A 238,388-nucleotide genomic window follows, 5' to 3' on the forward strand; every position below is an offset into this window, starting at 1 on the left:
CAACATCATGAACATCGATCTACACAATTGGATACGATGACATGTGTTAACCAAGTCAGCGAGTCTCACCACCAGACCCCGATAGTCGCCTCTTAAGACAAGCATGGGTTACTGAAGACCAATTCTAACCCGGATCTTCACGGGTCAAGTGCTGCCAGTACGAAATGTGTTGTAAAACATCAATTATGTATACCCGTTTTATTGGTGTGAAATGTGCAGGAATGTCATATTGGACGAGGAATAATAGCCACCCAAGGGCCAATTTGAGATTAATCAACACTCTCCCAAATTTGAACTAGACTCGTAGAATCAGTATCGTAAGCTGACAAAACCGAATAACACCAGGTGTTCGTTAAACTGGTGATCTCAACAACCAGCACGTGTCTTGGGATGGGACACCGCAGCTGATACTGCTACGCCTGCTACGTCTGATATCACCACCGCTGCTGCAGCTACTACTACCAGTATCAGCAACAACAGTGGTGGTAGTAGTAGTAGTAGTAGTAGTAGTAGTAGTAGTAAGACTACAACCTGGTGTAACCATTCATCGCGACCTTGACGAACAACTACCGAATTATCTCACGAACCCATTATCCACGCTGGATAAACCATTAATTACGCCACGCAACAAGCCGAGGCGGGTCTAGTTTAATGTCTACGATGGATTCCTAGTCCAGACGTAGTCACGATGTCACGCTTTGGTTAATGTTGATAAACTTCGGCAAGAGAGCACGTCCCTTTTAGGAATCCACAGGAAAGATAGCAAGTAGAGGACCTGCTTATTTTGACATTTCAAGACCATACAGTTCTATTAACTCTGAGGATTTCTGATACAAATTCAGAAGATGCAGTTCACCATGGTTATATTAATATGGCTTCCCACTTGGCTTCTCATAGGATTTCAGGTGATGGTCATTCACCAACAGGCTTCTCTTCCCAGGACATGTCGACCACCATAGTGGTGCACCACATTGTCAGTGTTCTACCTTGCCTTGCCGGCAACTTGTCCATTCTTGCAATGTCATGAATAGGAACAGTATATACTGGAGATTCTAGATGCAGAGACACCAACTCCTGTTCCAGTCTTCTTTACTGATTACTTCATCGTGTTGGACTTGGTCGTCACGAACTTTGACCCGAACATCACCTGTTCCCGCCATCTTTACTGATCACGTCCTTATGTTGGAATTGGTCGTCACGAACTTTGACCCAAACATCACCTGTTCCCGCCATCTTTACTGACCACTCCCTTGTTGTGGACTTGGTCGTCACGAACTTTTACCCGAACATCACGTTCCCGCTATCTTTACTGATCACTTCTTTGTGTTGGACTTGGTCGTCACGAACTTTGACCCAAACATCACCTGTTCCCGCCATCTTTACTCATCACCTCCTTGTGTTGGACTTGGACTTCACTAAAAGAGAGAACACAGTAAAATCTTCCGGTGGTCTTTACCAGTGTCACGAAGACGGGTGTTAACATCTTCTAGCTCAAACAAATGTGGGTACAGATAGCTGTTACATAAACACTTTAGACCATTGTTATGTGTTTCTGTAAATGACAAGGTGGATTCTAACAACATCTCCATTCCATAGTTTGGGTAAATAATTTGATTAAAATCTGTTCCCCTTTTCAATTAAAAGACGAGTGTGGTTTGTTATCTATGCTCATAATTTGTCCTGTTTGCGGCAGATTTGGGTAGGAGAGTTTATTTGTCATATTAGAGGTAAATACTACAGTCCGTTTGAGAACGAAAAGCGAGAAGCACGTGTATTAGTTACGTCAGAGACGTGTGATTACTGCTGATTGACAAAGTGATAGAAAATGAAAGTCTTTACTTACAAAGTCTATGATTTCTTCAAGGATGAAAATGACAGGGGCTGACCCAAGTATGCAATTACTAAGTACATACAGCGCACTGCCTGTGCAGCTGCGGTACGTGTCTCGCCAGCTCAAAAAAAATTTGAGAACCCGTTAACGCACGTGCATCTCGCTTTCCGCGCTGTTCGTTTAGTTGCCACTGCGTCCTTGGAACGAACTTGGAAAACGCACAAATAAATGACAACTTTTCTATTTTTGTGACACAAATGTCTTCCTAGAGTCGGTCTCTTGGTTTTATTCCAGTCCGCGTTGGTTTGTTTTTTTGTCTATTTGTTTTTGTGATAGATTGCAATTCATCGGTATCAATTTGTCTTAAACGGACTGTAACAATTACCAACCCTGATGTTCTCGTTCCTCAAGTTCCAGCATTTATCCCAAGATGTGCCAGGTCTGTCTGTTCACAGTTCAGGTTTCATGTTCAACCTCAAAACTTATTCAAAGAGCCCTGAGTTTTAGCCGATCAACTACAGTCTGTGTATCTGTGACTTGTGACATGTTAGCAACACGTTTGTCTGTCTGTCTGTCCGTTTCTTTATTGTTGAACGACGTAGTTTGCAATTTCCCAAATTTATATTAATCGAACTACACCCAAAGCCAATCACCTGATAATGGCAACCTGCAAATAGGTCTCCGAACCCGCCACAAACAATCTGAAATATTTTAGAAAGCGGCACGATATATTGAATCGGCATAATTTTCACATTTTCACACCGTTATATAACAGTGTTTTAAACTCAAGACGTGATAACAGTGCAAAGCACGTTCGCCAAAACATAAAAAAAACATATACAGGTAACAGATAAAATATTGAAGAGAGAAAATAACTTTACACAGACAAAGCTCGAATTATTTACCCAATTTCTCTTCTGAAATATCAGGAGAGTTTCGTACAACGACAGCAATATTTTCCACTTTTATGATGGTGGCGTGTGGATGATCGAATCTTGGCCATACCTACCAGTGAACGATGTCCTGGGTGAGTTTAGTTTTACTCCGCTTTTAGCAAAATTCAAGCAATATAACGTCGGTGGACACCAGAAATAGGCTTCACACATTGTTTCCATGTCAGGAATCGAACCCAGGTCTTCGGCGTGACGAGCGAACGCTTTAACCACTAGGCTACCCCACCGCCTACATGGGTGATATGTTCATATGGATAACTGGTACACACCGGCGCAGTGATGACTTAGCAGAACATCACTGCCACAGGCTAATTTGCATATCACGTGACCGGACTTTCCGCTTGTTTGTAAACAAACGCGCGTAATCTGTAATCATTAAAGAGTGACCTCCCGGTGCGTTTTTTGTTTTGTTTTGCATAATTATATAGATATGCTGCTACGACTATGACAGGAAAGTATGACAATCCATATTCCCACAACCATTTTCCCACATCCAAGTGATTCTGTCGCCAACTCTCCGCGGGCTTCGATGACAGCACGAGGAGCCTCACAACCAATGTAAACAAGGGATGGAAATAGTTCTTCACCTTCTTGGATATTTTCTCAATGAAAGTTAACTATTGTAGCCCATATGACTAACAATATTTATTGACACGTAAACAACAACAGATGATAACCATATACAAGATCTTGACTGGACTGTGTAAGAGGTAACATGGAGGCTGGTGTAGCCGAAGTTCTGTGTTGGCCGCTTGGAACTCTGGGTAGGTGAGCGGATAATCTGATACCGTTACCAAAATATATACTTTTATATGTTTCTTTATGCAGGCGATTTTGCTTTGATAGTTTAAAAATCATAAAGAAAACTGCAGCTGTCGAAAATCTATAAACACCACTTCATCCATTCTCGAGCCCATAAAGCGATTTTAAACCTGTAATCCAAAAGCGAGATATTACGCAAAAACGCGTGGAACGCCCAGACCAGTGTAAAAAACACCAAAAATAAAAAACAAATCGTTCACGGTTTAGTTTTCAGAAAAGAGGTCATTTTCGAAGATTTGTTTTGTCCTTGTATTTTTTAACTTTAGCTTTTCGTTTTTATCACCACTACTTTTATTAAGTTAAGCTTTCCATTTTTATCACGTTCAGAATTCCATATTTATCAACACTCACAACAGTCTAATAAAGGACATACGTTCAACTGGGTGATTCTCTTCTCCACTTGCATCGATTTCCACAAATCCCACTTTGATAACTTTGATTATTATACCATTAAAGTGAGGCACATAAATGCAAGAGGAATCATGTGTATTTAATGCTGAGCTCATACAACTGGTCACACCCGTTTTTCTATTGGCCTACAAAGTTCGATGATCTGTCCGTCTTAAGTGGGGATATTTTCCATCGACGTTAGAAGGTGATATCATATATTCTACCATGAATCAAGAAAATACTTGATTCTGATTGGTTGTTCAGAAAAATCAGACGGCATCAGTTGTGGATTGACGCTCATCTGATTGTAAGGCCGCTTCACCGCGCATTGACAAATGTTATTGAGAGAACTACTTCCGTTTGACCACAATGATGGCGGATCATAACAACAACAACTCCGTGGATTTTGACGCTGACTTTGGAATCTTCCACATAGGCAATTTTTCGGAAGTTTACGAGATGGATTTCAGCGACGAGGAATTTAATGAAATTGTGTCTACTATTGATACTTCAGGTGAATTGACTATCACATACTCTTTTAAGTAAAAGCTATAAAAGTTTCGTCTGCTTACAAATCCAGTCACAATTAGTTTTTGCCCTAACTTATAACCAATTTCAAAATGAAATTACAATAAAATTTTACACCTACATGTCTAGAAATCTTCGCCAATGCTGCTACAACGGAGAGGGACCTAACACCGGTTGAAATAAAGGAAGAACCAAAAGCGGGCAGCAGTAACGAAACTGAGGGTAATAAATCGACATTAAAAATAATCAGATCTCCGCGTTAACTTTCCCAACAAATTAAAAAAGAGTATATTTCTCTCCGGGAAAATACACTTATAGCAATACATAAAAATATGGACTAAAATCCTAAATGAGGCCACCATTATATACGCAACCAAACTGTTTTTTAATTTTTTTTCTACAGATAGGCCTATCATTCACGATGACAAAAATTCTGGACGCTTTGCCATAGTACCGGAAAGTGACCTGGATTCTATCTTCCTGGACGGAAGATCAAAGGCAACCCTTCGAACAACAAGCTGAGGTGTTAAAATTTTCAAACGTGAGCACAAAAAAATTGTTATAAAAATTAATGATACCTAAAAAAACGAGAAAAAAACATATATTGGATTGTTATTTTATTTTTCAAATTGAACAATCTACAAAAGGATCTGCATATGTCAATCATTTATCAAAGAAAATAAGTAATTCCTGCAGTAATAAAAGAAATAACAAGACAACCCTACTGATAATACAAAGGTCCACTTGTCCTACCTCCATTGTTTCCTTTTTAGAATGGCTCTCACAACACGGTAAATCCGAGGAATTCGAATCACTTCCAAAAGAACAACTTGCATCCTCTCTTCGCCACTTTTATGCGGAAGTTCGGACAACCGAGGGGGGATTTTATGCCAAGTCCTCCTACGTGGGAATTCGATCTTCCATCCACAGACATCTCAGGACCCCGCCCTTTGAGAGAAATATCAACATCCTCCAAGATGTTGAATTTCACAGCACTAATAATGTCTTTGTTGGAATGTTAAAGAAACTAAAAAAAATGGGCCTTGACAATTCGAAACACCATGAAGCCATTTCAAACGCTGATCTTTTGAAATTGAGAAATAATCTCACAGTAGACACTCCCACTAACTTGCAGAAAAAGGTTTGGTTCGATATCACTCTGGGGTTGGGTCGTCGGGGTAATGAAAATCAAAGAAGTCTTAAGATAAATTCTTTCGAAGTTCAAAGGGATGATGTTGGTGCAGAGTACATTACTATGACCCATTCTGAGGCCACCAAGAATCACCAAGGCGATTTACGCGATACTGCACAAGCCAAATCACGCATTTATGCTACCAACACTGATTCGTGCCCTGTGGCGGCATTCAAAAAATATGTCTCAAAATTAAATCCAGGAAATGAAAGTTTCTTCCAGTATCCTCGAAAATCTGTCACAGAGTTCGACTCGTGTTGGTATACTTTAAAACCAGTAGGCCACAATGTCTTGTCACAAATGATGAAGACAATTTCCAAAGATGCAGGTTTAAGTAAGGTGTACACAAATCATTGTATACGTGCCACAACGGTCACTCTTCTCTCGCATGCGGGTGTTGAGGCACGCGAAATCATCAAACTGACAGGGCACAAAAATCAGCAATCTTTGATCAGTTACAGCACTGATTCTTCCGTTGATCAGAAACGATACTATTCTTCAGTTCTTCAGGGTTCAGATAACACTCCCAGTCAGGTAACATCAGTTTCAAACTTCAATCAGATGCAATTATCCAGTGCTGCCACATCGGCTGCCGTGCATTTTTCGAACTGCAGTGTCACGGTCAACAACTATTACCGCGAAAGCAAGTAGGTCAAGGTGGACGAGTCTAAGAATTTCAGTGCAGGTGAAATACTGTGCTGACTAATTCTGCCTAGAATTGTTGTCCAAATGAAGTTTATTTTTTCCGAAACGAGATGTTTCCAAAGAATATTAAACTCAAGTTTGTTGATAAAACGATTTGTTTGTTATTTCTTGTGAGCGAGAGAGAGTAAGTGTGAGTCAGTAGTGGAACGTTCTGAAAGCGCTTAGTGACCCTTGTCACCCCTTGGCAGGTAAGTCCAACTTCGAAACCGCTGTACGCACCGTAAATACCGCTTATTGCGCCAAAAAAGAATCCATTTTTAAATGGGTAATGGTAGAATGGAGATAAACCAAGTGTGTTTGAAAATCAGAGACATGCTTTACAGAATTGATGGCGACTAAATATTTCAATTGGAACGCGTTCGGTTCCAATTGAAATTTAGTCGCCATCAATTCAGCAAAACATGTCTCTGATTTTCAAACACACTTGGTTTATCTCCAAATAACGTCGTCTCGAATTGACGGTTGTTTCGAAGTAAAAGCTAGCTTCATGCGTGTACCGAATTTAGTTATGGTTCTTCGGATGACTCGAGCACGGTGGTGTAATGGTTAGCTTGCTGGCCTCTCACGCCAAAGGCCCGGATTCGAATCCCGGTGGAGACGACTGTCCCTGGGCAAGGCACTTCGTCCACATTGCACTCAGTGCACACAGCTGTTCAAAATGGGTACCTGAAAAGCGGATGTACGGACCTATGCGGACGCGCTTAGATCTTAGTAGCAGCTTTGAAAGTACAATTCCGTCAGGGTAATAATGTAACGCCATAGGGCAACATCGTGTTGGATTCTAGGCGCACAAATTAGCATTATTATTTACGCAGTCCCCTTAAACTTCGACACAAGGGTATTCGGCTGTGAGATAATTGCCCTGTGAGAAGTAGAAGTGACACACCCATTAACGTGTGTTTAGTCTGAGATGTGGCATAATAAAGTAACTCGGTGAAACCGTCACTGTAAAGGCACTGAAACAAGCTTGCACAATATTTTTGTGTTGGTCACTTCCGAACTTCCAGAACGTAACGAAATTTTGCTTTTTTATAAAAGGATTTTGATGCTGTAAATCAGATATATCATCACACACCAAATATAGCTATCCTACGACCATAGTGTAAATACTATGATTATTTCAGGTATCTCCATCGACGGTCCATGACAGTGACCCGATCGGCATTATGAGACGAGATCCTTCTTTAAATCACTATTTACATGTACAAAGTATCATATTGTGACTTTTGATGCTGTAAGGTAAATCATCTGTTTTTTGTGCGTTTGTGCTCAAAATTTCGTTTCATCGCGTATGCTGTGATTGATGTCAATCATGTGCAAATTAGCATTGACATAAAGAACATTATTTTGACTGAACATCACGTGGTGTGTGGTCCTGTGCATAGAGCTCGGGTCACAAATCAGTTAAAGTTAAGTAACGATGAGCGCGGAGAGTCCTTGGATGGGTGATCGAGTTTGGCAGCTTGACTCTTGAGAATTTCTTGGACTACAGTCCAGCCCCACAACAAAGCACATGTGATACATGTGGTCTCACTTTAGGCAAATGAGTTTGTTCAAAATTGCATCTGTTCCCCCAGCAGAAAGTGGGTACCCGATGGGATAAGTCATGTAACCATTAACCTTCTAGCGCCTCACAAGTAGCTTGGGTTATCCGGGGTAATAATAGAAGCGCTTTGAGCATATTCCTATGACGTGGAAAGGCGCTATAGAAATGGCCTATTATCATTATGTTAGAAGACCCACTCCTAGATTTGAAAAATGCCGCAACAACCATATGAAGCTAAAATGAATATATTAACAATACATCGGCAATATTGTTCTGACGTTCTTCCACTGATGAACGAAACTTATTGCGTGAACTGTACATATTCAGTAACAAAACACAAACTAAAATCCACGAAGAAGAAAGTATACTCAAGTTTGATGGTGGCGAAACATTAAACACACAGGAAATGAATGTTTGATGGTGATGTTAGTGGACAACAGTGTTTAGGGCGTAACGTTTGATATGTTTTGGTAACTGTTTTCTTGAATTTTGGGGTATTCGGCTAACATCAGTAGTGTGCCACACAGTACGTTGGTAAAGCCGCATGTTTTTCTATAAGACGTGGATGCAGCTACAGATAATCTGGACTCTGGCTCCTACCTAGAAACAGTATTGGCAGTGTATAGCAGAACCAATACACGGGACTTCCTACAGCAGAACGGTGTCAACATTATGCAGTGGCCAGCCGTTAGTCCTGATTTAAACCCAATTGAACATCTTTGGGATGAAATTCAGAGGAGACTGAATAATGTCACACCAAGGCCGGACACATCCGATTTATTGCGCCAGGCCTTTCTCAGAGTGTGGTTCCAGGTACCAATGGCCTTCATCAATCGATTGGTGTACTCCATGCATAGACGCTGTGCTGCAGTTATTGCCGCTCGTGGTGGAAACACTAGATACTGTAGTTAAGAGTCTGAATTAGTGAATGGACTGCAAACGTTCACGTAATGTCTTGGAATTCTGCTGAGTTATTCATTGATGTGTTATGATATTGTACACAAAAAATATTTTTGATCCGCTTATTATGTACATTTCTGTAATGATTTGATTACAGTGCCTATCTATTTTTGAATTCGTACTGACGTTTTTTTGCTGCTGAGTGTATGTAATGCTCTCTTATTGACTGTTGTTCATGTGATCAATGTGTTTCCGCTGTGCTGATATCAGGAAGGGATAGCTGGGTTTTGTATGAGCAACATAGCTGGGCTATGCAGCGTCCTCATTGTTCGTCACTTATCACTTGGCCAGTTCCATGAGATGGAGAGTCGAAATAGTATGGAGACCCTCCTGTGTAATTTGTTTGGCTGCAGAGCTGTTACAATACTAATATATGTATTTATTGTCGTTGGCTGTAGTATGTGAGTGAGTTTAGTTTTACGCCGCTTTTAACAATATTCCACCAATATCACTAGGGACATCAGAAATGGGCTTCACACATTGTACCAATGTGGGGAATCGAACCCGGGTCTAACTAGGCTACACCACCGCCCCCTGTAGTTTGTGTACGCGTAAATGTTGGTATATTTATTGACAGTGTACTGTGCGTCAAATCTTTGAAGGCCCTTTAAAAGTGGAATGCACAAGAAAAGCAAGATTTCTGGATATCAACTTCTGTATTGTGAACAACACGACGTTTCGGAATGTATGCTTACTCCTTCATCAATGTTTTGTGCGTGTTTGCTACTGTAAACGTTGAGAGAACACGAGTTTTTTTTCTCAGAAAAATTGTTATCTCTGGTTTCACGTGTCGGACTTTAACAGCTAACTTCGACTGTTTTGAAATGTACTTCTTAAAGATACATGTATGTTGTATGGTACCCGGCAGGGTGCCGTAGTTGCCAGTTTATATTCGTGCAATTACAGATTTTGCAACTGTATCCATTCGTCACCACCTTTCCGTAACCTCCAAGGAGACTCGTCCCACCCTCGATGATTGTGGTGCTTTGATAAAACTAATCCCCAGTACTTAAATCGTTTACATGGCATTATGTGATTGTTTAAAAAATCATGAAAAATATATATCGTCACATTGAAAGTAAACAGAACGTAGCTGACACAATTGTGTTGCCCCGTGTCAATTTTTAAATAAGGATAATGCCATGGATGGCGAGGGATGCAAATACACGCGCGTACGTTTGTTTACATAACAGCTCTCATGAGTCGAACATTGAGGATCGCCTCCGTAGTGTAGTGGTTAGAGCGTCCGCCCGGAGAGCGGAAGGTCGCGGGTTCGATGCCAGACCGCGTCATACCAAAAGACGTTAAAATATCGTACTTGTTGGTCTCTGCCTGGCGCTCGGCATTAATGGGTACAACAAGGACTGGTCGGCTCGGAGTCAGTATAATGTGTCTGAGTGGGTTATTCGTCCTTAACTGCGGCATTGTATCTCAGTGGGCTGGCACTATAAAACTAGCTTCATTCTGGGCTAGTACAAGCAGCCGCAGATACACATACACACGCATTCATGTCGTCATATGAGCGAAATATTCTCAAACAAGACGTTAAACCCAATTTCACATCACCTCGCCAACGTGTATTTCAGACGATCTTGCGGGGTAATTTTAGAGACTGTACGTGCGCTTCTAACATTTATAGGAAACATAATGTGCTTTAAAACAATCATATTACATCTATACTGAACCACAAAAGAAACGTATCCTTTCAAACAAAATGCAAGATTTTGTTATTACAAAATGGTGTTTTCATTATGATTGTATGATTTGTTAACATGGTTTTCAATCCAAATTGACAGTTATTACCAACAGTGTGTTTTTAGATGAAAAAGCATATCGACCAAACGCACCTAAGAAGGCAGACGTGGTAAAATGTTCCGTCTGACATTCGTGAAAATGAAAATGCACGTGCATGTCGCGATAACCCTACCAATGAAAGCGAGTCCCAAACTCGCCTGAAATCATTTTTGTTTTGACATGCCATGGCACGACTTACGAGAGATCAGAGGAACCAGGCCTTGGTACGACTGCAGGTTGGCCAGACTGCACGGAGGGTAGCCGATCATTTAAAGTTCATGTTAGGACAATCTACCGACTGCAGGAGCGGTATCAGGTCACTAGCAGCATCCTAGACCGTCCACGCAGTGGGCAACCTTCAGTAACATCACAACGTCAAGACCGACAGATTGTGCGCCACCATCTGCAGAATCGCTTCCTCAGAGCGACGGAAACAGCACTCTCGACCATTGGGACTCACAACAGACCCATCAGTGCTGATACAGTGAGTCGACGTTTGCGCGGAAGAAACCTCTGCTGTCACAGACCATATCGTGGTCCTATCCTCACCGCTTGTCACCGCCCAAACCGACTGCAATGGACAACTCAGCATCGAAATTGGCGTTATTGAGAATGGAGAACTGTGCTTTTTCTCATGAAAGCCAATATTGTGTATTGACAGTCGATGGCAGAGTGAGAGTGTGGTCAAGGCGTGGGGAACTGTTTTCCAATGAGTTTATTGTTGAAAGCGACTCGTGGGGTGGTCCAAGCATCATGGTGTGGAGTGCAATCGGTCTGAACCTGATAGCTGGCAGCCTGGCACCGTGGTATTCCAGAATCTCGGTCCAGGATGTGGAAATGACGTAACAGCTGCTCGCTGTATCGACTAAGTCATAAGACCCCACGTTGGACCACATTTTATCACATTTTCCAGCAATGCAACGCTCGTGCGCCCTCTGCCAGAGTAAAATTGGACTTCCTAAGACAAGATGGCATCCAACCCGTACAAAAGCCTGCACTCAGTCCGGATTTGAGTCCAATAGAATACCTCTGGAACGAGATTAAAGAAGACTGAAAGACCTCCACTCGATCAGGCATTTCACAGAGTATGGACCCAAGTGGCTATGGCCTTCATCAACCTGCTAATTCATTCCATGTACAGACGATGTAAAGCTTTCATCTATGCCCATGGAGGCCACACGCGATACTGACTTTGGGGTATCTTAATGGTACCATTTTTGGTGATGTTGTTTGTGTGAACTCTAAATGAGATTCCCGAAAGTGTGTTAACCATAGCTGTCAAGTTTGAACACAATCCTCCGTTTTGATTGTTAATTAGAGTGCATTAAAGTGTGTGCTTTAAGAAACCGCTATCGGTGCGATATTTCTTTTGTGGTTCAGTATATATAACAAGGTTGGGACGGGTATTGGGTAATGAGTTGGACCGGGTACCCGACTCAATACCCGGAGCCGTTATGATCATGTGACTAATAGATTAAACAATGTTATGTGTTATTATTTCATGATTAAAATGTTGTATTGTCTTTGAAAATTTAGACATTACAGTCACTTCTACTGAACAATATACATGGGTAAGATATTGAAAAACTCGAAATTTTAGCCTCCGAGCTGAAGAATATGTTGCCATTTCTTACAAGTTTGATATCAGGAATCAACATAACGGGTATCCGGGTAGGGTTGGGTAATAGGGGGTGGATACCCGGGTAGAATATGTGGACCCGTCCCAGCCCTACTCTATAACTAACTTTAATCTTTAACATGGCTTTATGTTTCAGATCTTTGGGAACTCATATTCAATCACCCCAAAATGTCACTTATAGCAAACAGAAAACATAGACAATCTATAGACAATATTGATTACATTTAGTATTGGTTCCAACAATTAACATGTAATTCCCACGGAATGACACAAGCCACTGCACTTTTAGTTCCAGACAGCCTTCATCTAGCTGGTATATTGCTGAATGCGGAGTTAAACAAGAAACACACAAACAATAATAATAATATTCACAAAATTAAACCCAAAGGTTGCGGTTTAACAATAAACAGCTTCATTCCATCTGTCCCCTTCATACTTGCACTATTAAAGCTTCCCTTAGATGTCTCAACAATGTTGGCGTACCACGTCACTTGTTTGTCGTTACACAATAATACCTAACCGCTGTGTGGTTAGATGTTACGGTTATCTCCCATTTGACAGACACCCATTTGACAGACATCCAATTGGCAGACACTGAACTAGAAGGTTAATTAGGGTAACACCTACGGGTATAATGGAACAATCCACTGTCTTGTGAGTAGAGCAGGGTGAGCCTGAAACAGGTTCGTTGCTGAGAAGTTTGATTGTGGGTAAATAGAACTTTGTTATGATTAAATGATAAATGATATCTCTTCTCAAAATTGATTTTACTATCAATTACTATCGAATATAAAAACAGGTTTGTCACTGAGAGGTTATATTGATAGAAAAGCCCCCCTCCCAATAATAGCATATGTAGAACAGAACTTAATTGAGAAAACATTTTGTTGGAGAGATATAGATATACATGTATACATATTTGAAAACATTCTGATTTGTAGTAAATGAGACACCTGCATTGCCATGTAAGATACGATTAATACCAATCAGTGTTCTAATTTTAGCAATACTTTCTTAAGATTGTAACAGTTTATGTCTTTGTGTAGTATACAATGGACATTCAAGGAAGTAATGAAAAACATTCTCACATCCATGGCCACATTGACATGATGCGTCATTTTTAAAAAAAATTATTCTAAATATATCGTAATTAAGTGCACTCGTCATATATCTTAATATTGTGTGCAAAACATATAACTTCTTTATTCAATGTGAATAATATTTAGGTTCACATTTGTCTTTATTTGATTTATATGATACAACAGTGTCGCAATTTCTAATAGAGAAGCTAATGTTTTCAATATGATGATGCCGACTCCCGTTAGACTAGAAATGTTTATGAAAATAAACTGTTCAAATTACTGTCTTTTCATCCATCTTTCAAAATAAATAATATAGCTTCAGTTTGTTCCTGTTTTCTTTTTTTTTTTACTATTCCAATATAATGCGCAGGTAACAGGTAGTAGATAATCTGTTCACTGAACCGTAAATGTTGTTGTTTTAAGGTGTCTGCGAACTGGTTGTCTGCGTAATGGGATGACACCTTTTAGTCTGGCTTCTTGGGGTCATTTCTAGCTTATTTTTAGAGTATTTGTGAAAAAAAGACCCAGGGGTATGACATGTTTTAGATGTATCTAAGAGGTTTAATTCTTAGAAATGAATGAATAATAACAAACCTAAAAAAACAAAACAAACAGCAATACAATATTCGAGTGCTTCGGTGATATTAAGTACCACTGGAATCAAGCCATTCGTCACCACTCGACCCATTCCGTAACCTCCAAGAAGAATCAGACCGCCTCCGCGGTGTAGTGGTTAGAGCGTCCGCCCGGAGAGCGGAAGGTCGCGGGTTCGATCCCCGGCCGCGTCATACCAAAAGACGTTAAAATATGGTACTTGTTGGTCGGCATTAATGGGAACAACAAGGACTGGTCGGCTCGTAGTCAGTATACTGTGTCTGAGTGGGGTATTCATGCTTCACTGCGGCATGGTACCTCAGTGAGCTAGCACTATAAAACCAGCTTAAGTCTGTGCAAGTACAAGCAGCCGCACATACACATACACACGCATGCACGTCGTCATATGAGCGAAATATTCTCAAGCACGACGTTAAACCCAATTTCACCTCACCTCCAAGAAGAATCGACCCATTCGTGAACAACTCGTGTTATTCCGGGAAAAGCCGAATAGCGTCTTGGAGTTTACGGAAAGGGACGAGCGGTGACGAATGGATGCTAGTTATGTGCAAAATACGACAAACCAATCAGAACGCGCGTAATGGATGCAGTGCTTTGATCAAATTCATCCGGATTACTTAAATCGTTTATGGCATTATGTTATTGTTTAAAAAATCATGAAAGATATCTATCGTCATATTGAAATTATAAGAACGTAACTAACAGAATTGTGCTGTCTAATGTGAAGTTTTTGATAAGAATCATGCAATTGACGTACGGTTGGAGATTCAAATACACGCACGTGCGCTTGTTGACATAACGGCTCTCACTGGTCCAACTGAGTGTATTTCTGACGATCTTGCGGGCTTGTGGTCACTGTACGTGCGCTTTCAACAGTTTTTGGAAATGTAATTGGAAATCGCTACGAGTTTCAAAACAATAATATACTAGCCACATAAAGAAACTGTGCATTGTCAAAATATTATCCCAGTTGATAAGTACGATAACAATGTCAAAGGTACATATAAACTTTAATGGAGGGATCATGAGACCATAACAAGTCGGGAGAATTTCAATTGAAAAGTCAATCACAATGACGCCACGAGTCCACAAGCGGGACTGGGTTCAAACGATTATGTCACAAGCTCAATAACGGGTATGTCCACCATCGGCATTGAGAATAGCAGTGCATCGACGACGCATAGAGCCTATCAAACGTGCAAGGAAGGCTTGTGGGATGTCACGCCAGATTCTCGCAAGTTCTGTTGCAAGGTCAAGGACGTTATCTGACGGATGAGGAAGACGGCGTAGACGTCGATCCATCTCGTCCCAAACTTGCTCTATCAGGGAAAGATCCGGTGAATTTGCAGGCCAAGGCAGTAAGTCAACGTTGTGGTGTTGCAAGAAATCCATAGCAACCCTTGCCGTATGAGGGCGGGCATTGTCCTGTTGGACGTTAACCCAGGGCCATGACGTTGCAGAAAAGGAATTGCCTCTGGTCGAAGAATCTGATCCCTGTAGCCCACACCAGTTTAGTTGCCCTGAACAATCACCAAAGGAATTCTTTGGCGTGCTGTTATTCAACCCCAAATCATCACGGAACCACCACCAAAGCGATTCCTCTCCAAGACAGAGGCCTGTGCATAACGTTCTCCAACGCGTCTATAGGCACTTTGAGGTCCATCACTATGGGAAATGTTAAACCTGGACTCATCTGTAAAAACAACATTTCTCCACCAAAACAAGGGTCTGCGGACATGATTTCGGCACCACATTCGGCGAGCTTGTCGATGACGTTGTGTCAGGATAGGCCGTATGGCCCTGGTCTGATCCCGTGATGACGGGTTGTCGACCTGTGTTGGGGTGGACACGGCGAAGTCCTGGGATGGTTCGGGCAGTCATCACTGCAGTCTGAAACCTGTGGCAAAGATGGGTCACCCTTATCCATCTGTCCTGTCTTGGCGTTGTTACACGTGGATGTCCAGAACGTGGCCGATCGATGACGTCATTTGTGTTCTGGTAGCGTCTCACCAGTGCAGAAATGGTGTTCCGGTGGCAGTGGAAATGTGCAGCCACTTGTCGTTCAGACATTCCCCTACGGACCATCCCAATGGCCTCATGACGTTGTGCAGACGTGAGCCTTGGCATGCTGGGCGTTTCAATAGCCGTTTAATTTTTTGAACGATCGTAAGGGCAGGGGTTAAGCTTTCCAAAGTGACAGTATTGTGTGGCATTCATTTGCTCTGTTTCTCTTTCCCGGAATGCACGTGCAACAACGTATTGCACGTCTCAAGGACGAACCCACTGACGTCACGGAACGTGGCACGTGCATGCATGTTGGATACATGTCACTAATCTCTGAGTTTAAATCCTTGTGTGTCTACTAGTGTTGGGAATTAGTTAAAATCTCATAATTGATGATTGGTTCATTACAACCGATCAATCATCGAAAATAATTGGTTAGCGTCATTTATGAAATGTGTTAATGCACATAAAAATAAGGAAAAAAACATGTAGTTCTTTGGGGGCTTTTTGGCAAAATTTCACATCTTTAAAGGATGACTAGTATGTTAGGAACATAAATTTCTTGGAGCCTTTAAGATAAATTCAATCATGACGAGCTTGTAGAAACGAGCTTGTAGTGCTTACAAAATGTAACAGACAAAACCAACCATGTGAAAAATATTGATAATGAAAACAAGTGTGGTTGTGTTCGATTATGAGAAATTATGATCGATTGCTTGGTCGTTTAGTCACTGCAACCAATCTTCGATTATTTCAATTAATCGGACCACCACTAGTGTCTACACAGGTTTGATAAATTTAGATTTTAAATTTTTGTATGCACAGTTTCTTTATGTGCCTAGTATATTATATATGTATGTAACTAATCAACTTTAATCTTTAACATTGGGCATATATTTCACATCTCTGGGAATATTTTAGTCTGACCTTTTTTGGTCATTAATAAATTTTTCAGCGGTCGCGAATTTATTCAAAATTCCACTTATTATAAGGTATGACAGCAAGGTTACATGTATGTTCAGTTTGAGGAATATTTTAAAGTCATTTTTGAGTATCTGCTTTGGGATTTAACGTAGCTGATTTTTTCCCGCATATTCAATAAAACAATTGCCATTTGTGACGATTAAATTGGAAATATAAGGTGAACAGCTGGTAATAATTACATTAGAATCGAATACATAGAATATGTTTTTTCTCCTTCTTTTAGAGTATCAAAGAGGTTTAATGCTTTAAAATAAATATGTAAAAAATCAAAAACAGCAATACAATGTGCGAGTGCTTTGGTGATATTGAGAAACATTGGAATCAAACAGAGACAGAGTTGTCGTTCTTGTTTAAAGTAGTTCTGATATTCATGCGCCAATATGAAATCCTACCAGAGGGGCACGAGTCGCTGTTCGGCTTGCCCCGGAATAACAAGAGTTGGTCACGAATGGTTTGAAGGTTGTAACTGTTTCTGGAATAAAAGGTTCAACTGCACAGTCGTTATTTTTAGTTAATTTATGTTCCCTAATTAATGTCTCTGATACTACGTCATCACTGCGCCGGTGTGTACCAGTTATCAATGTCAACCTGTGACCCAGGACATGGTTCAGTGGTGTGTATGGTCGATCATCGGACTCGATCATCTACAAGCTACCATTATAAAAGTGGAAAATATTGCTGTCGTTGTACGAAACTGCCCTAATATTCAGAACTGAAATTGGGTAAATAATTTGAAGTTTGAAGTTATTTTCTCTCTTCAATATTTTATCTGTTATCATTATCCTATTTTCTTACGTTTTGGCGAACGTGCTTTGCATTGTTTTCACGTCTTGTGTTTAAAACACTGTTATATTACGATGTGAAAATGTGTAGATTATGCCGCTTCAATATACCGTGCCACTTTCGAAAATATTTCAGACTCTTTGGGACGTCTTCGGTGACTTATCTGACAGGTTGCCATTATGTTAATATAAACCTGGGCCCATATTCTCGAAACGTTCGTAGCCCTAAGAATTCTTAACTTTGATCGTAGCCAATATGTTAAGAATGGGCTTAAGAAGTTTGTAAGGCTACGAACGGTTCGAGAATAGCTAGCCTGGCTAACTGCAAACTACGTCGTTCAACAATAAACGGACAGATAAACAGACAGACAGACAGACAGGTGTTACAAACGTTTAAGTCACATATAAACATAATGTAGCTGATCGGCTGAAACTCAGGGCTCTTTGATTAAATTTGTTGTTGAACATGAAACGTGAACTGTGAACAGTGTGCAGACAGAACTGGCACGTCTTGGGATAAATACCGGAACCTATGGAACGAAAACATCAGGGTTGATATTTGTTAGTATTTACCACTAACATGACAAATAAATCCTCCTCTCCCCAACATGTTTTTGGAATGACTTAAGGATATGTTGGAAGAATCCACCATGTTACTAACAGAAACACATGACAATGGTCTGGAATGTTTTATCCAACAGCCATGTGTACCCACATTTGTTTGATACTGGAAGATGTGAGTGAGCGAGTTTGGAAGATGTTAACACCAGTTTTCGTGACACTGGTAAAGATGACGGAACAGATGAAGTTCGTAAAGACCAAGTCTAATACAAGGAAGTGGTGTTTAAAGGTGATGAGAACAGGTGGTGTTCGGGTCAAAGTTCATGACGAACAAGTCCAACACAAGGACGTGATCAGTAAAGATGGCAGGAACAGGTGATGTTTGGGTCAAAGTTCGTGACGAACAAGTCCAACACAAGGGAGTGGTCATTAAAGATGGCGGGAACAGGTGATGTTTGGGTCAAAGTTCATGACGACCAAGTCCACAACAAGGGAGTGGTCATTAAGGATGGCGGGAACAGGTGATGTTTGGGTCAAAGGTCGTGACGACCAAGTCCACAACAAGGGAGTGGTCTGGAACAAGAAGACTGGAACAGATGTTGGTGTCTCTGCATCTAGAATCTCCAGTATATACTGTTCTCATTCATGACATTGCAAGAGTGGACAAGTAGCCGGCAAGGCAAGGTAGAACATTGACAGTGTGGTGCACCACTATGGTGGTCGACATGTCCTGGAAAGAAAAGCCTGTTGGTGAATGACCATCACCAGAAATCCTATGAGAAGCCAAGTGGGAAGCCATAGTATTATAACCATGGTGAACTGCATCTTCTGAATTTGTGTCTGAAATCCTCAGAGTAAATAGAACTGTATGGTCTTGAAATGTCAAAATAAGAAGGTCCTCTACTTGATATCTTTCCTAAAAGAAAGGGCTCGCTCGCCGCCCTTGAAAATCAAAGTTTATCAAACTTAACCGAAGCGTGACATCGTGACTACTTCTTTACTAAGATTCCATATAGTAGACGTTAAACTAGACCCGCCTCGGGTTGTTGTGCGGCTTAATGGTTTGTCAAGCGTGGATAATGGGTGAGATAATTCGGTACTTGTTAGTCATCATTGGTTACACCAGGTGGTAGTCTTACTACTACTACTACTACTACTACTACTACTACTCCTGCTGCTGCTGCTGCTACTACTACTACTACCACTACTGCTGCTGCTACTACTTCTACCATTACTATTACTACTATTACTGCTAACACTACTACTCCCACTACTGCTGCTACTACTATCACTACTGCTGCTACTCCCACTACTTTTGCTACTGCTGCTGCTACTACTACTACTACTACCACTACTCCTCCTACTACTACTACTGTTGCTGCTGTTACTGGTAGCAGTGCTAATATCATCAATAGCAGCAGCACCAATGGTTCCTGCGGTATCCCACCCAAGACACGTGCTGGTTGTTCACAAACATGTGACCTAATGACCTAATTATATGATAAAAGTGGAAGTAGTATCGCAACCCACATTTTTCCCACTGTGCCACAGAGCAGGCGATGAAAAGGTGTTTGATGTCATGTATCAGCCCTTTTTATCCTCGATACACTGTGTCTTTTGTTATTCTTTATTTTGCTTTTTTTGCATTTTGACAGCTTGATATCCCACCCATAGGGACTAAACATATACTTAAGAAATGGTAAACACGACAGTTATTCTGCAAACCAAAAGATACGTTGTTAAATTTATATATTTTCCAGTATCTTACACAACAACCCCAGGCTTTGTGTCTTCGGTGAATAAATATACATACACATCGTTCATCCATATCTTCATCCTTTGATATTCATCCCTCTGTGTGTGTGTGTGTGTGTGTGTGTGTGTGTGTGTGTGTGTGTGTGTGTGTGTGTGTGTGTGTGTGTGTTGGTGTGTTGGTGTGTGTTGGTGTGTGTGTGCCAAGTGGTTAAAGCGTTCGTTCGTCACGTGCAGCCCATTTCTGGTGTTCCCCGCCGTCATATAGCTGGAATATTTCTAAAAGGGGCGTAAAACTAAACTCACTCACTCACTCATCCCTGGGAACATATACTGGACAGTGATATTTACAATGTATAAGGAGGTCAGTCCTTCTATATATTTATTGTGTATTTACATGTTTCCAAATAACGTTTTTCACTTATATAGACCCAGTCACGCTTTAAGTCTCCAGAGCATTCAATATTTACCTGACGTTCCATGTAAGTTGATGAAAGTGTACAGAACAATATTGATGCGTTGAAGCATATGGCTAACTGATAGAGAAAATCCGCTAGGGCTCAAGGAATTCGACCTTACAGACCTAACAGAGGACAGTTATTGACAGCGCAACGTCGTCAGAGATTGAGATGGGCCCGGGCCGTACGTTGTTGGGGACCAATAATATTTTATGGCTAGGGGAATGATGATGATGATTTTCAAGGAGAAATATGTACAATGTGAATGACTACCCCCCCCCCCCCCCTAAAATTCATGTACAAAGTAAGTGACCCGCCTTGCATACCATGTACAAAGTCAATGAACCCCTCCTTGCATGTGGACAAAATTGCTGAGCCCCACCCCAACCCCGTCCCCTTGCTACCCCAGAACAAATGAGTGACCCCCTTAACATCATCATCATCTCTCTCTCTCTCTCTCTCTCTCTCTCTCTCTCTCTCTCTCTCTCTCTCTCTCTCTCTCTCTCTCTCTCTCTCTCTCTCTCTCTCTCTCTCTCTCTCTCTCTCTCTCTCTCTCTCTCTCTCTCTCTCGCTCTCTCTCTCTCTCTCTCTCTCTCACACACACCCACACTCACACACACACACAAATACAAACACATGCACACACCCTTGCCATGAATTATGAACGGTCCCTCGGCACCTTCCGATTACATTCCGTCAGTAAAAGGAAAAAAGGAAGAGGATGACTTCTTAATGGTACCCCGATGAGTCGATCGTGACATCTGTGACTAGGAAGTTCGTTATAAACGTATCACGAGTCGGTGCGTGGAGGCCTCCTGTTGTTTAACCGACGAAAGATTGCGGCACAGATTGCTCGCTTTTATCCAGGATCTACTTTGCTTGGTCGTAACCGTGAAGGGAACTGGGTGACTGTCTAATGATATATCTAATCAAAGTTCGTTTTATACTGCAGGACAGAAAATATTCAAATCCAAATCGAACAACAAAGTTTATCTTCAATACAATAAATTAACCGAAAGTGCTGGCATTAGATTTAATACATTCTCCAATTCTCACATATTTACGTTCGCTCATCCGTGCATGAAATTCACTACATGACACGCTGTAGCTGGTATTTTACTCAATACCTACAGGCTATGGTGATATAGCCATGTTTTAGATACAATCGTGCATGCTCTTTTATCAGGATTTCAAAGCGCGTCATACCACTTTTGCTCAGAAGTTGTTTGATCAAAGTTATAACATTCAACATCTTAGTAAAGCTTTCAAGAAGTTTTAAGATAGACATGTGGACGAAATTTCCAAATTTGATGCATCAGTGACAAAAATGATGTCCGATACAATTCCCTGTTTTGACTCGTACCATACGTTCCCGATTTCAGGTGAACAAAAGACTAGACTCAGCATATGTTAATGACGGGTGCTACTGGAGGGGCTGGATTAGAGCTGTGAATCGTGGCCATAGTGGCGAGACGATATATCCGATCCCAGTTTAACGAGGCGAGACGATATATCATGAAAGTATTGGCAAGGAACCTGCGAGACGATCATCAATACAATGGTGGCGATACGATACGTATCCCGATACTTTACAATTTCTAATAACAGAACAGATATGAAATATAAAATGAACTTTATTTGCTGTACAACAGAACTTGTGTTCCATTCACACACGCTTAAAAAAGCTGTTCATCTAATTAAGTTTCAGTATTTATGCTTAAGAAAGTGAAACATATACAGTATACCTTGATCTAATATATATCAATTTGAAAGTGAAGTTTCCCTTTGGAAGTAGTGTTTCTACGCCAGTGCTTTCACAAACAACTCAATGTAGTGAGTGAGTGAGTGAGTTTAGTTTTACGCCACACTCAGAAATATTACAGCTATATGGCAGCGGTCTGTAAATAATCGAGTCTGGACCAGACAATCCAGTCATCAACAGCATGAGCATCGATCTGCGCAATTGGGAACCGATGACATGTGTCAACCAAGTCAGCGAGCCTGACCACCCGATCCCGTTAGTCGCCTCTTACGACAAGCATAGTCGCCTTTTGTGGCAAGCATGGGTTGCTGAAGACCAATGCTACCCCGGATCTTCACGGGTCACACCTCAATGTAATTTATATCAGCATTCAGAATCACTCAAAAGAACCACTTAAGTCTGCTTTCTAAATTTTATCTTCTCTTTGTTCTCTTTTTTAACAACACTGAGACATCGTTCATAGTTATAAATAAAAAGTGTTATTTGTCAAACAACTAAAACATATCTGCATATTTCAATTACTTGAAGACAAGTATTCTCGGTTCACAGAGTTTGTAAAATGTTCACACTCTGTGACTTATACACCAACTCCTTTGTTCATGTAATAGACATAACAGACACAAACAAATTCCCTTAAAGTTCAATTTTATTTTTAAAATTCAGAAGAATTTCAAAGAGACTCCTTTCCTATTCCTGATGCAATACTCCATACAACTTGAAGTAGTATTTAAGTTGTATCGGGATATATCGTCTCGATTTGTTTACAAACAACATCATACACCTGTAATACTGCTGAAACAAATATATGCTCATGATATAGTCACAATGGTACAATCGACTCTGCTCTTGGCAGAGATTTCTTATGAATGTGGAAAGGGTTTTGTCGCTTATATTTAGAAATGAACCATTTCTAGTTCAAATGAAAAGGGTAGAATAGAATCGGTTATTTGACCAGATCATTGATATACCGAAAGCATATTGAACTTGTTTGTCAAATTCCGCTGTTTTGATTTCCGAATTAAATATCTAACGACAACATTTCAACAAGGGGAGTTTAAGACGGGGTGGCAATGGTGATGCCATATTTCTTCAGCAAAATATCCTGCATTTCACATGGTGATTTCTCAGTAGACTTCAGAACGCATTTGATTGTTAACAGTTTGTTCTGGACTGGCCATTTAAAGATAGACTGACTGACTGACTGAGTTTGGGTTTTACGCCGCTTTTAGCAATATTCCAGCAACATCACGGCGGGGGACACCAGAAATGGGCTTCACACATTGTACCCATGTGGGGATTCGAACCCGGGTCCTCGGCGTGACGCAACGCTTTAACCACTAGGCTACCCCATTGCCCCTTTAAAGATAGAGGTTTGTCTATATGTACAGTCGGCTTGTTTAGGGAGTGAGTGAGTTTAGTTTTACGCCACCTTCAGCAATATTCCAGCAATATCACGGCAGGGGACACCAGAAATGGGCTTCACACATTGTGCCCATGTGGGGAATCGAACCCGAATCTTTGGTGTTACGAACGAACGTATAACCACTAAACTACCCCACTGCCCCTCTAGTTTTGTGACAAATGTTCCATAAATCAATGAAGGGCTGCTTTGTGGTTGGATGGCAGTTTACACAGTTTAAACAATCAAATGTTTCCACATTACCGAACTAATAGTTGTTGTTCTGACATTGCTAAACTCCACAGGAGTTCGGGTATTAATTCCACGTTCTCAAACATATTCTACGAATAAAAGCAAAACCCTTCCTCGATTGTAATAAGGATTGTGTTTAATCATACAGACGGCTATTGTGGTACATTTTATGGAGCTTTGGAAACCAGTCTGTTTGTTTGTTTGTTTGTTGTGTAATGTCTCTCTCAACAGCATTCTAGCTATATGGCTGTGGTCTCTGAATAATCGAATCTCGACCAGACAATCCACTGATCAACATCATGAGCCTCGATCTACGCCAGTATATATGGTGGCTGATTAGGGCCATCGCTTTCTCGCCTTAAAATTCGGAGGCGAGAAAGCGATATCATGAGGCGAGAAAGCGATAACACGAGACGAGAAAGCGATAGCGCGAGACGAGAAAGCGATAACGCGAGACGAGAAAGCGATAACGCGAGACGAGAAAGCGATACCATTACGCGAGAAAGCGAGAAAGCGATAGAGCGAGAAAGCGATAGAGCGAGAAAGCGATAGAGCGAGAAAGCGATAGAGCGAGAAAGCGATAGAGCGAGAAAGCGATATACCAAGGCGAGAAAGCGATAGAGCGAGAAAGCGAGAAAGCAAGAAAGCGAGAGAGCGATAAAGCGATAGAGCGAGAAAGCGATAGAGCGAGAAAGCGATAGAGCGAGAAAGCGATAGAGCGAGAAAGCGATAGAGCGAGAAAGCGATAGAGCGAGAAAGCGAGAAAGCGAGAAAGCGATAAAGCGATAGAGCGAGAAAGCGATAGAGCGAGAAAGCGATAGAGCGAGAAAGCGATAGAGCGAGACGAGAAAGCGATAACGCGAGACGAGAAAGCGATAACACGAGACGAGAAAGCGATAGCACAAGAAGAGAAAGCGATACCATTACGCGAGAAAGCGAGAAAGCGATAGAGCGAGAAAGCGATAGAGCGAGAAAGCGATAGAGCGAGAAAGCGATAGAGCGAGAAAGCGATATACCAAGGCGAGAAAGCGATAGAGCGAGAAAGCGAGAAAGCGATAGAGCGGGAAAGCGATAAAGCGAGAAAGCAATAGAGCGAGAAAGCGATAGAGCGAGAAAGCGATAGAGCGAGAAAGCGAGCGAGAGCGATAGAGCGAGAAAGCGATAGACCAAGGCGAGAAAGCGATAGAGCGAGAAAGCGATAGAGCGAGAAAGCGATAAAGCGAGAAAGCGATAGAGCGAGAAAGCGAGAAAGCGATAGAGCGAGAAAGCGATATTTCACATAATTCTGCCCTGTCTGCCCATGACGTCTAACTTGCGTATGATTTAATCCAACAGGAGGCTTTATTGTCATTTGGTTTAATCGTATAGAAACAAAATGAACATGCTTTCGAATTCTGTGGCATTTTTGTAATTAATCCTTTGACTTGTCCAAACAATAATCCAACAATAACACCAGAAACCGAGTGTGTTTTCGTTGAAATAAATGAGCGCTCTTAAAAAGTCTGTAAAAAGGATAAAATTCATTTCATTTATTGTTACATCACTAATCAGGTCTGGATTAATTCCTGGCTTGCATTTCTTTATTGTCATTTCCCTTGTTAAATGCCACCATTGTTATCTCATTATTCATGCCGGGATTAACAATCCCTGGCTTCCATTTGTCCATCCACCCTACCAATTTAGCGCTAATTAAGTACTGGCTTCCCTTGTTATCTTATCACTGTTTGTTTATCACTTTAGCTTTCTGTTTCCTAGTTTCTAGTCTCTTCATTCACTCGATGGAGGATAAGAATATACTCCGTTGCATCGTGTTATACAAATACGGAAGTTTACGCCCATAAACTCCTGTTTTATGAGCTCTGTTTTTCACTGGGCTAAGCTACACATTTGCCTACTCCCCATGTTACCCGTGAAGATCCGGGTTAGATTGGTCTTCAGCAACACATGCTTGTCGTAAAAGGTGACTAACGGAATCGGGTGGTCAGGCTCGCTGACTTGGTTGGTTGACAATGTCATCGTAACCCAACTCCGTAGCGTTTCTTGCTCATAATGTTGATCACTGTATTGTCTGGTCCATACTCCAATATTTACAGATCGCCGCCATATAGCTGTAATATTGCCTAGTGCGGTGTTAAACAACAGACCAACCAAACCAACTCCCCGTCGGGCTGTATTGTATCAGTGGTGGAATTTTATACACCATGTGCCTTTCATCTGGTCGTTTTATGTGTGCATATTTCACACATATATATATCTACTATTATGTGGAAAAGGTATTGTTCTAAATGTATGTGCCATAATCTCTCATACTTCTACAAGAATGGCTTGTGTACATACGTATATGTCTGTCTGTCCCCGAACTCCCAACTATCGACTTGATACAGTGCCACAATTCATCGACCGACGTGGTAGGTGTGTTTAACCAAAACGTAATAAAATTATTGCTTGGGGAATAAAGCACTATATGATAAACACCCGTATATTGAAAATAATTTAGTTTAGATGGGAAGACGTAAGAAGGTGGGAAGTTGATTGCGTATAAGTTCAACTAAGTAAGTGGTGTAAAGTATATTGTGACTTATTGTGCAGAACAGTTAAACTGTTGCTGATAAGCTAATAAGGAGTCTACTAAATAGATGAATTGGGGTTAAATGTTAAAAGTAGGGCTGGGAGCCAGGGTACGGTGTTTATGTTTTGGTTGTGAAACGTGTGGTGCGTGGCCTTGACATTGTGAGTTAGTCTGGATAATCGAGTTTACACTGTAATGTGTGGCTGGATATGGATGTTTTAAAGGGTTTATTCTGTATATATTCTGATATTTTATTTTCAGACCCAGTCCGGTAGTTATTGAGTCATTTGGTTTCTTCTAGTAACTAATAGGTAGTAGGTACTAGTCTTTGCACCTGTGGCTTTTTTAATATATTGTAAGGAGTTTAGTTTGGGATAGAGAAGGACGGGAGCGACTCACTCCAGTGTGTACAAGATAAATGTTTTGTAGATGTGTAGGAGGGTTTATTTGTCTGCATCCCAGTGAATGCCACCTATTGCTCTCATTCGATTTGAATCGTTTTGACATGAGTTGACCAGGTTATAAACAAGATGATACAGGTAGATAGTTCCATATATTGAACGAGTTTCAAGTCCTCCTCTGGAAACGAAAATGTTACGAAAGATTAACTGGATACACTTATCAGCTTTTCAAAACCTATGCGACCACGTCCAGCTGTAGCCTTTACTTTACTTTTATTCTCAATAGACCACCAATAGTGGTATAAGAGTACATATCACACACATCAATTATTACATACAGTCAAAATGGCGGCGGAGTATAACAATATATTGTAGAAAATCAGTTCTTGGTATAACATGTCTATTATCTCACTTTTGTTAGAAGAAATCTTTGGGAAAAGATGGGTTTTGATATATATTGTGATGGCAGAACGGGTTTGAAATTGGCGGACAAAAATGTCGCTTACATTATAATAAAGAAGTTGTATATCCATATAACTTCCCCAGTTGTTCAGCACAGGAACTTCTAAATGCCACCCAAAGAAGTTCACTATATATGGCTAGACCAGCGTTTAACTGCGTACTATTTTCAGCTTTGATTAGACGAACGTTTGACTGCATCCTTTTATTTGCTTAGATGACACCATCGACTGTGGAATGGTTCTGTTACTACATTAACATTTACTACATTTACTGTCACGTGCGTCTCCTCTATCTTTGGGTAGGAGCGATTTAGGTTCATGTAGGTGAAGATATTCAGTTAATGCATTTCATCGTCTTTATTAATTCAAAGAAACTACAGCTGTATTTGGGTCAACCTGAAATACAATAAAGTGACATAAACGGTTAAGCTCCCATGCCTCATTTCTAATTCCTTCACCTATAACCAATCAGCGAGAACTGATAATTATTATAGAATTGTCTACATACGGCTCATTTATAGTGCCACATACTTCAAAACTCTCTGAATGTGATGTATATGTAATAAACTGAGCTGCAAAAGAAACGCAAGTTTCAATTTGTTTGAAATGTAAGTGTAATTCACCATTCCATTAAGTAGGAATTGAACTGATGGCGTACAATATGGCGTCACAAAACCATCAACAATGAACCTAAAACGTGAATATTGCTCTTAGGCGACATATATTTCAATTCACACAGTCATTCAGTGATTTTATTTTAGGATGATGGTTTGGATGTGGTTGATTGTCTTAGTGGTGGCCACTCGTGATGGAAATCACCATGAAAAGATACTCGTCACAATGCCTTATTTGTCATAGGTCCGTCCCTTTCATCTGGCACTTCCGACACATTTGTCACACAACATCATAATTCAAAGAAAACCATAGAAAAGAACCAGTCAGACTAGAAAATTCGGAAACTTTTGGAAGCAGTACACATCAAGAAGATACGATCCGCTCTCAACAGAGATGAAGGATAGTACATTCCCAATGCCTACCATCACTTGATAAAGTAATCAATAATATTTCTTGTGTACATTATCTGTTTCAATTCAACTATGTACATCAAACCCATCTTTTGTATATACATCCACCTGGCCTCCTATAAATTCTAATTCAGTCCTTGTATATCACCCTTCTGGCTTCCAATCAACTTACTCAATCTCTTCTACAAGCGTTGTGCATCAACCTCATTTATTGTATAAACAACTCATTCCCTATCTACTGTAATAACAACTCATGTATATATTCTCTCAATTTGTTACTCATGTAGCACTTGCTTGACAACGACATTAGAACCTATGTCGAAACGTCGCCTCCGCAGAATAAAAGAAGTTGTATATCCATAATAATTGTCATTATTCTTCATCAACTCAACATCTAAAATGCCCGTCAAAGAAACAATTCAATTGGTTGGTGTGATTAAGTTGGTTAAGACAATTCGAACCCAGTCATGTCATAAAATATGTAATTCCTTAAGTCACATCACAAAATGAACGTTTCCGTTATTTCACGATATGACTATTGCATACGTGCAAATTGCATGTCAAAGGAAAGTCTACATCTCTATTAGATATTCTCTAAACGTCAAGTCATACACCGCCATTAGTGGGCAAGAACATTACTGAAAACCATTTAATACTATCCAGAAAATAAGATGGTGACTGAGCTCCCGTTCGATCATGCGCAGACAGCACTGAATTGTGGGTAATATCGCTTTCTCGCTCTATCGCTTTCTCGCGCAATGATATCGCTTTCTCGTCTCGTGCTATCGCTTTCTCGTCTCGTGTTATCGCTTTCTCGTCTCGTGCTATCGCTTTCTCGTCTCGCGTTATCGCTTTCTCGTCTCGTGCTATCGCTTTCTCGTCTCGTGTTATTGCTTTCTCGTCTCGTGATATCGCTTTCTCGCTTTCTCGCCTCCGAATTTTAAGGCGAGAAAGCGATGGCCCTAATCAGCCACCATACGATGGCATGTGTAAACCAGGTCAGCGAGCCTGACCACCAAATCCCGATAGTCGTCTCTTGCGACAAACATGGGTTGCTTAAGACCAATCCTAATCCGGATCTTCACGGGTAGCTTTGGAATCCAGAACAGAAGAGGAATGGATGTCTTCAGGTATGAGAGTTTATAGTAGCAGGATATTCCCGGGTAGCTTTGTGTGAAGCCCATTTCTGGTGTCCCTGCCGTGATATTGCTGGGATAGTGCTAAAAGCGGCGTAAAACTAAACTCACTCACTCACCAGTAGCTTTAGAATCCAGTACTGAGGAATAGATATGTGTTCAGGTTTTAGAGTTGACTGTTCGACCATGTGACAGAAACATAAAACGTCATCAGAATGTCTCACCATAAACCTTCCTACCCCAAGCCCCTTTCCTCAGAAATTAGCAATTCAAAAGTTGACACACAACGTCGCATCAGTAACAAAATGATTTTCGATGTAATTTCCCATTTTGACTTGTCTACATTTGTCACCGTTTCACCGATGAAACTGACTTGTCTTTGAATGTGTTTGCATCGGGTCAAAGCGGTACCGATGTGACCATCTTTTCGGTACGACCAGGTATGATGGCTGTTTGACATTGATTCAGAAGCATCTGCTGATGCTGTTGATGGAGATGTAAACGGATTGTGGATATTTTTCATGATTACGGATGAAGCGTTTTTGTATTAAATTTAAAGTCGCACTTCCCACGTTCAACTTGACAATTCACGAAAACAAATTAAAGCGACGTTGTTTCGCCCCAGGACACAGTCACGCATGACAAAACCGGACGTCACGCCTCGGATCAGGGCGTACCAATATCTTACTTCTTTAACCACGATTTCTTCTATATTTGCACCCATATTTACGGATAAAACACTGGACGTTGATTGGATTGTTTGACGGTGTGGCATGTTGTGATTGGTCCGTATTTTGTTGCATTGGTATATATAGTTGTTAAATCAGTTCCTTGAGACCACATTTCAAATGTAAAGTTTTGCGAACACATTTGAAGTTCATCGGTTCTGAGTTTAACTGCACCGCATCTGGTAAAGGTAAGACTGTTTCTTTGGCATTTTATAAATTGGTTAAGTAACAGCAAAGACAAGATACGTTGTTTAATAGGGATCTACGCAATTGGGATACGATGACATGTGATGATGTCGACATTTTTAGGTCTGATTTTGTGTTGGATGTACAGTATAGTTGACTCACCTGTGGCCAAGTACTGTATGTGTTCTTTTAGGCTGACATTTGTAGGGCGGGACGTTTTTTATATAGAGGTGTTGCTGAAGTCACAAATGGTTTTGTAGACAAAAACCTAGGATCCTGTTGTTTTTAAGTGGTTCAGCCACTGGTTTTCAGTAGGGCTTTAAAAGGCGTACAGCTCAAATTACAGGTGTATTGAAAACCTGACTAAAACTTTCACTCTAGAGTGAAATAATCGTCTGGTCAGATCACCACCCTCTCAGGATCGAAACACCCCCTTCATGTAATATGCGAAATATACAATCTATTTTGAAATCACGTAGCTCAAAAGAGTGAGTGAGCGAGTTTAGTTTTACGCCACACTCAGTAATATTCCAGCTATATGGCGGCGGTCTGTAAATAATCGAGTCTGGACCAGACAGTCCAGTGATCAACAGCATGAGCATCGACCTGCGCAATTGGGAACCGATGACATGTGTCAACTAAGCCAGCGAGCCTAGGACAAGCATGGGTTACTGAAGGTTCATTCTAACCCGGATCTTCACGGGTCTAACTCAAAAGGGGAAACAAAGGCACAATTATCGACAAGGGTTTAACCATTGTATGGTTTCTTGGGTATATGTTTGGAGTGGTATTCACATGCTAACGAATAATATTTTTCTCAGATGCAATCCACTGGGGTTTTTTTAGTTTTGATTTTCAAAATAATCGCGCAAGAGGTGTACAGTTCAAGTGGTTGTCAATGCCGGTGTGGCTGGATTGAATACCTTCCCAAATTTTCACTCTAAAGTGATCCTTTCCTGGGATGGAATCACACTACAGTGATCGACTCCTAGTTAGAACTGACACAATCCAGAGTGAAAACAATCCTATGGTCAGATCACTCTCATCTCAGGAAAGACACCTACCATTGTGTGGTTAGTGTATGAGTGAGTGAGTGAGTGGTATTCGCATGCCGACGAATAAAATTTCCCTCATACGAAATACACTGTTTTTAAGTTTAATTTGGAAGTAATCGTGCATAACCTTTGCAATCTCCAAGAAGAAAGGATAACACGGGTTTTGATAATCAATATATTTTTCGATGTGATTTATTTATCACTTATAATGATTTTATCCTCGGGAGCGACCTAACCCTCTTAACGGCTGACTGTTTCAGGATACCCTTGCATTGTTTTCGTAAATTCCTTACCCGTGAAGGTCCGGGTTAGAATGAACCTTCAGTAACCCATGCTTGTCGTTAGAGGCGACGAACGGGATCGGGTGGTCAGGCTCGCTGGCTTATTTGACACTAGTGTTGGGAATTGGTTAAAATCAAATAACTGATGATTGGTCCATTACAACCGATCAATCATCGAAAATAATTGGTTAGCGTCATTTATCAAATGTCCCTGTTATTTGTGTTAATGCACACAAAAATAAAGAAAAACGTAGTAATTTGGTGTTTTTTTCCAAATTGCCTAAAGTCCTTTCGCATATTTAAATGGACGATTAGTATGTTTGGAACACATATTTCCTGGATTCTTTAAGATAAATTCAATCATGACTTGGAACGAGCTTGTACATGTAGTGCTTATGAAATGTAAATTTAATGACACAGACAAAACCAGCCTTGTGAAAAATATTGTTGATGCAAACAAGTGTTCAAAGATTGGTCGTGTTCGATTATAAGAAAACATGTTCGATTGCTTGGTCGTTTAGTCACTGCGACCAATCTTCGATTATTTCAATTAATCGGACCACCACTAGTTGACACATGTCATCAGTTCCTAATTGCGAAGATCTATGCTGATGCTGTTGATTACTGGATTGTCTGGTCCAGACTCGATTATTTACAGATCGCTGCCATATAGCTGGAATATTGCTGAGAGCGGCGTAAAACTAAACTCCCTCACTCGTTAATTCCTAATGGATGTTGATAAGTCTGTACTGTACTGTACTGAATTGCGCTACTCGTGTTTGACAGGGCATATCGGCCTATACCAAAACCTCGCGTCATCATCGAATAAAAATATTGTCATCCATAAAAGTATCTTCCTTTAAGGGGGCGGTGGGGTAGCCTAGTGGTTAAAGCGTTTGCTCGTCACGCCGAAGACCCGGGTTCGATTCCCCAGACGGGTACTTTGTGTGAAGCCCATTTCTGGTGTCCCCCGCCATGATATTTGCTGGAAAATTGCTAAAAGCGGCGTAAAACTAAACTCACTCACTGATGATGATAGTGTTTTTGAATCCCTTTTTCATCCAGATTATGTTTCTCTGTTTGCCAGCACCATGCCTGTGGGGTTCACGTCTTCAGCGAAAAGCCTTTAAGAGTGTGAACGATGTGGTTTTGTGCCGCTTTGAAATTCAAGAAATATATACAACGGGGACATAAACGCGTCGCTGTATAAACGTTTCAAATCAGTCCCGCCTTCAAAATGAGGAACACTGTTTAACACAATATCACACATTTTCGACAATATTTTAGTCTACATTATACATATTGGGGCATGTGCACTCACTTAGCTTCCTAATGATGCAATAAAAGACTTATTATACCTAACGACTTGCCTGAAACCGATAACTGAAACTTCGAGGCGAACAGCTTCCAAACAGAGAACACTTGTCATATATGGAATATAAACAATTGATCCGTACATTCGTAGGGATAATAAGTCTTTTTATTGTATCAATAGGAAGCTCAAGTGAGTGCATATGCCCCAATATATATATTATAGACCAAACTATTGTCGAAAAGCGTCACATTGTGCCTTCATAATCAGAGCCGTCTCCCACCGCTGAATTGTTTGGAGTTTGAGAAACATATACATTTTTATCAGGCAGGCACATCTTAGATTTCATCATTGGTTCGCTTCATAATGCTTTAATATTTAACTGAATAACACATCGGTTTACATGTGTTTTTTGTGTGCATTTTTCCCAGATGGAGAAAGGATTCTGGTTTTGGCTGCTCGTCATGGTGGGTGTCCACTCTGTTGGAAGTAAGTAAAGCCACACACACACACACACACACCCGTTATTCCGGACCTTGATAATCAGGACACCAGTAACCTATGAAATACTGTTACATGCTGATGAAATATTTAGTGTTCAAAATATACCATATACCAAAATCCACCCTTTCCTCCTACGTGTAGCTGTGATTCTCTGATTTAATTGAAGCATCGTTTGTACCAGCGTTAAACCAAACGCAGGCATGTATTCATTATATTTCTGACACCAGGTATGACGACGGCACAAACAACAACTCCCCGTCCTGACACCAACGTCACGTGTGAGGCGAACGTCGATGAAAACGGTGGGTACACTTCGTTACAGAGACTATCTACTGGTGCTGTGACGATGTATCGAACTATCGATTGATTGCAATTGCTGAGTCTCCGATAGCAATTAATTGCCAATGGTAGAAACGAAAAACTATTGATCATCGATAGTATGTGTGACTATCGATAGTTTTAGTAACTGACTTTCGTTGATAAATGCGCAGCGCAAAATACAGGAAGTACAAGATTCGTTCACTTTGATTTAGAGTTATCCGCCCTTAAACAAACATGGCGGCAAACACGGCATGCGACTTGGAGCTTGCAATTGTGAATAACAATAAGCAAAGACGAAGATACGTCTTTGCAATAAGTTAATGTTTTAACTGTTTACTTGATCTGGGTTTCAAATTTCTTGTCAGTTGTTAAAAGAGACAGAAACTAAATTTACTTCAACTTGTTTTTATTTCATACAAACTATACATTCATTTGGGAAATAACTTCAAATGAAACAATTCAAGAAGAAATAATCTATTGCAATAGTATGTTGCAACAGACTATCGCTATCGCAGTAGTTGTTTCCCTCTCAACCGTTACCCCTTCTATCTACGTCATTACGTCTGCACATACATGTATCTGACTAATTTTGTAGCAGTGAATTTGTTTGTTTGTTTGCTTGGGGTATTTTTACGCCTCACTCAGCAATATTTACAACTGTGTCTGTAAATAATCCAGTCTGGACTAGGCAATCCAGTGATCAACACCATGAGCATCGATCTACGCAATTGGGACATGATGACGTGTGTCAACCAGGTCAGGGAGCCTGACGGCCCGATCACGTTAGTCGGCTCTTACGACAAGCATGGTGCTAAAGAGCATTTCTAAGCCTTATCTTCACGGGAAGTAATGAGATACACCTTTGGCAGTGAATTATCAAAAATAATATCAGTTGCCTAAAACTGAAACAGAAGTATTTTGACGTACTCCTCAGGAATAGTCTCTTGCCAAAACATAATAATAAAGACAGATTTTGAAAGACGAATGCAGCAAAGAGGGTTCAGGGGATCATGGCGCAATAATAAAATTGGTGTAGTGAGTGAATATATATTATTACGCTTTTTAAAATGGGCTTCACACATCGTACTCATGCCGGTATCTACCCGTGAAGGTCCGGGTAAAACTAAACTCACTCACTCACTCATGCCGGTATCGTCAGCAAACCATGTGTGTCGTAACAGGCGACTAACTTGGTTGATACATGTCATCGTATTCCAGTTGTGTAGATCGATGCTCATGCTGTTGATCACTGGATCGTTTGGCCCAGATTCGATTATTTACAGACCGCCGCCATATAGCTGCAATGTTGCTGAGTGCGGCGTACACAACAAACTAACCAACCAACCAACGCTTGTTTCAGGCAACGAGGTCGAGTACTCCGTCAAGTGTGTGACGGTAAAGGAGGATGTACGCGATGCTGTGGTCGTCATTACAAGGACGACAACCAAAGGCGTCGCCCGCCTCGACTACAGCGTTAACCCCAAAAGGGCCGCGAATTTCCCCACAATACAGAAACTGAAGGGTCGCGTGTTCTTTAAAGATGGCGAGATGACGGCGACCATTAAAGTACCAGTCAAAAACAACAACGTAAGTGGAGAATACTTGTTAGAGATTTTTTATTTATTCGATAATGACACATTTTATTGATAACAACTTTTATTGATAACTTTTATTTCGTGATTATGACGTTCCGATACATGTTCTTGTATCGTTGTCAAGCAGGAATTCTAAATCGGAACGTCGCACTCACGAACCAGACGTTGTCAGTAATAACGTTAGTCAGTGCTGTACTTCCGAACTGATAAAACGCTACCCAATTAATATAGTTATCCGATGTAAAGGATACTGATACAAACGTTAACCCGAAGACCTGGGTTCGATTTCCCACGTGGGTACACCTTTTCTGTGTCCCCCACAGTGATATTGCTGGAACATTGCTAATAAAAGAGTAAAAACCTAATTCACTCATACTACATTTTAACGTACGTGAATTGACGACGTAAACGTATGTATTGTAGGGACGATGGGGTAGCCCAATGGTTAAAGCTTACGCTTGCCACGCCGAAGACCGGGTTCGATTCCCAATATGAGCACAATGTTAAATGCCCATTTCTGGTGTCCCCCGTCGTGACATTGATGGTATATGGCGGCGTTAAACTAATCTGACTTGCTATGTTTTGCAGATGAAGGCACGGGTTGATGAGGTTCACATTGTTGAAATCAGCAAGCCGACAACAGGAAAGGTAAAGAAGGGGAAGGCTGAGATTGTCGTGCTGGATGATGACTGAGCTTTCATCCAATAAATCAATGCCACTTTGTTGTCGTTCTCTTTTGTTTGTTCGTTGTCTAACGCCGTCCTCAGCACTATTCCAGCTAAATGGCGGCGGTCTGTAAATATTTGAGTCTGGACCAGACAAATCAGTGATCAACGGCATGAGCATCGATCTATGCATTTGGAAATCAACTTATACATAGTGGTGCTCTGAACAACATTGGTAATCGGCCTGGGTTGAATACCCATATCAAATATGATCTTGGCTCTCATGCTTCAACTAGCACACGACACAAACATGGAGAGCAGCGTGTACTGCTGTAACGATGCATCGAACTATCGATGGATTGTAACTGTTGAGTCTCCTATAGCAATTAATCGATGGTAGAAACGAAAAACTATCGATGCATCGAGTGTGACTATCGACAATTTGGTAATTGACTTCCGTTGATAAATGCGCAGCGCAAAATATACAGGAAGTACAAGATTCGTTCATTTTGATTTAGAGTTATCCGCCCCTGCTACCTCTTAAACAAACATGGCGGCAAACACGATATGCTACTCGGAGTTCGAAATTGTGAATAACTATATGTTTTTAGTTTAACTGTTTACTTGATCTTGGTTTGAAGTTTCTTGTCAGTTATTAAGAGACTGACACTACTGCATTTTCATACAAACTATACAGTGATTTTGGGAAATGACTCCAAATGAGACAATTTAAGGAGAAAAGACTTTTGCAATAGACTACCGCTATCAGAATAGTTTGTTGCAATAGACTTCGCTATCGCAATAGTCGTCTCCCCCTCAATAGTCACCCCTAGCAGCGTGTACATACTTGGGCGGAAGCACATGGCCCGATGATTTCCCATCATGCACTGCGTTAAATAGGGAGCAGCCATTTACATTCCGTAGTTAAGGGAGCATTACGTGAACTGTCAATAACATTACACTACACTTCTCCCATCCAGATTTGTTTTCTCCATAAAACAAAATCTTAACAATACTGGAGATTAATAATTATTTTTAAAACAATAATTAGCCTTATCATGATATTATCGTGAAGCAGTAATTCTTATAATGGAAACTATGGACTTAATTATGTAGCCAAGATGATTTTACACTGTTACTTTACAGATGCAATTACATCATTAATGATAACATCTGATGACTGGAACTTGAACAATTACTTAAGCATAACAGTTAAACAAAACCATTAACTGTAGAAACTTAAAACTTTACTACTGATTCATTTGGTTACATGAATTCTGTAGTTACTTAGAAATAGAAATGAAATGGATTTTGACTTTATTCGTATCTATTTTTCATATCTTAATGGAAATGTGCAATGCAAATAGATATCAAAGTATCCTCTTAATTCCTAACTTGGTCTTTCATAATCTTTATTCCACCATCTTCAAATCGGCCTTTTCACAGATAAAATGTAATTAATTTGAATATGTATAACTGATTTTAAGAAACAGATTATTACTGACGTCACAATCAGAGATGAATGACAACAACTGCACGCAGTACTGTTTGTAGACGGGAAGAAAATATCGTGCAATAATACACCTTGAAATTTCTTCAGAGTCCAAATTTACTTTTCCGATGCAAGCTATGGTATGCAAATAAGGCGTACTCTCCATATGCACGTGCACTGTCATTTAGAGGTCGTCTCAAATCGTGGCTTTAGTTGTTGGTTTGGGTTTCATTGGTGTTCAATTTTCATTTCTTGGCAATAATATCTATTTGAAATTTACAATTAGATAATAAAACATGTATGTTTAATAATGATGGTACATGACTGACTCAACAAAAGAAGTTTATATCAACAAAATAGCTTGTATTAAATCTTAGTAAAGAAAAACTGTTGAAAATGAAAAAAATATATATTAACTATATTTTTCTAACAGAAAGAAGTGTAACTCTTTTTTATTGAGACATCTAACGAACTAAATATTATTATGATCAATCGAAAAACGTACTTAAATATTCTGCGGTTTCAATGTAATGTTGAGTATTTCATATGTATTTGGCAGAAATTCCCGGATTAGTGTCTGATTCGTTCCGCCACTAAGTTACAAGGTGGCCACTAAGTTAAAAGAGTGAGGTTCGTCCATCCGTCTGGACAATAATTTGAAAGTGAATAAAGATATCACAATTAAATGTAGGAAACATATGAAGCAAATTGTGAATAGGTAGATATTGTTATAAAATAATTCAATTTTGTACCTGTTTTTTTGTTTTTGTTTTTTGGGGTGTTATTTTTGTACTTTGGGGGTTCAATTTGAACGTAAGAAATATCATGGGAGGCTTCGTTGTCCTATATTTTTCAACTGCTTGAAGATGTGAAGCAAGCGGTGAACAGGTTCATTTTAGTGATTTACTCTTAAGAATATTGAACAAATTTTAGCATAATGATATGTGACATTTTATGTTTTGTGCTTTACAAGTTCTTCTCAAATGTGAAAAGCAGGGTATGTGAATATGACATGATGATTCAAGCAGGGTTCATCTTTATATGAGGCTGAGGTGAGGTAGCCTAGTGGTTAAAGCGCCGTTATATTGATGGAATATTGCTAACAACGGCCTAAAACTAAACTCACTCACCCTATATGAGGCTGAATTAGGTTTCATCAATGTCGGAGTCACTGGATTCAGACTCGGGGTCGGCCAGAGAGATGACGATTGGTTGAACATGACTAATGTTAGTGCCGTCACGACGTCGGTACTCCCTCTCAATGGCAGTGGCGTGATCCTCAGCTTTCCGTAAACCTCTGGAGTTATCCTCCCAAACGAAGCATGAACCAACCCCTTCACGTCAGAGAGTTTAAAGACGTGTTATGGCAAGCCACAAACCCCTTGCAATTCGCCCAGATCAACTCGATGGGATTGAGTTCACAATGGCGGACCCTCGCTCTCGGGACAACATGACCTTGACGCAAGGCTAAGCTGTCCGTCACGTAAACATGTTTTTGTCTTTACTCGTATCTTTTCCATCAACTGGACGTTGTCTCTGTGGGCCTGAAGTACTCACCCCAAGTACTCCTCCATGTCCGCTTTCAGGATCCTCATTGTTCCCCGCCGCAACGCGGATCGGGGCACTATGTATTCAGCGGCGTCCGTCCGTACGTCCCGATTCTTGTTAACGCGATATCTCATGAACTGTTGTAACCAATGTCTTCAAATTTGGTGACAGCCTACATTGGGGGATTACCCAGACAGCGGTCGATTTTTGTGGCTTACTTTCAAGGTCACCACGACACTGACCACTTTTCAAACAAGTTTGTATTGCAGAATACAAGTTTGGCCAGGTCTTGTTTCTCAACAGCAAGACAATGTGTAAACTCACTTCGATCGCTAGGCCTGAACAACTCTTACCTCCACCCTGCTACGTGTGTTAACATTATGGAAACGAATGATTCTAGCCACAAGCTTTTCTGGGTGTGAACTGTTACCAGTCATATACGGTAATGAACTCGAAATGATTGACCGCACTCCTCGCTACTTTGCGCGCCATTATACAAGACCTGGGTTTGAGACATCATCCAACAGATTCGTCTATTTCAAACTTAGGAATGTGGTCAATGAATGGTTACATAGACAAATGTAGATGACAATTATTTGGAGGCTCTGTAATAATGATTGCAACTCCATAACGAAAGGTCTATTCTGTGCTTATATTACTACCCATGCTCCTGATAACACTAGCCGTATATGTAGTATACTCCTAAATGCTGCTAAGAGATATCACTTAGACCACTGTATCAAGAAATTTATTTGCAGCGGTTCATTCCCAGGTAAATCAGCTTGGCGATCTATTATAATCAGACGTCTCTCGGAGAATGAACAAAACATTTGGAGAGAGGGACTAGCACAGAGACAGGGTCTCTCTCTCACGATACTGTAAAATTCACACTCGTTTACAATTGCACGCCCTTTATAATCTGATCCATATCTATCCACTTTTAACACAGCCCCTGCAACTCTGCAACTGTGTCAAATCGGATCAAGAGCAAAAGAATGTAACCACTGTAATCGACATTGTTATGACTATGATTGCCATGTTATCTTGCACTATGAATCTTTCATGTCCCACAGTGAGTGAGTGAGTTTGGGTTTTACGCCGCTTTTAGCAATATTCAAGCAGTATCACGGTGGGGGACACCAGAAATGGGCTTCACACATTGTACCCATGTTGGGAATCGTTTTAACCACTTATAGGCTACCTCACCGACCCTATAACAGAATTTCTTTCTTAAACAATATAATAAGTATATGGTTCTGTGGCAGCCTCTCTCTCTCTCTCTCTCTCTCTCTCTCTCTCTCTCTCTCTCTCTCTCTCTCTCACTATATGGTTCTGTGGCACTCTCTCTCTCTGTATCTCTCTCCCACACACACACACACACAGCTTTGTAATTAAGATCATGTACATTATCAGGTATATCATTTTAAGTAGTAAGGTGTATGACATTGTTTCCATTTACTTTCTATATTTAACAAAGTAACACCTGTTAGACTCTAAGGTATGTTTTACTCTCATTTTAACCTCCACTAATCACACTGCATGCTTACAACACTCTTAGCTCCAACTCTCAGCCATTTCTGTTGTTCCACTGATAGGCCAAGCTGATCACTATATACCTTAATTTCAATGTCTATTACTTCTGAAGGAAAGACAGAAATACTTATGGCCATGAAAAATAGCTCATGTTTCATGTTTGCAAATTTACATAGGAATTTCATCAGGATTTGAGATTGTACAGACAAGTCACCACGTCTTATCAACTTGCATCAACTTGCATATAACCAACCTGGCTGTCTCAAGCATAGAATACTACGCTTACATAGCGCTGTTGTAGTTCCAAAAGAAATTATTAATGCCTCAAGATTTATTTTCAGTTTGATGAAATATCAACAGAACCAATCACACAGATTGTATTTTATTATATTTTATAGGTACCTACAAGGAATTCCTGTTGGGAGACTCAGGAATGTTTCATCTTGTAATATGTTTTTTTAGTCACGTTTTTGTGTTACTTTCATACACTCTTTATGAATATTTTATGTGAATCAATGCAATTAAGAAATACAAATTATTGTTCTATTTTGAGTTTTGTGTTTATGTGTTGTTAAAACTACACAAAATGCAGCAAATACCATTTTCATAGCCCAAAGTCAGTTGAAATAAGTTATACCTTCAGTATCTATGCCTCCTGCTAGACCATTCAGAGTTGCCCTTACCCCCATAGTCTCCAGGATGGCAGCTTCTGGCATTGTTGGGGAAGCTGGTTTGGGCCCTCCTCCTGTTTTGGGCCGACGGATGGCATCATTCTTTTCCTTTGCTGAAAATATTTTGCACAGTATTGATAAAGATATTAAATTTTAATCCGTTTGGTTTACATTACATTTATATAAAATATTTCTTACAGAATTAATTTGTGACATTAATGTCATTATAATCATCAAATAGGCTTGAAAATGTTTATTTAAATATGTTTTATAAGCAACTTCATAAAGAAAATGTATAATGATATACCTGATATTATTATATCATAATGAGACTGATTATACATGTATATACATGTTGGCACGGTACTGCATGGTCACACCCACTCACCGATACCACAGTCTAGATTCGTAAAAGATATTTCATGCTTATGAATTTGGTACAACTACTTTTGAAAGTAGATTTTTTACAAATCTATACTGTGGTATTATTTACCAGACACAAAAAAAACCATTAGGAATAAGCACAAATCTGCAAAACCTTGAGTAACGTGGCCCAATATTAACGTGGGCCAAAAGCTTGCAGTGATAATGTATGGGGCAGGTAACTCTAATTCTGCACTTTGCTGACCTAGTTTTTCACCTTCAGTTTTTGCACAGGTGTCAGATTCATCCATACACGATTACGTTTTTCTGGTTATATTTATCGTATTTTTTTCCTGGAAATTTAGTTACTGGTGCATTCAACGAAAAGTAACTTACGCATTTAGCGCCGTCATTGCCTCCTCCCATGCCTCCTCTCCCCCTCTTCGCTCCACACACCCATATCCCGCTAGTAGCCATTCTCAACATCATATGCAGTTTCCTATCGGTAGACGACTTCGCTAGCAGACGACTTCTACCGTGTTTACATTAGAAACGGAAGTTGATTTCCGCGCCATGGCCGCTTACACCACGTATAAAAAATAAACTCGGATCGATCTCAAATTCTGAGTTACAAACTCAGCTGAGTTTTGACTGAGTTTGTTTTGAGAAACGCTACTGAGTTAGAAACTTGAGTAAAAACTTAAGTTTGTTTCGAAATCGGGGCCAGAAATGGGTAAAAGTTCAACTATCCTCGGCAAGCCTCGGATATTTGTAACTTTATCAAGACACTTGGGTGACATTCTCTCTATGTAAAAATAGACATATATGCCTGACGACGATGATATGCTGTGACATTCGTAACTCTTGTGTCAAAGCCGGATGGCGCTTGACGACGAGATACGAATATGCTGTCATTGTTTCTCGGCGCATATAATATATACATTTCTTAACTGAAACAATTATAAATGATACATGTGAATACATAATACTGTCATTTTGTCACTTCGTATGGAATCTAAAGAAATATCTACTGTACATTTACTCCCTACTGCTCACAAATTGTACATTGTAAATTATTCATAATTAAAAGAGCAGTGCAACATAGCGCCTGTTTTCACTTTGCAACAAACGCTGTTTCATTTTGTTTGGGGGCGGTGGGGTAGCCTATATAGTGGTTATCTAGCGTTCACTCCTCACGCCGACGGCCCGGGTTCGATTCCCCACATGGGTACAATGTGTGAAGCCCATATCTGGTTTCACCCGCCGAGATATTGCTGGAATATTGCTGAAATCGGCGTAAAACCATACTCATTCAGTCATTTTGAAAATGAAAATGTATTTACTATGCATGTTCTTCGGATTCAACTCTGGAGGAAATAAAGACATTCATTTATCACAAACTATTCCACAAAACAAGAAAAAATTACTGAATAAATCTCTTTTTACACGAAGCTCCTAACCGTACATTCATTCCCTAAAATAGATTCAAGGGAGATAACCACACCCGGAAGTACGTGAACTTGTTGCAACAAGCAGGCGAGGGAGATGTAAATAGGGGATTGCTTCATAACCAGATAACGGTCTTACAGCAAACTGTAGCACCGGACGCAGCAACCAGAAATATTCCCTCAGTCATGGAACCCTGGGGTCAGCTTGTGTGTACAACTGACACGGAGACACCGCCCATTGAACTGGACAAGGAGAAGTTCACCATTGGACGAGCTGAAGGTGGCGATGTTTATCTATGATATGAACATTTGCTCATAGGCGCCTATTGATGTTTTATATAATTTAGGTTACGAACCAGATAAACTATTCTTTTGGCTGGCTGTCATCTTCATACGTATGTTTTGACTGAAGTGCACATGCTCAAAGTTCAAAACCGGCCATATAAGCTGATCTTGTTGGGTAGTGAATTGGGTCTGAAATTTTAAGGCACTTTCAACTTCTCCAAGTACACAGCTGATAGCACAGGTGCTGCAGACACCGTCAATACTGTATGTCAGTTGTCAAGGCTTTTATTCTTCTCAACCACACATGCTGGAAAATATGACAACATTTACCTGTGTGTTCTGTGCTTATTGAAGTCTGCTTCAGACCAGATACCAAAATACATTTCGTAACATCAGCCTTGGTACAATGTATCATTCAATATGTGTGTTTAGCAACTAGTGTTAGTGCAATCTGCAGTATTCCAGCTATATGGAGGCAGTCTGTAAATATTCCAATCTGGATCAGAAATTCCAGTGATCAACAGTATGAGCATCGATTTACGCAATTGGGATACAAAGACATGTACGTGTCAACCAAGTCAGGGAGCCTGACCACCCGACTCCTCTTATGACAAGCATGGGTTACTGAAGATCAATTCTATCCTTGATCTTCACAGATTGTTCGATATGTGACTGATAGTTGTACAGAATTGTCAACTCGCCCAATTACTCTTTTTCACATTGGGGCAAGAGTGGCCCAAAATCTCAAGCAGCACTTCACTTTCCAGAGTTGTTTCCCTTAGTCTTGCCAACAGGATCCAAAGATTACACATTCTAATCCCTGACATGTCGGCACCATATCCATCCATGCTCATGGGTTTCATTGAAGTTATAACTTTGAATGTTTGCATGTCTAATTATAACATGTAACCATGTTGGGGGAACATTGTAAAGTATTCACTCATCATGCAGAATTCCTGACTGGTGTACAATGACTAAAGACCGATACCTGATCCCATGGTATTGCTAGAATTTGCTGAAAATCAGCGTACAACCATTCTCAAATAAGTTGACGTGCTGTTTACTTGTGGTGGTCCGATTGATTGAAATAATCGAAGATTGGTCGCAATCACTAAACGACCAAGCAATCGATCATATTTTCTCATAATCGAACACAAACAATTTTGGAAGAAAATCGTTCCACGTCATGATTGAATTTATCTTAAAGACTCCAGGAAATTTATGTTCCCAACATACTAGTCATCCTTTAAAGATGTCAGATTTGCAATATGCATTTTGTGTAGTTTGAAAAAAAAAAGAAAGAACTAAAGGTTTTGTGTTCTACTTTTTGTACATATCCAAACATAACGAGGAAAATTTGATAATGACGCTTACCAATTATTTTCGATGATTGATCGGATGTAATGAACCAATCATCAATTATGAGATTTAAACCAATTCCCAACACTACTGTTTACCAATTGACATACTGTTCAAAGCTGTGTTAAATTCACTCACTCACTCATTACAAGTGGAGGTCCGATTAATTGAAATAATCGAAGATTGGTCGTAGTGACTAAACGACCAAGCAATCGATCATAATTTCTCATAATCGAACACAAACAATTCTGGAACACTGGTTTTCATTAACAATATTTTTCACATGGTGAGTTTTGTCTGTTACATTTCGCAAGCACTGCAAGCTCCTTTCAAGTCATGATTGAATTAATCTTAAAGATTCCAAAAATTTATGTTCCCAACATACTAGTCATCCTTTAAAGATTTGAAATTTTGCCCAAAAAACCCTAAAAGAACAACATGTTTTTTCCTTATTTTTATGTGCATTAACAAATTTCATAAATGAAGCTAACCAATTATTTTCTATGATTGATCGGTTTTAATGAACCAATCATCAATTATGAGATTTGAACCTATTCCCAACACTACTCATTACATCACTCACTCACTCACTCACTCACTCACTCACTCACTCACTCACTCACTCACTCACTCACTCACTCACTCACTCACTCACTCACTCACTCACTCACTCACTCACTCACTCACTCACTCACTCACTCACTCACTCACTCACTCACTCACTCCTATCCACCTAGTGACACAAAAAGTTCCTAAACATTTTTGCAACTGCTCATGATCAATATGAAAATAGCATGAAGAATTGTCTATTGTGAAAATGTTGAATAATGTGTTACCATTTGAGAAATAGTGAGTGAGTGAGTTTTGGTTTTACGCCACTTTTAGCAATATTCCAGTAATATCACGGTGGGGGACACCAGAAATGGGCTTCACACACTGTACCCAAGTGGGGAATCGAACCCGGGTCTTCGGCGTGACGAGCGAATGCTTTAACCACTAGGCTACCCCACCGCCCCCATTTGAGAAATAACAACTCAACAAATGAACCATTTTTTGGTGACAGAATTCCCAAGCTCATCAGTTAAAATTACTTCAGCATGGCAAACTGAAAAACATTCAAAATGAAATTTATCATCTTAATCATTTATTAATAGTTCAGAGCAGAGACCGATCGGTATATGGTCTCTGCTAGGAGTTAAATGATGATAATTGTTAAATAATTTATTTTGCATGTTTTTTTTTCAAAATCCAATTTACCTTTTGTTATGTATTCCATTTCCCAGGGAATGACATCTTCCTGGCTGGCAACAAGCTTGTGTCTGGAGTCCACTGCTATATTGAGAAAGATGCATCAGGAAAAGTGTGGCTGTATGATAGCAGGTACCCTGCCCTTTTTCCAGTTACTGTGGGGACAAACTTTATATACCCAGGGTCACTTTTCCCAAACAATCACAGCTATGGCCAGACCAATTTTATTTCTTGTTTTACGGATCCGCCTGTCGAATTTTTTCAAGATTAAGAAAAAAATAAATAAATAAATTTTCCCTGCTCATCCAAAAATGTAAACCTATAGGAATCATTTTTGTAGATTGTTTTTTGCCCCATATACACTTCATAAATTGCCCAAAGTAAAATACTTTGAGTATTTAGAAAGAATATTATTATTACTTTGACTGGAGATTTTATTTTTATTTTTGTTCCCTCCTACCTTTAGGCTTTCTGAGGACAAAAAAATCCATAAAACAAGAAATAAAATTGGTCTGGCCTAAGGAAGGTTAACATTAACTGGATGAACAACTTCTTTATTTGCTGTGAGAGTGACGTTTCGGTGTAGGTTAAACACCGATATCAAGCAAGTGATAAACAGCATAAGGATGGAGGAGCATATATACATGTTAAAGTATATGTTTGTACAGTACAATAGGGATTAGGATGCCAGACACAATAATAACACAAGGGCTTTGATAGAAACGTTAAAGGTCACATAAACCCTAGGGGGTACAAATACATAAATCACTAACTGGCATCGTTATAAATGAAACCCCGTCATTAAAACTACTCATTTCGACCTTTTTGACAACAGTGCACAATTCTCACCCACGAACGAAATTTCAACCAATCAGAGCGGCGCGTCTCTGTGACGTCATATGAGGAATAGCTTTGAGGGCCGATGCAGAATTCATCTACATTTTAGGGGGTAAATTATCTTGTTTACAGGCTTGTATAAACCTGAAATCGTGACAATTGTTGTGGAAAATGAAAGCTATATGTTCTCACAATCTACTGTCATTTAATTTTGTCTCCTGCTTAGCCTAGTTTCCGAGTTACAACTTGTTTTCATAGACGGTTCTGTCAAAATCGATTGGTGTCGTTAGGCCCTATTTGTATAATGACTGATCTAAATTGATCCCATTTCTGTGTTTTTTTACCTCGATATTTAATCATGTCATGTAAAAATCTGTTTGTATTCTCAAAACAGTGTCGGCCCATAAGTTTTCACATGCAATACAGCAATTAATACTCCCTTGTTGTAACCCGTGTTAGGTGGTATAAACCTACACATGTTATTTGTCATCATTCACTTGATGGTCAGTTAATGAATTTATAACAGGTATAATTAGTGGTAAGACACTTAGATTACCCGACAAAGGTTCCCATTTGGCATTTCTTGTGTCTGGAGTAAATATTTAACACTATTCAACATCGATCAAAGGATTAACCGATAACACGCTGATTGATTAATTACTTTTATCTTACACAGCGGAATTGTCAAAAGGTAGTGTTTATGTATGTAGATTTACTAATCTATACTGAATACACTCTGTCGTGTCGGTGTCTGCGTAAAAACAACGTGCTTCGTTCAAAGGATTAACCGGCAATACATTGATTGATTGCCCATTATTGGCTAACTAAATTACTGTTTTTAAAGAAAGGCGGACATTATGCAATAAGTTGCCAGGTGTGCTATCTTGGGTGACCAATGAGACTATACACCAATACCTGAAAAGATTGATCACTTTTCAGGTATATTAAACTGTTAAAAGACACATCATTTGGAACAGTTTTGTGGATATTGATGGATACATTCCTCGAACAAGGTAATGGCCTGATATTGTTCCTATAACTTTAATCTGTTTTAATTTTAATATTTGCATTTTGTTTTATTCATTTGTCGTAGCATTCAACAGAATCATTGTTTTCGCCGTGAAGTGTAATGAGACAGACAACATACACTAGGGTGTGTGTGCGGATTATGATTCACATTGGCAAACTATAAAATGTCTAGATATTACAATTCTGTTATACATTCACTATAAGTATCAGCAGATCGTCTGCTTTTTATTTAGTTTCAAAATGCATACAAGTATGATAACAAACTAATTAGGATTATAAGACCAAATATAAAGACGCACATTGACTAGTAGCTACATACTGGTGAGTGGACATTAACCATGTGAATGTAGCAAGAAATTGTAACTTCGACCCCACCACCTGGCTTCCGTGGAAGAAATCGTTATGTTATAAGTTATGTCATGCAAAATCCGTTTGGTTATGATTCCAATACATATTTAACTACGAGTAGAAAGTAGTTTGATTTTCTAACTTGATGAAAACAAACTATAATCTCATTAATTCTAACAGACTTTCACGATTTTCAAAAATGATGCCCTGTCGGGAACATCCGCCAGTCTGAGGATAAATGCTATTTAGGTTTGTTTTCACCGAGTCTAAAATCAAAACTACTTTACTGGTTAATAAAATATTTATTTTATTGATGGCCAATAAGACTTTGCATGACATAGCGTATAACATAACAATTTCTTTCCTGGCAGCGAGGTGGGTGTTAATATAATACCACTTACAATATTATTGTTACTTCTAACACAACCTCACTTCCGAGGAAGAAATCGTTATGTTACAAGTTGTGTCATGGAAAATCTTTATGGTCATCAATCATATACATATTTTACTACAACTAGTAAGTAGATTTGATTCTTTAACTTCCATGAAGCGATCTGAACACAAGTAAGATATCGTTTCAGGCTTCCAGCAACGCCGCCGCACTCACAAACATAACCCATTTAGCCCGCGAACTCGCGGGGTCCTGTGGAAATCTGTGCATGAGTGACACCATCGCCCGACCCTAGGAGCAATTGGATCGACAAAGCAACGATTAACGTAATGTCGTCGTTGATGTCGAGAAATCATCAAAATGATGAGCATGCTACACACTTTCTATACAACTAACTGAAAATTGTTCCTCATATGACGTCACTGCAGTGCTCAGGCGACAGAGTTACGTAACCTGTCTGTGGTTTCTTTGGCGGGCGAGAGAGAAGCAGGCGACTTTTTGGCCACTTTTAATCGCTCGGTATTAATTAACCACAAGTTTTTAAAGAATAAATTTGGTGTTCCTCATAAGACTAACCACAAATCTTTCATATGTAATGGTTAAGAGAGTAACAAAAAACAAAGTTTAGTGGTTCTTTAACAATGAAGCCTGCAAAGTACACAAGGGGATAGTGAAGCCTGTGGTATACATAAACGGGGAATTATCGCTGATGAGGATCTTTAATGAGTTGGTAGTATGCAGGAGGTATGTAGTAACCTTGGTTACGGTTGATTGGTGCCTGGATTCTTTGGTGTGGATGGCTTCTTGGAGTTTCCTGAGTTTAAAGTCTGATGAGGTTGGATGTTAGGGTTTGGGTTTTGTCCCACTGGAGACTGTGGTCGAGATTGTGTTTGATGTGATCTGATAGGGCTGATTTAGAGTCAAGTTTAGATGCTGAGGTCTGATGCTCTTTGATTAGGAAACGGCGCTCTCACAGCAATAAAGAAGTTGTTCATGCAAATATTGTTATCCTTCCTTACTGCCCCAACTTTTAAATGCCTCTCAAAGAAGTAATCACAGCTATGTTCAAATTATTGGACTAAACAACTGTAACACTGGAGTCAGTTCGTGGAATGAGGCCAACGATCCTTTCAGTTTGACAAGAGGCATCCATTGCTTTATCTTAATCTATGCAGAGGCCTAGTGGCTGCAATAGTTGTATGAACCCCAGGGAGTAGAGATTAATAATACAATGTGCCATTTGAGACTGAAATCCAATGATCGAGGGAAAAACAAAGGGCTTTTGAGCAGCTGAGCTGGATATTGGCTCTCTACAAATATTAGCATAAGGCCAGACCAATTTTATTTCTTGTTTTACGGATACGCCGGTTGTATTTTTTCAAGATTAAGAAAAAAATTAAAACTTAATTTTCCCAACTCCAAAATTAAAATTTTAATATTTCTAGTGGCCAAATATGTAACTGTGCGAGAAAATGTTTTTAGATTGTTTTTCCCCCATATACATTTCATGAACTGTCAAAAGTAAAATACTTTGGGTATTTAAAAGGAATATTACTTTGGTGATTTTTATTTTTTATTTTTTACATCCTGCCTTTAGGATTTCTGAGGACAAAATCCGTAAAACAAGAAATAAAATTGGTCTGGCCTAATGATAATAAGTATTGTCTGCAACACGAAATCCCAACTTGTAATTAGTGTTGGGTATTGCTTAAACTGGTATTGCGATTTATTGTGATATGTGTTGGTGTATTGCAATATGTATTGCAATATATTGTGAAAATGTAACACATGGTTTCGGTTATGAAATTAATGTTTTCTTTCTTTTGAAACAATGCCACTGACCACTGTCAGGACTCAGATGTGATTGTACAAGAGATCAATTGAAAATGTTTCCAAAATGAAGGCTTCGCTTAAAAGTTTGTGATTCGAGAAAAAACTTCTGTAGTAGCGTCCGCCATTTTGGTTTGTTTATCCCTACAACAAGAGCCGGTACCAATCTATTTTTTTAATTTTATTGTTTAAAAGTCAAGCAGATGCAAGTATATGACCAATAAACATTCTCAAAACTATTAATGTATAATAGTATAAACGAAATACAAATGTTATTAGAATTTTTACTGCATTGCGAAAATTACCGATCATGGTCACGGAAATTGCCGATCGTATCGGGTGAACCGGTTCGTGAAATGTGTACTGCAATATATCATATTATGTAGTTCGAATTGCAATATACCGGTTAACCGGTATTATCGCCCACCCCTACTTGTTATACATATTTTTATTAAAATGGGGTATTAAAATGGACTCCGTCCGTCCGTCCATCCGTCCGTCTATCCGTCCGACCGTGCACATTTGTCTTTTCGGAGCAGAACTCTAAAACCGTTCACTATTTCTTCACAAAACTTGGCACATAGATAGATCTGGTGGAGTACTGGTGCCTTTTGGTAGTTTTGGAATTCTGAATAAAATATTTTTGGCGTTTCCATGGCAACAAAGTCGACTTAGAATGAAATTAGTCGTAGTGCTCTTTTCCGGAGCAGAACTCTAAAACCGTTTGCTATTTCTTTACCAAAGTTGGCACATAGATTGGTCTGGTGGTGTACTGATGCCTTTTGGTAGTTTTGGAAATCTGAATAAAATATTTTTGGCATTTCCATGGCAACAAGTTTGACTTAGACTGAAATTAGTGGTAGTGCTCTTTTCCGGAGCAGAACTCTAAAACCGTTAAGTGTTTCTTCACCAAACATGGCACATAGATAGATGTGGTGGTGTACTGGTGCCTTTTAGTAGTTTTGGAATTCTGAATAAAATATTTTTGGTGTTTCCGTGGCAACAAGTTCGACATAAACTGAAATTGGTGATAGTGCTATTTTCTGGAGCAGAACTTTAAAAACCTTTAAATACTTTCCTTCCACTTTTATATATACACACCTAAATATTTGACATAATCATAACTCGTAGACATGATCATGAAGAGTATTTTGCCATTGCAGGGGATATTGATGACTTTGTCTTCTTGTTGAATTATACTTGTAATTACAGATATTTCAAAAGAATTGTGTTATCCCTAGTTCTTGTTTCCTAGGAGGTCATGCATATTAAAAAAGAAGGTATTACTGCGTAGAGTGGCCTCCCTTATCAGTGCCAGGATCAAGTCATCATGGGTTCAGATTAACTCTGATTAGGATCCTAGATTTATCGGTGAAAATCTACGACCTTTATTACTTTCCGCTTTTCTCCGACGTCAAACTGACAAGCTATGATATATTTGAAAAAACTGTTAAATTAGTGTAGTGTCCAATAAATTTCCTATCCCTTGCTGGGATTTGAACCACAGACCTTCTTATCTAAAGTCAGACGCCTTGTCCACATGACCAAAGGGGTTAACTCTGTGGGCAAGCTGATAAGGTAGTGATATTATATGTGGGATGATGCCCTGCTATATTAGTGTTTACCAAACTCACTCATGAAAGGTATTGTGATCTATTTCCATCATATTCATATGTATAAGCATCCTCGATAATCTCCAGGGTATACGTTACGATAACTCTCCACTATACCCTGCATGCATCTACGGCTCGGCCCAATGATTTTATTATCTCCCTTTGCTGGTTCAGCATTCTCACAGTAACCAATCAGATAAGCCGCCGTTACAACCGAGCTTGCCAGTGTCAACAAAAATAGCGGTTGCAGCCGCTAAAGTTTGTTCGCAGTGTGACTCAGATTTGGGGGGAAAACATACAGACAAATTGTCAGGTCTGAAGCCTTAAAAAAATATATGCAAGAACTCCTTCTTTCAGAGTATCTGTAACAATAGATTATTGTGTTGACAAGTTTAATTGGTTACATAATTTAAAAAAGCGAAAGTGAGTTGTGATTGGTACACTCAACTTCCCAGCGTAGACACCTGATTGGATAAAAAGCCAACCAAGGGAGGTAATAAAATCATCAGGGCCGAGCCGTAGATGCATCCAGGGTATAGTGTAGAGTTATCTTAACGTATACCCTGGAGATAATCGAGGATGATGTATAAGAGGCGATGGGGTAACCTAGTGGTTAAAGCGTTGGCTTGTCATGCTGAAGACTCGGGTTCGATTCCCTATGTGGGTACAATGTGTAAAGCCCATTTCTGGTGGCTCCTGCCATGATAATGCTGGAATATTGCTAGGGTAGGGTTGGTGAAGTTTGGGTTACAGTGTGTATTACAGTTAGAGGCAGGGATCTGTTAGACGGAGACTGTGTGAGTTTGGTTTTACTACACTTTGGACAGTGTTCCAGTTATGTGTGTCCTCTCTGAAGTGACGTGTGTCTTAGACCTTTACTAATTTGGTGATACCCATAAGCAGACCTTTCTTACGATGAGTTCAGTCAGTTTCCAAATGACCTGGGTGCCGATGTACAAAACAACATAAGACTACCTTAAGTCAATGTTAAGTATGGGAGTTAGTGCTAAGATTGCTTTGCACAATGGCACCCAGACCTGTTAGTACAAATACAAAATGATAACCTGCAACTCTGAAAATAACTGTTCAGATACAAATATCCATTAAATTGTTTATTGACTTTAAATTCATATGTACATGACAATAAAATACAATATAGTGTGTCTACCACACAGTTATGGTGTGGACAAACCTAGAAACATAAAGATGAAAACTGGGTTTTGAACCCACAATCAGAGATTTCCATGATGCACAGTAAAGTTTTGGCCCCCCGGACAACTAGCCTACTCATACCCCTGACAATTGTATAGTGTGCCATCAGTACTTTATGTTTGACTGACCCGTGAAGGTCCAGGTTAGAATGAACCTTCAGTAACCCTGCTTGTCGTAAGAGGCGACTAACAGGATTGTGTGGTCAGACTCACTGGCTTGGTTGACACATGTCATCGGTTTCCAATTGCGCAGATCGATGCTCATGCTGTTGATCACTGGATTGTCTGGTCAAGACTCGGTTATTTACAGACTGCTGCCATATAGCTGGAATATTGCTGAGTGCAGTGTAAAACTAAACTCACTCACTCACTCACTAATGTTTGACTATTCTCCTCATCCCGCAGCACCAATGGCACCCTGCTGAACATGACCCATAAGCTGACCAAAGGGGAGGTAAGTTGCCACCTACGTCTCATCAAGTTATTTCGGTGATATCTTGTACTCTGATTCAATGCCTGTGCATTAAAATCTGACAACTCTTCCTCAGCAGTTTGCACCAAATATACTGTCAAATCATCGAGCATTTTAACTTGTCTGTACCGGGGAATGGATCATTCAGATTCTACCCGTGAAGAATTGGTCTTCAGCAACCCATGCTTGTCATAAAATTAGGCGACTAACGAGATCAGGTGGTTACTGTTATGGTATATCAGTCGTGTTGATTGATGCTCATGATGTTTATCACTGATGGCCTAGTCAAGATTCCATTATATACAGGGTGCCACCATATTACCATATAATCACAAACAAGCATTCAGGTTCTGTTTGGTGTATCTAGAAGTGAAGTTATGCTACCAGTTCTTAACGTAAACGATAAAGGTAGTTTTGCTAAAGAATCCACACTGTTTTAAGTAGCGTTATCGGGGAAGCAATGAAAGGCAGAGACTCAGTAATTCCTCGCACAGTGTGGCAGTAAGGGTGTTGGAGTTAAAGAGATGTTTAGGCTGGGACTTCTGTGTTTTCAGTGTCGACAGCTACAGCATGGAGATGAGTTCCACGTCGTGTACAAGAAGAACAACGAAGAACTCAGTGAGAGAATGTTGGGTTTATTACACTTTGGTCATGATGTGTCTGCTGTATGTGGGAAGAAAGACCAATTTGGCATTGTATACTGTGGGCATACAGTTGTATTATGTTGAAACCAGGAACCTGTCGTCATGGAAATGAATGACTTCATTCATCATGGCATGCCATTTTTACTAATACGATGCTGTCATTTTGCAGTTTTGTTTAAAGATTTTTCTGTGCTATTGAATATTTAATGAATTTCTTGGTTCAAATACTCAGGTCTATAATCATGTTTTTGTATTCATCTGACCAAACAAAAGTTGGTGATGATTGCAGATATCGGGTACCTGTATCAGGATCTCCAGGAACTTGCCAGGGAGGAACAAGAAGAACTGGAGGGCACCGAAGAATACCACCACCATCCAAATCCTGATGCCACACTAGAGGGTGAGTCTGTTGTATTACCACCAGCCAGTCCTGATGCCTCTCTAGAGGGTGAGTCTGTTGTACCACCACCAGCCAAATCCTGATGCCACACTAGAGGGTGAGTCTGTTGTATTACCACCAGCCAGTCCTGATGCCACTGTAGAGGGTGAGTCTGTTGTACCACCACCATCCAAATCCTGATGCCACACTAGAGGGTGAGTCTGTTGTATTACCACCAGCCAGTCCTGATGCCACTGTAGAGGGTGAGTCTGTTGTACCACCACCATCCAAATCCTGATGCCACACTAGAGGGTGAGTCTGTTGTATTACCACCAGCCAAATCCTGATGCCACTGTAGAGGGTGAGTCTGTTGTACCACCACCAGCCAAATCCTGATGCCACACTAGAGGGTGAGTCCGTTGTATTACCCCCAGCTAGTCCTGATGCCACTGTAGAGGGTGAGTCTGTTGTACCACCACCAGCCAAATCCTGATGCCACTGTAGAGGGTGAGTCTGTTGTACCACCACCAGCAAAATCCTGATGCCGCTCTAGAGGGTGAGTCTGAGTCTGTAACCCTGATGCCACACTAGAGGGTGAGTCTGTTGTACCCCCACCAGCTAAATCCTGATGCCACTCTAGAGAGTAAGTCTGTTGTACCACCACTACCCTAATCCTAATGCTGCTCTAGAGGGTGAGTCTGTTGTACCACCACTGAAACCTACCTGATCAAGATGTACTTGTAATGTGTCGGATACTGCCCTGACTGGTCAGTGTGTCTGATACTGCCCTGACTGGTCAGTGTGTCTGATACTGCCCTGACTGGTCAGTGTGTTTGTTACTGCCCTGACTGGTCAGTGTGTCTGATACTGCCCTCACTGGTCAGTGTGTCTGATACTGCCCTGACTAGTCAGTGTGTCTGATACTGCCCCGACTGGTCAGTGTGTCTGATACTGCCCTGACTGGTCAGTGTGTTTGTTACTGCCCTGACTGGTCAGTGTGTCTGATACTGCCCTCACTGGTCAGTGTGTCTGATACTGCCCTGACTCGTCAGTGTGTCTGATACTGCCCTGACTCGTCAGTGTGTCTGATACTGCCCTGACTCGTCAGTGTTTTTCTACCCTAATTCGTAAGTCCATTGCTACTCTATCAGTTCCTCCTGGATTCCATGGCAAATTTTAAGAATTCTGCGGCATATTTAAGTAAATTCTGTATTCTATTCTTCAAAATTCTGCAAAACATTCTTCAGTTAAAAACTTGAAAAAAAATAATAATAATATTTTTTATTTTCAAAAAGATCAATTTTGTGAACATAATTGCAGTGTCAAATTCATATAATATTATTGAAATGTGCTTAAGAAAAGATTACCTTATGAATAAATCATCTTTATTCGTGAATATTTTGAAAATATCGTTATAACAAATCTCAGTTCGTGTTTGTGTAACCAATCATACTTTTGACTTTTACCCCTATTTTTCATTTCGGGTGATAGTCAATCTTGATTCAACTTTCAAAATAAGTGAGGTGAGGTGAAATTGGGTTTAACGTCGTGCTTGAGAATATATCGCTCATATGACAACGTGCATGCGTGTGTATGTGTATCTGCAGCTGCTTGTACTAGCCCAGACTGCAGCTGGCTTTATATGTAATGCTAGCCCACTGGGATACCATGCCGCAGTGAAGCATGAATACCCCACTCAGACACATTATACTGACTCTGAGCCAACCAGTCCTTGTTGTATCCATTAATGCCGAACGCCAGGCAGGGACCAACAAGTACCATATTTTAACGTCATTTGGTATGATGCCGTCGGGGATCGAACCTTCCGCTCTCCGGGCGGATGCTCTAACCACTACACCATGGAGACGGTTTTCAAAATAAGTAAATTCCGCAGCAGAAAAATGGCAAATTCTGCAGGTACTAGTATTCTGCATGAAAATGAGTTTTCTGCCTCAAAAGTATATTTCCGCGATTTATTCTGCAACGGCAGAATCATGGAATCCAGGATGGATTGCTCTAAGTAGTCTACAACCACTCACGACAGTGGGTTTATTATTTGTCTAGTTGAAGGAACTATTTTTATACCAAATCAGTCCATTCATGGCAAGAAGCAGGACATGTTTCAAGTAAGTGTAGACAACTTTTAAATTAAACAGTGATGGACATAAAATGCAAGGAAGCTTTGTTGGTAATGTAACTTTAATGTTCTCGTGTTACAGACAATGAGTTAAACATGGTGGACTCACCCGAGTCCAAGAAGAGACCTCACCCATCAGATGAGACCATTGTAGAGCCTTCTCTGAAGAAACACAAATCTAGTGAACCTCCAACTGCCAATAGCACTCCACCACCCACTTCTGCCACTGACAAGGACCAAGGTGAAGGTCAGTTGAAACATAACCATATCATGATGTTGCAGTCAGCAAATTCAAGACATCATTGTGACATTTGTAAGACATTAAGTTGGAGTGCATGGTCTTGATGTCAGGTGAATCCCAAGAGAATTCAACTGAATATGAGAATACATGAACCCATCTTTAGCTCACCTGACCAGCTTACAAAATAATGTCTTGGTTTATCATCCTCGATAATCTCTAGGGTATCGTTCTGCTAAATCTCCACTACAACCCTGGATGCATCGACGACTCGGCCAGATAATTTTATTACCTCTCTCTATTGGCTACACCTTCACACAGTAGCCAATCAGATAAGCCGTTACAGTCGAGCTTGCCAGTGTCAACAAAGATGACGGCTGAAGCCTCAAAGGTGACTCAGATTTAGGGAAAAATTCATACAGACACATTGACAGGTCTGAAACCTTTAAAAATATATGCAAGAACTCATTCTATCTCTTTCAGAGTACCTCTGTAACAATTGTGTTGACAAGTTTAAGCGGTTAGATAAAAAAGGAGAAAGTGAGTAATGAAGCCTTGTGATTGGTATGCTCAACTTCCCAGCATAGATAAAAAGTCGGCAAAGGGAGGCAGTGGAGATGGTATTAGTAGAGATGTATCGGAAAGTATACCCTGGAGATTATCGAGGACGATGGTTTATATGTTGACTGTACTCCATCAGAAACCACTGATCAATGAGGGTGGAACTTTTAATCTCATTTCAAAGGACGATGACATGTCAATGTTTTCAAGAGGTTCAAATCCTATTTTCAAAATGGCCCCATCAGTAGCCATATTGAAAAATCCCTTTGTGGTTATTATGCAACCATGTTTGTTAAAAATGTCATCAAATGAGGTATGTCACCAGTCTGAGACCCTGGTCTTCATGCCTTACTAGGGGGTTCAGATTTCTGTTTCCCTGGTCTTCATGCCTAACTAGGGGTTCAGATTTCTGTTTCCCTGGTCTTCATGCCTTACTAGGGGTTCAGATTTCTGTTTCCCTGGTCTTCATGCCTTACTAGGGGTTCAGATTTCTGTTTCCCTGGTCTTCATGCCTTATTAGGGGGTTTAGATTTCTGTTTCCCCTGGTCTTCATGCCTTACTAGGGGTTCAGATTTCTGTTTCCCTGGTCTTCATGCCCTAACTAGGGTTCAGATTTCTGTTTCCCTGGTCTTCATGCTTTACTAGGGGTTCAGATTTCTGTTTCCCTGGTCTTCATGCCTTACTAGGGGTTCAGATTTCTGTTTCCCTGGTCTTCATGCCTTACTAGGGGTTCAGATTTCTGTTTCCCTGGTCTTCATGCCTTACTAGGGGTTCAGATTTCTGTTTCCCTGGTCTTCATGCCTTACTAGGGGTTCAGATTTCTGTTTCCCTGGTCTTCATGCCTTACTAGGGGTTCAGATTTCTGTTTCCCTGGTCTTCATGCCTTACTAGGGGTTCAGATTTCTGTTTCCCTGGTCTTCATGCCCTAACTAGGGGTTCAGATTTCTGTTTCCCTGGTCTTCATGCCTTACTAGGGGTTCAGATTTCTGTTTCCCTGGTCTTCATGCCTTACTAGGGGTTCAGATTTCTGTTTCCCTGGTCTTCATGCCTTATTAGGGGTTCAGATTTCTGTTTCCCTGGTCTTCATGCCTTACTAGGGGTTCAGATTTCTGTTTCCCTGGTCTTCATGCCTAACTAGGGGTTCAGATTTCTGTTTCCCTGGTCTTCATGCTTTACTAGGGGTTCAGATTTCTGTTTCCCTGGTCTTCATGCCTAACTAGGGGTTCAGATTTCTGTTTCCCTGGTCTTCATGCCTTACTAGGGGTTCAGATTTCTGTTTCCCTGGTCTTCATGCCTTACTAGGGGTTCAGATTTCTGTTTCCCTGGTCTTCATGCCTTACTAGGGGTTCAGATTTCTGTTTGTCTGAAGAGTTGACTGAATGGATGACATTGTCAGTCTGTGAGAGTGAGAGAGTGAGTTGAGTTTTACACCGCTCTCAGCAATATTCCAGCTATATGGCGGCAGTCTGTAAATAATCGAGTGTGGACCAGACAATCCAGTGATCAACAGCATGAGCATCGATCTGCGCAATTGGGAACCGATGACATGTGTCAACCAAGTCAGCGAGCCTGACCACCCAATCCCGTTAGTCGCCTTTTATGACAAGCAGTCGCCTTTTATGACAAGAATGGGTTGCTGAAAACCTATTCTACCCCGGATCTTCACGGGTCGTCAGTCTGTGACCTATACAAGCTGTCATGGTATCCAACCAGTACTCAACAATAGGCAAGACATATGACAGCATTTGTCAAAATGGAGTCTGGACCAGACAATCAAGTGTTTTGGATGCATGTCATTGTATAGTTTGACATGAAATGCATGTGGACCCGGGTTTTTTTGTAAATATCTCATCATCCAATGATCCAGTTGATCTCAAACTGTGCAAGTGGATGTTTTGTCAGACAACCTAATCACTCACTCACTCCATTATTTCCTGGCTGCTATCATATGAATGGAACATTCATTTCTGTGTTAGTCATAAGACAAAAAGAAGATAAGAACTTTATGTGTAAGCTTTGTGACTGTTGGTTATAGACAAGAAGGTTGAAGAAACACCAATTAAAGATGGAGAGAAAGAGGAAAAGAAGAGTGAAGAGAAAATCTCTGCTGAAGAGACGAGTAAAGCAGCGAAGGATGCACCAGACGAAGCAGATGCAATGGCAGAGACTCTTATGTGCATCATTTGTCAGGAGCTCCTGCATGACTGCATCAGGTCAGTATCCACACACATCAAGAAGGATGATCCAGATGGCTGAGGTCACGCATTGTTTGAACATTTGCTTACATTATCAAGCACTGGTTTGTGTGATTCAGACCTATAATTTTAGTAATATTGATGTGAGTGAGTTTAGTTTTATGCCGCACTCAGCAATATTCCAGCTATATGGCGGCAGTCTGTAAGTAATTGTGTCTGGACCAGACAATCCAGTGATCAACAGCATGAGCATCGATTTATGCAATTGGAAACCGATGACATGTGTCAACCAAGTCAGCGAGTCTGACCACCCGATCCTTTTAGCCGCCTCTTACGACAATCATGGGTTACTGAAGATCAGTTCTCACCCGGATCTTCACGGGTGTATACTGATGTGAACATTACAGGCAATGCTATACATTGGTTCCAGGATAAACATGTCAGTGTCCAGTCAACAGTCAGTCTACATGTAGATGTATATGGAAAGTCTAAATAGTTGTACCACAACTAGATATGCAGTCCAAATTTTGGAAAAAAATTGGAAAAATTTTGGAAAAATTTGAGGCGATGGGTTAGCCTAGTGGTTAAAGTGTTAATGTTTGCACTTTCATCTTTACTCCATTAACATATCTATGTATCATTCATTTCATTTCTGCCATATGGCTTGTTGGTTTTAATGATGGAGGTCATCTGGTAGAGCTGATTCTTCACATGATATTGAAAACAGAAGACACACTGAAACCCAAACGAGTTTCCAAAGGGAGAGAATCATGGTCCCTCCCTTCCCTCCGTCCGAACATCTTTTGGAAATAGAAGCTTCCAAATCGTAGCTCCATGGCTCTGGAATGCTCTCCCTTTTGAATTACGATCTTCTCAGAACATAGAAACATTCAAATCACACCTGAAAACCTACCTCTTCACCTCATGTTACGCCTGAACTGCAAACTCTCCGTGTATATAGACTCACTGTTGTACATATTCCCCAGGACAATTCATTGCCCAAAAGCGCTTTTGAGCAGTTTAACAGAACTGGAAATAAGCGCTATAAAAATATATATTTATATTATATTTATATTATATTATATGGTATTTATTCTTCAAGTGACCTGTTACTGAGTGTATGTGTGTTTGGTTGCAGCCTCCAGCCGTGCATGCACTCCTTCTGTTCTGGATGCTACTCGGAGTGGATGGACAGATCCAACGAATGTCCTTCTGTGAGTACTTACCAGTCAGTGTTTCAAGTACACAGTAACTGAGGTCATTGGCTGTGACAAGACTGCAGCATTTGCAGTGTGGGTACAGCAGACCTGGGAGGTATTTTGTCTTTGAGCTCCATGTAGTAAATAGTTTGCCATGTGCACTCTGGAGAAGTTGAGTTCTTGACAAATGTGTCTAGATATGCATGGGCAGTGATTTACAATTCAGCCTAGTCAGAGCATGTTCATTTTTTGTTGAGCAATGTGTCTTCTAGTATCAGATCAATAAATTTTTAAAAGGGTCATTTGGCAAATCTCAGTCAAATTCGTTCTGTTGTTCCATAGATTGATTTGATTTATTTCTTTTAACGGGGTGAATTTCCTCTGGTGCGGTCAACTTAAGACGATCCATCGTTTGAGTTCTGGCTGGAGTTGCTGTTGTCGTTGCTGTTAGGACAGGTCACTGTGTACTTCTCCCCCTTTCTGTGGATTGTCTCACTCGACGTCCCAAAGGAAACCAACACAGTCACCTCGAACTTTTCGCTGTCTGTCAAGTTTCTAATCAGCTGCTTTACTTCCGAATTCTCAACTCAATCATAACATTCAAACCAGCATGTAAAATGTCTATATGTTGAAAATAGCATCAGCAGGTAGTTCAGAATGGAGAATGGCCCTCTGTTTTGTTGATACTTTGGCAAAACAACAATCAGTAATAGATCTGATTGGAATGAGATTGTGTTTGATTGACATTCACATGTCCATACCAGCTGCTGTGTTACAGATGTCATATGTTTCCATGTCTTGTGAAAGAATCTAGATAGGGACACTTACCAGAGATTGTTGATTACATTTCGTTAGATGAATCAGTTGAATACATGAGCTTAGTAATGATGCTTCTCCCAGAGCTACAGATAACTTTTTGAGTCATTGAGTTATGTACTCGCTTCTGTTCATCTCAGTTGGGTATCCTAATTTTCCTTTGAGTAACCAAATAAATTGTACTAGCCTCACTCAGGCTCAGTTGGGTATTTTGGCATTTTCCATTAATTTTAAAAATATAATAAAGTTTAAATGCTAGTGTTTGTTATTTATATTCGATCTGTAATATGAGAAACGCGAAGAAAGACTGCAAGTTGTCAAGTTCATGTCCTGATAAACAACCTCTTAAAACGTCAGTTATATTATCTAACCACCGGTACGCAAGCTATATAGGATTTGACATTTTTAGTGTACACATGTAAGATCTCATATATTGAGTATTTACAAAAATTCAAGCGTACTTTTATGCCATAGACTAAATAAGAATTGAGTTTTCACATAAATATTTGCGTAATTTACGCAGATACGCAGCTTATCTGTACCTCTGTTCTTCTTCCAGTGTCGGTTAAAGGTCGAGCGAATCAACAAGAATCACATCGTCAACAACTTGGTTGAAGCCTATTTGAAAGAACACCCAGGTACAGTTACAGCTTTGGAAATATGTCAAGAAAAGTCACGTTTTTCCATTTTTTTGACTGATGCTTGAGACTGATTGTTCCCAGACTAACATCTAATCTCTGAAAGGAACACATTTTCAGAAAAAAACAGTTTCTAAGTTATAGTCAAAAAATGTAATGAAAAGGAGCCCAGAGACTTTTTCATTTTTAGAAAGGTGACAGTCAAGACTGGCCACTTATTCTAGACTTGCATGGACTTTCTTGGCTGTATTGGTTTGAGGGTCAGTATGACAGACTAGGTCAATACCTGTCTTTGAAGTTTTATATTCATACACACCAGGTTTGTTTCTGAGTAATATTAGCTACCCAGGTATTTATGAAATCCTGACTTGACAAATAAAGAAAATGAGTTCATGTTTTTTCCACCAGAATGTTCTTTTTTGACAAATTTAGATCACATATACGGAAATCCCACAAGGGGAGTGAAAATATTTCCTTCTCTACTTTACCCCATGGAGTTTGGTCATAAAACTTGGCATCTACTTTATGATGTCACCTATTAAAACTGATCATGTACACATCAGAAAGGTGATGCATCGTAATGACAGCAGGGAACCAGTCAGGTAAACTGATGCAGCTAACAGGAAGGTACAGGTATTTTTGTACACGGTCAGTGTTCAATGTACAGATACATATGTTTTGTTTAATTGTTAGTAGTATGGTTACAGTTACTCTGTCTCACAGTTCCTGTGTTATTCTCCCTTCCACCAAGACCTTATTGCAGTGCTAAAACGCTAAATGAAGCAAGTCTAGATTTCCTCAGGTGAATCTCTTATCTCACTGGGTCTCCGTTTAATTTGAATGGAATAATTTGTTTCTGTCAGAATTAGATATATTCAAAGACAGAGTGTAAGTCTAGGTGAAAGTATTTGGATCTGCAATTAAGAATTGATTTTGATATTGTTTTGTGTTTATTGAACTCTGTTTTTATGTACAATACACACCAAGTTTTGCATTAATACCTCAGTAAATACGAATAATGTTGAGGGCAATTCTTAAAAATAAGCATGTCAATAATGATAACTGACTAGAAGTGAGTGAGTGAGCTGGGTTTTACTCCGCTTTTAGCAATATTCCAGTAATATCACAGCGGGGGACACCAGAAATGGGCAAACATTGATTAGGAAAGGTATCTTCACCTGCCATTATCTCCGTCCTTCAGAATTGGCAGTGGTGTTGCATAGCTGCTGAAATGTTCACTTAAAATTGTCACTCCAAATAGAGAAATGTGTTTGTTTCTCCACCTGTGAAGCACAATTCTAGTGACCCCTGCAGTCATGTGAGAAACTTTTGTCACTCACTACACCGCAGTAGTCTACACTCTTCTCTACTACATCACGCTCAAATCCACTCAGGACAGTCGAACGTCGTTGCAAGACACCATTAAATTTGTTACTTCAGATCGAAAGCAGAAGAAGACATCAAGGACCTTGATGCTAAAAACAAGATCACCAGGGACATGGTAAGTTGGTTAAACCCTGTCTCAGTGTCTTGCTGCTCGGAATACTGTGTAGATTAAACTACTCATATAGACTCAGGTTCCTAATATTATTATGCTGATATTTGTATAGCGAATATCCAGCCCAGCTGCTCAAAGGTGATTGTTTTTCCTTCTAACATTGGATGTCAACCTCAAACAGCACAATGTATTATCCATCTCAACTCCCTGGGGATCATACAACTCTTTATGCCACTAGCGCACCGAGTTAATGTGACTTTCTCATCCTTACCAGGTACCCATTCACAGCTGGGTGGACTGGGACACATAGTCACAGTACTTTGTCCAAGTTTACTGCACGTTGCTGTATCCACAACTAGATGTTTGCACGTATTCATGTGGCCATCATCTGGTCATATACCAACAGATTTGTGGGTTCTTTTAAGTGCACAGGATTGTGTACTGTAAACTAGGGGTTGTGACAACACTGAAAGAGTCTGCACACAAAATTGACTCCAAGGTTTTTACACCTGGTCACAGCTCGCTGGATCACTAGCCTGGCGCCTTAGACAGCTTGTCCACCACACCTAATTCTTGAAACAAGAATTTGTTTGTACTGCTCGTCTCCCATTGTTGACGAGAGGTATGATTACCTCAGCAGAATCGTTTAGGGACTGATTTACCAAACACCTGCCCTTCTTTTAAATAACATTGCCATTTCTTAAACAACACTATTGGTCAACAATGTTCCAGCTAGCCCAGAGTGCCTGTAAATATTCTAACCTCAACCATGCAAATCAGTGACCGATGTTATGAACACTAGTCTGAACACACTTATGATTCCCCTTATGACAAGCGTCGCTTTATGGGACCAAATTTCACCCCAATTCTCCACAAGGTCTGACAACTGAAAGTGGGAGGACATTAACTTTACATCAAACAGGTACTGTTTCAGTGACACACTCAATGGTACAAAGCTATTGTGAGTTGAATACCCTGGACAGTTTTTTTTTTGGTTTTTGTTTTTATTTCGCTTTTTATTCAGGTATACATACAAATTGACGTATATTATGTAAAAGTATAAGTTCAATGCAAACATGTAGGGTCTCAATAAATGATCAATAATACTTTAGTATAATTATGCAGTGTCAACATAGTTACATATACATCGAAATAATTTACGTATTTAACGGTTCTAATAGCATGTGTAGGCTAGACCATAGTTTTAGAAAGTAGGCTTTCTGGTCACCATTAATATATACATATTTTGTGGTATTATAATATTGTATGATTTGTCTCTTGATGTATGAAATATTTGGAATGAAACTTTTCTTACTACAGTTGTATATGGTATTCTTAACTAAAATAATTATCGCATTTAGTGCATAGTTATGTTTTCCTTTAAACCCAAACATTACCTGGGTATTTGTAAAACTCAATTTTATGTCTACAGTTCTGAGCCATAATACCCTGGACAGATGATATGATGACATCGCTCAGCAGTGTTGTAACAGACTTGTCCTGGCTTTATTGCAGTTATACCCCAAAACGAAACATCACAGGGATGAGGAGGAGTCTAGTGAATACTCGGATGAAGATGACAATGATGAATCAAGTCCTCCAATGGCCTTGTAAGTTTTACTCAAACACATACATGTAATCACGCAAGCACTCACTCATGCACTCATGCACACACATACACGTGCACACACAGTAGTGTTCCCAAAAGGGTGTATATGCACAGCACATATGCCCTCACACATAGTGCCCCACAGCAGTAGTGTTGCCCCAACTGGTGTATAGTTGTGCTCCCAAATGTAAGCATACTCATTAATGCCCTGACTGTTTAGTGATTAGTGCCCTGGCATGTGCCACACAGCATACTCATTCATGCCCCAACACTGTTTTCCCAGTGCCAACAAAGTAAGCACATGCCCTACAGCATACACCATATCATTTTACAATGTAAACATTTTTACACTATGACATTAGCACATGTAGGTGCCCCAGCAATGTCATTCGTCCAACAGCCCACTGCCCACAAAGTAAGAGACTGCCAGATATGAATTGTACTAAACTAAAACACACGATTATGTGAGAGTATGGACTCTATATTCTATATTCTATACTGGGCCACAAGGCTACTGCCTTCACATAATGGCAGACCCTCTGCCATTTCTGCTTGCCACAGGCCTAAGGTCCAGCGAATATGTTAATCCATCCTATGAGTTCCACTTTATGTTTTCAGACCGGTTCCTGCACCTGTAGCTGGTACTGTGTTTGGCTTAGGGAATCCATTCTTTGGAACAGCCAGGTATGTAGATTTATCTCCTGTACCCCTCGATACTGCATCACGGTAATGGCAACAGTGGCAACAGTGATAATTCCAGGGCCTGTCTTTTGTAAACCTGTTTGGCACCATCCTATATAATTCCAGGGCCTGTCTTTTGGTAAACCTACTCTAACCCCTAGATCCATTCCCTTAAATTATCCTCCCATGATTTTCATTAACATTTTGCTGGCCAATCAAACATCAAGAAAAGGAAAAGGAAATAATAAAGTGAGGATTTGCCATTGACTGTTTTAATTGACATGAAGGCATCCTTTCCATCAAAGAGATTTTTTAGGTGTTTCTTATGTGTGTCAGTCAGTTTTTTAATGCCAAATTCCTTGCAAACATAGTCATAATCAGCTGGACTGGTTGCCATGAGGGTGGTTTGTAACACCCGTTCTGATTTGAACATAGACCTTGTAGCTTAGCCAATCAAATTTGCTGAATGATATGACGGGCAGGGAGATCACAAGAGCAATGAGAATGGATCTGGGGTTAGTGCAGGTTTAATGAAATGTGAGCCCTTGAGACAGAGAGCTTGATTCTTTTATCCTCTATAACTTTTCTGTTTTCCAACTCTTTCATTGTCCCAAACAACATTGTTAAACATGGTGTTAGCTCATTCACTCGACTTCGATGATGATGATGATGATGATGATGATGATGATGATGATGATGATGATGATGATGATGATGATGATGATGATTGATTCAGACCACCTAAGACAGTGTGTCGACAGTGTGCTGAATACAAAGAACCAGCTGGAGGCACAGGACTTTTCGGAGGCATCCAAACAGGTCAGCTTCCACAAACATCTTTGCATCAAATGATGGCAGTTGGCACAGTTTAACTTTCTTCGGTTGTAGTGCTAAGATCATAGCTCCAACATTTCCATCTCCCATTTCCTGACTCAGACTTAGCTCTAAGGATGCTTCATGCATATGGGCGAAGACTAAAATGTGTTCATGTGGAGTGAGTGAGTTTAGTTTTACTCCGCACTCAGCAATATTCCACCTATATGGCAGCGGACTCTAAATAATCGAGTCTGGACCAGACTATAGTGATTAGCAGCATGAGCATTTATCTGGTATTCATCTGTAACTGTAAACACTCTGATTGTTTTCTATCTTGAGACAGCAGCTCAGTGCCTTGGGCCTCAATAAGTGACAAAGTAATGGTGTATACAAATTAGATGCAGTTTGAAATTTTCTCGTCACTACCAGCATCAAACTAAAATTAGATGTAATCATGGTGAAAATTCAGATCCTGCTCAATTTTTAGAACATGTGGTCACTGCGCAAACATATTTTTCATTCTTGTCATGATTTTCAATATTTTGCAACAATTTTATGTAGGTTTCTTTGCTTGTTCGGTCATCCTTTATATCTAATTTTTTGCACAAACTTGATTCACAATCTGAGCTGATTACCCTCTTGGATGGCATTTGCAGCGATAACCACTGTCAAGAATGTTGTCACCGGGGCAGCAGGGGGCGCCACAGCAGGGGGAGATAACCCTGGCCCATCAGGGGCAACTGCTGCTGCAACTGATGGTGGTAGGTTCCGGGAACTCGGAATTAGTTAATTATGACAAGGGTCACAGCTTTGCCAGTTAGCTAGTATCTTGAAAAGGCCTTAACTATATCTCAACAATATCTCAACAAGGAAGGATAACAATATATGGATGAACAATTTCTTTATTGCTGTGAGAGCGACGTTTCGGTGTAGATTCTAACACCGTTATCAAGCATGTGATAATGGTGTTAGAACCTACACTGAAACGGCACTCTCATAGCAGTAAAGGAGTTGTTCATCCAAATATTGTTATCCTTCCTTACTGCCCCAACTTCTAAATGCCTCTCAAAGAAGAAAAAAAATATCTAAACAATATTTCAAAGCGTGAGTGCGTGCGTGTTTATTTTGATGAATTAACAGCCACTGTTATATAGCTGGAACATTCCTGACTTGGCATGCAACAGTTTTTACTCACTCTCAAAATTTTAAGTTTAAATATGAAGCCTCCCATGACAACAAGTTTTACACCTTCTGCAGCAGGACCGTCAACGGGAGAGGATGGGGATGGGACCGAACCAGACGTGAAGGTGATGCCGACTCCCCCGCAGTTCAACTGTGCTGTCAATCAGAACCACATCCTGTGTGCCTGCTGTGTACAGCCGATGCCAGACCGCCGCGCGGAGAGAGTTCACAATCCAGCTATCCCGGCACAACAGTGTATGTGACTTTACTCTGTATCCTAAACTGTGTCAGGAATATGGTTTCCAGACAGAATACTATTCACCACTACTGATGGATATAGTCTAATAAATATGAGCATCTTTACTTCTGGAGGGACGGTGGGGTAGCCTAGTGGTTAAAGCGTTCACTTATGATGCCGAAGACCCAGGTTTGATAGCCACATTGGTACAATATGTGAAGCCCATCACTGATGTCTCCAGCTGTGATATTGCAGGAATATTGCTCACTCACTCTTTACCTCTGGAAGTCAATAGCATTGTGCCCAATTCCTGTCTAGGTCTAAGGATAGGTAACATGGACACAAATTCCTGTGTTTCAAAACCTAATTTGGACTTGAGTACCTGGGCCCCATTTCACAAAGCTATCATAGCACTACGACTGTCGTAAGTCTATGTTACAGTATAGGAGGTGTGACAATCGTAGCGCTACGACTGTGGTAAGTCTATGTTACAGTATAGGAGGTATGACAATCGTAGCGCTACGACTGTCGTAAGAATATGTTACAGTATAGGAGGTATGACAATCGTAGCGCTAAGACAATAGCGCTACGACTGTGGTAAGTCTATGTTACAGTATAGGAGGTATGACAATTGTAGCACTATGAAGCTTTGTGAAACGGGGACCAGATTCAGATGGTAGTCCTATGCCACAATATAAACATCAACCCAGTTAAAATGCTTTCAATCACCGAACACCTGATACATACATGAGGTGAATGTATAAACCTAGCACCTGGATCATGGGTTGGCTTCTCTCCAGAAGTTATGAACACAACTGAAATGGATACCTACTGCATTACAAGTCTTGTTGATATCCAAAACACTGACATTACTTCCTGACAAACGGTTGACTTTTCAAAACTGCAGTCTTGATAAAAGTCGGCAGACTCAAATAGTAATCAATAAATGTTTCCAAAATATAAAATGCTTTGACTTTCTCTCTTTGTTTATATCTTGTCCCCATTGATTGACAATATTCCCTTGCTCCATGAAAGATGCTGCTCTCAAATTGTCTGTTCCTTATATGCAAATTGTGCACAATCCAGAGGCCCTTATGAGGTTTTCATAGTTATAGTTTTATGTATATTCTCATTGTTAACCATTTTCCTTATCCTGACTCATGCTCTTTTGCTTGTCTTCTTCTTCTTGCGAACATAGTGGAACACTTGTATCTCCTTATTTGAAGCTCCTTCAAAATAAAATCACTAATTGGTACTCACCACGAGTTGCTCCCCTTTGCTTCCCCTGGCGGAAGGTGTCGCCACCCTCTGGCCATGTGCTTCACTCTCTCCTTCTTAAGCCCAGTGAGCAGGATGTGAGGCGCCTTGTGTCTCCTTACACACCATATCCTTTGATAATCTCTTAGTTTTACCTCTCATAGGTTACTATAGAGGTATAGCTAGTATCCTTTACTATTTGTATTGATTAATTATCATTATTTCTACTGTTTATTCCGTGTATTAAGTGATTGTTCAGCTAACTTCGTTGATGAAAATCTATGCGATTTGTAGATTACGTTTTTCTGCCTCCGATCCACATGTAATATGCCCTAGTTGTTCTCGCCGTGTCGCGTTTAATTCGCGTTGCAGTTACTGCATTAATTTATCTCATTCTGCATTTAATAAATATCATCTTTGCGTCTTAAGGCGTGCTGCAGATAGATCACGCAAACAAAGGGCAAAACATGGCAGAGAGTCCAGATATTCCATCCAGTCAGCTGCTAGCGATCGACCCTCTCCGTCTGGTGTTCTGCTAGAGACCCCTGCGGCAGAGGAGCGTGGGGCGCATGATCCGTTACCTCGAAGAAGCGACCGGCCTCCCCAGACATCCCGTCATTGCAGACCAAGTCTAAGAGGGCCTCATCGTCGTCTCAGCGCAGATTGAGGACACCCAGGGCAGCGCAGACTTCCAAAGGGAAATCTCACGAAGACAGCAAGAACTTTCTCTCAGCCGAGATCGTTCCAGCAGCAGAATTGGGCCTCTCGATGATCAGCCGATAATCATCCCGACTTACGGCAGAAGAAGCGACCCGGTGTCAGCGACTGTGACTTCTGCAGAGATCACCATGCAGCCTGATGCCTCTACACCCGGCGTCAGGCGTCATTGATGTGAACCCCATCGCAGAAAAGGCGCCCGGCGACCGTCTGAATCATCCCAGAAGACATGATGCGGCAGATTATGAACATCATGGAGGACCACTACAAACTGCGCCAAGCGAAGGGTCCGAGCCAGCGAAGGCTCCAAGCGTGAACAACACCCAGAGGCACCCCGTCAGCGTAGCAGCCAAGGCGATGTCACCTTAGCGAAGGAAGTCCGCACCACCTTGGCGAAGGACCTAGATGTACAGCCCGAAGGCTTAGCCAGCGAGCGGCGGGAGAGATCATCACCATCTTCGATTTCATCTCTAGATATGGACTCAGACCATCAGACATCACGGAAGCCTTAGGCGAAGGTCATATCATCGATCCCCGGACCGGACGCAAATGAAGCGAAGGCATTAGCGAAGGACATATGATTCAGATCTTCATCATCTAGAAGAACATCGAGGGACTGCCGAAGAGCCCGGCGAAGCTATCAACATTCACCTCACAAGTCTCGAGAAGATCATCCCATAGGCGATCTCCCGCCGTTCATCACCAGGTCGATCACCGTCAGATCTCCACATAGAAGCGGCGCACAAGTCAACTAGATCGCCACAAACCTCATCAGATATACAGACAGCTACGCGGTCGAAGAGCATCTACAATTTGTTAATGATGATGGTTTTGAGGATGATGGAGGAATCATATTTTCTGATGCAGAATCACGGTATTGGATGGTCAATAACCTAGATCTCACATCACCATCTAAAAGTGGCAATACAAGCGCAGGCGTATTTGATGAAGGAAGATGATCCAGATGCAATCACTCTACCCCGATCGACCCGATTGCGGCAGTGCCACAGAATCTAGATGCAGCTTTCCAGAAAGCTCACGAAAGTTCAGATACCACATCTGCCCAACTTTCAAGCCAAGAAGTTCTCCGCATAACATGGACTCCTTCTACAAGGCCCAGGACATCGATGAGAACTATAAGATCATCAGCGATGTAAAGAACAAGATTTACAAGATGGATGATCGCCAAGTTGGCTCATATAGAAACCATGGCGAGGCGTATGTTCTTTGGGTTAAATAGATCTGGGGCGATCAATGAGACTCTTATTACTAGATTCGGGATTCCACGACGGAAGATGATAGAATGATTTATTCTGCCTTACTTATGCAAAGAAAGATCAGCAGTTTTTAGCGGATCATCTTACATCTGTTTCAGCAGCACTGACCTTAGCTTCGTCGTCAAGGCCTCCTCGCCTCCTGTAATGGGGGAGAACTTTACAGCCCACTTTATACAGCCCGTGGTCGACAACATCCATCTTTGGCGGAGAAATCGACAAAGTAAGCCAAGGAAGTCTCTAAGGATTCCAGGGAAGTCCTTATGATTAGATCGATGGACACACTAGCCAGCGTCATTCGTCAGACTTCACAAAGATACTCAGGCAGATCTAAGTTCACGGGCCTACAAAGAGCAAGAGACAGGAAGATAGCCAGCTCTAGAGGTAAAGATTCTTTTAAATTAAGCCCATATGGCAACTATAGAGGAGGATCAGGAAGAGGCAGGACACCCAGAGGTTCCGCAATTATAGGCAGCTGAAACACAGGTTCGGAGCGACTGGAGTCTTCCACCCCAGCCGTTCCAGTACAGCCAGCTCAAGTGGGTGGGCGCCTCCAACTACACTGGGAAAACTGGGGAATATTGCAAGACCCTTCGTCTCCAACATTCTTCAACAGTTTCGTATCCCTCTACAGGCCAAGCCTCGCTGACAATCAAACCCCCAAGTTCGATTTACAAAGCGCAACAACTACCAAAGATAAAGAGGCTGTTTCATCACTCCTATCCAAACAGGCCATAGAAGTAATAGATCAAGCAAGCGTCGAACCAGGTTTCTACTCCCCAGTTTTCCTAGTTCCCAAGAAAAACTCCGCGGAGAAATACAGACTCATCTACAACATGAGCTTTTCAACAAGAACTATCTCGCCAAACCACGAAGTTTAGCATGATACATTTACCTCAGATTCGCCAGATGATTCGTCCTATGGACTACATGGGCAGCATAGATCTACAGGATGCCTACCTGCATCCCCATTCATCCCGATTCCAGGAAATACCTACGATTTACTCTAGAAGGGCTACATTACCAGTGGAAAGTACTCCCATTGAGGAATATCATCAGCCCCTGGCTATTCACGAGGATAGCGAAACCGATTATCAAATTTCTACATCGTCAAAGGGGCTACGCGAGTCGCGTTTTACCTCGACGGACGGGATACAAGTAGATCAAGATCCACTGCGTCTCAAACTACAGTTAAATTACATCATAAAGCTACTAACACAACTAGGTTGGTTAGTAAACTTACATAAGTCGGACCTAGTACCATCGCCAAGACCTGCAGTTCCTAGGTATTCGATTCATCACAAATCGCAACCGTATTTTGGTACCAGAAGACCGTTGGCTCAAGATACAGCAGACCATTCCACCAGCTCTACTCTCTCCGTTACCACTGCGACAATGGCAGAGCCTACTAGGTCTTCTCACATCAGCCCAAGACATGACTGTCACAGGCAGATTACAGTTCGTCCCCTACAGGTCCTCATCAGCGCACATCTCAGCGATGTACAACCATTCAGTCTACCGAAACATCTCAGACCGCATCTACTATGGTGGACCAAGAAATCGAATGTCTGCGAAGGGATTTGTTTAGCAGAGCAGGAATACAAAACCCATCTGTATGTAGGCAGCGTCACTCCAAGGTTGGGGAGCTCATCTCACCAACCGCGATATCAGGGTTATGGAATCAGCAAGAATGCAAACTCCATATAAACAGTCTAGAAATGAAAGCTGTAATCAGCGCCATTCTACATTGGAGCACATTTCTACAAAATGCTTGGCGCCTAATGATCCATACAGACAATTCGACAGTGGCGTTCTACATAAACAAGCAAGGCTCAGCGAGATCGATGAACCTTTTGAACCTAAGCTTTCAACTGTTGATTTAATACAAGATCTAAATCTACATGTCAGAGCAGTGCACATTCCGGAGCCAGAAATATACTAGCAGGCGGCTCTCTCTCGGCCTCATCTACCATCACCGACAGAGTGGATGATCAACAGGGAAATTTTTGCACAGATAATCAAGCAATTAGGGGCCGCTAATAGACCTATTAAGCCGCAGCGATTCAACAATCAGCTACCGACATTCGTGTCACCAGTCCCAGACCCCCAAGCTTGGGCAGCGGGCGGCTCTAAGTCTATCATGGGAAGGCCTCAATGCGTGCAGCGTTTCGCCGCCAGCAATAATACCTCAAGTATTACAGAAAATCAGACAAACACAGAGCCTACAACTCACTTTGGTGGCCCTACTGGCCGGCCAGAGCGTGGTTTCCCATACTAATTCAAGAAATCGGTCAACCAACACTGGAGCTACCCAAAGCGGCGCAAACCTGTTAATTCATCCTCACACCAAACAAGTGCGGAAACCCAGCAATGTTCCAACTACTGCATTATGGACTGTATACAAATGTGTTTAAACAAGAGAGGATATTCTGCCAGGCGGCAAAAGCAGTCCGCGCGCGCTTACGTTACTCAACTTCGTGGCAATGCGGCGACAAGTGGCACAGTTTGAAAATTATGCAACAAAGAAAGGGTTTACAGCAGAGAGGCTTCACAACCTCAAGTGGCAGACTATTTGTGTTACCTCGCCAAAACAAACATTTAAAAGGTTCAGCGATATCAACATATCTTGCAGCTTAGTTCTGTAATCACCATGAGAGCGGGTGTCAAATTGACAAGATCTCCAGAGTTACTGGCCTTACTCACGAGCTTTCGATTGGAGGACCAAAGCGGAAGTTCCGCCCAGCTTGGGATCTGAATGTAGTGTTACAACACCTCACGAGTGAGGTCTATGAACCTTTGGAATCGACAAACTTTGAATTTCTCTCACAGAAAACACTGTTTCTGCTATAAGCTAGCCACAGCAGCAAGAATGTCTGAAATTCGCGCTCTGGATTACGAGAGGATACAGTTTGATGACAATCATAACACAGCACCTCGGATTAAGATGGGATTTCATCATAAAAATCAACTGCCAGGTCAACCAGACAGATTATTCCACATCCCGGCTATCCTCTATTCTCGGATCAGAAGATACACAAGACCTATCACTGTGTCGGTAAAGGCTCAAAGTTTATTCTGACGATCCAAAACAAGGAGAAGATTTCTCAAGCGTTTATTCATCCCCTTATAAGCCTCACGAATCAAACAGAAGTGTCACGGACTACAATATCTATTTGGATAAGGACTGTCATTCTCCGTGCCTACAAGGCAGCAGGCTTGGACCCACCAACAGCATCAAATCCACATGAGATCAGGGCACTGGCCTCTACCCTCGCCCCTACGGTAACTGTTCCTTGAACACGATTATGGAAGGATGCTATTGGAAATCTAACATGGTATTTGCTAATCACTACCTGAGAGACATCACTACAGAAGATGTCTCTGGCATTCACCATTCCGGACCACTGGTCCTCGCTCAGCAACTGACAGTCCCTCGTGGCGTTAAAATATTATCCTCACAAGATTAATATGTATTTTATACATACTCATCTAGCTTATAACTCTCTGAGGGTTTTAGGGCTATGTATATATGTTCAGCTTAAGTATTCAACCTTAAGCATATACTTTGGTATAGTCAATTTCAGTGCCTCTATCAGAGTCACCTATATATATATATATAATTTATATGTATTGTTCAATATATTCATAATGTAATTCCCCTTTAATGGCTTTATATAACCTATGGTTTTCTTTATACAGGAAACATCCTAAATCTAAGCCTTCATGAAGTTCCGTAGGGAATATTACAGTATATCTATACAAAATCACTAATTATAAATCCAAAGTATTCTGTTACCCACCTCCGTTCCGTAGGATGCTACAAACAAAGAGCATGAGTCAGGATAAGGAAAAATATGTAATTTTAGAGTAAAATTGATATTTTATACTTATCCTGACTCATGAGGTTAACTCCCTCCCATCCTCCCACATAACACTTTGGATTTCCCTGTAAATTCAAGTGTTGGGCTCGCTAAATCAGGAGAGAGTGGAGCACATGGCCAGAGGGTGGCGACACCTTTCCCGCCAGGGGAAGCAAAGGGGAGCAACTCGTGGTGAGTACCAATTAGTGATTTTATTTTGAAGGGAGCTTCAAATAAGGAGATACAAGTGTTCCACTATGTTCGCAAGAAGAAGAAGACAAGCAAAAGAGCATGAGTCAGGATAAGTATAAAATATCAATTTTACTCTAAAAATTACATGTTTGTTGTAAGTGTATTTTGAAATTGATGGATGGATGGGATGAATTATTATCTGACATGTGGGTGACTAAATTCACATTGACATGATAAAATAGTCCCATTGCTGTATTCTGACATATACCAGTGTATGGAACTCCCCCAAATTTGTACCAGATCACAGGGCTGATAACTTTTAAGACCTACCAGCAACTTTGAAAACCAACCAGTCCTATCAACATTGTCTAAAAGAATTCTTTAATTAAATACAACAGAGGAAAAGGTATGTTTCTTTAGCTTTAGTAAACTCAGTTTACCAGTAATTTGTTACTACAGAGAAGTGTGGATGAGACGAAACACTAATTATCATCCTCAATACTGTGTTATGGGAAAATTGTTTTAAATGATGATAGATTCAATATAAATTTGTATGATGAATGATTATGATCAACTCATTCACTTACTTTCTCAAGAATTGTCTGTGGCATAGGGATTCTGGATAAAAAAAGGGCCAAGAAACTTATAGTGGCTATTTGAGGTGGCTTAATGGATCAGGTGGTCAGACTGCCTAACTTACTAGATTGCACGATGTACCTCAACAAAATGGGACAATGCTTATGATATCAATCACTGGTTTGTCTGGTCCGGACTGGATTATTGGAGAGATGCCATCATAGAACTGGAGTGCACTAAACAGCAACAACCAAAACATGTGGGGGAGCTGGCAAAGGCGCCAGGCTAGTGATCCAGTGGGCTTGAGGTGTCAGGATCGATCCCACCTGTGACCGGGTGTAAAAACCTTGGCGTCAACTTTGTGTGCAGACTCTTACAGTGTTGTCACAACCCCTAGTGTACAGTACACAACCCTGTGCACTTAAAAGAAACCAGGAATCCATTGGTATATGACCAGATGGTGGCCACGTGCAAACACCTAGTTCCGGGTACAGCAACATGCAGTGAACTTGGACAAAGTACTGTGACTATGTGTCACAGTCCACCCAGCTGTGAATAGGTACCTCGTAAGTGTAGGAAAGCCACATTAACTTGGTGCGCCTAGTAGCCACAAGAGTGGTATGATCCCAGGGGAGTTGAGATTGATAATACGATGTGCCGTTGAGATTGACATCGAGTGATGATCGAGGGAAAATATACCAGCGCTTTGAGCATGCACAAGTTGTGTGGATATGTGCACTATATAAATATTCTATAATAATTACCCCCAAAACAAACACATCTGGTTTGTTATGAAGTGTATATGTATTGGTTTCACAGATATGAACTTTGGGAAGAAGTGTCTGACAAACCTCATCCTTGACAACACATCAGAGTCAACAATATTCAAGGTAGGATAATGTTGGTCTCCGCAAAACATGTCTACATTAATGAATGTTATAACTGCACCTAGACACCGTTGGCAGGAAACAGTTGATGAATGACTGGTATTTAAAGGTGTGTAGTTCTTGTGTGAAGACCGGCAGCAGCAGATGATTAAATGTCCGTGAACTGTGTTACTAATGTCTTTCAGCTTCAGTATTTATGTCTCCCCCCAAAGGGACGGGAGACATATTGTTTTTGGCTGAGTTTCCGTCGGCTTCGGCATTTTCCACTGTTTCCAGAACATTACTCTAAACTACTTCAACAATCTTCACCAAATTTGATATACTGCCTTTCCATATCATGTAGATGTGCCGTTGGGGGTTTGTGTGTTTTTTTCAATTTTATTTTTTTTCTGTTTTCATGGTAACAATTTGGACTCTGTCTTTTTGAAGGGTAAAGTTTGTTTCCAGAGCAGAATTCTGAAACTATTTGACCCATCTTCCCCAAATTTGGTATACTGCCTCTCCATATCATGTAGATGTGGCTTTTGGGGGTTTGAACTATTCTTTAAATCTTTTTCTGTTTCAATGGCAACAGTGTTCGGAGCTTGACTCTAAAACCACTTCACCCATCTTCACTAAATTTTGTATACTTAATACCAATACCAATTATTAGTAAGCTTAGAAGCATCAACAATATACATGTACTATAAAACATAAATAATATGTATTTTCATACATTTTCATACTATTTTGAAGTTGACGGAATCAAGTGAATTATTGAGGTTTCAATGTTGAATTGGGGGAAGGGGGAGACATCTGTTTTTACGAGTAAAAACACTTTCTAGTTCAGAAGTGTAGCACACTCAAAAAAAGGGATGAATCGGGACTATTACTAGTGCATGCTTACACACACATGCACGCACACACACACACAGAAAGAGAGAGACACACAAACTTGTGCACACACAGATACATACATATACACATGCACACACACACTGTATAAGCTTGTTTAATCATCTTCAGTGCAATATTTAACCCTATGTCACCTCACCTCACCTCACCCCCACACCTCACCTCACCTCACCACACCTCAACTCAACTCAACTCAACTCACCCCAACACCTCACCTCACCTCACCTCACCTCACCCCCACCCCACCCCACCCCACCACATCTCATCTCACCACAGCACACCACACCTCAGCTCAGCTCAGCTCAGCTCAGCTCAGCACCGCACACCACCACACCACCACTCCACACCACCATTCCACACCACACCACACCACACCACACCACACCTCACCACACCACACCACACCACACCACACCACACCACACCACACCACACCACACCACACTGACATATTCCATTACACCTAGGTTAGATGAAAGATGACGTCCTCTGTTAGAAACCCCTAATATACTATGTGTTTGTTTCTACAGGACTATTTAGAAGCCAACAACATCTCAGTTCGAGATGTTTTGAAAGACAGCTTAGCCAAACTTGAGGCAGGACAATACAAATGTTTTGGTAAGTTGGAAAGTAATACAAGTGGTTTGCTACACAGACAGACCGAAGTAATCACAATTCTTCTTCTTTACGATGAAAGTGTAATCCCAAATATGACATATGTTACATTTGACCACTTTCTAAAATGGCATTGTGTATTTCACACAATTCTTCAGTTCTTGACAAAATCATGTTTCCAGACTTTATGCATCTTATGAAGACATTACTGATGGGATTTAATAATTTCCACTGAGAAAGTAGTGTTCAGAGCAATTTGTTTTGTTATTATCTCCCCATGGGGATTTCAGAAAAGAGTAGCTCCCAACCACCCCATGCTTTTCATACAAGCCATATATGTGCCCTTGAATTACCAGCAGTGTATGAAATAACGCCCGTCCGACCGCCCGAGACGGGCTAGATTTCTGACGGAAGGTCTAAATTTACAGCTGGCTGTTCCATACATCTGAGTAATATCTTCTAATCTATTTTCTGAAAATGAATGTTATGAATAGACTGTTAGTAAATATATTGCATGTATCAGGTTCTTTAAATTATTCATTGTAACTAAAAACTTAGTTATTTTCTTTGGATTGTCTGGTCTTGTTAAATCCATTTTGGGCAGGTGACATTTTGAAGTTACTAGCCCTGATGTCTGGCTGGGTTTTTGGCTTATTTCATACACAGATTACCAGTTGAGAGCCACCCGTGAAGATCCGGGGTAGAATAGGTCTTCAGCAACCCATGTGCTTGCCACAAAAGGCGACTATGCTTGTCGTAAGAGGCGACTAACAGGATCGGGTGGTCAGTTTCGCTGACTTGGTTGACACATGCCATCGGTTCCCAATTGCGCAGATCGATGCTCATGCTGTTGATCACTGGATTGTCTGGTCCAGACTCGATTATTTACAGACCGCCACCATATAGCTGGGATATTGCGGAGTGCGGCGTAAAACTAAAAGAGAGAGTTGTGAGCCCTTGTGCCCTCATGTATTTTAGTAAATGATTCACCTATAGTTTGTGTGTCCAAGTCCAGATTAGTTTCAGGCTTGCTGGCAGTCTCTGTTTTACCAATACTTTTCACTGTTTGTGAACAATATGTTTAGATCATGGCTGGAATATTGCTTCAGTGAGCACTATTTGATTGTGAGCCAACATGGCTAATAGATCAAAGGCTTAGTATTTGTTCTAAAGGAGATGAAGAAAACTTGCTACTATCTTTTGGCAGGATTTGTTTGGGGGGTAAAATCTGACACTTCTTGTTAGTAATTTCATTGGTCAATCAAATTTCACGAACATTTTATAAAAGAACTTGAAGGTAATACAGTAGTGTAACTTTCCTTTCTTCAAACAAGGTGTGGTATAATTCTTACCGGTTTATTAATGCAGCTTGCCAGTGTTTACAGCTGAGTTTTCAATACAGTTCATAATGTGCTCGAGGGAAGGGGAGGTAACTCTATTATAGTACTTTGCGTTAGAGATAGATATAAAAAAGACAAAAGGCTGTGTAGCATTTTTCAAACAAATAGAATTTCATACAGTCGTTCTGACTTGACCCGTAATGGAATGTCCTGAGTTCTTGTTTAGCAGTAGCCTAATGTTAATGTAGAAGGACAACAATACGTGGATTCACAATACTTTATTAAAGTGAGAGCTTATAGCAGTGTATGAAATAAGGCCCGTCCGACAGCCCGAGACGAACTAGGTTTCTGACGGACGGTCTAAATTTACAGCTAGCCAGCCCGACGGTCTGGTGCAAATTTTAGATGTTCCATACATCTGAGTAAATTCTTGGTGTCTGGTCTGGTTAAATCCAATTTGGGCTGGTAACATTTTGAAGTTACCAGCCCTGATGTCTGGCTGGGTTTTTGGCTTATTTCATACACTGCTTATAGCGACATTTTGGTGTAGGCTGCTTGATGACGATGTTAGAACCTACACCAGAACACCACTCTCAGCTCTCACTGAAATAAAGAAGTTGTTCATCCATATTTTGCGATCCTTCCTTACTGATCCCAACTTCTAAATGCCTCTCAAAGAAGTTCTAATGTAAAGACCCGTGAAGACCCGGGTTCGTTTGAACCTTCAGTATCCCATGCTTGTCGTAAGAGGCGACTAACAGGATCGGGTGGTCAGGCTTGCTGACTTGGTTGACACATGTCATCGGTTCCCAATTGCGCAGGTCTATGCTCATGATGTTGATCAGTGGATTGTCTGGTCCAGACTCGATTATTTACAGACCACTGCCATATAGATGGAATATTGCGGAGTGCAGCGCAAAACTAAACTCACTCACTCACCCTAATGTAAATGAAACTCGGGTCACCAATGCCTATGAGTATTCTTGTACAGTAGGCTCATATAATTATACAATCTGAATGTTCCTACTTTACGATTTCATTGTGTATACAACTGGTAATGATATGTTAGGATCTTACTAATTGCTTGAAGCTACACAAGGTATGCCTAATGGTCACCGCTGTGTGTTCTGTTCAGGGGAAGATGGACAAATATCCTTTCTATTTTTGTGTTTTTCAGATCAAATGAGGGGAGCTGTGAATGGTGAGACATATTTCTGCTACATGTGTGGAATGCGGAACTTCAAAGACCTCGCCTACCAATATCGGAAGGATATACCAAAAGAAAAACTGCCAGGTGTGCAAGGCTAATGAATACATGCTCCGATTGATTACTATGTTTTATTGAGGTTTAGTCACTGAATTATTTTGTTTTGTTTAAGTTTTTTTGTTTTTGTTTATTTGTTTAATTAGGAGATAATCCTATTATGTTTACATTTTGGAAGTGATTATAGTTGAACACTGCTAAATGTCATTTAAAACCGAACGCGTATGCACTCATTACCCTTGCATAGTGTTTTGACACTACTGCGGATAGAGCCTTCTAAATGGTTTCGCCCATACTCGGGGTGAAACAGGAAAAAGAAATAATTTACATAGTGTCAAATATTTTAATTATTTCCACACTGAAGTTTTCTTCAAATACATTGCAAGTTGCAACATCTGTACTGGCATTCTACTTCTTATGTTATGGACAGCTTTATTGGAATGAGTTATGTAATAAGGAACACCCCTCTAACTTCAAAAATAGATTTGTCTGGTTTGACCTTCGTTCTGACGTCATTGGCGCGTGCCATTTTCGAAACGTGACTGTCCTGGATGCGTGTCAGTGCTTTGCTTAGTTCCGAAAGTAGTTATTTATGACAACCTGACTGTTGTCAATTTTGAAAAGACCAGACATCGAAGACGAAGAAGCAGTGATTGTGTGATTCGACTTACATACTAGGCTGGGTCAATATTTTCATCCATATCCGATCCAAACACATCAAAGAAATCGCCGAGGTCAAACGTTACAGTTTCAGACGACATGTTTGTTTGCCTTTGTAAGGGTTAATGAGTGCAAAATATTCCTCGCAAGAGTGAACCGGGTTATTCAGAAGTGGTTATTGAACAATTTTCACTTCTAATTTTTTAGTAACAGCCAATCAAAAACGAACATACTTAAATGTCATCGAAGAATGCTATAATATTCCAGCAGTATTCCAGATGTATGACTGTGGTCTGTAAATGATAATAGTTATTTACATCTGGAGCATCAGACCAAGTAACTGGGATACATTCACATCTGTAGCAGCCATAACATCACGGTGTCCAGGTATGGGATTCGAACCACTGATCGTCTGATCTAAAGTCCCACCGACATATAGCTGGAATATTGCTGAGTGCGGCATAAAACTAAACTCACTCACTCACTGATCTGAGGTCACATGGCTTGTCCACATGACCAAAGAGATTAATCCCGACATCAAGCTGATAAAGTAAGGGTGTCATCTATTTCCATACAGAGACTGATTTACTCAAATATGACATATATGTTATATTAAAGATAAAAGAGAAGTGGATGGATGGATAATTGCTGACTGTAACATTTAACAACATACATGGACTTGCCCACCAATCAAAATAAATTATTATTTCAGAGGAAGTCCGTAGACGATCTGATTGTTACTGGGGAAAGAACTGTCGAACACAGCGCAACAAGCCACATCACGCAGCGTATGTACATCTGAATATTGTCCATATCTCCGTAACTTGTTTGAGTGGCATTTAGAAGTTGGTGTGATGAACAACAAGGAGAGTTCTATGGATATACAACTTCTTTAATATAATATGAGCAACGTTCTGGTGTAGCTACTAACACCGTTATCAAGCAAATGATGTACAATGCTAGAAGCAAAGGTATATATATATACATAGTAAAGTTGAACAGTAAGTGATTGGTGTTTGCACAATTAATGAGGTTGATGTACAAGGTTGGAGGATGTTGATACAAGAAGGCAATTGTTACACAAACAGAGTAAGCTATGGGGGATTATTGGGAGGAAGCCAGTGATATGACAGACAGGAGAATAATGGAATTAAGATTGCTTGGTGATGAGTTGGTTGTAGGCAGTGGGGATGTAATATCCTTGGTCTCTGTTCATGGCCGGTTGTAGTCTCTTGATGTGAATGGCTTCTAGTAGCTTTCTGATCTTGTAGTGGGTGTGATTACTGGTGAGTACATTGATGCTGTTCCATAGGATGTTGTGGTCTGGGTGAGCTTGGGTGTGGTCAGAGATGGCGGATTTGGAGTCTTTCTTCTTCACAGAGGATTGATGTTCTTTGATTCTTACAGGGAGGGGTCTTGAGGTTTCACCGATGTACGAGTCTCCACAGTCACACTTTATGTGGTAAACTGTGCCTGAAGGGTCTTCTTTAGTTGTGGGGGTTGGTCTGCCATTGGCTTTTAGGATGTTCTGTATAGTAGTACCTCTCTGGAACACAACATCAATGTTGACTTGGTGTTTTAAGAGTTGGCTGATCTGGTGGCTGGCTGAACCTATATAGGGCAGGCTTATGATGAACAGAGCTGTATGTTGGCATGGGGGCTTGTCTATTGGGTTGAGGGTGGCGTTGATGGTGCGGTCTACAAGGCTGGCAGGGTAGTTGTTGTAGGTCTAAAGACATGGCGAAGATGTTGAAGTTCAGCTTCCATTTGTTTGTGTAACAATTGCCTTCTTGTGTAAACATCCTGTTGTAGCATTGTGCTATTTTCACGCTTCACACTGAGAGGTGACAAACGGCTGGTGGAACAGCACCAGCACACATTCAGGTGTAACTCAGCACAGCCAGGTGAGATGCCCCAAGCTACTCAGTATGCTCTTCCATCAGCCGTTTGTCACCCCCCAGTGTAAAGCGTGAAAATAGCACAATATTACATGATAGTTTCTTGAACACTTTTTCCGCTATCGATCATAAATGTCAGATTTCAGATCCTGTTGGGTACAGAGGTTTCAAGATCAGTGACTTCTTATATTTTTTTCTCATCATAACCTGCATTCTCTTCCCACAGAGGTTACTCAAGTCATATCTTCCCACATACCTCTGTCCATATTTCCCGGCTCTCGTAAAAATAACAGCGGCAAAAAATTACAACACAAATTATCTCCCTCCTTTCTATGCAATCAGAACACGTGTTACATTGACTTAGATCCAATATGGCGGCTTTCATGGAGTTAGTTGATCAATATGCGAAGGACAGATTCGGTATTTCATGTTTAACTGACAATCAGAAACTAGCAATAGAGAGTGGAGGAATCAATCAGCAAGATGTTTTTGAAGATGTAACACACAAGACATTTAATGGCTAGCGTGTCCATTGGCAATGACGGCGATGGAGACGCCATTGATCTGCCATTACATGACTGAGTTCTGTCTAGAAGAAACGATTGAGCATCTCGCAGGGGATGAGGTTCTAGTTTTCCCTAAGCATAAGGGACTTACCGAGGCTTGGCGATTGATCACTTATGAAACAACATCGCCGATTGCACAACTAAATCTGATTGAAACCAATCACGAATCCTGAACACTTGCACCATGAAAGGGACATATTAGAACAGAGGTTACGTGGGAAGATATGACAGGAGTAACTTCTGTGGGAAGAGAATGCATAACCTGATTGCATGTTGCTCCCAGTATCAATCACCAGTTTGACCTGACTGTTACAGGTCACTGTCAAATAGGTGGAATACTATTGTTGAAAGACAAACAATCCAACCTTTAATGAGTTTTATAGAAACTTCAACCATTTGTGAGACCAAACAAGAAAGACCTGCATATCACTAGCCCTGGTATAGTGACTGAGTGAGTGAGTGGGTTTAGTTGTACGCCTTACTCAGCAATATTCCAGCTATATGACGGCGGTCTGTAAATAATCAAGTCTGGACCAGACAATCCAGTGATTAAGAGCATGAGCATCTATCTACATAATATTGGGATACAATGAAATGTGTCAACCAATTCAGCGAGCATGACCATCCGATCCCGTTTGTCGCCTCTTACAAGCATGGTTGCTGAAGTTCAATTCTAACCCAGATCTTTACAGGTCAGCCCAGGTATAAGTCACTGTCACGAGTTCATAATATCAACAACATGTCAAACAGCTGCTATATTGCTGTGTGCAGTGTTAAATAACAATCAAATACTAGTCTGGTTGTTTATATTGCAGAAACTTCAACCATATATGTGACCAGACAAGAAACACCTAACATACCACCTGCCCTGGCACAGACATATAGGTGTTCATCAGAGGAGGGCCGACTATGGCTGTGGGATGCAAGGTCATCTCTGTGTTTTATGTGGCACAATATATTTGTCAGTTGATATAGGAAACTGATGCATAAATGAAGTTCAGGTAACCAAGGTAACAGCTGAGTCAGCTAAATGCAACCCCAGGATGCTGTGGTATAATAAGCCTTGTGAGTTGTACATATTGTTATGTATAGAGAGACTGTTAAGCATAGTGACAATGTTGGAGCACCCCTTTCAGATGCAAATCACAGTGGGGAATCCTGGACAGAACCGGTTCAGTGTAACATGATTGTTGTAAGAGTTGTCCAACTTGGATGGGGAGGTCACGTGAAATTGCGGGTTGACTTTTTTGCTTAATGGAAAGATCTAAAAGTTTGAGAGTGGAAAGTAACCTGGTCTGTCTCTCCACAAATGTGTTCATGAACTTGTTTAATCCTTACCAAGTCTGATCAGATGCAGTATCTCACACGGCAGCCATGTTGAATGCTGTAATATGGGTAGTAGGGTTATCAGGCAATTCTAATGTCATGAAACACTGTTTGTACTTATCAACCAATAAATTCCTACTAATTTATTAAACACTGGGCTTGTGTTTGTCTTTTTTCACCTAAACAATGGAGTAAGGAGTTTTAAAAAGTCTGCATCAGCAATATTTCAGCCATAAAGTCGACATAAAACATGTCATTTTGTTATACGTATGTTCATAATAAGTGTAGTTAGTTCACTGTAAATAACATAACATTGATGATGAAACCCACAAACAAACATGCACCTGCATGTTATGTATTGATGTTGTGAGTGAGTGAGTGGTTTTACGCCGCCTTTCGCAATAGCAATATTCCAGCAATATCACGGCAGGGGAACACCAGAAATGGGCTTCACACATTGTATCCATGTGGGGAATCGAACCCAGGTCTTCAGCGTGATGAGCGAACGCTTTAACCACTAGGCTACCCTTCTGCCCCATTTGATGTTGTGGATACAAAACCTAATCCATAGGTTGAATAAATCACTCTGAAATTGAATAGTTCCCTTCGTAGGGGTGTTTACATGTTTAGCTAAAATTGCTCTTGAGAAATATATGGTTTGAACAAAACAGATGTCACAAGAATCATTAATGTGCACATAGAAGTCTGGTATTTTTCGATGGGGTAAGATTAAAATGCTTAATGACATCTCTTTCCTATTGACAAACACGGTATTGCTCATATAAGAATTGGTCCAGAAAGACATAGAACACTTTAACAACACAACAAAACACATTTCATTTAGTTACCTTTTTTTTATCAAACATGAACATGTGTAAAACAAAACCCATTAAATGGTCAACAAAACATCTGATTCAAAAATTTCTTCCAAAGGTTATCATCAGTGGATATCCAAAAACTTCCAGATCTAACATCATCTGACATTATGCATCAGAACAAAACTGATCTGTCCGATACCCGTGTGCATGTATGAGGGGGGTCAACTAGAGGAAAACACTGGCATTGCTCTTGGATGTATCTCATATTTAGCCGACACGCTGATATTCTGACCAATGTCAAGGTTGTTGTACATCCAGAACCACCGAAGCAGCCCCATGAGCTGGTGTTTGTGGGGATATCTGATTCACGATGATTTCACCGTCCGAGAGAGCATGGCTTGTTACATCCAGCAGCTGAATCGGCCCTGTAGAATACAGCAGGGATTTTAACACGGTGGTAGAAGATAAAGACTGTTCTGCTACAGGGTTGTCTCCCTTGTCAGAGTTGTTCCCCTTTGTATGTGCCAGTGAAGAGTTGTGTCTTGGCCTGTGGACGTTCCTCTGATGTTTAAGGAGATTTCCCTTGATTGCTGTCTTGTATGGGCAGTGTGGACACACGTGAGGCTTCGAGTCCTACGTACACACGAAGAAGCAAAGGTGACAACATGGCACAACAGGACAAAACTATACAGGCCACTTAAGACTGTTTTGATACAATTTTTGCATGTAGGATGATAAATTGATGATTACAAAATGACAAACAAAATCAGATGGTTCAACAGCAAGAACTTTTCCATTAGTGAGTACAAATACCTACCCATATGTGAGGGCACCTTCCCTGTGAGGGCACCTACCTGTGTAGCCTTACCTGTATGAGAGGACACCACCCTGTATGAGAGGACACCTACCCTGTTTGAGAGGACACCTACCCTGTTTAAAAGGACACCTTCCCTGTCTGAGAGGACACCTTACCCTGTATGAGAGGACACTACTCTGTATGAGAGGATCCTGTATGAGAGGACACCTACCCTGTTTGATAGGACACCTGCCCTGTTTGAGAGGACACCTACCCTGTTCGTGTATGAGAGGACACCTGCCCTGTTTGAGAGGAGACTACTCTGTATGAGAGGACACCTATCCTGTTTGAGAAGACACCTTCCCTGTATGAGAGGACACCTACCCTGTTTGAGAGGAGACTACTCTGTATGAGAGGACACCTACCCTGTTTGAGAGGAGACTACTCTGTATGAGAGGACACCTACCCTGTTTGAGAAGACACCTTCCCTGTATGAGAGGACATCTACCCTGTTTGAGAAGACACCTTCCCTGTATGAGAGGACACCTGCCCTGTTTGAGAGGAGACTACTCTGTATGAGAGGACACCTACCGTTTGAGAAGACACCTTCCCTGTTTGAGAGGACACCTACCCTGTTTGAGAGGAGACTACTCTGTATGAGAGGACACCTATCCTGTTTGAAAAGACACCTTCCCTGTATGAGAGGACACCTACCCTGTTTGAGAGAGGAGACTACTCTGTGAGAGGACACCTGCCCTGTTTGAGAAGACACCTTCCCTGTATGAGAGGACACCTACCCTGTTTGAGAAGGAGACTACTCTGTATGAGAGGACACCTACCCTGTTTGAGAAGACACCTTCCCTGTATGAGAGGACACCTATCCTGTTTGAGAGGAGACTACTCTGTATGAGAGGACACCTTCCCTGTTTGAGAGGACACCTACCCTATGTGTGCATCAGATTGGCACCTATGTGTGAGGACACCTTCCCTGTTTCAGAGGACATCTATCCAATAGATCAGAACCAGGGCTACAGATAAGGGCCGTATCGGAGTATATACGGGTATAAAATAAGCACGATACGGTAGGAAATAATTTAGAAAACGTAGCAGATACGCACCACAGTAATGGTGTATGGTCTTAGCATCATTTACAGACATATGTATCTGAAGAAAGATTGTTTCATTGTTTATTGACCTGTTTACACAAGAGTAGCAATGTTGTGGTGTATATATGAAACGGAACACAAGATTACTGTTTCTCTATTATATTCCATTCAGTACTCTAAATGTACTCTTATTGTTTTCCAGTACTCCCATATTGAAAAAATAAGGAGTACGTACTCCTGATCATGAAAAAATATCTTGAGCCCTGAGAACACTTACCATATGTGTATGCCTCAGATTTACGCCTACCTTATGAGTGAGGACACCTTCCCTGTATAAGAGGACACCTTCCCTGTTTGAGAGGACACCTTCTCTGTTTGAGAGGGCACTTTCTCTGTATGAGAGGACACCTTCCCTGTATAAGAGGACACCTTCTCTGTTTGAGAGGACACCTATAGATAGAACACCTGTATGTGTGAGGACACCTTCCCTGTATAAGAGGACACCTTCCTGTATAAGAGACACAAGAGGACACCTTCCCTGTATAAGAGGACACCTTCCCCTGTATAAGAGGACACCTTCTCTGTTTAAGAGGACACCTTCTGTTTGAGAGGGACACTTACCCTATAGATGAGAACACCAACCTATGTGTGAGGACACCTTCCCTGTATAAGAGGTCACCTTCCCTGTATAAGAGGACACCTTCTCTGTTTAAGAGGACACCTTCCCTGTTTGAGAGGACACCTTCTCTGTTTGAGAGGGCACTTTCTCTGTATAAGAGGACACCTTCTCTGTTTGAGAGGACACTTACCCTATAGATGAGAACACCTACCTATGTGTGAGGACACCTTCCCTGTATAAGAGGACACCTTCTCTGTTTGAGAGGACACTTACCCTATAGATGAGAACACCTACCCTATGTGTGAGGACACCTTCCCTGTATAAGAGGACACCTTCTCTGCTTGAGAGGACACTTACCCTATAGATGAGAACACCAACCTATGTGTGAGGACACCTTCCCTGTTTGAGAAAACACCTACCCTATGTGTATGCATCAGTTTGACGTGCTGAGCCAACCTGTTCTTCAGTCTGGTTGAGAAATCACATCCAGAGTAGGGACACTGCAAGGACTTCTCTGCAACCAAAACAAAGTCACAATCTGATAAACACGACCATTTTCATGAACTACCTGAAGCCACAGACCACCTACAGAGGCCGGATCCCCACTGTAGACCACTGTCATTATAATCAGATTGCCAAATCCAACGTGATACCCCTCTGGACGAAGATCTGATACACTCTCCATGCATCAGGTGAACCCTGCTCCATCTCGGCCTCGCCCACCTGTCTAAATGAAGATCTGATACACTCTCCATGCATCAGGTGAACCCTGCTCCATCTCGCCCACCTGTCTAAATGAAGATCTGATACACTCTCCATGCATCAGGTGAACCCTGCTCCATCTCGCCCACCCTGTCTAAATGAAGATCTGATACACTCTCCATGCATCAGGTGGACCCTGCTCCGTCTCGCCCACCCTGTCTAAATGAAGATCTGATACACTCTCCATGCATCAGGTGAACCCTGCTCCATCTCGCCCACCCTGTCTAAATGAAGATCTGATACACTCTCCATGCATCAGGTGAACCCTGCTCTATTTCACCCACCCTGTCTAAATGAAGATCTGATACACTCTCCATGCATCAGGTGAACCCTGCTCTATTTCACCCACCCTGTCTAAATGAAGATCTGATATACTCTCCATGCATCAGGTGAACCCTGCTCCATCTCGCCCACCTGTCTAAATGAAGATCTGATTCACTCTCCATGCATCAGGTGAACCCTGCTCTATTTCACCCACCCTGTCTAAATGAAGATCTGATACACTCTCCATGCATCAGGTGGACCCTGTTCCATCTCACCCACCCTGTCTAAATGAAGATCTGATACACTCTCCATGCATCAGGTGGACCCTGCTCCATCTCGCCCACCTGTCTAAATGAAGATCTGATACACTCTCCATGCATCAGGTGGACCCTGCTCTATTTCACCCACCCTGTCTAAATGAAGATCTGATACACTCTCCATGCATCAGGTGAACCCTGCTCCATCTCACCCACCCTGTCTAAATGAAGATCTGATACACTCTCCATGCATCAGGTGGACCCTGCTCCATCTCGCCCACCTGTCTAAATGAAGATCTGATACACTCTCCATGCATCAGGTGAACCCTGCTCCATCTCGCCCACCCTGTCTAAATGAAGATCTGATACACTCTCCATGCATCAGGTGGACCCTGCTCCATCTAGCCCACCTGTCTAAATGAAGATCTGATACACTCTCCATGCATCAGGTGAACCCTGCTCCATCTCGCCCACCCTGTCTAAATGAAGATCTGATACACTCTCCATGCATCAGGTGAACCCTGCTCCATCTCGCCCACCCTGTCTAAATGAAGATCTGATACACTCTCCATGCATCAGGTGAACCCTGCTCCATCTCGCCCACCCTGTCTAAATGAAGATCTGAAACACTCTCCATGCATCAGGTGAACCCTGCTCCATCTCGCCCACCTGTCTAAATGAAGAATGCATTGTCCCAGCTAGCCATAGTCCTGCTTCCAAAAGGATTAGTTAATTTCTTTACCAACTTGATTAAAAATTGATTATTTCTCTACTTTGAAGAAAACCAACACAAAACCCAAATATCTATTCTCATGTACTGATGGTCTTTGTTTCAGGTTCAAAGTTTCAAAGTTGTATCAGTTCTTATGGCCAACTTTAAATGTGTGTATTTATTTGTTAGTTTAATACAGCCCCGCAGAACCTAAAGTTTGTAGATCCTCATGGCAGCATGGCAATTATTTATATTTGAGAAAATGTGGTACACCCTTTTAGGAAAATATGGCATGGCACTCAGAAACAACCTGGTATATAAGAAAACAACATGTACTGATGCATTTGCTCTTTCTCTTTGGGCTGGCCCAACATACTACACAAGATTAACTTGAGTATTTTGAAGGAATACAAAATACAAAAAAGATACAAGAATAAGACATGCTGCTCTGATGAGCTGTTGTAAATGCTTTCCTTTCTTCCTACGAGAAATTAGAAGCCTCAAAGCTGATTGACTGATTAAGTAATTGTGAGTCAACATAGTTTTACGCCGCATTTAGCAATATTCCAGGCATATCATGGCGGAGGACACCAGAAATGGGCTTCACGCATTGTACCCATGTGGGGAATAAAACCTGGGTATTTGGCGAGACAAGCGAATGCTTCAACCACTAGGCTACTCCAACGCCCTGATTAGATAATGATATCCCATGGAGTGCTTGAGGCCTGCACATAACACATATAGGACTAACATCAAGTGAGACTGCCCAGCGGCCATGTTTCTTCTGACCTTTATGTACAATCCTGTGACTGCGTAGATTCCCAGCAGTGCTGAACTTCTTCTGACAGACGTCACAGGTGTACATCTGAATGCCTGGAAATAGAGATGTATGGAGTATGTACTAGGGGTGACTGACTGACTGAGTTTGATTTAACGCCGCTTTTAGCAATATTCCAGCAACATCACTGCTGGGGACACCAGAAATGGGCGGCCACACATTGTACCCATGTGGGATTCAACCCGGTCTCGGGCGTGACGAAATAACGCTTTAATCGGCTAGGCTACCCCGCTGTACTAGAAATTAGGGTGACTATTGAGGGGCAAACATCTATTGTGATAGCTTATTCTATTGCATCATACTACTGCGATATAGCGATTGTCTATTACGACCTAACTATTACAATACTATTGCAATAGTTTTTTCTCTCCATGAATTGTCTCATTTGAAGTCATTTCCCAAATGAATGTATAGTTTATATGAAATAAAAACAAGCTGAAGTAGTTTCAGTCTCTTTGATAACTCTTAAAACATAAACTCAATGAAGCTGCAAGTCTGCACCCAAACATCCTGTATTTTTCGTTTCTACCATCGATTGATTGCTATCAGAGACTCAATAATTGCAATCCATCGATAGATTGATGCATCGTTACAGCCCAAGTATGTACACACTTGACTTGCAAGGCCTCACATTACCTGGCGAAGTTGCATCACTGCCAACATCCCAAAACCAAAAGCCCTCATCAAAGTGGTGGCCATGTTTAAACATGGACTGGAATTCTAGGAGCAACCTTTTGGAGACTCTATTCCTTCAATCACATTAATATATATTTAGCTTAGTTTAGTTTATATATATTAAGCTTAGTTTAGTTTAACTATATATATTTAGCTTAGTTTAGTTTAACTATATATATTTAGCTTAGTTTAGTTTATATATATTAAGCTGAGTTTAGTTTAACTATATATATTTAGCTTAGTTTAGTTTAACTATATATATTTAGCTTAGTTTAGTTTATATATATTAAGCTGAGTTTAGTTTAACTATATATATTTAGCTTAGTTTAGTTGAACCCAACCTTTGTGAGTATTGACATGGCCAGTGAAGACTTGTTTCCTGAAGGTCTCAAACATGCAGTCAGCTTCAGGACATCGGTATCTGAGCATCGAAAACAAAAATAACCATCTCAACATTATCTATACAGAATATGGTTGGTAAGTGTCTCAAAAACTACAATTACTGTCATACCTGTGAAATAGTTTAGTGACATCATTCATGGTATACATAAGTGTTACAAGGGAACCATGGTTGTAGAGGTGCAACTTACATGGTGTACCCTGGAGGCAAGGGCATGGAATGTTTGGTGTACTTGTGCTGGACGAGGGTCACTCTGTCCAGGGTGGAGAATGGACACACAGATGGGGTACAACTTACATGGTGTATCCTGGTGGCAAGGGCGTGGAATGTTTGGTGTACTTGTGCTGGACGAGGGTCACTCTGTCCAGCGTGGAGAATGGACACACAGATGGGGTACAACTTACATGGTGTACCCTGGAGGCAAGGGCGTGGAATGTTTGGTGTACTTGTGCTGGACGAGGGTCACTCTGTCCAGGGTGGAGAATGGACACACAGATGGGGGTACAACTTACATGGTGTATCCTGGTGGCAAGGGCTGGAATGTTTGGTGTAATTTGTGCTGGACGAGGGTCACTCTGTCCAGGGTGGAGAATGGACACAGATGGGGTACAACAACTTACATGGTGTACCCTGGGTGGCAAGGGCGGGAATGTTTGGTGTACTTGTGCTGGACGAGGGTCACTCTGTCCAGGTGGAGAATGGACACACTGTGATAGGGGTACAACTTACATGGTGTACCCTGGAGGCAAGGGCGTGGAATGTCTGGTGTATTTGTGCTGGACGGGATCACTCTGTCCAGGGTGGAGAATGGACACACAGATGGGGCACAACTTACATGTAGAAGTGTACCCTGGTGGCAAGGGCGTCCTGGAATGTTTGGTGTACCCATGTGCTGGACGAGGGTCACTCTGTCCAGCGTGGAGAATGGATTACACAGATGGGGTACAACTTACATGGTGTACCCTGGTGGCAAGGGCGTGGAATGTTTGCGTGTACTTGTGCTGGACGAGGGTCACTCTGTCCAGTGTGGAGAATGGACACACAGATGGGGTACAACTTACATGGTGTACCCTGGTGGCAAGGGCGTGGAATGTTTGGTGTACTTGTGCTGGGACGAGGGTCAGTCTGTCCAGCAGGAGAATGGACAACACAGATGGGGTACAACTTACATGGTGTACCCTGGAGGCAAGGCGGCGGAATGTTTGGTGTACTTGTGCTGGATCCGAGGGTCAGTCTGTCCAGGGTGGAGAATGGACACACAGATGGGGGTACAACTTTACATGGTGTACCCTGGTGGCAAGGGCGCTGGAATGTTTGGTGTAATTTGTGCTGGATCTAGGGTCAGTCTGTCCAGGGTGCAGAATGGACACACAGATGGGGGGTACAACTTACATGGTGTACCCTGAGTGGCAAGGGCGTGGAATGTTTGGTGTACTTGTGCTGGACGAGGGTCACTCTGTCCAAAGCGTGGAGAATGGACACACAGATGGGGGAATTTACTTTTACATGGTGTACCCTGGTGGCAAGGGCTGGAATGTTTGGTGTACTTGTGCTGGACGAGGGTCAGTCTGTCCAGGTGGAGAATGGAACACCCACACAGATGGGGGTACAACTTACATGGTGTACCCTGGTGGCAAAGGAGGCGTGGAATGTTTGGTGTACTTGTGCTGGGCCGAGTCCACCTGTCCAGCGTGGAGAATGGATCACGACACACAGATGGGGGTACAACTTACATGGTGTACCCTGTGTGGCAAGGGTGGAATGTTTGGTGTAATTTGTGCTGGACGAGGGTCACTCTGTCCAGCGTGGAGAATGGACACACAGATGGGGTATTACAACTTACATGGTGTACCCTGGTGGCAAGGGGTGGAATGTTTGGTGTAACTTTTGTGCTGGACGAGGTCACTCTGTCCAGGGTGGAGAATGGACACACAGATGGGGGTACAACTTACATGGTGTACCCTGGTGGCAAAGGGGAAATGGAATGGAATGTGTACTTGTGCTGGATGAGAGGGTCACTCTGTCCAGGGTGGAGAATGGACACACAGATGGGGGTACAACTTACATGGTGTACCCTGGTGGCAAGAAGTGGAATGTTTGGTGTACTTGTGCTGGATTTGAGGGTCCTCTTGTCCAAGCGTGGAGAATGGACACACAGATGGGGTACAACTTACATGGTGTACCCTGGTGGCAAGGGGCGTGGAATGTTTGAGTTGTACTTGTGTAACTGGACGAGGGGGTCACTCTGTCCAGCGTGGAGAAATGGACACACAGATGGGGTACAACTTACATGGTGTATCCTGGTGGCAAGGGCGTTGAATGTTTGGTGTAACTTGTGCTGGATCGAGGGTCACTCTGTCCAGGGTGGGAGAATGGACATACATCACACAGATGGGGTACAACTTACATGGTGTATCCTGGTGGCAAGGGCGTTGAATGTTTGGTGTACTTGTGCTGGACCAGGGTCCTCTGTCCAGGGTGGAGAATGGACATACATCACACAGATGGGGGTGCAACTTACATGGTGTACCCTGGTGGCAAGGGCGTGGAATGTTTGAAATTGTACTTGTGCTGAACAGAGAGTCACTCTCTGTCCAGCCGCGTGGAGAATGGACACACAGATGGGGGTACAACTTACATGGGTGTACCCTGGTGGCAAGAGGCGTGGAATGTTTGAGGTACTACTTGTGTGCTGGAGCCGAGGTCACTCTGTCAAAGCGTGGAGAATGGACACACAGATGGGAATTACAACACATGAAAGTGTATCCTGGTGGCAAGGCGTGGAATGTTTGGTGTACTTGTGCTGGACAGGGGTCGCTCTGTCCAGCGTGGAGAATGGACACACAGATGGGGGTACAACTTACATGGTGTACCCTGGTGGCAAGAGGCGTGGAATGTTTGGTGTACCCACTTGTGCTGGACGAGGGTCACTCTGTCCAAGCGTGGAGAATGGACACACAGATGGGGGTACAACTTACATGGTGTATCCTGGTGGGCAAGGGCGTTGAATGTTTGAGGTGTACTTGTGCTGGGCCAGGGGTCACTCTGTCCAGGGTGGAGAATGGACATACATCACACACAGATGGGGTACAAGCTTACATGGTGTATCCTGGTGGCAAAGGAAGTTGAATGTTTGGTGTACTTGTGCTGGACTGAGGAGTCACTCTGTCCAAGCGTGGAGAAAATGGACACACAGATGGGGGGGTACAACTTACATGGTGTACCCTCAATTGGCTTAAAGGAAGTGGAATGTTTGGTGTACTTGTGCTGGGCCGAGGGTCACTCTGTCCAGCGTGTGGAGAATGGACACACAGATGGGGGTACAACTTACACATGGTGTATCCTGGTGGCAAAGGCGTTGAATGTTTGGTGTGCTTTGTGCTGGGCGAGGGTCACTCTGTCCAGGGTGGAGAATGGACATACATCACACAGATGGGGGTACAACTTACATGGTGTATCCTGGTGGCAAGAGGCGTTGAATGTTTGGTGTACTTTGTGTGCTGGACGAGGGTCACTCTGTCCAAGCGTGGAGAATGGACACACAGATGGGGGTACAACTTACATGGTGTATCCCCTGGTGGCAAGGCAAAGTGGAATGTTTGGTGTACTTGTGCTGGGACGAGGGTCACTCTGTCCAAGCGTGGAAGAATGGACATACATCACACAGATGGGGGTACAACTTACATGGGTGTATCCTGGTGGCAAAGGGCGTGGAATGTTTGGTGTACTTGTGCTGGGCCGAGGGTCACTCTGTCCAAGCGTGGAGAATGGACACACAGATGGGGGTACAACTTACATGGTGTATCCTGGTGGCAAGGGCGTGGAATGTTTGGTGTACTTGTGCTGGGACGAGGGTCACTCTGTCCAGTGTGGAGAATGGACATACAGATGGGGGTACAACTTACATGGTGTATCCTGGTGGCAAGGGCGATGGAATGTTTGGTGTACTTTGTGCTGGACGAGGTCACTCTGTCCAAGCGTGGAGAATGGACATACATCACACAGATGGGGGTACAACTTACATGGTGTATCCTGGTGGCAAGGGCGTGGAATGTTTGGTGTACTTGTGCTGGACCCGAGGTCACTCTGTCCAGCGTGGAGAATGGACACACAGATGGGGGTACAACTTACATGGTGTATCCTGGTGGCAAGGGCGTGGAATGTTTTGGTGTACTTGCATTGCTGGACGAGGGTCACTCTGTCCAGCGTGGAGAATGGACATACAGATGGGGTACAACTTACATGGTGTATCCTGGTGGCAAAGGCGTGGAATGTTTGGTGTACTTGTGCTGGACCGAGGGTCACTCTGTCCAGCGTGGAGAATGGACACACAGATGGGGGTACAACTTACATGGTGTATCCTGGTGGCAAGGGCGTGGAATGTTTGGTGTACTTTGTGCTGGACGAGGGTCCACTCTGTCCAAGGGTGGAGAATGGACATACATCACACAGATGGGGGTACAACTTACATGGTGTATCCTGGTGGCAAGGCGTGGAATGTTTGGTGTACTTGTGCTGGGCCGAGGGTCACTCTGTCCAGCGTGGAGAATGGACATACAGATGGGGGTACAACTTACATGGTGTACCCTGGTGGCAAGAAGTGGAATGTTTGGTGTACTTGTGCTGGACGAGGGTCACTCTGTCCAGGGTGGAGAATGGACATACATCACACAGATGGGGGTACAACTTACATGGTGTACCCTGGTGGCAAGGGCGTGGAATGTTTGGTGTACTTGTGCTGGGCCGAGGGTCACTCTGTCCAGCGTGGAGAATGGACACACAGATGGGGGTACAACTTACATGGTGTATCCTGGTGGCAAGGGCGTGGAATGTTTGGTGTACTTGTGCTGGACGAGGGTCACTCTGTCCAGGGTGGAGAATGGACACACAGATGGGGGTACAATTTACATGGTGTACCCTGGTGGCAAGAGGCGTGGAATGTTTGGTGTACTTGTGCTGGACGAGGGTCACTCTGTCCAGCGTGGAGAATGGACATACATCACACAGATGGGGGTACAACTTACATGGTGTACCCTGGTGGCAAGGGCGTGGAATGTTTGGTGTACTTGTGCTGGACGAGGGTCACTCTGTCCAGGGTGGAGAATGGACACACAGATGGGGGTACAACTTACATGGTGTATCCCTGGTGGCAAGGCGTGGAATGTTTGGTGTACTTGTGCTGGACGAGGGTCACTCTGTCCAGCGTGGAGAATGGACACACAGATGGGGTACAACACATGGTGTACCCTGGTGGCAAAGGCGTGGAATGTTTGGTGTACTTGTGCTGGGCCGAGGGTCACTCTGTCCAGCGTGGAGAATGGACACACAGATGGGGGTACAACTTACATGGTGTACCACCCTGGTGGCAAGGGCGTGGAATGTTTGGTGTACTTGTGCTGGACGAGGGTCACTCTGTCCAGGGTGGAGAATGGACATACATCACACAGATGGGGGTACAACTTACATGGTGTACCCTGGTGGCAAGGGCGTGGAATGTTTGGTGTACTTGTGCTGGACGAGGGTCACTCTGTCCAGCGTGGAGAATGGACACACAGATGGGGGTACAACTTACATGGTGTATCCTGGTGGCAAGGGCGTGGAATGTTTGGTGTACTTGTGCTGGACGAGGGTCACTCTGTCCAGCGTGGAGAATGGACACACAGATGGGGGTACAACTTACATGGTGTACCCTGGTGGCAAGGGCGTGGAATGTTTGGTGTACTTGTGCTGGACGAGGGTCACTCTGTCCAGGGTGGAGAATGGACATACATCACACAGATGGGGGTACAACTTACATGGTGTACCCTGGTGGCAAGGGCGTGGAATGTTTGGTGTACTTGTGCTGGACGAGGGTCACTCTGTCCAGGGTGGAGAATGGACACACAGATGGGGGTACAACTTACATGGTGTATCCTGGTGGCAAGGGCGTGGAATGTTTGGTGTACTTGTGCTGGGACGAGGGTCACTCTGTCCAGCGTGGAGAATGGACACACAGATGGGGGTACAACTTACATGGTGTACCCTGGTGGCAAGGGCGTGGAATGTTTGGTGTACTTGTGCTGGACGAGGGTCACTCTGTCCAGCGTGGAGAATGGACACACAGATGGGGGTACAACTTACATGGTGTACCCTGGTGGCAAGGGCGTGGAATGTTTGGTGTACTTGTGCTGGACGAGGGTCACTCTGTCCAGCGTGGAGAATGGACACACAGATGGGGGTACAACTTACATGGTGTACCCTGGAGGCAAGGGCGTGGAATGTTTGGTGTACTTGTGCTGGACGAGGGTCACTCTGTCCAGCGTGGAGAATGGACATACATCACACAGATGGGAATGAGACCTCCTGTGTTTCTCCTCAACATGCCTCTGGAAATAGCAACTGAACTTATCTCATCTTGTCTGGCCACACAACACATCAACTACATCAGACTTGGGAGCATGCACTACCTGGCACACCCACCAACAAGCCAGTACTTTAACCATTGAGTTACCCACTCTAAGAGGGTGTCTGGGTAGCCTAATGGTTTAAACATCCCCACTAAAGACCTGGTTCAATTCCCCACATGGGTACAAAGTGGGAATTCCATTTCTGGTGTCCCCGCCACGATATTGCTGGAATATCGCTAAAAGCAGCGTAAAAACATACTCACTCACCCACTGTGAAATCTTTGTCAGTTTGATATTATGTATAATGCAATTTATCATTCATTCAGTGCATGTTATTCTTCATTTCAAATCATTCATACACATCCATTAATCACAAGTCACAGAAAATGTCGGAAGAAATCTCAAAGATAGATTAATAAATTCCAAATACTTAATCTGACATTTTTCTTTTGAAAGGAAATAACTTTCCTGGAATTTCCATCCCCAAAAGTGGCATTGCTGATACTTCACAGGTTTGCATACACAATATTCGTCCATCACCTTTTAAGACCTATGACCAAAATGTTGTACAACTGTGACACTGAAATATGGCTGTGCATAACTCATGGATGTCAACTGAGCTTTGCTGTTTGTGTGGACACGACCATTGTCTAATATTGTAGAGAGGATAGTCCAAGAACGTGGGACATGTTGCAGGAGAAATAATACATTTTGTTTCCATTACTGGAACCAGGCCATACCTTAATTCATAGTGTTCCCCCTAGGCACATTCAGGAGGGTGCTGCACCCTGCCTTTAATTTTTGCGCCCTGCCCTTTTAAGCTCACTCCCAAATACTTGGCCAGAAAAAGAAGACAACTCTATATTGCTGTAGCTGTGTTTTGTGAAATTGTTAAAGAATGTGATAACAGATCAATGTCTTAAAATATGTTTTTTTTCAAATGATATAATCTTACATTAAGAAGAGAGAAGAGTAATAATGAACATGAGAATTAAAATTACAAGACTGTGTTTGACTTCATATATATTTTGTTATCTTGTAAACATTCCTCACCAAAATGCCCTTTTAGATTATGAAGTGCCTTTTTGTACGAAGTTACTCTGCCCTTTCTGAATCCTAGAGGGAACAGCAATTAAGTGATTACATCAGTACTGACTGTATGTAGTTACAAGTGATGGACTGACTGACTGAGTATGGTTTTACGCCCTTTTTAGCAATATTCCAGTAATATCATGGCGGGGGACACCAGAAATGGGCTTCACAAATTGTACCCATGTGGGGAATCGAACCCGGGCCTTCGGCGTGACAAGCGAATGCTTTAACCACTAGGCTACCCCACCGCCCCCACAAGTAATGGAGGAATGTGCTGTATACTGAGCCCATCAAGTATTGACGGTTGGGCCACCTCCCTCAATATTCCAGATTAAACCCTTATGTTTTGATAACTTGTTCCTCATCCCTTTCTTCACTGAATAAAATATGTTTAAATAAAAAAACCTGATGTTTTAAGAGCACAAAACATACCAACACAAGGTAGCAAAAACATTTTGGTTTGGTTTGGTTGTTGTTTCACGTCACTCTCAGCAGTATTCCAGCCATATGTTGGCGGTCTGTAAATAATCAAATCTGGACCAGATAATCCAGTGATCAACAGCATGATTATTGATCTACGTAACTGGGATACGATGACGTGTCAACCAAGTCAGCAGGCCTGAGAACCCGATCCCGTTAATCGCCTCTTGCAACAAGAATGGGTTACTGAAGACAAATTCTAATATGACGGAATCATGAATGTTCAGCAAACTTGACACACATTTGGGGAGGTTCATTACTAAATGGACATTTTGCAATAAAGTATAAGGCACAATGTTATTTTTGCACTTTGTCATGAAGAAAATGTATATTTGTTTGTTTATTTGTTGTTTAATGACGCATTCAGCAACATTCCAACTACATGGTGGCAGTCTGTAAATAATCAAGTCTGGACTAGACAATCCAGTGATTACCATCATGAGCATCAATCTACGTAATTGGGATACAATGACATGTGTCAACTAGTGTTGGGAATTGCTTGAAATCTCACAATTGATGATTGCTTCATTACCAACGAACAATCATCGAAAAAAATTGGTTAGCGTCATTTTTCAGATTTTCCTATCCAGGTTGTTATTGCAGATATGTATAACATGATGCAACTTGCTACTTTAAAGTGATGACTAATATATCATGAACATAAACTTCCCGGTGTCTTCAAGAAATATTCAGTCATGGCTTTTCAGTTAGTGAAGTGAGGTTTCTAAGAATTAAACACGTTTTCAGGCCCTGACAACTTCAACGATATGTTCCATTGTCAAGTATTTCAAAGACTAAAACAGTAGTCCAAAATCGTTTATGTCCGATTAGGACAAAATGTGATCGATTGCTTGGTCATTTGGTCACTGCGATCAATCTTCGATTATTTCAATTAATCGGAACACCACTAGTGTCAACACAAGTCAAAAAGCCTGACCATTTGATCCTGTCAGTCGCCTCTTGCGACAAGTATGTCGAGAATCATCCAAAGAGTATGACTAACATTAGGGGAAGGTCACCATATGAAGTACATCAGTGCATATAAGACCACTGATATTAGATGACCAGTCAAGCCAACTCACCTTCCTGGCACCATGCTGCGAGAAGACCTTGTCACAGAGGGGGCAATGGAACCTCCGTGCCCGAGTGTGTGTGTTTGTGTGTAGCGTCAAAGACCCCAGTAGCTTGAAGTCCTTGCCACACCACTCACACACATAGGGTCTCGTGCTGGAGTGAGACGTCGCACGATGAGACTCAAGACGGTGCACCTCCAGTGTCTCGTAGTCGCAGTCCTGACACATAATGATACAATAGTTTAGATATGGCTTACTCCTGATTTCATTAGAGTCTTTGATAATTGACAGTGGTAGTGATAATAGAGTAACCATGGCAACAGATAGTCTATACGAAATTTATCACAAAATACATTTCTCTCTTTTAGTATTTTTTTTCATGATGATTATATTTGTGAAATACGGCTAGCTAAATTTATTTTCAAAATGTAGACAGATGTCTTTGAATGGCTTTTACAAGGGACACATAAGAAAGGGAGAAATGTATTTACTTCTTTTATATGAGGAACATGTAGACTGGTTTGGAGAATATTCAATGCATTATTCTGCTTCCATAGTTGAGAATCTCAGGGAATAACACAAACACTTTAAACATGGTAAAAAGAGAGGGGATTATGGTGGTCGTTATTTCTACGTATACAAAACTGGACGCTTATTTCCGGAAAGTGGCACATTAGATAAAACAAAAACACCAGCATGGTGTAATAATAATAACTATCAAGACATCATAAAGTAAGAACAACACTAAAAATATCTGAATTCTAGGAGCTGATTGGATAATCTTTTAGCCTGTTAGTTTGAGCTGAATGCATCATTTCATGCTATGATCGTGAAGATGACACAGTTGATGAAAAGTCCTTTATGTCTTGTAAACTTTAAATCAAATCTCACCCACCCATTCTGATGATGCTTTCAGTGTTTCTGTAAACACCATGTCCATCTCACACACTCACTCACCCACTTACTTACCCACCCAACTCACTCACACGCTCACTCACTCATCCATCCACTCACCTGACACTTGAGCACCTGGAACTGGCTGGGGTCAAAGGCTACACTGTGTTTAGAGTATCTGTGACCAGCCACAAGCTTCAGACTCTTGAACTGGTGTCCACACTCTGGGCATCCATACCAGGTGTGTCGCCCCTTCTCCAAGACCTCACACTGTCCAACCCTGCTGTCTGGCTTACACCCAACACTGGAGGAACTTGAACACTTCACCTTTCCCTCCTTACCTTTGTGTTTGCTATTTCGAATTCTTTTACCTCTCTCCTCTTCCAAATCTGGACATTCATCGTTATCTATGCCAAGGCTCTTCCAAATTTTTGGAATCCTTTTTCCACTTCTTGATCTCAACCCACAGACAACACCTTCCTCTTCGACAATTCCAACTTTTCCTTTATCGCATCTGTGGGTATCAACCCTGGGAGCATCGTCAGTGACAATCCCACACTCATGATTCAAAGAATCTTCTACATCAGTGTTGTCCGCAATGTTCCTAATGGCGTCAACAGAGGTGCTGACAGTAACACCTGATGTAACCTGTCCTTCCTGACTGTCTGCCGATGTAGCGCCATCGGTGCCTGTTGGAACCAGACCCATGGCTGTCTTGTATGCCTCTTGTACAATATCAACATCACTGCAATCCAACTTTCCATCATCTGTCAACTTTATGTACACACTACTGCTTTCCATCTTCACACTATCATCAACTGATTTTTGTTCACTATCCACTTCAGATGTATTGCACATTTTTTGCTATTCCAAACTCTGTGGGTTTTTTCTGCTGAACATTAATTTGATGTAAATTAAATTCACTGTTATTTTCACTCATAGTGCCTGTAACGAACACACTTGGCATGCTCTGAACACTAACAGTTACATTTTCCTTGTCAATTATCTGGCATAAATTTGACGAAAGTGGACAACTCCTTTGTTGTCGGACTTATCCTAGTCACTTGTAAAGACTCATTAGATCTGTTATACCTGACATCTGAAATTGTCTGATCTTGTAAGGTTGCAGCAGGATCGTTCTTAGCAGTTTGAGAGTCTATAAGAACATACTCCTCTTTAACAGCATCACATTGAATGTTTGCATACATAGTAATGTTAGTCTGATCTGACGAATGATCAGTGGCATTCATCTCCTCCTCACTGATTACGTTCCAGTCTTTTAATATTTTCAGGTTGGTTGTATTTGTATCTTGTGGTAGTAGTTCACCAGTATAAATAACTTTCACAACCATCTCCAGTTCTCTTATTGCCAGGTCAGACAGCCACAAAATCCTTGAATTACGATTCCTTGAAATCTTTGCTTTGAAACTTTCACTGCCTGCTGCAAGAACTAAACTGTGAACTTTCATCTCACCATCTTTGGCTCTGAGGGTCATGTCACACATATACGACTCTTTATAGAATAAATACAGTGACCGCATTACGTTTCCTTGATAGTGTGAAAAGACTACCATTGTTTTAACATTTGGGGATCTGAAAAAAAATATTTAAAAACATGAGGGTAATCGAAAACATGATGCATAGTTTAAAAGTGCAAATTATCAGAGGCAAGTTATTTGTTAAACATTATCAAATTGATCATCTTATTACATCTGCTGTTCAAGTCCCTTCATGGTGATTCTATTTTGTATATACCATAAATCTTTATTTAAAATCCTCAGGCCCTCAGACTGTTCATCTCGCCCATTTAGATGACGACAATATCCTTCTTTAGACCTGCAGGACCTCTCATTTATTTGAGACAATACCTTGTTGTTATAAAATGCTCCATAAACAATTAATATAATCAAAAACGGAATCAATCAGAAGATGCATACCCGGTTGTACACTCTCTCCCAACTGACTTGCTGAAAGGTTAGGAAACTCTTTGTAAGTGTCAAAGAGAAATTATTCCTGCATACTATTTTTGTTCATGGGAATTATTCGTGTGGAACAGTTTCTAAGTAGGAGCTATTTTCCACGATGCATTTACATTCGTAATATTTATTCTGAACGGAACTAACCCAAGTGAAACTATCAGGGATTTACAGGACATGAATTCCTGCGTACTATACGCATAGAAATTCACAATGAACGCAACAAAATTTATTAGCATGTCACAGGGACTCAGAAACAGTCCAAATACTTTTGTAAATATTCCAAAATTGATAGACAATAGATTCCAATAGACAATAAGCTATCACTGAGTTGGTAAGAGTTCCGCCCGTAACTCCCGCTTGAAATGTATTCTATTTATTATGACCATTTCATGGGGTTAGTGGGGCGGTGGGGTAGCCCAGTGGTTAAAGCTTTGGCTCGTCACGCCGAAGACCCCGGGTTCAAATCCCCACATGGGTACAATTTGTGAAGCCCATTTCTGGTGTCCCCCGCCGTGATGTTGCTGGAATATTGCTAAAAGCGGCGTAAAACCAAACTCAGTCAGTCAGTCAGTCATGGGGTTAGGGTTTAGGTTTAGCGTTTAAATTTAGCATTATGTTAGGTTTAGGGTTAGGTAGGCTTTCTATAAATATACATCTATTCTTATTATAAATCTTAGGCATAGAATGCTATAAAAACGGGGGTTACGGGCGGAAATCTTTCCGCCGAATAATAGGATACAAATATACCACTTTGATAGCGTAATATATCATTTGAGATTATACATCAATTTTGAAGCAGGAAAGTGTGAAGTTATTTTCTAATTGCTGTTAAGTTCAACGTGACAGTACGGATAAAAAATATCCAGGTCGTCAGGTACTTGAAGTAAGTAACCAGAAAAAATGTTCATTCACCAAGGTATTAACTGTTCTTCGTATTACTGTGGCCAAAACTATTGCGCTCCAACGTTTTGAAATTTGTAGTTTATGTTCCAGCGCATGTGGTAGTTCGAATACTTCCGGGAGGCTTGGGCTGGGCGAATGTCTATACAACCATTTATAGCGCTATCATTCTTACGCATTGTACACAAAGAACTCATCCAACTAGCAGTATATTGGAGTTATGTCCCTTCTTCCAGTCTTCTCCACACGTTCAGCACTGAAGAGGACTTGAGACTGCTATTCAAAACTCCAACTTACTCGATGAAACGATTTTAGTGATTTGTTAATTCAAGACATATTTCATTCTTAACCTAACTCTGAAAAGCTGCGATTATAACAATAACGGCGACGACGATGATGATAATGAATTGATGATGATGATGATGATGGTGACGATGATGATGGTGATGATAAATAATTTGTTTTGATCAAAGTTTTTTTTTCAAGAATAACAAATAAGACAAAAAAGCATTTGTTTACTAATGTCACTTTAACCATAAAACAACAAGCTGGAATTGTTGCCGAGCAGCCGTTTATTGTAAATATAATAAAAAAAATAAATTTAAATTTAATAGAATGTGAAGCTTATCCGTTTTTCAAAACTAATGTTTACATTATTTACTCAATGCAAGGTATTTCAAAACCACGACCAAATCAGACATTTTTAAGAGTAGGAAACAATGACCAACATAGTGTTACACCGCCGGTTTGTTTAAGCTGATTTGTTCAAACGTGACGACGCCCCGTGTACGTGACATTCTGAAATGCAGAAACCCACAAACAAGTGTTGAGTGAAACATTCCTACCATCGATTAAAGGCGGAAACAGACAAGTGTCGTGTTGCTTTTCTAAACACGACAGCCTGGAAGAGACCTGTTTAATGATGCTGGTATGGCCTTTCATGTGGGAGAATATCCCAACGAAGTATGCAAATGTGATCTACTTCAAAGACAACATTTTCTTGATTAATTGGTTACTGTTTAACGTTAGTATGTAAGGAAGGGCAAAATGCAAAAGAATTTTAATAATAAGTGTCAGTTTCATCACGGCCCTCCCCAAATATGTTTATTATTTTAATTCCGATTATAATAGTAGCCTACATTGTAATTGTAACCTTGTAGATACAGTACAAACTAATGCAGTACAGAGGGTATGGGGTAGCTCAGTGGTTACAGGGTTCGAACCCAATTTCTGGTGTTCCCAGTCGCCATAGTGAACGAAGCTGAATAAAACCACATTTAGGGAACTATCTTATTAAATCTACAAGTCTGTGTCCAACATGTTTAACAAAGTATACAGAACGTCCACATTACAGTATATATGTATTGAATTAAAACTGACCTGACCCCCAGAACCTTCATTAACACAGTATACAGAACGTCCACATTACAGTATATATGTATTGAATTAAAATTGATCTGACCCCCAGAACCTTCATTAATAACGTTCATTGACGCCTACTTAGGGGCAGGGTAGCGGAGTGGTTAAAGCGTTGGCTCGTCACGCCGAAGGCCGGGTTCGATTCCCCACATGGGTACAATGTGTGAAGCCCATTTCTGGTGTCCCCGCCGTGATATTGCTGGAATATTGCTAAAAGCGGCGTTAAACCATACTCACTCACTCACTCATTGACGCCTCCGAACACCGTGTCACAATGAGTGTGCTTTGTAAGTGGGGTCCTATTCCATGGAACAATTTTACTATACCCATGTCAACATCATTGAGAGTCACTTGCATCATGGCTGCGTTCATCACGCCCCGACATGATGTGCATGGTTACGCTGAAGGTGTTTGTGGTGGTGGTGTGTGGTCCTGTGTATACAGCTCAGGTCACAAATCAGTTGAAGTTAAGCAACTTTGGGCGCGGGAGTCCTCGGATGGGTGACCGTGTTTGGCAGCTCGATTCCTGGGAGTTTCTAGGACTTCGGTCCTGCCACACAACGAAGCACATGTGATACATGTGGTCTCACCTTTGGCAAGTGAGTTTGTTCAAAATTGCCTCTGTTCATGTAGCAGAAGCTGGGTACCCTGTGGGATAAGTCATGTAACCATTAGCCTTCTAGCGCTTCACAGGCAGCTTCGGGTTATCCGGGGTAATAATAATCAGATTGTTTGGTCGCTTCGAGCATGCCTTGTGCATGGAGAAATGCGAATGATAAAAATAGACTATTATTATCATTATTATTAGTTCGCATAATTGAAACGTCAAGGGACAGTTTGTCACGTTTGTCCGTCGTCATTTGCAAACCTCTCATCAGTAAGCACAGGGCCAATGAAGCTGTAACGTCTGCTCCGGCCAATGATTGTACCCCGAATCCTACAATGGGTTCGATTCTGATTTTCAGTATGGCCGCCAAGACAGCCATATTGACCTATTCCTCTCTTATTCAGCTAATTCTGTTCAAATTGGGATACAAATTACTTAGTAGTGAGTCTGTTCATGTATGTTTCGTAAATTCTTGTCTGAAGTTTTCAGAAAATTCTGTAAGGTCTCCAAGACTTTGACATCTTTTCCTTTAAATGTACCCGTGAATATTTGGGTTATAATTGGTCTTCAGCAACCCATGCTTGTCGTAAGAGGCGACTAACGTGATCGGGTGGTCAGGCTCGCTGATTTGGTTGACACATGTCATCGTATCCCAATTGTGTAGATCGATGCTCATGCTGTTGATCACTGGATTGTCTGGTCTAGACTCGATTATTTACAGACCTCCGCTATATAGCTGGAATATTGATAAGTGCGGCGTAAAACTAAACTCAGTCACCCATTCTACTGAACAAAAACTTAATCTAATGAGTGACTCCTTTTGGAATAAGTGGTTTAGGCAAAACAAAATATATTATATTGAGCCAAAATATATTTTACTGTATGTATATATTGACATAAATGGACGAAAAACACGACAAATCGCATCCGACTTTCATTCCATTAAGGACGATGTTATATTATTCACGGGTATAGTAATGTTTAATGTATTTTCCAGATTCCCAGCTACAAATTTGAAAGCTGATTGCGCCATCTTCCGGACTGAGTCCGACTTAAGTCCGACAGACTGACCAAGCCTCGTCAGTTTGTCCAACACCGATGTCTGTCTAGGGGGAGTCCGAAACCCTTGTATACCTCCCGTGCTCACTATCACCAACACCACGAACAGAATCATCATAGACAAAACAAAGATGGCGCAGGAGCAAGGCAGACGACATTTGAAGCGCGCCATTGCCGTGTTGTATGTTTGTCAAATTGAAATCATTCTAAAGTAACGTTCGTCGTTAATTTTTGTATGAAAGAACTATCAGCTAGAGGTTCCAACCGGTGTCTTTTCGTCCCTCAATGTTCTGGAAATAACGTGAAATGTAAATGCCACGCTTTCGAGTTCTTTCCACCGCTTATATTCGGCGATAGATGTTGCTGAGCTGTCAGGTTTTCTACAAATCAAGGCTCTTCGATCCACGTCCTGCGTTGGTGTTCAGTGAAAGGCTTGACATTCCTCCTGTGAAATAACATCAATATATACAAATGTGTTACACACGTCAATATATATACAAGCACGTTTACAGGCCAAGCTATTCTGCTTATGGAAGTGTCTGGTGATTTATGCGCCTTTAACAATAATTCAGCCACACTGCGGAGGGAATTACAAATCTAGAAATCGTTTACAATATACCTTCAGAAATGTTGACAGTGAGTGAGTTGAGTTTTACGCCGCACTCAGCAATATTCCTGCTATATGGCAGAGGTCTGTAAATAATCGAGTCTGGACCAGGCAATCCAGTGATCAACAGCGTGAGCATCGACCTGCGCAATTGGAAACCGATGACATGTGTCAACCAAGCCAGCGAGCCTGACCACCCGATCCCGTTAGTCGCCTCTTACGACAAGCATGGCAAGTTACTGAAGGTTCATTCTAACCCGGACCTTAACGGGTAAGAAATGTTGACAGACGAACCGACTTTTAAAGGAGGTATGCATTAAAATATAAATTTTGATTAAATGATTTATCATGTTTATTGTGCATATTAAAACAAGCATCTGGAATGAAAACATACTATCGACAACAATAGTAACCCAAAAACCCGTTACAACCCTTCTCTTATTCCGAAATCTACTGAGAGTTAATGAGCAGGGTTGTCATCACGTGACCTGACGTCAACTTCCAGACGGACGCTGTTTCTGCGCAGTGTTTGGTACATCACTCGAGTTCATTACTTGGCTACTCAACCGTTGTGTTCCAGTAGTAAAAAGACAAATATAATATGACTTATGTGTAACTTTTATCTGCCATACGGTTGACAGTGTATTTGTCTGTACATTTTTAGTAAAATACGCTATCTTCCCTAAAATGGCTTACCCTTTCCTTGAATCCATAGTTATTTCCTAAACATCTTAAAGGTTTAATTCAACCAGTAAAACACCCTTTGTGACCTTACAGTCGAACATTGCCTTGAGATATAGTCGACAAAAGATCTTAAGATTTCCCTTTCATTTAATCGACAAAGAGTTTCAAATTTCCCCTTTTTAGGTTACCCTTGAAATGCCGCTCAAAGCCGAATTGTGAACATGTGTTGGTGCAATTTCCTCTGTAGAGTTGCGGCCCTTGGTCACGCAAGGAACCTATAAATGTGGGCTCGAATGAAGGTTCGTCCTGATTATGTTTCTAGGATTGACAGCACCATATCCGCACCCATGGGTTTCACCAAAGTGATAACGGCCAGCTATGACCTCCGTCACTTTGTGGCTTCCTCGTCCGTCCACCCGGAGAGTGGAAGGTCGCGGGTTCGATCCTGACCGCGTCATACCAAAAGACGTTAAAATATGGTACTTGTAGGTCCCTGCCTGGCGCTCGGAATTAATGGGTACAAAAAGGACTGGTCGGCTCGGAGTCAGTATAATGTGTCTGTTAGGGGTATTCCTGCTTAACTGTGGCATGGTATCACAGTGAGCTAGCACTATAAAACCAGCTTAAAGGTCACATGCAACGTAAAACACAACTTTGCAGATTCTGATACCTTTCGGTATGGACTTACAGATACAATTCATCAAATATGCATATTCAACTTATAAAGTTGAAAAATAACGCGATGAAAAAAACCCGCGAAATCGGAGTTCAAACGATTCACTAACTTCACCCCGGCGCTTGGGGTGAAAAGTGGTTTCAACAGCTGGGCTGCGCTGCGCTGGGCTGGGCTGCGCTCATAGCGCATGCGCAGTGAAATAGGTTCGCGCAGCTTGAAAGCGGGATGTCCGGATTATAAGGTCGTGAGCAGGAGTAGTCTAATCAAAACAAATAGTAAATAATCTACTCATTACATAAAAGAACCTTGTTAGGATCTAGATCTTCTCAGCTATGAGGCGTTCGACATTTCAAGATGGAAAACCTTCGCTGGCGGTGAATACTCGGTGAAGGCTTTGATGTGAGCTATTTTTCTAATGCTTTGATGATATTTCACAAGCGCGAGCCTTTTTATAGTTTATGACAGTAGATTACCAATTTAACTGTTTATATAATTTCATTTGTCTATTTCACCACACGTTCTTCTTACCGAGTCACTTTCTCAGTTCGATACTTAAAGCAATGTTATTATTTAGCATTGACAGAATTTCTGTGATATAGATATGTCGTTGTCACAGACAAAACTCAATGTCTGTTTTATTGACACCTATGTGTCTGCCTGCCTGTCTGCTAATGACAATGTTCAATACACAACTTCGATCACTGACCACATGCAATTTGAACTTAACACCTATCAAGCTATACACCATAAACGAAACGCATTGATTTATGGCCCGAGTTCGGTCTCTGTCAAATTATGTGACAGAGCGCACTTGAGCGCACACCCACCCGCTCTGACTGGGTTCGGTATCCCGGGTGCTTCGTTTCGAGGAATGTTTCGAGGGAAGTAAACCCATGTACAAAATATTGCAAATTTGATTTGCGACTTAATCAGTGAAACGCCTACACCAAACCGAGAATAATTGTGCACACAAACAACTATGGGCCTTTATCAGAAGCTGACATTTGGCTTATGGTGGCAGTGTGTATGTCAGGTGCTTGACATCACTGATATCAGGTGTCATATGTGGCGATAGAATTATCTACATACAGGTAGTGATTGAAACACGCCTGTATGTTAAGTAGAGACTATTCTGCTACATACATGTATATCACAAGGCGCACAAGGGACCACTCTAACATGGCAGGGCGGGAACGAGTAAAGGTTGTTATGTAATAAACAGTAAATCGGATCTTTCACTCTGATCCTTTAGTAAGTATTCACATACATAGCGGTCATTATCGTTCTCCATTCGGAACTACCCGTTGCCTTTCGGAACCGCTCCTATTGCTTCGTCTAGGATTGAAAAGGATCCACATTTATCAGAAAGTGTGTCTACCCTGATATCTTTGTGTGGTTTCGTCAGATCATGATGACTGACTGACTGACTGACTGAGTTTGGTTTTACGCCGCTTTTAGCAATATTCCAGCAACATCACGGCGGGGGACACCAGAAATGGGCTTCACACATTGTACGCATGTTGGGATTCGAACCCGGGTCTTCGGCGTGACGAGCCAACGCTTTAACCATTAGGCTACCACACCGCACCTCAGATCATGATGAAGAACAGCCAATCAGCCAATAAACAGTAAATCGATCTTTCACTCAGATCCTTTAGTATGTATTCACATACGTAGCGGTCATTATCGTTCTCCATTCGGAACTGGCCGTTGCCTTTCGGAACCGCTCCTATTGCTTTGTCTAGGATTGAAAAGGATCCACACTGATCAGAAAGTGTGCCTGCACTGACATCTTGCGTGGTGTTTCGTCAGATTATGACGAAGAACAGCCAATCAACAAACCGATTTTAGGAGAGGTTTCAACGATGTCGTTTTGCAGATATATAATAATAGTGGGTGTTTATAACTGCGCCTGTATCCGTGCATTCAATGCTCGCTCATGGCGCTACAAAATATATGTACAATGAATACATGAGATTACAAACAGTTGGAGTTAAAAAAAGGAAGAAAGGGTCTAAGGGAAAGCTATGGAGAAGTAATGAGTTTTTAGAAGGGACTTGAAAGAGTTCAGTGATTCGGCACATTTGACGTCAGCTGGCAGTGAATTCCAAAGCAATGCTGAAGTGTAGGCAAAGGTCCTCTGGCCATACGAGACAAGTCTGACTTTAGGGACTGTAAGTAGGTGATGATTCTGGGATCTTAGACATCTCGCAGGGGTGTACAGTGTAAGAAGTTCAGATAGATACTCTGGAGCTTGACTGTGGAAAAATTTATATACAAGGCACAGGGTTTTGAAGTTCTTACTGTACTTAACAGGGAGCCAATGTAGGGAAATGAGAGATGGAGTTATGTGATGTCCCTTAGATTTCAGACATACAATACGGGCAGCAGTGTTTTGAATTGTTTGGAGTTTCTGTACTTGCATAGACTTCAATCCAGCATGGAGGCTATTGCAATAGTCAAGTCTAGAAAGCACCGGAGATCTTACTAAGGCATGGACACTGTCTGTGGTGATGTATCGGCGGATTGAGCTAATGATACTGAGGTGGTGATGGCAGACTTTACGTAGATGGTTAATGTGGGCATCAAGTGAGAGATTCGAGTCGATGTACACACCAGGTCCTTGGCAACAGAGCAAGGTTGAATGCCAGAGGATGCCACCTTGACACCAGAGACTCCCTGCAGCTGCCTATGGCTACCGGCTATCAACTGTTCAATCTTACTGTCATTGAGCTGCAGTTTTCTAGATGTCATCTATCTCTTTATGTCGGACACACAGTCAACCACAATCTGAAGGTCTTCCAGAAGTGAGCTCCGTCTCAAGATGGTAGTGAGCTGAGTGTCATCTGCATATCCATAGTGGCTGCAACCGTGCTTGTTGATAACTGCTGGTAGCGAGTTCACACAAAGCAGGAAGAGAATCGGTCCTAGGACCGACCCTTGAGGAACCCCATAAGCTACCTCAAGTCTAGATGAAGTAACACCATTAACTCACACTTCTTGGCTCCGACCACTCAGATAAGACTGAAACCACCTCAAAGCAGTTCCTCTCACTCCAACTTGCAAATCCAGGATTTCTAATAGCTGTTCGTGTTCTACAGTGTCAAACGCTGCATTGAAATCAATCAACACAAGGGTTCCCGGAATCCAGAATATTTCTCAAGTCATTTACCAATCTCAGAAGAAGAGTTTCTGTGGAATGATGTGGACGATATGCCGACTGGAATCTGTTGAGTAGGTCATGGGATGAGAGATGTTCCATCAGCCTCTTTGCTACAGCCTTTTCAATGAGTTTCGATAGAAATGACAAATTCGACACAGGTCGATAGCTTTTCAGCTGTGAACTGTCCAATTTGTTGTTTTTAATCAGAGGCTTTATGATTGCATTTTTCAAAGATTGAGGAAATATGCCAGTTGAAATACTTCTGTTTATGATATCTGTGATGACCGGAAGTAGTATATATCGATGCCCCGATTATAATCGAATCTGGATCAAACGCTATTCTTGTAAATTACCTTGGTTGATGATGCTAAGCCCCCGTTGAGACTGGTTTGTGACTCGCATACTGATTGGGCCGCATGCCAGGTATCGTAACCAATCAGAATGGCAAATGGAAATGATGGGCGGGTAATTTGATTCTGCGAGAACTGGATCCAGGAGGTTAGATTAGGCTGAAGGAACAAAGCGATCTTAGCGCTAAGGTGATTGTAACTCCCATACCTTAACACAGACTTAAGGCAGTCTTAGCGCTAAGGTTGTTTTGTACAACGGCACCCTGGAGATATAGATGAATGTCTCAACCAGACAAACTGTCAAAGACCATCCGATACCCATTTTAGTCCGCATCTACAAGCATGACATCCTAGTGATCTGGCCGGGAATACAGGGGCGATATTCCGGTTTGTTGTCAGTATCGTCAGTATTGGTGGCCCTGATTAGGTTTCCAGGTTTGTAAGCACCATACCCGAGCTTGTAGCCATCAACAAAGTGTTCTAAGACATGCAGCCATATGGACTTTACTCCCAGTTAAAGCTAACATGATATAAAGGAAAACTGATTTCTATGGATAGTCAACTTCTTTATTGCAATGAGTGCGACGTTTCGGTGTAGGTACTAACACCGTTATCAAGCAAGTGATAATCACTCATTGCAATAAAGAAGTTGACTATCCATAGAAATCAGTTTTCCTTCATCTTCACAACTTCTAAAATGCCTCTCAAAGAAAATAACATGATATAGCTGAAATACTGTGCAAAGCGGTACTACCTCACTCACTCACATTTAGTCGTCCTTGAGTTAAGTGAGTGAATTTGGTTTTACGCCGCTTTCAGCAATATTCCACCAATATCATGGCGGTGGACACCAGAAATGGACTTCACACATTGTACCCATGTTGGAATCGAACCCGGGTCTTCGGCGTGTCGAGCGAACGCTTTAACCACGAGGTTACTCCACCGCCCTTCTTGAGTTAAGTCGGTACGTGCAATCGTTTGTTTCTAGGAACCTAGTTACGTGGGCTACAAGTGGTGTGACAGAGAAAAAGTTTCAACCTGCATAAACCTATTCTGGGCATCTTGCGACACAAAGGTCAAGGTTAGGTGGAACACTATATCGTAAGGACTAGATGCATATTTCAGACTTGTAAAGACGTCATACGTAACGTGAAGTAATGGTGTCATGCGATCTGGATGCATTTCGGTCACATACTCTGACGTCATATTTCTATTTACTGGTTTCCGATTGCAGCGATTAGCTGTATCATTAACGTCTGGGAAGTATCTCACCTCATGCAAGCGTTATTCACCTGAGACAATTCGTACGCCATGAATCACGTGATCATCTTCAGTCAAAAACAGTTGGAAGGTGCAAAATTAGAAGATAAATAGTATCGTTTGTTTCCGGCATTCTTTTGGAATTCAACACAGACAAATTTTGTTTAAAACCGACGGCGTCAACCAAGGAAAAATCTGGATCACACAAAATACAGTGAGCCGCCATTATGCAATGAAAGTAGTGCATATTCTTACTTATCATTGGGCTGTTATACGGCTTTTGTAATCCAGGGTGAAGCCCATTTCTGGTGTCCCCCGCCGTGATATTGCTGGAATATTGCTAAAAGCGGCGTAAAACCAAACTCAGTCAGTCAGTTGTAATCCAGGGAATCGAACGATATTCGACGAGGTTTCTCGACAAATGAAATTGTAGAAAACACTCACTATTGGTTTACAATTTATCATCCACAGGTTTCTATAAAACAAATTCTCAAAATGTTTTCATCCGCGGGAGTTCATGGAGAGAACATGTCAGGAGTATCCAATAGTTGGTTAATGGACCGATGCTCATCTTATCAACCACTGGTTTTGAGGTCCCAGATGTATTCGTACAGGCTGCCAGTAACAGCGGGGGTACTGACGTCCGAGACGATAACCAACAGCCATTCACTCACGTAACATACTGTATTCTACCGTCAACGTAGGTGCCCTTTTCCCTGACATTTGGGATTAAACATTGCTTTACAAATTGTCGAGGAAATAATATTTATATGCTTTCATTGTTCTAAGCAGATGAAGCAGATGATACGGATGTCATTAGCTGTGACAGGTGTGTTTAATGTGTGAGGCGGGGTCAGTTTGTAAGTTGTGTTGGATTGGTAAAGTGTTTTTTTATCTGTTAAGTGGGTTTGATCTGTAAAGTATGTTGGATTTGTACAGTGTGTTGGATTGGTAAAGTGTGTTTGGTTTGAAAAGATGTTGGATTTGTAAAGTGTGTTGGATTTGTAAGGTGTGCTTTATCTGTTAAATGTGTTGGCTCAGTAAAGTGTGTTATATTTGTTCAGTGTGTTGGATTGGTAAAGTGTTGGTTCAATAAAGTTGGTCTTATTTGTAAAGTGTGTTGGATTGGTAAAACTGGTTTTATTTGTGTTAGTGTTGGATTTGTAAAGTGTGTTTTATCTGTTAAGTGTGTTGGATTTGTAAAATGTGTTGGATTAGTAAAGAGTGTTTTATTTGTTAAGAGTGTTGGATTTGTAAAGTGTGTTGGATTGGTAAGGTGTGTTTTATCTGTTAAGTGTGTTGGATTTGTAAAATATGTTGGATTAGTAAGGTGTGTTTTATTTGTTAAGTGTGTTGGATTGGTAAAGTGTGTTTTATTTGTTAAGTATGTTGGATTGGTGAAGTGTGTTTGATTGGTAAAGTGGGTTGGGTTTTCGAGGCGATATTCCTGAAATATCAATGCAATATAAAGACGCCGGACAAAAAGTATGGGTTCGAATCCGCCTTTTGCCCGACGAGCTATACCCTTTACCACTAGACAACCGAATATAAACATATACACTAGTGGTGGTCCGATTAATTGAAATAATCGATGATTGGTCGCAATGACTAAACGACCAAGCAATCAATCATGTTTTCTCATAATCGAACACAAACAATTTGGGAACACTTGTTTGCATTAACGATATTTTTTCACAAGGTTGGTTTTGTCTGTTACATTTCATACGCACTACAAGCTCGTTCCAAGTCATAATTGAATTTATCTTAAAGAGTCCAGGACATTTATGTTCCTAGCATAAGGGCTCTGAACAGCGCCTGGTTCTCAACGGACCGGGTATTACACGAGTTATCCCAGTAAGTGTATGTAGGAAGCTACAGATAAACAAGACATAGAGTGGTGGCGTTATGTCGACAGGCTCGTTTGACAACAGTTATGTTTACCCGGTATAAATATAGCCTCGATAAAGATGTACACACAGTTCATCTGTAGCATTCCCTGCTCGAGAGCACCTGTTTCCATACCCACGCCAATCTACACATATACATACATGTATATGTAAAATACACAAACATCGGTACTGTTGCCAGAAAGGTCATCTGAAGTAATTTCACATCAAGTCTGGAGGTTGTGCAAATGTAAATTTACACAGGTGCATATTTGCACAGGTAGCGAATATCAGAATTACGTATACATATGCATTGTTTCGGAAATAAGGTTATCAATTTCGTCGATTAAGTGAGTGAGTGGGTTTAGTTTTACGCGGCTTTTAGCAATATCACAGAAATGGGCTTCACACAGTGTACCCATGTGGGGAATCGAACCCGGATCTTCGGGTGGCGAGTGAACGCTTTAACCACTAGGCTACCCACCGCCCCGTTTCGTCGATTGCCATGCCATATACTCACGTGTGAAAAAATACAGATGCGTAATTTTGAATACGTGAGTAAGGTCGGTGCGTACGAGTTAGACGTATGTTGTCCTCCGTAGCCCACGTCAAAGTCGCGGCTGTTGATGTTTGTGCGGTGGGTGATTGTTGATGATTGCGTTCTTGTTTGTGCGTTATCGTTGAGGAGGGTATACGTAAATAATGTTGCGAGGCATCGCAATGTGTTTAATGTGATTATAAAATAATCATTTAATTAGCTGAAAACACCAGTATATTTAAGTACAATGAGCTATGTTTCATAACCATATATTTTCTTTAAGTAATGATGATTAGCCCCGATGCGAGAGGACAGCTTTGTTTAGTTGTTGTTTAACGCCGCACTCCACGCCGCAATATTCCAGCTAAATAATGGAGTCGGTACCGGTGCCAGACAATCCAAGAGCATTGATCTCAGTAAATGGGATACGAGAGAGAGAGAGAGAGAGAGAGAGAGAGAGAGAGAGAGAGAGAGAGAGAGAGAGAGAGAGAGAGAGAGAGAGAGAGAGAGAGAGAGAGAGAGAGAGAGAGAGAGAGAGAGAGAGAGAGAGAGAGAGAGAGAGAGGCTGAGTGGGGGTACGCGTGTGTGTCAACGTACTGTCAAACACGTTACTCTTACTCTCCTAACATTCATGAGTTCCTTGTTCAATTCTGATGTTCAGTCAACTTTAATACATGTTTACTGTTATCTGCTCAGGACACACACAGGATGCCATGTCAAGCACCTGCTTCCCCAATTTCTATCTGTTTCCGTATTTCTGTTCACCAGTTTAAGTCCGGCTGTGACATTGACATCACAGATATGCATCATGCACCGGTCATCATGCATTCAGACGGTGGCGTCACCATGTGACTGACGTGGATCTGTGTACAGTCAACTACGGTTAAATCGAACTCAAAGGGACCAACCATATTAGTTCGTTATAACCGTAGTTCGTTATACTCATTTCGACAAAAGCATACTGGGCGGTGGGGAAGCCTAGTGGCTAAAGTGTTCGCTCGTCACACCGAAGACCCGGGTTCGATTCCCCACATGAGTACAATGTGTGAAGCCCATTTCTGGTGTCTAGCGCCGTGATATTGCTGGAATATTGCTACAAGCGGCGTAAAACCATACTCACTCACTAACTCACAAAATTATACAGTTCGTTATATCCGCCAATTCGCCATAAGCGTCTTCGTTATAAACGTAGTTCAATGTTATCTGATCATCAAACTAAAGTTTATGAATCTATCCATTACAGAGAAAGAAGTTTCGCCGCCTTTCAATATTCCAGAAATGTCACGGCGGGAGACACCAGAAATGGGCTTTCTGATAATGCTTCTTGTTCCTACTCACAAGACTATGAGGATGTATTCCACTATTTTTTCATGTGTCCTAATATAATACCATTCGATACGAATCGTATTTCTATGTGAAAGGTTTCTCCCTACGGGATGTGCTAAATGGCAATAACTCAGTATCTCATCAGACGAATATGGATATTCTACGGTCAGTCCATCAATTCATTATTACGTCAAAACGTTTTGATTCATAAAGTTTTGTAGCTTCTCTTATTTTGTATTTGTATCAACTGGCCACGAAACAAAACCAAGATAAATTGTTGATATACATGATTGTTATTATTCAGAGATAACTTGTTATAACCACTATAAACATGTACAACATTATGCACAAATGTGAACCTTCACATGTATTATGGAGCGGCATTAATATAAGCCATTTAGGCTTGTTTGCCAATCCTTTTCTTTCTTCTTGAATAGAATAAAATATGTTTTAACCAAAATGGGCTTCACACATTGTACCCACTATCCATCATAAGGGCTGATAGATCTATAGGGAACGGTGTATATGTGCGCGTGTGTTTATGTGAGTGCTTGCGTGCGTGCGTGTGTTATGAGGTAGTACTTGAAACTGACTCATATTTACTAGTGGTGTAACGATTTATCGATAGTATCGATGTTTACATCGTCAACTACGCGATACGAGTGCATCGATACAAAACACATTTAGGCAATATATCAGGATATTTATATCGCGAGGGTCCATGATGCATCGATGTATCGCCACAAGAGACGATATATCCCGATACAACTTAAATACTACTTATAGTTCTAAGGAGTATTGCATTAGGAATAAGAAAGGAGTCTCTTTGAAAATCTTCAGAATTTTAAAAACAAATTGAATTTTAAAGGAATTTGTTTGTGTCTGTTATCTCTGTTACAAGAACAAAGGAGTTGGTGTATAAGTCACAGAGTGTGAACATTTTACAAACTCTGTGAACTGAGAATAATTGTCTTCAAGTAATTGAAATATGCAGATATGTTTTAGTTGTTTGACAAATGACACTATCTATTTACAACTATGAACGATGTCTTAGTGTTGTTTAGAAAGAGAACAAAGAGAAGATAAAATTTACAAAGCAGACTTAAGTGATTCCGAATGTTGATATAAATTACATTGAGTTGTTTGTGAAATCATTGGTGTAGAAGCACAACTTCCCAAGGGAAACTTCACTTTCAAATTGATATATATAAGATCAAGGTATGCTGAATATGTTTGACCTTTTTAAGCATTAAATGCTGAAACTTTATTAGATGAACAGCTTTTTAAGCGTGTGTGAATGGAACACAAGTTCTGCTGTATAACAAATAAAGTTTCAGTCATTTTATGTATCATATCTGTTCTGTTATTAGAAATTGTAAAGTATCGGGATACGTATCGTATCGCCACCATTGTATCGTGATGATAATCGTCTCGCAGGTTCCTTGCCAATACTTTCATGATATATCGTCCCGCCTCATTAAACTGGTATCAGGATATATCGTCTCGCCACTTAGGCCACGATATTTACGTGTATTAAAGTTTAAAAAGTTCTTTATCAGTGGTAATGCTTTACTGATTGTTAGCGCTGAGAGCATACCTGGTGTGGAGTTTGGCGCTATATGAATGGACACATTATTGTTGGGTATGATAATAGCCAGACAAACGAAGAAGATCTTCAGAGGTGCTGTGAAGGTAATCCGTCAGGGTGTGATGGTGTTCATGTTATCAACCACTGGTTGCCCTGACCCAGCCTTAATTACATAACATTGGTTGACGAATACCATTGCCCGACGCCCGGGTCGAGTGGAATTCTCCGGTCGGTCAAGTAAATATCCACATTAAACTTTACCGTGGCACAGTAGTGCCAAACTACTGAAGTGTTTTGATACATGTATTTTTATGATGAAATAAAAATGCAGTTGCTACCAACTGATCAAGATTATTTGCAAAAGAAAACAAATTGTTAATTGTGGTCAAGTGAAAAAAATATTTGGTCAAGTGGATTTTGAAAGTTTACTGGACCTGTGTACAGTGGAGTTTTAAAAAAATGTTCAACCCCTGCATACAGGTTGCGTGTATTGATATAAATTACCCGCACATTCTCTCTGTCAATCGCCCCCTTCAAATCTAATATTCTACTGTGAGAATATATATTGTTTACACAAAGAAAAACTCTGCTTTCAATAAATGGTGAATGAGTGAGTTTAGTTTTACGCCGCACTCAACAATATTCCAACAATATGGCGGAGGTCTGTAAATAATCGAGTCTGGACCAGACAATCCAGTGATCAACAGCTTGAGTATCGATCTATGCAATTGGGATACGATGACATGTGTCAACCAAGTCAGCAAGCCTGACCATCCGATCCCGTTAGTCCCCTCTTACGACAAACATGGGTTGTTGAAGACCAATTCTAACCCGGATCTCCACGGGTGCTTTCAATAAAAGTATATAGAACACATCATAATCATAGTAATCAGAAACAGCGATATAACAGTTCAGTGTAGCTACAAGGACACAAAGTCCCCATTCACTCACCTTCTACACAACAGTAGCCTTGGCAGCGTGACCGCCTGACGACATTGTCTACAGATTAACCTCTTGCAGATTTAACAGATGTGAAGACTGTTCTGGTTTCCATGGCAAGGGAATGTTCCATAAGGAATCACGTCAATTACATCTTGTACAGATTCAATTCTCGTCATATTTCTCGGATATGGTGGAACTAAACAGGCCATAACATGCCAATTAAATTTTTAAAATTGGCTTTATGATTATGAAGATTTTCTTTCAGAAAATTCATAGAAACACCGAGGGGGATGAGAAACATCCGAAACATTTTGAAACATTCCCTAAATATTTAAGTGACCTCAACAGAAAAACAATCCTGTAAATATCATTAACTTTTTTAGAAAGTGTGTAACATGCATTATGTGTTAAGCGAAATGTCATTCTAAATGGTTTTTGTGCCAGGTTCGTGCTATTTGTGCTGCGTTGTGAGGACGTGAGGCGATTCTGGTCGTACAAATGGTTCTCGTCTGCGATCTCAATCTGCGTCTTTATGTGTTGTTTTGTGACACAGTTATGTGTTTTGGCCATGTTGACATACGTCCATGTGGTTCGTTGTGTATTATATTCCATGTGTTATTTGTGATACGTATTGTTCTGATTTTATATACGAGTATACTTTGTGCTATTTACTTGGATATAAGAATCAACCTACATAGGGAAAAGGGCGTACTAAACTGGCGTACAAAAGAAAGTACACACCTTTTGGATTACTTTCCGAAAAGCGACGTAAAAGTTTTGAAAAGAGTTTTTACAGTGATATATAAGTCACAAACTTTCCTAATATGTTGCCAAAACACAATAGATATCGTGTCCAATTGCCAAGTTGCCAGTCAAAATCACACCACTTTTCAAATAATCCCAAAACACCATGTATACTTTCTTTTGTACGTCAGTTTATATGGACACCGGAAGTTATTATTCTGGCCACATGGAACTCTGGGTAGGAGAGGAAATGTGTCGGCAACACTTACGTTGTGCTCCTTTATAATTTATTAGTTCTTTTGGTTCTTAAAACCAAACATACATTTTCAAGGACTACTCTGTAGTCTATCGATTCCAATAGTCTATACCTCTCACTTTGTTGCCCAAATCCTACTCAGGGTAATTCTTGTTCATAGGCAACAGTGTTTCACTACTTGGAGTTTTTGTCTGGTTTCAGTTCGTGAGTGTGTGCGCGTGCGTGTGCGTGTGTGCGTGTGTGTGTGCACTTAGAAACGTAGTCGTCCTTCTCAACCTATCATTACCTTTTTATATATTTTATAACAATCACAACTTTAGTCTGTATTTGTCGGTCATTGTGAATGAATCATGTCCTTTCATGAATTTACAGAAATTTTATCATATCTAAACGTATATATCTGCTGTTGTAGATAGTTCGGTTTTCGATCACCAAACAGCCCTTTGACATTAAAAGTCTCCCGTAAAAAGATGTATTTGTTGTTCACTCACGTTATTGACCAATGGCCATATGACGGTGGCCAACCTTTTAGATCCCTTGCTGTCAGTGTGCGAAATAGTTTCCAAATTTTGCAAGCCAGTCGTGCTAGCTATGCCTGAAAGTTATTGGCCCACAAAATAATTCACTAGCCCGAAATTTGAATGTAGAAACTAAGCAAAAGATTACAAAAATAGATGAGAATAAGATATTGTCGGCATGACACGGGTTTTATCATTAAGCTGCTAATATGATGAACATTTTTATCAGGCCATAATCTCGCATGATTTAAATGTGTGTTATAACTTAACAAGTCGGAGAGAGTGATATATTTACAAAATGACCCCATGAAAGTTTACTAGCCAGTCGGGCCAGTGACTGTGGAGATTTACTGACCCGACTGGATTTTTACTAGCCACGGGTAGAGGGCCAGTTCGCACACTGCCTGCTGACAAATACAACATTCAGATCCAGGGCGTATACCCTGACATCATGTTACACACGCAATGTAATAACCGTTTTGCAGTTGTTGCCTATCGGTCAGCTTGAAGCCAGCTTGTATTTGTTGACTAAAGGAAATCAATGGCGAGATACAAAGCCTCTGTTAGTCGACGTCAATCGGCTGCATTAAGTCGTCTCTAGCCCTCGGTCCTGGATAAAGGATACACAGATATATTATCTTGCTTTAAATATCAATTATTGACACAAACAGATAGAGACATGGCACCGGGAGATTGTGTAAACGACTAAACTTAACGTGTTATCGTTGACGTGACAGACAGTAGTATTGTGGGGACCACTTATAAATGCACCCAAAAACCTTGCACCTCTCGCGTGCACGGCCCCTGACTCGACAGGCTTATCAGTTAGGTGTGGTGTTATATCAATAAATATCAATAACGCAATCTGTCATTTACTGTCGTATTTACCATATTATTTACAATTTATAAGAAAATATGGATAATGTTGTCAGAGTTACACCTCCCCCACACCAAGACCCCACCCCCTTTTCCACGTACAACTGGATCTGAAGAACTCTCTCTCTCTCTCTCTCTCTCTCTCTCTCTCTCTCTCTCTCTCTCTCTCTCTCTCTCTCTCTCTCTCTCTCTCTCTCTCTCTCAATTTTCAAATTCAATATTGAAAACAATTCTCTCTCTGTGAAGAGAAGTAAAGAAGGCTAACGGTTAAAACGCACGCTCGTAACGCCTGAGGCCCGGGTTCGATTCCCTACATGGGTACAATGTGTGAAGCCCATTTCTGGTGTCCCCGACCGTGATATTGCTAAGACTGACAGACAGACAGATAGATCATAATTTATCCATAAAGAATCAGCCAGGTGATGTTAACGTGTTTAATTCCGTTTGTGTCTTGTTTCTGGTTTCAGTCACCACCAAGCAACTGAAATAAGGGACATAACCGAAGCAGGAGCTACATAAGCTCCCATTCATACTTATCAAAGCAATGCAGCGAGCTTACAACAATGACCTTGAAAGGTATACTAAAACTGGGTGACCTGTTCAAGTATCACTTAAATTTCCGTCGCGTCTTGTTGTATTCTCGGTCACAAGGACATCGTAGCGCAGCTAGGCGACTGCACCACACAGGCTCGCCGACATGAGCCGGCGTTTGCCGCACCTGTTAAACATATTTATAAAAATTAAACAAAAATAGACCAGAAGATATTTTGTGGTTCCGCAATTATATTTGTGTGTGTGCATAAAAAGCTGCAATTATATTCGTGTTAATGTCATAAAGATCTCTCCAAATTGAAAAACAGCCCCAGTAGGGGGACCGTATGGAGAAGCATGTACAATGTAAATGACCCGCTTCCATCCCCATACCAAATTTATGTACAAAGTAAGTACCCGACCCCCTTGCATGTCATGTTCAAAATCAAATACGATTGATGCCCCCACCCCCCACTTTCTCCCCAGAACAAAATGGGTGACCTCCATTCAAATCATTATCAACCCTCCTAACCATAAATGCATAATTTATGGGGGGTGGGTGGGTGCGATGTTGATTTTTATGGAGGAGCATGTACAATGTGAATGACCCCCCCCCCCTAAAATTTATGTACAAAATAAGGGACCCCCCGCATGTCATGTACAAAATCAATGACCCCCTCCTTTCCCATAATTTCTAAGCATAATTTTTAACATACTTGTATGTACAAAGTTGCTGATCCCCCTAGTACGTGTGTACAAATGATGACCCCCGAACACAATGAGTGACCCCAAAAAATAATAAAATAAAATAAAATAAATCAACATCACCCCCCAGCCTTAAATTATGAACGGTCCCAAAGATGGGAGATTTAGAGCCTTAGTCAATCTTGACTTGCTTCATTGTGGGCTTAGCATTGCAGAAAGGGCTGGGCAGGAGGGAGATAATACGGATCGGGGACTGTAACAGACTACACAACATCGAGATGTAGTCTATACATACGGGGATTAATTAATGCCAAGCACGAATAGGGTTGGACGCTCGTCCACGGCAATAATTTACTCTACAGTCGGACTTGCCGGTGCAGATAGTAATAAGCAGAGATAATCGTGACGTGTATTAAATCAATAATCTGAACCTATTGATCTGAGGGTTTGCGAAGAGTTCGTGCGTGTAGTCACGTAGCGTACGATCCCCCGTAGAGGGGACGTGGCACTTACTGGCCTTAGCGTATTGTTCCCGTGTGTATATATACCCAGCTGTGTTCACACGTATTCACACAGCCGTACTCAGACTCGCATACGTTAGTCGTGAGGATGGAAAAAAGACATACGAATAATCAATGAAGCTTGTCCGATCACCGAGGAAATAGTACCTCCAGTCTAAGTGAGGTGAGGTGAATTGGGTTTAACGTCGTGCTTGAGAATATTTCGCTCATATGACGACGTGCATGCGTGTGTATGTGTATGTGCGGCTGTTTGTACTAGCCCAGACTGAAGCTGGTTTTAAAGTGCTAGCCTACTGAGATACCATACCGCAGTGAAGCATGAATACCCCACTCAGACACATTATACTGACTCCGAGCCGACCAGTCCTTGTTGTACCCATTAATGCCGAGCGCCCGACAGGGACCAACAAGTACCATATTTTAACGTCTTTTGGTATGACGCGATCGGGGATCGAACCCGCGACCTTCCGCACTCCGGGCGGACGCTCTAACCACTACACCCCGGAGGCGGTCCCCTCCAGTCTAATAGTGACGCTGGCTAAAAAGATCGATAATCGGATATATCGTCGAAGGCAAAACATATGATTGATTATCGATTTTTATCGAAACTTATGCCATCGATACTATTGTACATAACTATCGTGATGAAATAAAGTTTTAATTTACTCCGACAATACTCAATGTAGGTCTTCAATGTTTGGTCTTTATCAATGGTTTTGTTAATAATCAAGCTTAAATATAATGATGTAGGCTGGTTAAAGCGTTTTCGTCACGCCGAAGACCTGGGTTCGAATCCAAGCTTGAAATGTCAAGCCCATTTCAATGATGTCCCCGCCGTGATGTTGCGGTGGCGGTAGCCTAGTGGTTAAAGCGTTGATTTCGTTAGAGTTTGTAAAACCTGGGTTAAAGTTAATCTCCGATATTTATTGGGCACAATTATCGATCTCTATAATGTACCATTTCGATTGCCAACTGTACCCCAGGTGATGTGTTTCTTGGGGCTGGAATATTGGTTTACCGAGAGCGATAAATATTTTAAGATAAATACCAAAAACATTCGCAACGTCCAGTCCAGTCAGAAAAATCTTTGCAATGGATGATGAATGAAGATGTTGATCTCCAATGTAACGAAACCATTTAGAGGTCCCCTTGGGGGAAATGAGTTTTACCCTTTGAAAGTTAATTCTCTGAGTGTTTATTAGATGTTTTTCGCAAAGAACGATAAAAAATTCAGTTAACGCTGATTTTATCGATATGTGTAAGTGGTCACCATAGAGTTGATGTACATCCTATATCGATTCAAGACTTATTAGGCTGAAACTGTACGGTATTTCAATCATTTAGAACATGGCCAACATGGTAGCCATATTGAAAATGCCATTTTCCTCCGGACTCAGCCCTTTCGACGCTTCATTTAATAGTGAGCGAGTATGGTTTTACGCCGCTTTTAGCAATATTCCAGCAATATCACAACGGGGGACACCAGAAAAGGGCTTAACATATTGTACCCATGTGGGGAATCGAACCCGGGTCTTCGGCGTGACGAGCGGACGCTTTAACCACCAGGCTAGGCCACCGCCCCTCACTCATTAAATAATCACCGTCACGAATCCCATCAATCTAATAACAAAGATCTCTGAAGAAGTCACCGAGTTCATGAAGCTATTTATTTTTTACGTAATATTATATGACCCAACTGATTGTATCTGAAAAGTGTTAATGGAATTATTTAGATTGTAATCACTGGCATCACGAAATCCATTAGGCTATCGACTTTGATAGAAACATCAAAATTGAAAAAGTGCCCTCGTGAGATGTAATATACACGGCCTGAGTAAATCTAGACTTGCTTAAGGGCTTTAGCATTGCAGAAGGGCACAGGGCGCTTTGAGACAAACTGGGAACTCATTTACAGAATGCTATAATTGTCCGCTACTCAGGCTGTTCATCATGATATATCATAAGTGTATCAAATGTTGTATATAGAAGATACTAAACGACCTTCTGTGTAATACCATTTTTATTATACGAGTTAATGATTTGGTATCAAATGTGTGAGATTATATATCATAGATTTTTTAATGTTGTATGAGATTATATATCATAGGTGTATCAAATGTTGTATGAGATTATATATCATAGGTGTATTAAATTATGAGATTATATATCATAGGTGTATTAAATGTATGAGATTATATATCATAGATGTATCAAATGTTTATGAGATTATATATCATAGGTGTATCAAATGTATGAGATTATATATCATAGGTATATTAAATGTTGTATGAGATTATATATCATATGTGCATCAAATGTTGTATGAGATTATATATCGTAGGTGTATCAAATGTATGATATTATATATCATAGGTGTAATAAATGTATGCGATTATATATCATAGGTGTATTAAATGTTGTATGATATTATATATCATATGTGTATCAAATGTTTTATGAGATTATATATCGTAGGTGTATCAAATGTATGATATTATATATCATAGGTGTATTAAATGTATGAGATTATATATCATAGGTGTATCAAATGTTTTATGAGATTATATATCATAGGTGTATCAAATGTTGTATGAGATATATCGTAGGTGTATCAAATGTGTGAGATTATATATCATAGGTGTATCAAATGTTGTATGAGATTATATATCATAGGTGTATTAAATGTTGTATGAGATTATATATCATAGGTGTATTAAATGTATGAGATTATATATCATAGGTGTATTAAATGTATGAGATTATATATCATAGATGTATCAAATGTTTATGAGATTATATATCATAGGTGTATCAAATGTATGAGATTATATATCATAGGTGTATCAAATGTTGTATGAGATTATATATCATATGTGCATCAAATGTTGTATGAGATTATATATCGTAGGTGTATCAAATGTATGATATTATATATCATAGGTGTATGAAATGTAGGAGATTATATATCATAGGTGTATGAAATGTAGGAGATTATATATCATAGGTGTATTAAATGTTGTATGAGATTATATATCATATGTGTATCAAATGTTTTATGAGATTATATATCGTAGGTGTATCAAATGTATGATATTATATATCATAGGTGTATTAAATGTATGAGATTATATATCATAGGTGTATCAAATGTTTTATGAGATTATATATCATAGGTATATCAAATGTTGTATGAGATTATATATCGTAGGTGTATCAAATGTATGATATTATATATCATAGGTGTATTAAATGTATGAGATTATATATCATAGGTGTATCAAATGTTTATGTGATTATATATCATAGGTGTATCAAATGTTGTGTGATATTATATATCATAGGTGTATCAAATGTTGTGTGATATTATATATCATAGGTGTATGAAATGTAGGAGATTATATATCATAGGTGTATCAAATGTTGTGTGATATTATATATCATAGGCGTATCAAATGTAGGAGATTATATATCATAGGTGTATTAAATGTTGTGTGGGTTTATATATCATAGGTGTATTAAATGTTGTATGGGATTATATCATATCATAGGTATATTTTATCTTATCTTATATGTGTATTAAATGTTGTATGAGATTATATATCATAGGTGTATTAAATTATGAGATTATATATCAGAGGTTATTAAATGTTTATGAGATTATATATCATAGGTGTATTAAATGATGTATGAGATTATATATCATAGGTGTATTAAGGTGGATCGACGGGTAGGTGGGTAGGTAGGTAGGTAGGTAGGCTGGTGGATCGGCGGGTATGTGGGTAGGTAGATAGGATAAGCCCCGCATATTATATTGACTTACTTGAAAAATCACAGTTACAGGTTCATCTGCCCCAGCTTTTGTATCTTCAAAAGTAAAACCTCGTTAAAACGGAACCCGTCAATACAGAAAGTCATCCCATTGACCGGCAAGTGTTGACAGCGTCTACACATTGAAAGGCACACACTCTACATACCAGTGATCTGATAAACAGAACAATATCGTCCGGATTCACGAGGTTTTATGGTAATTTCTGTCTGTATCTTGTATATGCTACGGTCAACAATATTTCCGGCTATATAACAACAGTTTGTAAACATCGAATCTGAACCAAACAATCCAGTGATCAACAACATGAGCATTTATCTCCGCAACTGGGATAGGATAACATGTGTCAACCAAGTCAACAAGCATGATCACCGCTTCTTACGACAAGCATGGGTTGCTGAAGACAAAGTGTCGGGTGGTGTTTTAGTACTACAGACATGGAAGCTGATATATTTTCGTCCTGAAAGACCCTGGCATATTATAAAAAATATATTGATGAATGACACTTGTGTTAAAAAGCCGTCTGAGAAGAATAAATCTATTGACAGAGATAAGTGATACGAGCCATGTAACCTAACAAGTAAGTTCTTCCAGTGCTCGGCTAATGGAGGGGGCACACACTATGCACAATAGATAGTGGCACCTTACTATCCTGTAAGGCTAGCCCCAGATTCATTCAGTTACATTCACATTTTAAGTGTTTTACTTGAAAATCAGTGATTGCGGTTTTCAGTAAATCTGCACACCATACCATGTCGGAGTAAGCCAGAACTAAAACATTGTACCCCAACGAGGAATCGAATCCGGGACTAGGAGTTGACGATATTGAACGCTGCAACCTTTTTTTGTCCAACTGCCCATCCTCGATAATCTCCTGGGTATACGTTCCGATAAATCTCCACTGTGGAGATTTATCGGAACGTATACCCTGGAGATTACTATAGTGGAGATTTATCGGAACGTATACCATGGAGATTACTACAGTGGAGATTTATCGGAACGTTTACCCTGGAGATTACTATAGTGGAGCTTTATCGGAACGTATACCCTGGAGATAATCGAGGATGCCAACTGCCGTGTCCGGGTTAGAATATTGATCTTCAATAACCCATGCCTGTCGTAAAAGTCGACTAACGGGATTGGATGGTCAGGCTCGCTGACTTGGTTGACATATATCATCGTATCCCAATTGCGTAGATCGATGCCCATGCTGTTGATCCCTGGATTGTCTGGTCCAGACTCGATTATTTACAGACCGCCGCCATATAGCTGGAATATTGGTGAGTGCGGCACAAAACTAAACCCACTCACTCACCCCAACTGCCGTGAACCCTGCAAACATAGACCAGAGACCACGTGTAACAACAATAACTAAAATTTGAAAACATTCCAGAAGTTCTCTTCTGATGTAACCATGATACAGAAGTATAATATTTTACTTCTTTGAGAGGCATTTTAGTTGTAAAGATGAAGGAAAACCAAGTTCTATGGATAGTCAACTTCTTTATTGCAATGAGTGCAGCGTTACGGTTTAAGTACTAACACCGTTATCAAGCAAGTGATGAAGCAAGTATGTATTAATACCTACGCCAAAACGTCGCACTCTCTGCAATAAAGAAGTTGACTGTCCATAGAACTTGGGTTTCCTTTATATACTCATGGAAACGAATAAGGGAACATATGAAAGTACAAGTGTTCCTTTATTCTTTTTCAAGGTTTCTTCACAAGGTATGTATTTCACTGTGAGTGAAATTCTGGAAATAAATAAAGGAACTCTTGCACTTTCTATGTTCCCTTATTCGTTTCTACGAGTATAATATTTTACTTTACAATAAACTTACTTGTATGAAAATGCCAAAATTTGTGTATACAACAATGGCATGCAAAATTCCATAATAGTTCCTATACTTTTACCTATTTCCTGTTTAAAGAATACTACACGTATGATAGATGCAAACCGACATATGAGTCTCATTAACCTCTTCAGACAATGACCTACTTTTCAGCCGATCCGAATTTTCTCGTGTGAAAGTGAAAAGAGACACCACAAGCAACTATGGTTACACTGAATTCCAATTCCTTGTTTCATAAGGAAATGGTATTTACAAGTTTAAACTTTAATAACATCGTATTTCTATATTTTATGGCATGACCTTAATTAAGACGTCACAGACTGCCCCTGTTTGATGAGGTCGTACAATGATTCACAATTCATCTGGCTCACTGGTTACACCTGTTATGTGTTTTTTGTGCTTATACAGTGTAGTTATGTAACGCGAAATGTGATTGATATAATATCAAGTCCGTACCAGACCTCCAATCTTTTCTAGCGCACTAAGGTAGCCCGAATCCTTGCTCTTAAGTCTCTTAAGTAGCACGAATCCTTGCACTAAGGTAGCACGAATCCTTTGAGATTTACACGATTTCCAGATTTCCGTCTGTCAGAGCACGTTGTACGACAGACCACGCTGCACGACGTGTTTGTAAGGATTAAAAGGAGCGTAGTGTTGCAATATACAAGTGCTAAGATGTATCAAATAATACTGATTAATATTTATGTATCCAGTTGAATGAATTGGTCTGAAAATTCTGGACTGATTATTGTACTATGTTGCGCAACATGACAAAACCCAGTCAGCAGGAAACGAGATCGTTGTGTAATCAATGTTTTGACTTGGTACGTTAAATTAATATTAAGAAAGTAAGAAAAGCCTTAACAAAAGCCTCGTGCAGTTTACTATGATTGGATGTGTTATAAGGGAAAGTTCCATAACAAACCAATAATACACAAATATTGCAAATATGTCATTGAAGACGAATACCATGAAACGATGACAGTAACCTTAGAAGCACACGCATACCCAGTTATTTTAGGTTTATTTGTTTGTTATTATTTCTATAAATAATCGCGTCTGGACCAGACAATCCAGTGATCAACAGAATGAACATATATCTATACATTTGGGATACGATGACATATGACGACCAAGTCAGCGAGCCTGACCATCCGATACGGCTAGTCGCCTCTTACGACAAACATGGGTTGTTGAAGATCAATTCTTACCCGGATCTTGACGAGTAGTTATTTTAGGAAACAAACTTCAAAACATAAATCAAAGCTATTGTAAACTGTCAGCAATATATCAATTGGAAATATTGCTTTGTTCGTTTAACATGCCATTATGAAGAGAAATGCACTATGGGCCTTAGTCTGTCTGACAGCGTCCCTGAACCACTATTAATCGAGTCTGACCAGACAATCCAGTCTCTGCAGTGCTAAAGTCCTAAATTTGGCATAGTCTATGATTTTCAGGTTCTGAATCCGATCTGCTAGTCGCCCTAGACGGCATCCTTTTCAATATCAAATGGGCTTGTTTGTTACTATCAAAATTATATATATTCAGAGACTAAGCCTTAGTCTATATGGGCCCTTGCACTATGGGCCCGTGACATTCAGATCTCAGTGAAGACTCACTATTCAGAAAAATGATACATTCATGAAAGCGTTATAAATTCTGCTGCCTACAGCCTTGATGTTTCCCACTCGCTCAACCCCTAACGTGTGTTGATCAAGCTGCCATGTACATAATGACACACATACAGACAGCGTACTGGTTCACATACTGTGATGACATTACCTAGAGTGACGCCACGTGACCTGTAGGCGTACATATTGCTCAATATATGTTGTCCTATATCTGCTAAACACAACACTTGACTGAGTCACAACGCTGCCTATCTGTCGTGTATAGTTTCACGCGCTGTCAGCTGTCGACCTCACAATTACGCATGCGTGGACAGGCATTTAAACATAGCCGGCCGGTGTCTAGACTTGTAGATACGTAGTGGAATCAACATCGTACCCCTCTGCAACTTGCTATGCGTACGCGTGTCTCTATTTTTCCATATGTTTTTCATGTACTGTTTTCTATGTTTTGTTGTGTGTATTATAAAACATTATTGCGTGTCTCATTCCATATGTTTTGTACATATGCACATAATATCTTGCAAAAGGCTGGCCAGGTCATCGAGAAATCTTTTCACTGATAAAATATTTCATTAAAATAACTTTGTTCTAAGGTAGCCCTGGTCCTTGCACTAAGGTAGCACGAATCCTTGCTCTAAAGTAGCACGAATCCCTGCACTAAGGAAACCCTAATCCTTGCACTAAGGTAACCCTAATCCTTGCTCTAAGGTAAAGCGAATCCCTGCACTAAGGTAAAGCGAATCCCTGCACTAAGGTAAAGCGAATCCTTGCACTAAGGTAATCCGAATCCTTGAATCCTTGCACTAAGGTAATCCCACTAAGGTAAAGCGAATCCCTGCACGAAAGGTAAAGCGAATCCCTGCACTAAGGTGCCTGCACTAAGGTAATCCCTGCACTAAGGTAAAGCGAATCCCTGCACTAAGGTAAAGCGAATCCCTGCACTAAGGTAAAGCGAATCCCTGCACTAAGGTAAAGCGAATCCCTGCACTAAGGTAAAGCGAATCCCTGCACTAAGATAAAGCGAATCCCTGCACTAAGGTAAAATCCAGATCCTGCACTAAGGTAAGCGAATCCTTGCACTAAGGTAAAGCGAAGCGAATCCTTGCACTAAGGTAAAGCTGAAGGTCCCTGCACTAAGGTAAAGCGAATCCCTGCACTAAGGTAAAGCGAATCCCTGCACTAAGGTAACCCTAATCCTTGCACCAAGGAAGCCCGAGTCCCTGCACTGAAGTAACTCGAATCAATCCACTAAGGTTTACCCGAATCTTTGCACAAAGGTAACCCGGCCTTGGACTGTAGTAATGGCGAGTTGTAGGTCAGATAACTTGTATATCCTGCAACTTGCCGTGCCCACATCAATACAGTATGGGGAGTAGGTACAAGCGGGTGTACTTTGTTTCTGTCAGGCCCGGCCAACTCACTCAGTGCACCAACACACGGACCTTATCAGCACAATGAAAACGCAAACCACAGCAGTTTACCTGTGGAGTAATGACAGGTAGGTGCTTAATGTTCATTACGATTGAATTTCAAAAGTTATGCATTGCGTTGAATCAACGCTTTATCGATTCAACGTTTGTAAGTTGACTGTACAACTCGGTAAGCGTGCTGCATTGAATTCAGGGCACTGTGTGTTCTTAGGATGGGGCCTTAGGATGAAATGTATAGTTTACATAGCAGTTGTGTCGTGGAGCCTTTATTACCAACGGACAATACGATTCTGTGTCGGTGTCTCAATGTGCAGTGAGGTGGCGACTCGTAACTATGAGCATAACATGTGACCACCATAGTAATTACACCCCGTGATATGTGCATACCACCCTTTGAAAGTTACGATGTCGTCATGTCATAAAAGGGGTATCTATATATCTTTACACAGCCAGAGAATGTCATTCAACTGACTCACGCACGTTTGCGTACGTTCGTTTACTTTTTTTTTCTTAAATCGAAGTCAAGATGCTTGTGGCGTCTCTGAATAACCTGACAATTATTTGCAGGTATTCTGTGTAGATATGCATGTGATGTGTGCATATCAGCTTATGCAAATGTGACATAACATACCTGTACTTGCAGGGGACAGGTGCCCAGCGTTCAGAGGGAAGTAGTTAATTAACCCTACCTGCAGGAAATATGCTGAGGTATGTATATTGGCTTGCCACATAATCTTTCTTTTGCTGTTTATTACGTGTGTGCGATCACATCGCTCCAGTCGTAGTAGTGTGTGTTGGAGTGAACGAGTGAATGACGCCAGTTAGGTTGACTGGAAGTAGTGTTGTCTATAGCACCGCCGACATTATGCATGTGGAGTGTGTGTACTATATGTCTAACGTGTTGCTGGGGGCGGTGGGGTAGCCTAATGGTTAAAGCGTTGGCTCGTCACGCCGGATACCCGGGTTCGAATCCCCACATGGGTACAATGTGTGAAGCCCATTTCTGGTGTCCCCGCCGTGATGTTGCTGGAATATTGCTAAAAGTGACGTAAAACCAAACTCAGTCAGTCAGTCAGTAATGTCTTGCTACATAGCCGACATTGCTACTAGAAAGCCGACCTCTTAACCACTTGAAGCAGCAACAACAGGACATAGTTACATAGAGCCGACCTTGCAAGTACACGACAAGACGGAGACTGCCGCCAGTACGTGTAATGTCAGGGGTGACCAGAGTGCTGTAGGAGGACGTCTCTAGCGACGTCTTGTTACTGGTCTCCGTGTACACTTCCCCATTTTTAAAGGGACTTGTCTTTTTTTCGTGATATATAAAACTGATTCCTCATAATTTGTCATGGACGCATCTCATTATCCCTTTGACCGTTGAGTATAGCATCCGTTTGGGTGGGGTGGGGTGTGTGTGTCAGGGGTTCGACCCCCCCTCCCCCCCTCCTCTTGGCTCCGCCAACGCAAAAAAAATCTTCAATGTGGTCTTAAGTCATTTTCAAAAGGGAAGGGGGGAGGGGAGTGTGTTGAAATGGCCATTATTATTATTTAACCATCTCGAGATCATTTCTGTTTTATAGTGTGCGTGCGTGATTGCGTGCGTACGTGTTTCTGTGTCTGTCAGGGTGTGAGGTGTGCAGATGTGTGTGGGAGAGTGTGTGCATTCCTGTGTGTACTTGTGATGATTGTGTCACTGGTGGGGATGGACGGGTCTACCGTGCACAGGAACAATCTTCCCTGTTGACATTTGGAGTGTGCAGTTGCGCAATATTACGACAATGATAAATAGATGTGTGTCTGTGTGTAAGAGTAAACGCTGAAGAGTGAATGGGGTCAAATGTCCACGACATCGAGTTGAGAGTTGAGAGATGAGTTGAGTTGAGTTGAGCTTTACGTCGCATGGACATTATCTCAGCCATATAGCGACGAGACCTAGTCTGCATACATGGACATTAAATGCAAAGCTCAAATGAGTTGAGAGAGAGAGAGAGAAAAAACAATAACATGGGAATTGGAATGCCACATTGTGTAGATGTCAAACCAACACTGACGGGTGTTTATGCAGACTTCTGTCCACAAATCAAAACAATGTGCCAGTGATAATAATATTACAATATATATAGAGTCTGAGTGCGCCATACATGGTCAATCTGCGTTGTGGAACGGGCAAGGCTAGAACAAAAGCTGAAGTATGTGATAATACAAGTGCTGTGTTGGAACGAGATAAAGTGAGTGCTAGTTCAAGTGTTATAATATCTGCTAAAGTAAGTACTAGGATAAGTGCTAAAGCAAGTACTAGGGTAAGTGCTAAAGTAAGTGCTAGGATAAGTGCGAAAGCAAGTGCCAGGATAAGTGCGAAAGCAAGTACTAGGATAAGTGTTAAAGTAAGTGCCAGGATAAGTGCTAAAGCAAGTGCTAGGATAAGTGCTAAAGCAATGCTAGGATAAGTGGTAAAGTAAGATCTAGGATAAGTGCTAAAGCAATGCTAGGATAAGTGCTAAAGCAAGTGCTAGGATAAGTGCTAAAGGATAAGTGCTAGGATAAGTGCGAAAGTGCTGGGAAGTACCAGGATAAGTGCTAGGATAAAAGCTAGGATAAGTGCTAGGATAAGTGCGAAAGCAAGTGCTAGGATAAGTGCTAAAAAAGGCTAAGGACTAAAGTGATAAGTGTTAAAGTGCTAGGATAAGTGCCAGGATAAGTGCTAAAGCAAGTGCCAGGATAAGTGCTAAAACAAGTGCTAGGATAAGTGCTAATGCAAGTGCTAGGATAAGTGCTAATGCAAGTGATAGGATAAGTGCTAATGCAAGTGCTAGGACAAGTGCTAGGATAAGTGCTAAAGCAAGTGCTAGGATAAGTGCTATTTAAAGCAAGTGATAGGATAAGTGTTAATGCAAGTGATAAGATAAGTGTTAATGCAAGTGACACCGGGCCTTCGGCGTGACGAGCGAACGCTTCAACCACTAGACTCCCCCACCGCTCCTATTGTCTTCGAGGTGGATACACCAGACCCCGTTAGTATTGGACGTGGATAGTCTGCTACAACAAAACCTGACTAATTCAAACTCTCTTGCTTATAAACCCGGATCCTCGGTTCTCTGGTCCCTGACATAACACGAAACATTACAATATAAAGATTTAAACCTGAAAACACTATCAAGTGTTTCAAAATATTCAGAAACGTATCCCGCCATCATATTGCTGGAATAATGCTAAAGGCGTGAAACCAAACTCACTCACTACAAAAGTATCAGCCTTGAAACGTTAAAGACTAGTATGCCCTTGCGTCTCGTATCATACATGTCCTTAACTAATTGTATTAGAAACAGGGGCGGTGGGGTAGCCTAGTGGTTAAAGCGTTGGCTCATCACGCCGAAGACCCGGGTTCGAATCCCCACTTCGGTGCAATGTGTGAAGCCCATTTCTGGTGTCCCCCGCCGTGATGTTGCTGGAATATTGCTAAAAGCGGCGTAAAACCAAACTCAGTCAGTCAGTCAGTCAGTATTAGAAACAGTGAAAGGTTTCAGGTCGGTTAATATTATTTTGCTGATTCGACATGCGGGCTTCCTCGAGAATGACAACAGCTTGCACAACTACAATACTGGTTCTAAATCGATGTCCAAAAGTATACATAAGGTCAACAGAGTCCACCTGTTGTCATGGTGACAGCACTGCCGCAGCGCAACCAATTTACTTCATCGTCTTGTGCACATCAGTGTAATGCTTTGTGCATGAGTGAGTGAGTGAGTTTGGTACGAACCCGGGTTTCGGCGTGACGAACGATAGTTTTAACCACTAGGCCCTGCTTTGTGCATGAATACCTATATTGAAGCAGTGGTTTATTTTATAAGGAAGTACATGATTTTGTTTGCGTGTTTTCCCTTAAATATTTCCTTTTCTCAAATTACTATTAACTATTTAACTTAGGGAATATGTGATCACATATGTGTTAAAAGATTCAAATATTTTTAGATATTCTCATGAATGTTTGCTAATATTTACCCAGAATGTCTGTTGATGCTTAGTAACCATTGCTGATAACAATCTTGGACAACAAAGCCAGCTGTATAGATACTCTGGTGATATCAATGTAACTATCTTTGGGGCGTATATTTACCATACAATGGTGTTCTATCTGGAAGCGGGGGCGGTGGGGTAGTCTAGTGGTTACAGCGTTCGCTCGTCACGCCGAAGACCTGGGTTCGATTCCCATCATGGGTACAATATGTGAAGCCCATTTCTGGTGTCCCCCGCCGTGATATTGCTGGAATATCGCTAAAAGCGGCGTAAAACTAAATTCACTCCATCTGAACCCTTCATCATATCACAATGAAATTTCACATGAAGCATAAACAGCACGTGATGCACGTGCACAGAGAAGCTGAAGAGTCGGGGCCAGGAACGGCAGTAGGAATCACTATATGTAAATTAGTTGAGCATGCGCTTTAAAGTGCCTGCACGAGATTATCTCAATGTACAGACAAAATTGTGAATGGTGGGTACTGTTGAACGGGAATATGATTGTCTTAAGATACCGGAATATTTGACAAGTGAAAAGTGTAATTTATCAACTGTGGGACACGTGAGTGAATGAGAGTATGGTTTTGCTTTGCGTATAGCAATATTCAACAACATCACGGCGGGCGACACCAGGAATGGGCTTCACACATTGTACCCATGTAGAGAATCGAACCCAGGTCTTCGGCATGACGAGCGAACTGTGGGACAAGAACGGTGAACCGAGTGACCAAGACAAGGTCGTCAAATTACATTAACTGCAGTGGGCAATTCAAATATGGTTCTGTTACTAGTAGATTATACTAATACAGTAATAAGGGGGTGGGGTGGGGGGTGGGGGGTAGGATGGTCGAATTTCTACACCTACACTCAAAACCTGTTTTCTGCAACTACCCTGAATGGTTTCGCGCTCCGTGAAAGCTGTGACCCTTTCAAATTACATAGGCGGCAATGATTTGGGTGGGCTCGCAACGCTTCAGAGACGACAATAAACGTCTGTAGTGACTGTCAAGGACTGGTCTGTATAGGGGTGATAGTGGGGTGGTATCTCACATGACAGGCAACAGATTTTGGAAATCGTAAATGGGAAATGATGTTATTGTGCTAATAATTGTATAGCGCCAATATCCAGCTCAGCTGCTCAAAGGCGCTTTGTTTTTTCCCTCGAGCAGTGGATGTCAATCTCAAACGGCACATCGTATTATCAATCTCAACTCCCTGGGGATCATACAACTCTTGCAGCCACTAAGCGCACCGAGTTAACGTGGCTCTCCTATCCTTACGAGGTACCCATTCACAGTTGGGTGGACTGGGACACATAGTCACAGTATTTTGTCCAAGTTTACTGCACGTTGCTGTACCCGCAACTAGGTGTTTGCACATATTCATGTGGCCACCATCTGGTCATATACCAACGGATTCGTGGGTCCTTTAAGTGCACAGGGTTTTGTACTGTACACTAGGGGTTGTGACAACACTGAAAGAGTCTGCACACAACGTGGACTCCAAGGTTTTCACGCCCGGTCACAGGTGGGCTCGATCCCGGCATATCCAAGCTCACTGGATCAGTAGCTTGCCGCCTTAGACTGCTCGCCCACCACGCCCCTTGTGGTCTAGTGGGGACCGTGAGACAGACTTATACGTAAGTCAGACAACAGTATGTCGTCAAGGTGTTGTGCATATATCGACCGACACAGTGGACACACCAGATATTGATCCACAAGTTAATTTACCAGGGCCCGATTGTTCAAAAGCCTGTTAACTTTTAACGGACCGTTAACTAGTCCTTAACGTTCCGTTAACGTTAAGACAGCGAAAGCCTGTTGCTCAAAGCGCCGTTACCTTTAACGGCCCGTTAAGACCACGTTAACTTAACGTAAAGGGAGGGTGTACATTAGCTCAGTAGTAAACGTTACCATTAGCATCAGTTCTAGGTTTAGCTCCATGGTAACAACATGGCGTTAACTGTCCAGCCTAATGAAGCATTCATGAACATTAGACCACAAAGAAAACCTAAGGAATTCAGAAATTTTTCTGTTTGAGACCTTCCAGCAACCAAATTTTTAACTAACTTTTCGTTAGCTATTTAACGGGTCGTTAGTGTTTAACGGTACGTTAACATAACGGCGTTTTGAACAACTGGGCCCAGACATTTATCGTCAGTACACATTCACAATAGGTTCATCAGCTCCCTATCATTTTATCGTTAGTATAATATACACATAATTTTGTGACTTTCGGAAAAGTAATTAATTGCTGTACCCGTGAAGGTCCGGGTTAGAATGAACCTTCAGTAACCCATGCTTGTCGTAAGAGGCGACTAACGGGATCGGGTGGTCAGGCTCGCTGACTTGGTTAACACATGTCATCGTATCCCAATTGCGTAGATCGATGCTCATGCTGTTGATCACAGGATTGTCTGGTCCAGACTCGATTATTTACAGACCGCCGCCATATAGCTGGAATATTGCTGAGTGCGGCGTAAAAACACACTCACTCACTAATTAATTGCTGCGGTTGTATATTCATTAGACTGGGAGTTTTTTCCATTATATTGTATCCGCATGCAAATTGTCTTGAATTAATTTTAATTTTGGGCGCCACATATTGTTTTGACTGGTGATTGAGTTTATGTCTAACAGTACATTTGTATTTCAGTTATATCACGAACTATCGTAATTCGTAATGTTTAAGTGACTACTAAATGCACGTGTGTATTATTTTGTCATCACGAAATCCACCCTACTTTTAGAACAAGGTGTATATGCCCTGTTTGGTACATCCCAATTGATATATGGTAAAGGTTTCAGTAAATACTAAATACCCCAATAAATGCTCACTCGTTCAACGCGGGTCCTTTATTGTTACCTACCTTCGGTCACCATGACGATTCCGGTGCGGAACTGGATCCCTGTACTTCATGTTTGTATACTACTCACAATTTGCTAAGGATCACACAAATTCGCAACTTTACTTAAGCGTATATTTATAATTTGAAATTGTATCCATTTAAAACTGAATAAATGATGATATGGTAACACATCTTTAGGAAAACAGCCACTTTAAACTAACCGTATGCACTTGATACATGAGTAACCATAAAAATGGTTTTCATGGCACCAACCAACCATTTTGCAAATCATGGAACTAGTCATTGACAAGTATACAACACCTGTCAATAGCAGGTATGGGATCCACAAGATGCAGTGACATACTGAAAACTCGGATCCATGCTTACAATAGGCTTAGATATTTAAACCAAATTTGACCCCACATCATAGTTTTCTGTTGAATCAATGATTTGATCCTTAGCAAAGTGTGAATAGTACGATCCGACAAAAATATCGATCAGGTGGTTAAAGGTTGCAACTACTCAAACATATTGCTTTAAACTACTATTTTGTATGGGTAGGTCCAACACTGACGGGTCACCGCGTGATGCATCTAGGCTGACTCATACTTAGGTTAAAACATAAGATTTGTTTTAATCATTTTAATTTTTGTGCTGTATATTTTAGGGTTTCTTTTCATTTCTACAGTCAGATAATTATAACTATCAACTGATCCCTAGGGATTTTATTGCATTAAAACGTTAGGAGGAAACACTAGTTTTTACTGACAGGTGTTGGGTTTTAAAGCTTTTTTGCAGGATCATCAAAGTCTCCAGGATCGTTTGATAACACTGCTATTAAGTACATCAAAGCAAGGTCACATTAACTGAACAAATGGCAAGGTTTGTAAGTCAGGAATTTTACTAAAAGAATGTTACTGCTGATTCACCGGCTTGTATATTCTCATCCTGTATATCTATTCATTTCTGTGTATTCACTTATGTGGTTAGGTATTAAAATATTTCATTCATCCGTGCATATAATCTGTGTAACCATCTGTCTGTATGCATGTATAACCGACATACTCTCTATACATGGATTTGAGGAAGACGCAACATTTACATGTCGAATATAAGCTGTAGCTGTGGAAATGGACCATAAACCAAATGGATCGACATTTTTCAAGAGGTATTGTATTCCTTCAAGGACATACACAGCACGACATATGATTGCTTGGCTCGCTGTTATCAGCTCAACGAATATACAGCCTCTTGTTGGTGAGCGACCTTGACCCCGCGACCTCGGTCATATGACACCTCCCCCGACCATGACGTCACATATTCTCTGTTGACATTTTGTACCGCCATCTTTAGGTCTAGAGCCGGATAATACGACAAAAGTTCGTTCTTTTATTGGAAATGTTGGGGTTTATCTTTGTCCCGGGAGGGACGGGGAGACCTTGACGTTTGAAAATTTCCTTTGGACTATACGAATTCCACAGATTTTTCATTACCAGGTAATATATTAGGCTATACATTAGTGATTCCATGCTTGCCAAGTGGCATATCCCTGAGTCAGTAAAATGGGAATGATTGTGGCCATGTTTTCATATTCTATCGATAGAATTGTATCCACCCGTATCTTAGTTATCGGTGGACGTGGCAGCTGAATGTATATGCTTGCGATAGACGTGCGAGAGGTCTAAAACTGTAGCGTACTTCTGTGTTGGGGTCAGCTTGTTGGTTGTTACTGCTTATTGACGCATGACGCAAGCGTCAGTATCGGACAATGTTTACTCCATAGTTTTATCTGTCAAAGTCGAGAAGGTCGGTTTCCTGCTGTTTTGCTGTTTGACAAAAATATGTTCCCCATTAGTTCTAAAGTTGGGTAAAGAATATCCGTTGTCTTTGAAAAGTAGAGATGAAGATTTCCTCAGGAAAGATGTTGTTGAAATGAGACAGTTTGGCCTAAATTACTCTTTCACTTTCGCTTTTGAAGGCATAAACATTTCTACCTGTGATAGTGACACTCTAGGTCGCAGTATTGTCAGCATGAAGGGGTAGAAACAATTCTTTTCAAATCCACCTTATTAGACAAAAGTCTCTTTAATAGTCTGGTTATTTTGCACTTCATGTGACATTTTGCTTTGATACTTTCATCCAATTATATAGGTCGTCTGTGTACCATTTACCTTTATACTATAACACACATTTAGGCATTTGAAAATGACAAAGTACAAAAACAAATAATGCGTTTCATGTACTGAAACAGTGCCAAACTCTTTTGAGTCAACACAACCAAATTCACTTCCATGTTGTGACATTTTAAACAGGTTTTATTGCAAATATATGGTATTTGAAAAGTTTTTAATTGCAATGTATGGTAAGTGATATGTTGACCTTACTAGACGAAGAGATATTTCTGTAAATGGTAACATATTGGGTTTCAGACTACAGACTAAAGCCCCAGACTGGTCAAGAATCCTTGAGAGTCTGGTAGAAGATTCAGTTCTTATGAATTTACAATAATGTGACATCACTTCCTCACTATGCATCATAGCATTGCAAACAGTGGATGATTTTGTTTGGGTTGTTTGTTGTTTAATGCCACTCTCGGCAATATGGCAGCGGTCTGTAAATAATCGAGTCTGGATCAGACAATCCAGTGTGTGAATGATTCAAGTTGCTTCCATATATCATTACTAGGAGAGAGGTTTAACTAGGACATGAGGGACATCTTTGTCAAGATGTTATTGGATGCCTAGCTGTACATATTGTGCTTTACTTGAGTACAGCTGTTAGGGCTGGCTATCAATATAGATCGTAGGTCACAATAATTATAAATCAGATATCGACATAGAATCAATAACTGTCAGAGAAGGTACTTTGCAAAATCAAAACGAAATCCTGACAGAAGTCAGTGATTTTTTTATAGTGCCAACACCACGAGTTAATTATGAGACAACATTTCATTCCCATAAACTGGTGCAAAAACATGTTTTAGTTTATTTTAATTTGCTTCACATGGATGTCTTTTGTTATTTCTTTGGTCAAAAGTAAGTAATATGACTGCTTTGAAGTCATTTATGTAGTTCTATAATTAAGTTGCCTTAAGTATGGCAAATTTTTATGCAGGGGTTTGGGGCAGAAATCACTCAATGTTTTGGTATTTTGACAATAAGTTGTAATACCATGAAACAGTTTGAAAAACTTGTCAGTTGAAGCTGTGAATTAGTATATTCATACCTGAAATAATTTACAGTAGGATAGTTAGATCATATTCCATTAATAAGTTGGTAGTTATTTCATTGATTGTGTGGATCTGTTTTACTCAAGCTTAAAATTCCCATGAGTAACTGCTGATTCAAATATTGGGAGGATGCCATGAGAACAATACTCTTCACCTATTATATTACATTGATTGAGTAATTAGCCCCCAGCCCCACACACAGATTTTGACATGTCATATCAGAGTTCCAGATAAGATTTAACTGATGTGGGTACTGTACCCACTGTATTTTTTGAAGTGGGTATTATGAATGTTGAGTGGGTATTTCATTTTCCGTTACCACTGCTTTCAAATATGTGCGTATTTCAGTCACTTTATTCACCTAAGTATTATGTCATTGAGCAAGTTTACTAAGCAGGTATGTTCTGCCTTATGTCATACCTAATCAAAACCAACTTAAATATAATGGAAATGATTTCATAAAAAATCACTCATCCTATACTGACATACAACACTTGTCCTATACTAACAGTATAACTTGATAGCAATCAATGTCTTTTTCATTACGCAAGCGAATTTTATAAATATATTCCGTACGCATTTGTTTTCAACTTTTTGCGTATCTACCTTTTTAAATGCGTAATTGGTACGCAACAATTATTTTTCAATGCATAGTTCTATGTGCGTATTTTACCCGGATATGCAGCTTATCTGGGCCTCTGCATATCTAGGCACAAGAATGTTCCCTGCGGAATGTCACACAATACTATCTGAGCATTCAAACAGGTCTAACAGTGACCTGAGTGCAGCCATGTTAGTATAGTGTTAAATTAATGTAACCGTGTCCTCATTCATATCTGAAATCAATTTACATTTGGAAGAGCTGTTTTGCAAAATTGTAGATCTTGATCAAACCATATTTAAACCCATAGATGAAGGGTTTTACCCTGACCTACAAAACAGGAGACCACCATCAATAAATTTTACAGGTCTTTGTTGGTAACATGAGAGTCCTGTAATGTACATTCAGATAATTACTTCTGAGCCTGGAATGAATAAGTGATCATGTGGACAGTGGCCATGATTGATGGGTGAAATAACAGACACAGATAAATAATAATTCAATACTAATTGTTTGATTGGCAAGCTAGAGTTATTGAGTAAATAATGAAGCATATGACTTAATGGATAACTCTGTAGGTAAGCTTTCAGTATATTTGTGCGTCTCGATGGACATAGTATTTTGGGTTTTCTGCATCCATTCTCTGCATTTGTGTGTGTTCGTATGTCGCATTAACCCTATAGATGGCTATGTCACTCTCGTTTTTCTGAAATCTGAATTAGTCCATTGTGTGAGTCTTTTCAGTGTGGACACAGAAATCTACTCATTGTTATTTTGAGCAACGATCAGTACAGCCTGGATGCATTGACTTGCAATCAGCCTTAACGCCATCACCACGCAATCAATTTCATCACGTCTTGCATAAGTATAGGCTACTTGTTCTAACCCAGAATCTTAATGTAGGTGAGTGAGTGAGTGAGTTTCGTTATACGCCACACTCAGCAATATTCCAGCTATATGGCGGCGGTCTGTTAATAATCGAGTCTGGACCAGACAATCCAGTGATCAACTGCATGAGCATCGATCTCCGCAATTGGGAACCGATGATATATGTCAACCAGGTCAGTGAGCCTGACCACCCGATCCCGTTCGTCACTTCTTACAACAACTTCGGACAAGCATGGGTTTCTGAAGGCACATTCCTACCCGGACCTTCATGGGTATCTTAATGTAGATTCTGTGACTGAAATGTTTCATATAAATATTGACATGACATGATACTTTGTTTGCAATAGATATCACAAAACATCTTTCCACAAAAATTATCTGATTAGGATATTCAGAAGCTGACTATTGCTGTATTTTCAATATTATTAAATTTTCATTGTGTCCATTGTAGTTCCTGCATTATCATTAGCTGAATATGTTATATGTTATTGCATTCATGTCTAAAAAAATCTCAGGAATTAAGACACAATACACACCAATACAGACTACTATGGATTGTCAGAGAATCGTATTTACAATCTTGGGAATTCCATTTCTGTTTACCTGTATCATCATGCACAGGACATTTTAGCAATATGCAAACATATTCAGGATCGTTCAAACCATATATTTGTGTGAAGCCAGAACACTACCACTAAATCTTGTTTGATGAGCATATGAAAAAATATTTACTTCACTAAGTTGACCATGTTATTGTTAATCTAGTGAAGACATGGGTTACAATATGACTTCAGCGGTAACCACTTCAGCTACACTGTAAGAGGTGACTACCGCTATTGGGATGTGTGTGGTCAGACTCCCTATGTTTGATGCATGTCGTTGCAAAGATTGATTCTCCTAATCTCAATGACTGGAATGTCTAGTCCAGACCTGATTTTCAACACTGCTATTGTGTATCTGCAATATTGCCAATTATGGCATGAAACAAGTTAAACAACATTCATCAGCTTTTAATCTTGTCCAAAGGGATGTCAGTCTGTACTATGGGGGACGGTGGGGTAGTGTTCGGTCGTCATGTCGAAGCCCCACTTTGATTCCCCACATGGGTGCAATGTGTGAAGCCCATCTCTGGTGTACCCTGCCATGATATTGCTGGAATATTGCTGAAAGAGGCATAAAACTATACTCACTCATTCACTCACTCACTGATCTATGGTTTTCAGTTATCTGGATATTTCATTATCTAGAGCATTTAAATGTCAATATTTCTCCTGGATGAAAGGCTTTTGCAAGAAAACTTGTGAGGAAATATTTACAAGAGAAATTAATGCTTTTGACATCAGATAATGATACACTTGTAAGTTTTAAGGCCTGTTGTCAGTCCCTCCTACACTATATTGATGAACAAGGTAAATTGGATTGTTAACGTCTGACAATGTGCCACACCCTAATCTTGCCTTGTTAAAGATATCAAATATGAATTGGATGACAAATCTGTCTCACAGTCTGTGAACCGCATTATTTTCCCTTCTGTCCGGCCTTTTCTGCAATACAAAAGCTGTAAATGAAGCAAGTCTAAATTTCCTCAGGTCTGAATCTCCCATCTCACTGAGGCTCCTTTTCAATTTAAAAGGAATTATTTGTTTCTATCAGTATTATATATAATATATTCAGAGACTAAGCGTTAGACAAGTGTACAACATGAAATCAGGGTTTTTAGAATGTCTATCAATATTTATGTTTTATGTGAAGTGTGAATATATCAATTTCCTATTCAAAATCTTAGCGATAAAGATGTGAAATACTGAATGCAGTGTTTTAGATAAGGGAATACTGGGATCCTTGAGCTTTAGTGCTAAGTTATTTCAATGTATGAATCCTAAAGTCAGTAACTTTTAGCATTAGGACAATGACAAGTACCCACTGACTTTCTAACTTTGTTTCAAACAATGACACATCTCAAGCACATATTGTCATGTATTCAACCTGTGTATAACACTTGTCACAGCAGAAGGAACCTCCTCTATCACAGCAGCGGTGGGGTAGCCAAGCTGTTAAAGCGTCGATCATCATGCCGAATACCCGCTTTGATTCATCACATGGGCACAACGTGTGAAGCCCCTTTCTGGTGTTCCCCTGCCGTGATATTGCTGGAATATTGCTTAAAACGGCATAGAACTAAACTCCCTTACTTCTCTACTACATGTACAGCATGATTTGGTAATCCCATATTGTGTAGTTTATTCTGATTGTACTGTTATCAGGTTGTGACTCAGATGTTTATGATTACCAGCTGAGATTTGATACCAGGTAAACATTGTCAACACTGAGAGGCCAGGAAGTTAGGTCAGGTCACACAAGGCACATGCCAACTCACATGGGGGAGATATAAATAGTCAGACAATGTTTACAAACATTGGTGTATTTATAGATGCTGACTTCACTCCTATGTTCTGCTTTGTAGCTTCAAACCTTTTGGTGTCTTGAATCATAATCATGTGGGCTTCAATTCAGTATATTTGGGCATGCATAACACCAATGTGTTATAAATGGGTTTTGATTCTTCTTTTTGGGGTTGTTTTTTACTCAGCTATAGATAATGCTGATTAGAGGACACCTATGTTTTACATTGGGTTCATTTCAAGGTATGATGTGGTGATTGAAAATACACCTGTGTATCAGAGAACAAAACATAGGTAATATCTGAGGAGACAAGTGGCAACTAAAATGACTGTGTGTTAAAAATGTATCCTTAATAAACATGATCCAGATGATTACATGACATATATATCATAAGACTTCTGACTATGCATCATAGGACCTGGGTTGATATAGGCCAGGGAATAAAGACAACTCAGGCTAGTTGTCAGTATCTAGGTTTGGTTCAACTACTAGCGTGAGTATACGGTGATGATTTAAAGAAAAATAGGACTAGTTGTTCAGTCACGGCTTTCAATAACAATTTGATACAGGTAAGTTTCTGTTTTTAAAGTGAAAGTACTGTTAATATCTTAGCCCTTCATGTGACAAACTAACTGCCAATTTCAGATGTACTGGAACCTCTTTTATGTGACTTTGGATGTGGGTGTGGGTGGGTTATTCTTTCAGTTTGGGGAGTTGGGGTGTAGGGGGAAATTGGACTCAATGTAGATAATAATACTAATATAATTTTATACATATTAGATGTGATTGTCAGACTATTGATTGTTTTTATGACTAATCTGTAATCATTAGTAGTACAAGTAGTGTTGGGTATGGGTTAGGTTTTTATTATTGGTCACTGGTTTCACGATTGTTCCAACTGATCGATCACCAGTTATTGCCTGTTTTCCTATTTTGTATGTTTCGTTCAGCAATTTTGTGAGAGATTTGTATGATATTTCTGTTTAAATGAATGTATAATTGATCTGATGAAAGTCAGGACTAAATGATCATTTTCAATAAATATTTATTAGCATCTAGCATTTTTCTCCAAAATCAATAAGTACATTATGAACATGTGCAATCAATCATTGCAAATTGTTGATCCCAAAAGATTATAACGGTAAGTCAGGTGTTTCCAGTCTGTACCTGTGATTGAAACAGCTTACAAATCATATATATTGCTTGAAAGTTTAACATTTCTCAGACAATCAAATGTTAGACATATGCCATATATATAATGACACATATTCTCGAATTACGAGATCAGTTCATGTTCTTTCCTTTCTGATTGAATTTCACCTTTTTATGTGAACTAGGTCTGAAGAATTGAATAAAATTTAGAATGAAATGTTCATTATGCTTTTCACAGGTGTAAGCATTATGAAGGTGAATAAGAAGTGTTGATGTTACTAAAGCGAATTTCTGAACTCTGAACAGTGTCTAAACACTGAACTCACGGACCTGTGTTACGCTAGGAGCTGTATATATATGTCTATATATAATGTCTGTGTATCTCTCCAGCTAATCTAGTCAATAAATCAATATTACAAACAGTATGAATCAACAGATGAAACTGAAAGCTAATAAAGTCACATGACCATTGATTCGACATATTCATTTTCTGCTTGAGAGTAAATATGGGACAATTTCTATGGGTGTAATGTTAGTGTAACACAACACTGATTTATGTAGCAGAGAATTCTGGATGTAGTTTGTTTTATTTAAGGTGTCCCTTGGGCAAATTGCAGTAGTGAAATTTGTAATAGCTCTGTTCAATCAATGATTATGACATGGTTGAAATTGTTAATTGTGATGTGACTAGTGCTGGTTAACGCTCACAATATGCAGATTGATAAACGAAGCTCAGTAATCGATCAATAATCTATTGTAATCGTAAACTCCACCACAAAATGTATGTGGGCAATAACAATAACGGGACACAGTCATGACATTGTGCAAAGGAAACAGGCAAAGATTAATACTAGATGATCGAGGTTATTTCCTGGTGCACGTATGTGTGTTCTGGATCTTCATCTGGGTTTTTCGATGCTTAAGAACAATCAGTGTGCAACTAGAAAACATGTCACACAGTTATAAAAGACAATTTTATCTAAATAACAACAATTAATTAGAATATTGACTATGTCAGTGACAACCATAACATTAATTAAGAAACATACTTTCATTTTTTTATGAATATCGATTAGTCTCTGAGCACATTGATAATCATTGACATCGATTGATTGACCGATTATTGTATCAGTCGCTCTATCACTAGATTTGACATTAGAAATATAATGGAAATGCACTCAATGCATACTTCTGAGGGCTGCAATGAATACACTATGACTTGCGCTACTGCAAGGCTAGTAAATATTCCAGGACATAACGGTCCAAGTAAAACATGCTCCCTGAAAACAATCGTTAATATTCGGTTTTGGTGACCACAAATAACGAAACGAATTCATTAAGGGTCACGGAATATACGAGTGAATCGTAACAGTCGAAATACTTACCATACTTTGAAGCTTTGGAGGTAATTCTTAGACATCTAGTCTTTGAATGTTAAGGTATTTAGCTTAAAAGACTTGTTAGCTTTTGTTTATACAGTAAATTAAGAAGAAGCCCTTAGACCCTTCCTAAAAGTACAGTTATCTTCTCTTGCCAACTATTAGAGACTTGCATGGGCTTTATTGGATTTATTTGTTCCAGGGTCTGTATGACTAACAGAATACTGATAAGTTCATGTTATTCAACTCAGTATAACTGCACCTGAAGGTATTGTGACTGTGTGATATTGTCAATGGTTGTTAGTTTACACTATGTATAACCTATTTCCATTCTAGTAACATGTCAATAAGTCTGCATGATGCATAGAGCATGTTAAGCAGGGGTTTAATACTGTCTCCAGCACTGACCTTTAAGTGATGTTATGTCCTGTGTGTTGCATGCTGCCATTGTAGTCAATGCTGTGTGTGAATGGTGTGTTGAGTCATACTACTTGAAGTGCCTCCAGGTCCTTCATTGACGTGCAACTGCTTATAGAGATAACAGTATGTATACTATGTATAGACAGACATAGATCAGCTTGTTTCGGTGAGTTGGCTCGAATTTAATTTGGCTGTTCAGGGGTTCAAAATCCCATCGCCCGACACCCAGGACAAGTCAGTTGTCATTTTGGCGATCAAATACTGGTATTTTATTTGTCCGTAGGCTACCAGTTAATTTCTGCAGTGCACAAAGATTCAAACTGCAAATAAAGTAGGGTTTCATTTCATATCTGCTCAAAATGTAGCTATTAAAATTTAACACGATACGAGAACGAAATGAAGTAAATTTCGCAATGATAATAAAATAAAGTTACCTTTCTTTGGTATTTATCACTCCTTGATAAATAGTCCAGTAATAACATCAAATACCATGCTGATTTATTCTTTCATAATTACATCATCATGATTATGTCTTAAATATCAGGGCAAGGGGAAAATTAGTCAGGACAAGTTAGTTTTTTAAAGTCACTTGCCCTGCTGTTGTAAGTTGTTTGGTTTCAGTATTCCGACAGCATTGGCACCTTTTCTCTCAGTTAAATGTTGCATATGTATGTGCATTTAGTGGCTCAAATTTAATAGCTCAGGTAAATGTATCCAACAAGTATGAAATCTTTATGCAGTTCCGTAAACACTTCTGTGGGGTTGGCAAGGCAAGATAACTAGTACATTGAGTTTGAATGTTTAGGGGCTGACTAAGTTGATGGACTGGTTACAATGTATGACCTGGATGGTGGTCTCATTGTACCCCTCCATGGTGAATCACATATAACAACTAGTTTGTCAGGCCTGGATTCATCAATTGTAGGTCTCGGGGATATAGCTGTAAGAGGGCGGAGTCTGGCTAGGAGCTTCATTCACTAAGATTCTCCCTGAGTGATGTCTTCTTTACATTTACCAGTACATTTATTCATTATCCATATGGTTAAACATAACCAGTGTCATATATATCATATGTGCACATGTCCACGTATCACTGTTGCCTAGCAACTATAGTTTCTGTAGATTGTTGTCTGTGACGTCATCTAAACGTGACGTCAATGAACAGGGCAGTCACACTTGCCTACCATGTTTTACTGCACGAATGTACATGAATAAAATGGATAATAAAGAATATGTTACACTCGCAAGTGTGCCACACGACTTATACGAAACTCATGCAAAATTGTATATTGCCCTAGCTCGTGCAATACAAAATTTCACACTCGTTTCATATGTCGTATGACACACTTGTTCGTGTAATAATCACTATTTATGTTCTACACTTATATACCAAAAGAAACGAATAGGTCATTCTTGTTGTTACCCTGCCTGGCACTCAACATGATCAAAGGAATACGACGGGTCTGATTCCTCCAGTATCCATGTTGAACTACAACATGGTGTCTCAGTAGCCTTGAGCATAAAAGGACCAGTCTGGACGTGTACAAGCAGCAAGTGTCGGCTCAGGTTTAGGGGAATGCTCCTTTTGCATTTCATTTGCATATACTATAGGCAGAAAAAACACTTTCCAGTTTCCACTGAACTCCTTTATTATAGAGTGACAGGGGACCCACATCAATGTCAGTCTGAATGTAGGTCACGGCAAATCTGAAGGACTGTATACCTGAGGCATAACTGCTTACTCATCCAAATAATTATAACATATTAAAACACATCCCCAAACCTCTACTCTGTGCGTACCTAAGGATATCTGTAGCATAAGACAGCTTTTTGAGCTACTGACTAAATTTCACCTCTGCTAAATTAAGCATGTTAAGTAAGGACTCAATCTCTCCATAAGCATATATGTGCAACAGGTGGAATAATCAATAAGCTCTGGCTGACATTGGGGTCCCGGGGACCCTCAGTTATGAGTTTAGGGGTCTTATTGACAATATGAAGGTCCTGTGAAGTAACAGGGTAGAGAACTGTACCTGTTGATAATTTCTTTAAAGCCTGGAGGTGAGGTGAGGTGAAATTGGGTTTAACGTCGTACTTGAGAATATTTCGCTCATATGACGACGTGCATGCGTGTCTATGTGTATGTGCGGCTGCTTGTACTAGCCCAGACTTATGCTGGTTTTATAGTGCTAGCCCACTGAGATACCATGCTGCAGTGAAGCATGAATACCCCACTCAGACACATTATACTGACTCCGAGCCGACCAGTCCTTGTTGCACCCATTAATGCCGAGCGCCAGGCAGGGACCAACAAGTACCATATTTTAACGTCTTTTGGTATGACGCGGTCGGGGATCGAACCCGCGACCTTCCACTCTCCGGGCGGACGCTCTAACCACTACACCACGGAGGCGGTCTTAAAGCCTGGAATGAATCATTGATCATGATAGATGAAGTGATGCACGTAACTGCTTTGAAAGAAACAACAAAACACTTAGCAAAGTCATAGATGTGTTGTGGGTACAGTGAATACTAATTTGCATCCCTCTAGACGCAGTGAATTGTTCTCTACGTTTGTGCATAATTGACTGTTGCAGGTCACATAAAACCTTGATAATGTCAAGCACATTTACACTCCTTAAAGAAACATTTTTATGTTTTACTTTTTTAACAATATCTACTGTAATCGTAGTTATTTTCGCGTGGGATTTATTTTCGCGCTTTTAGCGCAAAAAGATTGTGCGCCAATAATCATACCAAGCGAAATATTCATGGTGAAGTCATGACAAATACTCAAGTAGGAACAACCTGCAATTTGTTTATTCTCTCAAATAACAACATCAAAGCAATTATTCCCGGTCCATGTAAATTACGTGATCAAACAATGTCAAGAAGTCAAGATGTTCGCCTACCGGTAATTCCTCAACACAATGTACTTACTTCACAGCTATCACTAACATATTGCGTCTACTCACGTCTCAGAATGAAGTGTAGTTGACAGTAAATGGATATGTGTCATACATATTTTGCTTCGCCAAAAGTCATAATTAGTGTAGCTGGAGGATCACATGTCAACAAACTGATTTTGCAGTGGAAATAGTGAGATCGCGCAAAAACCTCATCGGTGACAGGTTAAATTGTTCCATGCATAAAAACTATCCGGCAATACACCAAAAAACTGTCGCGTAACCTTAGTTATGATTATATATATTTGACATTTATGGAGCACAACCTGCAATGACAATGACACAAAACTAGAATATATTGCTCATTATAAAACAATACTTTCAGATACTATCTATTTAAGATCACTGCATCAGAATTCATCTCGGAATATTATCGGGTACATTTTAACTAAATCACGGGTTGGGGAACGTGTGCACTTCACACCTGATTGCTATTTCTGGCGCTGTATACGAGACAATTACACACGGTCATTTTAATCCCTGCATATAAGACAATGCCTAGCAGAAACAAATTAGAACTGAAAAGGTAAATAATCTTTTATAAATAGCGATGTTCAATTGCAAATTTGACGTCTTTGGTCTTCTCTTGTATGTTCGTTCACGCAAAGTGATACGACTTCAGTCACAAATCACAATGTTGACACAAGTACAGTATAATCCCACCTCTCTCTGATTGTTTTAGTAAACACGATTCAATTATGGCAGCTAGCTTTGATCACTGCATGTCTATCGGTTGTGAGAACTTGTGATGGATACCATCACTCAGGTGTTTGAAATGCACGAAAAAAACAACTGCGCTAACAGGCCTTTTGTGAACTTTCCGCGAAAATTGCACCCCGTGAAAATATATACAATTACAGTGTATTGAACTTGTGCCAAATGACTCCTGTTCACATGGTATATTTGGTTAGGAGTTTATAGAATCATGGAGTTGTCCTAAGGCTATCATCCATGCAATTGCTTTGTTGTCCCGTCTCTATAAATATGTCGATAGTCATTTGATGCATGTTGTGGGCTGGCTGATAAGCAACATCCTGGTTACTTATGTAGATAGTAACATCTAGTTCAGGGCCATAGCATAGGGAGAGGTATGTATGTTATAATATTACCAGTACAGGCTGAAGTGTGATGTATTGTCAGGTCACATGATTGTGAGTCATGCATTATAGAGTTTGCCCAGGTGATAGTGTTGAGATATAGTGTAATCCATAACCTCACAAACAGTAGCATGCATCATGTTGTCAACATGGCTGAGGTGATAACTTTTTATTATTATTATTATTGTTGTTGTTTATATTATCAATTTTTTTTAAACAGTGTTCCAAATTTAACATAGTCATGGTATGGCTGAAATATTGCTGATGTGACTCTAAATTTTAACTCACTCACTCCAAATTCAACAGTAAATGTTTTATGGGGTTGTGTGGTCTCTGAGATTTGATTCTTAGCAGTTACACCTAGGGATCCCTAAATTGTTAACTTTGAATATAAGCTCGGTAAGAGCAACATCTCTTACTTAACTTTACAAGAGCTTTTACTTTACCTCATTTTGACAGTTGCTACTTGAGTACTGAAAAGGAAATCAGAAAAAACAAGACATTTTTTTAAAAATTATTGTAAACTTGAAACAAAATCAGGGATTTTGTCCAGGACATGGCATGTTTTGGCTCATAACTTCAAACTTAACACAGTTTGCCATCTCGTATGGGTGCTTTTTCATATAACATACGTTATATATGGGAAGATCCGAGTTAGAACCCAGGCTTGTTGTAAGAGGCGACAAATGGGATCGGGTGGTCAGACTCATTGACTTTGTTGACACATGTCCCGATTGCGTAGGTTGATGCTCATGCTGTTGATCACTGGATTGTCTGGTCCAGACAATTATTTTACTGCAGACTGTAACCTAACAGAAACAATAGTTTAAGATTGCTTCAAACAGTTTCACAGTGGTCAGTGTAAATTATCAGACTGGACAATTTGAAGAACTTCTTAAAGAGTTTGTCACAATTTTGCTACTTATATCAGAAAACTGAAGCATATTATTCACCTCCTCACTTATTTGGGCACAGGTGGCCCAGACATGTAATGGGCAAATATTTGATGTGTAGAGTTGCATGCCTTGGGCATACCAGAAGCCTGTTATCGTTGGTTCCACTCCAAGTTCATCCTTATTATTTCTCTATTTCTCACTCACTTACTCACTCACTCATGCTATGTAATATTTACAATGTATGTTCTGTTTCCAGGTCATTCACAGAGAGACTAAGTGGGGGTCTGTCGGAGAGCTTCTCCAGCACCATGGTAAGTTGTTTTACACTTTCATCATCCGCAGTTGTTAAAGGGTATTACTTTTGCCGTTATTCAGGCAGTATATCAATTTATTAAAACAAGTCATCATCACATACAAATATTTGTATATTATGAATGCTAACAATTCTCAATGCCACTAGGCAGCACAGCACTGAAGGAAAATGACAAGCATAATGAAAGCTGACACTGTGAAAACAGGTTCAAATCTGATTCACAAGATGGTCACCACGGTAGCCATATTGAAAAAAACTAATTATTACTAAAGACAAAATAGACCTTCTTTCTAGCCTTATGTAGGTACAATCAACATGAACAAGACTTAACTTCAAGATTACCCTTATCACAAAATTATCTGCCAAAAAATCCTTTCCATTTTCCAGTCAGAACCAGTTGTTACTTACACTATCTTGTATGGTGTTGTCTAGTGGTGTTCCGATTAACTGAAATAATCGAAGATTGGTCGCAGTGACCAAACGACCAAGCAATCGATCACATTTTATCATAATCAAACACAAACGATTTTGGAAGTACTGTTTTAGTCTTTAAAACTCTTGTCGATGGAACATATATTCGAAGTTGTCTGGGCCTGAAAATGTGTTTAATTCTTGGAAAATTCACTTCAATAACTGAAAAGTCATGACTTAATAATAGTTGAAGACTCTGAGTAGTTTATGTTCATGATATATTAGTCATCACTTTAAAGTAGCAAGTTGCATCATGTTATACTTATCTGCAATAACAAACTGAATAGAAAAATCTGAGAAATGACGATAACCAATTTTTTTCGATGATTTCTCGTTGGTAATGAAGCAATCATCAATTGTGAGATTTCAACCAATTCCCAACACTAGTGTTGTCTAACTGCGTGTAGCAATGTTCATGGCTTCTCTCATCCCGGTAACCATTGTAAGCATAGCAGCACATCAAGGGAAACCTCTCAGTAAATGGCTTTTCCTGTGAATTTCCAGTGAATTTGAGCTGTGGAACTGCTACGACATGTTGGAAACTGTCACCTGCTGGTATTATGTTCATTTGTTATAGCTAGGGTTTGGTTTTCGCTTAGATAAACATGCTGTCATCTGTGTTAATATATCATGTATGTTTGGATATATCTACGTGTCTTGGAAATGTGATTTGGGACAGCTGATTGGTGAGCACATGTGCCTGTCAAGGGTGCGATTTCGGTTTTTGTTCAGTGCTTGCACCGAGTACAACCTAGCTTATAGGTTTAGCTGCACCATCAAAATTTTGGTTGCATCACAAAATAATGTCACTGGTTCTAGAACGTAACATAAATACTTGTTGAGCAATTTTCATAACAAATACTCAGTATCAGATACATTCAACAGAATGGTAATGATGGATGATTCTGTTTCAATATTGCATAACCTTTATTTATAAATCTCTGTTATATGATTACTTGTACATAACTCATTAATGAGTACACTAATGTTTATGCTTGTAACAAGTCTTGTTACTTCCAGCCACTTACTTCCCAATTAAAACACACAGTGACAGCTATAAGATGTTGGAGGAATTTTTGTTACCTGTTACTAAAGGCAACCTGCACCAGCCTTTTTGAACATGCATCGGTGCAGGTTGTAAATAGCGAAATTGCTCCCTGCTGTCATATAGCCCTGTATCAGCAACCTACAGTTGTCGTGTTGGTCAGCAGTTGGAGGGCAGTATGTTTCATTAATATATAAACCTTTGAATTGAAAGTATCTTTCATTGTATGAAATTAAACACACAATTTATTGTGTAATGTAGCAAATTGTATAAATATTATTTGTATCCATTCAACATGTCAATGATGGATACAGTTGTTATTGCTTGAAGCAGTGTCAGAAATTAAGTCTTCCCCCAGGGATATGTCTGCTGTGGAATTTTATCTGGAGAACTTTTAACATTAGAGTGTTCCAATAATGTCAAGGTCATCTTGACATTCATGCTTAATGAAGGATAACAGAGTGAATTGTAGGTTTTAAAAGGCTCCCACTGTTTCATAGGTAAAAATAAGACAGTGAAAGTGGCGAGAGCAAGGAAGCTGTATGAAGAACTGTATAAATGAGGTTCTCCTTATGGCTTGTCCACATTGTCAGTGTTAAGAGCATTTATTGATTTTCCCCTGTCAATCGCCTGCCTACACTGCTTCCATGTGCTTCCAGAATATTCCATTCTCAGTGGTCAGTCGTGACTGAGGATTGCTTTCTGATTTCTGACAAAAAATTCAATTATTTCTCTTCCAAGAAAACCATTTTAGAAATACTTCAAGGAAAAAACCTGTGAATTGAAACTGGATATGTTTTGTTAGATTGAAAGTTGATTCAATTCCCACACAGTATTACATTTAGCTCACAAATCTTGATAAGGGAGCTATCAAGCTGAAGAACATGATGAGAATTTGACGCATTTTCAATACGCACTTCCAGTGTTGGTGGATCTTCTCTGTGGTTTAGTGAGTGTGTGCCTGGTGAACGGAACACTAGTTGTCCAGTCCTCAGCTGCATCATACTGATTTTTTAAGTAGACGGTAATGTCCGGGTAACTCTCCATTCCTTAAAAATAATGGAGCCGAGGCCCATTATTTTTAAGGAGTGGAGAGTTACCCGGACATTACCCTACTTAAATTACATTCAAAGTATTGGTAATATTTCTGTTATCCAAATTAAATGTCAAAATGACAAAATGAAGTCTTAAATTTGAAACTGGTACACATCACTCCATTCCTGAAAGGTAATGGAGCGAGCAGACAATGGAATGCAGTCACAAATGTAATTTAATGATAGTACTTTTGTAACCTGCGTGGCGCTCACCATTAGGGCTTAAACAGGGCATTTACATATCCATTACTCACAAAATTGGGATGTTGCCCATAATATTATCATACTCTGGTTTGTCTTCCAAAAGACACCATCAGAACAGGACTAGAATATCATAAGCAAAAGAAAGCATGACATCATATATGTAATCCAGATGGCAGATTCATTCAATGCTAGTGATGTCTTTCGACCAGTGAGCAGTCCAGCAAATCACTGATTGAATCAAACTATTTAGATACATGAACGAAGTAACGAAAGCAGTCTGTACTCATGTACTACTCTACATGAATGAAAATACTGTTTTGGTAATCAGTGGTTAATTTATGTCACATATTCCGTCTAGGTCACATGGAAACAGCATTAGGCCATGCTCATGCATAATCATTGTTGAATCTTATTCTGCTTCCAGTAAATTTAATAATCGGACAATTTCTGTTTTATTATGTTGATAACTTTGTTTGGGTGGGAAGTAGCATCTTGGGTATAATGCACAGTCAAACATGTATTTTGCTGTAGGTGAGAGCCCATGACCATCCGTGTTGCCTTTGTTTACACATTAATGTGTAAAAAACTGACCACCCAATCCTGTTAGTCGCCTCTTACAACAAGCATGGGTTAATGAAGATCAGTTCTAACCCAGATCTTCACGGGTCACTCTGCATTGTGTAAAACCCTGTGTTGTGATGGTAGAATGTTTGCGTGTATTTCTTGAGTACAGTAATTTACTGATACATGTTGTTGTGACAGGGCACCGAGGAGCCTCACAGCCTGGAGTGCATCCACAAGTCGGAGCTGTTTCCTAAGAAATCCATCGTGTTAGAAGATGACACGCTGCAGGTGCCCTTTCCAACCATGAATGGAGAATATGTGACATATCTGGGCAGGACTTCAGACGGTCTCATAGCATTATCTAATTTCCGACTGTTTGTGCGTCAGAAGAATGTATTTGTGAATGTGCCACTGGGATTAATTGATACAGTGGACACAAGGGAGATCTTCTACCTTACTGTTTGCTGTAAAGACGCTACCACAGTCAGGTACGTAGCTGGGGGATAAACAACTCACAGATGGAATGGGGGAAAAACTCATGTCATATACTTACTATGGACAGTTTTGTTACTCAAAATGTTCTTTGTTTCTACTTATTTATTATTGCCTGTAGAAAATTGTGGAAGATGTTCTCTATCTTTTAAGACTACTCTGAATCTCCTCCTACAGAGTAGTGTAAAAATGTTTAATCCTCTTTTAAGAAGTAATAAATATTTTTGTACTGAATGAGACAAATGATAAAATTTTGTGTGCTACTAATTTCATGCAAAAGAACATTTTGCATGAGATTTATATGCATTGGTTTATCACTATGCATGTTCCTTCTGTGACAGATGTGCATTCTCCACCAACGAACAGTGCCAGCAATGGTATAAAAGGCTGTTAGATGCAATTGCCCCGCCTAAGGAGGTCAATGACCTATTTGCTCTGGCATTCCATGCATGGAGGGAGAATGACACGCCTACCAGTGACACCGCACCATCAAGGACAGAGTTGGAGAGTAAGTAACTATGGTAACTGTGACAGTCGAACGTTGATAAACATTTTCTTAGCTTTAAAAGAAGAAAAGTATCAGCATATTTCATCTCATGTAAAAGAGTGACCAATAAAATGTCCAATAACATGGTAATATATTTTTTGTATTTATTGCACTTTTTATCAGTTTTTTAAACTGTGCCATGTGCCATTTGTCTGTAGTGAACTGAACTGAATTATTTAATCAACTCATTAAAGCAATTGCTGCTGTCCTGTTCAGTAACCAAGTAGGGAGTATGGGGTGGGACTCTGTAAGATCATCTCATCATGCCACAATATGCTTGGTGTCCAAAGTGTCAAGTCCTTTAACAGAGCTCCACCGTATTTTTATTTTGAGTGGGTATTATGAATGTTGAGTGGGTATTTCATTTTCCGTTACCCACTGCTTTCAAATATATGCGTATTTCAGTCATTTTACTCACCTAAGTATATGTCATTCAGTAAGTTTACTAAGCAGGTATGTTCTGCCTCATGACTATGTCATACCTAATCAAAACCAACTTAAATATAATGGAAATGATTTCATAAAAAATCACTCATCCTATACTGACAGTACAACACTTGTCCTATACTAACAGTACAACTTGATAGCAATCGATGTCTTTTTCATTACACAAGCTATTTTTATAAATATATTCCGTACGCCTTTGTTTTAAACTTTTTGCGTATCTAACATTTTCAATGCGTAATTGGTACGCAACAATTATTTTTTCAACGCGTAATTGGAAATTTTCTATGCGTATTTTACCCGGATACGCAGCTTATCTGGGCCTCTGCTTTAACATATTATATGACCTGTTCCCTTAACAGAGCTGTTTTCCTGAGTGAGTGACTTCAGACCCACATGATTTAACCCTTGCATGTTGTGTTCAGGAAGTGATAGTCATTCTTTATCTGTTTCAGACAACACATTGGACCATTACACATTTGGGAAGGATGTGAACAGAATGCAGTTTGACACCAGCCAGAAGAAAGCATGGAGGATATCGCTGATTAATGAGCACTTTGGGTAAAAGTCAAATTCTCTCTCATAAATCCCTAAACTTAAGATTAATTGAGCCATTCCATGTCTGAAAATCAATTTTACTGAACCGTCTTCAAAGAGTGAATATTTCATAATTTCTTGAAGACAGGACATGCCTTGACACATTCACATGCTGGAATTATTACAATTCAGGCCCAAATTGCAGATTACAGAAATTACCAGTTTTTATGAAGGGGATCAAACATATTCCTGTCTGAGGTTGGATGTTGACAGTGGCTGTGAGACCCATCACATAATACAGCCTATTATCATTGATGCTCGCTTGTAACTAAACTAACTGGATGGGAATTTATCAGTAAAAATGGGGAGATCAATCAGATGATAGTTTGTTAATGGATTCTTTTGATCTAACCCTTGACAAGTGTGTGAGACAGAAAGTTGTGGTCTAATTTGTAAGTGTATCACAGTATTTTAGGTTTCTATACTTGACACCACTAAGAAACAACATTAATCGAAAGCGATACAGTTACGTTTTGATACAGCTGCAATGTGATTCAATGTTATTTGAGTAAAGAATTACTACTACGAAGTACCAAATGAGTTCGGCATTCCTAGTGGGCTACATAGAAAATGTTACCCTCTTGTAAGCAGGGTACATTGAATATAATAGAAGAGCGCGCTCAGCCAATCAGAAATGACACTTATCTGTGAGGCAAGATAAATGGATATGTTGATAATCTTGAATCAGTAATAATGATAATAATAATAATGTGTATATAAAGCACCTGACTTACAACTTGGATTACGTAATAGGGATCCAAGTCCGCAGGTATTGTTAAACAGTACTGATAATTCAGGGTGCCACTGTCCCATGAATGCACCCAGTTGTCCACAATAAGCAGGTTTCTTGCGTTATGTGGGGCAGTGGGGTAGCCTAGTGGTTAAAGTGTTCACTCATCACGCTGAAGACCCGGGTTCGATTCCCCGCATTAGTACAATGTGTGAAGCCCCTTTCTGGTGTCCCCGCTGTGATATTGCTGGAATATTGCTAAAACCATAATCACCCACTCTTGCGATATGTAAGTTTCAGCAGCCCTAAGAAGATTTCCGTACATGCGACAGCTGTTAAGTTACCTGGTACTGAGTACCAGAGAGCAAGGGCAAGATGAGCTGTGTGGCTCAGTGAGATTCTCTGAGTCAGCTGATATCTGTGAATATGAATTTCAGGTAGATTGGTCATTCGCTTTCATTTATTGCTGCATTAGTTCATGGTTCATTCTGCATGGTTGATGTTCCTGTCTCCTTGTTATTGTGATGAAAGCCTATGTGGTTAGTTACATATTTGGATCATGTTGATAATGTGTCCATGGTAACATGATGTCTCTATTTCCAGCCTGTCTTCCTCCTACTCCAAGTATCACATTGTACCAGCGGAGATCGGAGATGAAGAACTGAAAAGTGTGGCCAGTTTCAGGGCTCTGAAGAGGTTTCCATCAGTTGTTTGGAGGTACGAGATGATATGCCTCAAAATATTACAAGCCACAAATAGCTTATCTTATGATACGTCTTAGAATATCTCTAAAAAAATGTAAAATGACAATATATACCTTTGGTAACTTATGGTATAGAGCTTTCAGCGTTAATTCTCAGTTTATTGCAAGGATGGACAGATATGTTACAGAGTTGAATAAATATATTGCAAGGAAAACATGTTACAAAGATGAACAGATATATATTGAAGGTTCAAACAGATATGTACCAAGGGTGGACATATATACTGCAAGGTTACACAGATTTGTAGTCAAGAATTCAGCCCTAGTCTAGTGACAGAACAATCAACATTTTTGTTTTGCATACTAAGCTCAGAAATATTAGTCCATGTATAAACATAACCAACCGAAAATTATGCAAGAACCAAGGTAAGACTAGTATCCTTATCAGTCTTGGGCGCAGACTGGATTTAAAAACTAATGCTAGGGTGATCAGATAGATATATTAAGAAGGTGTATTGATGTGTTCCATGGATGAGTGTATGTATTGCTATTGTGAACTGATGTCTGATAAGGATGAACAGATATATTCAGTGTGACAGTTTGCTCTTCAATCTCATAGTGTTGCAGGGCAGTGGGGTAGCCCAGTGGTTGATTCCCCACTTTGGCACAATGTGTGAAGCCCATGATATTGCTGGAATATTGCTAAAAACGGCATAAAACTTCACTCACCTACTCACTCACTCACTCACTCACTCACTCACTCACTCACTCACTCACTCACTCACTCACTCACTCACTCACTCACTCACTCACTCACTCACTCACTCACTCACTCACTCACTCACTCACTCACTCACTCACTCACTCACTCACTCACTCACTCACTCACTCACTCACTCACTCACTCACTCACTCACTCACTCACTCACTCACTCATAGTGTTGCAAAACAAAGATAGGAGAGGACATCCCATTAATGGGTCATGTTAGAATGACCTTTCATTCAACCAGGGTGTCACTTGCCAAGTTGGGAAGGTGACAGTGAGAATGTGTTTCCAAATCATCAACCATGAAAAGTTTATCATGGGGTATTCTGAACGACAGCTATAGGCGTTTTGATTGAATCATGAATTCATCTCTTTTGCACGTAAGTGGGATACACATTTGAAACTGAAGAGGCTATACTTAGCCTGAAGAACAACTGCTGTCCAAACTCGGCCATTTATTAAACATTACAGAATATTCTCTTGTTCAGGTTTCAAGTTTGAAATATGAACTGTCAAAGGATTAATCAAAGTTTAGTCTGAAACTGAAGTTGCCAGTTTGAAGGCAGTAAAGGTAAAGGTGCAAGAAGGCTGCTTTCTGATTGGCTAATGAGGACCTCATGTGATTTCATAGGTCAGACAAAGTTTTTGAAAGGTCGTTCTGACATGACTATTAATTGGATGTCCTTAGGTCTTCAACAGTAGCCAGATATAAGATGTGATTTTAATGAGATTTGTTTGTTATTCCACAGGGACCAGAGGAATGGTGCAGTGTTGGTACGTTGTAGCCAGCCCGAGCTGGGGTGGCTAGGGTGGCGGAACACAGAGGATGAGGTCCTGCTGGGTGCCATACCCAAAGCCTGTGCTCTGAATCCTGGGACAGATCTGAAGAAGACGACCTGTGACGGGGCAGCAGACGCAGAAGGTAAATATGCATTAACGTACTGCATCATGATATTGTACAAGGTTCAACAAGGACACAGACCTTTCTCCCGAGATGGAGTAGTGTTACATACACAACACTTCCGAAAGGAATTGTAGACAAGGTCCATGCAGTTTATCGTGTCATCCAGTCATCACTGTCCATGAAGCTCATGTATAAATTGTGAAAATGATTTAAATTATCTTAGAGTATATACTTTAATCTCATCCTGTTTAGAGATGGAACAGAACAAAGAAGTTTCACATTCACACCTATCTCCTACCTGGATATGTATTAGTTTGAACAATTGTGCAGATCGCTGCTCATGCTGTTTATCATTGGATTGTCTGGTCCAGACTCGATTATTTACAGACCGCCGCCATATAGCTGGGATATTGCCGAGTGCGGCCTAAAACTAATCTCACTCACTCACTATTATTTTGAAATGGACATATATCTTTATCATACAGTGTCAACAGCATTGCAGTTTAAGTCCACGTCACAGTTCAGGGTGAGAATATGTCTCCAGCAAATGATACCTTTCAAGGGAATTGTCTAAACCAGTCAGGTGGTCAAACTCAGTGACTTCATTTGTGTCATTGTAACCTCGTGGAGTGGATAACTGCATGTTGAATTAATCACTAATTTAGACCGAATGGTTTACAGTCCAATACCATATATACCTGAGAATTGTCTCACTGGTTGTGGCTTAACAACAAACAAATGTTAAACTATTCAAGTGGGATTTGAATATCTCTTTAATCAAAGTCAAGTGTTAACCTTATATCTGTATGTCTATGGCTGGTTACGTCATGAAAGTGTTCCCATACAGAGTTGCTTCCCTTTCGTGTGCCAGAATCCTATGGTCATAGGTTCAAGTATCTGATTTACCCTGATTATGTATAGGACCCGTGCTTGTTGGTCACACCAAAGTGGACATCCATGATCAGCACATGAAGCTGTTATGGCGTGAAATAACTGAAATAATATTGAAACTACGGACACACTGTATCCATATGTATTAAATTCCAACTTTTGTATGTTCTTCCAGTCCAGACAACTGTGACTCCCAAGAAAATGTTGCTGATTGATTGTCGCTCTTACGGGGCTGCGTTTGCTAACAGAGCCAAAGGTGGAGGGTGCGAGAGTGCAGGTATGGTATGCTACTATATGGTACGGGTATATTGAGTAGATGTCGAATACTGTCACATCTGGTTAGTCATATGTTATAGAGGGGCGGTGGGGTAGCCTAGTGGTTAAAGCGTTCGTTCGCCAAAGACCCGGGTTCGACTCCCCACATGGGTACAATGTTGAAGCCCATTTCTGGTGTCCCCCCTGCCATGATATTGCTGGAATATTGCTAAAAGCGGCATAAAACCAAATTCAATCACTCATATGTTATAGAGAACAAGTTTTCAATGTTTGCTGCTATTTCCTCTCAATAGTTAGATATGCTTGTAGTGTCTGTTAAACATAAGTTCTATCAGGTTTGGATGATATATCTTGTACTTTTTTGCATCATTGGAGCAGAAATAAGCAAGACCATTGAATATTTATTTAACATGTGATACGAGGCCAGCAGATTCCTATCGAGTGTGTGAATGTAGGTGTGTAAGAAGGTGAATGAGTGTTTGTCTTAATGGAGAAAAACTTTCTTCCTCTGTACATCCTTTAAAAACTTTTATTGTCTTTCACTTGAATACCAACTTCTATATGCCTCTCAAGAACCTGTGATGGAATAGATAACATTCTTAGAAACATGCTCAATGATAACTATTGTTTTTCCTTATCCTGACTCATGCTTTTTGCTTGTCTCCTTCTTCTTGCGAATGATAGTGGAACACTTGAATCCCTTTTTGAAGCTCCCTTAAAAAAAGCGGACGTAAAATCACTCACCCAAGGTTGCCTCCCTTTACTGCTTTGGCGCCAAAATCAGTCACATGAACACCCATGCTTGTCACTCTCTCCTTCTTCGCCCTAGAGGACGGTTGTGAGAAGCGCCTGGGTCCCTATACGGCACTATATCCTTTTAATTTTAGGCCTTTACCGCAAAATTTAGCTGTATACAGTATTTAGGAAGATATACTAGCAATATGGTTTACAATTGATGAAAACTTGCATTCGTTGCAGGTACCGGTTGTCTGCTGCTGATCCTCATCTATTATGTCCTAATTGCACTTCTACATGTTCTTCCAGCTTTCACTGTCAACTTTGTCAGCATTTATCTGAAGTTGAATTCAATAATTATTTATTTTCCATTCTAAGACGTGCTAAGGACTGGTCTAGACGGCTTTTACAAGTCATGTCTGAACCGAGTGAATGCGCTGATAACGGATTCACCATTCCAGTGATTTACCGGTCTCTACTACGGAGCATGTTGCTGTGGCAGAGGGGAGCTCCGGCTCCAGGAAGAGATCGTCAACGTCTGAAGTAGCCTTGTCGCAGTCTAAGAAGACCAGGGCATCGTCTTCACAGAAAAAGAAGTCGACTGCAGATAAGACTTCGGCGAAGTCTTCCCACGGTGCAGCACAGAAGACGAGGTCCTTCTCTGCTGAGATCATCCCTCCAGACGAAGTAGACGTGTATGACGATCCACCTATCCTCATTCCTGAAGTAGCAGTTAAGACGAGATCCTCTTCTACAGCGACGTCAGCAGCCATCACAGCACAGACAGATGATCTATCAACGCAGACATCAGGTACCAGAGACGGCAGTTCTTCATGAGCACAGCGGTCCTTGGAAGAAGCCTCTTCCCTCTCAGATGCGTCGTCATCTCTGTAGCAGCAGCAGCCGTCGTTGCAGAAATTCAACCCGGGTATCTTCATGCAGCAGTTCACTGAGCAGATGTTGGACCTGATGGAACGACGCTTCGCACAGGAGAAGGCTGCGGCAAAGACCCCATCTACAACAAGCCTGCAAGAAGGACAAGCAGTCTGCACTTCGCATCCGGTTGAAGATAGAAGCCTGCATGAAGGAGGAAGCCTGCATGAAGGAGGAAGCCTGCAGGAAGGGTCACACACTCGACGATCGTCTACGGCAACTTCCCGAGAACCTGGCAGCCCTGATAACGATGAGACTGCTGTAAATGTTCCAGAAGAGCCTATTGAGGAGCCTTTGCGCAGGAGCAGAACTAGACGTTCTCCGGAGCAGTGCAGAAGCAGATCACAAGGATCATCTTCAACCCCAGATGCAGACAACCATCAGGAGCCTGCACGCAGGCACTCCTCATCCCGTAGAAGAAATCTACACCTTCACGAAGGCGCAGAGATACGCCTCAAGACTCCAGGGAGGAACCTTATCCCAACAGATCACCTGCGCGCAGGTCTTCAGACAGGTCTCCATGCAGATCTCCACGCAGGTCTTCAGGAAGGGATTCACAGAAGCGACGATCTTCAGACCGAGAGGCCACTAGATCTGAAGATGATGGCAGAATCATATTCTCCAATACAGAGATCGAATCTTGGATGGCTAATGGATTGGAACTTGCATCACCTTCTAAAGAGGATAATGAAGCACCCACGTATAAGATGTCGAACGACGACTTTGATATGCTCACCCTTCCACCCATCGATCCTGTCTCGGATGTACCGGAGAACCTCAGCACAGCCTTCGGGAAGGCAACTAAGTTCCAGAGCCAAAGCGTCCCGCCGTTCAACGCCAAGAAGTTCTCACTTCATCACATGGAACCCCAGAGATAGATGAGAACTACAAAATCATCAACGACTCCCGATCTAGAACTTATAAGATAGAGGATAAGAAGCTGGCACAACTAGATACAACTACCAGACGTACCTTCTTTGGTCTCGCCAGATCAAGAGCCATTAATGAAACCCTCATCGCTAAGTTCAGGAACTCGACCTCTGAAGAGGATCGGATGATTTACTCTGTATTGCTGACCCAAAAGAAGGATCATCAGTTTATGTCCGAACATCTGGCATCCACATCAGCAGGTCTGACGCTCTTGAGAAGACGAGGTTTTGCTGTCTTCCTGAAACTGGAGTGAGCAGTTCACCAAGACGTTGTACAGAGCTCCGTGGTCAGCATCGTCCATCTTCGCAGGGGAAATTGATGACGTAGCCAAAGAAGTTACGAAGGAGTCAAGGGAGATGCTGATGATCAAGTCCATCGCCACACTAGCCAGTGTTATTCGTCAGACGTCACAACGCTACTCCGGCAAGTCCAAATTTACGGGGATACAGAGAGCCAGGGAAAAGAAGTTTGCCAACTCCAAAGGAGGCAGAGACTCTTTTCGTCGCCCAACCGGAGCTCCCAGAGGTAACCCCATAAGAGGCCGAGCACCCAGAGGTGCTAGAGGATTTAGATGCTGATGACGGGTTCGGAACGACTGGAGTCTTCCACCCCCAGCCGTTCCCATACATCCTTCGACAGTGGGTGGACGTCTGCAACGCTACTGGAAGAATTGGGGACTTCTTCAGGACGACTACGTATCCCAGATCCTACGCAGAGGATACAAGATACAACTGCAAGCAGTACCACCGCTTACAAGCATCCCTCTGGCCCATATCTACGCTGCCGACCAGATGGAGAAACTACACAATGCAATCGCAACTCTACTCGAGAAAAAGGCTGTCAAAGAGATAAGCCCGTTTTTTATTCCCCAATCTTGCTAGTACCAAAGAAACATTCCATCTACAGTCCGTTTGAGTCAGAAACGGACTGATGAATTGTAAATTTTATCATTGTACAAAATTGCCATAGTACCCATGTTTATCATTTACTAATACCCAACAGCTTTCTTATACTTGAAAATTTTCCGGACTCCACCAAAAAAGTTGTTTAAGAAACTATCATCATTGAAAACGCAAAAGTTGTGATCTGCGCCCACAACAAGTGTTCGTGAACGCCCATCTGGACAGTCTGGACCCCTTCTTGTTACCGGACAGTCTGAAACCGTATCTTCTATGGTGGACTCGGAAGTCGAATGTCTGTGGATGAACCTATTTATCAGAGCCGGAGTGCAGCACTCATCTCTACGTAAATGTATCGCTTCAAGGATGGGGAGCTCACTTCAACAACGAAGTGGAAGCAGGGAAATGGTCGAGTCAGGAGCAGAGTCTGCACATCAACATGCTCGAGATGAAAGCAGAAATAAACGCCTTACTACACTGGTCCAGCATACTAAGGAACGCACAGCAGATGATCCATACGGACAACTCCACAGTAGCGTTCGACATCAACAAACAAGGATCAACAAGATCAAGGAATCTTCAAGATTTCATCTATTCAGCATAATAGACAACCTGAACATCTACATAAAAACATGCCACATTCCGGGAGCCAAGAATGTGATAGCAGACGCCCTATCTCGTCCAGCACAACCATCCCCGACGGAATGGATGTTACATCAAGAAGCCTTCCGATGCATCATACAGATGATAGGATCTCCGCTGATAGACCTGTTTGCCACAAAGTACAACAAACAACTACCAACATTCGTCTCTCCGATTCCTGATCCACAAGCATGGGCAACAGATGCTCTAAGCATCTCTTGGGAAGGACTAAACGCTTACACGTTGCCACCTCCAGCTCTAATACCGCAGGTGTTGCAGAAAATCAAGCCGACGAAGAAGCTGCAACTGATTTTGGTCGCGCCCTATTGGCCGGCGAGGGTGTGGTTTCCCATCCTCATGCAAGAACTCGGAAGTCCAACCCTGCAACTCCCAGAGTGGCCGAACCTACTAATTCATCCGCACACCAAGCAAGCACTAGGGAATCCCACAGTGTTCCAGTTACACGCATGGAGCGTATCAAGACTTGCTTGAACAAAAGAGGATATTCCGTTAGAGCAGCGAAAGCAGTGACACTAGCTCTACGTAGATCAACCCGCAACTTGTACAACAACAAGTGGCAGAGATTTGAGGAATGCGCTTTGAGGAAGGGCTTCACGGCCATGAAAGCAACGCTTCCTCAAGGGGCGGAATACCTATGTTATCTAAGATAAACGAGGCGGTTAAAAGGTTCAACACTCTCTACATACCTAGCGGCCCTCAGCACGGTTATCACCATGAAGACGGGTGTTAAGCTGACCACAGTACCAGAGATACTGGCACTTCTACGCTCCTTCAAGTTGGAAGACCAACAAAAGAAGTTTAAGGCGCCTGCTTGGGATCTCAACATAGTCTTGCAGAATCTCACCAGTGACGCTTACGAACCACTAGAAAGGACAGCCTATGAGTTTTAACGCAGACAACTCTGTTCCTGATCGGTTTGGCAACAGCAGCACGAATGTCAGAGATACATGCTCTGGACTTAACATCGTACATCTAGGACTGAGATGGGATTTCATAGCAAAGAACCAGACAGACAGTTCCACATCCCAGCAGTCTCGACAGTCCTTGGGCCACAGGATATCCAGGATCTATCCTTATGCCCAGTCAGAGCATTAAAAGTAGCATTTTTACCCTACATGTAGTCACGAGGAGACGAAAATTCAAGCGCCTTTTCATCCCTCTCTCCACGGAGACAACCATAGAAGTCTCACGTACAACAATATCCATTTGGATGACAGCCGTCATATTAAGGGCCTACAAAGCAGCAGGACTTGAGCTTCCACGAGCCTCCAACCCTCATGAAGTCAGAGCTCTGGCATCGACACTCACTCTGCATGGAAACTGCTCCATCTCGACAATAATGGAGGGCTGCTTTTGGAAGTCGGAGACGGTGTTTGCCAACCACTACCTCAGATACATTGCTACCGAGGACGTCTCCGGCATTCACCAGTTTGGGCCTCTTGTTGTAGCACAACAATTGACGGTTCCACAAAGGCGCTGAGATGGATCTCACCCTTTTATCACGTGACTTGTAACAGCCAACGCTCTGAAGAGCTAGAGCGCACGTCTAGGGCAGACCAGCATGAGTGATAGACCCTGTACTTGTAAAGGAGTTACTCGTACATGAAGAGGGGTCGCTTCTCCACTTGATGCGAGCATCAAGACATGGAGTTGCATAAATCCACACATAATATCAGGAGAAGAGTTCCAGAGGGTCTGACAAGTTGTGGTCCCCCCAGACTCATTAGAGGAAGCTGGAAGAAAAGGATCAGCACAAGTGCCATAAGAAGTTCCCACGGGGTGGTATGCAGGACGTAAATCAGCAAGCTATGAATCCAGAGTGGCCTGACCCACCACCGGTTCCGTCGGATTCTACAAGCAAAAAGCATGAGTCAGGATAAGGAAAAATATGTAAGTTTCTGACTAAAATTGATATTTTATACTTATCCTGACTCATGAGGTCAGCCCTCCCAACCTCCCCCCATGGCACTTTGGATTTTCCTATAAATCCGGGTGTCGGGCTCATAAATGGAGAGAGTGACAAGCATGGGTGATCAAGTGACTGATTTTGGCGCCAAAACAGTAAAGAGAGGCAACCTTAGGTGAGTTTACGTCCGCTTTGTTGAAGGGAGCTTCAAAAAAGGGATTCAAGTGTTCCACTATCATTTGCAAGAAGAAGGAGACAAGCAAAAGCATGAGTCAGGCTAAGTATAAAATATCAATTTTAGTCAGAAAATTACATGTTTGATGTTTTGTGGTATGTGAATGTTCTTTGTTGTGTATCTGCAGACTACTACCCTACTTGTGAGATTCAGTTCATGAACCTGGCTAACATCCACACTATCAGGAAGAGCTTCATTGCCCTCCGATCCTTGTGTAGCACACATCCTGACCCAGCTAGGTGAGTCTGTCAACTGGAGTTATATGTGACTAGTTTGATTTATAATCCCCACATATTGCATATTTCATACACCATGACATCCATGTCAAGGTCATCTGCTTGCTATTTTCACTAGATCAAGTTATGAAGATGTTTCTCTGTCACTGATCAAATCATTTGAATTACTAATCTGGTTTAATGTATTTCAACCAGAGATCATCCTAAAGCAAGTTTCACATCTTTGCATGTAGATTGATATCTGAGTTGGTAAAGTTATTTCTTGTGAATGTATTGCTACAAGATGCTCGTGTTAATAGCAGGTTATACTGTGTTTTTCAGCTGGTTGTCATCTCTGGAACACACCAAGTGGCTTCAGTACAATTCCTCTCTACTGAGGGCGGCTACCTTGGTGGTCAGTGCAATTGACAAGGAGGCTCGTCCTGTGCTTGTCCACTGCTCAGATGGCTGGGACAGGACACCACAGATTGTGTCATTGGCTGAAGTTCTCCTGGACCCTCACTACAGGACAATAAAGGTACAATCATAACAGTTCTTTTATGAAAGCTGTCATCTGTAAATAGAGTCAAACATTCTAGACATCAGCTGGAATGAAGCAAGATCATTTTTTTCTCTTGCACATTATTTCATCAGGAAAATAGTCGAATATGATTCAGACACACTTTTACAATGATGCCTAGCCATTAGATTAAGATTACAGTTTTCTTCCATAAAAATATTTCGGATCACTAAGGTAGCCGAGTTGTTAAAGTGTTTGCTTATCATGCTGAATGGCCAGGTTCCATTCCAAAACCAATTTCTGGTGTACACTGCGATGATAGCTAGACTATTCAGTATAATCAGGATCATTTCCAACTCACAAATGTCACAAATGACACTTTGCCTATTTTTAACCATTTTGATGACTTCATGTTATAATTGTGGTTGATTCTGTCCATCCTGAAGAAATTGTAAACACATAACACTGACAACTAATTATAGGTCATTGTGCATTATTATAGAGACATCCTGTATCAACAGTAACATGGTAAAAATCAGAACAATCGCTCAAATCTGTTACACAGGAAATAGTACAATTAGTAACATCAGATTGTCATAATTTCTCCAGTCCTAATATTTGCCATGTTCATACTTTCCAGGGCTTCCATGCTTTAATAGAACGCGAATGGCTGGATTTCGGTCACAAGTTTGCCGATCGCTGCGGCCATTCTACTGACTGTGATGACCCAAATGAACGATCACCGATCTTCTTACAGTGGCTTGACTGTGTCTTTCAAGTATTCAGAAAATTTCCATGTGCTTTCGAGTTCAATGAAGCTTTCCTGGTATGTAGAAGTTAGGCTTGTTTTGATCACAGTTTACTGTCCTTAGTCTTTTTTACAGCAAGAATACTGTTTTCTGTGATTTTGTAAATGTGAGTATATAAGGATGTAGCTAATTAAGTAACATGTTCAGTCATGTTTTGTGTGGAATATTTTTTTTAAGTTTATCCGAGAATAGATACTGTCAGTTTCAACTTCTGATTAGCGGAAATATTTGATTTGTTCAAGTTTGCTAGCTGGTCCAAGAAGCTGGTGTAAGTAGTAAGGAAGTTAACAAACAGCCAGTTTGCAGTTTCAGGCAAATGCTTCCTATTTACAAGGATGTTTGGTGAAGGATTTACTGTTAGGACATATCTTGGTTTCTCAGATCACAAGTGAAATTGTGCAAATATCTTCTGGCATGTCGAGAAACTTTTACGGAATGTTTACATGAATATATGAAATAGTCCGCTAGTTGTCAAATTGTCAAAACATTTCTGACAGAAGTCTACATCTATACAAAGTATCATCTATCATATACATTATATTACATTAAGTACAGATTCATGTTTTAGATGGATAAATTTGACTACTTTCAATTAGTGTGGTTTTCAATGTTGGAGGGAGGCCTAACAAAAGTACTAGATTCTGTACTTTACTGAGAAAGCGTACACTTTTAACTTTCTACTTGCTAGAAATTTGTGACATTCCTTAATTTTTGCATTGACACAACTACACCTAGAAGATAATGATAATGATGAAATACCTTTGGTTTTGATACAGAATGCGTACTTTAATGATTAGGTTTACAGGTGTGTATGATTTTCATTCCCAGGTAAAACTGGTTCAACATACTTATTCCCGCTTATTTGGAACATTCCTGTGCAACAATGCCCGTGAGCGGCAAATCAACAAGATCTCGGAGAAAACAGAGTCTGTCTGGACACTCTTACTCAACAACGACAAGTTCGTCAATTTGCTCTACAATCCTAATTCGGACCCACATGTGAGTCAATACCACTGTCTCCTGATAGAGATATGTCAAATGTTTAAGGAAGACTAGTCTATACTGAGTGTTATAGTTGGGTTTTTTCTCAGTTGTTTGTCCATACTGGAAATTTTCACTCTTTTCAATCCTGTTTGATGCTTTGTGGCCCAAAGAAGTGATTAGTTATTCAGTGAAAGGATCTGTAATTAATTTATTGGCAATGTGTCAACTGTATTTGATCAAGGTCTTGTAGGTCAAGTAAGTCCCTATCAACCTATACTTGGACTAAAATGCAACTAAAGGAATTGAGTGGTCAGGCTTTGTCACTTGGTTATTTGCATGCCCTCATAGCTTTATCACATGGATTGATGCTCTTGATGTCAATCACTGGATTGTCAGATCTAGATTCAGTTATTTGGTTAAACAACAAAGAAACAGTATCAGTCTTGTAGTAATTTAAAATGCCACATCTTATGTACAATCATAAGCATTTGAATATGGTTGCTATGTCATGGAACATTAAAAATGTCAGTACAAATATCATGTAAATATGTGCAAAATGAACTAACATTAAAGTTCACTTGTCAAGTGACATTCCAGATTACTGATCCCAATCTCTTCTCCTGGGAATGCTTTTCATATTATCATTGATTTCATCCATTTTTATACTGTATTCAAATGAGAACATGTCTTGAGCCACAAGTGCGTTTACTAGGCTTGGGTATTGCCCAAAAAATGGAATCGAGTACCCGCATGTACTTACCCGAATCGGAATCGAGTACCTGGAAATGTAAGGAATACAGCGCTTCTGTCAAATTTCTGAATATTCAATTACAATTTGATAGATATTATTACAGAAAACTTGAAAGGGTGGCAATAAGACATTGAAACTGGTCTTAGCCTATTTAATTTACACCTGTTAACTAATATAAAGAGTAACACCATTACTTAATAATAAATAATAATAATAATAATGCTAATTTTTACGCCTAGAATCCAACACAATGCTGCTCTCTGGCGTTACATTATTACCCTGATATTGTACATTCCTCATTAAAACACAGAACTGTTGTTCCGTTGTTACTGTGACTTGACTACTCACTGCGATAAATTAGTCGTTAGTAATAACCTCCATTAACCCGACAATACCAAAGATGTAAATGTGTGAATGAAAAAGACAAGTTATTTATTCAACTTGTAGACAACCTCTGATATTCTAACTGAACCTATAATGTTTTACATGTGGACGTTATGTAAACTTACATGGAAAAAAGTTTGATTGATGTATTTACTGACTGGAGAATTCTGTACGATATATACAGACAGGCAATCTGTAATGCAACTGAGTTAAGCAACATAGCAAAATGCTTCGCTTCGCATCAGAGAAGACTGGTCATTTTGCTCTGTTACGCAACTCAGTTGCATTACAGTTTGCCTGTTATACATTGCAGAGTACAGACTAATACAGAGCCGTGAATAACCATTAACTGTATATGAAATTTTTATAGTGATTAAATTTTCATACTTCCAGAAGATTATTAAATAAAGCATTGAAATGCTTTTGTTCGAATGTAGGGATAAAGATATCATCTAAATGCTATATTTTCACGTTTAAATGAAAAAAGCAACTGTTATTTCAATATAATTCTAAATTTGTATCTAAGTGAACATAGCGTATCTTCATTGGAATAACTGTATGCTGATTATTATTTGTTAAACTATAACAACATTTTTAGCAATGTCTATGGACATCTGGAGCTGATATTTAATATTTCTCTGGTGGCCATTGCCAGCAATATTCCAGCGGATACAAAGCATTGCAAACACAGCAGGGCTTCACTATGTCCAGCAATCACTTCTTGGGTCGTGCTGCTGCTTCTCCAGTAGATCTTTAGGGTATGGGCTACGTGATGATCTGTGGAGTTTGCAGTTGCTGTCTAGCTTTGTACTTCACACTCATTTCATTAGATAGATTATGCTGACAGTTGGATGCAAGAGAAGTTTTTAATAATTTTATGTACATTAAAATTATTTATGCCAAATATCTTATTTCAGGTTTTGTATCCTGACTATGGAATGCATCAACTAGAATTGTGGAAGTCGATCTATCTGTCCAAGAACTCCTTGGAGACAAGTCCCGACATCCTGGACGAGTGTTTGAAGACAAGTGACAGCGATATCACACCAGATCAGGAGACTCCAGGGCTTCAGAAAACACGATCCTGTGAGAGCCTCAACAAACTGGGCGAGCATCCAAATATTCCCGGGGCGCAGGATGAGTGATCCAAACATCATCCACGGATCACCTGATACAGCTATGCTTCTTGCAAAAGAAGTAGATTCTAGTCATATGACAGGAAATGAAAAGGATGAATCGGATGAAGAGGAAACTGTGATGGAGAACGGCCATGCTGAAATGGATGTTGTCCAGAATGGTGTTGTGGAGAATGGGCTTTCAGATGGAGTTGAATCTGATGGGTTGTGTGATAATGAAAGCGAGACTTCTGACTCTGATATAGAGCATTGCGCGGAAGATACTGGTGTTCCAATCAGTCAAGATAATACAGAGGAGGAAAGCAGTGAAAGTACATTACAAAATGGTCTTCATAACGGCCATATCAGTGAAGAGGAAGTCAGTGAGGACACTCTCAACTGCAATGACCTTCCTGTTGACTCTGAAGGTCACAATAACGACAGACAACCAACCCAAAGAGGAACAATTGATATCATGAGTAAAAAATTGTCTGAACGGACTTTGAGATCGGTTGAAAGTTCGACTGATACGATAACTGACTTGAGTGATAATGGGGAGAGGAAACAAAGTCATGGTACTGTGAATGGCTATGCAAACAATTGCCACGAAGATGTGAATGGTGTTGCAGATGAAGAGAAAACGAAATCGAAGGACTACCTGAAACATCAGAACACAAGTATTAGCACCAGTACAACAGATATCAGTGACTCTAATGTACATAGCGCTTTCGGAGACAAGCGCTCGATTAGCCGAGATTTAAGACAGTTGTCTCACTGTATCCCAATGCGTCTCAACTGCAATAATGTTATGTGCTCACGGCAAGACAAGACAAGTGCAAGTCCATCCCCTTCAACATCTCCATTCCCCACACCTGTCAGTTCCAGAACGCCAAACTCAACATGTCCGCCTACACCAGGCACTGGGGATGGCAAGGTATGGACAGCTTGTCCATGTGTTGTCCATGTTTGATTGTGAGAAATGATGTAACAATGAAGCTTAGATATTTGGGGGCGGAGGGTAGCCTAGTGGTTAAAGCGTTCGCTCGTCACGCTGATGACCTGGGTTCCATTCCCCACATGGGTAAAATGTGTGAAGCCCATTTCTGGTGTCCCCCACCGTGATATTGCTGGAATAATGCTCAAAGCGGCGTAAAACTCAACTCACTCGCTTAGATATTTGTCTTTGCCTCTGTTGGGATTGAAGTAATTCACCATCGCAAATCTTTAGAATGAGTGAGTTGGGTTTTACTCCACTTTTTGCCACAATTTAGCAATTACAGGACTCCAAAAATCGACTTTATGCAGTGTGCCAATTTTTTGTTTCGAAACTGAGCTTTTGACATGGCGTACATTTTTACAACAGGCAACCCTACTGATCTCAAGTCTGAATGTTACCGCAGTCAGGGTATTATTCAATACCTTTTGTTCAGAAAGGAAATTGTCTATCTAAATGTCTGATGCTTCTTCCAGTTTTCAATGCCATGTACTTACGTAGGATAGATGTTCATTCTGGCAAGTGTCTTTATATCAGCTTCGGAATTAATACTTGCCCCTTCATCAGGTGAATGGAGAAAATCTTACTCCTTCTTGCAGAAAATGAATGCCGAAAGAAGGAATAAGTTGAAGGAGTAAGAATTATATCTGTAACATCATGTCTAACAAATATGATATCCTAAACATATTTGACTCTTAATGAAACATACCCGTGAAGATCCGGGCTAGAATAGGTCTTAGCAACCCATGCTTGCCACAAAAAGCGACTATGCTTGTCGTAAGAGGCAACTAACGGGATCGAGTGGTCAGGCTTGCTGACTTGGTTGACACATGTCATCGGTTCCCAATTGTGCAGATCGATGCTCATGCTGTTGATCACTGGATTGTCTGGTCCAGACTCGATTATTTACAGACCGCCACCATAGAGCTGGAATAATGCTGAGTGTGGCGTAAAACTAAACTCACCTACTCTTAATGAAATAAATTATTCTGAAAGCAAAACGAATGACAAACCTCAGCAGAAATCAGCAAGTCTGGAAACCAGATGGGATGTTCATGTGAGTCCCTAAAGTCTGTCCTGAACTCTTTCTTCCTTATGTTATTCAACTCAAATCATTTTTAATCACATTTCATTTTCTGCTCTCACTACATTGACCATTTTTCTGTTGTTACTCTGTTTCTTCAGATGTCGGAGTCCCCTCTCAGCCGCCATTACAATGGTTTAGGACGGCACTTGGACAAAGATGGTCTGACAACTTTTTGTGGACCCTGTCCAACAGCGCATGTACCAGTTGGAGTCGGAGTACAAGCGCAGGGTCCAGATTCTGGAGATACAGTTGGCTGCCGCTCGCAAAATAATCCAGCAGAATGGCTGCAGTAACGGGGAATGGCAGGACATATCCAGACTACAGAGATGATATCGTAAGTCTGCCGGAGATCAGGATATCCAGATATCACTGATCCAGAGCAAACACCTGCCTTCAATAACATGAGACATGTTGTACACCAAACTCTGTATCTGTTGTAGGTCTGTGTTAAGGTCTGTGAGTTGTGACCACTTAAAAGCTGAGACTGTATGTGTACAACAGCACCCTGGTGATGCTGCTGTAGAAGTGGAGGAGGGTCCTGCAAATATCAGGCGTTTTGCTGTGGTGTCATTATCAAAGGACCACCAAGTACCTTGTTTGGAACATTATTGTTACAACAAGGAACCTCTTAATCTTGATTTTAGACAAAACAAAAGACTATTGCTTAGTCTCTGAGTGTATGTAATTTTGATGGAAATAACAATTCCTTTTAAATTGAAAAGGAGCCCCAGTGAGCAGGGAGAGTTTGAGGAAATCAAGACTTGCTTCATTTAGGGCTTTAACATTGCAGAAAGGGCTAGGCAGAAGGGAAACGAATGTAAACAAAATTCTTAAAGGGACTTTCTCTGTTTTCCTAGGCATCTTTGCCCGAGTCAACAGAAGGGGGAGACTTCCACTCTCTGGGGAATGTGAGCAACCCAGCATCAGACATAAGCTGGGAGCAGGTAGATGACGGCGAGTCCAAGATGACCCTGTGGGTGCCGGACCATGCAGTGACTCACTGTGCTGGCTGTGACTACGCCTTCAGTCTCGTCAGGAGGAAACACCATTGCAGGTAGGGAATCAGGGCATTAGACACACAGTGATGCTCTGTTTTAGCATTACATTTGAATAGGATAATAGGTGGTATTTAGTGAGTATGATTTTACACTGCTTATAGCAATATTCCAGCAATATCATGGCGTGGACAACCAGAAATGGGCTTCAGTCTAGAGTCAAAGTGATAAATATGTGCAGATGTCTTTTAAACCTCCCTTGTGTTTCAACTGACAATTAAACTGATACACTGAACAGTATGATGTTACCATGATAACAAGCAACTCACATCTGATGTTCCTAACAAATTGTTCTACTGTACAGGAGCTGTGGCCGCATCTACTGCAACACGTGCTCAAACTACTTCTCTCCCGTGCCACGTCAGCACCTGGAGGAGGCAGTGCGTGTCTGTCGTAGCTGCCACATCATGTTGCAGCCTGCCGCTGCTGCCGCCAACCTCGCCTCTCCAGGAACCACCACACACCACAGCTGTCTGACCGAGGACAAGAGCGTTCCCATCCTTGTACCTGAGTGACGTCACCGGAGTAGTGGTAGTGCATGCATCCACGTAGGACGGGTTACAGACATCGGGATTCAGTCCAGTTAGGAGACACCTCTTTGTTCAATCTCATCAAGCTGATAATCTTCAGGGAGCTTTACCACTTCCCAAGCTACAGAAAATAAACAGATTCAAAGCTTTTCTGAAATGAATATTTGTCAGAATCATTTTTAGTATGAAAGTGTCTAACATACTTATAATCTTGGCAACGTAAACGTAGATTTTGGAAACCTCAACACAAAAACATGTTGCTTTCAGTTAGCTACCAAGTGGCTCCTGGAAGATTATAGTCCCTGACTATATTAGCCTGATGTGAGAGACAGTAGGGGCTGTTAGTATTCAGCAATCCTTCCTACGAACTCTTCTCTGTATATGATATCTCACATCCCTCCTCTTCTTCCAAACAAATGCTGACTTCTCTAACAACAACATATGGGTCTGTAACATGAATGCCAGTGAAATATAACTTAAGGGTGTATACTTGAATACATCTACTTTCATAATGACTGAGGGAACTGAAGCATTGTTAGGTCTCAGATGATACACCCACAGCTGGATGTGATGCAGTGTGTTTGAAACTGAGAATGAAAGGCATTGGATCCTTGTTATAACCGACACCTTAAAAGATGAACGTATGAGGGTCGATTCAGTTGCTATTTTAAACTATACTATTCACACTTTGCTAAGGATCAAATCATTGATTCAACAGAAAACTATGATGTGGGGTCAAATTTGGTTTAAATATCTAAGCTTATTGTAAGCATGGTTCCTAGGTTTCAGTATGTCACTGCATCTTTTGGATACCCTACCTGCTATTGACAGGTGTTGTGTACTTGTCAATGACCCGTGCCATGATTTGCAAAATGGTTGATTGGTGCCATGAAAACCATTTTGATGGTTACTCATGCCTCAAGTGCATAAGGTTAGATTAAAGTGACTGTTTTCCTAAAGAGGAGTTACCATATTATTATTTATCTAGTTTTAGATGGATATAATTTCAAATTATAAATCTACGTTTAAGTAAAGTTGTGAATTTTTGTGATCCTTAGCAAAGTGTGAGTAGTATACATCAGGAATTAATATCAGACTCTGAGTTTAATATTGTGGTGAATCGTTTCAGGCTTAGACATAATAGTAAGGAATTGATTATACACCGTGGTACACAAAAGCTACACGTAAATGACTGCCCTCTGTTAAATGTATTTCGACTAATGTGGCTTATGAATTCTGCCCATCCCTGCTCTACTTCTACACAAAAGTCAGACCTTTTTTTCCGAGTAACTTATGGAACTGTATAGGAAATACTGGGTAAAGTGAACAAAACTAAATTTATCCATTCGGTAGTATTCTTGACACAGCCTAAGAAAAAATATTGTCATAATTGTTAAACTGTGGAAGTATCTTTCCCATTTAAATATAGTTTTGTATTGATACATGGATTCGAGATAGTTATTGATGTATAGTATCATCTGACCCTGTAATTAATACTCTAGAGTTTAAGACTCAGCACCTAGTTCTGACTGGGCAAGTTTTGTGTCACCAACAGCTGAATCTGTTGGTGGGAACAGTTTCTATCAGTGTTATGCATCATTAAGCTGCAGGTATTGGACGAGGATGGCGGTGTTATAGACATGGTATCACAAAGGACTTGATCAGAGCGTGAGCAGTCAAGTATGTGATGGTAATATTGCCCTCAATTTGGTCTAGCGGTGGAATTCCAGTTTGTCATGTGCTGCTTAGCTTCTGTTTCAAATCACGAATTAATCTGGATATCTAAGAGTGTGTATGTGCTGAGATTACGATTGGTCAGGTTGGAATGTAAATGTGTCTTTTCATCTACCCTTTCCTTTGATATACTAAATGGTAATATCAACTCTTGTTCAACAGCTGTTTTTAATTTTCAAGCAAGTTCAATTTTATGTTTAAAAATTTGACAAATTTGAAAAAAAATATTTTCCCCTCTAAACTGATCTGCAGTTTACAATGATAAAGTAAGACTGTATTTCAGTGCTTAATAGGGGAAGAGTGATGTTCTGTGAAGATGCCAGGATGAGGAGAATTAATATCTGATGTGCAATTACATATCTGTGATACAGGTTAGCTACAATGAGATGTTTGCTTAGAGCAGTTTTGTTTGCTTCAGTAAGACAGGTTCATATTTTCTCTCATCTTTTTGTCTTAATTGTATGAAAATCAAAATATGAATAAACTAGTTTGGGGGGAATCATTGAAAATTGTCAAATTTAAAGAGAATTGAAGTTTGTAAAGAAAACATTGTAAGTGAATTAAATAAAAGAATTCTGTGATTTCATGATGGTGTTTCAGATGGTATCTGTGTTTTACTGGCCATGGCGTGTTTGTATATTAGTTTGTGCCTGACTATCGGTCAATATGCAATGTCTGTGTTGGTGCCTGGTGGGTGGGGACTCTGGGTGTACATATTGGGATGGTTTTGGTGAGGGAGACATAAGCCATAAACATGCTCAGTTTCGTTAAGAACAACTTTGTTTCTTCTGGTAACCAACTGCAGGATGTATATTAGAGTTACCTCCCTTTGTTTTAAATCCTAGCCAAAGTGAGAACAGATTCTTTTGGATCCAAAATGCTTTCTTATTTTATTAGATAATATACTTTTATAGTTTGAGTCTCATATATGTTGCTCCTAAATTCGTGTTACTGTTCTTTGTGAAACTGGCAAAGTTAATGTCTTTTTTGCCCCTTTCTACAAAGGTTTCCACTCAATTTTGAAGGCACTGTCCTTGTATAAAGAAATATGTTTTTGAAAGGGTTACCTGTTTTAACAGATTTTGTTGTTGCTGAAAATTGTATTCAGATTTAATTCCATGTACAGACTGTAGTGCATCCTCGATTGTTCCATAGTGGGGATTCCAGGAAGAGACGATGATGACATGTACCACCACTGAGATATAGATGATGCTGACACTATGTGTTACCTACAATAGTCTTGTGTATGAATGCTGTCAGTGTTGAAAGCAAGGACTGTGTGTCTACAGTGAAGGATTTGATTCTGCACCTTCCCCTGCCTAGAATTCAAGTGATTATATATCCACTTCATCATAATCTGTACTTACAATAATATCAACTCAACAAAAATAAGATTAACTTAAACATGTTGAATATTTTTCTGGATTGCAAGGGTGCACTTTTAGACAGTATACACCAATGTGGTTTTAAGTATTAATTATTTTGCATAATACTACTATCCAGTTCTGGTAGAATAAAGAATAAGGGCTTTAATAACGTCTGAAATTGCATAACATTATTGACGAGTACGTAGTGTTAAAACTGCCCAGAGTACAAGTCCTTGAAGCAACATGTTTTAATAAATATATGATGGTTTGGATACTGAAACAAATCATCACTCAAAAGTTAGGCAGAGTGCTGTACAGGATGCAATGTCTGTCGATTCACATTCACACTGAAATTCAATATTTGTTACAGACCTTTTTTTTTCCAGATGCCTTATGACATTCAGATCAACTTTCAATACAGATGTGAGACGAATAAATAGATTAATCCACATTCCGAATCTTGCTGTAGAAAGGACAGGAACAGGGGTTTTCATTGGTGAATTGTAATGTTTAGAAAGTATCCTTGTGTCTTGATGGCCTGTTTTGGGCCCAAAACAAACAGCAAAACCATTGTTTTTAATGCACTCTATTTTAAATTAGGCGATGTGATTTAAGTCTGAAAAAAAATATCTTGGTTATTTTATCTTCAATTTATGGAAATATCTATCATCTTGACTACGAAGGAGAAAGTGAGTGGTGAGTAAGGTGTTGTATTTCTGCTAAAAACAAACTGACAACATAACTTGGAATACAGCATTATCACACTTGGGGTCGGATTTTAATCAACCTGGAATAGGAGCAGTGATTTATCCTGTACATGTTGATAAATAAGCAATCTGGTTCCCACAACCCTACTTACATATTTTACTAATATTCATCAGAATATTTGCTATACCACACAAGTTATTTTACAAGACATACTATCATATGACACAGTATCCCTACAACATTACTTCCTTTGTTTAGCAGTCAAGCATCCCTGATATCTCTAGTGTAAGTTGGTTACATGTATATATCTACTGCATTCTAAATATTAAGCACTCTGGGCACATACATTTTGAAAGATAGTCTACCTTTCAATTTATTTTTTGGCCAATATATGCTTTCAAATTCCCTGAATCATTCAAAAATCATATTTTTCAGTGTGATACCTCTCTGTTTGAAGGACTGACCACTCCTCCATGGGAGATTACATTAAGTGAACTTGGCTGCAAAATGTTACATTGGCGATGGTTGATTTCAAATTTTGACTTTGTTCTAATCCATTTTTAGTAGAGAAATTTACCAAAAGAATCCCACACAGGACAGAAACATTCCTTCAGTGGTACATTTCAAGAGTTGATTCCATTGCACCCAGAAATGAGGGCGTGTGTAAAATTACCACAACCATACAGATGTTTTGGATGGTTTTTCAGACCTTCGGGAGAGGTATAGTAAGATTATGATTGGATATTAAGTCCTTCATTATTATATCAAGAAAACAACCTCTATCTTATATGAGCCAATGGAATATTTAGGTCACTGATAAAAGACACTTGACATTTTGTTTTCAAAATTTTGTGCAGGGTGTTTAATTTGCCAAGTACGGTATTTTTAAATATGAGGCAAGTATTTGTTTAATGCCTGTAGTGTTATGATTTAGTTATTTATTTTGTCTCATTGAGAAATTTTACATTTTAACTTTCAGTTCAAGCTTGAAATAAGTAATAGATTCAGAATGTTTGTTAATTTTGATCCATAAGGGTCATAATTGATAATAATTTCGCTTATGTAAGTTTAACTTCATGGTCAACTTTCTGACATATTATTTGTACATTTTCTGTGTACACTTTTTGACAGAAATATTTTTCTTGCATGTTCAGTTGACTTCAGTACATGTTTACTGACCCGAAATCTTTATTTGCCAGTATCATAAATGGAACATCATTAAAACTTGTTTATGAAATTTCATTGTTGATACTTATGTCAGTATGAGTCCACTCATTGGCATTGTTTTTAATATAAGTTTTTAAAGTAGATCAGAGACTTATTCCCATGTTAGTTTCACACTGGAAACAGAATCAGTGTATAGATTTATTTATAGTGTTTATGGTATTAGTGAAACAAGAAATGCAAATCAGAGGTGTAGGCTACCAAAAAGCCTGATGGAAATGGCAAATTGAAAATACACTTGAAAGGTATTAGTCCTCTTTAGATTTCTGTTCTTCCGTAAAATATTTTTCAGATATTAATTTGTCTTTTAAGTTGTGGATACATCAAATGCAACTCTCGTTGCATTAAACTGTCTGTAAAAGTATAATTCAATGTTCAAGTTCTGAAAACAGTAAATATTAAAGTTGAATAATCTTGGTGCAGTGTGCTGTTTTCCTGCAGACCCATGAAGCCAAATTGTGTAGTAAGATGACTTAAATCTTGTAATATTTTCTGATATGAAACAATACATCTCTCTGTTAATTAATCTTTCCTGAGAAATAAAATGAATATGTGGATTAAGAAAGATGTTGTTTTTCTTTTATATTTTTGTTTATTATTGTTGAGTCAGCAGTTACCGGTATGTGGCTTTGAGATGCAGTTCCCATATGAGGATTTGGATCAGGACTGTCACTGGATTGATGCTCTGAAGGAAGGACTATTTCATCCTTCCTTTCTAAGTATACTACAAACAAAAAGTATGGGAACACCCTAAAATTTGATAGTCATATATAAACTTAAACGTGGTGAGGTCATCTATAACCCTTAGGTAAATGCAACTTTTTGTGTGCTTAATGGTCACTTTAAACGACATGTTGGAACATGCAGTGAAGCAACTGATCCAATATTCGTTGAGTTTGAGTGAAATGAAACAATGTCAAAAACGGCGAAAAACAAGTGTCTGAAACACACCAAAGATTGAAACGCCCAAAGACAACAGCCAAGTGCATGTGCAAGACAGACTTTCCATGCAGCTTGTGGCAACTGGATACTGGCAGTTGTGAATCGGTTACGATGGGCTTTAAGCACAACATATCGGTCATTTGCCCTTGATGTATTTCTGGGTCTTCCAGAGCGAGGTCTGTCCTGAAGACGGCGAGCAACACTTCTTATGGATTCACCATCCCGTAACGATGCAATGGCCCTGCTTCTGTCTTGAGCGCATAATGGTCTGCGCTGTGGCAGCACTAAATATAGAGGCAGGCAATTTGTTAGTCAAATTACACAGGTACAATTTATGATACAGATCAACTTCCCTCAGGTAGTTCACTATCACGCGGGAAAACAGATCTTTCAGATTCATTGCATCATAATGGGAGTCCACATAGGGGGTCCATCCCCATCAGTTTTCAGCAGATAGCCATGTGTAAACCGACTATGGCCAATACGACATCCTCGTAAAATTACCTCATCACGTCGTGACTGACAACCCAAGTAGGCATAAATACAATTGTTGGCTTCAATTCATACAGCTTATTTCTTCCTACTTGAGTGTCCATCTATTTCCAGTCACTATTTGAAGACTTTCATTTTTTCTTAGAAAAAGGCTAAACAATTATGTTTTTTTGCACATTTGTTTGTAAAAAAATCCAGCTTATCCTAAGCTTTTGTGTGTGTGTAGAACAAGAGCGAGACGAGCATCCCAGTGCTTGTGACCATCTGGAGAAACTATTCTTATCCCAACTTATCAGGTATCTGTGGTATCTTGGACACTTCAAAATAGGGTCAGTGTCATGTGTAGATCATTCCAATCAGTAATATTGATATATGATACATAGAAGAGATGCATAACAATGTGGGGGTCGGTGGGGTAGCCTAGTGGTTAGAGCGTTCGCTCACACTGAAGACCCGGGTTCATTTCCCCACATGGGTACAATGTGTGCAGCATATTTCAGGTGACCACACCGTGATATTGAAGGAATATTGCTAAAAGCAGTGTGAAACTTAAACTCACCCATAACAATGTGGATTTCTGTAGAGAACAATGGCAAGTTAATATGTATAATGATGTAATGACCTCTCTTTGCAGTTATCCTTTCACATCCCCATATAAACTGAAACATCACTAGAGTCGGGCGATTCTTGTATCAGTTTCAAATGTGTTCATCGTGTCTATATAGGTTAATAATGGCTTGAAAACAGATCAGTTCTTCCCCTTACCTGTGTCAGGATCCGCGGTCTCATGTTCATCAAAAGTTTACCTAATCATTGTTCTTGGTCCGATAAAATGAAGACATAAAACACTGAAAAGGTTTATACCGGTGTTGGGGCGGTTAGGTAGCCTAGTGGTTTAAGGGGTCGCTTTTCACGCCAAAGACCAGGTTCGATTCCCCACATGGGCACAATGTTCTGATGTCCCCCGCCGTGATATTGCTGGAATATTGCCAAAAGCGGGATGAAACTAAACTCATTCACTCACTATATACCCGTGTTCGTGTTTCGTTGTTTTGCTTTCCATCCATTTTTACACCGTTGGTATTCCCTATTGGAAGACCACCTCTGTGTTGTAGTGGTTAGAGCGTCCGCCCGGAGAGCGGAAGGTTGCGGGTTCGATCCACGACCGTGTCATACCAAAAGACGTTAAAATATGGTACTTGTTGGTCCCTGCCTGGCGCTCGGCATTAATGGGTACAACAAGGACTGGTCGGCTCGGAGTCAGCAAAATGTGTCTGAGTGGGGTATTCATGCTTCACTGCGGCATGGTATCTCAGTGGGCTAGCACTATAAAACCAGCTTAAGTCTGGGCTAGTACAAGCAGCCGCACATACACATACACACGTATGCATGTCGTCATATGAGCGAACTATTCTCAAGCACGACGTTAAACCCAATTTCACCTCCCCTCACCCTATTGGAAAAGGTCAGCAGTTATCTCATAACTGGATGGGCTGGGGCTTCATACCTCAGACAGCAGTGGTACATTGTATGTCAATGACGTTGGACGCTCATCATATCAAATAGAAGCGACAAAACCCTTTCCACATCCATACGAAATCTCTGCTAAAAGCAGAGTCGATTGTACAGCATGAGCGTACATGTATATTTGTATCAGCAGTATTACAGCTGTACGATGTTATTTGTAGACAAATCGAGTCTGGACAACACTGGTTTGTTATTTAGAGGCTGTCATCGTATAGTTTTGATATTCTGATAGTGGCATAAAACAGAAAAAACAAAATATGTCCACATTACACATGATTTAACTGGCAGTCACATTTACTGATCTCATTCCCTATGCGTATTCTCTTGGAGTCCTGTGTTGTCACTGTATATCTCTTTGTCGTAATAAAGCTAGTCTGCATCAGTCCCTGAACCACATTATTTTCCCTCCTGCCTAGCCCTCCCTGCAATGTAGTCTGTCTCCCAGTCCCTGAACCACATTATTTCCCCTACTGCCTAGCCCTTCCTGCAATGTAGTCTGTCACACAGTCCCTGAAACACATTATTTCCCCTACTGCCTTGCCCTCCCTGCAATGTAGTCTGTCACACAGTCCCTGAAACACATTATTTCCCCTACTGCCTAGCCCTTCCCGCAATGTAGTCTGTCACATAGTCCCTGAAACACATTATTTCCCCTACTGCCTTGCCCTCCCTGCAATGTAGTCTGTCACACAGTCCCTGAAACACATTATTTCCCCTACTGCCTAGCCCTTCCTGCAATGTAGTCTGTCACACAGTCCCTGAAACACATTATTTCCCCTACTGCCTAGCCCTTCCTGCAATGTAGTCTGTCACACAGTCCCTGAAACACATTATTTCCCCTACTGCCTAGCCCTCCCTGCAATGTAGTCTGTCTCCCAGTCCCTGAACCACATTATTTCCCCTACTGCCTAGCCCTCCCTGCAATGTAGTCTGTCTCCCAGTCCCTGAACCACATTATTTCCCCTACTGCCTAGCCCTCCCTGCAATGTAGTCTGTCTCCCAGTCCCTGAAACACATTATTTTCCCTACTGCCTAGCCCTTCCTGCAATGTAGTCTGTCTCTCAGTCCCTGAAACACATTATTTCCCCTACTGCCTAGCCCTCCCTGCAATGTAGTCTGTCTCCCAGTCCCTGAACCACATTATTTTCCCTACTGCCTAGCCCTTCCCGCAATGTAGTCTGTCTCCCAGTCCCTGAAACACATTATTTTCCCTACTGCCTAGCCCTTCCCGCAATGTAGTCTGTCTCCCAGTCCCTGAACCACATTATTTTCCCTACTGCCTAGCCCTTCCCGCAATGTAGTCTGTCTCCCAGTCCCTGAACCACATTATTTTCCCTACTGCCTAGCCCTCCCTGCAATGTAGTCTGTCTCCCAGTCCCTGAACCACATTATTTTCCCTCCTGCCTAGCCCTCCCTGCAATGTAGTCTGTCTCCCAGTCCCTGAACCACATTATTTTCCCTACTGCCTAGCCCTTCCCGCAATGTAGTCTGTCTCCCAGTCCCTGAAACACATTATTTTCCTACTGCCTAGCCCTTCCCGCTGTGTAGTCTGTCTCCCAGTCCCTGAACCACATTATTTTCCCTACTGCCTAGCCCTTCCCGCAATGTAGTCTGTCTCCCAGTCCCTGAACCACATTATTTTCCCTACTGCCTAGCCCTCCCTGCAATGTAGTCTGTCTCCCAGTCCCTGAACCACATTATTTTCCCTCCTGCCTAGCCCTCCCTGCAATGTAGTCTGTCTCCCAGTCCCTGAACCACATTATTTTCCCTACTGCCTAGCCCTTCCCGCAATGTAGTCTGTCTCCCAGTCCCTGAAACACATTATTTTCCCTACTGCCTAGCCCTTCCCGCAATGTAGTCTGTCTCCCAGTCCCTGAACCACATTATTTTCCCTACTGCCTAGCCCTTCCTGCAATGCTAAAGCCCTAAATGAAGTAACTCTCGATTACCTCAGGTCCTGAATCTCTGGTCTCTCTGGAGCTCCTTTTCAATTTAAATGGGTTTATTTGTTACTGTGAAAAGTATATATATTCAGAGACCTAGCGTTAGTCTATAATAAAGCATATATTGTTAATTTCTTAAGATAAAAGGTGGTACACGATACCGGTTTATACACGTCTAAGACAGGCTATTGAAAGTACGCTCCCACCATGGAGGAAATGTTTCAAACACCGCTTCTATCATGTCTAATGATCAGACATGTGTTAACAACGTGTGTGTTGATTACCAGATAACGATAACACAGGCATTTTCAAAATTCCATGGCTATTTAATCCTCCCAAGGATATAACATTACAAGAGACACTACACCGTGAGCTCCACCCTAGTAGACCGAGGCCCTTAAACACCGAGCACATTATTCAAACGTGTTTAACATAATTCATATCACGTTCGTTTCTGTTCGCATACATATGCACATAAGGTCGGTGCTACTTCCCCATACTACGTGCATACCTTCACAATAATCCACGGTCGAGTTCTCAGTTATAGCCTGTATGAAGGAACAATATTTGACGCTGCGGTCTCCCGTCGTTTCTTGGCCTGGCCGGTTAATGTGATCCCATTGCACAGATCAACCAAGCGGCAAGACAGTGAGTGAGTGCGTTTAGTTTTACGCCGCTTTTAGCATTCCTGCAATATCACAGCAGGGGACACCAGAAATGGGCAACACACATTGTACCCATGTGGGGAATCGAACCAACGTGACGGAGAACCTAGTCTTCAAGGAGAACCTAGTGTTCAAGTTAATCCGTGCGTCATACAAGAACGATGTTCATCGACATTTCTGACTGGGAATTGGGCGCTGTGATAACCTTGTCGTTCGCTCGTCACACCGAAAACCCGGGTTCGATTTCCCACATGGGTTCAGTGTGTGAAGTCTATTTATTGTGGACATTGTCGCTTTGACATCGTTGGAGTATTGCTTACAAACGCCGTAAAACCATACTCACTCCGATCAGGTGTCTCGACGAATGACTAGTGGTAAGGTAGCCTTGTGGTCAAAGCGTGTCCACACGCTGATGACCCGGGTTCGATTCTCCACATGCGTACAATATGTGATGCCCATTTCTGGTGTCCCCCGCCGTGATATTGCTGGAATATTGCTAAAAGCGGTTTAAAACCGCCGCTCTGAGCAATATTCAAACAATGATCAGGGAACGAGTGGATTTTACACTGTTTCCAGACTGAATGGTATGGTTTTACGTAGCTCTTATCAATATTCCAGCCATGCGGCGGGTGGGCTTCACGCATAGTACCCATGGTGGGAATCGAACCCGGGTCTTCGGTGTGACGAGCGAACGCTTTAATCTCTAGGCTACCCCACCGCCCGCTGTTTCCAAGAGTGTTTCGGTAATATATCGAGGCATGTCGGTTTAACGTGTGAAATAACTAAGCCATGTGAAGAGTCTGTCACCAATGCTGCACAGGAAATGGGTATTGTTTCGTATATGCTTGGTGAATCATGTGGGGTACGTCCGGCTAATGCCTGCTAATACTGAAGGACGACAAATAGTTGCCGCCGGTTGAATCGCCCGAATTAGTGACCGTCCATAATGTATGGCAAGGTTTGTTGATGATGATTTTTATGGAGAAGCATGTATACAATGTGAATGGCTCCCCTAAAATTTATGTACAAAGTAAGTGACCCCCCACGCCTGCATGTCATAATTTAGGGTAATTTTTACAATGATACAGTCCCGTGCCAGATATATTCGGACACTTGACATAATTTCCATAGACTTACATGTTATTTCAGTGTAGCATAAATAATTTTCATGACGCGAGTTTAGGATGGATCTTTGTAAAATTTGACAGGCAAATTTGAAATCAACTCTGCTCTGCGTACATAATTTAAGTTCAGTTTTCCGACCACTATTTAACTAATGACATAACATTTATCAACTTACGTATGGTTCCACAATGGACAATCCCATAGGCGCCATGTTCAACGACTGACTGACTGACTGAGTTTGGTTTTATGCCGCTTTTAGCAATATTCCAGCAACATCACGGCGGGGGACACCAGAAATGGGCTTCTCAAACACATTGTACCCATGTGGGGATTCGAACCCGGGTCTTCGGCGTGACGAGCCAACGCTTTGACCACTAGGCTACCCCACCGCCCCCCATGTTCAACGAGTTCACGGCACTGTACATATGTTGATTAAATTGTTGCCATTCGATAAATAAGCAATGGAAAATTAAACAGAAATTATGTGATTGTAGGTAAGATGATTCGTCACAAATATGCAAAATTACGAAAATTAAATACATAAAAATTATTTATGCCACACTAAATTAACACGTAAGTCTATGGAAGTACGTCAAGTGTTCAAATATAACTGGCACGGGTCTGTACCTCTAAGTCATCAACTGGGGACGAAACCTAAAGACACACCCAGTTAAATCGGGTTCTCGCCAACCACTGCTGGCTGTAAGATGCGACTTGTTGGTGGTAGTCAGGCTTGAATGATTGCATATCATTGGCGTGGATCGTTTGATCGTTTGCTCATAATATCAATCACTGGGTGGCATGACCCGGTTCGATTGTTTCCGGCAGACGTTATATAGCTGGAATATTGCTGAGTGAAGCGTTGAACAACAGGCAAGAAGGTTTTGGAAGAGAGTCCAGGTTGAGGTACGTCGTGGACATTAACTACTTTGGCGTATCCCAGAATGTGTAGACTGTTCACAGACCCTTGGTGAAGATGACTGGACAAATGTTAGATTTACTGAATGAATGTTGATAAAAATAGTGACTTCCGTGGAGTCGGAAATATACTTCGTCTGGACATGTGTGCGGATCCTGTTTGAAGATTCTGAGGCAACCGGACGATACTCTGTGAGGTCGAGATGACACCCTGTTACTGACGTATAGACGATATCCGGATGAACATGTTCCTTGAAATGATCGTGCACTGACACACGAGCTGAGTTGTCTTACCTTTTGAATTGAACTCACGATCTATCCTTTGCGCAAGGACACCATGACTGTATTCGTAACTACTCGCCTCTTTCCGTGACCAATCCGGCTTGCCGGAATGACACGAGTAGTTACGAATGACCATACCTGGTTAACTATTATATTACAATCGACCATGAAGATTGGTTGGTTGGTTGGGTTTTTTTTCTTTAACGACACACTCAGTAATATTCCATCTATATGGCGGCGGTCTGTAAATAATCGAGTCTGGACCAGACAATCCAGTGATCAACAGCATGAGCGTCGATCTACGCAATTGGGATTCAGTGTATGAATTAATTTTGAAAAGTCACTGGCCAGGAGGGCTAGTTAAGTAAAAATGTTGCTAGCATACATCATACTTCACTGGCCCTGCAAAATATCAATATCAAAATGCATATCTGTCAGAATTGGTGTGATGTTTGGTAACTGAAGATGGTAAGTTGTTGTCGCCCCTTGGAAACAATATAAATCAAACAAACACAATCAAGTTAAAGGTTACATTTGTATTGTAATGATTCCTGACCTCTTTTGCGCAACGCTATTAACATTTTTATATAACGATCTTCGTGTGACAATGATATAATAATATCACGAAACTTTTGCGGACGGACTTTTAACACCTTAACAATTGACTCCATCACATTCATGTACATTAAATAAAGAACAAATTGTCTGAGATTTTCAGTTATAGTCAGTCGGGATAGCTTTAGCAATATGTTACTGGTCCGATTCACAATCAACTAGCATTTGGCTAGCGGGCCAGCAGCTATTTCGAACGCTGAATTGGGATACGATGACATTGTGTCAACCAAGTCAGCGAGCCAGGGCCTAGTTTTTCGAAGCTCTCTTAGCGCTAAGATAGTCGTAAGTGCCATACATTAACATTAACTGACGACTATCTTAGCGCTAAGAGAGCTTCGAAAATCTGGGCCCTGGGCCCCGTTCCTCAAACCATCGTAGCGCTAAGATGATCGTTACTCTCATACTTTAACATGGACTTACGACTGTCGTAGCGCTACGATCGCTTTGAGGAACGGGGCCCTGATCCCGATCCCGTTAGTCGCCTCTTACAACAAGCATGGGTTATTGATCTTCACAGGGTTCCGCCCTGCGGCTGCATATATATAATGGTAACGTCAGCCCATGTACATCTGAATTTACCACATTGTCAAATATACATCGCCGTATATACATCCATAATCCCCCATCCACTATTTGACCTCATCGACTTGTGAAGATCCGGGTTGAAATTGTTCTTCAGCTAACCTTATTTGTCTAACGGGGCCGGGTGTACAGGCTCGTTGACTTGGTTGATGTATGACATCATATCCGAAAGGATGAAGATCGATGGCCATGATGTCAACCACTAGATTGACTGAATCGCTCGGCTGTTTACAGATAATATAGCTGCACAAGTGCTGAATGTGGCCTTAAAACAAAACATGGCCGACTTAGCCAGTACGAAACACTTCGTTATACAGAGTTGTGTCCCCTTGTTGTAACGGGACCCATTGAATCCTGATTTGCCTGTATTGTCATAATTATGTTTCTAGGTTTGCAATCACATAGTCCTCGTCAGTTTCACGAAAAGGACAAAATGATAAACGGCTAACTGAACTATATTTCCACACCAAATAACATAATTAATAAGGTGACATAACTTAAATCTTATTCAAAACACACACAAAAATCACTCATTCGCTATAGTACCTGTTTCGGACACTCATATTGCAACTACATGCCTTATATGGCATGCCTTATATAACGGTATCGATGTTACCGGATAACATGCATATTAATTACGTCTTTAGACTAATGTTAAATGATTGGGCATATGCACTCATAAATACAAAAATGGTCATGATTATTAGAAGCGGCTCTCAAAGAACAATAATTAATAAAACATTGCATGGCGATAAAGTAGATACGCCGAGCAACCTAATGCAATAAAATACTAACGAACGGATAAAAAAATGTATATGTATATTAATACACATGCAGAATAATGGTCTTTCGTCGAAATAATATTTGACAATAAATTGTGTGTATGAACAAGCTATATGGATAAATAGACGGGCAGCACAGGTATGTTGCAGATATTAATTGTCATTGTACATAGCGATGACCATACTTTAATGAACGAAACGACTCAATATGTGAACATCGATGAACGTTTGCCTTTCACAAGGATGCATATTAATGAATGTGTTTATTAGATATCTGGGGGCCATGAAAGTGTCTCACTGTTCAAATCTTTTTATGTTGGTGTTTTTTTTATCCAAAATGATGAAAAGAATCTAATATGCGTCTATCAGGTTTTGAGAGAGGCCAATAGATCTATGAGATACATTAAAATAAAAGTGCTTATACAGACATTGCTTATATCATATAATATGATATGAAAGTAGTCATAATTATGAAATAGTTATACGATGTTGTTTATTGCAAGAAGTCGGACCTAGCAATCATTGCATTACTACTGAAAATGGAAATATGTTAACCACCTTACATGAACTGTTAACTTTTATTTGGGTCAAAATATATCAGCTAATGTTTTCGATACATAGTACATGCTGAGGGGAAGTTGAGACACACCTAAAGCCTTTCAAGTCTGATTTATATCTGTTTGCTTGCTGTGTACACAAGTTATAAATATATCCATTATATTTCCGACAAAGTTGATTTCAAAAGAAAACTCGAGTGGAATGTCAAATTGCTCTATTTTGGACCAATCATCAAGCGGTATTTTAGTTGGTGCTCTAAGCAACTTCCGGTGACGTAATGCATAGTGTTTCCTTGTTCGAGAGGTGAAAGGAAAAACAAGATTTGATACCCCTATAATCAAACTCATCAACAATGGTTGTGCGCTAACTAATCTTGGAAGTTTGAGGAACGGATTGGTTGTCACACAAGACGGAAACGACCTAAAGTAAGGTCTTTTCAGAACACTTTTTTGTTTGAAAATCGTAACCCCTAACGGCGCATGTCTGAATCGCCATATTGGGTCGGAGAGGAATTTACTGCAAGGTGCTTCATTATAGAAAACATTCTTGTATACAGTTCGTTGCATCGATGTAATGCATATAGTCATTATATCAAATTTATTGTCACATTCTGTATGTTTTGGCATAGTTTGTCGTACTAATCAATGGTGATCATAACCTACGGAGAATTATTTGGGGTCAGCTAACCCAAGAGTTGACATAGCAGCTTACACTCCCCTCGGCTTGTCTATGATCGTCCTACTTTGAAATCAACACACCCTTGTTCGAGAAATACGGCTACCCGTGCGCACCTCATCATATCATTACGAGTACTGTACTTACGTTTGCATGTCACTGTGTTCGTTTGACATTTCATTAAGTTAATGTTGTCATAAAAAAGTTTCCATGTACTCCCCGTTTGTCATGTTTACCTTGTTGAAATGTCAAAGTTGTCACATTATACTGCAGACATTCATAGTATTGTGTTGCAGACTTTCTTAAATCACTTTTCACTTCATACATTGGCTTGGATGACATTTTGTAGGGTCAAAATGTATTTCTGTCACTTTCGTACTCTCCATGTGTCAACAATGTTTAGAATCTTCTTTTATGAAACATGTCTCCATACAGATTCACAGATCCAGGTTCTGAACATACTTTATGCTCACAATTATTTGGATTGAAATGCATGAACCAGAAGGGCTCACACTGTGCAGCATGTAATTGCAAGAACCCATGTCATAAACATAATAAATAATTTGATATCTATTTCATTCCCAAATTATCAAGGGATATTTCTGAAATTTGTTGGCGATTTAGCATGTTTAGGTTACCTAATGGTTTTGACAGTAGCTCATTCGTGTGAAAACAAGGATGTGATTCCTCGAATAGAATAATTGTGTGTACCTAATTTTTCTTGATCCCAATGCTGGTGCGGAGTACAGTTGAAAACAGCATAGCACTCAGTTCGTCCGCTGACTGTTGATTATTTGGATGTTCAGAAAGTTAACCTACAATTGTACTGTATGCGTCAATTACAATTCCAATATTTTTTTCCACTGTATTTGACAACAATAAAGGACAGCAAAAGAAAATTCTTCACGGTAAGTAACATAACAGAAAAATTAAAGATAAAGTCATGGACCCTGTATATTTTTTTTAACTTGGTCAGGGAGGGATGTCACATGATCCATATAAATTAATTGCAAGTTCAAGTTCACAAAAGTCATTGTTCCATTCCCTATCAATCTAATGTAAAAAAACACTCAACTAGTCACACAATCAATTATTCGAGGTTACTATATGATATAAATAAATATTTCACGAATGACATGAGAAATTCTGAAATGACGACAAATGTTACAGTTAGTTGTGAGAAAACATCTGTTTGTACTGCCATGATTCTGTTCGGCAGCAATATATAGAAACATGATCAGTGGCAGTGAACGGGCTGGACACATCAGTGAATAGCTAATTAAGTATCATAATTAATTGTTTCATTAATTTATCAAACGGCAGAGTAATTTTGTAAATACTGCTAAAATATGACGATAACCATTCGGCAGTCAGTAGCATTATGAACATGTTTGACAATGAAGATACTCAGATTACTCATTTTTGGTGCTGTTATTGATGAATTAAATAATCAGAAATCAGGGTGGGTGGACCTAATTGTAATTTTACAATTTAGATAATGAAACATTTTTGCCATGTTTACATTGTGTGTGATCTTTCTGGTTTAAGAATAACAGAATACCTAAGAATAGTAAACTGTCAATAATCATGACCCTTGTTTGATGTTGATGTTATCGATTCCCCGTGGTTTTCCAAGAGTCTATAGCCTATGAAAGATTTTATTGTCATGAAAGAAGATCCTCCGTTGTGACTACAATGAATTGATGATTGAATAATTTTGCCTTTGGCTTTGTTGACATGACCGTCAGTTGTGATTATTTGGTAATTTTTTAACCAGCATCATGTTACCATCATTGTAGACAGAAGAGTCAATCTAAGTAAACTTAAGCTCTGTATTATTCGTTACACTGCTATACTGAGTCTAACAAACCCTAGTAGAAGGTTGCGTCAGCTAACATTTGAGCGACCCATCACCGTCCAATTAAACGCGAGACGGCCAAACGGATTTAACCAAACGGCTACTATTTTAGGGTTTGGAGGGACTTACAAAACGGTTTTGGGATTTTCTCTTCCCCGGTCGCTGACGCTGATCTCTCAACAAACGAAAATCGGCATAAAACACACATATTTGACCTGCAGTATGTACGGTTAGGGGTTTCTGATGACATGGTTACTATTACATAGTATTAGCCTACATTTCCACAAGATGACATCCTGGAATATTGACAAAAAACTTATTTTCAGCGACTGTTTACTTAATGTTGTGAATAATGGCATCCCCCATGTGTATCATTTGGAAGCGCTTGTGCAGAATTTAGCATTCGGAATTGTTCGAGTAAAAACATTTTCAGGGTAAAAGTTCAAACGGTATGTGCTAAGGTTAACTTTCGAGATTTGGTTAGCTGTGTTCTGATTTGTCAGTTCAAAAGGTTAGCTGATGCAACCTTCAACTAGGGGGAATACTGCATTTTACTGGGCGCACTTTTTCAAATTAATTAGCGCTGGGGCTCGAACCGCTTCGCCGGATTACTGACTTCATTCATTGGCGACGTAATATTGGCGGACGCTCTACCTCGGGACCACGAGCACCATCACAGTTAATGAGTGCTCGTTTATGGTTTGTTCATTTGCACAGAAGTGGCACGGAAGTGCATCGAAATGAAAACAATCCACTGCGCCGCAGCGCAATGGTTTGTTTATATTTCTCGTGCTTCCGCCCGAATGTGCCACGCCCTTCCCATTCATTTTTTTTTGGGGCGCCTTTATTTCTTGGACTGTACTGACGAGAACCGGATGGATCGAAATGTGTTTCAATTGGATATAATAGGATTATATTGCCCTAAGGTAAAGTCAAAATAAGAATCGGAAAGGGTCCCTAACCCTAACCCTAAGGATCGGAAAGGGTGCCGTACCCTAACCCTAAATCCTAACCCTAAGGATTGGAAAGATGCAAGTGAAGGGAGACAGTCAATTACCGCAATAGAGACAGTGCGGTAGTGCTATAGTGCGATAATTGTCCCGCAGCGAGGGCTGCGCCCGATAAAGTGCATTCTAACCCAACTAGGTTTTGTTAGATTCAGTATAGCAGTGTCTGTCTGAAAGCAGTATAAAATTCTTATTTTTGTTTGATAAAGACATGAAGTAAATCAAGATTTTGTTCTGTATATCAAATAACAAGCTGGATGAGATGAAGAAGTTTCGTTTTATATTTTTTGTGGATAGATGAGTAATTTACAAGAAGTTAGTAAAACACAACTTAGTAAAAACTTACCTGTGTGGGGACAGTTGTAAATGTGTTTTTCACTCATGGATTTTGGTTTGTGCTTATGTTTTTTACCTCTTTCTAATGTACTTTCCTTACAACTGACTGTGAGTTCTGCATAGGGCACTGAACTCTTTTCAAAGAACCCTCAGAACAACTGGATATTGGTTAATACTTGGCATAAAAGCTGCAGTAAAATAACTTCCATGACCTTTTGCATATGTAGCTGTGTACACCCTGGGCTGTTCGGGTTGGTGGGGTAGTCCAGTGGTTAAAGGATTTGCTCGTCTCGCTGTTCTATTCCCTACATTGGTACATTGTGTGAAGCCCATTTCTGGTGTCCCCAACCATGATATTTGTGGAATATTGCTAAAAGCGGCGTTAAACCCAACTCTCATCCTTCAATGCCCGAGGTATGGTACAGGGTTATTGAATCGAATCGCTATCAGTATCACAACAGCATGGGGGCTTAGTTTTCCTTAGTTTGATTTGATAAGAGGTGCATCACAGTGGTAAGATTGCTATGCAAACATTTTGGTAATCTGGGCAGAATGGGTCTCCATTATGCTAGGGCTGGGACGATACGATCCATATCGCAATATTTGACCTGCGATACGATACGCATCACGATACATACACCTTGAAAGAATGACACGGCATCAAGATTTAAAATGATTAATTTCAAGGTATTTGTGTTTAACAATAACACTTTTGTAATAAACAAACAAGTAACTCCACCATACTTGGGTATTTTTCTCTAAATACATACTGTAACATGTTTAAGATAATACTGTTTTGAAAAAAAGTTCTGTATCATTTTGTATCGATACACCAGTCGACGATACAATAGTTGTATAAACGTAATGTATCGCGATGCATTGGTGAATCATCTCAGCCCTACATTATGCACAATTGTGTCAACTGACTAGGATGTGGATTGGTTGGCCACAATGGCAGCCTGGAAGTTTAGATGTCATCACGCCCTAGGTTGTTGAATTGTTGCTTGTGTTAGTCTAGCCTTGATAATATATAGGCTACTGACTGGTGGTCAGTATATAGCTGATTGCAAAGTAAATCACATATTAACACTTATGGATAAATTAAAAACTGAAGCTTGAGGTATCAGATTATAAGCAGATAATAACAATAGGATTGTGTTATTCCATATGTCTCCTTGTTGTAGTTGATTTGCTTGGGAGGTCAGCAGCTGTATCACATTGTGGCATGGTCTAACTATTTATATATTGTTAGTGTTACAAGATGGTACTTCATGTTATCATGCCTGGCACCACATCCATGATGTATATTTGTTACACTGGTAATTCATGGTGTCTTCTTCTTTGGCATGTTTAGAAGTTGATGAATCAGATAAGGACAAGATTTGTGGATGAACAACTACTTTATTTGAATGATGTGACGTTTCGATACCGATTCTTGTATCGTTGTCATTAATGTCAAGTAATGTCAGTATGATGTATATTTGTGAAACTGGTAACCCATGGTATGTCAGTGAGCTAGCACTGCCCACCGAGACTAGTACTAGCACCTACGTGCAAACATGCTTCACAGTATGACAGTGCAGTAATCTTCAACATGATCTTAAACCTCATTTCACGTCACCTGATAATGTGGCTAGTGTTCTGTAGTTAGATTCGACAGTAAATCTTATGTCACGTTGTTATCTTACGCCTTCCTAACACTCGTACAGGGAAGTAGATACAGTCCGCTTGTCATGCTATCAGTGTTTTACTGGGCGTACTTGAGTTTTGTTCCTTCACTTGTCTAGGGGGTCACTTCCGGTTGGGTAGCCTAATGGTTAAAGCGTTGGCTCGTCACGCCGAAGGCCCCGGGTTCGAATCCCCACATGGGTACAATGTGTGAAGCCCATTTCTGGTGTCCCCTGCCGTGATGTTGCTGGAATATTGCTAAAAGTGGCGTAAAACCAAATTCAGTCAGTCCATTGGAAACATTCAACGTCATGCAGGGTGAGAAATATATTGTCATTATCTTGCAAAAGATCTTCTACAGACTTAATCATTAGTCTTTACTGATATCAGACAAACAGTCTTATATTAAGTTAGGAATGAGTGAGTTTTAGCAATATTCAAGCAATATCACGGCACTGGGCACCAGAAATTACCAAATTTACCTGAAGGGAATTGAACCTTCGGTGTGGCGGGTGAATGCTTAAACCACTAGGCAACCCAGCCGCCCCTCTAAGTTAGGACTCTCAACAGGGTAAATTTTTGTTTTTTTGTGTGGTTTAAAGACGTACTCAGCAATATGGGTTCCCAGCTGTATGGTAGCAGTCTGGACCCAACAATCCAGTGATCAACAGCATGAGCATTGGTCTACACAATTAGGATACAATGACATGTGTCAACCAAGTCAGCGAACCTGGCCACTCGATCCTGTTAGTCCCATGACAATTATGCATCATTTTTTTATACTGCCAATTCCTCTCCCATCTTAATCCTAGTTTAATCTTAACTTAACCAGTTTATGTACACTTATCTGTTAGTGGGAACTCTGGGAACTGGTATTGATAGCTTTGACTCTAATTGTCGGTAGTACTGGAGCGATTGATTGAATAATCGGTCAATCAATCGAGCTGACTTGTGTCAGCTATTATCGATGGGCTCGGGAAACTAATCAATATTCATAGACAATGAAACATGAAATTAAATTAAGAATGTTTCTAATTTTATGTTTGCTAAACAAGACATAAACAACAGATGCAGGTTCATGACTCGTAAAACTGCAAGGTAAACAACTTACTCGTTTGCTTGTCCTAACAGGAAGTATCGTTGATCATCTTGATTGTGGTATTTAGTGTTGTCTGTTTCGTTTGCACTTTGTTATGATCGTGTCCCGCCATTGCCTACATGAGTTTTGTGGTGGGTTTTTTATTACAATTGATTATAGATCAATTAATCAGCCCCGATTATTGATATGCATATTGTGAGAGCTAACCAGTGCCAGTCATCGTGGGCTCTTCTTATTCCACACTGAGTTCACACTCATTGATTTAACTGTATTACTGTTTTGTACAAAACCTCAATATCATGAAACCCATTTTATGAACAGTTCATTGTATGAAACTAAACTGTAACTTTCAAATACAGCCATGTTCAAAGTTAAGTAGTTTTGAGATGTGTAATATTTCATAATGACGACTTAAATCTTCAACTTTGAACATGGACATTGTGACAGAGCCCCTTGACCTTTTAATTTCAAGCACTGTAACGTCCTAATTGATCCTGTTTTGTGTTTTTTACACTTGTTTTTGTATCAGAACATTGTACATATTTAATCATTATAAATGTCCTCTGTCATATTTACTCACATAGCAGGGAAGTGTTGATCAAATAGTCGACTACAAAAACTACCATTTATGTCTGGTACTAAATAAACATTGAGTTTTCAATTTCAATGGACTCTTTTGACATTCAATTTGCTTGTATGTGAAAAGCCTTCACTGACGCTCAATTGAAGTGATTCACCACCCACTTTTTTACCAAAGTGAATTCAAGAAAACATTTCAGGTTGTCTATTTGGTATTGAAAGTTCAGTACAATACTAACGCAATAGATTGTGGGGATTTTATTAGCTTGATTACATTCACTGCAGATTGTAGAATCACGTGCATCTGAGTTTACGTTGACAAACGTTTAAGTGTGATTGAATTATGATCTTCATTATTCTGATCAGGTACATTGCCATGGACCCTAGTCCGAAGCCAGGTCTAGTAAACTTTCAGTTTAGTAAGAGTGCAAACAAAAGTCATACTCCGAGATCTACTGAAAATAATGTCAAGTGACATGTTTGGGCTAGTACAGTGTAAATGAGAAGTTGCCAAGTAATAGTAGTCCGAGCTACAGATAACCTTTTTGGTCATTGAGTTATGTACTCGCTTTTGTTCATCTAACTAGGATATCCTAATTTTCCTTTGAATAACCAAACAAATTGTATCCACCTCACTCAATTTTGCCATTAATTGTAAAAATATAATAAAGTTTAAATTTTTGTTTAGGTAAGGAAGACAGCAAGTTGCCAAGTTCACATGCGGAAATAGAACCTCTCAGTATACCTCAGTTATTTTATTTATCCACCGGTACACAAGCTAAGATTTGACATTTTTGTGTGTACGCATGTAAGATCAAATTATTGAGTATTTACAAAATTTCGAGCGTACTTGTGCACAATAGATTTATTAGGAATTGAGTTTTCACATAAATATTTGCGTAATTTATGCTGATACACAGTTTATCTGTACCTCTGAGTAGTTGAAAGTACAGTGAGATATTGTTTGATCTTTATCAAAGAACGGTATTTTCTGTTCACAATGTACTTTGCTTGCTTTGTGTGGTAGTCATGCTGAAAAGACAGAAACTGCAATATTTGGTGTGTTTTGGACAGTATTTTGTTAAAAATCCGTGAGATTGGGCAAAGATGTTGTTCAGGACAAGACAGTAGGAAGAACAACTGTCAAGTCATCAGTAAACTGGATAAACTTAAAGATATTCAAGAGTATTTTTGGAAACAAATCAAATTTTAAGAATATTTTATACAGCAGGGCCTAGATTTTTGACATTAACATTAACTTACGACTATCTTCGAAAGAGAGCTTCGAAAATCTAGGCCCAGGGATTTATCTAGCATTTGAGACTTTGAACAACGGGGGAAGTTATATGGATATACAACTTCTTTATTATCATGATTATAATGTGAGCGACCTAACTGTTAGCAGCTACATCAAAACAACATGTACATTATAATAAAGAAGTTGTATAGCTATAGAACTTTCCTATGGTACGTCCCGTCAACTTCTAAATGCCACTCAAAGAAGTTATTTGAAACTTTGGCTGGCACATTGGGTTAAAATATTGTGATATTGTCCAAAAATTGGATTTTTTAAATGTTCCTAAGTTCTATGTTTTATATTCTGGCTTGGTGTATTGGCCTCTGAGTAGGTCCCGATAGCTCTCCAAACAGACCTTGAATCTCACATTACAGTTTTAAAGAAGTGTTAGATTTCAGTACGCTTTAATAATCTATAATTTGCTGAATGTGTGAGCCCAGAAAGGACTGCAAGTTTGCTGCTTTGTTATCGGTGCTGTGTAATATATAACAGTTACTCTTATGATGTGTTCGCCATGAATAGTTTCAAAATTGCTGATTTTCATTAAGCAATACTTATTTATGTGTGTTCTCATCATGCAGCAAAATATGATCTTGTAATGAGAGTGATAAATAATCCTAAATTTGAAACAGTTGAGAGTACAGAAATATTTATTTGGGTTATATTGATGTACAATTGGAGCCTTTCTGATAAAATAAAGTAAAAATTTACATAAATCTGTATAAAGGAACTTATTGCCTTACATTGAGCCTTGGATTTAAACCTGGAAGTCTGTGCACGTTTGTAATAAGTTTGAATGTGGTGTTTCAGACGGAGGTGCAACTTATCAAGTGTGATCTATGCCGCTAACGTGCCCTGGCGGCGAGCCACTTCCCCGCTACAACAGTCGAGAGAGGTAGAGGGCGGCCGCCGCCGCGGAGCGCCGGTGCTGCACCTGCCACCGCCATGCCCTCCAAACCGGGCAGCCTCAAAGACCCTGATGTAGCCGGACTGTTTTCCACGGAGGATCCGGAGAAGATATTCACGGATCTCCGTGAGATTGGACATGGGAGCTTTGGGGCTGTCTACTTTGTAAGTTGTATCTTCTGTTGTCTATGTCTGCATAGTTGTATCCCTTGGGTGGCAGGATCTGCTAATTGTGGGTTGAGTATAGAGCCTTGGAGTATCAGGTGTCTGTATTGACATATTTTAAATAAGTGTTCATTGTGACACCAAAGCCAATATATAATCACTGTTTCTCTTAGTCCAGACACAGATGCAGAGGCAGAATTTAGGTCAACAGTGCCACATTTTGGTATTTGCTGTATATTGAAATTATGTTATTTTTCTAAATGCAACTAATTGTATTATTAATCCTTATAGATAAATGTTAATATGATTACGTATTAGGATAATGCTTTCCATCTCTAAAAACAAACCCAGCAAAATGTTGAAGAACCAGTGCAGTTTTTGGTTAATGTATTCATGATTGCTCTTTGCTTGATGATGATGATGATGATGGTGATGATTTTGTTGTGTCTAACAGGCCAGACATGTCCACACCAATGAGATTGTTGCCATCAAGAAGATGTCCTACAATGGTAAAACATCAGCTGAAGTGAGTAGCCATGTTTTACCCTTGCTGTTAGCTTTCCCTCACACAATTGTTTTAGGCAAATATGTCCTCCACATCCAGTCCAGTTTCACACAGAAAATCATATAAACAATTTGCAAAAATACCTTCAAATGGCTTCAATAAATATTTCTTTATTTTGTGGAATTAATTCATCTGGAAATACTTTTGGCTTGAGCATGAGATTACAGTTTTTAGAAATTCAGTACTGATTGTATATGTCTATTTCCAGAAATGGCAAGACATCTTGAAAGAAGTCCGGTTCATCAAGCAGCTGAAACATAGGCACACCATTGACTACCGGGGGCTGTTACTTGAAGGAGCATACAGCATGGGTGTGTATTAGTGTTGGGTATTGCTTGAAATCTCACAATTGATGATTGGGTCATTACCAACTAGCAGTCATCGAAAAAAATTGGTTAGTGTCATTTTTCAGATTTTCCTGTTCAGGTTGTTAATGCAGATAAGTATAAAGAAAACAACATGAGGCTTTCTGTTGTTATTTGTTTTATTTAGAAACTGCGCAAATTTCACATCCAATGTAAAATGATGCAACTTGCTCCTTTAAAGGGATGACTAATATATCTTGAACATAAACTTCCCAGAGCCTTCAAGAATTATTCAGTCATGACTTTTCAGTAAGTGAACTGATTTTTGTAAGAATTAAACATGTTTTCAGGCCCTGACAACTTCCAACACGTTCCATTATCAAGTGTTTCAAACACTAAAACAGTAGGTCCAAAATCGTTTGTGTTCGATTAGGAGAAAATGTGATCGATTGCTTGGTCGTTTGGTCACTGCAACCAATCTTCGATTATTTCAATTAATTGGAACACCACTAGTGTGTATTAGGGTCGCAACATATGTAGTATGAGGCAAATATCATACATATCATGATTATTGGGCAACGAATATGTGTATGGAATAACAAATGCCTTGACAAGTCAGCAGTTGATGTATTCAATACATTCACTGAAATAATGATCAAATGTGTATTTGACATGTTTTGACATGATGACTGCATTAACTTTATCATGTCACTGACCAGTGAACACATTACTGTCAAACTGAATATATAAGAGCGGTAGCTATTATCCTACCTTTCTTGGAAACGTTGTGATAAATTACACCAAAACTTAAGTAAAACACTCCATTTATAAAAATTCACAAATATTTGATTGAAGAGATCTTGAATATGGAACAGAATTCATGAAGGGAATATGCGAGTGAAACGTAACAGCTCGTGTGTATATAACAGGCTTCTTCCTTTCCCCATGCTTGTGACTGCCTCCGCGGTGTAGTGGTTAGAGCGTCACCTCCCTATGCTTGTCGTATGAGGCGACTAATGGGACCACTTGGCAGGCTCGCTGACTTGTTGACACATGTCATCGTATACCAATGGTGCAGACCGATGCTCATGCTATTGATCACTATATTGTCGGGCCCAGACTTGAATGTTTACAGACAGCCGCCATATAGCTGGAATATTGTTGAGTGAGGCATTAAACAACTACCCTACCCAACGCAACCCAATCTTCTCCCCAATGTGAGATACTGGCAACCTTCACAAAGTAACTCAGCACATTACATCCACTGGGGTTTCTTCAGACACACAGATATTAACAACATTAAACCACTTTAGTCTTCCCTGCTACTGTCAACTGGCACGGCCAACTTAAGTCAAGTTCTTCATGATTAGCGTTCAGTGGAAAGTCAGAATATTGTTGTGTATCAACTGTTTGTCCTGTGAATATTAATAAGATATGCTGATGGTAGCATAGCTGACAGTATGCATATCATTCAATTGTTTCCTCAGGCAAATTTCAAACCTCAAGTTTCTGGACATTTGACTACATCCCTTTGGTGTGAGTTGCGACAAGCAGGAAAATGGCCAGCTTTGTTGGCAATACTCTATTCATATGTATTACATTGATTGATGTAGTTATGAATACTGAGGGGCGGTTGGGTACCCTAGTGGTTAAAGCGTTGGCTCGTCACGCCGAAGACCCGGGTTCGAATCCCCACATGGGTACAATGAGTGAAGCCCATTTCTGGTGTCCCCCGCCGTGATATAGCTGGAATATTGCTAAAAGTGGCGTAAAACAAACGCTTCTGGGACAAATGTCACGATCTAGGCAAATCCGCAGCAAACTGATCTGCAGAATATTTAATATTTGGGTCCTGCTTTCTTCTTACAAAATACCAAGACTGTGATGTAACTGAAATGCTGGTCAAATTATAGAAACATTCCTAAGGGGAGCTTAATCAGTGAAACCAAGTGTATTTTGTTCTGTAATATTGCTTATTCACCACCCACTCTCTCCCTCTGCGGGGGCGGTGGGGTAGCCTAGTGGTTAAAGCGATCGCTCGTCACACTGAAGACCCAGGTTTTGATTCCCCACATGGGTACAATGGGTGAAGCCCATTTCTGTTGTCCCCCGCCATGATATTGCTGGAATATTGCTAAAAGCAGCGTAAAACCAAACTCAGTCAGTCAGTCAGTCAGTATGAATACTGAAAGTTGGTTAAATACTATCGCAGTACTGTTGCAGTAGTTGAGATCTAGGTGACAACTGCTGTGATAGTGTGGTTAACTGTTACACTACATAACACCACTGTAACGTCACTATAACACCACTGAAATATGTCTCTGTATTCTCTCCTAGCATTGAGGCCCTGACAGTTAGGTTCCCGGTTGTTTTACATGGGTAGAAACAATGTTCTGGATGGCACAAAGTGTCAGATCTTGCTGGTAAACTTCACAATGCTATTTGCAATTTTCTAATAATCGTCATTGTTTTCATTGCAGCTTGTTATGGAATACTGCCTTGGATCCGCATCAGACATTATAGAAGGTATGTTACAAGTGTCAAGATGCTTGTCTTGCACTCCTGGCTGGATCTAGATACAATGTGTAATCATGATACAATGTGTAGTCATAATACAATGTGTAATCTTGATACAATTGTGTAGTCATGATACAATGTGTGGTCATAATACATTGTGTAGTCATGATACATTGTGTAATCATGATACAATGTGTAGTCATAATACATTGTGTAATCATGATACATTGGGTAATCATGATACAATGTGTAGTCACAATACAATGTGTAATCATGATACAATGTGTAGTCATAATACAGTGTGTAATCATGATACAATGTGTAGTCATAATACATTGTGTAATCATGATACAATGTGTAGTCATAATACAATGTGTAGTCATAACACAATGTGTAATCATAACACAATGTGTAGTCATAATACATTGTGTAATCATGATACAATGTGTAGTCATGATACAATGTGTAGTCATAATACAATGTGTAGTCATAATACAATGTGTAGTCATGATACAATGTGTAGTCATAATACAGTGTGTAATCATGATGCAATGTGTAGTCATAATACATTGTGTAATCACGATACAATGTGTAGTCATGATACAATGTGTAGTCATAATACAATGTGTAATCATGATACAATGTGTAGTCATAATACATTGTGTAATCATGATACAATGTGTAGTCATGATACAATGTGTAGTCATGATACAATGTGTAATCATAATACAGTGTGTAATCATGATACAATGTGTAGTCATAATACATTGTGTAGTCATAATACAGTGTGTAATCATGATACAATATGTAGTCATAATACAATGTGTAATCATGATACAATGTGTAATCATAATACATTGTGTAATCACGATACAATGTGTAGTCATGATACAATGTGTAGTCATGATACAATGTGTAGTCATAATACAGTGTGTAATCATGATACAATATGTAGTCATAATACAATGTGTAATCATGATACAATGTGTAGTCATGATACAATGTGTAGTCATAATACAGTGTGTAATCATGATACAATGTGTAGTCATAATACAACGTGTAATCATAATACAATGTGTAGTCATAATACAATGTGTAGTCATGATACAATGTGTAGTCATAATACAGTGTGTAATCATGATATAATATGTAGTCATAATACAATGTGTAATCATAATACAATGTGTAGTCATAATACAATGTGTAGTCATAATACAGTGTGTAATCATGATACAATATGTAGTCATAATACAATGTGTAATCATAATACAATGTGTAGTCATGATACAATGTGTAGTCATAATACAGTGTGTAATCATGATACAATGTGTAATCATAATACAACGTGTAATCATGATACAATGTGTAGTCATAATACAATGTGTAGTCATAATACAATGTGTAGTCATAATACAGTGTGTAATCATGATACAATGTGTAGTCATAATACAACGTGTAATCATTATACAATGTGTAGTCATAATACAATGTGTAGTCATGATACAATGTGTAGTCATAATACAGTGTGTAATCATGATACAATATGTAGTCATAATACGTGTAATCATAATACAATGTGTAGTCATAATACAATGTGTAGTCATGATACAATGTGTAATCATAATACAGTGTGTAATCATGATACAATGTGTAGTCATAATACATTGTGTAGTCATAATACAGTGTGTAATCATGATACAATATGTAGTCATAATACAATGTGTAATCATGATACAATGTGTAATCATAATACATTGTGTAATCACGATACAATGTGTAGTCATGATACAATGTGTAGTCATAATACAGTGTGTAATCATGATACAATATGTAGTCATAATACAATGTGTAATCATGATACAATGTGTAATCATAATACATTGTGTAATCACGATACAATGTGTAGTCATGATACAATGTGTAGTCATAATACAATGTGTAATCATGATACAATGTGTAGTCATGATACAATGTGTAGTCATAATACATTGTGTAATCATAACACAATGTGTAGTCATAATACAGTGTGTAATCATGATACAATGTGTAGTCATGATACAATGTGTAGTCATAATACATTGTGTAATCATAATACATTGTGTAATCATGATACAATGTGTAGTCATGATACAATGTGTAGTCATAATACAGTGTGTAATCATGATACAATGTGTAGTCATAATACAAAGTGTAATCATGATACGATGTATAGTCATAATACATTGTGTAATCACGATACAATGTGTAGTCATGATACAATGTGTAGTCATAATACAATGTGTAATCATGATACAATGTGTAATCATGATACAATGTGTAATCATGATACAATGTGTAATCATGATACAATGTGTAATCATGATACAATGTGTAGTCATAATACAATGTGTAATCATAATACATTGTGTAATCATGATACAATGTGTAGTCATGATACAATGTGTAGTCATAATACAGTGTGTAATCATGATACAATGTGTAGTCATAATACAACGTGTAATCATGATACGATGTATAGTCATAATACATTGTGTAATCACGATACAATGTGTAGTCATGATACAACGTGTAGTCATAATACAATGTGTAGTCATAACACAATGTGTAATCATGATACAATGTGTAATCATGATACAATGTGTAATCATGATACAATGTGTAATCATGATACAATGTGTAGTCATGATACAATGTGTAGTCATAGTACAATGTGTAGTCATAACAATGTATAATCATGATACAATGTGTAATCATGATACAATGTGTAGTCATAATACATTGTGTAATCATGATACAATGTGTAGTCATAATACATTGGGTAATCATGATACAATGTGTCGTCATAATACAATGTGTAATCATGATACAATGTGTAGTCATGATACAATGTGTAGTCATAATACAATGTGTAGTCATAACACAATGTGTAATCATGATACAATGTGTAATCACGATACATTGTGTAGTCATAACACAATGTGTAGTCATAACACAATGTATAATCATGATACAATGTGTAATCATGATATGATGTGTAATCATGATACAATGTGTAGTCATGATACATTGTGTAATCATGATACAATGTGTAATCATGATACAATGTGTAATCATGATACGATGTGTAATCATGATACAATGTGTAATCATGATACAATGTGTAATCATGATACATTGTGTAATCATGATGCAATGTGTAATCATGATACGTGTAATCATAACACAATGTGTAATCATGATACAATGTGTAATCATGATACAATGTGTAGTCATAATACATTGTATAATCATGATACAATGTGTAATCATGATACAATGTGTAGTCATAATGCATTGTGTAATCATGATACAATGTGTAATCATACAATGTGTAATCATGATACAATGTGTAGTCATAATACACTGTGTAATCATGATACAATGTGTGTAATCATGATACATTGTGTAATCACGATACAATGTGTATTCATAATACAATTTGTAATCATGATACAATGTGTAGTCATAATACAATTTGTAATCATGAATACATAGTGTAATGGCAAAAGTGTCAGTCGATAGGAAACTATGGAAGTAGTAATTCACAATGGCCTCTTATTGCTTTCTAGTTTTAAAGATGCCATTGAAGGAGCTGGAAATAGCGGCAATTTGTCACGACGCCCTGCAGGGTCTCACCTACCTCCACAGCCAGGACAAGATTCACCGAGATGTCAAGGCAGGCAACATTCTACTCACTGAAAATGGCACCGTCAAACTGGGTGAGTCTTGTGGGAAGTTTTCAATCCAGAACCAGATTATTTGTGGGATGAGTTCTGATTGATGGCAGTTAATTCTTATTTATTGTCACACAAGACATTCAGTTATTCAGTGTGGTAACTTATGACAATTTGACTGTTTCAGCTGACTTTGGTTCCGCATCTCTATGTTGTCCTGCCAACTCATTTGTGGGGACTCCATATTGGATGGCTCCTGAAGTGATCCTTGCCATGGATGAAGGACAGTACAATGGGAAGGCAGATATATGGTCATTAGGAATAACTTGTATAGAACTGGGTGAGTGTAGGAGATGTGGTCATTAGGAATAACTTGTATAGAACTGGGTGAGTGTTGGGAGATATGGTCATTAGGAATAACTTGTATAGAACTGGGTGAGTGTGAGAGATATGGTCATTAGGAATAACTTGTATAGAACTGGGTGAGTGTGAGAGATATGGTCATTAGGAATAACTTGTGTAGAACTGGGTGAGTGTTGGAGATATGGTCATTAGGAATAACTTGTATAGAACTGGGTGAGTGTTGGAGATGTGGTCATTAGGAATAACTTGTATAGAACTGGGTGAGTGTTAGAGATGTGGTCATTAGGAATAACTTGTATAGAACTGGGTGAGTGTTGGAGATATGGTCATTAGGAATAGCTTGTATAGAACTGGGTGAGTGTGAGAGATATGTTCATTAGGAATAACTTGTATAGAACTGGGTGAGTGTGAGAGATGTGGTATTTTAGAATAAGTTGTATAGAGGTGGGTGAGTGTAAGAGATGTCTTTTAGAATAACTTGTATAGAATTGGGTCAGACTGTTCATCAATAACTTGTAGGGTACTGGGTGAGTGTTAGAGATGTCTTTAGGAATAACTTGTTTAGAAGTGGGTGAGTGTAAGAGATGTCTTTTAGAATAACTTGTATAGTGAGTGAGTGAGTCGAGATGTCTTTTAGAATAACTTGTATAGAACTGGGCAAGGTTATGAGAGATATGGAGACAGTTTATTGAGCTGAGAGGTTTATAAAAAGAATTCCACCTAGGTACCAGTTTCTCATAGAAATACAGTCATTTGAAACGAACCCTGTACTGTAGCATCAAGTGTCTATGTTTGTGTTTCAGCTGAGAGGAAGCCACCTCTGTTCAATATGAATGCTATGAGTGCTCTCTACCACATAGCTCAAAACGACTCCCCATCTCTATCAGCTGGAGAGTGGTCGGATGACTTCAGAAACTTTGTCGACGCATGTCTAGCAAAAGACCCAGAAAACAGACCATCAGCAGCAGAATTATTACAAGTGAGTGGACGCAGACACTGCTGCACTGTCCTTCCAGAGGTTGATGTGTTGTGGTTATAACATTTCATTCCCCAGTTTATTAGTCGTTCCTTAAACTGCTGGTTTTGTGTTCAAATCCCAGTGACCACCTCCGTGGTGTAGTGGTTAGAGTGTCCGCCCGGAGAGCGGAAGGTCGCGGGTTCGATCCCCGACCACGTCATACCAAAAGACGTTAAAATATGGTTTCTAGTTGGTCCCTGCCTGGCGCTCGGCATTAATGGGTACAACAAGGACTGGTCAGCTTAGAGTCAGTATAATGTGTCTGAGTGGGGTAGTCATGCTTCACTGCGGCATGGTATCTCAGTGGTCTAGCACTATAAAACCAGCTTAAGTCTGGGCTAGTACAAGCAGCCGCACATACACACATATGCACGTCGTCATATGAGCAAAATATTCTCAAGCGCGACGTTAAACCCAATTTCACCTTACCTCACCTCAAATCCCAGTTTCTACCTTACTTTTTAACCTGCTTTGTTAGAACCATGGCTATGTTTATTCAACAACCTTACTCAATCTTCATAATGACCAATAATATGGGCTGCTGCTTCATACCCTCAGGATTTTCGAGGACTCTGTGAAGATCTGGGTTAGAATTGATCTTCAGCAAGCCATGCTTGTTGTAAGAGACGACAAACAGGATTGGATGGTCATGCTCGCTGAATTGATTTACACATTTCATTGTATCAGTTTTGTAGGTAGATGCTCATGATGTTGATCACTGGATTGTCTGGTCCAGACTCGATTATTTACAGAGCACCCGCCGCCATATGGCGGTAATATATTGCTGAGTGCAATGTTAAATAAACAAACAGTGTCAAACAACTCAAGCCTTTCATCATCAGTAAGAATATGTTGCCAGCAGCCAAGTTCAGCTTCTGTTACGAAAATAGATATTATGTAATGCAGAGTTTTGGATTCATTTTGAAATATTTCACAAAACTGCAGGAAATGGTAGTACTAGTTCTAGGTTGTAGTCCTGATAATCGGCCTGATTTTTGCAGAACCAGTTTTTAACACGTATTCGACCACCCGATGTGATCCTGGAGCTGATTCAGAGAACGAAGAATAAAGTGCGAGAGTTAGACATGTCTCAGTACCGTCGCATGAAGAAACTGATCATAGACAATGACGAGGGCAGCACAGAGCGGTCACCTGCCCCATCCTCCACTGATGGGGGAGAGGAAGATTCTCAGGTAAGATTCCACAACTCGTTCTTTACCCAAATCCTACTTTCGTCAACTTCAATTTGATTTTAGAATATGAATTAAACACCAGTTATGTAGAGTATTTTGAATGTTCTAATGCACAAAGTTTCCAATCTTATCATACAAGTGAAATTAATTGCAAATGGACACTAACTGTGGAGTTGCAATTGTTTGATAGTTTTCTGTATTGGAACAAGATGGAAGGGCCCGAAGTGTACTCCATTTTCAAAAGTAGATCGTAGTAAATGTATTTTACAATGTTTCATTTTTTGGCCATAAAATTTTGCACCGGCAGCCTTTGAACCTTAAGTGTAAGCATCATGTTCTGACGGACATCTAGCTGATATGTTGATGATTTGGGGGCGGTGGGGTAGCCTAATGGTTAAAGCGTTGGCTCGTCACGCCGAAGACCCGGGTTCGAATCCCCACATGGGTACAATGTGTGAAGCCCATTTCTGCTGTCCCCCGCCGTGATGTCGCTGGAATATTGCTAAAAGCAGCGTAAAACCAAACTCAGTCAGTCAGTGTTGATGATTGGTGTAAAAACAACATGCAGTCGGTTATGTTTTGACATGTCACAGGATGACGACAACTTGGATGGCAGTCGGTCTGACAGCCTGCAGAGTCACAACAGCAACTGCGCCAGTAGCCACAGCAGCATCGCCAGTATAGGAGCCAACATCAGCGATCTGAACGCCATCCACTCCTTCTCTACCCGCGATCGGAGTGTAAGTCTCACCATAAAATATCAGATTAACAACAGCTTCGTTTCTTGAATGACCTTTTGAAACAGAGCTATATGCGTTAGAAAATATTTAAATTTTTCTTCCAGATCTGGAGATATTTTCATTACAATGGGTTTTTTCAGCGTCACAGATTCCAAGGATTGTTGTGACATTTTGTTTATGAATTGGGAACGGAAAGGAAACTATGAGAAATTGTTCTATTTGCCTGCTATAACACAACATATTGTTGATGTTGAAGAAACATTTATGAGTTTATTTAAGTAATTATTAAGTGAATATTATTTTTCAGGATTCTTCATGAGCATAGGATTGTGTTGACTTTTTGTGGAAGGTGTTACATTGTCAGTTGTCTGTTGGGTTCTTGTCTTTGTCAGATGACAGGATAATGTATCTGTACATGGTTCATCACTGTCAACTTTTCCATCTTTCCTTCTTATTGTAATGGGAGACGGGTCGGTGGGGTAGCCTCGTGGTTAAAACGTTCGCTCGTCACGCCAAAGGCACGGGTTCGAATCCCCACATGGGTACATTGTGTGAAGCTCATTTCTGGTGTCCCCTGCCGTGATGTTGCTGGCATATTACTAAAAGCAGCATAAAACCCAACTCACTCACTCACTAATAGGAGATGTTCTTGGCCAGTTTGATTGCAGGCAGGCTTGTTTCAGTTTTAAAGTCTTCACTGAAGCTGTTTTCATCAGCTGTTCATACATTTAGTCTTCTACACTGGAATGATTTCAACATATCTTCTATGTTATGATATGATGTATGATTTCCTTAGTCAATCTACCCGTGAAGATCCCCCGGGTTCGAATGAGCCTTCAGTAACCCATGCTTGTCGTAAGAGGCGACTCACAGGTTCGGGTGGTCAGACTCGCTGACTTGGTTGACACATTCATCAGACACCAGTTGCGCAGATCGATGCTCATGCTGTTGATCACTGGATTGTCTGGTCCAGACTCGATTATTTACAGACCGCAAAACTAAACTCACTCACTCACTCACTCACCTTAGTCAATCTAAGATGTGGTTGTAAATAATCAAGATAATTTGCATTAACTTATTTTGTTTGTTCAGGGTATCAATTTTCCTTAACCTTTCAAGTTTAAAGAATAATTGACATTAGATTGGGGAGAAAGATAGGCGCTTTTCCTTTTTTCATTTAGCTATATTCACTACAGTCACTTGAGGCCTTAGGACAGATAATCATTTAATTTCATGAAAATTTTCAAAACATGACGATATAAGTTTCACAGGATGGAATAGAAGCCCTTCAGTTATTTTTACTTGAAACAGCTTGTGTCAGTTATCCTAGACAGTAGTCAGGAAGCTCCAACTTAAATTTGAGTCCCATGACATTCACCTTGAACCCATTCTTCTTGGTTCTTTACCTTGAGGGGCAGTGGGGTAGCCTAATGGTTAAAGCGTTGGCTCGTCACGTCGAAGACCCGGGTTCGAATCCCCACATGGGTACAATGTGTGAAGCCCATTTCTGGTGTCCCCCGCCGTGATGTTGCTGGAATATTGCTAAAAGCGGTGTAAAACCAAACTCAGTCAGTCAGTCTTTACCTTGATGTCATTGAAAACTTTCTTACTCTGATTCAGCTTGATTTTCATTTATCATAGTGTGTGCCTGATTTAAGGTACTTCATTCTATTGTGCTAAGTGGTATTAATTATGTCTGGATTGTGGTTGCCTTATTCCTGTGGGCTCCACAGACACAGACAGAAATGGAAATGAAAATTTTTAAACTTAAGTCATAGCTGTCCCTAGTGGGACATGCACAGTTGGTAATAAGGGTTCCACCGTACAGATGTAACCAGAATTAATTGTGCTGCTTGTATCTTCAGCCTCCCCCCACCGTACAAGTTGAGACACAGGTAACTATAGCATGGCCATCACTCTGCATGCTGCCCTTATCGTACCAGTCTCACCCTGTGGGCGTTCCCCCGCCATGTGGCTCCAACATATGTACCCGATATACAGTATGTCGCATACTCCTATTGTCCCTCAAGTTATGTGTATGTACACGTGGAAAGGTTTACCCAAGCGAATTGTTTGGGTGTTCTCATAGGTATCTGTTAGGCTTCAGGTCGTCAACAGATGTCGACAAGATCAATAAGTATTCTAATTCTTTGATACCTATAATTAATGTTCCTCACAGTTCATGTTTTAGAAAGCATTTAAAAACAATCTAACGTCTGGACCAAATATATTTTGGATCAGAGATGCTTAGTTTCAGAGCTGCATCAATCCTTAAGAGCACTAGCCTTGTTTCACATACTTTTGTGAACATTTCAAAATGTATAAAACACTAGACGAGCTGAAAGCTTGTTTAGATTGGTGTGATCAGGAATGTTGTGCACTCCAAAGAGATATCCATATTAATCATCATGGAATATTATATTGTTACGACTTGATGGCTCGATGGCATGGATTGTTGCGTAAGATCCATCACTGGATTGCTTGGTCCAGGCCTATTTTCAGTCCTGAGTTAGCAGAGGTTAATTTTAAGCTTAAAATATAAGAACAACCCACTGTAGTACAGCTGAGTTATGGTCTTGCACAGACAGACATGAGAATTTTCCGTGGATCTGCGGATTTCTGGGATTTTTGTTCATTTTGAACGTTTTTGAGATCAATGTAAATCTGCAGTAAATGACCCCCACAAGACCCCTGGCTAAATTTTCAGTGTCTTTTTTTTTGTGCTTTGCCATTCTCATGTCTGACACTACAGCATGAATCAGAATGGTAAAAATAATTGATGAAAAGTCTTGTCATTTGGACAACTAGCCATGAAATGTTCATAAACGTGTGACCAACCTAATATTTAATGTGGCGTTGGCAACATTTCAGTCCCAAGTGTTCACAAATGGACGTGATTAAAGTGGGGTTGTGTATTCGAAGTGAAGCTGTACCTTTTACATGTTTATACATAACTATGCAAGCGCTGATCTGTCATGTGACGTGCCACGTGACCTGTCATGTGGCTAGTATAAAGGTTTTGAAAACTCATACAGGATATAACATACACCCAAGTAAAAATTGTTACTTTACAAATATTGACATTCAAAAAGTCATGCTGCATGAACTTGATTCGAAATGAATGAGCTGCTTAACTACATTATTTGACAATATTCGGCAGAGCATTTGAATTAAGCCTTTTTTTGTTTTCTCTGCAATCATCTGCATGTTGTCAAAGTCCAGTGTAGTTATGTTTGATGCTTAAGTGTTAAACTTGCAATACCATAATCATCTGGAGCATTTTGCCAAAAGCATTCTTTGGTGTGTGTACTGTTATGAAAACAGGAACCATCTAAACATCCAAGCGTCCAAACCTAATTTACTCTGTTTAGAATAGTGTTTGTCCTTAAACATTGCTAAACATGATGGACAGGAGAAGTCCTATTCTTGCAAGGTTTGCATCTGCCAATAGACGAGATGTTGCTGCCTCGGTTAAACATTCATTCACTCCCTTGCCAGTAATATCTGGAAATAATATGAATGAATGATAAACCATGGTTTTGAAAGATATGCTATGTGGGTCAGATTGCCTTTGTTAATTTGACTAATTATAGATATCCCAAGGTACCACTTATTAAAGTTAACAGTGTTGATTTCCTTGTCAAACTGCCTGTTAAGTATGTTTTCCTGTTTGTATTGATAAAATGTTTACCATAGTTGTCCTGTGTCTGAAAGTTATTTTAAGAATTTAATTATTACATTTTATATGTGTGATATCGACATACATGAGATATAATGTCCCATTTTACATTTGGAAACTTTCTGTCTTTTTGGCCTTTGAATGGAAAACAGTTACTAAGTAAATTAACCTAGTGCATTAGGCAAAATATACAATAACACATTATAATGGATTACAATCATTCTGATTTGAAATAAAACTATATGTATCAAATTTAGATTTCTTTCACTGTTCAACAACTGTATAATCAGGGATCTATCTAGAACTTTCACTATATATTTGACTCTAAGTAAATAATGTATTGGAATAAATGATTTCCCAAATCATGTTATAGTCACAGCTAATTATTATAGTAACAACTTTGCAGAAATGAGTTGTGTGTTGCTGATACTAGAATAAGGATGAGGCTTTAATGCAAATTAAATATTTTAGCATTGAAGAAGATGTTTAGGAATATCTCTGAAATTAAGATATCAAGATCTTCAGACAAATTCCTAATTTGAACAAAGTAACATTCAAAGTAGTATTCTTCCCATTTGGTTTGCCAAGGGCACTTAATTTGGAATCCCAGATAAATCCCTGATTATATCTAAATTCCTTTAGTGGTACTAAAATACTGATAACTGCTTGTTGAAGAAATTAAAATGCTGGTAACGTTAATTATTGTAACAGTAGTCTCCGATGCCGTAACGCTGTTTGAGTTTCCACAATAATTCACTGCTTCTGTCATGTATTTGGTTCCCCTACTGATGAATGAATCCAGCCTCTGCTCGGCCGCTCATCACTGTGTTGACATCATGTGTGTGTGTGTCCTTTATTTTGTCGTTGACTCACATTATGCCCTCCCCTGCTTCCTTATTAGGGTAATGTGCCAAATACTGACCAGTTCCCTTCACATGTGAAGACATGGTCATGGTTTTCACGGAGCGGTTCGTACAGTCCAAACTCACCAAAGGTAGGCCAGTTTGTGGGAATGAGATGTGGCCGTTATGGCTTCAGTCTTTCACTGTGGCTGACGTCTTGTCGTGGGTCGCCTGTTTCACGAGGGTTCCATTATAGATGCGTCTTTAGATTCAGTTTTCCTTTTTTTGCTTGATTTGGTTTCATCTCTGATATATATAAGTGTTGTGGACTTACTTTCCGATTATTTAGTTAACATAGCTGCTATGCATGGATGATATGCCATTTTTGTTTTGCAATATTTGCACGTACCACAATTTACACTGCACAAGCCATGGGGAGTTTTTTCTTCATTTTCTCTGATGATGATCAGGTCACCTTGGGAAGCACTGGTACTTATGTACGGTCCACTTGTGTGTTATTCAGTGTGAAGAATTTGTCAATTTTGACATTTTCTAGTTTTCAGCCAGTTTTAACAGAATTCGATCTCTCAGCGTATGTGCAGTTACAATTGTGATTACTATATTGGTATAACCTAACCTGATTGCTTCCATGTATCTTGTCATAACATACACAGTATCAGTATATAATGTATGCATGTTACCTTCTACCTGTTTACCCGAATACAGTATATGAACTGGATGGATACTCTTCCTATGTATATATATATCCTGAGGTACCATGTAGCCATGGTAACAGTGGCATGTGCATGCTCGCTGTATGATAATCAACAGGTATTGTTCAGGTAAATTAACACTTTGGGGATTCTGGGGCTGCAACTCCCAGTACTAAATGCTTTTATCACTGAAACGAGGACTGGATATGATGGGTATCAAATTAAACATGTGATAACATACATTTGTAAATTTAGTTCTAAACCATAGTGTAGGTTTTTAATTTTTCAAATCAGATACGCTTAACCTTATAAATTGAACATATTCCATTCTACCTTGAAACTCTAAAATTTGTGGTATGTTGAATGATCAAATTTAGTGATTAGTGGTCGTTGATTGTATTCTGCTTGTGTTTGCTTTCATATACTCAATCTATATTTAACTGACAGTACTTTAATCACTTAGATAATAAATCATCTACCTACCAAGCATTTATCAATTCATCTTTCCATGAATATATGAAACGATCTCTCTATCATGATTGTGTTCCCACTTGATTGACATGGTGTCCAGTGTGGAACAATGTAGTGTCAGATGTCAAGGTGTTCTGATGTAAGGGAATGTTAAAATACTGTTCACCCAGCCGAAAATGGGTACCCGGTGGGATCAGTCATATGACTTGACCTTGTGCCTGACAGGCAGCTAGGGTTATCTGGGGTAATAATGTCTATTATTTGTATGTGCTTAGAGCATGCTCATGCTGTGTAGAGTTCAGCGCTATATAAGTGATATCATTACTTTGTCCTGGACATTTTTCTGTTACACTTACAATAATCAAGAAACAACCTGCAGGTGTTGTCCACAGAATCAGTACTTGACTACTTGTCAGTAGTGAGACAGAACTGCTTTTGAAACATTTGCTATTGTGTTGATGTGGACATTAGGTAGATAATGATTCATTTCATTGTCAGACCAACTGGAGTGCAGGATTCTAAAATGTAATTGTAGAATATGGTTTTGGTGGTCCCAGACCTGAATGACTACTAGCCCTGTGGTCTTGGGTGCTGACATGATTCATTTGATCCTTAGATGTTGGAGGCTGTTGTTCCCATTGGCCACCATTATGATCCAAAGTTTACCTATACAAGTTTCAGCTAAGTGGTACATGTTTTCATCCTGTTGGTCCCTACTTAGAGATAAATTACTATTATTGTAAAGTAACTGATTACTTCAGACTGTTTTAATGTATAATTAGTGTACAATAATTTTAACTGGATTTTAGAAAACTAAAAAGATTAATTACTTTATCACTTAATCATCTGAAGTACAACTTTGAGGTTAGAGCCTAGAAAAGGGATGACAACTGGCTGTTCACAACAAACGACAATGAAGGTTTATGTTACAGTATGAGTACATGAGTATATGAAAAGATTTTGCCCAAATTTCTTGTATGTGCATGATCTGTGTTTAATTGCTATGTCTGCATGATCTTTTATTTAATTCAAAATTACAGTTAACCTTTCTGCACTTAAACGATAATTAAAACATAATTTTCTAAGAAGTAAGTTTGTCCTCAGTTCCTGCGATATGGATTGTTGTTGCTTTTGTTGGAACATAAGCTTTGTTTTGTCAGAGAATAGATTTTGTTCAGAAAAATAAACACCATTATTAAAAAATGAAAATAATAATTGGTTTGATTTGGACAGGTCTGTGCATCCACTAAGTCTTGACTTCTGTTCACAGAGTTTTTGTGTAACTGATGAGGCACAGAATATACCACTTCAGGTTGTCTTAATCACAGACTTGTCTCCATTTCTGGCATAGATCTTGACACTGTTATTAGAACTTTGCCTTGACAAATAAAGTGTTTGTTATGATTATGATAGGCTTTACCGTTGGCGGTGCATAATTGTGTCCCCTTTAGGCTGAATACAGCTTTTAGGGGTTGGATGCCAGGTTTATGATCTATGGTATATCAATACTGTACCCATGTGGATTTCGCTGATCGTTTTGCATCACTATTGGCTCTCTTCCAACTATGCTTTCAAGCCACGATATACCGGTAACTGGGGTGTATTCACAAGCTGATGTCTGTGTTCCTGATTACATATTGAATCTGTTCAACAAGTGAAGGATGCATATGTGTGTCTTTGCAGCCGTCAGCAAGTAGCGCTCGAGGTATGGAGTTGTACCAACACAACTTTGCCACCATTCGGACACCGTCCATCGTAAGGAAGGAGATTAAGGACCACGAACACAGTAATGAGCTCCGGGAACAGTTTACGGGTTACAAGAGCTTGCGGAAACAACATCAAAAGGAGCTGATACAGGTACCCTTACCGTCATAATAACATGGCTTCTGGGACAAATGTCACGATCTGGGCAAATCCGCAGCAAACTGATCTGCAGAATATTTAATATTTGGGTCCTGCTTTCTTCTTACAAAATACCAAGACTGTGATGTAACTGAAATGCTGGTCAAATTATAGAAACATTCCTAAGGGGAGCTTAATCAGTGGAACCAAGTGTATTTTGTTCTGTAATATTGCTTATTCACCACCCACTCTCTCCCTCAGCGGGGGTGGTGGGGTAGCCTAGTGGTTAAAGCGTTCGCTCCTCACACTGAAGACCCGGGTTTTGATTCCCCACATGGGTACAATGTGTTAAGCCCATTTCTGGTGTCCCCTGCCGTGATATTGCTGGAATATTGCTAAAAGCGGCGGTAAAACCCCACTCACTCACTCACTCACTCTCCCTCTGCAGTTGGAGTCCCGGTTCAAGGCTGAAATGGAAGAACACAAACAGAAGCTGGACAGGGAGTATGAAAACTTGCGGCAGAAGTTCTCAAAAGAAATGGAAAAACTCAGGGTTCAACATGCATCTGAGCTGGACCGAGGGGTGAGTCTTTACTACAGAAACTGAGGTGATATTTAACAATGTATAAAAACTGTGCAGTTTTGCTAAATCTCAACCTGACTCTGTTCCTTTTCGAAAGTCTTCATGTTAAGATAATGAACAGGCAGGTAGTTTCTAAATTGTAACCATTTTATTATCATTGTCCCGGAAACTCTCGGTGCTTCACAGTTTTCTGTTCATGGTTGTGTCCTTGAATACACCAGGAACCTGTGATAGTGGGTTCAAATCTCATTCTGACATGTTTGTGTTGACATGATTGTCACCATTGTAGAGAATGTCCGAGATATTGAAACGTAGCACTCACGAAATAAAAAGAAGTTGTTATCCATAAAGTTTGATCAATATTGTACTTCCCAACTTCTAAAATGCTAATCAAAGAAGTTATATGTCCGAGATGTCACTTGTGGCTCTGTCCCACACTAAGCTGACATGCGATATTCAAAGGGGTGTTAAACCAAACTTGGTCACTCTCCCATGGTATTGAAGTTGAATCTGAAAGGTATTTAAAAGGTCATCTATTGGAACAAAAAATATTATGATTATGTCATCAAGGTAATGCCATTCAACTTTGGGGGAGGTGGGGTAGCCTAGTGGTCAAGGCATTCTCTCGTCATGCTGAAGACCCGGGTTCAATTCCCCACGTGGGTCCAATGTGTGAAGCCCATTTCTGGTGTCCCCCGCCGTGATGTTGCTGGAATATTGCTAAAAGCTGCGTAAAATTACCCTCACTCACCATTCAACTTTCTACATTTCAAGTCCATTGACAGTTGAGTCAGCTGTTACTGCCCCTTTTCTGAGAGATCAATGGTAGTTGCCTTTACCTGTTACAGCAAAGGAACAACCAAGCTCAGGAGAGGAAGATGAGGAAGGACATGAACCAGGCTCACGACAGCGAAAGAAGGAACTTCAGCGTGCTGATGAAGAAGAACTATAAAACAGATAAGGAGAGGAAGAAGAAGGTGAGTTAAGGATCTCCTTCTGTATTGTATGTGTTCTGTGTACGCACTGTCAGGGCTCCAGATAACTTTTGGGGGTGTGAGTGTACTTACACATCTTATTGTAAGTGGAGGTGTACTGAGAATTTTGAAGGAGTACTGACAAGTTTTTGTGTGAGCGAGTTGATGTGGTTTGTCTGGACGATTCATCGATCACTGTTTCCAACCATGTATTTGTATTTAAGACGCGTGAGAAATAACTGAGCGACTGTGTGATGGGCTAAATGTCAGGTCCGACTGGATATAAATAGGAACAGTGTAGTTTTTAGCCAATCGAAAAATAGTGACACATATCGTTGCATTGCAACGCAAGGGATTCCTACTGTCGGGGTTTCCTTATGTGTCAAATCGTGATTCGCAAAAGAAACTTAACAACAAGTATTTATCCGAAATAGATTTCCATTTGCATGATACGCACGGAAATTAAATGCTAGACGTACAAAGGTATTTATGTGCGTACACGATACGCTTGAAATCTTATATTATGTCGTACTTAATTAATTTTGAGGCGTACATTATGCCTGTAACGCCCCTTATCTGTAGCCCTGCACTGTAACAGTGCCAGTGAAGTATTCCAGTTTAGGCTCATCTTGACCAAAGATCTTGGTCTAGTTCCCTTCATGGGTACAGTGTGTGAAAACCTTTGTTAGAGTAATCATAAGATAAATACAAAAACAACATTCCCTGACATACTACTACTACTACCACAATGTAACATTTTTAACACTCACCTCCCTCTTTTCTCATCTCCTTGCACAGAGTTGTCTACCTTAGATATGTCAGGAGTATGGAAATTCCATAATTGCCCTGATTATGTACCTTGGTCTGTCTGCCTCATACCATCAATGAGGGTTACCTTCAACTAATGTGCTGTTTAAAAACATATATGGGGCAGTGGGGTAGCCTAGTGGTTACAGCATTTGCTTGTCTCACCAAAGACCCGGGTTCGATTCTTCACATGGGTACAATGTGTGAAGCCCATTTCTGATGTCCCCAGCCGTGATATTGCTTGAATATTGCTAAAAGCGACAAAAACCCAACTCACTCACTAAAGAAAACACCCACAAACTCGCTCTGAAGCTAATGTAGTGAGGGAGATGTGTAAACTGGCACTAAGTCCAATGATTTGTGGCAGGATTTGGATGATGCAACACCTAAGAAGGAGCGAGAAGACACAATGAGGAACTACAAGGAGAAGATGTTGCGGCAGCAGAAGGACGCAGAGTTCAAGCTGGAGAAACAACAGAAGGACACAACAGAGTTCCACCTGAGGAAGTTCCGCAGGAAGAAGGTCCTACAGTTCCATCAACTGGAACAGAAGCTCCTGAAGGAGGTGAGCTACAGGACTTTCTGGGGATTCTGAGATCACTAGCACCTTTTTCTGTACATTGCTCAATTCATGTGTTGATTACAACTTCAATGTGATACTTCTCTAGCCCTATTCTGGCTAATGAAAGTGGAAAATTATGTCCAAACCTATAATCTGGAGATTGAATGTTCAAGTTCTCTTTCCGGGCAGTGGGGTAGCCTAGTGGTTAAAGCGTTGGCTCGTCACGCCCAAGAACTGGGTTTGAATCCGCACATGGGTACAATGTGTGAAGCCCATTTCTTGTGTCCTCCGCCGTGATGTTGCTGGAATATTGCTGAAAGCGGCGTAAATCCAAACTCAATCAGTCAGTCAGTCAAGTTCTCATTAATAGTGGGCCATGTTACCCACCCTACTTAGTATGAGTACATTTTTCTTGAAAATGTAAAGTATTTAGACATTACTTGCTTGTCCAGCTTTAATCCCATTCAGAAGTATGATTCTGTAAAACAAAAGGGAAAGGTCTGACTTGGCTAAAAGAAACCTTGAAATAATCAATGCTGGGATGTAAGACACTGATACTTGAACTCCTTAAAATTCATATGATGATTTGGTAGATAATCTTTTTCCGCATTTGCTGTGGATAACTAAACAAATATGTTGTAAATCAGGGGTGGAAATAACCCATTATGTCTGATGACCATGTTTCTCAATGTACCTGTTTCTAGGAGATCGGTCAGCGCCGGGCGCAGCTGGAGTATGAACACACGATGCTTGTGCGGCACCACGAGTCAACGCAGGACCTGGAGTACAAGCATCTGGCGGCCATACAGAAGATGAGGGACGAGCAGCTGCGGAAACAGCATGAAACAGAGCGAGAGAATCAGAAAGAATATACAATTAATGCTGAAGCAGACCTCAGGAAAAAACATGCCTTGGAAGTTAAACAGCAGCCTCGAAGTTTAAAGGTATGCCTTGTGTTGAAAACATGCTAGCAAAATATTGGACTGTAACACAGTAATCTTTGGAATCCTTTCATTTTGGTCAGATTTATTTCCATATTTCTATCTATTTTCTTTGTCCGTAATTCCAAAATGAAAAACAAAATAAAACGAAATCTGATTCTTGATATATTTCTAAAGGCATGGTTTTGATTAAGCACAGCCTTTTGTCAGGTGGAGAGAGTGTTGTCAGCTGGTGTTGGGATTTGATGAGAAAGACAGGTGACTGACATTTTGTGCTCTCCTGTGTGTCACTATAGCCTCTTTCACATGGACACAATTTACTTACATAAGCAATTTACTTACATGAGTAAATATACTCACATAAGTAAAAGTAAATTTACATCATGTTCACATATTGTTTTCGCCAGGTATAAGTAAACATTATCTCGTGATTAGAATAACTAAATTTTCATCATTTTAGACAATGTTGTAGAGTAAGCTGCTTGTGCCAAAACGGAGGAGAGATATCCCATATACTTTGTCAGTATGGGTTTGGCCCTGGGGTTGTGTCGTGAGAGAGAAGCATGGAGTAGAAAACGATCTCGCCATCGGTGTTCTCAAACCATGAAAATGTCCTTTGATGACACACTTTGGATAGAGAATTTTCGCATGACTAGAGAGACATTTTATGTTCTTTTCAATGAACTACAGCCATGTTTTCCCGCAATGGGTGTTTATGTAAGGAAACCTCTGGAACTGGACCATAAGGTGGGCATTGCAGTCGAATGGGTTGCTTGCTCCCTCTGAAGAGTATAGAACTATTGCTAATCTCTTTGGGGTAGGAGTTCCACAGTTCACAAATGTGTACATGGCGTCTGCAAGGCGATATCCGAAAGATTGTTAACAAAATATGTGTTCCCAGAAGGAAATGAACTGAGAAATGTGATTCAGGGTTTTGAAGAGACATGGGATTTCCTAACTGTGCCATTGATGGAACACATATCCCAATCATCGCACCATCCTTGGCACATGGTGACTACCAGGATGGTACTCCATTCTCCTGCAGGCAGTGTGTGATCATGCAAAGTGCATGATGCCAGGGTTTTGGCAACCCAGAGCTGTAATACAAGGGGGAGACAAATAACCTGTTTCCAAAGCGGACAAGGCAGCTGCTACTATGCCACAAGTGCTAATGCCAATCGTGATTGTGGCTGATGCAGCCTATCCATGGCTTGAAACCATGGCTTCTAAAGCCATAAACATATTCTTTGATCTTCATCTCATCTGACATCATTGATCGTTTATTCTTTTTTGGATCTGCAAGTTGTGCCTCAACATTTTTTTCATTCCAATTAGACAAGAGATAATCAGTGTCTTCATCATTCCTCGAAAGTCCATGCGTGGCCCTTTCAACAACAGGATTCTTCTTAAGATGTCTTAAATATGTCATGAAATACTCACCTAAGTAAAGATAAAAAAATTTCACATGACCACAAATACTCCGGGAGTATTAATACTTATCAGTAAATATACTTTTACAAGACCTCTTGGGGTCTAGTAGATATACTTTTACTTAGGTCTGTTTACTCCAGGAGTAAATTTACTCATGTAAGCAAATGCGTTCACATGCCACCCTAAGTAAATTTACTTACATAAGTATGTTATTTTTCCTTATCCTGACTCATGAAATTATAAGGAGAGAGTGACAAGTCTGGGCACGTCACATGGTACGTTTGCGCGGGAAAGAGGAAGGGAGGTAACTCGTGGGTGAGTATTGTATGTCCGCTTCGGGAACTTCAAGGGATTCAAGTGTTCCACTACCATTCGAAAGGGAAAGGGAGATAAGAAAAGATCATGAGTCAGGATAAGTATAAAATATCAATTTTACTTACAAAATTACATTACTCACATAAGTAAATGTATCCATGTGAAAGGGGCTTTTGTCATACGTAGATGTTTCTGCTTCAGCAAAAAGTGGTGTTAATACGGCGGCAGTTTGACGATGCGGTGAAAACCCAGCAGCGGCAGTACAAGGCCCTGAAGGAACACATCCTCCAGAACACTCCCAAAGCAGAACAGAAGGCAGTGGTGAAGAAGCTAAAGGATGAACAGATGAGGAAGCTGGCCCAGCTCGGGGATCAGTATGAGGCCAGCATCGCAGACATGTTGCAGCAACAGAACGTGAGTCACACATAAAGGGTGTACAGAGTTAGGTACTTCAATGTGCAGGGACAAGATATATAACCTTGTTTATTAGACAGGTGCGCCTTGATGAGTCACAGGTAGCTCAGGCCCATGACTGATGTGTATGTTCTATGACCTTGTTTATACGACAGGTGCGTCTTGACGAGTCGCAGGTAGCTCAGGCCCATGAGCTGAAGCAAAGGCTACAACAGGAGCTGGAGTTGCTGATGGCCTACCAAAGTAAGATCCGCATGCAGACTGAGGCACAACATCAGCGGGAGAAGAAACAGTTGGAAGAACGTGTGTCCCTCAGGAGGGCACTGCTGGAACAGAAGGTCAGTAAACTCCACTTGCTGAAGAACACTGATGACTGAATGTTCAAAGGAAACTTGCTGTTGTGATCCTTAACTCAGAGAGTGTGTTTATTCATTGATTATGATCATTGATTGGCAAATCCTTGCTGATAGTCTCTAATGATTGAGTGAGTGTAAGTTTATGCCACTCTCAGCAATATTCCAGCTATATGGCAGAGGTCTGTAAATAATAGAGTCTGGACCAGACAATCCAGTGATCAACAGCATGAGCATTGATCTAAGCAATTGGGATATGATGACTTTGTCAACCAAGTCAGCGAGCCTGACCACCAGATCCAGTTAATCGCCTCTTACGACAAGCATTGGTTACTGAAGACCAGTTCTAGACGAGATGTTCATGGGTGTGATAGTGTCTAGCCATGGCCAGGTGATACTCACGTTGTGTTTTATCTTCAGATGGACGAGGAGCGAGTAACCCTTCACAAGGAGGAAGGAGACAAGAAGAGCCAGTTACATGAGAAGCAGACAAGAGAGGTGGAGGAATTTGATATTGAGACGACAAGTCTCGGACTTAATGCAATGGAGATAGCCGAGGCATCTCACGACCCTGATGATGATATGAGTTACCGGGGGAGCATGCTGAGCCTTAGTGGAAGTAGCAGTAGTAGTTCTTTCTCCTCCCAGGTGCCCACATAACTACAGCTCAGTCTTAAGTTTACTGTCCCCCCTCTCCCCCTTCCCCTGATCCCCAGCAGGTGCCTGGGTGTCTGTAGATATATAAATATGAGCAGAACTACCAGAGTGTGCCTGAAGCACATGTGGATGCTCCACCAGTGTATGGAAGACCTGCGGCTCAAGGACGGTGATATTGGATGCCTGGCCTGGTCTTCTTTACGTGGCAATATGTGACAGTGTGATAAGGACAGCGACGACGATGCGACTGACCGGAGGTGGGGGAGTGCGTGCCGGGGTCCATTATGTGCTAAACGGTGATAATACTGGGTGAACACGCCCACACTACGGGACTTAGCCACGCAGTCTCATCCCATTAATTCTCAGGCTTCCTCTTAATGAGACCGATGTACGAGAGATTGAGCAGAGTTATGCCATCGTTACTGTGGCAACCTGGCCAACGACTATCTCTTACAGTGTATATATACCCTCTTCAGAAAGCATACATATATAGCCTAAGAAGGTCACTCCATTATATATTCATGACATAAGCCAGTGACCATTCAAACCAGGGATAGCCCAAGGGATACCTACTGAATTAGCAGCTAACTACTTTAAGCATTACCCTGTAACCCTAAGATATTTATCAAAGACTTTGACTTAGGATCTTGTCTAAGTTGCTCAAAGGCTAAGATAGCTAAGCATAAAGGATTGCTCTGTGGTATCATTCTGGTGACTTCTTACATTTATGCATGGTTTTGTAATTCACATGCATACAATGTAATTTGGATTCAGAATTTACCACATATTTTATACATGGAATAGTGATAAATGATTATTCTGTTGATTTCTGTGTTATTTGTAAGTGCGTAGGCCATTGTTAACTAACAGTTAGCATAAGGGGGACACTTGACCTGGCGCAATTTTAACTCATTTCTGAACCCAAATATACTCTTCATGGAATAGGCTTGATCTGCTGTGGGGCAGATTGTGATGATTGTGATGTGGATCACATACTTCCTGCACAATGTCCAGGTACAATGTATAATAATTGTATAAATTTTGTAAAAAGGTAAAAGAGGTTAATTACTTGATGCAATCTTGGGAGTGATTGTTGTACCAACGGCAGACTCTGCCATCAGGGAGAGTTGTCTCCCTTGACTACATGCAAAATGGAAGCAAACATGCTTACTGTTGGACCTAACTTAACTGGCACAATTCACCAGTGAGATATTTTAATATTAGGACTGACATACAACACTAGTTCCAGTGTAACAGTATACAGTATACAGTATACATGTATTCTGCCATAAACTACTCAGTTGGTTGTCAACAAGAAAATTGCAATTAAAATGATTACCTAATTCAAATGGGTTGTGTTCTTTCTGATTGGTGCCATCCATGACTGCTTGAATGAAGTCATCTATGTGCTTGTGGTCCAGTGGATATATCAGTCACAAAAGGAAGAATCGACACTAAGTAGGCACAATAAATTCTATACCCCCATACAAAGTTGCAGTCATGGAAAGCTCTATCTTCTAGAGTGAGGCCACAATATATTTTACTCTGACAATTTTAGGGAAAAGGTTGAGAGTATATAGAGTATATATAACGAATATCTCTTCCTCTTTATGTCATCTTTGACCTAGAAGTAACTGATGCTGAATATGTATTAAACAGATGTTTGGGAGAGATTTAAGTAATCTACCAGGGTATAGATGTAGGCACATCTTTCCACTCAGCCCTTGCACCAACAAGTAAGCAGAAACACTTTATGCATGACATGTCTCCCACTCTGTGTTACCTTGAGTATTCTGATCATAATCTGACAACAGACGTCCACAACAAACATCTATGGTAGTGTGGATATAAATTCCCGCCCTGACAATATAGTCCCAAGTGACACTGACGATCAAACAATGATTGGTTTGAACCAGATTAACATGGGTGTTGGGGTAGCCTTGTGGTTTCACGCCCAGGATTCGATTCCCCGCATGGATACAATGAGTGAAGCCCATTCCGGTGTCCCACGCCATGATATTGCTGGAATAATGCTAAAGGAGGTGTAAAACTAAACTCACTCACTCAATCAGATTAGCTCTGTTTGCAGGTCGGTGTATAAACTATTTTGAATAATTAATTACACCTGCATCTTGCGTTGAGGTGATCAAGGTGTTTTGTCCAAGGGCACTAAATACAGGAAGGCGTTTCCTTAATTGTGAATGAACAAACCTCATTTATCAACACAAGGGATAAGTTACAAAAGCAGTGAAAAGATCTGTTTTTCTTGTTGATGAATTGTCAAATTAAGTAGGTTTTATCAAATGCATATGCAAATTATTACAACTATCAGAAATAGAAGAGTGATAAATGTTATATATTATTATAGCAATAAATTGCATAGAGAACTAAGTGGGAGGGGAAATAGACACTGACTCAAAGTGTGATGCTGTTCTTTTAGGTTTTAACTTTGGCACAATATGTTTGTAACTAAAATATCATCTTTTAACGTGTTTCGTTTTAACTCGGCCACGTGAACATTTCAATGTAATTCATAAGAACAAAATAAATGACAAAATATAGCAGAAATTACAGTATGGTGAACGAAAATGCAGTACGGGGAGACGGTGTTTTCGTAGGCTGAACCAGTTCGTAGACGCGGTGGTTTCGTAGCCCAGACTGGTTCGTAGACGGTGATTTCGTAGACGTGTATAAACAATTTGATAATAGTATTTTGTAAACATATTAATTTTGATAATGATTTCTTCTTACCTTCTTGAGGTTTATGTACCATAAATGTTTGTACAGGTAATCTTTGTCGGCGGATCAGACAAAAATTGTCCACTCATCATAATTTTCCGACAAGAAGAAAATAATGAAATTACCGATCATACTTACCTAATTTTTTATTTTTTTTCACAAACTCAAACACTTTTCGTTTACACTAAAGTCATAATATCTGTGGTGTTTTCAGAGTTTTATTCAGTTTTGGGAACACAGAACCTCCGGAGAGGGTAATTTACTGTAAGAAACAAAAAATAAACATTAGAATGACTAGCAGCTCAAGTGGTGAAAACCAATGCAATAGTACATAGCTCTATTGAGAAAATAAAAGCAGGAATTGATTATTACCTGTCTTTTCTCAAGACGCGCAGTATTTTCAACACTCCTCCACTTAACCGATCGTTATTTCCAGGAAGAAATCATGAAGGATGTTTGTGCATCCGAGCGCGTAAATAACTGAAACATCAAAAGTAGATTTCTTTCTATCTTCCACTTTTTGTAAGTTAATACACACATTTTTTATAAATTATTTGATTTGCAACGTGCGGTTGTTGAATGTGAGTGACGTCTGCGTATTATGTCGTCTGGTATAAAGTGCATTAAATGCTCGTGCAGCGGAAGTTAGCCTCGATGGGTGGAACAGGTAACCATGACAATGCGAGCGAACACCCCCTGGTGAAATGTACACCACTTCAAAAACTGATTAGCATGGGCGGATCTAGGTGTGTGTGTGTGTGTGTGTGTGTGCGCGCGCGCGCGCGTACCGCTCTCAATACCCCTCTCAATAGCGCGCACACACACACACACACACCCTTCTAAAAAAAATGATGACTTCGTTTCGTGCCCATTTCTAGCATTCTAAGCCTGTAATATTGCACCGAAACACTTTATGCAGTAAGCAGAAACACTTTATGCATGACATATCTCCCACTCTGTGTTACTTTGAGTCTTCTGATCATATTCTGACAACAGACGTCCACAATAAACATCTATGGTAGTGTGGATATAAATTCCCGCCCTGACAATATAGTCCCAAGTGACACTGACGATCAAACAATGATTGGTTTGAACCAGATTAACATGGGTGTTGGGGTAGCCTTGTGGTTCCACGCCCAGGATTCGATTCCCCGCATGGATACAATGAGTGAAGCCAATTCCGGTGTCCCTCGCCATGATATTGCTGGAATAATGCTAAAGGAGGTGTAAAACTAAACACTCAATCAGATTAGCCCTGTTTGCAGGTTGGTGCATAAAATATTTTGAATAAGTAATTACACCTGCATCTTGCGTTGAGGTGATTAAGGTGTTTTGTCCAAGGGCATTAAATATAGGAAGGCGTTTCCTTAATTGTGAATGAACAATCCTCATTTATCAACACAAGGGATAAGTTACAAAAGCTAATGTTGCTGGATTGATGATAAACACATCGAAACTCACACTATTAAGTTTAATACATTACGTCTTTAAGTTTTATTAATAAAACGTCTAACTGTTTTGTTTCAGTACTATTGCAAGTATTGATTTTAGCTATTGAAACAGATATGAAACACACAATCCAAGATTGTACATAGCTGACAGATTGCAATGTCAGTGGAACACAGACACCAGAAATGGGCTTCACACATTGCACCAATGTAGGGAATCGAACCTGGGCTTTCGGCGGGACGAGCGAACGCTTTAACCACTTAGCTACCCCACCGCCCTTACGTTTCAGAAATCAGTAAAATACACCTGTGTGAATTTACTGTTTCCTATCAAGCGTGATGGTACCAGACACAGAGTATACTTTACTGTTGAGTAGCCGCAGTGTGTGAGATACATGCATTATAAATAAAATCCTATCCACCTTGGAGAGTATAACTACATGTACTATATCACACTGAAAACACCCGTGAAGATCCGGGTAGAATTGGTCTTCAGTAACCCATGCTTGTCGAAAGGGGCGACTAACGGGATCGGGTGGTCAGGCTCGCTGACTTGGTTGACACGTGTCATCGTACCCCAGTTGCGTAGATCGATGCTCATGCTGTTGATCACTGGATTGTCTGGTCCAGAACTCGATTATTTACAAACCGCCGCCATGTAGCTGGAATATTGGTGAGTGCGGCGTAAAACTAAACTCACTCACTCGCACTGAAAACTGTTTTCAGGTAATAAGGAAATATTAATATTACCTTAATAATATTAATATTGATAACCTTAATATCGCCTTCAATCTACAAAAGACGAATTGACAAGCCAAAACAAATAATTTATCAACAAATCTTCATCGATTATAACAATAGTACATTCAGGTAGTTATTTAAGTCTATTTTGAGACACATGAAAGTCCGGGTTACACTAAGGAACATAACTGGGTAGGTACCCGTGAAGATCCGGGTTAGAATATTGATCTTCAGCAACCCATGCTTGTCGTAATAGGTGACTAACGGGATCGGGTGGTCAGGCTCGCTTGGTTGACACATGTCATCGTAATTTTGCGTAGATCGATGCTCGTGCTGTTAACCACTGGATTGTCTGGTCCATAACTCGATTACTAAAGTTTACAAACCGCCTCCATGTAGCTGGAATATTGGTGAGTGCGGCGTAAAACTAAACTCACTCACTCACTTGTCCAGATTCAATTATACATCTGTGCATAAATTAAGCACCACCCTATATGTTTACCAATTAATTTTGTCTGAAATGAAATTCTAAACTCTTTCCAAAAAATAACCTTTATAATTTAATTGAGCAAGCATTTAACATTTCAAAAACGAAAACATCATTGAAATTACCATGTATTTTAATTAGGATAATTGCCTATATTTGAAACAGGTGTTTTTCTGTCCTTAAACAAGTAACCTTATTTTGAAAAGTGAAAGTAATAATTGATTGTTGTGTGACCTATATATTCGTTATTTATTGTGAATGGGTGAAAGTTTGTAAACTAAGATTTAGGAAAAGTTACAGTCAAACTAAAAAAAGTAAAATTGTAAAATGCAGTAAAAGTTGCTTTACAAACAAAACAAACAGATTTTAGCTGTAATTATCATTATCTGGCAAGGGGACGTGTTTATTCATTACAATAAACTCAAAATCATAAAAAAATTATTCCAAAATCTTATTAATGAGGCCTTTTTCAGTTTTTGTCAATTAGCAATCTGAATTGGTGGAAAAAAGTCTGAATCTTTGACATTCGGCTTGTTCCTGATTATGAATAATTAAAGCTTACTTGATGTGTAAATGCCATCTTGGTATATAACAGAATTGGTATTTTTAGTCAAAACTTAATTTAATTGTGTAGTTTGAGCAGGAGAGGAATAGTTAGTTTGAGTAAAAATTCAGTCCGATCACATTTTCATCAACATATTCTTTCATAAAGCATAGAATAGGTTATGGTATTTGTAAAACTGTCAGTGGATAAAGCTTCTTTAACTACAGGTTGATTAAATTGATGGCAATACCCTAACCTTTCTGAAGCATCACATCTTATTTTCAAAATAGGGTGGTGCTTAATTAATGCACAGGTGTATATTTACGTACCCCCGTTATATAGCTGGGATATCGCCGAGTGCAGCGCTAAGTAACATACAAATAAAGCAAAATAATTCTTACGAAATCAACGCACCTTACCCAGAATATACCAAACAAAGAGCGAGGCCACGGTAAACATAGATCTTGGTCAAAAAAATAGAGGTTAACGATTACTGGAATAATTAGAAATTTTCTTGTACTCTAGTTCCAATATCAGGGTTAAAATCGTTAAATCAC

General features: G+C 40.4%; 6 protein-coding genes and 2 long non-coding RNA genes across 8 annotated transcripts; 4 read left to right on the plus strand and 4 right to left on the minus strand.

The window, feature by feature from the left end:
• Window positions 1-33,796: 33,796 nt before the first annotated feature.
• On the plus strand, window positions 33,797-36,306 carry LOC124282246. Its single transcript, XM_046718198.1, has 3 exons — window positions 33,797-33,971; window positions 35,351-35,577; window positions 36,174-36,306. The coding sequence occupies exons 1-3, from the start codon at window positions 33,899-33,901 to the stop codon at window positions 36,276-36,278; spliced, it is 405 nt and encodes a 134-aa protein (XP_046574154.1). The 5' UTR covers window positions 33,797-33,898; the 3' UTR covers window positions 36,279-36,306.
• A 7,062-nt stretch (window positions 36,307-43,368) lies between these two features.
• LOC124282205 (E3 ubiquitin-protein ligase CHFR-like) lies at window positions 43,369-86,236 on the plus strand. The gene is made up of 21 exons (XM_046718163.1): window positions 43,369-43,585; window positions 46,233-46,329; window positions 53,862-53,910; window positions 54,483-54,546; window positions 54,862-54,972; window positions 57,171-57,335; window positions 59,923-60,100; window positions 61,221-61,296; window positions 62,657-62,735; window positions 62,766-62,769; window positions 64,176-64,236; window positions 65,749-65,843; window positions 66,461-66,526; window positions 67,260-67,342; window positions 67,996-68,100; window positions 68,597-68,780; window positions 77,423-77,525; window positions 78,947-79,034; window positions 81,549-81,665; window positions 83,008-83,083; window positions 85,575-86,236. Exons 1-21 carry the CDS (start codon window positions 43,492-43,494, stop codon window positions 85,612-85,614), a joined length of 1,935 nt encoding a protein of 644 aa, XP_046574119.1. The 5' UTR covers window positions 43,369-43,491; the 3' UTR covers window positions 85,615-86,236.
• Window positions 86,237-87,087: 851 nt separating this feature from the next.
• On the minus strand, window positions 87,088-93,717 carry LOC124282219 (zinc finger protein 410-like). Its single transcript, XM_046718177.1, has 5 exons — window positions 93,630-93,717; window positions 93,274-93,353; window positions 92,209-92,292; window positions 89,844-89,938; window positions 87,088-87,536 (listed from the first exon to the last, which is right to left on the minus strand). Exons 2-5 carry the CDS (start codon window positions 93,326-93,328, stop codon window positions 87,201-87,203), a joined length of 570 nt encoding a protein of 189 aa, XP_046574133.1. The 5' UTR covers window positions 93,329-93,353; window positions 93,630-93,717; the 3' UTR covers window positions 87,088-87,200.
• A 5,702-nt stretch (window positions 93,718-99,419) lies between these two features.
• LOC124282220 (zinc finger protein 492-like) lies at window positions 99,420-106,265 on the minus strand. Its single transcript, XM_046718178.1, has 4 exons — window positions 106,149-106,265; window positions 103,378-104,850; window positions 102,373-102,582; window positions 99,420-99,697 (listed from the first exon to the last, which is right to left on the minus strand). The coding sequence occupies exons 2-4, from the start codon at window positions 104,113-104,115 to the stop codon at window positions 99,557-99,559; spliced, it is 1,089 nt and encodes a 362-aa protein (XP_046574134.1). The 5' UTR covers window positions 104,116-104,850; window positions 106,149-106,265; the 3' UTR covers window positions 99,420-99,556.
• A 2,755-nt stretch (window positions 106,266-109,020) lies between these two features.
• LOC124282248 lies at window positions 109,021-122,316 on the minus strand. Its single transcript, XR_006900110.1, has 2 exons — window positions 122,251-122,316; window positions 109,021-109,666 (listed from the first exon to the last, which is right to left on the minus strand). It is a non-coding gene; the product is annotated as an uncharacterized LOC124282248 (long non-coding RNA).
• A 12,731-nt stretch (window positions 122,317-135,047) lies between these two features.
• LOC124282221 (myotubularin-related protein 3-like) lies at window positions 135,048-182,538 on the plus strand. Its single transcript, XM_046718179.1, is given in 20 exon segments — window positions 135,048-135,203; window positions 135,779-135,843; window positions 157,291-157,345; window positions 160,924-161,213; window positions 161,559-161,725; window positions 162,664-162,769; window positions 164,139-164,252; window positions 165,754-165,926; window positions 166,975-167,076; window positions 173,504-173,615; window positions 173,934-174,129; window positions 174,752-174,937; window positions 175,749-175,919; window positions 177,957-178,182; window positions 178,184-179,088; window positions 180,334-180,402; window positions 180,404-180,516; window positions 180,518-180,569; window positions 181,093-181,289; window positions 181,595-182,538. Coding segments are annotated over 19 exon segments (3,453 nt in total). The 5' UTR covers window positions 135,048-135,203; window positions 135,779-135,835; the 3' UTR covers window positions 181,806-182,538.
• A 15,217-nt stretch (window positions 182,539-197,755) lies between these two features.
• Window positions 197,756-233,221, plus strand: LOC124282222 (serine/threonine-protein kinase TAO3-like). The gene is given in 21 exon segments (XM_046718180.1): window positions 197,756-197,807; window positions 206,614-206,874; window positions 207,329-207,400; window positions 207,648-207,719; window positions 207,721-207,750; window positions 210,225-210,270; window positions 213,870-214,019; window positions 214,162-214,314; window positions 215,141-215,316; window positions 216,357-216,548; window positions 217,142-217,288; window positions 219,154-219,183; window positions 221,869-221,961; window positions 224,677-224,850; window positions 225,284-225,418; window positions 226,267-226,395; window positions 227,567-227,764; window positions 228,466-228,705; window positions 230,650-230,862; window positions 231,018-231,200; window positions 231,636-233,221. Coding segments are annotated over 20 exon segments (2,799 nt in total). The 5' UTR covers window positions 197,756-197,807; window positions 206,614-206,748; the 3' UTR covers window positions 231,876-233,221.
• LOC124282223 lies at window positions 199,062-209,999 on the minus strand. Its single transcript, XR_006900099.1, has 3 exons — window positions 209,990-209,999; window positions 202,849-202,854; window positions 199,062-199,167 (listed from the first exon to the last, which is right to left on the minus strand). It is a non-coding gene; the product is annotated as an uncharacterized LOC124282223 (long non-coding RNA).
• Window positions 233,222-238,388: the final 5,167 nt, after the last annotated feature.

This window comes from Haliotis rubra, unplaced genomic scaffold (genome assembly GCF_003918875.1).
Source record: "Haliotis rubra isolate DU_JTF1 unplaced genomic scaffold, ASM391887v1 Scf296, whole genome shotgun sequence".
Taxonomy (NCBI): domain Eukaryota; kingdom Metazoa; phylum Mollusca; class Gastropoda; order Lepetellida; family Haliotidae; genus Haliotis; species Haliotis rubra.

Bases quoted from the DNA above. Each gene is read 5' to 3' on its own strand.
- LOC124282246 (XM_046718198.1), top strand. From the start codon at position 33,899: ATGACGACGGCACAAACAACAACTCCCCGTCCTGACACCAACGTCACG. The intron at 33,972-35,350 runs GTGGGTACACTT...CGCTTGTTTCAG, and splicing joins GGCGAACGTCGATGAAAACG to GCAACGAGGTCGAGTACTCC. The intron at 35,578-36,173 runs GTAAGTGGAGAA...TATGTTTTGCAG, and splicing joins TACCAGTCAAAAACAACAAC to ATGAAGGCACGGGTTGATGA.
- LOC124282205 (XM_046718163.1), top strand. From the start codon at position 43,492: ATGGAACCCTGGGGTCAGCTTGTGTGTACAACTGACACGGAGACACCG. The intron at 67,343-67,995 runs GTCAGCTTCCAC...TGGCATTTGCAG, and splicing joins TTTCGGAGGCATCCAAACAG to CGATAACCACTGTCAAGAAT. The intron at 83,084-85,574 runs GTATGTACATCT...TTTATATTGCAG, and splicing joins AACAAGCCACATCACGCAGC to AAACTTCAACCATATATGTG.
- LOC124282219 (XM_046718177.1), bottom strand. From the start codon at position 93,328: ATGTTTGAGACCTTCAGGAAACAAGTCTTCACTGGCCATGTCAATACT. The intron at 92,293-93,273 runs GTTGGGTTCAAC...CTCTATTTCCAG, and splicing joins CCATGTCAATACTCACAAAG to GCATTCAGATGTACACCTGT. The intron at 87,537-89,843 runs GTAGGTGTTTTC...GTGTGTACGTAG, and splicing joins AACTGATGCATACACATAGG to GACTCGAAGCCTCACGTGTG.
- LOC124282220 (XM_046718178.1), bottom strand. From the start codon at position 104,115: ATGTGCAATACATCTGAAGTGGATAGTGAACAAAAATCAGTTGATGAT. The intron at 102,583-103,377 runs GTGAGTGGATGG...ATTATGTGTCAG, and splicing joins TCCAGGTGCTCAAGTGTCAG to GACTGCGACTACGAGACACT. The intron at 99,698-102,372 runs GTGAGTTGGCTT...TGCTATTTCCAG, and splicing joins CGCAGCATGGTGCCAGGAAG to AGGCATGTTGAGGAGAAACA.